This window comes from Gallinula chloropus, assembly GCF_964237585.1.
Source record: "Gallinula chloropus genome assembly, chromosome: 7".
NCBI classification, from domain to species: domain Eukaryota; kingdom Metazoa; phylum Chordata; class Aves; order Gruiformes; family Rallidae; genus Gallinula; species Gallinula chloropus.
In genome coordinates this window covers 25,125,840-25,414,197 of record NC_140092.1, presented here as the reverse complement: position 1 = coordinate 25,414,197, position 288,358 = coordinate 25,125,840, and the positions used below count along the sequence as shown (strand labels likewise).

The 288,358-nt window shown below is 45.8% G+C and overlaps 5 protein-coding genes and 1 long non-coding RNA gene across 6 annotated transcripts; 4 read left to right on the top strand and 2 right to left on the bottom strand.

Moving 5' to 3' along the window:
• Positions 1-44,784: 44,784 nt before the first annotated feature.
• Positions 44,785-67,290, bottom strand: LOC311194023. The gene is made up of 3 exons (XR_014617425.1): positions 67,219-67,290; positions 48,131-48,237; positions 44,785-44,861 (listed from the first exon to the last, which is right to left on the bottom strand). It is a non-coding gene; the product is annotated as an uncharacterized lncRNA (long non-coding RNA).
• Positions 67,291-93,381: 26,091 nt separating this feature from the next.
• APELA (apelin receptor early endogenous ligand) lies at positions 93,382-96,160 on the top strand (the record flags this gene model as incomplete). The annotated part of the gene is made up of 3 exons (XM_084267023.1): positions 93,382-93,454; positions 93,903-94,013; positions 96,040-96,160. 2 exons carry the CDS (start codon positions 93,382-93,384, stop codon positions 93,989-93,991), a joined length of 162 nt encoding a protein of 53 aa, XP_084123149.1. The 3' UTR covers positions 93,992-94,013; positions 96,040-96,160.
• A 5,927-nt stretch (positions 96,161-102,087) lies between these two features.
• TMEM192 (transmembrane protein 192) lies at positions 102,088-118,464 on the bottom strand. The gene is made up of 6 exons (XM_084266718.1): positions 118,351-118,464; positions 113,926-114,072; positions 111,248-111,512; positions 109,618-109,752; positions 104,382-104,484; positions 102,088-102,366 (listed from the first exon to the last, which is right to left on the bottom strand). Exons 1-6 carry the CDS (start codon positions 118,381-118,383, stop codon positions 102,243-102,245), a joined length of 807 nt encoding a protein of 268 aa, XP_084122844.1. The 5' UTR covers positions 118,384-118,464; the 3' UTR covers positions 102,088-102,242.
• A 12,122-nt stretch (positions 118,465-130,586) lies between these two features.
• Positions 130,587-192,576, top strand: KLHL2 (kelch like family member 2; the record flags this gene model as incomplete). Its single annotated transcript, XM_084266989.1, has 15 exons — positions 130,587-130,609; positions 133,130-133,255; positions 137,622-137,728; positions 142,203-142,324; positions 166,977-167,139; positions 177,965-178,074; positions 179,474-179,590; positions 180,556-180,705; positions 181,602-181,719; positions 182,120-182,317; positions 183,332-183,433; positions 186,275-186,403; positions 190,580-190,720; positions 190,861-191,004; positions 191,594-192,576. 15 exons carry the CDS (start codon positions 130,587-130,589, stop codon positions 191,620-191,622), a joined length of 1,779 nt encoding a protein of 592 aa, XP_084123115.1. The 3' UTR covers positions 191,623-192,576.
• Positions 192,577-193,411: 835 nt separating this feature from the next.
• MSMO1 (methylsterol monooxygenase 1) lies at positions 193,412-200,671 on the top strand. The gene is made up of 6 exons (XM_084266920.1): positions 193,412-193,544; positions 194,301-194,615; positions 195,582-195,730; positions 196,421-196,547; positions 197,759-197,913; positions 199,703-200,671. The coding sequence occupies exons 2-6, from the start codon at positions 194,361-194,363 to the stop codon at positions 199,908-199,910; spliced, it is 894 nt and encodes a 297-aa protein (XP_084123046.1). The 5' UTR covers positions 193,412-193,544; positions 194,301-194,360; the 3' UTR covers positions 199,911-200,671.
• Positions 200,672-210,448: 9,777 nt separating this feature from the next.
• CPE (carboxypeptidase E) lies at positions 210,449-254,461 on the top strand (the record flags this gene model as incomplete). Its single annotated transcript, XM_084266943.1, has 9 exons — positions 210,449-210,722; positions 241,477-241,673; positions 243,378-243,545; positions 244,462-244,583; positions 245,485-245,663; positions 251,948-252,087; positions 252,219-252,318; positions 252,954-253,072; positions 254,207-254,461. 9 exons carry the CDS (start codon positions 210,449-210,451, stop codon positions 254,303-254,305), a joined length of 1,398 nt encoding a protein of 465 aa, XP_084123069.1. The 3' UTR covers positions 254,306-254,461.
• Between the last annotated feature and the right edge of the window lie 33,897 nt (positions 254,462-288,358).

The following is a 288,358-nucleotide window of genomic DNA, read 5'->3' as shown; positions in this document are numbered from 1 at the left end:
GGCACTGGACACAACACTCCAGGTGGGGCCTGACCAGTCCAGAGCAGAGGGAGAGGATCCCCTCCTTTGGCCTGCTGGCCATGGTCCTTTTGATGCCCCCCAGGATCCCACTGGCCATCTTAGCCACATTTCCATCTTCTGCCCAGGAAAAGCATCAATTCATGCTTACAGAATTACCACTTCACTTTTTAAAAAGCAAGTTTGCATCAGAGAGTCCCTAATCCTTCCTCCCACTTTCAGACAGGAGTACATTATGCCATGAAAACTGTTCTATGACATGAAAAATGATGACATACTCCACTAGTAAAGCCATTGTGACACTGCCCTTTCCAGTAATGCTCTAAGCAAATCCTGTCCCCAAAGTGCTAAGGCAGCACCAAGACACCAACCTTTGATCCTGAAATTAATTCCTATGGAGGAACAGTATCAATTCATGCTGCCCTTTTCTTTTGAAAGGTCGGGCTATGCATGGATGCTAACACCTACGTGTTCAGCCTGAAGGAACCGTTGGCCCAAAGAGATAGAAAACTCCTGCACTGCCTCCAGGCCCTGGTTACACACCCTACCCTGAAGAGGTGAACACACCATCTTTAAAAGCACTCTGTGTTCACATGTCTCTCAGAAAGATGTGGTCATAACTGAAATGTACTGGAGAGCCTTGCAGGGAGACCTGGACAGACTGGAGAGCTGGGCAGCCATCAGAGCCAGATCCTGACCCTGGGAAGGGGCAACCTGGCTGCACACCCAGCCTGGGGGAGCAGGTGTTGGAGGCCGGCCGTGCCGAGAGGGGTTTAGGGGTCACGGGTCACAGCGAGTTACCCCCGAGCCGGCAGCGTGCCCAGGCAGGCGGGAGGGCATCGAACCCTGGGGTGAATCCAGCCCGGCACAGCCAGCCGCGCCAGGGAGGGATTGTCCCGCTCAGCGCTGTGCTGGGGTGGCCTCACCTCCTGCCCTGGGGGTGGGTGTGGGCACCACAGGACAAGAGAGAGACAAAACTATTGGAGAGTGTCCAGAGGAGGGCAGCAAGGATGGGGAAGGGTCTGGAGGGGAAGGCTCCTGAGGAGAGGCTGAAGGCCCTGGGGTTGCCCAGCCTGGAGAAGAGGAGGCTGAGGGGAGACCTCACTGGTCTGTGGCTTCCTGCCGAGGGGAGCGAAGGGGCAGCGCCGATCTCTCTCCTCTCTTTGGGGCCCAGGGCTGGAACCCAAGGGGTCCCTGCTGCCACCCCTCTTCTGATGGAGCCCAGGATCCCATCACCCTTCTGAGCTACAAGAGCACACTGGCAAGTTTCTCCCCCACCATGACATTTATCCCAAGGATGGAAGGGAACATTTCTAGGTACCAGTCCCACAGGATGGAATTCTTGCTCTGCTTTACATCACTGTTGTTCATTGTTTACCTGAATTTAAGAACCAGGTTTCCCCAGAGTAGGTGCTGACACGAGTAAGTTTTTATTCACCTTCTCTTCCAGGAGATACACAGGGTCTGAAGGCAATACTTCACCCTTTCTGCGTGGAAACACATCATTAAGCTTTGAAAAATCAGATAACCAGGGTAATATAATAAATGCCATTGCAGCAAGGACTGTGTCTTCTAGAAAACAAAGAACTCCCTACTTGGGGAATTTGCAGAGCAGATGCCCTGACTGCTGCCTTGTGACCTGAGTTCTCTGTTTACACTAGCTCTGGAAAAGCTTTGCTTTTTTGTTTTCAATTATTCCTAAGGCCTTTGTCTTTCAGGAGATGTATGACTGCTGGTGCTGCTTCAGAATGGTTGAGTGAACACCAAGACTCAAAGGCAATTCGTTGACCTTCCACGTCCTAACAAAACAGTCCAACACACAGGAAGTTTTAAAGAAATTTACAAAAATATATCTTTATAGATAATATTTTGGGAATTCTTCTCTCCAGGCTGAACAGCCCCAGCTCACTCAGCCTTTCCTGGCAGGGGAGATGCTCCAGGCCCTTCATCCCCTTCACAGCCTTCGCTGGACTCTCTCCAGGAGATCCCTGGCTTTTTTTATACCAGGGAGCCCAGCACTGGACACCAACACTCCAGGTGGGGCCTGACCAGGGCAGAGCAGAGCGGGAGGATCCACTCCTTTGACCTGCTGGCCATGCTCCTTTTGATGCACCCCATTGTTAATTCAGTTGTGTTTGTGACTGGGCACTGTAATAGAGCCCTATCATCTACCCATCTCCTGCATCAAGGCCGTGTCTATGCACAAGATGAAGAGTCTAAGTCCAAGATACTAAGATATCAAACATGACCAAGCGCCTTTTGTTAGGATGTGTGAGAAACCTAGAAGAGCAGTCAGCTCATTAAGGGCTTAAGCTGTTGGAGTGAGTTCAGAGGAGGCCACAGAGATGATCAGGGGGATGGAGCACCTCTCCTGTGAAGCCAGTGAGAAGCTGAGAGAGTTGGGCTGGCTCAGTCTGGAGAAAAGAAGGCTCTGGAGTGACCTAATTGCAGCCTACCAATACTTATAGGGTCCTACAGGAAGGTGGGAGAGGGGCTGGTCACCAGGGAGTGCAGGGATGATGGCTTCAAGCTGAACAAGGGCAGGGTTAGTTTAGGTGTTAGGAAGGAATTCTTTACTCTGAGGGTGGGGAGGCCCTGGCACAGGGTGCCCAGAGAGGCTGTGGGAGCCCCATCCTTGGAGGTGTTTAAAGCCAGGTTGGATGGGGCTTTGAGCAACCAGGGCTAGTGAAGGTGTCCCTGCCCAAGGCAGGGACATGAGACTAGATGGGCTTGTGGTCCCTTCCAACCCAAAGCATTCCATGACTTCTGATCATCACACAAAGACACGCAGCAAGAGCTGAGCAGCAGCAGGGCTCCTCTACCCTACACCAAGAGCTAAGTCAAACCACAGTAGACCTGATGGCTTCACCATCGGCTTGCTCAGGCCCCACCAAAGATACAGACCAAAACCTATAAATAGATAAAAGCAGCTAGAGCTTGGAACTCCTCTCCACTTCACACAAGGAGAGGAACAACTCTTTCAGTCACAAACTACTTGCAGTTTCATAAGGAACAAAACCATGTTTCTGGCATCCCAGCTCCCTGCTAAATGAGATGCAGATGACAAAGGGCTTTTTCCAAACATATGGACAAGAATGCTGCTGAAACCTCAGCGAGGCCTTGGAAGATCCCCTACAGAAAGCATTAAGCTTTCTACAACACGCTGGGAATCTAGGCAGTCACTGCTACGATTCCACCTCGTAGCGTTGTTCAGGATGATATTACAAGAGAGAAATGTTAAAATAAAGTAATAAAAGCCTTTCATATGCCCTCAAATGAAGTCAGATGTCCAAGTGTCATGTATCTGGCCAACCTCTGCTTTCAATGGAAGTCTGATCTCCACTTCAAAGGGAGGAAATTAAACAAAAGGGAAAGGAATGTACACCTCTCCATCCTGGCAGCCCCAGGAAACCCAAGACCAGAAGAACTACGTCCATCACTTTCCCAACACCCCCAAGACAGACCAAAGCCTGTAAGATATTTAACCAAGAGAGAATTGAAAGAACAAGGACTTGCAGTCCTCGCTCTTGGCCATCGGCACACAAACCTTGCTGCTTTTATTGTTCATGGGAAGGTTTCTGTCTGTCCGTAACTCCTGGTTATCACTGGGAAACAGAGCCAGTCCCCTCTCAGGCTTCTTCTCTCCAGGCTGAACACAGAATCCCAGAATGGTGGGGGTTGGAAGGGCCCTCCAGAGCCCATGGGGTCCAACCCCCTGCCAAAGCAGGGTCCCTAGGACAGGTCACACAGGGCGGCGTCCAGACGGGGCTGGAATCTCTCCAGAGAAGGAGACTCCACACCCCCTGGGCAGCCTGTCCCAGGGCTCCCTCACCCTCACCGGGAAGAAGTTCTTCCCCACATTGGGGTGGAACTTCCCGGGCTCTAACTTGAGGCCATCAGCCCCTTGTCCTGTCCCCACAGACACTGAGAAGAGGCTGCCCATGTCCCCCTGTGTCCCACCCTTCAGCTATTGATCCCCATTGATCAGATCCCCTCTCAGGCTGCTTCTCTCCAGGCTGAACAGCCCCAGCTCACTCAGCCTTTCCTGGCAGGGGAGATGCTCCGGGCCCTTCATCCCCTTCGCAGCCTCTGCTGGACTCTCTCCAGGAGATCCCTGGCTTTTTCATCCCAGGGAGCCCTGCACTGGACACAACACTCCAGGTGGGGCCTGACCAGGACAGCGCAGAGGGGGAGGATGCCCTCCTTGGACCTGCTGGCCACGCTCCTTTTAATGCCCCCCAGGATCCCATTGGCCCTCTTGGCCTCTGGGGCACACTGCTGCCTCATAGCCACCCTGTCACCCCCCAGCACCCCCAGGTCCTTCTCCACAGAGGTCCTCTCCAACAGGTACGTGACACAGAGTAACAGAGTACATGATTTGTTATATTCAACACTAGTTTACAACATGTTCCCAAAAATCAAGCAACATGGTATTTTGATCCAAAAATACAAAAATATGAATATATAAAAATATTTCTAAAACAAATATTTAAAATAAATATTAAAATATATATAATAAATATAAATGTACATTCAGTTAAAATGTGTATATATATCATGCAAGCAGTTAGTTCCCACTACTGGAGAGAGTTTTGTGAAGGTGTTGACCACCCCCATTCAATACAAGCCTATCTGGGGTGTTGCAAAACACCTGGAAACAGGAACCCAACCGTTTGGAAAGGTGACACACACTGAACAATAGCTCTTCTATGCATCACAGAACAAAGCTTCAATTCAGAGCAGATGCTTAGTGGAACCTGATCAGGGGCTGGTGTCACACTTGACACCCAGGACTAAGCCACCTTTTCTCCTTTGAATGACTTGATTGTGAAGAACACAAAGTGAAAGAAAAAGAAGGAAACTGAGATGTCATCACCATGGTTGACAGACAAAGGAATTCCAGGCACATCTGGATGTTATGAGAGCAAAATATTTTGAAGTTGACTTCTAGTTCTCTCCAGCAAACACAGCATCACAGACTCATAGGGGTTGGAAGGGCCCTCCTGAGCCCATCAGGTCCAACCCCCTGCCAAAGCAGGGTCCCTAGGACAGGTCACACAGGTCGGCGTCCAGACGGGGCTGGAATCTCTCCAGAGAAGGAGACTCCACACCCCCTGGGCAGCCTGTCCCAGGGCTCCCTCACCCTCACCGGGAAGAAGTTCTTCCCCACACTGGGGCGGAACTTCCCCTGCTCCAACTTGAGGCCATTGGCCCTTGTCCTGTCCCCACAGCCCACAGAACATGCATTAGATGTGCTAACCCCAAGTTATCAAATAGTGGTTTAGAAATGCAGAAGAAAGGGCAAAATTCTGCTTGAAAAATCCAAAGAAGCCCATGACAAGCAGCACAGGACACATTGGGATGAAAAGGATCAAAACCAGTTTGAAGAGGAACGGATTTCAGCACAGGCTTCCCAAACAAAGTTGCTTTCTTAGGGTTCACTAAGGAATTTTACTTAGTAATTGCTGCAAGGAAGGATGGACACAAGCAGCTCTCACAGCAGGGTGACACTTCCTGAGAAACTGCGGAGGAATCTGGGGTATCCCAAAGGATATCTCATAGCTGGGACTCGGGGAGCATCCTGGCATAATTCACCTCATGGTCCAGATTTTCTTGAGAATGATAGAATCCCAGACTGGTCTGGGTTGGAACGGACCCCAAGCATCACAGAGCTCCAACCCCCTGCCACAGGCAGGGACACCAACCTCCAGGCCTGGAGCTACACAAGGTTGCCCAGGGCCCCATCCAACCTGGCCTTGGACACTGTAGCACTGCTGGGGGATTACTGTGACCGAAGTGCAGGACCCAGCACTTGACATTGTTGCAGCCCATAAAGTTGGCCTCTTCCCATCACTCCAGCCTGCCCAGGTCCCTCTGCAGAGCCTTGCTGCCTTCCAGCAGATCCACACTCCAACACAATTTGGTGTCATAAACAAACTTACTGCAGGTGCACTCGCTCCCCTCATCCAGCTCTTGATTTGCCTCCTCTGATCAAAAAAGCCCGAAAGGAATACAGAGCAAACAAGGATCTGTCTCCATCACAGCACCACAACTGTGGTCAGATAGAACAAAGTGTTCGGAATTCAATATGGAAAATAATCTATTGGATTGAAGTATCACCAGCAGCTTGTTTACTGAGTTCGATTATTTTCCGCTGGAAACAACAAAGCCCACTTGGAAGCCATTCAGGGCAGAGGAATGATGATGAGCATTTGGTTGGACTGACACAGCCAAGAAAAGAGCATCAAACATTCCACAAATGCTTGAGGGGTGCAAACACTGAAGAGAAAAACAACAACTCCAAGGGAAAGATGATAAACATCAGCAATAGCCACCGGCAGTAGGAGAAACACTCCTACTCACTGTCCCACAGCGTGCTTAAATGAGTGAGGGCTCCTGTGTTCAGAGAACTAAACCAAGCACCACCTTTCCAGAGCCCAGGAGAAGCCTTCCAGTGCTTGGCCAGGACTACTCCTGGACCAAACCTTTCTTCAGAAAGGCACAAGTTCAGTGCCTTAATCCAAATTTGCACACAAAAAAAAGATGCTCTGGATGATATCCAGACATATGGTTATGAACCATAAAGCCAAAGCCATTCATGACAGCGGCTGCCCAGAGAGGGGGTGGGTGCCCCATCCCTGGGGGTGTTCAGGGCCAGGTTGGATGGGGCCCTGGGCAACCTTGTGTAGCTCCAGGCCTGGAGGTTGGTGTCCCTGCCTGTGGCAGGGGGTTGGAGCTCTGTGATGCTCGGGGTCCCTTCCAACCCAGACCAGCCTGGGATTCTATGATATCCACGACCGATAACACCATCCAGGGTCTAGTTCCTGTCTGATGGAGAGAACTGATTGGACTAGATGACCTTGGAAATCTTTTCCAACAGTGATGATTCCATGAATTTATTTTCTTGTAGACCATTCCCATTTGGGGTTTGGACTCAATCTCTGGAGGTCCCTTCCAACCCCTACAATTCTGTGACTCTGAGGTATTTCCCCCCAGCTCTGACATCTTTCCATTTCAATTTCTCATCCATACAGACAACGAGAATGACAATGTTGAAGACAATTCAACAGCACTTTCTCAAGGCTGAACTGTCTTAATTTTTCCTGTAGAATATTTTCCAGATTCCACAACCCATTTTGAGCAGAGAATTGGGTAGATCCCCTCTCCACACATCACCCCCACTTCTCTCCTTGCAAATCAAGGTGGCCCAACAAGTTTTGTTCTCAGTGTGAACCAGCACATGACAGACCGACGGATAACAAACGATAAATGGGTAGAAAAAGGTTACAATGGGAAAATTAAGGACTTTTTGACATTCCAGAAGGAAATATGTAACACTGGGAAACACAGCGATACGGCACCGAGAATCCCACACATCTGAATTCCATTTGTTGGCTGCTGAAGTGTTGCCAAGTCAAACAAAGTTCTAATTCAATCAGGAGGCCAAATTCAAGCCTAGATGCCACTGGTAGAAACTGGCAGCAGTGGATGGAGGACTATGGTTTCAGGATTTCTAAGACAAAGTAGCTCTTAGATATCTGCAAAGAAAGAAAAATCACTGCTAACCACCACCAGCTTGTTGAGTCACTTCTAAACCTAAGTGCTCAAGTATTTAATACCAAGGGATTCTTCCCCATTTCCCAACTTCAGAGTGGTGGGGGTTGGCAGGAACCTCTGGAGATCCCCCAGTCCCACCCCTGCCAGAGCAGGGTCCTCTCGAGCAGGCTGCACAGGACAGCATCCAGGATCATGGGGCTGGCATGTCTCCAGAGAAGGAGACTCCCCAGCCTCTCTGGGCAGCCTGGCCCAGGGCTCTGCCACCCTCCCAGCAAAGAAGTTCCTCCTCAGGGGTAGCTGGGACTTCCTCTGCTTCAGTTTGTGCCCATCACCCCTTGTCCTGTCCCTGGGCACCACTGAACACAGACTGACCCGTCCTGAGCCCGCCCCTCAAGGGTTTCTCAGCACTGAGAAGATCCCCCTCAGGCTTCTCTTCTCCAGGCTGTACAGCCCCAAGTCCCTCAGCCTCTCTGTGTCAGAGAGATGCTCTGGTCCCCTCAGCATCTCCACAGCCCTTTTCTGTCCCCTCTCCAGGCACTCCCTGTCCTTCCTGCCCCAGGGAGCTCATCACCAAACAGCAGTTTTACCTTGTCCCAGGATGGCAAACAAGCATCTTGTGTCTGACCAACACCTTCTTGGAATTCAGTGACCTATTGATGACAACTTGTTCCAAACTACTATGTTTTCACCTAAACCACCCTGCCTTTCTGCAGAGGTGTTTCAGCACACCCCCCCCCAAACACCATCACAAGTTGCAGCTTAAAAACACTAAAGAGCTCTGTAAAATTTTAACAAGCCTGTTAAAGGGGGAGAAATTAGGGGATTATGTCACAATTTCCACACTACTTTACTTTTTCCTACCTATATAGGTGCCTTCACCACCTCTCTGGGCAACCTGGGCCAGTGTCATCCTCGGAGTGAAGAGCTTCTTCCTAACACCCAATCTAAATCTCCCCTTTCCTAGTTAAACCCATCACCCCTTGTCCTATTGCTCCGTGCTCTTGTATTAGAAAACAACTATTTTATGGCATTAGGAAAGCCCTATGACCTAACAGGAAGTACTACACCACAGCTACAAAGCTGAGGAAGACACTCAGTAGCACCACAGCGGTGAGCAAAGTTACTAAAGCCAACTTCTCCTCCCAAGTCAAAGCTTAAGGGACACGAGAGGCTCGGAGCCCAGCTGTGCTTGCAGCCCAGCATCACCTCCAAGAGACCACCTGGTACGAACTGGGAATGATCCACACAGACCCTCTCTTTCCTTCCCAGGCTGGAAGCTCAGTGTACAGACCCGCAGCAGAGACTTGTCCCCACAGGAGGTGGAGGCATCAGCAGCTCCCTATTTGCAAAGCCAAAACCTATTGATCTGTCTTGGCTCAAGGGAAAGGTGATTTATAAGGGAGGTGAAAGCTTTCAGTGAACTAGGAGGAAAGAAGAAAAGCATAATTCACTATTATTTTTAATAATTATTAAATAACATTATTTTTAATAATTAATAACGAATTAACTATTCTGAGTAGTTAATGGACAATAATTAGGTCCTCGTGCCACATTTTCACATCTATGAACACCTCCAAATCACTCTGCAATCTGCAGTCCAGCACTATAATCAGCCCATCCATCTGTAAGAGAAACCAGATCCATTCCCCCACCACACCTACCTGTCCACCACACCACCAGCTGCCTGCTTGTCACATCCTCAGAGAAGAACTGAAATACCCCCAAGGCACGTCCCTCTGCAAGATCTCAGCAGCACTGCTCACATCCTGTTCACTCCAGTTTTTCCTCCAGCAGCCTGACCTTTTCTTTCTGGTTTTATTGTCCCAGGTTCATCCAGCACTTGGTGTAACAGCACAGATGGGAAATTATTTCCTTTCCTGGGTATTTCCACCAGGTCATGTCCAGGAATGTACTTACTAGACACCTAAAGAAGGTGTAAAATACTCACTGCAGCCTCACACAGAGACAAAGGATAGCTAGCACGTCCTTTTGCCTACAATGCCACTTTGTGGCAGTCCCTATGGAAAGAAGAAAGGGTAAAACTCACGTTTCACAGCCTTCTTGTTCACACTGGGAGATGAAGATCTCCAGAGCAGCATCCCAGGAGCGACACCATCAAATAACATGCAAACATCTGAAGGGAGCCTCAGCATTTAGGATTTTAGGAGGATCCCCCCCTACACCAGATTCCTGTTCTGCACGTTTCCCGTTGCCAAGGGAAGGTATCAGGACCTGCAGGAACCTGCATTGTTGAGCTGGGCTGCGTGAGGGCTTAATCTCGTTACGTGATAAATGGCCTTGGCGCTGAATGCGCCACATGGTGCTGCTGGAGCCCTTTGCTGGTGTCAGCTGAAAGCACAGTGAGTTTTGGGAGCCAGGGGCTGACAGCACCAGAGGTACACAGGGAAATTCGGTGCTTATTAAACAAGAGGGGGCTGGACAGCCCAGCAGCAAGAGAATCGAAGCGCTACGCGTAAGAAACGGGGCCAAGCTCCCCCATTTAGTCCTGGTGGGTAGGAGAGCCAATGGGGGGCATCAAGAGGAATGTGGCCAGCAGATCAAAGGAGGGGATCCTCCCCCTCTGCTCAGGCCTGGTCAGGCCCCACCTGGAGTGTTGTGTCCAGTGCTGGGCTCCCCAAGACAAAACAGCCAGGGATCTCCTGGAGAGACTCCAGCGGAGGCTGCGAAGGGGATAAAGGGCCTGAAGCATCTCCCCTCTGAGGAAAGGCTCCCCCCTCAAAGTACTGAAAGAATGATCAACTGTTTTGGATGGTGGGGGATGGAAAACACAGGGGGACAGTCCCCACATCCAGCTGATCTGCAGAGTGGGACTTGAGGAATGAGAAGGAAAGCTGAACATCTGCATCCTCTACATCATTTTTCTCTCTCAAGCCATTCAAGAGGGGCCTCAGCACAAAGTCACCCCTGACAGTCACGCTCTCCAATTTGCTAAACTCTCATTAGCACATGGGAATCATCAGAGCATGGTAGCACTTCCGTTTCTTCTTCCAGTTCTACAGTGCTGGATGTCAAGCAGGGTAGGTGGAGAAAGGCTCCCTATTTGAATAAGCTCCAGGATGCTCCAGGGGTCTGCTCCACCTGGACTGATGTGACTGCACAGACCCAGAGCTCTACCTGGAAACAAGCTCATGATCTTTACAAATCCAAAGCCCAAAGATTCATCCAAACTTACCCTGCAACACCAACTCTTATGCTTCCTTGTGGCCACACACATCCAGCTGAGGAAGACAAGCCTGCAGGCACAGCACCGCTCCGGTCATTCTGCTCACTTCCATCATGCCACATTGAGAATATCAGCTTTCGGGGCTTTTTTTTCCCTCTACATAAGTAATATCCAAACCAAGGAGGGTCAAACCACAACAAATGCATGGTTACAAGGGGCTGGAAAGGTCCCACCCAGCCCAGAACCCCCTCTCCAAGTGTGACTAAAGGAAAACCTCGGGGATGAGGAGGATGCCTAAGATGAGCACACAGCAATACTTGCAGCTAGCTACCTCTCAGAGTCAGGCTTCCCCTTTACTAACCACTTTGAGCTCGTACATCTTACACCTTGTTTACACCCTGTGCACAGTACAACCCCCTTTCATCTGCTTTGAGCCAGCCACTATCACTCCTGGATACACCCCAGGACTCCTTTACTGCAAAATAAGGGAAGAATTGGGCTCTGCTCACCCTTTCTCTACCACTCCCTAACACTGTTCTCTCATCATCTCTTCTCCAGGTTGAAAAGTTCCTTCCTGCTTCACTGCTTCTCAGGCAGAACCTGTGCTGTGTCCTTGACCACTCCTGTGGCTCTTTCTAGAACCTTTTCCAGCTTAAGCTGCACACTACCAGCACTGTCAGGCAGCCGTGGACACCCTTGGTGTCACGTCTACCCTTCTTCACATTCTTCTTCTCAGCAAAGAGGATGTGGTAGCTGGGGGAGGTTAGAGGAACAGCCAGAAAAGAAGCTCAGGGAAAATCCAGGATGCTGGAGGTGGAGCTGCGGCCAGGTCATCCAACCAAGGATTAACTGGAAGGCTCCTTTCCCTGCCTCCTGAAGGAGTGAGCACTTTACATCCCTGCAGAACAGGGAAGGAGCTCAAACACAGGGAAACAGTCAACAGGTTTTGGGCTGGACCACACTGAGCAAGTCAAAGGCATGTTTGGTTCTCACAGTTAGTGAGACCTGAAGGGATCTTACTGCTCCTCAGGCTGGGGGATTGGTTTTTGTAACACCTCGTGACTGTTCAATTTGGCAGTCACCAGTTGAGTTAAAATTTAAGCTGCTCTAAAAGCAAAGTCAGGGCTGGAGCAGCTCTCCTGTGAAGCCAGGCTGGGAGAGTTGGCCTGGTTCAGCCTGGAGAAGAGAAGGCTCCAGCACAGCCTTCCAGTCCCTGAAAGGTGCCTGTAGGAAGCTGGGAAGAACTGTTCCTGAGGGCATGGAGTGACAGGACAAAGTGTGATGGGTTTAAACTGGAAAAGGGGAGATTTAGATTGAGTATTAGGAAGAAGGTCTTCACTCTGAGGGTGGTGGATCACTGGAACAGGTTGCCCAGAGAGGTGGTGGAGGTCCCATCCCTGGAGACATTCAAGGTCAGGCTAGATGGGGCTCTGAGCAACCTGCTCTAGTGAAGAGTCTAGTCTGGGTTTCTATACTGTGGGAGATGGACCATAGGAACACACCAGTTACCTCCTGGAAATAAGAGAAATGTCTTTGCTCAGAGCTACCAGACATAGCTGCTCTCCTACAAAATTGTAGAGAAATAAATACAGGAGAAGGAAAGGTATTTCAGGATAAGAAGCCAAAAAACACTGCCAAGGATTTCAACATGTGTTGCTGAAGTTTGTCTCCTTGAGCTGCAGAGCACCAAAGCCCCTCCAGACTAACCAGTGCATTGGTAAACAATGGGAGCATGATAGAAGTGTGGAGCTCCTGTGCTCCTTCAATGTCCCTGGAGCATGACACCATCAGTGGGAAAGCCCAAGGAGAGCAGAGCTGAGCCAGCCAGGCAAAATTAATTCAAACAGTTCAGTCAAAAACCATGACCATGAAGAAAACAGTCAAACCCCATGACCATAAACAAAAAAAGCCATCAAACTGCAGGTGGTTTCCAGTCTCAGGGGAGCTGTATTACTGTGCAGTTCAGTTGCTGACTTGAACAGAAAGTTTTAAAAAACAAACCCAACTCCTGACTGAAACACTGTGCAGGTGGCAAGTACCAAGGAAGCTGTTAATTGCAGAGAGGAAAGGTGACAGACAGTTAGCCCTGTGTCACCCTGCCTGTTCTTCCTAGCAGCCAGGCAAGCTGAGAAGAGCTGACACTACCAGAGAGCATCCTCCTGAAGGAAAACACAAGGTTCCTGTTCAACCAAACAGCCCCATCTCCAGCGTCATCACAAGGCTGGGTAAAAAGGGAGAAGAAAGTACGAAGGTCATTCCCCTCTGCTCTGCCCTGGTCAGGCCCCACCTGGAGTGTTGTGTCCAGTGCTGGGCTCCCCAAGACAAAAAAGCCAGGGATCTCCTGGAGAGAGTCCAGCGGAGGCTGCGAAGGGGATGAAGGGCCTGGAGCATCTCCCCTGCCAGGAAAGGCTGAGTGAGCTGGGGCTGTTCAGCCTGGAGAGAAGCAGCCTGAGAGGGGATCTGATCAATGGGGATCAATAGCTGAAGGGTGGGACACAGGGGGACATGGGCAGCCTCTTCTCAGTGTCTGTGGGGACAGGACAAGGGCCGATGGCCTCAAGTTGGAGCCCGGGAAGTTCCACCCCAGTCTGGGGAAGAACTTCTTCCCGGTGAGGGTGAGGGAGCCCTGGGACAGGCTGCCCAGGGGGTGTGGAGTCTCCTTCTCTGGAGAGATTCCAGCCCCGTCTGGACACCTACCTGTGTGACCTGTCCTAGAGACCCTGCTTTGGCAGGGGGTTGGATCCCATGGGCTCTGGAGGGTCCTTCCAACCCCTATGTGTCTATGACTGAATCACTGTGTCTCTGGACTTCCCAGGATCACACCCTAAGCATTACCTCTGGTGCTGGGATTCATGCATCTAGAAGCATTCCGGAAAACTAGGAACCATTTGATAGAGAATGTAATCATTAAAGAAGGGGAGAACGTAAGGAAGGACCTTCTGTGTTCCACTTTTACAAAGAGAAGGCAAAAAGTATGATAGTAACTGTAAAGGGAGCAGAAATTTGGACAGCCAAGGCTATTAAACATACAAAGGACTAATAAGAACTGGAGCCAACAAAGCTGCTTGTTAGACAGTCAAATAAACCCAGAGAGTGATGATAATTACACCAAGTGAACATATTGCAGAACACTGGGAGTCTGTAAAGCGATTTTCTGTTAGCAAAACAGCGTATTTTTTGAAAATAAATGCTCTAGCTTCCAATGGGAGCTAATCAAGACTCTTATGGTTCCTTATGGATTCATAACTGATTAAATCCAACACAAACTCACAGCTTCCCTGCTTCCACACTCCAGTAATCCAAATATAACCCACAAAATGCAGCAGAAGGGAAGAGTCAGGCACCCTGCAAGAAGCTGCAGAGTGGGAAGAAGTCTCTCCGGGTGCAGGTCCTCACCCACAGCTGGCTTGTGACCACATCCTGGGGTACCTTTCATTGAAACTAGCACCACTCAAACCTTACTGCTAGCACTTTCTGCAGCCTTCTGTGTAAGGAAGAAGTACCTAAGCTGGAAGTCTGGAAGATTCTATCCCTCCAAGACTGGCAGCGGGGTAACAAGTTTCATAAAAAGCTGCGAGTTTCCTCCTCACCCAAAAAAAAATCAGGCTCTCATCTTACCTGGAGTCCTCAACTTTAAAGAAAGCCAAGTTCCAGGCAGGGAACGAAGGAAAACTACACCAGGTATTCCTCTTCAAGTGTGTCTCTGGGGCTGGAATGCCAAGAGAAGACGACGTTTTCCTCTCTGTCCTGGCTGAGAGCTGAGAGTTTCCAGTCAGCTGTACACAGGCAGATTTGGTTGTTGTTGTGGTAACCCCACAAATGCCACCCCAATCTGAGGGAGTGCCATCAGGGCTGAACAACCACCACACAGCCTGTAGAGAAGAGGGCTAAAAGCAACAGGATGCAAATCACTCCGAACTACCCACTGTGAATTGCAACGCCCTTTTCTTGGGTGTAAAAAAAAAAATCAGGTGCTGAATTTATCAGCAAGGGATGGAAAGGTCCCAAGAGACGCCTGCAGACACAGTTCTACAGCTGCACATGGGCCTTGCTGGGGTTTTCTACTCTCCTTGCCCAACTCACTCATACCCAGAAGTGCATCTCCAGGCAGCACCTTCCCTGGCAGCTGAATTTTCTACATGTTTTACTTACTGTAGGGCTTTTTTTTTGGGGGTGGGGACACACTGTTTATTCCTAACTACACTATCTAATCTTATTAGTGAATGAAAGCCAAGAACAAGAGACGAAGAAAGCATCTGAGAGACAGAACAACAACTCAAGGAGACAGACAAACAACTCCAGGTGCCGTGCACCCAGAAACAGGAGTTCTAAGCACGTTTATTTTTAACACAAGTCACTGTACCACGTCCTACAAGACGCCTTGTGCAATAACAAGACCTGCCACAACATGAAAACTTTGTGGGACTGAGAAACAAGCACTTGACTCTCAGCCCTGGGCCTCTGCTCCTACCTCAGCATGCCCTCTGTGAGTATGAGGTGCCATTTCAGTCATCTGTGTCTAGGACAAGATGCTTTGGCCCTCGTATTAATAAATCCCCTCATGTACTAATAAATCTTTTCTCATGGGGAATCCTCTTCCCGTGAATGTGCACAAGTTATTGTCACCTCCCAGAACAACTCAGCAACTGAAAAGCTTAACTAACAGCATCTGAATACCTGCCTGCTCTACTCCGGGCTATCACCCTCTCCCAGCAAGCGTGCTACCTAATACAGACCTCAGATTAATAAGAGACAAATTTAGCATTGTAAATCACAATGCCACACAGGGAATTAATTTGGTTACTGATTTCTACCTGTAGAGGACATGGTTAACCAGCTAAAAAACCCTGCTGAGGATTTACAGTCATGTGCTGACACCACGCTGCTAACTCCATCACACAAGAACGATGTGCTCTCTGCTCTGCCGAAGGAAAACCCCCAGACTGACAACAAACCTGCAGATTATCATTATAAAGACAGATAAACCTTCTGTACAAGCCCCATGGAAGGGGGGGTGGGGGGGGGTGGGAGAAAGGAGAGAAGAAAATTACTCCCACATCTTAAAAAGAAATCCAGGCAGTAGCTCTAAAACCCACTGAGGATTCATTCCCTAACTCTTGGGTTACAATCCAAGTCCTTATTGTAAAGTCTGTGCTGGAGGGGGGACACACACTTTGCCTCTGAAAGCCTGCTAAGGATACTTGTGTGGAAGGAGGAGGACTCTCAGGCAACCATCAGAAATCAAAGGTGAACGTAAACATGGAGCTTACAGGGAGCACAAAGGGCTTTCCCTGGAGACAACTAGCTGGAGACACATCCTCTGCTCCTGGGAGCAAACGGGAAGCATCTCACCAAGTATTTCACATTGTTAAGAAAGAGCAGCACGCCACTAACGCTCAGAGGCTCCTAAACACAGAGAGACACTCATATATAGATATATATTTTTATAAATCCCCCCAGCAGCCAGGAACAGCCGTAACACACACACAGACAGACACACACACACAGACACACACAGACACACACACAGCTGCTCCCACAGCTTCCCGGGCTGCAGCAATTTCTTGTCCTGCAGCGGTTTTTGGGTTTGGATTTTTTTTTTTTGTCCCGCAGCAATTAGCTGTCCTGCAGCAATTATCCACCCTGCAGTAATTATCCACACTGCAAAGACCAGAAGCTTTTCTCCCCAAGAACCCCATCAGTGCTACGTACCCCCAGCTTCGCTCCAAAGCCCGTCCCCAACTGCTCCGGCCCGGGAACCCCCGCCTTCCACAAGCAGGGTCGGTGGGTGCTCTTCACCAGTAAAGCCGAGGGTGATCCAGGGAGCTTGGCAAAGGGTGACAGCTTGTTTCAGCCTGAGTGTGAGGAGAAGTTTGGTCCCGCCGCCCCGCTGAGCCGCCCGGTCGGTCCCGGCTCACCCCGGGCTCCTCCGGCTTTCAGGATGGGAGCTCCGGGCTCCCACCATCCGCCCCCGGGGCGGGGAGGGGTGGGGGGAAAGCCCAGCGAGGCCGAGAAGTTAGAAAAGAGCGGCTGCGTGCGTATGGATGTCTAAATATCCAGGGCGAGAGGCTGGAACGGCCTCCCAGGGCCGGCCCCCGGGTTTCGGGTTTCAGTAGCAGCCCGGAGCGCTGCCGGTGCTGCGGGGAGGAACCCGGCTCTCTTAGCCAGGCACCTCTGGAATGCCAGCCCCTGGATACCCCCCACCCCCCGGTTAACACTTCCTCGGGGGTGTCGGGAATCGGGATGGGGCCGGGGCGGGGGGCGGTAGGGGGGAGGGTCGGGGTGTCGTTGGGGTTTCCCGGGCACGGCCGCCTGAGACCGGACACCCGGGGCTGCAGCTCAGGGGGACAAGGGCCCTCTCCTCCTGCACAGCTGGAGCATGGGCACCCTGGGCAGTTCTGGCTGGCCACCCCCCCACCCCCAACACCCCCCTTCCTTTCCTAATTTTGCCTCTTCAGGCTGAGCACACCTCAAGTAGTCTTGGCTCATCCACTTCCAGCAGAGTGCCATGGCCTGCATGGATCCCACCTTGTGTAGGCCCCAGGGTGGTCTCCATGAGACCAGCACCAGGAGAGCCATGTCCTCCTCTGCCCAGCCCTGATGCAGCTGCAAAGCAGAGATCAGAGAGGGAATTCTGATGGAAAAAGCAGCCAGACTGGGGTTTCAGGAGCTGCCATTTCCTCCCTGAACTGGCATAACTGTTGCCTGCTCCTCGGTGACTCAGAGCGTGAGGGCAGTGAATGATGTGTAACCTCCATCTTCCTTCCTACCAGCTCAGTCTAGCACACAGACCCCAGAGTACTGGGTTTTGGTGGAAACACAACTTCCCTCGGAAAAAGCTAATTGCCCGGTGTTACTGGTCTCTCCTCTCAGATCTCGGCCCCACTCCCCCCCCCGCCCCTGAGAGACAAAAAGCAACTTCTCCTCCTATACCACAATGAGATCATAAGAAACAATTACTAATCCGAGCAGTTGAAAGCAGCACAACGTAGCACTTTGAAGCCCAAGCAGGGTTCTCTGTACAGTGTACCCACCAACAACAAAACTCAGCCTGTTTTCGGCTGCATATCCCAGGCACGTGGTGTTCCCCTAAGGGCTGGAGCTGGCAAAACCATAGAAGCTGGAAAAATGTTCTGCATGACACAGAATCTCAGCATCTGATGAGTGTGCAGCTTGGACAGACCGAGCCACACTCCCACTGCTTCCCCTCCGATGAGCCATTTCTCACGATTCGGCATCAGACAGTTCCAGCTCCACCCAACAGGACAGGGACAGCCCAAAAAATTCCAGAGTGCTACAAGAATCCCAGAATCCCAGATTTCAGTAGGGGTTGGAAGGGCCCTCCAGAGCCCATCAATTCCAACCCCCTGCCAAAGCAGGGTCCCTAGGACAGGTCACACAGGTCGGTGTCCAGACGGGGCTGGAATCTCTCCAGAGAAGGAGACTCCACACCCCCTGGGCAGCCTGTCCCAGGGCTCCCTCACCCTCACTGGGAAGAAGTTCTTCCCCATATTGAGGTGGAACTCCCCAGGCTCCAACTTGAGGCCATGGCCCCTTGTCCTGTCCCCACAGACACTGAGAAGAGGCTGCCCATGTCCCCCTGTGTCCCACCCTTCAGCTATTGATCCCCATTGATCAGATCCCCTCGCAATCTACCCTGATGAGGTGACTGTACCTACAGGAGCCTCACTTCAATGATTGACATGACAAAGCCATAACTCAGGAATATCTCTACATCCACCCTCCACAGCGCTGTGCAAGTATCTGAGATCAACCACTCTAACACAAGACAAGGTATGTCTTTCAGTCCTGGCTCCTTTGGTTTGGGAGCTATTACTGGACGTTTGGCATGTTTTGAAATCAGGGCTGCTCCAGGCGAGAATAGCACCTAGGGAGATAGTTGGAGTGTTGCCTGGCAAACAAAAGCCCTCAGAGTCAGGAAGACAGGGGCTGTTTGTGGGCTCCCTAGGGAGGTTTCAGGTCAGGAATATCTTTCAGTCTTGCCTCCTTTGGTTTGGGAGCTATTGCTCGATGTTTGGCATGTTTTGAAGTGAGTGCTGCTGCGGCCGAGAAAAGCACCTAGGGAGCTAGTTGGAGTGTTTCCTGGCAAACGGGAGCAATAGCTCCAAAACTAAAGGAGCCAGGACTGAAAGACATACCTGACCTGAAACCTCCCCAGGGAGCTCACGAGCAGCCACTGTCATCCGAGTTCTGAGGGCTTTCATTTGCCAGGAAACAGGCAACACTCCAACTAGCTCCCTAGGTGGTTTTCATGGTCTCAGTAGCACTCAGTCATGCCAAATGGCCAGCCAGATCACCAAAACCAATGGAGCCAGGACTGAAAGACACACCTGGCCTGAAGCATCCCCAGGGAGCCCACAGGCAGCCACTTTCATCCTGGCTGTGAGGGCTTTCGATTGCCAGAAAACAGGCAACTCTCCAACCAGCTCTATAGGTGCTCTTCTCATCCGCAGCAGCGGTCACTGCTAAACATGCCAAACGTCCAGCCAGAGCTCCCAAACCAAAGGAGCCAGGACTGAAAGACATACCTGGCCTGAAACCTCCCCAGGGAGCCCACAAGCAGCCCCTAGAATCCGTGGTCATTTGCCAGGCAACACTCCAACTAGCACCCTAGGTGCTTTTCTCGCCCACAGCAGCACACACTTCAAAACATGGTTTTCTGCTCCACTTCATTCAAGTCCAGATTGTTGAGTCCACAGTTGTACTAAAAACATTATGAAAAACAAAATGATGTTACCCTGGACACCCAGAAGGAAGTTGATCAAGCTGTGTTCTAACTGAGTAGATGGTCACCCATGTAATATATGCTTCAATCCATACTGATTCCTCAACAGTGGAAAAGTGACACAGAATAAAGTCTTGGTAGATATCGTTATGATTAATGGTTTGATGAAGATGAGTAAAGGCCTGGAGCATCTCCCCTGCCAGGAAAGGCTGAGTGAGCTGGGGCTGTTCAGCCTGGAGAGAAGCAGCCTGAGAGGGGATCTGATCAATGGGGATCAATAGCTGAAGGGTGGGACACAGGGGGACATGGGCAGCCTCTTCTCAGGGTCTGTGGGGACAGGACAAGGGCTGATGGCCTCAAGTTGGAGCCCAGGAAGTTCCGCCCCAATGTGGGGAAGAACTTCTTCCCAGTGAGGGTGAGGGAGCCCTGGGACAGGCTGCCCAGGGGGTGTGGAGTCTCCTTCTCTGGAGAGATTCCAGCCCCATCTGGACGCCGACCTGTGTGACCTGTCCTAGGGACCCTGCTTTGGCAGGGGGTTGGACCCCATTGGCTCTGGAGGGCCCTTCCAACCCCTACAAGTCTGTGATTCTGTGACAGATGAATGCAGAAGTGCAGAAAGACAACCAAGATAGATACCACAACAGAAAACTTTCCTACTTCTCTTTAAGCTCATGGTAACAACTCTTTCACAAGACTGCTGCCAGAATCTCACATTAGATCTGATTTTACGCCCCTTGGCTTTGATTCCCTAAACATCGTCCAACTTCGCTTCAAGATTAATTTGGAATTCTCCCTGATTAGCATAAACTTATTATTCTTTCCCAGACATAAAGCAAATCCCATGTGGACTCACAGAACAGGTGGGAGTCAAGTGACCTCATGTCTTTGGTCAGAAGCACAGAACATGAGTGTCCGTATCCTACAGGGAAAAGCAGCAGGTAGGAAGGAATAAAAATGAAAATTCCCTTTCTAATGTAGCCACTCCAACAGTGAATCTGGATTTATTACAGACTCACCAGGTTGAATAAGACCTTTAAGCCCATGGAGTCCAACCGTCCCTCTCCTGTACTGACCCAGATCTCTCAGTACCTCATCTCCCCGGCTCTTAAACACACCCAGGGGTGGGGACTCAGCCCCCTCCCTGGGCAGCCTGTGCCACAGCCCCACAACTCTGCCAGGGAAGAACTTTTCCCTCCCAGCTGAGCTGACCCTGCCCTGGCACAGCTTGAGGCCATTCCCCCTCGTCCCATCTCCTGTCCCCTGGCTGAAGAGACCATCGCCCACATCTCTGCACCCTCCTGGCAGGGCAGTGGAGGTGGGGAGAAGGTCTCCCCTCAGCCTCCTCTTCTCCAGGCTGAACACCCCCAGCTCCCTCAGCAGCTCCTCAGAGGATTTGCCCTCCAGCCCCTTCCCCAGCCTGGTTGCCCTTCTCTGGACACACTCCAGGACCTCCATGTCCTTCTTATGGTGAGGAGCCCAGAACTGGACCCAGCACTCGAGGTGCAGCCTCACCAGTGCCACATATTAACAGTATAGTTATGCTTCTGCTAACTGGTATTTAAATGCATAGACTCACCTTATTCCCTTAGATGCAGATCCCGAGCAACTCCAGTTGCATAAGCAACATACCAGCTCAAGCAGAAGCAGCCCCCAAATAAGAGCTCAGAGGACCTCACCACTGGCCAAGCAATCTTCCCTGCTCACAAGGAAGTGAATGTTACTCATCAACAGTAAACTGGAGCTGTGGTTTATACCACCTCTCAATTGCCTGGATAGAAAACCAGTAGCATAAAGTACCAGCAAATGTGTAAGGGGAAAAACCAGCACCCCACAGTGAGCCTGAGTGCTGGAGTAGTGTGAGGAATTTAAGACAATTAGATCAACAGGTAAAGAATTCAGAAAACCCTCAGCAATGAAGTGCTGGAGGTGTCACTGTGTCTGTATTTCACAGTCCTCATCACTGAGGACACAGTCCTTTGACAGAGCTGTCTGCACACCTTGGCCAGAGGGCACTCGTTCACCTGTAAAGGCTCATCTCTGAGCAGAAATATGAACACCCCCTCCCCAAAGAACATCATCTTGGGGTGATTCCCTTCTCCTCCCTTCGCTCTCTCATAACAACAGCTCTTCCAGCACATGTACAGAAAGGAGATTTCTAAAGGGACACAAATCATACAAGTCCCAATTGATTGCAGCAGTGACTTCTGCTGCTGCAAAACACCACCCAGCGAGCCAGCTGCCGTGACATCAGGAAAGAACAGCCAGTGAAGTCACAGGGATTTGAATGAGATGGATTGCAAAGGCAGCTATGAGCTCTTAAAGCACAAGGAGAGAATTTGGGAGCTGTTCGCTGCACTGCAGCATGGAGCTGAGAGCTGAAAGGTAGAACAAACACAGCAGCAGCTTCATCTGGAGAGCTGGCTGAGGGTTTGAGCACCAACCCACAGCTGCTTAATGTTTACTCTGCTCCACTGTTTGCTTTGGGAGCCTTCAGGGTCTCCCAATTAAACCCTTCAGATTCCAACAGGGGATTCAAGCAACAGATAATTCCAGCAACGGATTCAATATGAGAACTCAGCAGCCTGTCCTTTCTCTTCCTTCCTTTTGGCTGCATCCTGAGGCATGACTGACAGACAGTCCTCCATCTCAGCAGCACTCACTTCAAAACACCAGAGAGCTCTCAATTTGTACCAGCACAGGAAAATCAGTCCTTTAGCCCAAAAACCCCATTTCCCACTCTACACACTTCCTTTTGATGGAACATCAATGGGGACCTCTTTCTATCTCATCTTTGAATATCCACTCTAGCATCTGTCCATTCTTCTCCCCGTGGAAGCTGTTTTGAAGACCATTTAGTCAACTCAGAGTACTTCCACTGTGTATTTCATACCTTCCAGGCGCTGAATAAAACTCATTCCACATAAAAAACACTTCAACTGGCTCTTGGGTTTCTCTCTTGCAACGCCATTGTTGTCCGTTCTTCCTCCCCCTGGAGCTCTCTATGGGTAATCCCTTCTTCATCAAGACCTTTTACTCAAGAAGAACCCTGCCCATAAGTTCCACTGGAATATTTTTAAGCACATATATAGGATGCTTGCCACAGAGGTCTATCTTAAGCCCCTGCCACAGTTTCCCCAACATGACCCAGAACAGGTAAGGTGAGGAGAAGAGATACCACAAGCAAGAGGCAGATACACATGAAGCAACGAAACCAGATACCTATTCATGGCAACACACTCACCTCCACATGCCTTCTTTACTTTTATGAGTATTGTCTAAAACCTAATGTTTCCCTGATGACCTGTGTACTCAGAGATTTCATCAAGGTGTCAAGGCAAACGACCTCCTCTTATAGGCAAGCAGCCACCAAAATTAAAAGGTCACTTCTTGGAACAATGAGGTAATTAAGGCAACTACTTCAAGAAGTAATGCTTCCCTTCCTTAAGTACTCAGAGGAAGGATTTCAAGTCACAGAGGCAAACAGTGGGATTACTGCTAATCCAGGATGGATGACAGAGACCTCTTGCTTTTTGACCCCAGCACTTCCTCAAGCAACATAACCAGAGCTGGTGAAATCTGTATTAAATACATACTTGGCCTTGAACAGACCCAAGGATGGGGCACTAACCCCCTCTCTGAGCAGCTCCTTCTAGCCCCTCACCACTCTCTCTGCAAAGAACTTCCCCCTAAGATCTCATCTAACCCTTCCCTCCTTCAGCTTCACTCCATCCCCCTTGTCCTGCCAGTTTCTGCCCTTGAACAAGCTGATTCCCCTCCTGTCTCTCTGCTCCCTTCAGGGACGGGAAGGCTGCAATGAGGTCCCCCCACAGCCTTCTCTTCTCCAGGCTGAACCAGCCCAGCTCCCTCAGCCTCTCTCCATAGGGGAGCTGCTCCAGCCCTCTGAGCATCTCCGTGGCTCCTCTGACCCCTCTCCAACAGCCCCACATCTTTCTTGCACTGGGGGCCCCAACTCTGGACACAGGACTCCAGCTGGGGCCTCATGAGGGCAGAGCAGAGAGGGACAATCCCCTCCCTGTCCCTGCTGAACAATCACATGCATGAAGTCCTGCACAACAATCCTGTAACTGGAATTTTTCAGCAAATCTGGATGTTAAATAAACCCCAACCACTATTTCTTCCCCACCCCCCTTCCAAAACACAATGTAATGGTGGTGATGGGAACTCCTGGCCATCCATACTGCTGCAGTAACGTCCCAGTGACTTTTCTTCACCCTACCTGGCAAGTGTCAGGAACCAGACGGATGTCATGAGCGATGTAAACAGAGAACAGGACCCAGCCCAAAAAAAGCCATGAGCTGGGGGCCAGGAGATTTGAGTTCTAGGCCAAGTTTCTGCCAGCCAAGCAAATCTGGGCAGCCCATGCTGCTATTCTGTGCCTTCCTTCTCCCTCCCCCACATCTAACACATCTGTTTCAACTTAAACTTCCCAGGACAATGACTCTTTGTTGCTACCATGCCAAACCGTTGTGGTTCCATTAGGAAGCAACAAAGCCCTTATATGCAGAAGGTGACTGTTGGATACCCAGGCTCAGTTCACAAAGGTTTTGGCACCGGATTTTCTTTCCTCTATTTGCTGCTGCAGAGGAACAGGATGAAGTCACCTACTCATTGCACTAGAAGCAAAGTTAGGAGGAATTTGGGCTGTAAATCCCATCTTGACAGGTCAGGAGACTCATCTATTATCACTTCAAGCAACTGTGTGAAGCACAAGTAAATAATGCCTTGCCAGTTTTTACATAGTCCATCAAAACCCAGAGGGAACTCCCTGGTCTGGGGCTTTTTTCTGGCACAGGAAAATTTTAGGCAGCCCCTCATCATTTTTTCCATGTTTTGTAGTATGTAGATGGCTTGGAAGAGGAGAGATAGAATCACAGAAGCATTTAGGTTGGAAAAGACCTTTAAGATCATCAGTTCTAACTGTTAACCCCACACTGCCAAGTCCACCATTAACATGTCCCTAAGCACCACATCTACATGTCTTTAAATACCTCCAGGGATGGTGACTCAACCACCACGTCCATGGGCAGCCTGTTCTAGTGCTTGACAACCCTTCCAGTGGAGAAACCTTTCCTAACATCCAGTCTAAACCTCCCCTGGTACAACTTGAGACCATCTCCTCTTGTCATCTTGCTTGTTAATTGAGAGAAGATGTCAGCCCCCACCTGGCTACAACATCCTTTCAGGTAGTGGTAGAGAGCAATAAGGTCTCCCTTCAGCCTCTTCTCCACAGTAAACAACCCCAGTTCCTTCAGCTGCTCCTCGTAAGACTTGTGCTCCAGACTCTTCACCAGCTTTGTTGCCCTTCTCTGGACCTGCTCCAGCACCTCAATGAAATGTGTTGGGTTGGGAGGGACCTTCAGAGGCCATCTAGTCAAATCCCCCTGCAGTGAGCAGGGACATCTTCACTAGAGCAGGTTGCTCAGAGCCCCATCGAGCCTGACCTTGAATGTCTCCAGGGATGGGGCCTCCACCACCTCTCTGGGCAACCTGTTCCAGTGAACCACCACCCTCAGAGTGAAGACCTTCTTCCAAAGGTCTGATCTAAATCTTCCCTGCCTTAGTTTAAAACCATCACCCCTCATCCTGTCGCTCTGTGCCCTTGCAAAGAGTCCTTTCCAGGTCTCCTGGATGTCCCTCCAGGTACTACATGCTATAGGCAGTTTTAGGCAAACAAAGGAAAACTGTTATACCTACCTTCCACCCAGGAAAATAAACATATTTAACCATGAGTAATAGTTCTCTTTGTGGCAACAGATGACAAGGGTGCCTGCTGGGGCAGCACTACATGTTGGCCTGTGCCCACACTAGTCATTTCAGTCAGAAAGGGAAGCCAAACAGTAGGGTTACATTATTCTTCAAGTATAGGAAGAAAAAGTAACATGTTCTGACCTTCTGCAGAAACTTAAATGACACAGACATCATTTCACCAAGGCTTGAGACTGCCTAGCTTTGGTCACCCTCCCTCTGCCAAACCAAACCTTCACAGGCTGACCTGTAACATTCCAGACAACCAGCTCCTGCCTTTTCTTGTGCAACTTACGCTTCCAGTTTGCCCAAAACATCTTGCAACATCACCCTCTAGAAGTATCCTTACCATTTCTGTCTGGTGAAACAAATTCAGTAATCAGGGAAAAAGGAGAATCAAGACTCACTAGGTTGGAAAAGACCTCTGAGATCATGAAGTGCAACTGTCCCTGTCCTCTACTAACCCATATGCCCGAGCACCTCATCTCCCCAGCTGTTAAACACACCCAGGGCTGGGGACTCAGCCCCCCCCCGGGCAGCCTGTGCCACAGCCCCACAACTCTGCCAGGGAAGAACTTTTCCCTCCCAGCTGAGCTGACTCTGCCCTGGCACAGCTTGAGGCCATTGCCCCTCGTCCCATCTCCTGTCCCCTGGCTGAAGAGACCATCGCCCACCTCTCTGCACCCTCCTGGCAGGGCAGTGGAGGTGGGGAGAAGGTCTCCCCTCAGCCTCCTCTTCTCCAGGCTGAACACCCCCAGCTCCCTCAGCTGCTCCTCAGAGGATTTGCCCTCCAGCCCCTTCCCCAGCCTGGTTGCCCTTCTCTGGACACACTCCAGGACCTCCATGTCCTTCTTGGAGTGAGGGGCCCAAAACTGGACTCAGCACTCAAGGTGTAGGCTCACCAGTGCCCAGTACAGGGGCAAAGTGACCTACTGATCTCCTCTGTCATGACCAGCGAGACAGCACAAGGAAATGGAAGAAACCTGCATCAAGGGAAGTTCAGATTGGACATTAGGAAAAGGTTCTGAGAGTGGTTGGTCACTGGAACAGGTTTTCAGGAAACAGTCACAGCACTGAGCTTGTCAGAGTTCAAGGAATGTCTAGACAATGCTCTTAGTCACATGGTTTAGTTTTACGTAGACTTGTGAGGAGCAGGGAGTTGGATTTGATTCTTACAGATCCCTTCCAACTTGAGATAGTCTAGGATTCCCTTCCAGGTCTGATCTGGCCCTACCAGGAACCTTCATCCCAAAACACACAGAAAAAGGCAACAATGTCACTAATTAACAATGATTTTTAATTATTCTTTCCAATTTTCTCTAGATTAGTAGTCCAATTTCCTTAACCTTCCATGAGCATAAACACACACAGCTATTGGTCACTACTTCAAATTTCAAAAGGGCTACAGCTACAGCATCTCCAGCACCACAGCATGAGTACAAGATATGTTATGAAGTACATAAAACACTGGTTCATTAGGTAAGGAAAAATTAGTATTTCAAGCACATGGTCACAGATTTTCACTGCTGCTAAATACCTGCAAGTTCAGTGGATTTCACAAGATGAAAGAGCTATCCAGGACTTCCTGAAAAACAGTCATGAAGTGAGCAGAGACATCTGTATGAAACACAGCTGTGTTCAAACAACATCCTCTCTCCACACACACTATTACAAGACCAGCTGCTGGCCAGATATGAGACATTGTGGCAGGTGCTCCATGCTGTGAGGCCCAGGGGAACAGACCATCACACATGCTTCCACCAACACAGCTCCCTCTGCTGCTGCACACAAGGAATTGGCCAGACCACTTGGCTTTGCAAGAGGAGCAGCATCAAGACCCAGGGCCAACTTCAGTCCCACCAACAATCTGTCCCACTCACCTACGACCCTCAGAGGACTTCTTTCTTTCTTTCTTTCCTCAGAACAATGCTTTGCCAAGCCCTCAGGTGTGTGCAGCAGTGCCAGCTCCACCCATCTTGCAACATTCCTCTTGCTTCAGTCCCACAAATCAGACTCTGTGCTACAGGCACAAAGTCTACAAAGGATTTCTGCTTCGCTGTCATAAAACCTGCACTGTTTGTTTCCTTTCCTTTCTAAAATGCAGAAGATAGATAGTTGTGGCCCTGCAGAAGGTAGTCCTCTTGGCCCACCAAACACAGGAACTGGAGAGCCCACACTGTGTTTGGATTTCTGATCGAACTCCTTGAAATAACCTCATGTTTGTCACCTTGTGAGTTACCCCAGAAGACACAGTGAAAGCAATGTCACCATCACATGCTCTGAGGTCCTGGTCTGCAAGGAGTCTGGTTCATGCAGATCTGTAAGAAGGGACATTCTTGGCAAAGAGCAATGAGCACCTTCTCACGTCCCCCGCTATTGCTCAGCCAGACTCCTATCCACACTTACCAGTCTCCTCTATTAACAACGACTCTCCTGTCCTGTTGGGATCATTCCCCACACAGAAGATCACCCTCTCCCATCTCCAACTACAGTGACTGCAGGCAGGCAATAAATGAGCTTAACTGTATCAGTATGGTCACTTAACCAGAGTGCTTCAGCAGACATGAGACCACACTCCACTAGGCTGATTGCAAAGCCTCCAGGGCAACAGTAACTCAACTGTGATAAGCAGAACATCGCTGGAATTACAGTAGTATTTCATCTCTGAAAGGAGTTGTTCATTATCCTGCTCCATGATCTCATTTTGGGATCCATCATTCACTTGTTCAGTTGTTTTTCCTTTTACTGCAGTATCTGGAGCTTAGATCATGAGCTGCTGGAGAGAGGGCAGCCTTGGCTTCCCCAGGCTTACAAGGGGCACGTGAGGAAGATGCAAAAGTTAACTGAAGTTCAGTGAGAACTACTGAAGTTTATCAGATTGGAAGGTAGCAAAGAGAGACTGTTTACTCAAGTGCAGAGCAGGCTCCCCTTGGCCAGCACTGTGCTCCCAGATGTTTGACAGGCAACCTAACTCAGCATCAACTCCAGTCACCTCTCCTTAACCCCTTCAAACTCTTCTACATAACTGACTCTCAGAGGCAAAACATCTGCAACCAGACAGACACCCAGGTAAGTGCAAACACAGCACTCTCCAAGTGTAAGAACAGAAAGAGGAGACAGTGTGGAAGACAAAGAAGCCCAAGTCAAGCTGGCAACAGGCACACAGTTGGCATTTCTACTTAGAAAAACTTCTCCTGAACCTCCTCAGCAGTCCACTTGCAGATACTGAAGGACCCTCTCTCAGGTACTGAAGGATTTGTGTCCAGTGCTGGGCTCCCTGGTATAAAAAAGCCAGGGATCTCCTGGAGAGAGTCCAGCGGAGGCTGCGAAGGGGATGAAGGGCCTGGAGCATCTCCCCTGCCAGGAAAGGCTGAGCAAGCTGGGGCTCAGCACTCAATGTGCAGCCTCACCAATAGCACCTCAAAACCCATCTAGTTCCAACCTTCTGCCATGGGCAGGGACACACACACACCCACACCCCCACCCCAGGGTGCCCAAAGCCCCATCCAACCCAGCCTTGAGCCCTGCCAGGGATTCAGGGGCAGCCCCAGCTCCTCTGGGCACCCTGAGCCAGGGCCTCCCCATCCTAGAATCTGAATGCAGCCTGAAACCCACATGAATAAAGGGACAGGGAAAATAAGATTCCCTTTGGAGGGAAATGGTAAACTACTCACAAAACAGTCACCTCTGTGTTGTAAGTAGATGAAAACACAGTTACTATTTCATTTGAAGTGCTCAGGTATGTTACTAAGACCTAGAGTGAAGAAACCAGTCGCAGAGGAAAATTAATGTGAGAATTTCTTGAGAGCAACAATGGCTTGTGCTGGGTCCAGCCAGGAGAGAGTTAATCTTCATTCTTGCAGCTGGTGCAGCGCTGTGTTTGGGAGTTAGGATGAGAGGGATGTTGATAGCACAGGGATGTTTTTAGCTGTTGCCAAGCAGTCAAGGACTTCTCAGTCATGGAGCACCCACAGGTTCCTTCTCACTGGCACCAAATCTGGGGGCAGTGAGTCCTGGAAGGAAGGAAGGCAGCAACAAACACCGGCTGAGAAATCATCCGTGCCCAAGCCTTCACTAACTCACTTCCTTTAGGACTGAAGCTCTCTGCATCATCCTGAGGGTCAAGCAGGAAGAGGGGACACCCACCCACACTAGGAAAACAGCCCTCAGCAATTTAGAATTCTAAACACCTACTTCTTTTCTCTGGTGTTTTCCCATTCTGGCTATTGAACAATCCTCTAGGCTTTGAGGCATGGAAATATTTAATAATGTCAGTTAATTCAAACACCCAACTTTTCCAAAGGCTTCTAGGCTAAAGACTTTTTTTTTGACTACAGGAATAAACCTTGAACAATCAGGAAAACAAATCAGACACTGAGGAACAGGAGATAAGTGAAGGCTACAGGAGCCACGAAGAAACCACCACTGGTTCTTGATGTACCTACAAAAGGTTCAGGCAGAACAGCAACAGAGTGTGCACATGTTCTTTGTTGTGGAGCCTGTCATTCTTAATTTGGTTGTTGTTCCCCTTTGCTATGCCAAAGGGGCTAAAGAATCACAGGGGTTGGAAGGGACCTTGAAAGATCATCAGGTCAAACCAGAAGGAGCCAGAGGTTCATTGGCATTAAACAGAACCATGTCCTTAGGGAAACGACTACTTGATAATCTTTCTTCTTCCTCACTGGACTGCTTAGAGCAGTCTTTAAGACAATCATCTTAATTTCAGGCATAAAGTAGTACAACCCCCCCACCACCCCACCCCCCAATTCCTAAGACTTCTGTGTAAGAGGCAGCCCACAGTGCTACTTCTCATTTAACATATGATTTCCCTAACGGATTTATGACATGGATATGAATTCCTGCCTTTTTAACCTTTGAGAAAGCCTTCCCTCTGAATTTTATCATGAAAGATAAAAATAGATGATAGAACTAGGAAGGAATTTGTACTTCCAGTTATACAAAGAAACAGTTTTTCCCACAAGAAAAACTGATCCCCTAATTATAAGCTTCTGAATGAGACAATTGTGCAAAGCTCTAGATCCACCGGTGCTATAAAGCAGCAGCTTCTAAGCTGCTTCATTGATTTCGTTCATCTGGAAGCCTTCCGTAGACTTTAATGATGGAAGATGCTGTTCCTCTGAATCAGAACAGAACTTTGTCATTAGGTCTCTGGGGAGGGTTATTGCTGCTTTACTGAGCAATGTCTATTCTGGCTCCTGCCTCAATATTCCATAAGGAATCTCAAAAATCAGGGATAATGACACTCATTTCCCAAGGGATGCAAACAGAATACTTCCTCTTTCTTCCCAGAGGTGACACCAAGCCACCCCATAGCTAAGGCTCAGCAGCTTTAACCTCAAGGAAAATTGTCTGGTTTAACCCCACAGTGCTACAGGCTTGGGAGAGACTAGCTGGAGAGCTGCTGGGGAGGAGCTGGGGGTGTTGGGTGACTCCAGACAGAATATTACTCAGCACTGTGCCCAGGTGGCCAAGAAGGCCAACAGCATCCTGGCTTGTGTCAGAGCCAGCGTGGCCAGCAGGTCTGGGGAGGGGATTGTGCCCCGGCACTGGTGAGGCCGCACCTCGAGTGCTGGGTCCAGTTCTGGGCCCCTCATTCCCAGAAGGACATGGAGGTCCTGGAGTGTGTCCAGAGAAGGGCAGCCAGGCTGGGGAAGGGGCTGGAGGGCAAATCCTCTGAGGAGCAGCTGAGGGAGCTGGGGGTATTCAGCCTGGAGAAGAGGAGGCTGAGGGGAGACCTTCTCCCCACCTCCACTGCCCTGCCAGGAGGGTGCAGAGAGGTGGGTGATGGCCTCTTCAGCCAGGGGACAGGAGATGGGACGAGGGGGAATGGCCTCAAGCTGCCCCAGGGCAGGGTCAGCTCAGATGGGAGGGAAAAGTTCTTCCCTGGCAGAGTTGTGGGGCTGTGGCAACAGGCTGCCCAGGGAGGGGGCTGAGTCCCCACCCCTGGGTGTGTTTAACAGCTGGGGAGATGAAGTACTGAGAGATCTGGGTCAGCACAGGACAGGGATGGTTGGACTCCATGGGCTTAAAGGGCTTTTCCAACCTGGTGAGTCTGATTCCATATTCAGTCTTTTATTCTAGAAGTACCTGCAAATTGGTTTGGTTTTAGTTTGGGTTTAATCTTTAATGCATGGTAGCTGCTAGCTCCAAGGTCCATCTCCCCATACATCTGCTTTCATTAGTACAAATTGTCAGTAAAACTTCCTTTTTCCCTCTGAAAAGAGACAGAGGCCACAATAAAAGCCAGACTAAAATGTACCCAAACCTCTTGTGACATGACCCTGGCCCAGACAGACCTTCACGCTGGCTCAGCCCCAAATTTTGCTTCCCATGAATGTTTTCAACTCAAAAACCAGCCAATCTTTGTGTCTCACCTGCCTCTACCTGTGCAGGCTTGGTGGCTGGCTCACAGCACCTTCCTTGGAGCCAGCCCCAGGTCACCCAGGCTTCTGAGGGAACTGCATAACTGGTGCAAATGAAAGAATAGCCAGAAGGCAGCAACCACACTGAAACAGTGACACTGCTGCAGGGGGGTCTCCCCAAAGCAGAGGGGGGCAACCCCCTCTCTCCATCTGCTGGCCACACTTCTGGGGATGCAGCCCCAGATGCCTGGCTGTGAGTGCACATTGGTGGCTCTTGTCCAGCTTTGTATCCATCAAGACCCCAAGTCCTGTTCCCCAGGGCTGCTCTCCATCACACCATCCCCAGCCTGTGTTGGTAGCCAGGATTGTCCCCACCCAGGGGCAGGACCTTGTTGAACTTCAGTAATGACAGAAAGGCTGTTGGGGGGGGGAGCACTGCAACAATGTCCTGGTAACCTGGCTCCTTTCCATTGGTCACAGGTTTTGATAGAAAAGAGATGAAAGGAGAAGGTGATCAAGACAGAATAAATACTTCATGTCTTAGAGAGACTTCTTCCCAGTAACGCTTCAGAAGTGCAACAGCACAAGTAGGTTACTGGAGAAGAATTACCAAAGACTTTGTGATACACTGCCCAGAAGAATGCTACATGAGTCCCTCCTAGGACACTCACAGACACAGTACTTGAGCTGTTTACTCAGAAGGCCCCAAGCAGCCCAGAGACAGCTGATTTTATCCCAGCAGGCCACCCACAGCTGGTCCAGTAAAAGTGAGTATGTGCAAGAAGAATGTCCCCAACACAACGTAACCTTTTATTTGGTCTGACTTGAGCAACCAAGGCCTCTGATTTTCTATCATGTTCACAGAGAAAGAAATCAAGTACAGAGTTTCACATCACTTCTGAAGCATGGGAGATACACCAGAGAAGTTTCTACATCCATAGCATGGAATTAAGCCAAAACACAAACTGCTTTGGAGGCACATCAACAATCCTGCATTTGGTTTAGTTCCAAATTCATGGAAGAATATCAATACAAAACGTTTACATACCACACATGGACCTGATGGGCTTCAGCCTGGCAAGGGAGACATGAGACCAAAGAATCATAGAATTATTGAGGTTGGAAAAGCCCTCCGAGATCATCCAGTCCAACTGTCCCCCTACCACCTCTATTACTCACTAACCCACGTCCCTAAGGACCTCATCCAGCCTTTCCTTGGACACCCCGAGGGACGGTGACTCCACCACCTCCCTGGGCAGCCCGTTCTCCCTGGGGCTGAGTACAGGGAAAGGATGAGTTCCCTACTGGCCATGCTATGTCTGACACAAGCCAGGAGGCTGTTGGCCTTCTTGGCCACCTGGGCACACTGCTGGCACACCCCACATCAACAACTAGAGAAGCATCACCATGATTCAGTTTTAGAACCATAGCTGGGCTGAAAGAACAATTTGATTTATACTTTCAGGTTATTCCTCATGTGGAGCTCTGATTCCTCATGTCAAGCACAGGAGAAGATAAACTCTTGACATAAAGTGAGCATACAGCTTCTATCTACAGCACTGAGAAGAACTCACTCTTGGAGAGACAGAAAAAAGCGTGAAAATCAGCAAATAGAAGTATTTGCACCGCAATGCCACTCTCCCTCTTATCATAAGCACCAATCTCAACAGAAAGATAAGGAACATAGAGAGCAGTGGGACCTAAGCCCTTCCATCAGGCACAGGAACACCTCCAGGACAAGCATAATAAAGTGGGTTTATGGGGAATTGAGCTTGGTTGTGGCCAGTGTTGTGTCTGTGGAACATCTATAAAGAAAATCGGGTTTGATTTCTGTAAAAGGTACAAGACCAACAGCTAAGAGACTAATTACCAGCCAAGATTCATTCCTTTCCCTCAAGCAACATGTCAGAGAGCTTCTATCAGAAGACAGAAAACTTATCAAAGGAATAAAAACCCCCCAAACACTGCAAGTTAAGATCACATTCAATATTTGACCACAGTTTCTGTAACAGACCCTCCTCAGAAGCTTCCACACCTTGTAAACCATGGAAAAACTTTGCCTCAGATCACATTAAAAAATAGAAGATGCCATGTAATAAGCACTGATAAAACCTACTCACCCTGTGACAATGCTTAAAGACTGTCTGTAGTGGTTCAGCCCCAACCAGTGGCTGAGCACCACATACCACCCACAATCTCCCAGGGAAGAGACAGAGCCTCCATGGGATGGGATAAGGACAGCTTACTGACAAAAGAACTATGAAAGTAGAACAGGAACAGCCAGCTACACTCACTGATAACACAGAGTATCTTACTGACCTTACAATTACAGAGCACAGCCTGACACAAGGCCCACACTCAGATTACCCTGGAGACACCAAGCCTGTCCATCTCCTCAACCACCCTTTTTATGGGGAATTGATGTCAGGTGGGGGGGAAACAGCCCAGGCTGACTCAGTTCACCTGGGCCAACTCAGCTCAACTCATGTTTGTTACCTGGAATTTATATCTGGTGTGATATACATTCCATTCCAGATCATAAACAGTATTAATATAATAATCTTATAAATATATTAGCAAGTATTATACTGTTGTAAAAATAGTATAAACAAACACCTAAATAAAACTAGGTGATTTTAATATCATAGAATCCCAGACTGGTCTGGGTTGGGAGGAACTCCAAGCATCACAGAGCTCCAACCCCCTGCCACAGGCAGGGCCACCAACCTCCAGGCCTGGAGCTACACAAGGTTGCCCAGGGCGCCATCCAACCTGGCCTTGAACACCTCCAGGGAAGGGGCATCCACCACCTCTCTGGGCAATATATACATATAGTTAGGTGTTTTATATATATGTATATATACATGTTTTATATATACATATATATGTGTGTGTATATATATATTTATATACACACAAAAGTAAACCCACTTAAATATATATAAAACACCTATATATTTATATACATATAACACCTTATATATATAAAACACCTAAATAAATATCTGTATTTTATATATATATCTATATTGATATATATTGTATAATCTATATGCTAGATAATACATTATGTTGATACGTAATATATTGATATATAATATATATAATATTAAAATATTAATACAGATTAACGAAAATTATAAAACTGTTTCTAAACTCTTTTGCCAACAGCCAAGATCAAATGTGTGAGAAAAAGGATGAATGAATTTCTTCATTGCCAGTGCCTGGTTGTGCTGTAAAGCTTTTGTAGGAAGGGTGGCAAACTGAAACCTCACTTACCTACTCGGAGAGGTGGGTGATGACAGACTGAAGGTCTCCTTGCATCCTCAAGGTCATTACTAGGGCAGGTTATGTCTGTCTGTACCATAACATCAGGTCTCAATCATATTCTTTTCCTCCATTCTGCTCAAACCTCCAGTTTAAAAACCAATCGCCCAGTCTCATCAAAACCTTCCATGGGTTTCTACACGTCCTCCACTATATAATTCATTCTGACAGCAACCAAGGGATTTAGTGTTGAGCTCAAGGATAAGTTACAGGAGAGAAAGAAGCTGTGGTGCAAAAAGCTGCTCCTTGCTGTACACTTCACTTTCAAGTCAGCTTGTGCTTGGAAGCCAAGCGAGAGTTAAACCAGCCCCAGCCCTGCCCAGCTGCTTTATGTGCTTCTGAAATAACCTCAGAGCAGAGCTAGCAACAATCTGTGTCCCAGCTCCACAGAATGCCAAACATTCAGGCATTACAGCAACAGATGCTCCATTAGAGCACTGCAGCTCTCTGCACTGGCACGCTGTCATTTGTTCCCAGCCATCATCTCCTGGCGACCGGCTCCGGACCTCCATCGAAAACAAAGGGGAGAGAACTGTACTCAGGGTCCCAGGCAAAATGGTAAGATCAAAAAGCAAGGACATAATAAAAATACATAATAAATAGAAATAAAAAACAGAGAATAAAAGCAGGAACATAATGTGCTGGAAGTTTTCTGATGGAGCTGTATCACCACAAGCTCACGCTGTCATTAAAGCAGCACCTACAGTTTAACCTGGTAGAATTGTTTTCATCTGAAGAAATCAACACTGAATTTTCCCAGTTCCTAAATCCTTGTGACACAGGGTGTAACTTGCACATGAAGGACCAAGAAGCTGGTCCTCATTGCTCAAACAGGTCATAAGGTTTCCTAAGATACTGTTGATAACGTGGCCGTTAGCTTAAGCCTCATCCCCAAGAATCCTGCAGGGAGACAGAGTTACTGATCAGCAGCACGGAATCCCAAGGTTGGAAAAGACCTTTAAGCCCATGGAGTCCAACCGTCCCTGTCCTGTGTTGACCCAGATCTCTCAGTACCTCATCTCCCCGGCTGTTAAACACACCCAGGGGTGGGGACTCAGCCCCCTCCCTGGCCAGCCTGTGCCACAGCCCCACAACTCTGCCAGGGAAGAACTTTTCCCTCCCAGCTGAGCTGACCCTGCCCTGGCACAGCTTGAGGCCATTCCCCCTCATCCCATCTCCTGTCCCCTGGCTGAAGAGACCATCGCCCACCTCTCTGCACCCTCCTGGCAGGGCAGTGGAGGTGGGGAGAAGGTCTCCCCTCTGCCTCCTCTTCTCCAGGCTGAACACCCCCAGCTCCCTCAGCCGCCCCTCAAAGGATTTGCCCTCCAGCCCCTTCCCCAGCCTGGTTGCCCTTCTCTGGACACGCTCCAGGACCTCAATGTCCTTCTTGGAGTGAGGAGCCCAGAACTGCACCCAGCACTCGAGGTGCAGCCTCACCAGTGCCCAGTCCAGGGGCACAATCCCCTCCCCAGACCTGCTGGCCATGCTGGCTCTGACACAAGCCAGGATGCTGTTGGCCTTCTTGGCCACCTGGGCACGCTGCTGAGTAATATTCAGTCTGCAGTCACCCAACACCCCCAGGTCCTTCTCTGCCTGACAGCTCTCCAGCCAGTCTCGGGCAGGGAAGGACATTTGGGGGAAATTTGTGCTTCTGTAGGTCTTCTGTGCAACGACTGATACAGAAACGGGTTTTTTTCGGCAACATGAAGGGATTTCAAAGCAAGATCTTTCCAAACACACTGAGCAATTCCCACAGAAGGTCCTTTGCACCTAAATGTTTGCCAAAAAAGATGATATTTATGGGAAAATATTTCCTTACACTTAACCAGGAATGTTCAAACAAGTTCGTTCCTATACCTGTATGACAATCATGACACGGAGGAAGCATGAGGAGGAATGCAAACAAACCTTGGCTGTGAACTGAGATAAAGTACACAGAACTGGTACAGAGAACTCATATACTAATTAATAACGGAACAATAACCTTGAATCTTTTATCAAAACGTGCATATGACTCTTACCCTAGGGCTGGGTATGTAACCTGAAATGCCCTAGCCTTAAATCTCCTTCTTCCTTTCTCTTACCTGCTCCTACCTACCCTAATAGGGTATCGGTACCTGAATGAACCTGCATTGTTTCTTTCTCCTAGTTTCAGAGCTCATCTCACTTGTGAGCAGCCAGATCTGGAGTTCAAGGCAAAACCCAAGTCCCAGGACCGTGGATTTCAGTACACCACAGTGGACAAATAATTTTGCATCAGCACAGTCAAAAAAAGCTCTGAGCTTTAAAGTCCTCCCATGACTTTGATGGTTCAGTCTTCAAGGGTTGGAGGATGTACCAGAGGTGACCAGGAAACAGCAGGTGTCAGAGCTCCAGGTCTTCACCTGATGAGCTCACCAGCCTGAAGTCCTATAAACCATCTCCCATGGGGGCTGCAGAAATAACTTCTGACTCGTGACCAATTTTTTATGGTCTCTTTGGGTGTCCAGACAGAGGTCGTCTCTATTAAACAGCCGTTCCAGAAAGCAGGAACAACTGAAATCATATCATTCATTACTCACCCCCTGACACATCGCCCATCATCTTCATTCAGTGCCCTGACAGTTCCTGCAAGAGGACTTTGTGTCCTTCTGTCTCCTCTGTTCTCTTAGTCTGCTCTCTCCTAGCAAGTGTCATTAATAATCCTGCTCTGGATTTCACTTGGTCTGACCTCTGCTTAGGAGGGAGACTACAGTAAATCCTCTTGCAGGACCAGGGAAAAGCATAGGTATGATTCCAACAGCAGCCGTGGCTGCTTCGGAGAGCACTGTGTGGGGATGGAGGGCACACAGAAATGTCTGTGGGAACATTTGTGGTCTCTATGAAAGGAGTTTCTTAAGAACCAACTGCTACATTGGGGAAATAATCCTTGAAATCCCAGTTTCACAGGCTCACAGAGTCATAGCGGTAGGCAGGGCCCTCCAGAGCCCATGGGGTCCAACCCCCTGCCAAAGCAGGGTCCCTAGGACAGGTCACACAGGTCGGCGTCCAGACGGGGCTGGAATCTCTCCAGAGAAGGAGACTCCACACCCACTGGGCAGCCTGTCCCAGGGCTCCCTCACCCTCACTGGGAAGAAGTTCTTCCCCACATTGGGGTGGAACTTCCCCTGCTCCAACTTGAGGCCATCGGCCCTTGTCCTGTCCCCACAGACACTGAGAAGAGGCTGCCCATGTCCCCCTGTGTCCCACCCTTCAGCTATTGATCCCCATTGATCAGATCCCCTCTCAGGCTGCTTCTCTCCAGGCTGAACAGCCCCAGCTCACTCATTACTGGAATGTTTAGGACAAGATGGACATACATGGGAATGGAATTGGATTTCATCAGCTTCATCACGGGGTGTTAAGTGACAGTGAAACTGGTACAAAATGTTCTGGGCCATAAAAATCTCAAATCTTAATGAAACCAGAACAGTTGTGAGGGAGCCGCTTCCCTGTGCTCTGGGAAAGCAAACAGGCATTTGATCTGCCAGGAGGCTCATGTTGTACTGAAAACAAACAGCTCAAAGGGATAAAAAGTCAGTGCAAGACAGATGTGCTGTCCTTCCCCACTGGCCATCCATATCCTGTGTCAAGTCTGCTTGAGACCACAGTGAAAACAGACCGAAAGCCAGGCTGGGCAGCCCATGGATCTCCTGCATAGCACGGGTTTGGAAAGTTTCATCCTCTCTTGAACAGTTACCACCATGGGAAGTTTTCAGGAAACTGTTTGGAATAAAAATATAAATTACAGAGTGGCAACTGAGCACTGAAACCATCAGGTCACAGAATCACAGGCTCACCAGGTTGGAAAAGCCCTTTGAGCTCATGGAGTCCAACCGTCCTTGTCCTGTGTTGACCCAGATCTCTCAGTACCTCATCTCCCTGTCTGTTAAACACACCCAGGGGTGGGGACTCAGCCCCCTCCCTGGGCAGCCTGTGCCACAGCCCCACAACTCTGCCAAGGAAGAACTTTTCCCTCCCAGCTGAGCTGACCCTGCCCTGGCACAGCTTGAGGCCATTCCCCCTCGTCCCATCTCCTGCCCCCTGGCTGAAGAGACCATCGCCCACCTCTCTGCACCCTCCTGGCAGGGCAGTGGAGGTGGGGAGAAGGACACACTCATAAATACATTCCTCACCACCATTTATACACACTATTCAATCCCCTTGTGGTAACTGTTCAGAAAATAAAGCGTATTTCCACCAATAAACTTCTCCAAGGCTTGTTTAGGCCCTAATTCCCCAAGGTTCAGGAAGAAGCCTGGTTGCAATAACAGCTCAGACCGTGTATCTCATGTGGACAGAACTAATTATCCCCAAGTGACCACTGGAGTCGTTTGCACACCCACATACTTTTGTGATTTTTATGAAGTTACCATGGCAATGCCTACATTACACTACTGGAGCAGGGTTTTTTTCCTTCATTTTTTACTTCTTTCCTTAAATTCACAATCATAAGATCCTGGTTACACAGGACTGGCCTGTGCAGCACATCAAGCTGGAATACCAACCCAAAGAGCTGACAAAAAACTCTGCTGACTTAACGAACCAGTAACTGCCGGAGGAACTGTTGATTTCACTGGGGGTTCAACCAACTGAATTTAATGAAAGTAGCTTAAAATAACCAAAAGTGTGAAACTAATGAAAGCACCTAACACCAAACAGCTGCTATTTGTAACTGAATTCAAAGTGTTTGCAACTTAAGACTAATAAACATAGTGCCACCACCAAATTAATCATATGGGAGGGGGTTGTGCTGCTAGAAACTCCAGCATCCGAGCAAGGTCATGCAGAGCTTCTTCCAAGCAGGTTCAGTCTGTACCACTTGGAGACCAGACCAATCTGTTCTGACACAAGCCAAGTAGACAAGCAACAATGTGCAGCCACAATGGCCCATTATTTAATTATTCAGAGAACTGGGCCTGGACTGAGCTGAATTTGTGGATTTTACAACTTCAAGTTCAAGGTGGTTCTAGAAAAGCCAAACTCTTAAATTAGCACATCTTCCTTAGTGTGGAAACATGTTCCTGGGAGAACATATCACGTTATGAAGAACACAGGTCTCATTTCATCCAGCCACCTTCCCTGGGTGTGTTTAACAGACAGGGAGATGAGGTACTGAGAGGTCTGGGTCAGCACAGGACAGGGACAGTTGGACTTAATGGGCTTAAAGGGCTTTTCCAACCTGGTGAGTCTGTGATTCTGTGATTTCTCAATTTTGTTGGTTTGTGGAGTGGGTTTTCTTTAATATATCTCAAGAGTGTATATTTATATGTGTGTCTCTTAAGATCACTGGTAAAACAAGTAATGTTTTGTGTTAGGCTCTTTAACAGACCTTGAGGAACACCAGATCTTTGGGCATCATCGCCTTACCAATCTGTTGACCTTCTATGATGGAGCGACAGCATCCGTAGATAAAGGGATGGCAACTAATGTCATCTACCTGAACTTGTGCAAGGCCTTTGACACAGTCCCCCACCACATCCTTATCTCTGAATTGGAGAGATGTGGATTTGACAGGTGGAACATCCAGTGGATAAGAAACTGGTTGACAGAACATAGACAATGGGTTGTGGTCTACGTCCAGGTGGAGGCCGGTAACAAGCGGTGACAAGTGGGGTCCCCCAGGGGTCTGTCTTGGGACCGGTGCTCTTTACCATCTTTATCAATGACATGGACGATGGAATTGAGTGCACCCTCAGCAAGTTTGCGGATGACACCAGGCTGAGTGGTGTGGTTGACACAACAGAAGGAAAGGAGCCATCCAGAGGGATCCTCACAGGCTGGAAAGGTGGGCCTGGGTGAACCTGATGAGGTTCAACACTGCCAAGTGTCAGGTGTTGCACTTGGGCCGGAAGAATCCCAGACACAGACACAGACTGGGAGAAGAGCTCCTGGGGAGCAGCCCTGCTGAGAAGGGCCTGAGTGTTACGGTGGATGAGAAATCTAACATGAGCCAGCAGTGGCTCTTGCAACTCGCAAGGCCAATGGTATCCTGGGTTCCATGAGAAGAGGGTTGGCAGCAGGGACAGGAAGGTGATTGTCCCTTGTTGCAGAATGGTGTGAGAAGCAAGGCCATGAGCCTATGGAGCAGTTGTCCAAGCAGTCGCCTGTGTAGTTCAGTAAGACTGGGCCCCACACGGTCTTGGTGAGAACAGAAGGGTCAACAATCAGTCTGCATATTCTTGTGTATCGTGTAGCAAGGCCACAAGATGTGGGAGCAGAAGGTGTGATAAGGATTCAGTGCTCCTGGGACTGAGAAAGAGACATGATTCCCAGGCTACCAGATGGGTGGAGTATGTAAATGTAACCTTCAGTTAAGAGCCAATTAGTATACAATAGATATAACACGTGGTAGGAATAGTATAAAAGGAAGTGCGTGCTTGCAATAAAGTTGAAGCTTGCTTTATCAACCATATTGGCTGGCTGCATCCTTCCCTCTCGTTGCGACAGGCGTCGCATCAGTCCCCCTCTGCTCTGCCCTTGTGAGCCCCCAGATGGAGTCCTGTGTCCAGGTCTGGGGCCCGCAATACAAGAAAGATGTAGAACTGTTGGAGAGGGTTCAGAGGAGTCACGAAGATGATCAGAGGGCTGGAGCAGCTCCCCTACAATGAGAGGCTGGGGGAGCTGGGGTGGTTCAGCTTGGAGAAGAGAAGGCTGCGGGGGGAACCTCATTGCAGCCTTCCCATCTCTGAAGGGAACATACAAACAAGAGGGGAATCAACTTTTAAAAGGGTAGACAATGGCAGGACAAAGGGGAATGAATTAAAACTAAGGCAAGGAAGGTTTAGATTAGATATTAGGGGGAAGGTTTTTACAGAGAGAGTAATGAGGTGCTGGAACAGGCTGCCCAGAGATGGGGTGGATGCCCCATCCCTGGAAGTGTTCCAGGCCAGGTTGGATGGGGCCCTGGGCAGCCTTGTGTAGCTCCAGGCCTGGAGGTTGGTGGCCCTGCCTGTGGCAGGGGGTTAGAGCTCTATGATCCTTGGGGTCCCTTCCAACCCAGACCAGTCTGGGATTCTATGAAAGGGGAACAGAGCCTGTGACAGAACACACACGGTGATAACACAAAGCACTGTACCGATCCGATGAGTTGATGACGCAGGACACTGCACTAAGGTGATGACATCCAACCGCACTCAGACTGTCCTGGAGCTGCACGGACCTGCCACCTCCCTGACCAGCCCCTTTGATAGAGGAGCAATGTTGGTGGTGAGGAAACAGCCCGGGTTGACTTGCCTCACCTGTGCTGGCTGCTCAGGGGGTGGAGCTCTGGCCAGACTGGAGCCTGGACAGACAAACAGGTATATTTAATATGAAAGACATCAGATATAACATCCAGAGAACAAAACAAACATGACCAACAAAAAGACCTGAACACGACTAGCTAGCAAAGCTACCTGTCACTGCCAGTTTGCATGAACAGAAAATGCCCCCAAATCCAACAGTTTAGCTGCAAACCTCAGTAAGGAAAAGTCAGACTCAGAGCAGCCTCAGCACATCTTTTCTAACAACTTCATAGCAATACAGCAACCCTTTTCTTTATTTACCTAGTGAGAGATATTTTATGTGCCTTGCTGACTCACTAACATTGACTCATTTCCTTACTGAGATAATGAAGAAAGATGTATGCTCTAAACTAACCATTCCTCAGCCACTGATTGCAGGAGCAGCAAAGCCAAGGGAGAAAGGTTGCTTTATTGTTTGTAATAGCTCATTTAAATATAATTGTCAATAAAGCTAAACCCTGCAAAGGGAGCAAATACCTTACCTGATATTGAAGGAGTTCTTTTTCAGCATACCACACTGAAGTTGTACTTCACTGCATTTTTCACTGCTCCCATACCTGGTTTAAGTTATGCTTTGAAAAGCTTAGAACAAAAATTAAGGAAATAAAATTAACATAGCCACCATGAACTTAGGATATACTGACATATCCAGGGAGTTACGGGTATGTAGGTCCAAAGGCTGCTCTTATCTTCTCTGATGTATACACACCACAGACATCATCACTTATTCCTCTGGCGACTTCTTTTCCACTCTGGCTGTTCCTTCCACAGCCTCCCCTTACCTGTAACCCCCACTGTAAATCATCTTGTTGTTTCAGTTTCAGTTTCCTCACAAACTAACAGCCAAGTAGACACTTGTGCTGCACAAACAACCAAGCCAATTTAAATAACTTAACTCCTTTATTAGTACACCTACCCATCGCAGCACATGTCTCAGCACATTATAACTCACCGAAGAAGCAGCTCATCAGATCTTGACCATTCTGAAGTTAGCAAATGATGCTAATTTACAGTAGATGACGTCGTAGTGTGAGTCGGCTTTTCAATAGGTTACATAAGTTCCACTGCATTAAAACAAATTACCAAATTTGATTTCTCACAGAGCTCATGTTTGCTTAGCTTGGCCCATCCAAAGCGGGTGCCTTGTGTTATCAGCAGTATGAACAGTCGCGTGGTTGAAGCTATAGGCATTACACTTCCATAAGTCACTCTGTGACCCTTCCCACAGATCTGTGGTTTCATTGGTCTCCAGTAAAATATCAAAAGATGTCTCTCAAGCATGTTACTTTTATGGTATTTTCATAGTAAATACATAGTAACAGTGAAGGCCAGCCCAATTTCTTCACAGGGCTATCAGGTACCTTTGTCTTTATTATGTCACCAGCAGAATCTCTTCCCACACCTGCACATTCTTCTTTTTCCCATTTCTACCTAGCTCACTACATTTGTTTACTTTCATTTCTGGACAATAAATACCTAGCCCATGTTTTGAAAAGTTATTAAGAGGCAGGGTTTGCTCTTTTTTACCTACTGGTATTTTTTTAAAAGGCATTTTCCTACAACAGGGGTCTCCCTTGGCTGAAAAACATACGGTAGCTCATCAGCTTCTCAAAAAGGTCGAAGGTTTCATGTAACCTTTACACCCTGTAGTCCCTAAGATGCAGATGATGCAACTTACAGGGGTGAGGAGAAGGAGTATTCGTATTTTTCCAGGTAGACAATGACAGCGTATTGAGCCCCATAGGAAATAGAGGTTACTTAGGAACACCAGTGGATTTGAACTGTCTTCTGCACACGAGCACCTCCAGCTTTGTGCTGAAGATCACCTGCCACGTGTGATGCCTTGGAAAGCCGGAATCAAAACTCAACAGCCTTGGTGACTATTCAGCAGGGATCCTTTATTGCAGCCCTGGGCACACAGGGCATCGCTCCTCCAAATGTGTGCGCCCATTAAAGCCAAATTCCTCATGTTTATACAGATTAACTATACATAGTCATTATAATGTCTAAGAAAAGGCAGAGTTATGCAAATTATTTCTAAGAAGTCATTTATATTCATTCCTCCCAGATAGAGCATGCTCAGTGACACTTACGGGGTCTTCTGGTGCTCTTCAGGGATGAAGGCTGGACGTCTTCCTCGCTCTCAGCACATGCTCTTTATGTTTATTCTCCATGGCTACCTGAGCTCAAAAACACATTCCTGCACAAACTAGTTAGGAACCCCTTTTCACTGAAAACAAGATATACTCTGTCTCTTAATTGGTCATTAGTCTCATTATTTATGACTCCCCTATCTCCACTTTCAAGGCTGTTGTACTGTTATGGCTCAGTTTTGTAGCTGCTTTCACTAAACCGCTCACATGATTACAGCCAACTTCTGCTAAAATCCAAAACTAATCTATTCTTAAAACCAGGGAAAATCTTAAAGTTACATATTAAAGTTATATTAATTGTCTCTTAAGCTACACCTACATCAATCTATTCAGCATGATTACATTTCAATGAATCACGTGACAATGCTGAATTAAGTCGGTTGCTTTTGAGTCCACTCTTAGTCCTTCTGTTTGCTTTTATTCCTATGGAGACAAAAAGCAAGCGGCACATTAAACAAGGCCTAGGCCCTTAGAGAGTTGCATTAACCAGCTTTCCATGCTACTTGCCACGTTCAAGGGGTTACGTTCCTGTATTCTTTGGCTTCACTATAGGTATCTAGACAGAATTAGGATCTGTTTGTTAAGCCTCCTTAAAGTATAAGACCTCAAAATGGGGCACAAACCTTATATGTTAACTAGTATTATGTACCTTCTCTGTTCACAACAACAGTACGACATAGGCAGAGGATTCTGGTCTTCCATTGAGCATGTGCCCATTGAATCCATCTCCAAGAAAGATGAGATGTGGTATTTTCTCAGTAAACAACGGAGAACGTGCAAATAGAGGAATATTGCAGTTTAAGAATTTAGCATAGTGCTGTGATTTTACATATTCAGTCAAATTACAATTTTATTCTGACATGCATATTTTTGCTAGTAAGTGTTGTCTTAATTCAGATGTAAGTATTTGTATCTAACAGTATAACTGCCAACAGTGAAAGGAAAAAAATGTGATGTGCTAGAGAGCTAAGGAGCTCACATTCTGGTTACTTTCAGTGGGACTTTGCAGCCTGCAAAAGCGTCATTAACCACCAGTTCTTTTACTGACAGCTGTTCAGATTAAGTTTTTCCCATGCCTAATGTCTAAGATTTTATGACTGATACTTAACTACACAGTGATGCGTGGGTAAAAATATCATTTACACAAATGCATACACTATGCACAATAAAAAATAAAACAGTTTTGCAGAACATCTTTCCTTAAAGCCATTGCAGGCTATTATATTAAGAACTCTGATCAACTGTAGCATGGTTTTAGAGCCTAGGCCACTTCAGTTGCACACAGCTTTATTTTTATCAGTTAAGAGCAGGAAAGATTCCTCAGCTTTAGTGACCTATGGAGTTATGGAAGAGTTTCCCTCTGCATGTAGGAAAAGCTGCAAGTTTTCCATTCAGGCAGTGTGTGCAGATACAGGCAGTGATAGAAAAGGTCCAAGTTTACCTCTGACTGGAATGGGCGACTCTCTGGTTTATTCCATAAAACGGGGTAGCAGGCCCATCATACAGACAGGGAGGCTGCAATATGCATTGCTACACATATGTCAAAATATTTTATATTTTTAAACAATAGCATAATCAGAATATTAAAAACTAATAATTTGGAAACCTGCTTTAATTAACATGTAGCTAATACAGACAGAGGTGACAGATGCTTTAGCTTGTATAAGTGGCATCTGTGTTTTTCAGGTGGAGACTTCACACCAAAAACCCGAAAAAGTCCTCACCAAGTGACCAGAAAGACCCTTTAGAAGGACCATTTTTTCATACAGCTTCCTCCTCTACAGATTTGGTTCTTGCTAACGTGGCCAGATCATCCTAATCGCTATTGCTTATATCTCTATAGCTCTGAACTCTACAATTCCTGCCAATATATTTATCAAGCTGGGCCTTTTTCTTTTACTAATCAGTTGTGTTTACAATTATGTTAATATTTTACTAGGGCTTAAAATTCAACACAATTTACAATGTGCAAACTTCAATGTGTAACAACTGCCCTGATGGCAGTGTTACAACTTCTGCTTCTTCAGTTTGCTTACGTCCTGAAGGCAAAGTGCAAGAAAGCCTCTTTCTTCTTCCACTTCCACCACTCCCTGGTCTGATGTGGACAGCTCCTGCTGCACGGGAGGCAGCAGCCGAAGAGCGCCAGCGAACCACGTTCCATTAGACCCTTCCAGCTGTGAGTGACGTGGGTCCATGATTCCAAATGATCTTATGGAACTGGGATGATTTTAAAGAAACCCCAATGGAATAAGCAGGGATTGCCAGGGATTGGTGTAAACACTGGCTTCCTTTTTTTTTTACTATAATCTGTTTTTCTTTGTTGGTGGTTTTATGTTTGGGGTTTTTTTGTTAATACACTTCTGGTTTCTCACAGCTGCTCAGTGCCAATGTATGAGCTTGCTGGCTTTCAGATTTCAGGAGGACTGCTTTTTAGAGCTGAATCCTGTGGGCAGCTGAGCACTTTAAATTTCCATTGCCTTCAGAGTCCCCTGACTATTAGCTGGCCTTTGATTTGTAATTTCATTGTAATGTTGGGGCTCTCTCCTGTTACATTTTCCATGACACAGAACGCAGACTTCTTATATACTAGAAGCTTTGCTGTTAAGAAAGTCTATTCTTTCCTACGGGTCTTTACAGATACTTTTTTCTTTCTTAAGGATTTATTTACTACTCTTTCAGAGTCAGAATATGTTCCTGTGACACATAAACACATATAAAATAAACACAGGATGCAGACAGATATAGACATCCAGCTAAGTGCAGCTTTAGTAACTGTTGTAAGTGTCCCCTAGAGCACCTGTACATACTACATCCTCAGTGAAAAGGGCTTGAACTTGCATTCTTGTATGAGCCAGCAATATTGTTTCCTTACCTGCTGAAGTTACTTAACCAGTCTGACCAGGATATAGTATCCTCCTAACTACAGACTTTACTCCATTAGGAACAGTCGCTTTCCATAGCCAGAGGAGTAAACCTCTCCTTTTTTACCTAGGTGAAGCAGTGACAGTTCATGGAGCTGCCCTTTACAAACCTTGAAGTAGCTTTCATCTTGCTGGCTTTTGTCATTTTCTCCTTGTTTACCCTGGCTTCTATCTACAGTGATCCCCATGGCAACAAAGAAGGTAATAATCTAAAAGAAATCTGTGCTTTACGTTTTTCACTACCTGCTTTTCTAGTTACAGGCTTTGCGATCGGTCTCGCTGGTTGACTCGCTGTATTCTGACACTAGGGAGCTTTATGAATACCAGGCAAAGGGTGGAGAGCAATTGATGATGAGAGCACCAGTAGAAGTTATAAACATAGAAACTCCATTAAGGTGTGAGAGAGGGAACTTTCACAGCCAGGTCTGCCCGCTCAGACTGAGCTGTGCCGCATGGCTGAGCCGCGCTGCAAGTAGCGTCCCGGTGAGCAAGTGCCAGCTCTGTGCAGGGCAGGCTCTTCCCAGCAGTGCTCTAAGGAGTTACCAGAGGCTTAGGCTGGCATAGCAGGGTAATCAAGGTAAATGTTTGGGTTTATTAGGCTGAGGGAAAAGTATTTGCTCCCTTTTAAAGAAGGGAAAATACCATTAAAAGCATGAGGGGTGCCTTTCTCCCATTCCAAATCGGAGACGAGGGGGGAGAGAACGGGGATTGGGGGTACCACCACCCAACCCATCCCCTGTTAGTTCTGCAAAAGGAGTAACATAAACTTACAATGTCAGCAGAGGATCTCCTTCTTCCATGCCACCTCATCCTGTTGGCAGGACTGGATTGCAGCCAGAGCCGGTAGCACTGGCAATCCCCTCACAGATGCAGTTCTCCTGGAAAGGAGGGAGAAAGCAAGTGACTGAAATAAAATCCCAAGGCACACAGCAATAGCGCTGCTGGTTTCTGCCCTATCCCACAGTAATTAATTTGGCATTAGCTGGATTTCTGTCTAAAAAAGCCCCAATTGTAAGGGCATGCTGCTGAGAAACACGAGTGGAGTTTTCTTAATGTATGTGTCACCTTGTAAAACTCTGGGCTGCTTAATACTTTGTGAAACCACAGTGATGAGGGTGAAAGGTAAATAAGCATCACAGCACGTGCTGCGTTCCTGCCGCTCGGGTTCCTCACTTCCTCTTCTGCTCCCTTGGATTTTACATCATCTCTGCACAGAAGGGGAAGGTGTTAGAGAACAACACACATCTCTGCAGGCGAAGCGTGGCTGCTGGGAGAACTGACTTCACTCTGACAGTGTGCACAGAAACAGTTTTTCCCCCCAAGAGACGTCCACTGTAACAACAGAGCAAGGCCAGCAGCTCCTCGTGCTTCAACAGGGCTGGGGAAAGCCTGCCCTGCAAGGTGTGCAGCCCCATGGCTGCAAACAAGTATCTGCAGGGCTGTTCCGCACAGGCACGAAGATGAGGGATGCAGTTTCACTGTCAGTAACTGAGATCTGCCTTACAAGACTAAAAAGGGAAGGTAACGGAATCACACTTAAAGTTATTGTCACTGCCTGCTCTTTAAAGGGCAACATCAGGGTGTTATCAGCACTGCTTCCATTTTAACTCTCAAACACAGCATTCCATCCGCTGCTACAAATGAAGTTAACTCCATCCTGACCGAAACCAGGACAGTTATGCCTGGCAAGAGCGAAGGGACAAGGTCAGGGCTGCTTCCCAGTGCTCAGCTGCCACAGTAACTTACTGCAGTGATATAATAATGTGAGTGGTGCTGACAGCACCTGCTTAGCTTCAAAACTGCATGAGAACTTTTCACGTGTCCCGTTTTTGTCACCACAGCCATGCTTTCTGTTTGCACAGTGAAAGCTGGGTCTTAGTTGAGTACTACATGAGAGCAAGATATCAATGCAGGTGCTTGTAGGTGCCAAACCTTTTGTAGACCTTCGTATACTCAGTAGGGCTACTTCTCACTTTAAGAGTGTATTCAAAGCATCTTGCATTCAGCAGTCTTGGACAAAACTGCTGCAAGAGCGAATTACACTTGTCATGCTAGCAGAAATACCCACTGAAGCCAGGCAGTGTCCTCCTGCCACAACAGAGCTTCACAGCCACGGTTATGTCATAGAATGGATTCGGACCTTCAGGGGCCATCTAGTCCAACCCCCCTGCAGTGAGCAGGGACACCTTCACTAGAGCAGGTCACTCAGAGCCGCAGCAAGCCTGATCTTGAATGTCTCCAGGGATGGGGTTGCCTCCACCTCTCTGGGCAACCTGTGCCAGTGATCCACCACCCTCACACTGAAGAACTTTTTTCCTAATACCCAACCTAAATCTCCCCTTTTCGAATTTAAAACCATCACCCCTCAGCCTATTGCTACGTGCCCATGTCTTTCTCCTACAACATTTTTAAACTTTGTGTTTAGAGGAACAACTTTCAAACAGAGAATCTAAAATAAAGCTATCTGCCTAAGACACAGTGGGAAAAAAAGAATGAAAACCACGTATCCTCTTTGTGTTTGCATTGATGAGCAACGTGTTGAAATCACACATCTTGATTCAGAGCTAACAGGAAAAATTCCCTGGATATTTGGGTGAAGAGGTGTTCTTCAAAGAACTCTTAGCATGGGCCAGGATCTTCTACTAAAAGCTGAAAGTGATAGCCTGTGATTATGTGTTATCTGAAGAGAGAATGGCTGCAGGAGGATTCTTATTTATACTTGAAGTTATTTAGGTGGGGAAGGTTGTACTTTTGTGAGAAGACATGTGCTTGTTTTGTGTTCTCCTGCAGCCTGGAAGCTCACACATTGTTTGCTTTTCCAACAGTGCAGAACATGATGAGCATTTTTCAGTTAGTAATTTAATTTAAGAGAAATGAGAAATAGCAATGGAGCCAAAGGACCAGGAGTGGATTGTTCATGGTAAAGTGTGGCCAACTAGAAACACCAAGTAATACAGTTGGGAAGTGGAAGCAGACATCCTTATCTTCCATTCGGGCTTTTTCTCCCTCAGAAGAATGATTGGGACCATCCTACATTTGAGACAATGCAGTAATCCATGGAAATGTAAACTTAATAGCTCATTTCAAAAGTCTGTTTCTAACGGAAGAAAAGCAGATCACAAAAAGCATGAGCATTAAGTAAGGCCCCAATAGGACAAATTCCCAATAGAAGAGCAGGTGAGATACTTAAGCAGGACACTGAACGAGTACAGGACAAAGTTATGTCTTTGCATGGAAGATGGATGCTACCTACAAATGCAGAAGTGCCTCACTGTATGTGTTAGGAAACTGCTATAGTCAATGCCTGTTCTGCACCTGTTTTGATGTCAAAAGACTTCTATTTCCAAACCATAACCTTAAGGAAAATGAAACTCAATTCAGAAGGCTGAATTTAAAACCAGGCACGTATCATTATCATTACACCATGCATAATGGTATCTTCTGGAAGTACTACACCATTCTACAGAAAGCCTATGTGTAAGTTCAAGAAAACGCTCATCACATGTAATACAAACCCTCTTTTCAGCTTTATACACTGTTGCTCACAGTCAGAGGTCTGCAGGTTAGGATCTGGACCTGGTACAACCAGACACGCAGGAGCAAGAGCTGACAAGAAGGCAAACTCCCTGGGGATCTGCAGCGGATGTGTCATGCTGAAGGAGGCTATAGCATGGGTTCTGGATGTCCTTCTAGAAGAGGCTAAACTCACTATCACAACTTATATGGAACTAATTTTCATGCCCCAGCCCCACTGTGGGTCTTCTATATAAGGACAACTTGGGGAAGCAATCTTCTGGTTTCAGTTCTTTCTTGTGTTGCAGGTAAGCCTTGACTTGACTTCAGTTCCTCTATTTGACCTGAATCCCTCTCAGGAACCAAACCACAGCTCCTGGAAGCAGAACACGAGGTGTTTTACAGAGCTGTTTTGTTGTTGGGTTTTTTTAAGAAGTATAAAAGGGTCCAGATTTGGTGTAGAACAGTAAAAGGGGGCAGGACGTTAAATGGCGTTTGCTGCCAGAGAGACAGAAGAGCAGTTCCAAGTAGAGCTCATGTAATAAATCCCCACTGGAGGGAGATCTCTAGTCGCTGGAGCCACCACTGTGCTGTCTGGAGGAGAACGAGCTGGCTAAAACCAGAAGCAACACATTAATTCCTGGAAGTCCTGCTCTCAGCAGCATCTCTTAGACTGGAAATCTCAAGTCCAGAGACTTAAACAGCATGTCTCCACAGCATGCCAAGCTATTCTGAACGCAGGCACGTGGAAGGCAGTTCTATTCGCAGGTTTCTGCCTCAGGGAACCCTGATTCCAGGTGCACTGAATTCCAGTGGAATAAACTTACTGTTTTGCTCCACTTATCCAACATAACCCAAACGGCCAAGCAGTAGGGAAGATACTAGCAAACAATACTTGCCCCATAAAATTTATTTCACCTTTCCTATGAATACACTTCTCCTGCCCCTCCACCCCAAAAGAAAAGCAGCTATAGAGGAAGAAAAGGAAGGATTGCATATACTAAACCACTATTTTAATAAGTTATTTAAATTGTAATTACTTAAATTCTCTAAGATGCCTTTTATAATACAGGCACTACAATGCCTTCCCCCTCCCCACTGGTACCAAGTCCATAACTCTGCCACTACTACAGAAATCACAGAACCATAGCATGTGATGGGTTGGAAAAGATCACTTGTTCATCAAAGGTCATCATTCATTCATCAAGCTTCTCACTCTCCACCAGCCCAGGTTGCCCCAAACCACATTCAACCTGGTCCTGAACATTTCTAGTGAGGGTGCGCCCACAGCTTCTCCTGCAACCTCTGCCAGGGCCTCACCACCCTGATTTATTCTTAATATTCTAAACCTACCATCCTAGAGCTCAAACCCATTACCCCTTTTCCTATCACTACACCCCTGACAAACAGTCCCTCTCTAGATTTCCTGTAGGCTTCCCTTAGCTGCTGGAAGGCTGCCTGCTATAAGATCCCCCCAGAGCCTTCTCCAGGCTGAACATCCCCAACTCTCTCAGCCTGTCCTCGTAGGGAAAGGTGCTGCAGCCGACCGATCATCTTTGCAGCCCTCCTGCTGGACTTCCTGCAGCAGGTTGATGTCTGTTTTGTACTGGGGATCCCAGAGCTGGGTGCAGCAAATCTGGGGAAGGATTGTGTTTGTCTAAGAGTGAGGTGTAGGATTCGTGATAAAAATAGTTCTTCAAAAAGCTCTAGTTACCATAAGGTAGAAACCACCCTTCGTGACAGCAGAGGCTGCTTGCTGACTGCACTAAACACCACACAGGGGTTCTTCAAGTACTCGTTCCAGCTGGTGACTCAGAACACCCTGAGCTCGATGCCCAGCTCTGTACACAGGAGAGATGGTGGCTGGGAGATTAGTGAGAAACCTGAGGTATCAGCGCAGCTCTGAACTTCAGCATCTATCTGGTCTTAGAGAGTCCAGAGAAGGGCTACGGAGATGATTAAGGGCCTAGAGCATCTCCCCTGTGAGGAAAGGCTGAGTAAGTTGGGACTGTTCAGCCTTGAGAAGAGAAGACTAAGGGGGGACCTAATTAAAGTTTATAACTATCTGAAGCAGGGGATGCAGGGGGAATCAGCCAGCCCCTTTTCAGTGGTTTGTGGGGACAGGACAAGGGGCAATGGCTGCAAGTTGGAGCATAGGAAGTTCCGCACCAACGTGTGGAAGAACTTTTTCCCAGTGAGGGTGAGGGAGCCCTGGGACAGGCTGCCCAGGGAGGTGGTGGAGTCTCCTTCTCTGGAGATATTCAAGACCCGTCTGTATGCCTGAGTGATATGTCCTAGGGAGCTGCTTTGGCAGGGGGCTTGGACCCGATGATCTCTTGAGGTCCCTTCCAACCCCTACAATTCTATGATTCTATGATTCTTAGCACTTACTACTGCTTGGATATGTGAAGGGCTGAGCCTTATGAGCAGGTGGAAATGGCAGCAGCTCCTTTCCTAACACAGCCAGTCAACCAGGACCTCAGAGGTATGGGTCAGCTTAACGCCCGTTCCCAAACCTGAGAGGATTCAGGTGAAAAGAGGAGGGTCTGTAAGTAAGGCCAGAGGGGACAGGCTTCAATGGCTGCTGCCAGGATGTGGTGGTTTGGCCCTGAGCAGGGACTAAGCACCACATGCCACTCACTCCCTCGCTCCTGCAGGAGAAACAGATGGAGCCCTGTGTGTTAGGATAAGGACAGTGGGTTGGGATAAGGACAAAATCACCATGAAAGTAGAGTAGTAACAGCTTGCCACAAATTATACCCACACCCAGCGATAACACAGAGCTCCTTACCAACCAACGGTAACGGAGCACTGCAGGCATGAGGACTGACCCAATGCCCCAGTCTCACTCATTCTGCCCTGGAAGCACCCAGGAGCACCCCTCCCCACCCAGCCCCTTTGATGGGGGAGTGATGTCCGGTGGTGAGGAACCAGCCCAGGCTGACTTGCCTCACCACTGCAATGGGTACAAGCTCCCCTCTGAAAAAGAGAGGACAAGCAAGAGGTAGCCTGGCTTTCTAACCACGTGAGAACAGTACTTCAGGCTGGGGAATTCCAGCGCAGGGCTACCAAGATGATGATTGGAGTGAACCCTTTCCTTAAGAGGACAGGCTGAGGGAGCTCGGTCTCTTTAGCTTGAAGGAGACTGAGGGGTGACCTTATTAATGTTTATAAATATGTAAAGGGTGAGAGTCAGGAGGACAGAGCCAGGCTCTGCTCAGGGATGGCAGCGATAGGACAAGGGGCAGTGGGTGCAGCTGGAGCAGAGGAAGCTTTGTGTGAATGTAAATAGGAACTTTTTCTCTGTGAGGGTGACAGAGCACTGAGACAGGCTGCCCAGAGAGGCTGTGGAGTCTCCTTCTCTGGAGACATTCAAACCTGCCTGGATACGTTCCTGTGTGACCTAATCAAGGAGATCCTGCTCTGATGGGGGTTGGGCTAGACGAGCTTTCAAGGTCCCTTCCAACCCCTGACTTTACACGATTCTGTGAATTTTAAATCTGATTTCTGCTTTGGAGACTGCTTATGTATCTTGACTAAAAATTAATTGGTCATTAGATAAAATATATAAACACACACATAAAACATATAAAGTGTATAAACACTAAGACTTAAAAGTCCTTTTGATGTCCTTGCTAAGGGAAGTGAATTGACATTTAACGTTCTCTTCTGGGATGGGAAGTAACAGGCAGTAAATCCCTTGCTGCAGCCTGGTAGGACTCTTGAGTCCCAGCTAACATTTCTGGAGCCCTTCTCTCCTGTGCAGGGCTGACTCTGCTTTCCACAACTTCTAACAAACATTGCTCCCAAGAAGGGCTGCTCTTAAGAGAACACCTCAAACACTTCTTACAGCTGTTCGTTACAAGCATTTTCTGGCATAAGCCACTGGCCTACACATCCCAGGAAAGGTAAAGACAGGGAATGCTATACCTCCTCAACATAGGCTAAGCAAAGTAGTGTGGCAGGCAGAGCTATCCTGCAAGGAAGATCTTAAAATCAGAGTGGGGTTCATCCTGTCTACATCTTCGGAGCCTGCCTTTGCAGTCAGAGCTTAAACGAGATACACTGGAAGCCAGGATGGCTGCATTAGGGATGACTACAGCTGAACCACATATTATGCAGGAAGACACAGGGATTCTGCATAGTCCCCATAGGTAGTGGCAAGAACAGAGGTGCATTGGAATTTGCTTTATCCCTTATATTGTAAGCAATACAGGAAGGCACTGAGGTACAGCAGCAGCATATGCAGCTTCATCACGCCTGGTTAACTAGATCTCAGTTTGCTTACATGGGGTCCAGAGACCTATAATGAGCTGTCTATTGACAAGACACCCAAAGAGGAACAAGAGAATGAAATCACATACTTTTCAGATTTTTTTGATCCTTGATAGCTAAGAAAAGTGACCATAAAAGTGATGTTTGTCTGATGTGATCACTCTGATGATTCCTTTATAAACTGCGATAACGATCCGAGTACTGATGCACTGTGCAGTGACAAGGCAAACACTAAGTATGCTTCTCTGAAATGTTTAAGGTGATATATGTGCATATAACATCTTCAGTATTTTTTTATTAGTGAAGTTTAATATGTCTAGGATTTCTCTAGTGATAATTTCTTTTGCTTATGAACTGCTGGTGAGCCTTGCAATTCCATGGAGTCACATGGAATACTGCAAGCACGCAGATTTCCAGGAAAAAAACCCTTCTATTTCTCTTTCTTATAACAAAAATGGCCCAAGTAAGCTATGCAAATACACATTTAAAAAAGAACAGATTATTTCTAGAAAAATTACATTAGTCCTTTCTGAAAGCCAAAGCTTCCAAAATCCAACCAAAGGGAACAAGCGTGGTGCATCAGCTGCTGCTTTACAGAATGAAAAGTGAATGGGCTGAGCCCTAAGCACTGCAAGAAATTTAATAACAAAAGAAAAATAATTTTAAAAGGTAACACTGAGAGCTTTTTTTTTTTTTTTGTACTAGGAAGTAAATCTGATTTTACCAAGGGTACAAAGCACTGAGGGAAAGGAAACACTTAATCATTATTTTTCTTAACCAATTATTAGGAATTACTAAATAATTTTTAAATAAAGACTTCGCCTTGCATGGAAATATCACATATTTCTATGCAAACGTCCCAGTTTCATCAATCCTCACCTGTATGTTCCCTACTAAACCTACAAAGTATAATGCCAGGACTGGAGAGACTTGGCTATGCACTTGTTCTGACTAGGGAAAACCAAAGCCCATAACAACATGTTGGATTTGCAGAGGGAACGGAAAGAAACCTGGGGAATTAACTTGTAACTTTTCTTTAACCTTTTTCACCATCTGGGTAAAATTGCCTAGTGACCTAAAGCAGTGCCTGATTGAATTTCATGTGACTTCTGTCTAAATACAATGAGGAACCTACTCACCTCTGGGTTGAAGGCTCCTGCATTCCCTGTTCCATTGCAAGGGATGCTCCTGACTTCCAGAAACCTTCTCAAGAAGCCTTTCCAACCTGTTAGAAATTAACAGCAATGAGAGAAGCATAGCCCCCACTATTCTACATTCCTGTTTCTCTGTGCGACCTCCTCCCCTAAAAGCAGCCTATACTGGCTGTTACTCACTCGTGTACCTGAAACGCAGGGCTTTGGGAACTTCTTTCACTGAGATGCAAACTGTCAGCACTCTCCGTGCACATGGGGCAATCCAACAGGCAGGAGAGCAGCTCTGCGGCTTTACATACTTACACAGACTGGCCATAGCCTAAGCAAGGCTCACAAGCCCAACCAGAAATTTAAAAAATCAAAAAAGTTTGGTTACTAAGGCAAGGGCAGAGACCAGTCTCCAGTATCAGCTCAAATATGGGACCAGATAATTAAAGGACAGGTCAGACAAATATTTGAAGTACTGTATAACTGTATTTTGGAAGGCTGTAATAACAAAAGTGCATGTTTTAATGGCAAAATCACAGATGCCTAAGGGTTTCAGGACCGGTCAGTTACGGAGAGAGTGTGGAGGAGTAGATGGAGATGAGGGAGTAACAAAAAAAACGACAAGGAAGATGATCGAACCAGACTTCACAACATCTAAAGACAGCAGCATTCTTCTCAGGGAATGTAATATTTTTCCTAGCTGTAAATTCACACAGCAGGTCAAATACACATTGGCCTCATTTTCTTTGATGACAGAACGCACTGATCAGATATAAGAGCTGAAGAATGTTCAGCTTATTCAAAGACTGCAATTTCAAAACAATTAATGGTGGTCCAAGAGAAAAAAATCTGGAAATGGAGTAACGCCCTAATGATGGATTATATTCCATTTTATATAGCTAATAAAGGTCAAACATCTGAGAACTCACACTAGAATTCATGTCCCACTGTAACATGAGAAATATTAGTAGAGCTTCCATGGGGAAGTAGCACATTAGCACTTGAGAGAGAAGTGAGTGCTTTGCATAAAAATGGTTTATGAGTATATTTAGTCATCTCTCACTTCCTTCTGTTTTTAAAGAAAACAATAAAAGCCCACACCAGGCTGGAGTTAAGATACTGTAGGGTGAAAGTAAAGCCAGCGAGCTCCTTGTCTCTAGATAAAATACAGGGGAAAAGTCAATTTTCCGACAATAAAAGTGCGGTTGTGCTAAAGACCAGAGATGCTGTCAAATAATCCATCTGTTTTCTGTTTCATGCTCTCAGACACATGGGTATTAAGGGCAGAATCAAGGAATTACAGGTTAATGAGCTTAGTGCACCACAGCTAAATTGCCATCAAGCAGACCCTGACACAGAATAAATGATGGAAAACAAGGCTGTGAAGGAGCGATGCTCATGCTGATACACAGAGCCCAGAGTCACACAGTCAGTTCGTCCTGGAGAGCGGCACCAGGTTGTATTTTTTTTTTTGAGAGCATAGGAAGTTTCTTTTAATCCAAGTCAGGTCAGAGCAGGTACTGAAACAAGGGTATGACAGGCCAATTAAATTTCATTGCGCATATTGAATTTTTCAGGATTATAACTAAAAGAATTAAACCCCTGCTCAGATAATAAACTCAAACAAACAGACTAATACTGTGCTAGTATTCTTGGTCACATAGCTAGCTACATCTAAATGCACATACAGCCGCATCCAAATGCATTTAGCAATCAGTAAAGTGGCCTCTTCAAGAAGGTAACACAAGCGGGAAGTAGGACACTCGATTCATCTGTGACATTTCTTCCTATTATACAAGGCTGGAAATATTTTAAAAGAAACATTAAGTGCCAATGGGGTTCTGAAAAATCGGTATCAGACAGTTCTGGTAGGAGGATCTCACGGTGGTGGCATTCCAAAGAAAAACAAATTCATTAACAAAAATGGAATGCACTTGAAAAAAACATTTAAAAATACACTTTTAGATATCTGCTGTTGGTAATACTTCTAGGGAGCTTTCTGTCTGTTAATAATGGTGATGTGGATTTATAATAAGTACTTTCAAAACTTTAGGGCCTTTTAAGTGTATATGTTTCAATAGATTTAAAACCAGTAACCTGAGAAGCGTTAGAAGTGTTCTAGGTGCTTACAGTTACTTGATTGTTTTATTTTGGCACAGCATATCAGGGATATAAAATAACGATTTTCAAATATTTATAACAGTACTAACAGCCAAGAACAGACAAGCTCCTGGAATCTTAAACTTTGATTGTATGAATTCAGAAAGCACATTTGGATTTACAACTCTCATTTCTCTCTATAACAGAAAATTCCCTATTACAAATCATGCTAATGAAATTAATGTGTAACAACAGAGCATTATTGCCTTGCTCATTTTAAAGAGCTGTACTTGTCAGTACTTAAATTGCACCAAAAAAATAATCAAACTGTAATCTTCATAGACAGGAAAGATGATTCCTTCTGTTACCCAGACATGAGGTTTTAGTTATGCTTGAAATCAGAAGGCACTTGGTGCTCCACAAAGTTTTAACGTTTTCTATTCTTAATGTATATAAGGATTTTCTGATCTTCAAAAATAAGTAGGTAAACTTTTTAGATCTCTCAAAAATCTAGATAAGTTATTAATGATTGCTCTGTTCTCTCCAGAAGAAAGCTCGACACAGAAAGGGTACAAGAAAAGAAGAAAATCCAACAAGAAAAAGACAAGTTCAAGTATGGCCGAAGAGGTTTAGAACATTAACCAGGGTCACTGTCAGAAATACTTTTGAAAGAGGCAGCTCTGGAAGCTGGTTGCCTGAAGACACTGAGAAAAAGGCTGTGAAGAACTCATCATCCATCAGATGGAATCCAGATGTGACAATTAAGAGTTAATGAACCCTGACCTATGACACTGCTTCAGCACCTTTTTACAACCGTGATTCACCACCTTAATAAAATTTCCAGGGCTCTTTTTACAGAGCACATCTGCTCTAAATTCCTAAAGGTTAAACTTTACATTCAGAAGCTACAGTAGGGTTTATTTTTTCTCAGCTTTTCAGTCACATGTAAGGTAGATTTAACAGCAGTGTCTTTGCTTTTCCACATCAGCACTGGAAGACAGTATTTCCATAGCAAAACTACATAGTGTTGGTATAGTAGTTACTGAATTTACACGAATATGTATAAGCTGCTGAAGCTGACTGAAAAGTATCAGGCAACTTTTTTTTAAGTTCTCCATTATAACAGCATCTGTATTCACATACAGCTTTTTATATCAGATATTTATAATTTCATAGTAAGTTTTACAAAAACTGATTTGTTGCTTTATAAGGGTATCTGACTCAACCTTGATACCCAAGTCCTACGTTTCTTCCTAGAGCAATGGCTCTTTCTCCCCAAAGACTGGAAGATCTGTTGAACTTCTAAGAAAGTTGGAACTGGAACTTCTTGCTTCACAGAAAAAGAATTTACGGAATTTTTCACTTTTCGGATCCTACCTGTTTCCTTAGGTCTCAGACAGTACCACACATCACTGCTTCTTTGGTCCACAAGAAAAAAGAAGAGAGGGCAAGAGCAAAGTAGCTCCAAGACTACTTGTTAGAAGACTCCCCTTTGCATATTGGGGGATGTTTAGAAAAGTCCAGGACCAAGCTACAGTGTATAACATATAGGAGAACTCATTTTGTTTCCCACCACAGCTACAAGGGTAAAAATCCCAGGAAACTGACTGTGCCATATCACAAAGGTCCAGGCGGCAGGTGTTGAGCAGCCCGGTTGTGATGCAGCATCATCAGACTGTCAGCGTTTCAGGAGAGTAAAGAGGTGGTCTCATTCCATCAGGTAGCTACTGTTAACCCCAAATCCCTGTTTTATCCCATACCAGGCCATTTCTTTCTAGAGAGAGAACAAGTGCCTTCCAGAGCCTCTCAGCAGTTCCCCAGATGACCACAAGGTACGCTTTGTGCCTTTTGCTAGTACACAGCATGGAGGATTGGCTGGACAAAAGTCTGGCGGTGTTTCAAATGGCCTGGTAATGCAAATCCCTGTAAACTCTGTCTCCTACTATATACACTATCATTAACACAAGTTCAGTTTTATATATATTTATATATATAAAATATATGTAATTTTTTTTTAACATTCCAAGAGCTCATTAAATGTTACTTGTAGCAACGCATTTTGAGAGGAGTGGGTTTTGTGGCCCACCCAGATTTATTATCCCCATATAATAAGGGCTGGGGAAGCCAGCAGAGACATGCTGGTATGCAGTAACAGGAGAGCAGGTGTCTGTGAGAACAGGAGCTTGTGAGAAAAGCCATGAGATAACAGACTGCAAGAATGTTAACAACCGCCTTGAAAGATGGACAGGTATCTGCTTGGACAACCATCGGATCAGGGGCACATTTCGTATCAATACGCACCCGCTCCCACCCACACCCCCCAGTGAACTCAGCGATGCATCACTGTCCCCTGACGCCCAAGAGGCTCTGCAGGGGCTGCTCGTCCCAGCCTGGGCACACAAGGTGGCGTCAGAGCGTGAAAAACGGTTACATCAGGGTATTTTGGTTCCTGCATAATCGCGGGAATTACCTGGGAAAAGTTGATGTGGGGATGAGCAGGTGGCGGAGAGTTCACGGTGGGAGGCAGTGGGAGCATGGAGACCGCGCGGCGGGTCCTGGTGCTCCGCCAGGTCCTAGCGCCCGCCCACGGCTCAGCCCCAGTGAGCGGAGGGGTCGCGCTGCGGTTCACGGCGGGTGGCGAACGGGACCCACGAGATCGCGCCGCGCAGCAGGGCGCCTTGGCGGAACTGCCGTCGAAGTGGGAGAACCGCTCCCCCTGCCCCCCTCCCCCCCATCCATACGGATCGGATGGGACAACTCGCGCCTCGCAATGCCGCTTGTCTAACGCATCAGTTTGCAGCCTTCGGTCGTGTGTGCTGGGGGTTCAGGGATGCCTTTGTCCACTGAGAGCAAAGCTGCTTTTACTGAGCAAAGGGATTTCTGACAGCAACCACTGAAAGTGGGCAGCTTACTTCAAAAATTTAACCTGGAAACCAGAAAATCCCCGTTTGGGTTGATCAATGTCTGGCTTGCCCAAAAAAACCACTTGCCCATCTACAAGATTTAATAGGGAAGCTACTGACTAAGGGTCATATCAAGCCTTCCACAAGTCTGTGGAACATGCCAACATTTTTTAAATATTGGGGGTTTTTTTCACTATGCCTTTACACTCTGATGATTAGGAAAAATTTGCTTTTTCAGTCCCTACTATAAACAAAAATGAACCCATGAAAAAGGTATCACTGGGTGCGCTCCCACAAGGCATAAAAGCTTCACCAACTATGGGCCAGACTTCTGTAGCTTGGGCACTTGGTCCAGTACAAAAACACATCCTGATCTAATCTTTTATCATTACATGGTTGATGTATTGATTGTGGGGAAAAAACTTGAACATTGAAAGTTTGATTCATGAGTTAACAGTGCAAGGGATTACAGATTACTGTAGGAAAAAAAAAAAGAAAAAAGAAAAAAAAAGAAAAAAGAAAAAAACAAAGAAAAAAGAAAAAAAGAAGGAAAAAAAAAAAAGAAACTGTAGAAAAGCAAGGGATTACAGATTACTCCACAGAAAATTCCAAAGAAGCCAGTGTGGAAATATGTGGATTGACAGATTGATAAAAGTACCATAACACCTCAGAGGATTGAGATCAGAGCTGAGGTTAGCACGTTAAATGATGTTCAGAAGTTGCTTAGAAATATTAACTGGATTGTGGCATTACACATCAGTATTTTATTACCCATGTTCGCAGCCACGCTGGACTAGCTGACTGACTCAAGGTCTAGCAGAAGGAAATCAGAGAGCAGACAGGCTGGTAGCACTGGCACGTGCTGCTCCCTCAGCAGACCACTTTACACAAGCTCAGAAGTCACATGAATTTTTTTTTACTAATCAGCTAAGATACTTCAACAACAATCCCACGCCACGTGTGCTCTGCCACAGCAGCACCTGAATACCCCATGAAATCAAAACCGACAACAACAGCCCAGAAGATATAGCACAAACAACACAAACCTTTTTCTTTACCGGTTATGGGACATCACCTATGACATTACCTATTTTACAGGGACACCACATTTGCCCACAGGACAAGCCATAGTGGAACCCATGAATCAAACTCTCCAGCGTCTTGCTTCACAAACAAAAAGGGGAGAGAAAGATACCTCCCCAGCTGATTGATTAAACAGAGCTCTCTGTTTTGAACTATTTATGTCTGCCACAGGACAGTTTGGTACCTCCAATGGTGAAACATGGAGTAGGTTTAAAAGGAGGTTTGGAAGGGAACAAAAAAGAAAAAAGAAAGGAAAAAGAAAAAAAAAGAGAAAAATAGAGAAAAAAAAAAGAAAGAAAGTCAATGTCAGGTGTTAGTAAGAAATGAAGTTACAGGTACTAACTTGGGGAAGGAGATCTGCCTGTGTCATTACAGATACGGGAACCAAGTGGATAAAGCCATAGGTCCAGAAGAAATCAAGCTTGCATGAACCAGGACGGGATCCTGATCCCAGTAACTGAAGTCAAGTGTTCCAACTGCAACCGCAGCGGACTACAAATTTTGCTGTGGGACATAATGAACCATCTAACAGTCTTTGAAATATGCATGTGTTTGTGGTAAATGAAAATTAGGGAAATACTGATTTCTGCACAGCCTAGGAGCAGAGACTACAATGGGTGCCTGCACGAAAACGTGAGGCTGGTGTTACCTGCAGTCCTGACACTCCTGCCTGGCAAAGCAAACAAATAAAACAGCAAAGGTATTAAGGCACTTAGCTCAAGATGTGGATTCTGTAAAATATGCCACCTTACAGAATAGTGCAGCAACTGGTTTTTGTTGCTGGCTCACAGACATGGTTCTGAAAACGTTGATGGCATGTGCTGCATGAATCAGTCTGACCACTCAGCATTCAGAAAGTAATAAATCAAACACCAAAGATACAACAAAAACAAACAAAAAAAAGGAGGAAAAAAAGGGGGGGAATTCTTTGGATTGGACAATTGGTTTCATGAGTGGAGAAGTTCAAGAGGGATATTGTCAATGGTCAAATGTGGATTATTGGTTTTGGTAATCACAGTACTTGTCTTGCTGCCACGCTTAATGAGCTTTCTGCAAAGGGCCCTGGCAGAAATCTCTAACAAGCAGCTTTTGTTACACAGATACTGAAAGGAAAAAAAAAATTGTCAGGGAAGGCAGCAGGCCTGCCACTGGCCTGGCTCTCCTCACAGAAGACATAGGCCCTGACAACATCCTTGAATTCCCAAGAAATACGAAAGTTACTCATGCTGAGAGGTATTTGGTAATCACATTTTCAAAACACAGCGGCCTTGAAGACAGGTGAACAGACTGCCTTACACCAAGGAGGAGTTGTGAGAAGGTATTTGGAAATAAGTGAACATGTCATGAACCAGCCATAATAAGATGGTCAAAACACAGCAGGTGTACAGATAATTTTAGACATCAAAGGTAAGCTAACAATGTTTAGCTATAAGATATGCTTATCAAAACTCGTTATAATTACTAATTACTAGTAATTACTGATCCAAGTTAAGTCTGCAAAACTTTGGCTCCTACAGTATTGAAAACATGGTCAAACGAGAAAAAAATAGGAAGCTTAAAAATTAGCAAAATTTAAAAATTAGCAAAGCATCATGTGTTTGCTGCAATTACCTTTTTTCAAATTCGTGTTCAGAGAACACATATTACATAGTAAATAAACCACCCAAAGACCAGGTGAATGTTTTAATAACTTCCTTCCACCCAGCAGTACTTCAGTAAGGAAAGAGCGTATAACAGAAGAAATAATTGTCTTTATCTTCAGGTGTCATATAAACATATTGACTGGAAGATCTCTACGTAAACAAAGAGAGGACACTCTACAGGGTTCCATGAGCTGTTTACAAGTCATTCTAGGATGAATGATTCTAACAAAGATACATATTCTCCCATTTTTTATTTAAAAGCAAAAACGAACTGAATTTCTTTGTAAATTGAGTTTCATTGGTCTTTAATTATTTTTTAAGAATTATTGCTTCAAAGACATTTAATCCACAAAGCAGTTACTTTGATCAAAAAGAGACCATTGTTTCTCACCTGAAATAACTCATGTTTGTAGGGAGATTGAGCCAGGAAAAATATATCCCATGTTGACACAAAGACAAGAGAGCACTTCACTCAAAACTGTGGCTTGGAAGATCCAGATCAAGCATACGTGTTCAATCCTGCTTGTGAGTTTTGGTCCAAGTTTGACATACATTCTAAAGTGAACTTTCCAATCATTTAACTAATACCAGATATATGGGACCAAACTCCCACCACTGTAAGCACATTAGAAAATGTCCTGTGTACTAATTAAATTATGTAACTTTAAAAAAAACAAAACAACAAAACCCCCATCCCACCAAACTCTGCTCATTCTAAATCTGTGTTTTCAATGGCCTGTGCCCTGCTGTGCACACTAAGTGAGACATAACTTTAAGAAGATTTATAATGCCACTTTCAAAGGGAAGAGCATACCAGGATTGGGGATTGGGTATCAGGCAACTCTGGTACAGACAGTGAAATGTTGTCCTAGGATGAAAAGAGGTATTAGTGTGAAAAAGCACTGTTTTCTTCTTCCTCATGAAATTGCTCTTGCAAACAGGAACCGCCACTAGGTAGAGATTAATATTAACTTGGGTTTGAAGGCACTCTCCACTCAAAACCTAGCACTGAACACTACAAAGGAACTTGTCTCCACATGAAGAGATCCTCTGAAGGATATACTTTGCATGTAAGAATAGGATTGCAAACACATTTACTGTGAAGAAACTACTTTGAAATGAGAATACCCACCCAGGAGTTGCATTACTTCAACACGTTTCATAATAAATCAACATAACCTCACCAAGTCTCTCAGACACGTCATCTGATGCCACTGTATGAAGGTAAAATCACTTCTTACGTTACTGCCCAGTCACAGCAGAACTAATTTTAATGATATGCAGTTATAAAAGCCACTGCAACCCTGAAGGTAGGATACAATCCTCACCTAATTACTCGCCAAACCATTAAGAGACAGGAAGCAATTGTCCACACACAGTAAAGGCCTTTTACTGGTTACAGGCAGTTACACTTTACCAGCCAAATTCTGTGATCTATTATTATCCACAATTCAGATATACTATTCAACTTATGCCTTATTATGCTCTGTAAGAGGACCATAAGTCATCTTCTGCCCTGAACAGCTGCAGGTAACTCCTGCACTTCTCTAGTATTCTTCTCCCGCCAGTGCGAACAGTGTTATTTCGATCACATGGTAAGGTTTTCTAGCTCTAGAGATCCCAAGTAAAAATCTTGGCATTAGACAAGCCTTTCCTGTAGTATAAATCTGCTCCTTTCAGAGTCAGGAAGACTTTTACAGCTAACTTCAGTTTCAGGACAACTTAGACTTAACACTACGTTTCTACTCACAGCACAAGGGTAGGGAAGGGGAACTGCAATTTTGGAAGTGACCTGTTCAGCCTAACAGCCAGATCCTCAGGGCTGAAGTGAGTTTTATTTAAAATCCTCAAAGGGGAAACAGTCCTCCTCTCCAGTACAGACACCATACAGGTGAAACAATTACTTTCCATTTCTGATATATTTAGTGGCTATGCCCCCTAGTTCCACCCATAAAATGTACTATTTCTGCAGTAACCAATAGGTCCTGCCAGCTGCTGTTTTCCTTATCAAGCTTTACTAGGTCACAGACACTAGGAAGCAGAAAAGAAGCACCAACAATAGTTGAGGAAGTTAAACAGCGATGGAAAGTACCTCATGAAAAGTGTAGCTCTAAGCCACGAACTTTAACAAGGTAATAAAAAAAATAATAAAGAAAAAAGTGTGCAGTTATTTTACATAAAGTTGCACAAGGAATTAATCACACCAGATTAGCATTAGAGCAGAACAGACTAGCAGTCAAAATCCATGGTTCATTCATACACCTGAATATGCTTTACTGTAACAGGCAGCATTTAATGAATCTTGCAAAGATTCCTGTGGCTACACACTTGTGCTTCATTTTGAATGGAAATATTTTGGTATTATCAAGCAACAAATTCAGGTTTTTATTCTTAGCACTGAGCCACTTAGCAGTGCCTCTGACTTGTGATGGCAGTGCGTAAAGATACACCAGCTAGCGATCAAGACACAGCCGATACCTTTAGCTTCTTATTCTTCTTAATATTGCACCACACACATGCATGTACATTTCAGATTATTTTCCTGCAGGAGAGCAGCTGATTCTGTCAGAATCAGAGAAGCCATAAGATGAAGGATGTCTGCTTCACAGCACAGATATTATAAGGCAGTTGTTAACATCTTGCAGTTTCTTATCATTCTCACAGGCTTCTGTTCTCCTGTTACTGCATCCTGGTCATGCCTTAACATGTCTTCGCTCGACCCTCAGGCCTGATTATATTAGGGCATTAATGAGTCTGGTTGGGCCACAAGCCCACTCCTCACAAGACACATTGCTACATCAAATAATGCTAAAACAACGGTTCAGGATAAGATTTAAACCTTTCCCATACTCTTTTCTTGCACCAGACAAGGTCTTAGCCAAGCCATCTCTGTTCTCTTCCAAAACAGACTGTTAGTAACTATCTCCTTCACCCAAAAGCAGTTGTCTGAAGCCTAGCCTCCCAGTACTAGTGTAGCCACAGAATTTCAATTTTGACCAAATCTTACATTCCTCTTCGTATTTTCCAAACAGTTAGCAAGCAGGGAAAACAAACAGCAAGATCCTGTTTGGAAACCCCTCACTCTGATGGGTGGACAAAAGGTACCTCACTGCAGCCAAAGGGCAGTTTGTATGACTGGCAGAACGGAGCAGCACACAGTATTTGCAGGGGAGCCCTTTGATCCCAAGAGTACAATTCACCTGCGTTACGGGTCATTTAATTATTTGCCTTCTCAGCCTGTATCCTTTGATGTAACAAATTCAGGATGCTGGTGCTCTGGTATGTGGAGAAGTGGTTCATTCCAGAGATGACTTCTTCAGTGATGGCATTGCAATGCAGCACATAGGATATAAAAAGACACATAAAAAAGAGGTTAGACATAAATATTGTCTCTCTCCAATTCAGCTAAAAACCAAGCTCTGCACACTCGTCTGAGTTAATTTTGCTGAAGGGTTAACTACACAGCATAACATTTTCTTTGTTTTACATGATACATATAAATCCTGTATTTATTATAACGTAATTGACAGAAATAAATGAATGGGACTATATATTTACATATTCTAAGGAAATGTCATGTTAAGCGCTGAAAGTACCATTCACCTGTTTTCTTAAATGAAAGAATTCAGGATGTATTTTTGCTCCTTTCCGAACAGCCCCCATAAACTACAGCGATACTGAAGTCACAGAAACATGCCTATTTATTGTCACTCCATGCCATCTCTGACTTCACAGAATCACAGGGGTTGGAAGGGACCTCAAGAGATCATTGGGTCCAACCCCCCTGCCAAAGCAGCTCCCCAGCTCATATTGCACAGGTCGGCGTCCAGACGGGGCTGGAATCTCTCCAGAGAAGGAGACTCCACACCCCCTGGGCAGCCTGTCCCAGGGCTCCCTCACCCTCAGCGGGAAGAAGTTCTTCTGCATGTTGGTGCGGAACTTCCTGTGCTCCAACTTGCAGCCATTGCCCCTTGTCCTGTCCCCACAGAGCACTGAAAAGGGGCTGGCCAATTCCCCCTGTATCCCATACTTAAGATATTTGTAAACATTAATTAGGTCCCCCCTTAGTCTTCTTCTCTGAAACAGCATCATTTTTTTAAGTCGATCAAATCAGATCAATCATAAAATAAATATTCTGTGTGAATTTATAAAACCCAGCCCTGCTGAGCTGCTGCTAGGCCCCTCTACAGCATATTAACCAGTTTCCTGGTTATTTTCTACATTTCTTTGAAGCTCACTCTTGCTCTGCCCTGGACTGTAAGGGAACATGCCTGCTTTTGTCCTTACAGCCCGAGAACCAGCCTGACTGCAAAAAAACCCCAAGTTCAACCTCAGAAGGCTGAGGTTAGACCTACGCAGCCTAACAGGAGAAGGCTTTGTATATTCTAAAGAGTTGAATTCAAATTAGGCCTGGAAGCAGTCATGCTGAAAGATTGAACGTCTGTCTGCATATTCCTTTTGGGTTATTAAGATGGATTTAGACTTTGATTTAAATTCTTTTTTTTTTTAATCTGTCCATTAGCATCTCCATAAGAGCTCTCCATGAAGAAGTAATTTATCAGACTCAAAGGTATGATGCCTTCAACTGGGTGAAGTCAATGAACTTGAAAAGCATCAGAAACCCGTTTCTTTCCCTGAATGGCAAGGTTTGTTGGTAAGAACGTGTTTGCTCATTTCTGTAATGGGATGATGAGTGTCAGATGGCTTTAATATAGCATCCAAAAGAAGTACAGAAAATTGTGCCCTGTACAAAGAAACGTCCTTACCATCTGAGTAACATTATCTTTATTGCATGTACCACTTGACTACCTATTCGTGTGGAAACCGCATGCAATGTTAGCAGTTTACACTTAGCTTCAAGCCCAAAGTAATAACTGAAATGGTAACTGATGAAAACATAGCACTTCAATTCTTAGATCTACACCTCAGCACATTTTTTCTGGAGCAAAAGGTTATCTGGAGTAAAATGTTATGGCCAGAGATCACTGCAATGCTTCAGGAGAGCTGCACACCCACTAGTGAGAGGGGGGTGAAGAACTGCTTATAGAGATGGAAGATAACGAATCCTTTCTGCTTTCTTCAGATATCCTGGGGAGGCAGGAAATCATTGGACGTGTAGTTCCGACGTGGCCCACGCCAGCTCTTCATGCTGCACCTGTCCAAGCTTGACCTACAAGCTGCTTTAACGTGTCGGCATTCAGAATGGTTGCCTGCACGTGAAACCTCCTGACCTGCCCACTCCGGTCACGAGATGGAGCACAGCATGGCCTTGGGAGGTCCTATTTGCAGCTCTCCCTCCCTCTTTTTACTTTTGAAGAGAATGCAAGTGGCATTGCCTACAGCCCTGCTGTGGAAGGTTAGCAGAACTGAAAGGCAGATATGTGTATAAATTTTATGACGTTATTGCTTAAGGCCAAGAGTGCAGCGCTAATAATAACACTGCGGTTTTGGTGTTTGCTTTCATGTTACAGCAAAGAACATGAAGGTAAGAAAACCATAATTACAGAGGTATTAAAGGCCTATGGTACAGATAGATGTTTTTGGGTACCCAGTTCTACTCCTCTACCTTCCCCCTCTTGCCCCCCCTTCTCCACTTAAGACCCATGGAACCAGCAGCGCACATATCACGTATAAAAGGCACAACAGCAGAAAGAAGAAAAAACTAAACCCCTGTAATGCTGAGATTGCAACAGAGCTGCAGGTTTCCTTTGGAAACACTACTAATACCCCATATTAGCATCCACTGACTCAATACTAGCATCCACTGGACTTGATGATCTCTTGAGGTCCCTTCCAACCCCTACAATTCTGTGATTCTGTCATTGTTTGAGCTTGCATAAAACAGCCTGAAATACAGCACCAAAACATCACTACACAGGGGACAGAAGGGGGATGGCACCTCTCCTTCTGTTCTGCAGCAGCTGGAAAGCAAAGCAAAGAAGAGACCATCTATTATGAGAGCAACCCAACCCCTTTTGTTGTCTTTTCTGCCTTATTATTGAGGGCTGGGAGCAAAATAGAAAAGGCAGTTCTCAGATCCAACACGCACTGCTTGACTATGGCCAATTAAAGATCTCAAATGAATGCACATTTTTATGTCAATAACCAGAACAAAAATCTGCTGACGCACCTTCTCAACCACACTTGATTAACATTAAAAATCCGAGCTAATAAATGTGCTGAAGGAAATATCCCTTTCATTTGGTGTGCAAGCACCACTCCTTCCTGGAGAATGGTCTTGCAAATTTATTGTCCTTATAAGGCTTCAGCAAACATTTTATATCATTGCTCATTACTCCCGGTCACTAATTTTACAACCGTAAACCTGGATAACAAAAATACTATTGTTTGGGGGGGGGGGTGGGGGTGGGGGTAGAATTTGTGACTTCCCTCTGCACAGAAGCAGCAACCTACAAGGATGCATTTTGCTTCATGCTTATTAAAGTGTCACTATTTCCAGAGCTGATAGGTAAGACTTCGGTGGGTTTTGCTGTGCTATATATTTAGTACAAAGTATTTATCTTAATTTACCAAAATGTTTACGAAACTTTAGGTATTTTTTTTCCCATCTTTTAATTACTACTCCATTCTTGCAAATGTATTTTTTTTAGAACCCTTTAGTAAAAAGTATGGATTTTCCTGCCGTTAGTTTAATTGGGGCCCTGGAAGCTGAGGAGGAGGCAGTACGTGAGGAGACGAATGCAGCCCCTCTGTTTCAGAGGCAGCAGGTGCCTTGAGTGAGGCAGTTGACTGCACACCTCCAGACTGCCTCTGTTAGGCAAGAGAGAAGGGTAGTTGTGGTAGGGGATTCCCTTCTCAGGGGAACGGGGGGCTCCATATGCAGACCTGACCCAACAAGCAGGGAGGTGTGCTGCCTCCCTAGAGCTCGGGTCAGAGACATCACCAGAAGGCTCCCAGGGCTGGTGAGATCCTCTGACTACTGCCCATTATTGACAGTGCAAGCAGGCAGTGATGCAATCACAACGTGTAGCCTGTGAGGTATCAAAAGGGAATTCCAGGACCTAGGGCGCTTTGTTGAGGGAGGGGGAGCTCAAATAATATTTTCCTCTATCCCTACTAGTGGGATGAGGGGTTTGGAGCAGGTCAGGAGAACCCCGGAGTTGAACGAGTAGCTGAAAGGCTGGTGCTGGCATAGGAACTTTGGGGTTTTTGAGCCAGGGATGGTGTACTCAGCTCCTGGTATGACGACTGCTGACGGCGCTCACCTGTCTCCAAGGGGAAAGCAGATCCTCACCCAGGAGATGGCAGGACTCATTGAGTGAGTTTTAAACTAGGTAGGAAGGAAGAGGATATGATGAAGGCTGCTGGGGTCAGGCAAGAGCTTCAGGAGACACGACTAGAGTTGATAGGGGAAGAAGGTAAAGGTCAACGGCACAGGGACAGACTTGGGGATGTTGTTCTTGGTGACAGCATGGAAAATACTGTGGATTGCCCTCAGGACTCCCCAGTGAAGCCACCATTGCCCATCCCCTGTTGGAAATCTCCCTGTGACCTGTTGAGGATACCTGCATCTGCTGCCCCCCTGAAGTGCCTACATATGAATGCACGTAGCATGGGTAATAAACAGGAGGAGTCAGAGATCTTTGTGCGGTCGCAGGGCCACAATCTCATTGCAATCACAGACATGGTAGGACAACCTGGATGACTGGCGTGCTGTCACGGATGGCAATGTGCTTTTTAGGAAAGACAGGCTAGAGTGGTGAGGTGGAGGAGTTGCTCTTTATGTGAGAGAGCACCTAGAATGTATTGAGCTCCACCTGGGGAAGGATGATCCACCCGTTGAGTGCTTGTGAGTAAGAATCAAGGGACAGGCTAGTCTGAGTGACACTGTTGTGAGTGTGTACTGCAGGCCCCTGATCAGGAGTGAGTTGATAGCACATTCTACAAGCAGCTATAAGTAGCCTCAAGATCCCAGGCGCTGGTCCTTATGGGGGATGTTAATTACCCAGATATTTGTTGGGCAAGCAACAGGGCCAGGCATATGCAGTCCATGCAATTTCTGCAGCGTGTAGAAGACAATTTCCTGCTACAGATGGTGCAGGAGCCTACAAGGGGAGGGTGGGTGTTGGACCTTGTTTTTACTAACAAGCACAGGCTCATTAGAGAAGTGAAGGTCAGGAGCAGTTTGGGACAAAGTGACCATGAAATGGTAGAGTTCAAGATCCTGAGTGGACGAAGCAAGCCAAAAAGTAGGGTAGATACCCTGAATTTTAGAAGAGCTAACTTTGATATCTTCTGCAGCCTAATAGGAGCGATCCCGTGGGCTATGCTGTTAGAAGGGAAGGGAGCCTGTGAGAGCTGGCTAGTGTTCAAACAGCACTTCTTCCAAGCACAAGACTGGTGCATCCCTTTGAGCAAGAAATCAGGAAAGAGAGGCAGAAGACCTGTGTGGATGAGCAGGAAGCCCAATGATCTCTCAAGGTCCCTTCCAACCCCTGTGATTCTGTGAATTACCACACACAAGCTTTATCATTCTGAGATGCAGTGTTTCTGCTCAAACATGGTACATGAGACAAAGCTTTCTCTATAGCAAATACCCATGCTTTTACCATGCTACTTGGTTTTACCATGCTTGAACATCAAGCACCTCCTACAATTACTCACTACCACTTGTTTCAGAATACAGTTATTAACACTGTAACGAGCTGAAACAATTCCACATGTGCAGACATTGATCTTCATATCGAAAGTCTTCAGTCGGTGAGGCTGGTAGCCATTCTTTCCATAGCTAATCATCTCAAATCCAGCCATAATACACGAGTCACTAAATTCCTGCAGGAATGACTTCCACAGGATGTCTATATGCTCAGGAAAAAAAAAAAAAGTTACCCTATTTTAGCAGCATCTTTTAAACCTGCCTCAAAAAAAGCATTCAGATCCTTCTGCATCCTTGAGTTTACATCAATTGTACAGCTTGAACAATTGTACAGGGCAAGACTATCTCTCACTCTTAAAAATGAAACTGGTATTGAAGGAATGTAAATGAAGGCATTTTTGTAGATAGACACCCCACCACCACCACCACTGCCCGAGTTGTAGAAGTGTTGTAACAACTCTATTTATTACCATATTTCAAACTGTTCTAAATTCCATCCATTTTGTTTGTGGCTTTCCAGTAAACCTGCTGCTACTTAAGCAGCTAGCTTCCAGCCACTGTTTCTGTGACTTCAACTCATTGTTCACTTTGAACACTTTCTGGGAGATTTCAAAGCAAGAAGTCAAGGACTGATATATCTTCAAAACAAAAGCTCCAAAAGCTGGCTCTTCCCAAGCATGCTTTCAACTTCCCTGCTTCTCAATATCCGTACCACCACTCATCTTGGAATGCAAACACATGAGCTTGAAGAACAAGCCCCAAATGAAATACAAGTATCTGCAGAGCCCAGACTGGCCAAACTCGAAAGTTTTTTTTTCCCTTCTCCTTTCCAGACCAGAAGTTGAGCTGCAGGAGCTGGCATAAGCCACTGTCACTGTAGTTTCTGTGGCCTTGGTACATTCAAACAGAGTTAGGGAAAGCGACAAGAAAACAAGGGCATGACTAGAGAAACAGAGCCCATAAGGATGAGACCTGGAGTCACAAAACAAGGGATAGAGAGAGCAGGGTAAACCAAAAAGAAATAGAAAAAGAATTATGGAAAGAGAGATCAGTGGAGAAGGAAAAGCAGGAAGCCAAGCAAAAAAGAAACAGATTTTGGGCACCAAGTTTTTTATTCAACTGACGACCCTTTTATCACTAGTTACTCATGATCTTACACTGGACTTCTTTTAATTGCTCAGTACAGGAACTACCTCTCTTCAGTGCTTCACTTAATTGAATCCCAGTTGTTTAAGACTTCTTTTTCTTTCAGTCATAGAATCACAGCATCTCCTGAGCTGGCAGGGACCTGTAAGGACCATCAAGTCCAGCTCCTGGCTCCTCACAGCCCAGCCAAGTCAGAGCATTGGACTAAGGGCATCATCCAGGCGCTTCCTGCCCTCAGCCCAGCTCGGGGCTGTGACCCCTTCCCTGGGGAGCCTGTGCCAGTGCCTGACACCCTCTCAGCACAGAACCTCTTCCTGACACCCAGCCTAAACTTCCCCTGGCACAGCTTCACGCTGTTCCATTGGATTCCAGCCCTGGTCCCCAAAGAGAGGAGGGAGATCAGCGCCTGCCCCTTCGCTCCCCTTGGCAGGAAGCCACAGACCCACATGAGGTCTCCCCTCAGCCTCCTCTTCTCCAGGCTGGACAAACCCAGCCTCTCCTTGTAAGCCTTCCCCTCCCAACCCTTCCCCATCCTTGGTGCCTCCTCTGGACACACTCAGATTGCTTTGTGTCCCTCTTGTCCTGTGTTGCCCAAACCTGTCCCCAGGACTGGAGGTGAGGCCGCCCCAGCACAGGGCAGAGTAGGACAATCCCTCCCTGGACCAGCCGTTCCAGGCTGGATGCACCCCAGGGCATGGTTGGCCCTCCTGGCTGGCTGGGCACATTGCTGACTCACGGGTAACTCGCTGCTGATCTCCAAGCCCCTCTCAGCACTGCCTTGTCCTTTAGGTGTTTTTTCAGCAGCTCCCAGTACGATTTTCTCCTTAATTTCACCAGACACTGAGGTGAGACTGACAGGCCTGTAATTAATAGGGTCTTCTTTATTACCCCTCTAGAAAATTGTGACAACGTTTGCCAGCTTCCAGTCAGCCAGGACCTCTCCAGATTCCCTGTAATCCCTGCAATCCTGCCACCTTGCTTCCATTGGGCAGACACTTTCTTTTTCCACCTGACCACCAGAAGTTCCCTGTTCAGCCAAGCCAGCCTCCTGCCCCACCTGCTTGACTTCCAGCGTTTTGGAACTGCCTGTTTCCGAGCTTTTAAGATGTGGTACTTAAACAGCAACCAGCACTGATGGACCCCAACACCTTCTGAAGCAGTTTCCCACAGGACCTTACCAACTAGCTCCTCGAGCAGCCCCATCTGCTCTCCCCACAGCTTGTGTTGGGGATTTGGACACAGTTTTCCCCCTTCCGACAAAGCATTTGAATTCCGCTGTTTCATGGTCACTCTGGCCAAGATCTCCCTGCACTGCCCCACGAGACCTTCTCCGTTCACAAGCAGGAGATCTCGGGGCACCTTTCCTCGGGCTGCCCTAACGCCTCAACAAGGAGGCTGCCAGCCGGTTGCCTTCGGAACCTCCTGCGCCTGCCTGCGCGGGCTGTGTAGGTTTCCAGCTAACGCCCGGCAAGCTGAAGTCCCCCTGACGACAAGGGCAGTCAACCTAGAGCTGCCTCCCGGTTCCCTGAGGAACAACTCACGGGCTCCCACAACAACATCCCCTTTACTTGTCCCTTAACCCTTACCCCGAGGCTCTCGGCGTGCCGCGGCTCTCAGCGGGTACCGGCTGCCGTTCCCCCCTGCCCCTCCGTCCCGCCTTACGCCCGGGAGGGGAGCCCCGCCAGCTGCGAGTGAGCTGCGGAGCGCCCCGCGCCTCTCCGGCCAGGGCCGGGAGCGGCTCCGCCAGCCCGCGCCTCCCTTCCGCGCCCCCCGCGCTCCGCAGCCGCTCCGCCCCAGCCCGGGCCCCGCGTGTGCCGAGCGAGCCACTCACCTGCTCACGCCGCCGGAGGCGCCGCGACGGGCTCGGGCTCAGGCGCTGCCCGCAGCCGGCACCGCTGCACGTTCCGCAGCCGCGCTGCCTGGCGGCGCCGTCCCGCCGGGCGGAGAGCGGGGACGGAGTCGGGGAGGGAACGGACTTGGGGCCGGTTCTTTTGGGCCGGTGATGGCCACCAGGTGAGCCGCGCACCCCCCGCCGGCGAACTGCCACACCCCCTGGAGAGACGCGCCCTTCAGCCCCTCCCTTCTGCCCCGCCCGGCCCTCGAGGGGCGGCTCTGGTACCCCGAGGGGCGGCTCTGGTACCTGGAGAGGCCGGTCCCGACACCCTTAGCCGCGCCTCCGATGCGGCGGCGTGGCATGCGGGCTCGGCAGGAGTTCCCGTTGCACCCTCGTGTGGGGGGAGCCGGGGTGCTTTCCCTCCCTCTCCCCCCACTTTCCTCCCTCTTTCCCCCTCTCCTGTAAGGACAGTCTGTTCTCAAAAGTTTTCTTTCTTTCGTTCTTGGTTGTTTGGTTTTTTTTAAACCTGCCTCCCACCACCAAACGAGATGCTCAGACTGGAAACCTACAATGTAAAATGCCGGGTCAATCACATATGAACAGTTCCCAACACAGCCACAAACTCCCACCCTACCTGAGAAGCAGTTCCGGAGGGACCATTTCCCATCCCGGCATGGACGACAGCTACAGGGCTGCCCTGCGCAGCAGTCTTCCCATGATTTTTAGTATCGTCAGTACTTAGAAACCCCCTTGCAAGAGCTGTGGGGAAAGCTGTTTAGTACATCTACCAAGGCCTACATTTTACCTCTGTGTTTTATTTTGATTGCCGATGCAGCTTTTTATCAGATATCTCCAGTAAAGCATCACAGATTTGTTTTGATTGGAAGGGACCCTTCAGATCATCAAGTCCAGCCATCACCCTAACCTGCCAACCACCACTAATCCACATCCCTCAGCACCACATCTAACTGTCCTTTAAATCCCTCCAGGGGTGGAGACTCCACCCTGGGCAGCACATCCCAAGGCCTGACAGCCCTCTCTGGGAAGGAGTTTTTCCTGACATCTGACCTGATGATAAAGCAGTGCTGTCAGTAGAAGATACATCTTAGCAGCCATGTTAGCAGGCTAGCAAAGTCTGCTAACGCGACAATGTCTCCTTAACGCGACATTCTGTCGGAGACGGGTCTGAGGGACAGCTGTTGAGAAACGCTAAGTGATACTCTGTGATCTCTGCATCTGAGTTTGCCTTGCACTGTGCAGTATCGTGCAGAAGCGCGCAACCCGGGTCTGACCAAGCAAGCTCTTGAGCTACGAGCAGCGAGGCCACGGCAGCACAGGTGAGTGGCAAGGTTTAGCATCTGGAAAGCAGGCCCCACGTGACCGGTCTATACTGCTCTAAGTACAGGGGCCACAGAGCGCTACGATCTGCTATGCGGAGGAAAAATCAGAGCTGCCACTGGCTGTCAACTCCTACTTAGGAAGAGCAAGCCAAAAAGATAAGTCCCAAGAAAAATGGAGGAGGCACCAGTGAGAGCCTGTTGCAGAATGGCTTGAGAAGCAAGGCCATGAGCCTATGGAGCAGCTGTCCAAGCAGTCGCCTGTGTAGTTCAGTACGAATGGGCCCCACGCCGTCTTGGTGAGAACAGAAGGGTCAACAATCGGTCAGCATATTCTTGTGTATCATGCAGCAAGGCCACAAGATGTGAGAGCAGGAGGTGTGATAAGGATTCAGTGCTCCTGGGACTGAGAAAGAGACATGATTCCCAGGCTGCAAGATGGGTGAAGTATGTAAATATAACCTTTAGTTAAGAGCCAATTAGAATATGACAAGTGTAACACGTGGTAGGAATAGTATAAAAGGAAGTGTGTGCTTGCAATAAAGTTGAAGATGCTTTATCAATCACATTGATTGGCAGCATTCTTCCTTCTTGCTGTGGCAAGAACCTTGTGAGGAAACAGCAGGATGGGAAACGAGAGTTAGAGGCAGTGAGGTCAGGTCATGAGGAGACCTTACCTGTTCAAGAGGGGACTCAATGGTCTGGAAGCCAGAGAAGCCTGAGCTCATTCACCCCTTCTCCTGAGAGCACCTGGAGCTTGGTAGTGCGAAGCACGAGTAGTTGCTGTGTGGGAATTGACAGTATTGGTATTAGTATTATCTGTAAGGGAACACTGGCCGGAGTTATTCTCAAGGGAAAGAAGGACGCTGATGCTGATGCTGAGACAATGCTGATGCTGAGAGAAATCCCAGGATGCTGATGCTTAGAGAGTTGAGCTTCATAGAGGCACGTGAACAGATGAAAGAACTTACCAGCTTAAAGCTTAATGCGTGTGAACACGAGGCAGTACCCTGCCAGTGAACTACTGATAGCACATGAACATCCTGCAGAAGTATAAAGCATGCACATGTATATTAACAAAGGTCTCTGGGTCTACACCCCGCTGAAGTCCAGCAATTAATCTCTGTAGCTGTGCACTGTGTGGAGGACAGGCCTGTGCAGCCAGTCGCATCCCTTGGCACGCCAATGCCACAAGGCCACCTTTGCTTAGTGAGCAGTGCACCTAACCAGGAAAGTTAAGAGCCACAGTTCAACACTGAGTAACAAAATAGAAAGCTGAAGAGGTACTAGGCTGCTAAACACCACTATTTTTGACTTTGCAAGGAGCTCCTGTTCTGAATAAATTTGATTACAGTATAAAGTATCTCCTCACCTGGTTGAGGTTTACCTAACAGTGATGCCAGAACAAATACACCCCCGATGACCACTGACTGCACCGGCAGCACGGTGTTTGTTAAATGCACACAAAACTGATCGTGTCCACTTTCTATCCTTTGGCTTCTGCTTGTTTTGAAATTGCCATGCAAGCTGTTCGAGCCCTGGGAGTTGTAACTCGAGCTGCTTACAACAAGCTGTTATTTGAGAAACACAAAAATCTCATTTTGCTGCACTTTTTCATCCAAAAATTATCAAGGAGGTAGAAAATCAACGAGAATAAATAGTCTGCTGGTCACCGACTTTCAAACTTAGGGATACTATTTCATTGTTTCTTCTGTCTACTCTTCCTTCAGTTTATACTATGAATAGACCAGGATTTTGGAAAGGATGACACCTTCTGTTGGGCTGATAGATCTAAGCAGGAGAAGCAGACAAGCTTCAGAAGAGACAGGTCTGAAATAGAAGCCGTGGGTTGAAAATTTTCTTTGAGCTTGTATTAATTACATTAATTAATGAGACGATCTGGGTTATTAAAAACTTGGAGCAGGTATAGGAAATGGGGATAGTAGCAAGCAGAGGGAATTCAAGATCCTTATCTCCTGCAGGACAGAGATCACATGCAAAACTGTTAGGTCATGGTAAAGCATCCGAGGAAACTACAACATGCCATAAAACCAACACCTCTTCTGTATTCCCACCATACAGTGTTTTGACTTGGATCTCAGACCTGCAGTAGGGCTTGCATGCCTGAACCATCACCTGCTTTCCTCAGAGAATGGGCTGATGTAATGGGATTCTTCTCCCTGTGAATCTTGCTCACCCACAGCCACAATGGTGCATGTATAAACAGGAATCACAGCAAACCAACAAACTCTTCAGTTGCATACCAGCAATTAAACCAAACTGAAGCCGTTCACAGCAAACACTTTTAAAAGTAAGTGATTGACAGAAAGAAATCAAGGGTCCCTTTCTCAATAAATCTTCACGAAAATCCGAATGTAACTATTTAACTATCTCCCCAGCATGTGATGTGGTTGGAGTTGGTTTGGCTTGGGTTTTTTTGGTTTTTTTTAATAAAAGGCTTGCTGCTTTGACATGTTTGTTAGAAGACTTGGTGTACGGTTTTTATTTCTCCCTAGCACTCCGTTTGCACAATTATATCAAATATTCTTTTAGGTTTACATTTTTGTGGGTGGTTCAGCACTGCCAGCTTTTTGAATGATTCACCACAGAACACCAGAAATGCGTTTTCCTACATATGTTAAGAGGTTGATGTTTGGAGGGCAATTTAACAAGCTGGTTTAAAATCTGTTTTAACAAAAAGAGAAAAAAAATAGAAAAAAGTTTTACATGTTTTAAGTTAGAACAGTCTGACTAACTGGGCTACTCTCAGCAGCATGCAGTGCTGGGATCCCCCACTTCGGTCAGACATAGGTAATTCTGGACAGGAAGTAGGGACTGTCTAACACTAAAAAAAGTGGGCACCCCGGTGCTTTTAGATCTTCCCCAAAACAGAGAAAAATGCATTTTTGACTTGGATAGCCTTTTTCTTCATACAGGGCGACTGTTAAGTTGATCTGGATAAAATGGTAATTCAAATACTATAGCTAGCTTGGGGACAAACAAAGTATGAGGGACTGCCAACATCCTTCCCACAAAGCTAAAACAGGCAAATAAATTTAAACGTTTCTAAAAATCTCTTAGAAGTTTTTAGAAGGGATGTAATTGCCTGTTATCTACCACACCGATAACTGCCTGTGGCTACTGTGACAGACAGACAATCAAAGCCTTTCCAAATTCACTATGCTTCCTTTTCTTTTCCTCTGAAACTCCATCAGATTTTTGTACAGGACAATGCAGGCGCCGGCTTGCACTGCCTGTGACAATGAAGATGTTTGCTATACGTTATTAGCCCATGACTCTAAACCATCCTACTCTGTCACAAGGCGGCCAGTGGGCAAGAGGTTAGAAGGTGATGCCGTCGCTCACTCCCAGCATTAACAAATCCATCCCACGGATGGACACTCTGCACCCCGCTTGTAGGACGTGCGGTCCCATAAAGCCGACGTTTACAAGGCCGTGTAAATTATGTGTATGTGTCAAGGAAACAAAAGGGTCTCTGCCAGCACCAGGGAGCGCCTTCCCTTGCTCAACAAACAGAAAGGAGCATGTGGGCTTCAGAGGGTCTCCTTTCATCACCTGGAAACTAGATACCGACAGGATAAATGGAAAGCAGAAACAAAGATGTTGTTACAACAAGGTGTTGTTGTCACCCTAATAAAATAGCTTAACTTCTAGGTGATTCTGGTTTTAGAGTATGATATTGATTTTAAAGGAGTTCTAGCAGCTATGAGAATATACAGCATGTTAAGGCTTTTAGGGACAAGACGGGCGTGTGCCTTTATCACTGTGGAAATTCTCTATGGACTCTGGATTAAAACAATGGGTACTGGTTATGGACCTCCAGTAGAAACAATAAGAATATGAAGAAACTGGCTATGATTACGAAAGACCAGCCAAAAATGAAATGAGCTTGCACAAGGATGGGGTTCACTCGCCGACACAGTGAGGAAGACTATGGACGACCACCAGAGGACCCCCGCTCAACGTAACTACACATGGGGGACATTTACATGTGATAATGATTTCCAGGAAGTAACATGAATATGCCAATCATTACCCTCCCCTCTGTATTATAAACAATCAGCAAAATTAACCAATGATTTTTATAGAATCAGAATATAGATAAAGCGAAGCAATCAAAAGCCAATCATTGCAAAGGTCAAGCTAAGAGGCGAGCATTTTTGCGCAATGATTTCGCTAAAAACTGCTTAAATATGTTGTGCTTTGTACCTGTGGGTGAACATGTCTTTGGAGGAGCGATCCCCCATGTTCCCCAGTGCTGGAATAAAAGAAGTGCCTGCGTATCTGCTCTGTGTAGATAAGTTCTTTGCCACTGCAAACAATGTTATGTTACCTGAATATATCCACTGGACTCAGGCTTGGACAAGGAGGACACCGGGAGGGGTGGAGGGAGAAATCTCTGCTGTAAGAGTTTGAAACCTGTAACAAGACGGATCTTGGACACTGAGTTAACGGATGGAAAACTGTGTCATCTTACAGAAGTAAAGTTCTTTTTCATTTACAAGTTAATGCATTTCATTAACAGTTAAATGCATAAAATAAAATATGCATTTAACTGTTAAAAAAAATAATCACGGTTCTCCAAATGTCTGCACACATTCCTTCAAGCAAAGGGGCAGCCTTACTGCGGTCAGGGAATACACCATCTACCTCACATTTGGTTCATTTTCTGCTTCTGCTTCTGCTGCCCTTTCTGCATGGATGAGGGAGCTACAGACAACTAAAAAAAATATGGAAATATGACTATTAGGACCCCAATTCAAATTCTTACAAGGATTTACCTTCATCCTGACCCTTTAAAGCTGCACTACATCGTAGATGGTACTCTGTACGGGATTATATCAACATAAAGAACCTGGCAGAAATCAGTCATTAAAAGGTCACTGGGATCTTTCTTTTAAATTATTTTGTTGGCAAAAATCATTTTTCAGTCACTAAAAATTTTCTTATGGGTTTGTTGGGTTATGGGATTTTTAGTTTGGGGTTTTTTTACCATTCTGGATTTTCATCGAGAGATAAACCCTGGATTTTAACAAAACCTAATTGAAAAATGATCACACATTGAAGAGAATTATCTTTCTTCACACACACACAAAAAAAAAGCAAAACATATTCCTGAAGTCACTCCAGCTCTAGATGTTTCTGTTTTGCATGCCTAACATCATAACTGGTGTTAGGGTAAGGCTGCAGCACTGCTAAACACAGTTCCGAGATCACAGAAGGCAAGGTCCCTCCCGAGCAGCGATTATACTTTCTGTAAGAGGAACCCTGAATAAACTGAAAACCAACCCACCTTTTTATCAGCTTGAAGGAGCCAAGATTAGCCTTTTCTGCCTTCGCAGAAATGCAGTACCTTGCAGTGGGCATGAGTGCCAAACACAGGCTGGCTCCACCTGCTTCTTTAGAGCTAATCATTCTCCGAGATACTGCAAGTGGAAGGAACTTTGGGGAGCCAAATGTGAAGAGGGGTTAGCTGATAAGACTGCCCTTCAGGGGCAGTAAAGCAAAGATGGGATTTCCTGTTTGATAACTGAGGAGATAATGAAGCTGGATAAACTGATAGTATTTCAATGACAACAACAACAACAACAAAAATTCAAGAAAATAGCCGTTCTTGTCCATGCCTTACATCAGTATTTGTGAGTGGTCCCTGCCACTTACTGGGAGAGGGGCATCAAACAAATGCCCAGGTAACTTAGTTTCCATTTCTGTCAGGTCTGCTCAGTAGGAAGATTTGGCCATCAGTTTCCCAGTGCTGGAACTGTGAGATCTTCCCCCCCTAATTCACAACTAGATACTTCACAAGATGTCTTTCCTCTAAGTTGCCTCAATAAAAGCCTACTTTCCTTTTACGTGCTTCTATTTGCTGTGCCGTTCCAGGTAGTGGCTGCAGCAATGCAGCTGATCCAGCAATCCAGATTACATCGGAACTACAATGCAGGGTGAACATACACTGTTCCCTCTCACATACTGGGCTGGGGTGGGCACAGCTGGCTTCCAGTTAAGCCTGACATCGTAAGAAACACGCCTGTTAGCCTAAAGCCATCCCTTTTGTGTTTCTGCGTGCATCACATCAGCCATAATGGCAATCCCTAGGCGAGGTTAAAACACTCTTGTTTAAGCACCTGTATTTATCATCTCAAGAGGGGCAATTGAATAGAAAGCAAAACTTTTTAGAGAGAAAAATCAGTGGCTGCTCAATGCATTAGTGAGCAGCAGCTTAGCAGGCTGGACAAAGGTGTTCCCAGGTCTTTCAAATTTTTGTACTGAAATTTTCCCAATAATACTTATTTATTGCATTACACTTTGGTCTAGCAAAGCATTAATTCCCATGTGTAATTTTAAGCAAATGAGCAGCCTTGGTGAAGCTGATGATCTACTTAGTGAAGTTAAGGTACGCACACACCCAAGTGCACTGCTGGATCAGAGCGCACAAAGGATGCTTACTAGCTACAAAATTCACTGAGACACACAGGGATTGTAAGGTCCCAGGACCTCTCCTTATGCTGTGACCTCACTTGGAGCTTCGGATCAGTTGCCAAACATTTTCTTAGCTGTTAGCACACTTAGTTAATGTGTAACACGACTGCAACAGACCCTGAAAATGATGTATTTCAACCACCTATCTCCAAGTCTCTATGTTTTATCCAGAATCTCTATAAAAAGTGCAGTCTGGGTTCTGTAAATACGAGACTAAGGCATTTAAGATTAATTTAGAATGCAATAAACCTCAACTTTACATCAGGAGACTTCTCAAGTCGTCTTGGAAAAAACAAAGAGAGAAGAAATTGGTGGTATAAACATTAACCACTTATTACTGATGCACGCACTGAAAAAATTACACAGCATTCTCTTTATCACTAAAGCTGCAAGCTGAGTTTGTTGCTGTCGAGGTTCAAATAAAAGGTTCTAGCAAATGCACATTAATCATCCAAGAAACGGAACAAGGAACAGGCAGCCAGCAGTTTGCTGGTGCCTTCCAAAGCTGGCTGCAGCCAGTTTCTGCTTGCTTTTTGAAAGAGTTTCATACACCTAGTACTGTAAATATTTAGAGTTGTGAGACTTTGCTGTTGGCATGGAAAAACGTATGAGTTATCATGCAGGAATAGACTGAAGTTTACTTACACTGCTAGATGCCCAAGACAGACAATAGACAAAAAGAATGAAAGCTGTAGCTGCTGGCCTCCAAGGAGAACACACATTAATTAATGCATCATTATATATGCCCACCATAGAATTTATTTAATTCACACATTATTTGACTACACAGCATTTCATGTCGGTTAATCAGGATGCACTAATTCAAGGGTGGCCTTAAATCAGTTAGCTCAGGAAGGCTACCTGGGTCACCATGGGAGCACAGCCCTAAGAGCATGTTGTAAACACAGGGGAGGGTGTAAGCAAACACCCAGGAGCATGGCTATCTCACTATTACACTGCTATGGTTACCTGAAGTAGCACACCTACACCTGGCATGGGAAAATCCCCACAGCAAAAACAGTCTTGTTAACAACACCTCTGATGTTCATTAAGTTCAGCCTTCATTGGGATTTCCAGTTGAAATATTTTCCACCTGTTGCCCAAGCTTCAGTCTGTAGGATGTCTTCTGTCTGCCAAAACAAGTGACCTGTTCCCAATCTCTAGGCCGCATCACCCTTTCCACATCTACAGTATGACAGATGGGAAGCCAACGGGCTCCTCGGGAGCGACAGCAGAGGCAAGATGCTACTGGCACAGAACTCCAGCTGGTGTTCTCCACCCTCACCATTCCTGGAAAAGTGACGACAACTAAAAAATGTCTGCAAGCAATGGCTGGGTGGTAATGGCCCACATCTCTTCCCACCTTCTCCCAAAGCAGCTTGGAAGCCAAGAGGCACTTGCTTGTGTCACACGTAGTGCAGCAGAAGCAAAGAAAGCCCAGTCCTTCCAAGACATGAAGATGCAGATGGGTAGATCTGAACCTTGGCAGAAGATTCTTCAAACTTACATGGTTAAGAAATCCCAACTGCATCACTAATCACTCCTTGACCTTGTATACACGTTTCTATACATTAACATCTTCATCACTGTATCAGTAACTACATTATCTTTGAGTTTTTAAAGGCTTCAAACACTGCAGTCAGGAGTAAGTTGAAAGGATCTTGTTGCAAACCAGACTCTATAAAATAGCACTCATCTAAAGGAAAGTTCCTCGGGGTCTCTGGTGACAGAGATTTTTATGACTATTTTGTAGAAATTTTCAAGCTGAAAATACTTACTGGCCTCAAAAGCAAATAAAACCACTGCCAAAATCAACCGAGTTTCTACAGCTGTGATGCAACACCCCTACGAACTGTGCCTCCTGACACCAGGCTAAGCCACCATCCATGTAACCTCGTGTAACCTCTCTTCCATGAAGTATGTACTTGGTCTGAGGGCTGGTGGTTTTGACTGCTGTTTTGTTTTCCAAGTTCATCTGGTTTTGAGTGAATGCAGTACTTGTTACAAAAGTGAGGTGAACCTGGAGTCTCAGGATCTTCCTTGCGGGCTTAACACAAGGATCCTTGCAGTGAACACTGAGATCAACTCAATTTACTTCAAACTTTGCCTTGTGCCTTTTATTCAAATTAGGGATGGTTATTATTTAATACATGTATGTATACACACACACACACACACCCCCCCCCCGCAGATGTGAAACAAGTGCAAACCGTCACCATCTTTCAAAACTAGCAAAAAAACCCCCTAAAACATTGCAAAACTGCAGCACAACTGCTTCACCTTCCACAGGATGTTCTTTCACTGTACCCCATGCCAGGCACTGCAAACAGTTCTCCAACATCACAGCGGTACAAGGTTGGAAAAGACTTTTAAGATCATTGAGTCCAACTGTACCCATCCTCTACTAAACCACACCTCTAAGTACCTCATCTACCTGTCTTTTAAATACATCCAGGGTTGGTCCTCCACAGGCAGCCTGTTCCAGCGCCCAATAGCCCTTTCAGGGAAGAACTTTTGCCTCCCATCTGAGCTGACCCTGCCCTGGGGCAGCTTGAGGCCATTCCCCCTCGTCCCATCTCCTGTCCCCTGGCTGAAGAGACCATCGCCCACCTCTCTGCACCCTCCTGGCAGGGCAGTGGAGGTGGGGAGAAGGTCTCCCCTCAGCCTCCTCTTCTCCAGGCTGAACACCCCCAGCTCCCTCAGCCTCACCTCAGAGGATTTGCCCTCCAGCCCCTTCCCCAGCCTGGTTGCCCTTCTCTGGACACACTCCAGGACCTCAGTGTCCTTCTTGTAGTGAGGAGCCCAAACCTGAACCCAGCACTTGGGGTGCTGCCTCACCAGTGCCAAGTACAGGGGCACAATCCCTGCCCTGGACCTGCTGGCCATGCTGTGTCTGACACAAACCAAGATGCCGTTGGCCTTCTTGGCCACCTGGGCACACTGCTGGCTCCTGTTCAGTCAGCAGTCACCCAACACCCCCAAATCCTTCTCCACCAGCAGCTCTCCAGCCACTCTGCCCCAGCCTGTATTGTTGCATAGGGTTGTTATGTCCCAAGTGCAGGACTCTGCACTTGGCCTTCTTGACCCTCATCCATTGGTCTCAGCCCATGGATCCAGCCTTGCCAGATCCCTCTGAAGAGCCACCCTACCCTCAGGCAGATCAACACTTCCTCCCAGTTTAGGGAGGAACAAACTTACTGAGGGAAAATCAACCCTGCTAATTTACATCATCCCTGTTAATTCAGTCTTTGGGCTTTCCACTAACCATAGCTGATAGAGCTGCAGGTGTTGTACAGCCGGCTGTCGCCTCATGGGATGGTAAGGCCATGACAGGTCACAGTGCTCCATCTGGTGGGAGGCTTTTCCCCTCGAGATTCCCCACTGTCACTGTGGGACGAATGACAGGATGGTCAGCGTACGAGATCCATGGTGAGCACTGATCAGAGCAGTCTTCTGCAAGCACAGTGGTTAAAGCATGGACAGCTTCTTCAGCCCAGCTGATTTTGGGGGGCGGAGGGGGTGGGAACGGCTGGTGTTTGTTACTGCTGCACGATAACTTAATTATCCAGGGTATGCAATTAAAAAACATCACTGGCACAGACAGGTTTCATGCCGCTGACATCAATCTTGCTCCTTGTGTGGCCGGTGAGAAGTGAGCAGTACCCAAAACAGCCGAGGCCAGGGGCCTGTTCCCACGCAGGTGCTGTTACCCTAACGAAGATTAGGCACAGCAAAACATTTCAGCAAACAAAACTACGTAGCTGGCAGACATGGGCAACTACTCCCTGGCAGCCAAGGGACAAGCACAGTGTGGGGATTCAACAAGAAACCTGACCTGTTCCTAAATAAAATCTTGGCTTCCTTTACCTTTGTCCTTCACCTTTTCTTTGGACGGAAGCTTTGCGATTCCGGCTGCCCAGCTGGCTTGCAGACTGGGAAAGTGAAGGCACATGCCTTCCCTGCTTTTGCATCTCTTGCAGCTCGTGCAGGCAGCAGAGAGGCTGACCACCCTGGCCCATGAAGAAGGAGTCCAGGTGGGCAAAGTATGGACGGGCAGCACCGCTGCCCAGCTGTCACAAAGCGTGGAGCAGAACCGCCATCTCCCTGCCAGGAGGCAGAGTTCAAAGCCCCCTCTTTGCCAAAGCCATACCTAGAGCGTGTGTTTCACCTTGTTGCAAGATGGCAACCAAGCTTGCAGAGGGTTTATACCAAAGGTGACAACTGTCTGGGATACCAAAATCCCACAGCAGACCCTGTGAAGGGAACCTGAGCTCCTCCTCCTTGCAGAGCCGCTTCACACGACACCACATCCCTGGACCATTAAACTGCAAACAGCACAGAGGGAAAAAACCCAATTAATAATTGGTAAAAAAGTCAGAGGTACTAACTGCTCACAGAGCCTCCACGGAAGTTCGCCCAGCACGGCCTAGCACTTCCCGTGGCAAACTCATTGGCTGCCCAGCTCCACAACAGAAGATCAGCTACATAGTAAACAATCTCTGGGAAACGAACTCTTCCTGCCTGAAAAACTTACTGAAATTTGTAAAACTAAATTGGCAGGTTGTGATAAAGACGGTATTTTTTTTTCTGACCACACACAAACCTCTGAAACTTGGGAGTTTAAGACCAAAAAAAGGGTATCTGCTGGTCTTCAGTAAATTTTCCCTAGGAAATATAAACAGTGATATGGATGGCAAATACTGCAGCAAGTGCCTCTCTTCCCCACATGAACAACTGAGGAGGTGGAGCAGAAAGAATGCCTTGTTCACCACACGTAGATGATCACTTATGAGAGTTTTCATTGTAAGGTGAAAACCAGAGTTTCAAAAGGGTTTTCCTGCTCTTAAAAGTCTCTCCCTGCTGAAACCCAGGGCCTGAGGGCTCTAGATATGCATGGCAGCTTAGCACTTGGAAGGTAATCAGCATATAAAAATTAATCACAGAACCTTGCACTGTGCAGTGTTGTGCCTTTTTTCCCCCTTGAACACCGTTAATTTTTTATGTTTTTCTCCTTGTACACCATTATTCAAGACAACATAAATGTCTCTTCAAATTAAAACCAGCTCTGGAATTATGACCAGTGCCAGAGAAGAATCTAACCTTGAATGGGTTGCCTGAAGCAGAACACATGGTCTCTGTGGTGGGGATCTGCTCTGGACTTCACCTCTTTGCTATCCTATTGAAAAAAATTTATATACATATATATAATTCTAAGGTTCATCTGAGAAATATTTACTTCTTAAGGCTGGAATATAACTGAAAAATAAATGTGAGTCGAAGCCCAGGTAAAAGTATTTACCTTAAACTGGTCAAACCCCATCAGTACAGTTCTGTAGGCAGCCAATCACATTGTCCTTTGCCTGGCAGGGACTTTGCGACTATTCAGGTGTGTGACAGGTATTGCTCTGACTGTATTAAGTGAGATCGACCCTACAGATTTTAGGGTGGCTGAGCTAAGGGAGACTGAGACCTACCAGAGAACACTGCTCCTTTTCCCTCACAATTATTCTGGGAATGATGACGGTGACTTGTATTGCGGCAAGACCCCGGAGACGCTGCCACGGACACAGCAAACTTCCTCCCCAGTTTAAAACAGGGGAGATGTACTTTACAGGTCGTGCGCCTCAGCAGCGCACGTGGAAAGCCTCTCTGGCAAGAAAACAAGCATAAAAAGGACAAAATTACCCAAGGATTAGTCCTGTCTGGGCTGTTCCACCCCCCACTTCCTTCCCTTGAGCACATCTGCTCCAGTGTCAGGTTACTGGTGCACATTCCTTCTGCCAGAGGGCCATCGCAGTTCTCCCTGAGCCCATCACCCCAGGCAGCAAAGGTAGCTGAGCACAAACAGGCAGGGAAGTGGATTTTATTTATTCCACACCCCCTCCTGCCCCGCAAAAGCGTAAAATGCAAAAGAGGGAGAGTGGATATTCATTTCTACGTAGGGGTTTCATTTCCAAGCCCAGCACAAAATCACAACCAAGCCCATAATTCTTCTCACGAGATCATTATTTCCCTGGTAATGAGTTTTGCCTACCAAAAGCCATCTTCACGACTATGGCCAAAGAAAGAGGCAAGCTTTGTGTCTGGCTTCTGATGCCGTACCCTGGGCTGAAGAAAAACCCCATCCTTTATATTCATGGCTGGCACACAGACCAAATAAACCATGAGATGATAATCGCAACGAGATTTGTGGTGAAAAATACCCACCCTTCCACACCACAAACACCTAAATACCATTTCCATACTTGTCCCTTTGAGATTTGGTGCCAGCTTCTTCCCCTCTTGCAGCAACTCCCATCGGTGTTTTGCATCCCCACCCCTTCACTGGTCCTCCCGCAATATCACAGAAAGGAACTAGGAAAAGCCCGGGACATTTCCTAACTACATCTGCCATTGGAATCGATTCACCACATTCTTTCCAAGTCAGCATTTTTCACCCCCAACCTTTGGTCAGTGAAGTGACTCCTCCAGATCATACAATCATAGAATCATAGGGGTTGGCAGGGACCTCGAGGGATCATCGGGTCCAACCCCCCTGCCAAAGCAGCTCCCCAGCTCATATTGCACAGGTCGACGTCCAGACGGGTCTTGAATCTCTCCAGAGAAGGAGACTCCACCACCTCCCTGGAATCAGCAGGGAGGATGAATTTGGGGACCACAAAGTTTAAAAACCCCATCAGAAGCTCTCATATCCTGACACCTCTGAGCTGAAACGCCAGAGTTTATAGTGCTGTGCTCGCTGGCCTTCAAAGCAAAGGTAGGATGCCACTTCCAAATGCGAATTAATCCCTTGCTCGTTACTAGGAAGTGCCTAATTATCCTTCTCTCCTGTCATGGTCATACGACTGTGCTTATTCTACTTATTCCTATTAATTTTGCTGCTCCTACCAATTATTTCATCTTTTGTCCCTCCCATCGCCTGCTCTCTTATTCAAATCACAGTATCTTTTTGGGTTCTTTTCTCTATACGTGACAAAATAATCGGATATTCTCTCAGTCACTTTTCCCTCGTTTCTCCCTCTGGAATGGCACAGTGCTTTCAAACCATTTCTCTGTCAAACCGGCTGTGACAGTCACTCTGCACTGAAAATGTCGCACGGAACAGCGTGCGCCCGGCGAGGCTGCTGGCGTTCCCAGTGGGGCTCACCAAGGCAGGCCAAGCAGAGCTGTGTCTGCATGTGATCCCTGTGGGAGGGCCGGGAAGGAAAGTCCCACATCTTCCTCCTTGTAACCTTTTAAGATTATCTCTGTGGTGTGCTGATACCTGCGGTTCCCACTTTCTGGAAGTCAATTTGCCTGTTGGGGTCCTATCAAGGGGGGTGGGGGAAAAAACAGCAACATATGACATAGGCAATAAATGCTGAAATCATCATTCCTTTATCGTGTTCCCATCGGGTTACAGGAGAGAAGGGAAGCTTTTGATTCAAAGAACTAATTATATTACAGCTCATAAAACGCTACCTACAGACCTTCGCATCTTTCCTACGTACTTTACATTCCTTTCCTCCTAAGCCAATTAAAAAAATATATATGTATTAAAAGAACCCCAAGAGCCACACAGCAGTGAATGCCGTGGAAACGGCAGAGCCACATTCTGCCAAGCCGTTCTTTGCCTAGTTTCACGGGCTGGCATGCTACGTGGAAGTAAGTACACAAAGGAAAACGTCTTGCAAAACTCCAAGTTCTCGAGTGGGGCCATAATACCTTCCAGAAACTTCTTCAGTGGGCAAGCATCAAATTATTACTGTGGGCTACATGGAAATGACCAGAAATCTGTGATGCCTGTGTTACTGTGACAGGGGCTTTAGTATCCAAACAAACTTTTGCAAACTTTCTCACAGGGTAGCTGGGGAATGAATGGCTCTTAGTAAACTAAGGCTAAAAAAAAAAATAAATTGTACCTAAATATTGGACTTTACCTGGATTCCTTCAAACACAATGCCAGCAGGCATGAGCCCATCCAGGCACAAAGAAGGCTTGGAGAGCCAGCCGAGGGACTGGCCATGGTCTGCGCATTCTTTTGGCCCTTGTAGCTATTTACAGAGTCCCTGTTGCTTCAGAGTCTGTGCTGCTTTTCACCTTAAGGTATGAGTCCGGACCTTACGTAGCTCAGCACTGAACCCAAGTCATCATTCCCAGCGCTGTATGAAGGGGTGGCCAGCACGTTCCCGTTTGCAGCGAGCATCCCTAAAGGCATTCTGACAGCAACGGCACTGGAGCAAGGTTTAGGGCATCAAGGACATAACCATGATTCTGTCACAAAACCACCATGTGAGCTTCTCACACCACATCTCCACCATCTCCATTCCTCCTCCATCAGTGTTACGCTTGAAATGACATCCCAGTTAGGGCAGGTCTGTCCCTGGCAGCACGGGGAGCCTGGCAGCACAGGGAGCCTGGTTTCAGCTGTGCTGGTAACACCAGTATTAAACCAACGTCCAGTTTAAAAGCGAGACAGATAAGACACAGTGACTGTCAATCTGTACAGCCAGAACACGGGGAAGCATGGGCACCACATGACAGACCAATGCAGTCATCCAGCAGAGGATTTCCTTTGTTACCGTTTTGATGGAGACATCTTCTGCAGCAGCCTCACCATCATTTTAAAACGACCATTTCCACCAGGTATTCAAGCTGCAAGCTGCCTCCCTTGTCACCCAGGAGTATTTGCCCTGCACAAATCAAGTCCCCCAGAGATGCTGTGCAGCTCCACGAGGAGGGACTGGCACGTGCTGCCAAATTAAATAGGATTGATGAGGAAATGGAAAAGGCAAAAGGGGTAAGAGCCGCAGGGGAAACTGGATTTAAAAGCCAGGGAGTTGGGTAGGGAGCAACTTTGGACCGCTTTATGTAACATAGTTATTATGTTGTATATTGATACAAGATGTAGCACATATTGGTAGGTATTATATTAATATATCGGTTATATATGTCATATAGCAATAGGTATCATATATACAATATGCATACATAGACAACAGTCGTACCGAGCCTGTACGGAAGAGTACTCCCTCCTGTCTCTTTTCCCAAAGGAAGGGGCAAGCTTTCATTCCTAAACCCACCACGCGGTACCCGCGGGCTCGAAAGCACGAAGGGGCCAGCGGCTCCCCGCACCGCAGAGCCATCCCCGCCGCTAATGCTACCGGGCCGGCGGCGCACCCGCAAGCGCTGCCACCGCCCCAGCTCCCGCTGAGGCGAGATCGCGGCGCGACCTGGTGCCAAAACCGAATCAATCTAAGGCGAGTTTGCGAGCGGGACGGGCCGGGACGGGCCGGGCGGTCCCGAGCGGCTCTAGCCGAGGCGGCGAAATACCGCGCGGTGCGATGGCTTTACCCGGCGTGCTAGAACCCCTACAACCCCCCTCGCTAATTAATTCCAGAGTATTGCGGTCCTTTAAAAATACTTGGCGGCACAAAAGGCACCCATTAGGCTTAAGTACCGCCGGGCTCGCCCTGAACAGCCACCGCTTGGCAGGTAGTTTAACGGAGAGAGAAAGCGCCGGGGCTGAGCTGGGACCCCACTATCCCCCGCAGGAGGCATGGGGGGTGGGTGAACGCAGCTTCCTGCCATTGCTTCCCCCCACATGTAGGGCCGACGCGGAGTTTAACCAGTCGCCAGTGGGGGAGGGAACAGCGGGGCTTATTTTACTGCCTCCCCCCCACGCCCCCCCGTCTGGGCTGAAAGCGAAGCCGCTGCCTTGCCCGGGCAGCCGCCAGCGCCCCGCGGAAGCCGGAGCCTGCGCGGGCTTCCCGTCCCCGCAGTGTTTGCTTATGGAAAACAGGGGGGAGTGACCTGCGACGGCAGGAGAAGCGGGAGCGAGGGCAGGGAGCGAGTCGAAGGAGGCAGTGCCAGCGGCACCTCGCTCGGATCCCCGAGGCGCGGCACTACCGGTACGGGATACACTCTACACGCACCGCTCGGCGCGGACATGAGGCTCCTGGCGATCCTCTGCCTGGCGGCGTTGCTCCTGGCGAGCCTGCTGGCTGCGGGGCAGCGGCCGGGTAAGCGAGACCGCGGCGTGACGGCGCGGCCCGGGGACCGCGCCGCCGGGGGTGGGGAGCGGGAGCGGGGGGGTGTCGGGCCGGCGGCAGGGGGAGCGGGTCAGGCCGGCCGGGACGAGGGGGATCGGGCCGGCCAGGAGCCGATTGCGCAGCGTTTCCCCCGCTCTGCGCACTGCGGTGCCAGCCGGGTTGCCACAGCCGCGTGTCCGGGGAAGGGCTCCGGCAACGCGGGTCAGGGCGCTTCGCTTCGGGGCGCGTTGGGGGTCTCGGGAGCCCGGCGGCCTTCGGCGGGCTGTGAAAAGCCGGGACTCGATCTCAAGCCTGCTCCTGGGGGCGCGAGCGGAGCGCACCGGTAGTCCCCCGGGGCCGGGAAGAGCAGGGCAGCCAGCCCAGTACCGGGCACGTTGCCGGATACTTAGTCCCCATCTCTGCGTTTCTCTCTCCCCAGGCAGCCTGGCCCTGCGCAGGAAGCTCCACCGGCACGGCTGCTCGCACCGGCGCTGCGTGCCGCTCCACTCCCGGGTGCCATTCCCCTGAGCGCCGCCGCACCGCGGCTCAGGTGAGGCCGGTGTCCGCCGCTCCCCGGTGGGGCCGCAGCTCTCCGCCCTTACCTTACCTTACCTCACCTTACCGCCGCTGCTCGCCGAGGCCAGCCCGAAGCCTCTGGCAGGCGGGTGGTTGGGACCGGGGGGAGGCGATGGGGGGGCCGCTCCGTTCCGCGTGGGGCGCGGGTCCGGTTTGATGCCGCTCCCGGGGCGGAGCGGGACAGCCCCGGCTCCCCTGCGTTGTGCGAACTTCTGCTGCCCTCCCTACGAGCGGCTGAGACTCGTGGCGAGGTGCGGGGTGAACGGCGCAGCGAGCGTGGAGGCGGCGCGGGGTGGCAGCCGGGGCTGGGGGGACGCTCCGGAGGGAAGGCTCCGGGCATGCGGGGGGCGCTCCGAGGATGGGGGTGCCTCGGGTGGAGGCGAGGGAGGTGGATGCTCCTGTGGGGGATGCTCCGGGGATGGGGATGCTCCGGAGAGGATGCTCCGTGGCTTCGGGCTGGGTGCAGGGCAAAGTCACCTCGCTCATCCCAGTCAGTAACCCGAAGGTAGTAGGAGCATTCGCCCACTTCAAAGGGGACTGTAATTCTTAATCTCTGTCAGCGAGAGACTTTGAGCTCCTGGGATGAAAGGCCATGCAAGTGCAAAGCATTAATGCTTTATAGCTGATGAGGACATATACATACAAATACCGAGGGAATGCAGAAGCACAGGGTAGCATATGCAAATGGAGCAGGCATCAAAAGCAGAGCAAGGTGCTGTTACCAGATAGGAATGAATAAACATGCAGGCATAGCTTGGCATCTTCTGGACTCACTGGATACGAAAATAGCGCTGCGGCCCCAGGCATGACAGCAGAACCTGCAGCCCCTGGGACCAAGGTGTTTGAGTTCCCAAATAAACAGGGAAAAATGGTTGTATCTGAAGCTTCACCTGAGCTGTGCAGCGTGGCTGAGCCGTGAGAGACGCGGTGGAGTGCCCCCTCTCCTCACCGCTTCAGCAAGAGCCCAATTGAATGAGATCCCCTCAGCAGGTTAAGCATAAACCTGAAAAGATAAGCAACCAGAGGCATGCAAGGACTGAATGACAGGGACAGCGGAATGCGGGCCCCACGACAACCTGAGTCTATGCTGAGCGGCTTGCTTTGCTTGCAGAGAAAAGCAGCTTTAACCTCACTCCCTCCAGCTCAGCATCCACAGCTCAGAGATCACACTGAAAGCATCTCAGTGTTCCCTGAGCGCTCTGAAGCAGTATATAGCGTGCTATATACTGTGAGACTACAGTAGCCGCACCGCAGCACACGTGCTTCAGGATGGAATTATTTTCCCTAGAGATAAAAGGTGTTTCCAGAGTTACCTCTGTTTCCACAACAAGCCCATTTGTCAGTGACAAAGCCAAGGGCTGTGCTTACTAATTCATAAAACAACTCACAGACATTTAGCTGAAGATAACTCTCCCTTCTAAAGCTGTTCAGAAATCCATAAAGCTTGGCTGGGAGGGGTGGGGGACAAGGGGGGGACAGGCACCTGAACTAACTCTAAACTCCCAACATCTCTGCGGGTGCTCAGTCCCTTTATCTCAAGGAGGATTTACCATCTCCATTCACATTCCCTTCTAGTTTTAGTCCTAACTTGGCAAATATTTACATGCCTGAGTAACCTGACTCAATGGAGTAATCTCACTGATCTCAAGGGAGCAGTACATATGGATAAAGCTATTTGCAGATGCAAACGGGATGGACCCTTAAGCCTGAATTTCAACAGGTGGTGGCTGGAAAGGGATGAGCAGAGCTGCCTCCCTTTTTCCCCAACAGCATTGGAAGTGAGAGTGTTTTGCTTGATTTTTCCATCAGTGATGCAGGCAAAACACGGGACAAAAAGAGAAAGAAAATCTCACTTCTTGATTTTTTTTCTTCATCTTTTAACCTGAGATGTCCCCAAATTTCATTAATACTCATGTTCCATTAGTAATGTTTTCTGGTTTGTATGAGACATTAGGCTACTGAATGCATCATTAATGGCTACTTATCTTCCCTCCTCACAGCAATTTCGAAACAGGCTTTTCAGTGTTTTAAAGGAGCAGCAGTTAAACCAATGGAGAATTTTAAGTCAGGAGTCAGATGGACAACAGCCAACCTGACAGAGCCACCGCAGCCCCACCTTCAGCAGTCCTGCCTGCCACATTCTGCAGCTGCTGGAAGGAAGAACCCCAACTCACACCCTGGGAACAGCAAGAATGGGTTGGGGGAGACAAACTCAAAATTTACTCATGTCGAACAATCCCCATGAATTACTCGGCTCTCGTAACAACTGGTGAAAGTTAAAGACTGAATCAAATTCCAGGTACCTGAGATGGGTTTCTCATGGCATCAAGAAGCATCTGTCCGAGGGAACTCTTTAACATGTCTGTACTGCTCAGACTGAAAGGTGCTAGTGGCTGCTCAACTCAAGCTGCATGTGGGGCAGTATTTAGGGTGAAATGATGTCAGACTCCAGCACGGGACTGTGAAAGCTTATGAAGTCTTCTTTTTAATAATTTTATATATTGATAATATATTTGTTTTAATGCCTTACATCACATCTTTATAGAATTGCCTTAACACCACAGAATGTATTGACTGTGATAGTACCAAAGTCAGCATCATGCTAGTGGTCCTGCTGGCTCCATGTACAGCAGGAATCTGCAATATAAGAAAGTAGCAAGAGTATTATCCCTCATTCTATGGATAGAGGATTGAAGTACACTGAGATAAGAGATTAGCTGAGGGTCATGCAAATTGATCTCTCAAGTCAGGCCTTGAGGTCAAGCCCATCCTCCTGTCTACTGAGCTGTTCCAGCAAAGCCTCTCATTTGTTTTAGACTGGGCTGCCAAACCAGGCAACTGAAGTTTACTTGAAAATGCAGTACTAACAAGCTAGTTTTCCTAAAATACCTTCTGCAGTATTATAAATGGAGGGTAAAAATAGACCATTGAAAAGAAACCTTTGTTTGGTCAACCCCATGCACTGCACAGCACTCTGTGTTCCTGTAATTTAAATGAATGGGATGTCTGGGACACAGCCCTACATTGAACAGCAGCTTCAGACAGAAAACAGCTTTCTCTGCACTGGATATCAAGAATCCACTGAGCTTTTATTTTATACTTTGTTCCTAGAAACAGGTTTTTCACATCCTTTCTTTTATTGGCAGAAATTACAAGCCCTGGTTTAAATCCAGTATTAGTGTTGTGCACCTCATTATCCTCTAATAAGCAAAGGAACAAGAACAGGGGAGAGCTGAAGCCTTGCGATCAGTGTATGTACCAACCTCCTCTCTCAGAGCTTGAAGCCATAATCAGATGTGTAGTGGCAGAGTTTAGCAAGAGGTTCAGATTTCACTGGGTAGAAAACAAAAGCCTAACATTGCACCCTATTCAGAGTTTCAGGAGATTGTCAGGAAGAAATGGTCACACAAGACAGGTAAAAGGATTTTACCCTGCAGGTAAAAGGATGGAGTTTTGCAAAGCTAGAGGCACACTATCACTAGTTTGAGTTAAACTTGGTTTTCATCACATCCACAGCTGTATCTGCTTAGAAGGGCAGATAAAGAGCTCAGCAAAGCAAAAGAGATAAAGGCTATTTAAGAATCGTCTCTTAAAAATGAGTCTGTGGCTTTAGTGTGAAGTTGGACATCATGATAAAAAAAACCCTAAGTTATGTATCAGAGCTATTTATGTATTTTTACAGCTGTAAAGGAGTATAAAGTAACAACCTCTCCTAGGAAACCTGTTGTCAGTCTACAAAATCATTGTTAAAGTTTTTCAGATACGGTGATACTGTAGAATCCTTGCAAAAAGCAGTGTGATCTTTGATAGATCCCTCTGTGAACTAGCTGGTTGTTGCTGTATTTTGTAAAAAGATAGCCCACACTTCAAACAGCATCTCAATTTAAATAAACTTTGTACATTTTTCAAAATCTGTATTCTTTGGCTGTCAAAGAAAATGTATCTAAGGGAAGTGGGAGAATTTGTCTCTCTCCTCCATGGAGTCATAGAGAATCAACAAGAAGCTTTTCCTTACGCAATTCCTGACCCAGAAGAAAAAGCAGTTATTCATGCAAACATTTTTCTCACCTTTTCTTCCTAAATAAGTTACATAGTTCTGAAATTCATATAGGAAGAACTGAATTTTAAAACTAGGGGTTTGTAGGATGACAGCTAGCTATCGTGACATGGTGACACCTGGGTAGGATTCTGGCAGAACCCAGGCTATGCTTTCCCTTCATGCATAGAATAAGCAAGGTCTTACTTTACCTCAGTGTGTTCTGTCACAAGGTTTGAACAGTCTCATGAGTTAAATGGTCTTTCCTTGTTTCAAGACAAAATCTCAGACAGTCCAACTAGAACACTGAGGAGCTTCTCCTGCTAGAGGCTGGATACTACAGGTTTCTACATGCTGGGTGTCTCGGGCAGTAGAATTTAAGCACCAAGCAATGCTACAACAGCACAGTGCTACACTGAGTTCCAGGGGAGCAGGGCTTCAAGGGACCTGGTTTTCAGCAGAGCTTGGCTTACCCTGTTTCACTAGATTTGGGCAACAAACACTTCACCTGGTAAAAACTTCTCAGCCTGATGATTATCAGTGTGACTGCATGTAAACAGGAAGCATTAGGACATTGCTACAACAGTTGGGAATTGTCTGAGCTCCCCATGGATGTACATTTAAAGAACATTCATACAAATACAAGGTGCTGTTAAAAAAGAATCTGAATTGACATTCGCATGGATGCAGTCCAGTAGAGAACTGGAGCCAAAGGTAATTTCAGACCTCTGACTCTGAAAGCCAAAATTAAGAAACTAATTCTAGGTTTCAGAAATTTTGCCTTGTAGAGTTACCAAGGAAAACTTACCATTTTATTTTAAAGTCAGTTTTGTTAAGTCTTCTCAATCACGTTGGGTATTTTAGAGTGAAACAAATCCAGGTCAACAGGAAAGAGGTAAATGTGAGTCTGTGGTGAGAAACAGCAGGTTACCGTGTTCCCAAAGGAAAAACAAACAATTCACCTCTTCCATTTCCAGTGCAGAAAAAAGGAAGTTATAGAAGAATAAAGACTGGAATATTTCCCTTACACAGGGGCTATAAATATCCACACAAAGGCACATTTTGCTGAGGGTCACGCGAGGCTTATGCCGACACCCATCAGGGGAGGTATGAGCAGGGTAAGTTCCAAGTTTGACTGTCACCCAACAAGTACCACCAGCGTGCTGATCTCTCACCCCTGTGATGGCCTTTTATCTTCCCTGCCAGTGAGGGCTGCCATGCCATGGTACAGAGTGAGGAATGCTCCAGCAGCACAAGCTGTGTTTACTCAGCAGTAATGCCTAAACGCCAAGCTCCTTTCAACTCTGAGGATGCTTTTTCATGCCAGGAGTTGCCTCAAGGCTGGACTGTCATCTGCCCAAGTCCTTTGGTCCTTGCTACAGCTTTTTAGATGAAAAAGGGCCTTCAGGGGAACTCTGCTGAACTGCATGTTCATGTAGAGCCTTAGAAACCCTTTGCAGACAGCTGTCTCCCTTGCAAGGTGGAACACTGAAGTGTTGTGGTAGCATTTCCTCTGAGCTAGTCAGAAAGACAAGACACAAGTACTCACTGAGATTCCCCCCATGCAGCATGCATTCAGAGATGACCACAGGCAATTTGCTTTCACATGGATGAGACATTTAGCACAATAATTCCTGGACAAAGTTGAAATACAAAAACCTAATTAACATGAAGTGTGAGCAACTCTGACTCTTTTATGATTAAAGCCAAACATAGAATGCACAATTTATTTAAATGTACAGTTGCAACTGTCATCTTTCTGCCCCAGTCCCAATCCACTAGATCTTACCAAGTTAAGAGCATGGACCTGCAAATAGTTACCCATTTCAGCAGCTGCAATTGCTTAAAGAGCATCTCCAACTTCAGCTCCCCACTCTTGGGTATTCATGTACTGGCAGGTCTGACAGCCCATGCCTGAGAAGAGCCATGTCTGTTGGTTGCCTGAGTGCTGCATGCAGTGGGACATCAGCAAATTACCATGCCCACTTCTTTATTCCCAAGTCTTAGACCTAATACTTGATGGCTTACCGAGTGTGCAGCATGCTGTGGATTTTCAGACATGAAGGTCCAGCCCGTGCCAAGGTGCTGATGCAGCAGGAACCCAGGCTGTGGCACTGGCAGTGGGCTCCAAAGCCAGTGAGACTGCACCAGCCACCACACCACAAGCTCAGTCACATGAAGGGACACACGGCACCAGGCAGCCCCTGCTCTGCCACTGAGACCTTCCCCAGGGCTGGGGACACAGCATGGCACCCCACAGCTCTTCACTGCAGCATCACAAGCAGACCTTGCACCCAGGCAGGGAACCAGGGCACTGATCTGCCTCAGAGCAGCAGGCAAAGGCTGTTCTTGTGCCATCTGGTGCAGAGGGGCTGACAAGGGGCTTTGCACAGACACTACACTCTGTAGTTCCCACTTGACAATTCTTTGTAGCCCCACCACAGCTGGTGATCAGGAGCTCAGGCCAAGGAGTAGAAGCGACCAGCTCCTATTTAGAGCCTGTAGAAGTGTGAAGCACTCTCCTTTTCAAAAGCTTAAGGATACTACAGAAAGAAGTTGCAGTGGTATGCAATAAAGACCTAAAAATGTAGGTGACTGTTGCAAGCTGTTAGTGACTTGCTTAGGAAGGGCTACAAGTTACAAAGAGCAGGAGATCCACATACTTGCTGTGTTCTATGGGAAGCAGCTGCTGGGTAATCCAAGGTGTACCTTCAGCAGCCACGAAGGGTATGAACCATGCCCTCAGTGTACAGCAAAGCTCTTCTCCTACACTGTGCAGCCTGATCCTCTGTGTTGAAGGAAAACAGGAGTAACAAGGAAAATCTGAAGCATGGTGGAAAATCATAATCTGGTAAAGAATAAAACTACATTTAAAGCTCCCAAGTGACCACACAGCTATCCTTGTCATTACAGGTTTTGTCTAGTTCCAAGTGTCAAAGCTGTGCTGCAAGAACTTCTGCATAACAACACCCACAGAGGTTCCCCATCACCAGGTAGACACAAGCTTAGAAATGATGGGATTCACGCGTTCCCTTAGTTTGCATTTATTGTGCATGAGCTTCACAGTCACATTTTACCCCTTTTCATAGAAATTATATAAATTGATATACACCATGACATCAAAACCTGAGTTCTAAACAAACATTCCTTACATGTATACTATAAAATTCTGGCTACATGGTCAAGAAACCACAGCTAAGGACAGCAGTCTAGTGTTAGATAGCAGCAAAACCTCTGATATTTATTTTCCTTCAAGTGAGACAAACCCCACATTTGTTGCAGGTTAAACACTTCAGTTATTTCTAAAGTTGTGCCCTAGGACCAAAGTAGGAAAGATCAACTTTGTTTTGCTTATATTCAACTACAAAAGGACTCCTCAGGAGAGGCTTCTTTCCTGTTTTGACTAGCGACTACCCTGTCCCTACAGAGGTATTGGTTTCTAAAATAATTCTGTCTACAGTGGTAGACAATGCAGTACCCAAAACACAATGGCTCTTTCACCAGTCTTCCCAATAAATCCATATAATAGAACCAAAAAATTGTTTCCTCAACTTTCAGAAGGCCTTTCCATTTCCTGCTGCTTTTCATCTCCCCCCATACACCATCTACAGCTTCCCCCCTCCCCCCAGCCCCCCCCCCATGTCACAGACAAGTTTCATTTCTCCTCTTGAAAAGGAGACTGACCTAGAAAGCAAGCATCTCTTTTGTATAGTTCTGTTGAAGTACACCACCTCATATGGGAAGCTGTGGAACTCAGGACAGAACACATGGAGTCCCAGCTTCAGCACTTGAAGCTGAGAAGAAATCCTCCACAAAGTTGGATTTCCCTATAAAACAAGTTGGTATTCTAGAAATAAGGTAGTTTGAAGCTTAAAGTTTACAGCAGTACAAAGTAATTGCAACAACTGAGAAAAGCTGAACCTCAAGTCCATCTTTAACCTATTAGGAATTTAAAATCCTTGAAGCTCCAAGAACATTCTTCCCCAGAAGTGATGATCTGAAGAGAGCCAGTGTCCAGTTGCAGTACATTTATAGTGCGTGCAGATCTCACCCTCCCAGCTTAACTTCCATTTCAAAGCATGAAACATGACTTGAGTGTGCAGGTCAGTCCAGGTACCGTTACTTCATGTTCCATCCAGAGCTCCAGCAGCAGCTTTTCAAGTGCTGCTAAGTCTTGATTTGCTGAGATGTTAGTGCCAGCAGCCTCTTGCTGAGCAGTGCGTTGTGTCGCTGAAGGTATTCTATTACATCCCCTTGCTTCTCAACTATCTCTTCTAAACTTGAATTTTCCCTTGAAATGACACAAGCAAATAAGGGTTTCAGTAAGTGATAGCAGCTTCCTAACATGAAGATCTCAGAGCTAACCAACAAATGCTTATAACAAGTTGTTAACTGCAGTTTTACTGTTGTTGATCTGTAATTTTTAAGGGAGGAGCCAATCTACAACATGTTTGTGTTTAACCTCTGCACCAGAGGGCAGGAAGAGAGAAAAGTCTGGCTAAGCTCTGTACCATGTACATGCAACTGAGTTACACATCTCAGAATTAGTAGTGTGTGGGTTGTTGATATGTAACTAACTTGAGCCAGACAACACACAACACCAAGACATCTGTGGCACATTCTCCAAGTGCATTAGGAAGAACAGTATTTTTATTACTGTGTGGACCATGAGCTGTTTAAACCAGCTTTTCTGACAAGCCTGCTGCAGTACACACAATATAGTGATATTACTGGGATACAGCAATATTACCTGTCACAATACCATAACAGCATCAGCACAGCTGTGCTTATTTGAGACCTACAGCCTCATGTGAAGCTAAGCTACCACTTAAAATTATCTCCTGCTTCCAGGCGTCCCTAAGTTAACCACAACAGTAACACTGCAACATTAAGACAAGTTAACTGTAAATAGTTTGTACAAGTACAGAGTATTGTCAAATCCATGATCAGGGTCTTCTAACAATACTGCAAGAACAAGTACCAGTGTCTAAGCCTATTCCAGTCTTCCCTTATATATTATTGCTTCCTAGCTGACTCGGGAGTCTACCCTCATAGTACACACATGAGCATCTTCAAGCTTAGAAAGTTGTTCCCCATCTTTGCAGCACTTTGTGGAGGAACACTGCCCTTTCCATAGTTCTTAGAAAAGGCTGAGGAGAATAGCCAGACTGGAAAAAACCTTGGGTCCAATTAAAAACCTACAGCAGTTAAACTGGAAAAATAAAGGAAACCATTTTCCCAGATGGACAGCCTGCAACTTTATCCAGTACTCTGCACTGCCAACTTAAAGCACCAGAAGGTCCTGATCAGTAGCTTAGGATGTAGGTCACATCATTCAAGAAGCACTCCTACAACCAGGGTCAGCTGAAGGACTGACAGGATTCACTTTTCAATAGGGCCCAAGTCAAGGGAAAGAGTTGTATAGAGCTGCATTAAAGTAACAGGTTTTCCACTGGTTCTCACAGGAAGTTTACACTCCAATCAAAAATAATTAGTCTTTTCTTCAGCTGGTCATTGTTGGAGGCTCATTCCCTGGGCATTTCAGAATCTCTCAGGGGACAGGCTGAATGAGGAAGGAATGAGGTCAACTGTGCATTCACCATGGATTTCACATCAGGATGGAAGTCAGATACTGTATTGAAATTTGAGGGTTCTAAATCCTTCCTGCACTGCAGACACCTCCCGTGTGCTGCATCAGTGACACCAGAGAAAGTGCTAAAGTATTAACCATCTCTGCATCTCAAGGCTTTACTAAGGCACATGGACAGAAGCAAGTCATACCAAACTAGAAAATTTAAGTGCATTTTTATGTGGTTTAATCTCATATCCAGCTGCTGGCACAGGCCAGAGCCCCAAAGTTTTCTTATCCATCAGCTGCCACAATGTATTTCATTCCTTGAAAGAGCTGGTTGAACAAGCTATGCTTGTACTAAGTAACAGAACAACACACCAGTATCTTTGCTCAAGCTCTCATATAAAGTCAACTGAAGCAGAGTAAGCACAGTTATTTATGGTACATGAAAGATTAATGTGACCAGCCATAAGTGGTCAAATCACTTCTGTCCTCATGCTGGGGGATTTCTGTATTTAATAAACTGACCATTACTGCACAGGAAATCCTGTGCTGCTTCTCCTCTGCCCTTGTAAAACTGCAGCCTCAGGCACGTAGTTTCCTTCAGAACTGTTTCTCCACACCTCTGCTGTACTCAGATTCAGGATTATACATCAGTCTACAGAAAGTGATGCAGTTACATCAGCATTACCTATATACCAGGGCAAAATGTGTCACACCACAGAAAATCTTACCTGAATCCAATCTCTGAGGTAATGTGACTGGGGTAGGCATACATCTTCTCTTCTTCAATTATGTCAGGTCTTGGCTTCGCACGATTGAAGTTGCTTATTTTCACTACAACAAAGTTTTGTAAGTTAGTGGAAAGCAACCAAAGAGCAAAAAGCTTTATCACCAGGCTCCAAGTTAAAAAAAACCACTAAAACATACACAACCAAAAAATCTGTAACAGATTATTATAAGATTGCCTTCAAACCTGGAGTGGGAAGGAAGGAGAGGGGAAAAAACCCTATCTTGGCTCACTTCTGGAATGCCCTTGGTTATATTAGTGGTGGCTTGGTGGGGTGTTTTGGGTTTTTTATGTCCTCAGCTCTGCTGCTTAAATAGACCACAGTAAAGACCTGAATGGGGAAGCTTAAACTGCTTAACACCTGCAAAGTTTAATCTGTCACCTAAGAGGGTGAAACACAAAGAGGATGTCAGTTCAGGCCATAAATTAAGAATGCTATGAGAAAAAAAGCAAGTAAAAAGCTCTGGTACTGGTATTTATGTCAGAACTCCTAACTTAAAATAGCATTTGTCAGAGAGCTTCACTGGGCTAGCCATGGTGAAGCAGCAGCCTGCCTGCCTGCTCTCAAATGAGGACAGGCTTGCTACAGAAAGCCTTTAAGTCTTCAAGCTGAACTGGCTCTTAGCTTCACACTGTGAACCTTGCAGTGTTGGCTACCAAACCCAGAAGTCATTCCGGGACACCTGCCAATAAAGTTTAAGATAAAATTTAAACAGAAATGGAACAGGTGGAAGAAGCTGTGGGCACCTGCTACGCTGCTTCTGGGAGGACACCAGTAGTAGTTGAAGCCATTCAATATCAGACCCTGATTTGGGTAGTTACCAGGAGATGCAGGGTATGCATTCGGGACTCTGCAGTTAGGGCTGCTTGTGAAGCCATACTGACACCACTGAAAACATTACAGTGCAGCACCTGTAGAAATCTGTGCTACTGTAGCAGAGACACTGTCCTTGCAAGTCAGGAATAGGATAGGGTTGATTGCAGGCCACCCTGCCAAAACACTGCTAAGACCCTCCAGAAGTTCAGTACAAGTTAGGCTCAAAGGCCAGTTATTCCTATGGTGGCAAATAAAGCCACAAAGGACTGGATGTGGAATCCCCAACACACATTGTTTGTGGGAATGTTAGTCTTTTATTCAAATGAGACTAGAAGTATGCAAGAAAGTAATTAAATACATATATTTAGTAAACCTTAAAGCATGACTCCCTATCCTATAAACAGGAAACAACACAGAGACATTTAGAGCTGTCTATTATACTTTGTTCCATGCACATTTATCTCACTTCAACAATTTGTATGTATCAAATCTGTTACAGGTCCATCACAGCAATTTTGTGAAGAACTGCTGCCTCTGCATCCCACAGCTGTGTTATACACATGCACAGGTGCATGGAGAGCATTGTAAGAAAGGCTGTAGTACTTCACAGGACATTGGACACCATATAATTAAAACAGCTCTCAATAAGCAAGAAGAAATACTGAGAATTTTAATCAGGTATTACATACTAAGACAAAAAAAGCTGACCATAAACTGTTAGTGAGAAGTGACTTTAACACCCCCATTACTGCTCAGCTGCATTAGCTGATAGCATAGTGGTATCTGCTAAATGTCTGCCTTGGGAGACAGGCACTGAGCAGAGGTCTGCCCTTGAAAGGTTCCTACTGTAGTAGCTTCCTACTTCATCAAGTCACTTACTCTGTTCTGAGAGAGAAGAATTACCCAAGTGCCCCTGTTACTACAGATTCTCAGGCCAGTTTTCAAAATAGCCAAATACATTGCTTCAGTACATCTTTGGTTTCAGGCTTAAAATGTTAATTGTTGGAAAAGCTTAAAAAACACCACTGAGGAGAGACATGCAAGCAAGTCTCTTAACTTAGTAAGTACTGGAATGGAAAACAAAGAAACAAGTTACACTAAGCATGGGAAAAGGCAATCTAGAGTGACTGGAAGTCTTCCTCATCCCAAGGTAAATATTAAGTTACATAAGTTAGCCCCAGATTTGCACACCAAGCTTTAGAGAATGAAGCTCAGGCTGTTGCTTTGGCACTGCTGAGGAAGTAAGATAGCTGTTGCCACAAGGAAACATTGCACTCCTTCCTAGCCATGCAGCTCTGCATTCTAGGGCTCACTAGACCCTCCAAGCCTCCTTCAGTTGGAAAGAGAACACCACACCCCAGAACATCCTAGTGTAAGTTAGTAAATGAATTTGGTAAGGCACAGGAACAGGCACAGTACAAGCTAGGACAAAACCTTTTTTGTGACAAGCAAGCAGAAAGGTAGTTTGGACTTCTGTAAGAGCTCTCAAGCTCAGACCTTACAGGAAGGTCCACTTTGTTCCAGTGGCTTATACTTTTCCGCCAGTAAGAGACACACTGTATAGTTTGTTGGGCTCCAAGAGGCCTCAAGGTAAGAAATACTTTTGCTGGAACTCCTCATGTTCTATTAAAAGCTTACAATTCACCCCATTTCCTGAGTTTCCCAGGAAAGTAAGTATGCATATGCATCAAAGGGATGATCTCCAGCATTCCTAGAATAGTTTTCTAGGACTGCCATGCTTGTGTTGACTCCTCATTGCCTCTATTCCTCCAGTAGAGTCTCCTTGAGCCATGCTGGCCAGTTCAAGAGAAAGCTCAATAAGCCTGTAGCAGTAAAGCACAGTCATAAAAGGACAGACTCAGAGCCTTATTTCTTATTGCATTTTGAATTCAAAGCTGTTGGAGGAGAGTCAAGAACAGATTTTATTTCCCAATGACCAGGCAGTATTTCTTCATGTATCAAAACATTACTAAGAACATACCAAAGTTTTCTTCTCCAAAGGAGAAGGCATCTGAGATTAATTACTAATTATGAAACCACAAAAGTAGTCAGATTAACACAGGCACTGACCACCACAGAACTGGCTTTTACTCTGACTTTTCATCTTCATGCAGTCCTGAAGGAGGTTTCAGAGTGTACTAGGCCACCCCCAGTGAAACCAGTGCTAATGAGTGCTTAGCTGAGATGTCCTCTCTTTGTCTGTAGCTATAAACCATCAGAAAGCAGCATCTCAGGAGTATGAGCTATCTAACTCAAGAGCAAGAACTACTTCTCATTTAAACATACATGATTTCAGTTAACTCCTCTAGCTTTCATCATGCAACAAAAAAGGTTGCATTTTTCAGGGTCTTTTACCTTTTCAGGTAGTGTGGTTGTTTACCCCTGGCTGGAGGCCAGACACCCAAAGTCAGTCTATTACTCCCCTTCTTAGTTGGACAGGGGAGAAAATATACATTAGGAGGCTCAGGAGACAAATTAAGGACAGGGAGAGATCACTCTGTCAGCAACAATGTGGGCAAAACAGTCTCAACACAGAGTGAAAAGCAGATTAGCTATCTAATTTGTTACACTATACTACAAAGAGCACTAAAACTAGAGTCAGGAGTGCGACCAGATCTTAACACTTCCCCCGCACCACTCCCTTCTTCGCAGACTTTAACCATGATCTTATTCCCTTCTTCCCCCCTGCTCACAGTACAGGGGGGCAGGGACTGGGAAAAAATGGGGTTCTCCTACTTCTTCATGAGCTGTTTTCCTTTTCCAGATCTTAAAACACCTCTAACCTCCCTGGCCCTGGCTGCTCCCTTCTAAGCAGACTTCACTCTAGTCGTGATTTCTCTCCCTTCTTGCCCCCAATCGCAGCACAGGGGGGCAGGGACTGGGAGATGGGGCTTCGATCAGTCCCTTGCAAGTTGGTTTCCTTAATGGCTGGGAGGGTGAGGGGACATTCATTCCACACCCTCCCCCTGCTGCACCATGGGGGTCTCACCCACAGGAGACAGTCCTCCAAGAACTTCTCCAACGTGAATCCTTTCCCAACGGGCCTTGGCTCTTTATCACAGTGTCTCCCAGTCCTCCATGGGATTCCAAGCCTCCCCCAGCAAACCTGTTCCGACACAAGTATTTCTCTCATCTGTGTCTGTTTCTCCTCATGGCTGCAAGTGCTGGCAGGGGCTTGTTCCAACACAGGGTCACAGCATCTTCTTATGTCTCCAGCTGCTCCATTCAGCATGGAGCCCCTCCACAGGCTGCAGGTGGGGTCTGGGCCTTTTCCATGGGTTTCTCCAGGGGCTGCAGGGGCATCTTTCTCTCTGGCACCTGGGCCGCCTCCTCCCCCGCCCTCCTCCAGCCTTGGTGTCTGCACAGCTCGTTACATCTTCTCACTCCCTTCTCCAGTGGCAAAATGCAGCTGCTTCCAGGTTGTTTTCTCCTCTATCTGGTTCTCACAGGCGTTTGACTATCTCCTGGGCTGTGACTTTGGCCTTGAATTGCTCGTTGTTTGTAGTTTAGGCTGGCAGAAAACTCTAACTGCTGCTTAAAGAAACCATCTCAGCAGCACAGCCTCACAAAACCGCAACAGGTAGTCATCCCCCACCCCCCCCCCAGCCATTTTCATTTGACTTAATGCAAGCCATAAGCCCACACATTTGAAGATCAGATGAAACTCTTTGGCTTACATACTTACTAATCAACATTCTAGACAGGTCTTCAGTAATTTAACAAGAAGATGCTTACCAAGACTTGAGAAGTTACATGAAATCTAAAAGCCGACAACCTTTAATACAGCTGTGACAGTACAAAGCAATGCCTCAGATCTTTATGAAGCTGTATCTTATTTTACTGTTAGCACATATCTCGAAAAGCCATGCTTTTCATGTTTTTAACATTCACTAGAGGGATCCATATTAGTGACAAAGATGAACTGAAGCTTTTGGGTGGGACCAGAGATAAAGAGCCTAGAGTGATGGCACTATCATCTACACAAGTCCTACTTGAAGTCTTGGAAGTGGTTCTCATTAAGCCAGTCAGCTTTTACTACTGCACAGCTTGCAAGGCACACATTGCTCAAGAGAAAAGACTGTTCACAGGACACTTCTGCAGCAGTTATGCTCTTACTGCCACTTCACTGGATCAACAGCTTTGAGGTAACATGGAGCTTTCACCTACCAGCACTTGCAGACCAAATCATGCCTGACATACTTCCTATTTGTTTTGGATTTACCTTAGTTCTCCTTTTACAAGCACAGAATCATTCTGTATTTGTTTTCTTGGGGTACCCCAAGTGAGCTACTGTGAGGGCAAACAAGATAGCTGAATAGCAGCTCTAAGTCTCACTCAAGAAAGCAAAAAAATAATCTCTCACCTGTGTAAATCACTAAGCAGGTCAGAGAGCTGATCAGCTCCAGGCCCAGGACTCCCAGGATAAGGTAGAGGTACACTTTACTGTGGTCAGGAAAGGAATGCTGCATCGACAGAATCAGAAGTAGGGCTGCATTACCTAGAAAAACAATCGCTCTGGTTTACAGGTGGAAATTTCATTAGCTGATAAAAATAAGTTAGTAGGCTCTTATCCCCAGCATCTGCAACATTGCAGCAATGCTTTTCCATTCTGCCTCTTCAGCCAGTTTCCTTAGCAGGCGACACAAGCTTGCAACTGCTGGCAGCAAAGGGAGATTTCAGCATTTCACTGTCATCATAGAGAATGGCAGTTTCCTTAGATCGTACTGGCTTGGTGACAAGAGTGGACAAAACGCACCAGAGATGCCTGTTATACACACAAGGGCCTAAACAGTTCATAGTCTTGTTTCTCCATCCCCAGAGCTCCTTGGAGGGTATTAACTTATTTCAATTTGCATGAGGTCACATCAGTCAAGTCTGAGCAAGTGGACATTTTCCTTCAAGCAGTTGATTTGAACATATTTAAGCAAGTATAACAGCACAAAAATACAAACACCTGCCTTTCAAAGGGAGATACTTGTACAGGCTTCCAGTTGCCTGGCTATTATTTTAATTCCTTTAAGTTAATGAAAGTTAAACTGAAATGAGCACAATTAATCAAAGACAGCAAGTGTTGAATTACAGATCTATAAGCATTCAAAATTCTTTACAGGCCCTCTTTTCTGATACAGAATGTGAAGTGCTGGGTTCCCCCCCCACCCATAGAAATGCTTTAGCCAGTTTCTGGCTAAAGCATTAAGTGTATTAAGACCATTAATGCAGCCAGGGGATTGTAGAATTCTTACACACTGCATCAGGCAACCAAGCTGTCAGGATGGAAGTGGCAGCAGCAGCAGTTAGCATGGCAGAGAGCTTGCAGTATTAAGAGCTAACAACGATTTCAAGTCCACAGTGCACAGCTGACTGCACCTGATATTTACACACACACAGAGTTTGTCTGGTGGGAAAAAGTGGAGTCCATCCTGACAGAAGCATTCTAGACCACACTGCAACTGGGAGAAGCATCCTTAAACCTGGTGCAGCCTGACTTAGTCAGAGCCCAAACACATCTTTATCTTCAGAGCTCTACCTAGCGGCCATAGCCTGAAGTTTCACACATTCATCCAGCTGACCAGCTCTTGGTGACATGGTGGAAAGAAAGATACAGGCTTATGACCATCTAACATAAACACTGTTGAAATTCCAAAGACTTACAGAAGGGAAGTGAGACAAGAATGCTGTAAAAGCCACCACTGTTCTCTCTTACCCTGATATTTGTGTGATAAGTCCCCTTAAATCACATGGATTTTAGGTCTGAGGTAGTTTCTTAGTAAAGCCACAAGCTTTTCTAACATACATTCTTTACCACCTGCACCTGGCAGGCCAGAAAGGTCAGCCAGGAACTTCACTGGACCAAAGTGTAGTTCACCAATGCTCACAGGCAAGTTTTTTTAAAGGCTGTAATACACACATGTATGTACATATAAGCTTTTCAGTCTTCTACTGTGTCAGTTTAAAGCTTCAGAAACAAAACCTGGAAAACAAGTACAACTCACCTGTGGAGTGTATCAGCAGTGGAAGCCTTTTTAGATGCCTTGTTGATCGATATATGGAGAAGTAACCCCTGCTTCTGACTTTGCTGTGGTGGTGCTGGATGTACCGTTCAAAGCAAATATGCAGAATCCACAGAATCACTTTTGCAATGATTATGACACTCTGCACTTTAAGTGGGTGAGTATAGTTTCCAGGGCACTTATCCTGATATGGATTGGGGTAAGAACAAAACATAGCTGCTAAAAATGCTAGAACAACAAAAGCAACCTGAAAGAGAAAGTAAGAGAGGTTAAACTACTTAAAATCAGCATTTAAGTACAGCAACAAGTGTTATGTAATTTATTCATTATTTGTTACATCTGAAGCAACTTTTTAAGTTAACATTACACATTTATTATAGCCACTACCCATCGTTCTGTGAACTGACTGATGACTGAAATTGTTAAGTGGTAACATTGCATTCCAGGAGGGCAGGGAGTTTCCAGCTCAGAGCCAAGAAACACTACTATTGCCAGAATTTCAGTTCTGCTGTTCCCCAAGAAGCATCTCCTTCCTACTGACTTTTATCTTACTTCTAGGCCACCTTTAAGGGGAACTTGATTTATCCTCTCAAAAGGAAAGAAAGAAAAATCACATCTTTAAATCCCATCTTTTTAGACTCATTCAACTATACTTCCCTACTGCTCTGTAGGACAGCCTCATAGCTTATTGGTACAGTCTACATCTCTAAAAGGAAATTTAAGAAGTGAAAATTCACCACTTCACTAAATCTACAGAGATCTACTTCATCTTCATCTCTAGGTTATGACATTGGACAAAGTAAAACATCAGAGTAACTTAGTTATCAACACTGGGTAACAGCAGTACAGTTGGTAATTGTCCTTTAGTATATTTACTACCAGGTTTTCCCAGAGCTTGTCAGAATGCCCAGACTGTAGTCAGTAACATTACACATACGCCAAGCCTTTCAGACCAGTGCTATTAAGCAATAACTTTCCCTGTCTTCTAGACTTTTTTCCAAGTTCCCAGCACCAGCAATCTGCCAACTAGTAGGCAGAGTCTTGGGTACACATTATCTGGGGCTTAGTTTTATACACATGGTTTTTCATTCTTATAGGAAATGTTTCTGTACTGTTTTCAGTCAGTGAACAACAAAGTGTTGCACTGTCTCACCCTCATTCATTCTGCAGAATAGGAATATTTGGAAGTAGAACCAAAACCAAATCCCACCAATATCAAAGCAAATTGAGAGCTTCTTCAGGCAACAAAAAATTCATTTATTTCAACTCTGCATAAGTATAATATCTAATTACCTAACTTAGAGAAAGGGTCCAGTGTTCTGCGTCTTGTAACCAACAGAAACATCAGAAGTGACAGTGGAAGAAGAGGACTGATTTTCATTTGCTAGCTTCGTAGCCATGCTTAATTGCACAGGTATCTACCACCTCTTCCCATGCCCTTGAACTTCCTTCATGTTTTTATTTCCCAAGTAACTTTAAGAGAAGTTAATTTTTCCAAACTACCAAATTATTCTGGAGGTTAACCACCCTTAGCCTGCTCTAGTTGTGAACAGAGTTAGGTACTGGCAGGGAAGAAGAAAGGGAATACCTTTCACACAGTCATCATACCTGAAAGAGACATTATGGAAGACATATGGGGTAGAAGGTGGGAGGACAAGAGGAGTGTGTTTAATATTTAACCACAAGTTCATGACTTCAAGTGTTAACTAAATGCAAATTATGTGTAGATGGGTTCAGTAACTAGATTTAGTGAAATAGAGGTTATCAACAAAGGGTTTGTTTCACCTATTTTTACCACCTCCTTTTCTTAAAAAGGAAGAATAAGCCAACTAACCCATATTTTAGTTGGTCTGTGTACTGTTCTGTTTGCCATTTTCAACTTGTAATGTAACTATTTGTACTCTCTTCAGGTGTTAGGCACATACCATGGTACAGAAGAGGCTATATTAGACTGACACAGGCAGGAATGGCCTAGCATGGCAGCTCTACCAATCAGTTACTACAGCAGCATCCACACGAGGAAACAGGTAGCTGGCATTGGTGGTGACACGTTTAGTCCAACAACAGGTGCTTTGTCTCAGTACAGGGAATTTTGATGGTTAAGGTTACTCTTAAGAGAAGTATTTAAATTCATTGCATATGGGCACATACAGAGAGGATTATGGAAAGACAGGATCAATACAGGTGTTATTTCTAGCCTGCACACTTCACACTGGTCTCAAGTCTCCTGATAGGAGCCAGAAGCCTGCAGAAGTCCAGGGCTTGGCACAAGGAAAGTGACTCAAAAACCCAGCCCCACCGCAATCCATTTTTCCCTGTGAGGTTCAGGCTCCAGAGAGCATGGCACAGTTACCTTAGCCCTCTAGTGCTTATAGCTAGCACAGCACTGCTACAGCAGCAGCATGATTTTAAAGCCATGTTTCCAACAGCATAGGAAAACTGCTGTTTAAAGGCTTTTCTTCCTAAGAGTGTGTCATAGCATGTTAGCACCAACCATCAGGAAGTTAACACAGCAAGTAGCTTATACATCATGAAAATCCACTGACAAATAGGACTTCACTGGTTTGGCAGAACAGTGTATACAAATCTCAGGAGAGTTCTGTCCTGACAGGCAGTAAGACTTAAGAAAAGATAAGGAAGTTTCCACACTTAAAACTTACGTGTATTAGCAAGAGAAGGTTAGCCAGGAAAACGGCTGGGATAGCATGAAATCTTGGCCTCAGTTGAGAATGCAAGGTATGAGATGAAATAAGTGGTGCATCCAGTAGAGGATCATCTTCTAAACTCTGTGTTACTTCCAAGGAACCCTGAAACAAAAGAGAAAGGGAAAGAGGGGTAACTAGTAAGCTCCAAAAAGTAAAGTTTTAGCAAATACAGTTTTGGGGTAAAAGCCCTAGATAACCTTAAGATAAGATCTTAACTTCTGGTAAGCTATCACACTTTTTGTGTAAAAACTCAACCTCCTTAGTCTTTAAAACACGTTTGAGCATCACCACTGAGAGATGCCACAAGCCTCAGTATGTTTATGTGAAAAGTGGGAATTAGGTCTCTCACACACTTTATAGAGGTATCCCAAAGGTATCCCAATCCCCTTGTTCTTCATACTCCTGTCCAGCTACACAGTTGGAGGCACTTGATAACAAAGCTGTAGCACACCAGTTCACAGTTTCAAGGGACTCAGACACTGATATGTCAGAACAAGCCTGTCTCAGTGCTACCCATCTCTGCTCCTTCCAAGGTAGGACACAGTGATTTCACACACCTTACAGGGAAGGTACACAGCCACTGTGGATGCTTAAACAAAGCAAGATGCTGAGAGAAAAGCCCAAGATGTCCCATGCTATCACTTGCTTTGAGAGATAAAGCAGCTCAAGATTCCCAGTTATGTTTTGATGGCTCTTCTGCTGACTGGTACCAGCCACAGTCCAGAACAAGGGCAGACACACCCCACTCCAGACTGCTGGCTAGTCCAAAAAACACACCAGGGCTTGCTGGGCTAGTCACTGCTCTCAAAGTACAGACTTGTGGCCACAACAGAAAGCAGTATAAGCCTCAAGACAGAGGAGGCATGTCCTTCTTCCAGAGACCAGCACAAGGAGAGAGAAACAAGCTTTTGAATGAGACTGTGGGTAATACTCCATTTTAACTAGGGCAATGTAGACTGGCTCCCTGATGTTATTTCACCCACGGGCCACAGCCTGCAGCAAAGGGGCCAGCATCAAGAGTTACTTCACTTGGCAACCAGGTTTATTTTAGTACTGTGAACACCACGCTTGCCCAGCCACAGAAAAGTATGAGCAGGCCTCCCTCACCTATCTGGTACCTTTTAATTAACCTGGACTTGGACTGTAAACAGCCCTTGCTGAAATAACTGCCTGGTAAAATGGCCTTCTGCTGGAGATCCACAGGTTTACACGTGGCACGTGTCACCAACCTAAAAATCCATAAGCAGGAATACAGAGGTGCCCTCTGTCCCTCATACCCCCTTTTCAGAGGCCAAGTGGCATTTTAAGCTCTGAAACACAAGCATCTGGGACCAGCACACCAGCAGCCAAGACATCTTGCCTCACTCCTTCCCAATTAAAAGCAGAGCTCACACCTCTCACAGAGCCAGCCATCCTCCTTCAGTCAATATCCTTTGTCTAAGGGTAACAAGGGAACTCATCACTCCTGCAGTACCATGACTGATGAGCACATCCTCCAGCCAGAGCTTTTATCGGAACACATTTGACCATGTTATTTACTGCCAGACTGCATCTTTGCACGCTGATGTACAGCTAGCATTAGGAAGTGCTGCATGACATGGCCTCCTTGCACAGATACTACAGGCAACATGGGGAAGAGGTGAACTAACACAAGGAGTAACGATGCCATTCTGCCAAATCTGATATTAAGAAAAATTAGTGTCCTCATTAGATCAGATTCCACTAAACAAAGATCACAGTGTTTGGAGTTGTAAGGTACCTCAAAAGATCATCTAGTCCAATCCCCTGCCAGAGCAGGAACACCTTGATTAGTTCACACAGGAATGCATCCAGGGGGGTTTGAATGTCTCCAGAGAAGGAGACTCCACAGTATCCCTAGGCAGCCTGTCCCAGGCCTCTGCCACCCTCACAGAGGAAAAAGTTCCTCCTCACACTCCCACAGAACTCCCTCTGCTCCAGCTTGCATCCATTGTCCCTTGTCTGTTGGGCATCACTAGGAAGAGCCTGGCTCCATCCTCCTGACACTCATCCCCTAGACATAGACATTAATAAGGTCATCCCTCAGTCTCCTCTTCTCCAAGAGACCCAACTCCCTCAGCCTCTCTTCATACGGAAGATGTTCCACTCCAGCTTTGTGGCCCTGTGCTGGGCTCTTTCAAGGAGTTCTGTGTCCTTCTTGACTGGGGGGCCCAGAACTGGACACAATATTCCAGGTGGGGTCTCACCAGGGCAGAGCAGAGGGGGAGAAGGACCTCTCTTGTCCTATAACTACCCCCATTCTAATGCATCCCAGGATGCCATCGGCCTTCTTGGCGACAAGGGCACACTGCTGGCTCGTGGTCATTCTGTTGTCCCCCAGGTCCCTCTCACCTATGCTGCTCTCCAACAGATCCATCCCCAACCTACACTGGTACCTGGGGATGTTCTGCCCCAGGTGCAAGTCTCACTCTTGGTGTATTTCATTAAGACTCCCCCTCCCCAATGCCCCACCTGTCAGGATCTCACTGAATGGAAGCAAAATTCTCTGGTGTGTCAGTTACCCCTCCCAGTTTTGTCTCATCAGCAATCCTGCTGACCATGCACTCCATTCCCTCATCCAGATCATTGAATAATACTGATTCCAGCACAGCCCTCCAGCCAGACTCTGTTCCACTGACCACTACTCTGACTTCTTCCCTTCAACCAGCTCTCAATCCACCTCAGTACTTGACTTTCCAGACCACACTTCCTCAGTGTAACCGCAAGGATGCAGTAGGAGACAGCGTAAAATGCTTTACTGAGGTCAAGATAGCCACATCCACTGCCCTACCATCATCTATCCACCTGGTTATGTCCTCACAAAAGGCTATCAGACTAGTCAGACATGACTTCCCCTTGGTAAAGCCATGCTGACTGCTCCTAACAACCCTCTTATCCTCACTGCTGTCTCTAGGCACATCAAGGATAAGTTGTTCTATCACCTTTCTAGGGACAGAGGTGAGGCTGACCAGTCTGTGGTTATCCAGGTGCTCCTTCTTGCCCTTTTTGAAGGCTGGAGTGACATTTGCTTTCCTCCAGTCCCCTGTCACCTCTCCTGCTTCCCATGACTTCCCAAAGATGATGGGGAGTAGCCTAGCAATGACTTCCATCAGCTCCCTCAGGTGCATCCCATCCAGACCCATGGATTTACGGATGTTCAGACAGCTTCACTGATGCCTGACCCAATCCTCATCAACTAAGGCAAACTCCTCATTTATCCTGACTTCCTTCCAGGCCTCGGGGCTCCTGCAGACAGTCTCCAGCAATGTAGACAGAGAAAAAGGCAGCATTCAGTAGCTCTGCCTGCCCAGTATCCTCAGTTACGAGGGCACTCACCTCATTCCCGAGGGCCACACTGCCACTAGCATTAGTTTTGGCTGCAGCGTATCTTCTGTTGTCCTTAGCCTCCCTTGCAAGGCCTAACTCCAAGGAGGCCTCAGCTTTCCCAGCTGCCTCCCCCTGTGCCCTGACAAGTCTGATATTCCTCCCAGGTGCCCATCCACATCTTCCATGCCCTACAGACTCTCTGCTTCCACTTGAGCCTGCCCTGCAGTCCCCTGCTTACCCATGCAGGTCTTCTGCCTCCCTTTGACTCCTTTCCCACTGGGATGCTCTCATTTTCAGCTTGGAAAGAGCAGCCCTCGAACACGGACCAACTATCTCGGGCCTCTCTTCCTTCAAATACCCTGTCCCGCGGGGCTCACCCAGCACCGGCCTGAGGCTGCCACAGCCCAGGGCCACGGTCCCGCTCGGCATTCTGCTCCCGCCACTCACAACCAAAACACAGCCGGGACCGCCCTCATCCCTCACCCAGCCCCTCCTCGCTAGCGAGCACAGGGCGCAGCCCCCGCACTACCAGCCGACATCATCGCCGCTAAGCGCCAGCCAGGTCACCCTCCCGCGGCGCTCAGGCCAGCGCAGGCCTCTCACGGCGCGCCGGCCCGGCCTTGCCGCGGCGGGAAGCGCCGCCAGCCAGCACCGAGGCGCCCGCAGAGCCGGAGCTGCGCGGCCGGGCTCCTCCCGCGCAGAAGCGGCCCAGAGAGCGCTGCTTTCACACGGGCAACCGCGGCCTCACTTCGGTTAGAGGCAGCCCACGCCCTGGGGCTGGGGGCGCCCGGAGCCCAGCTGAAGTGGGGCGGGGGGGGGAGGCCCCTACCCAGGCCGCGCGGGGAGGAAGCGGTCCCGCCGCCTCCCCGCTCCCCAGACGGCCCTTTCACCCGACGCCGCAGCCGGCTGCTGCCCCCGGAAGAAGAACGCGAAACCCGCGGCGCACCGCGAGGGAACCGGCGGAGAGAGAAGCGGCAGGACGGGCCGACAGTGACAAAGCCAACGCCCCCCACCCCCTGGAGCCCCCGCGCTCACGTTGTCCAGGTCCCGCCGGCCCGAGAGCGCCATCCCAGCTCCCCTGCCGTCCCCGCTCCGGCCGTATTTAACCCAGGAGCCCCGCCGCGGCCCGGCCGCCGGCTGGCCCGCCGCATGCCCCGCCCCGCCGGCAGCGTCCCCGGCCGCCGTGGGCCGAGCCGCGCCGCAGTGCCGGCCCCGGGGCGGGGCCGTATCGGGGTGTGGGGCGATGGATGCCCGCCTCACGGGGCGGGGCGGCCCTGGGCGCTGTGCGGCGGCAGCCGCCCGAGCCCGACCGCGGTTACCCTGCTCTCCCTGGGTGGGTTCGCTCGCAGGCTCGGGGTTGAACTGCAAGGGGGTAGCGGGGCTGCTGCCCCTGCGGGTGGAGGAGGATGAACAGACAGGTAGACGAGGTGCTTAGGGATATAGGTTAGCATAGGACAGGAACGGTTGGATTCGATGATCTCCAAGGTCTTTTCCAGCCTTGTGATTCTGTTACTGACAGCAGATCTCCCTGCTGCCAGCCTGTCCGGCTGGCCCCTCAGCCCAAAGGACGTGTTAAGCGTGTACGTGGCACTCAGCTGTCAAAGGTATTTCTGGCCTCGTTGTGTGTTTTGTGAAGCACGTTTTGGCTAAACATGCCCACTGCTAATTTCACAGAGCTGTGGGGGTTGGAAGGGACCTCCAGAGATCATCAAGTCCAAGCCCCTGCTAAAGCAGGGTCCCTAGGACAGGTCGCACAGGTTGGTGTCCAGATGGGTCCTGAATCCAGAGAAGAGGACTCCACACCCCCTGGGCAGCCAGTCCCAGTGCGTTGGCACCCCCACCGTGAAGAAGTTCTGCTGCATATTTTATAACCTTTAGTACTTGAAAGACACCATGGCCACTCATGATGTCCACACTGCTCGCTTTATTACTCCTTTTGCACACCAGATACTCCTTCACTGCTTTAGTTATTCTTCAGAATTCTCTGTTCACTTCTCTGACCTTTTCCAGCTGTATCCTTGCTGAAACAGGAAGGACTGGAATGACAAAGTATTCTGGCACGTGCATGGTACGAGTTTACAAAGCAGTGTACTTATTACCAGTTGTGTGCTCATTTCATCTCCTAATGCTCTTAACCACCTGTTTGCTTCATGAGACTATCCCTGAGCCTTAAACTGGTGCTGGTGAGGATGCTGAAGAGGATCATTGCTGTACCAGGGGCTTGGAAGGCAGCAGGATGGTGTCATTGTCAGGCTGGAATTGTTCTTTGTGTACTCTAAGAGAAGACAGGGCTGTGACCCTCAATGGCTGGTGTGGCTTTGCTACTCATAAATAGTGCAGAAGTGCCGAAGGAGAAAAGCTGCTTCTGAGGTATGGGCTTCTTCAGGCTGTCCTAAGCTCTTCATCTTTGTTTCTGTGACTTCTCTTGGGTATCTTTTTTTTTTAGAAGAAAACCCATCAGAAAACCTTCACTCAGAGCATCTACATTTTTCACTTACGCTTTCACTTGTACGTACATACACACACCTATTTAAAGACCTAGGCAGTGACCTTTGAAGAAAAGCAAGCCTTAAACTTGCTGGTTTCAGTAAGATTAAGTCCAGATTCTCTGATAGGAGCCTGCTCCATTCCACTTTCTTAGCCCAAACCTGAACATGCATAAGTCTGTGGGACCTGATGAGATGCATCCCGGAGTCCTGAGGGAACTGGCTTGTGCAGTTGCCAAGCCACTCTTCATGATACCTGAAAGGTCATGGCAGTCAGGTGAAGTTCCTGGTTCCTGGAAGAAGGGAAAAATGACACCCGTTTTTAAAAAGAGCAGGAAGGAGGACCCTGGGAACTACCGCCCTGTTAGCCTCACCTCTGTGCCTGGGAAGATCTGGACATCCTCCTAGAAGCTCTGCGATTTGAGACAGCCAGCATGGCTTCACCAAGGGCAAATCCTGCCTGACCAACCTAGTGGCTTTCTACAATGGAGTAACTACATTAGTGGACAAGGGAAAGGCAACAGATATCATCTCTTTAATGATGTTCATAAAGTTTTAATGCAGGAAGATTCTTTTCTGCTCAATTCATGTTCCATTTTCTGGCAAATTTTGTGGACATCATGATTTTAGTGCACCTGACTTGCAAGCCTGCTTCTGAGAGCTCATCCAGTGCCAGGGAACCTAAAACAGAACAAAATAGGGCCTGTTCTTAAATTACTGCTTCTGCAACTCCATTGGTTGTGGTGAAGATACCCAGTAAGGGTATGGTAAAAAGATTTGGTATGGCCCAACAAGGCCACGTTACAGTGTCCTTCTTTGTGGGCTGCCCTTAAGGAAAGCTAGTGCAGATCGGATACCCAGGATTAAATCCTATGCTTAGGCATAACCTTTTCTGTATCATCAATAATTACAATGTTTGGGGACCAACCTTCACAACTGTATCCTCACAAAGAGGCCTAATACCTACTTTTCTTCCTCTAGGTTTTATTTTAAATTTGGCATGAATGGAAACAGGATTGGGCTCGCAACCTTTTTCACATTCAATGATAAGGTGCAATTATTATTACTCTTTCTTATTCATATTGCAGGTACAATTAGTACTTAGACTGTATTCAGCTCTACGTAAAGAATACAATCTCTGCTCTGAGAAAATGGGGTTGTGACAGATCCCAGCATGACTAAAAATACAATTGGGAAGTGAAAAGTAAAGAAACTGTTATTTGCATGAATTGGTGGTGATAGTCCTGACAGTCGTACTGCAGTAGGCGCAGTCTGTATTCTAGCCTGAAATTACAGACACTTCACAGGTGCTTGTTTTATTTCAGACTTCTCTAAGTTTTTAAAACCCTATCGAGACTAAAACCCAGTTCATTGCTGAATACATTTAAGATAGAGGAACCTTTCTCTCTGTGTATGGTGTCAGATTTTCACGTTATGCAGGTGTAAGCTTTGTGTGGTGAACAGCACGAGGGTTTTTACACATGGCAATCATGTAATCAAAACCTGCCACTTGCTATGAAGCTTTGGCTTCATAAATAACATGGCCACTTAAAATTCCATGGCCTTTACGTGCAAGCTATTGGAAAGAGAAGAGCATAACACCAGTATTAATAAAACCCCCTTCAGTCTTTCACCAGCTATTACACAAATTTGAATGGTGAAGGTGGCCATTGGCTAACTCAGCTAATCTATTAGTAATCTATTAGTAAAGATGAAGTCCGGAGACAAGCCTGATGGAATCAGACAAAGTTAATACAGCTGTAGAGAGAGAATTTGAACTGCTGAATTCAGGTGAGGCAGAGAATGTAGCCTAACACTGAATGGAAGAGTTGTGAGCAACAGAATGCTTACTGTAAGTAAGCTCTTGCTTACTTACAATTCTGGTGGGGTTTCCAGCTATATTCAAAAGTAAAGGAATTGTGGTTAAAGATGGGATACAACTTAATTCCATATTTCTTTTTAGAAATATATGGTAGAAGTATCAATCAAACTTCAGAACAGAGTATCACAATGGATCTGACTTTGCTTTGAAGATGGGGTTTAGATTTTTAAATGGTTTAGAGCTTAAGCAAGCGCCTACTTTGCAGGTGGCAATTTGGCCCTCTGCAGAGTTACTTTTGACTCTAGATCTTATCATTCCTGATTTTTCAGAATCACATTTCTGCTTACATTCCACTATAAAGCCATCACAATATGTCAAGCTTTTACTTGAACTATATAAAGGGAAAGGCATAGCTGTTTTTGAAAATATTTGGGTTTAGATTATGTCCCATGTAGGATAAAAGAGAGGAATATTTGAGGTGATTCACCTTGAGAAAACTAGTGATAAAATAAATAAAGGCAGTTCTTTTTCCTTTTTTATGTTTTTTCTGAGAATCATACAATGAACATGTCAAGAACTAGCTTGCATAAACTACCTTTTTAGACTGAAAAGGTAAATATTAGCACCCTGACAAAGCAGTCCCTTGAATACTTTAGATTCTGAGGATACCTATTCTTTTGTCCCCGAGTCTTGGTTACAGTGTTCTGCTTTTGCACAGAAAAACTGGCAAAAGCCTTTCCCTCATGCCAGTGAAAACTGTATTCCAGTGGCAGTGTATTAAGATAGTATGACCACCTGCTTGTACTGGAATTATTGGGCTAAACCTTTTCAGACTTTTGTCTTTGACTTAAATTTCTCCTTCATGGCTTTTTATTATTTTTATTATTTAATAGCAGTCCAATTTTACTGGACATTCTGCATAGTTAAGTGTACTGATCCTGAGCTTTTTTCCTAATTTTTATGAGTCTGCAATACCTTCTAGTCTTTCTTACACACAGAGAGAAGTATTCCAAAGGAGGATTTACTAAATTTCTTGAACAGCATCATGATAAGCTTTTCATTTATATGAAGAACCTGTCAGTGCAAAGCCATGGGCAGTAACTACACCCATGTGACTGTCACTGTGATGATTCCCTGAGTATAACCTTTTAATATTTTAATGTCTTTGATGTCTTTGCCTTTATGTACAACAGAATAATTTGTAGAACCTCCCACTTGCGCTTTCCCAGTCTACAGCATTTTCCCTTTTTTCTGAGTGCTGCCTCAAGTGCTGTAGACTTTGCAAATGCCGTTCCCCCAGTCTTCTTTATAAACACGTGAAATGATGTGTTGTCATGGTATATATACAGAGCACCATGCAGCCAGTCGCTCTGGCCAGTGGGGGGAAAGGGGAAAAGAAAAAAGCCCAAAGGCAAACCTCATGGGCTGGGGTAGGGAAAAATTACTGGGACAGCAGAGAGAGAAGTAACAGTAATAGCACTTTCAGAGCAAAAGTATACAAAACTGGTGATGCACAATGCAGTTTTTCACTGAACCGCACAGCTCAGGCCATTCAGCTCCCCCCCACCAGTCCCCCTTTATGCTAAGCATGACATGATTGGCATGGGATACCCTCTTTGGCCAGTTTGGGTCACCTGTTCTGGCTGTGTCCCCCCTGGGTGCCCCCCACCTTCTTGTTAGTGGGGCAGAACGAACAATGAAAAGACCCTGACTACTTGGCAACAACTACACCATCAGTGTGTTATTAGCACTGTTCCCATCCCAACTCCCAAATACGGCTGCTAGAAAGAAAATCAATTCTATCCTGGCCAAAACCAGGACATACACATACAGATGAATTCTGACAGCGTACTGTGCCACTCCTCCTAGTGTCAATTCCTCCCAGTCACTGTTCTCAGGCAAGCCTGCAATATGCATGGCTACATGTATGTCGGCAAGTTCCCCTATTTTTTATTTTTATTTTTTTGCTACAGGCAATCACAGATATCAAGAGCTATTTAAATGGATGGAATTGCTCTGTACAGTTGAGCATCCTCTGAGCACTAGATGGAGGTACGTCTGCGGAAATCAGCGAAGAGCAACACACAATTCGATATGAATTTTAGGCAAAGCCATTTATTGGGTGAAACCACATGGATTATAGACATTTGTCACTGCAAACATGGCAGGCTAAAAAACTGCTAATTGGTTACATACACTGTTTACACCCCACTGATTGGTTAGTGATTATAACGAGTTCTGATAACATATCTTATAGCTATATATCGTTAGTTTACCTTTGATGCCTAAACACATCCGCACACCTGCTGTTTTCACCATCTTATTATGGCTGGTTCTTAACATGTTCGGTTACTGCCAAGTACCTTCCCATAACTTCTTGGTTTAGGGTAGCCTGTACCCCTGTCATCAAGGCTGCTGTGTTTTCAGAATGTGATTATTAAGATCCTCTCAGTATGAGTAACTTTTCCTGTCTCATGGGAACACGAGGACACTGTCAGGGCCTATGTCTTTGGTGAAGAGAACTAGGCCGCCAGCAGGCCTGCTGCCTTCCCCAACATACGTCAATTGGTTTGATTAATTAGCTGTACCAGTTTTATTTCCCAAAAACTCTGTAATAGCTGATTGACTCAGTTAGAAGTGTCTTACACTCCTGCTGTTAGAGAGGAGAGCAGTTACAATGGAGATACACTGACGTGATGGACCTGCACTGACAGATACCATAACCTCATAGCTATTCTCTATGAAGAATGTGCTTAATTTTTCAAGAAAATGATGTTTTGACAGGTTAAGCAAGCATGACTGAACGTAAGAATAATCTACACTCTTTTAAAGTAAAATAATAAAGACTCCAATGACTGAGATGACTTCTGATATCCTAATGGCCCTGCTTTTCTCTAGGATGTATCATGTGACTCCTTTTTCATTTTCGTGTTTTGGTTTTTCAGTAAGGTATTATTCTTTGATGGAGGGTGGAGCTCCATCATCAGCTTTGCCTCCAGTGGATTGGGATGGTCCAGCTTTCCCTGAGAAACCCCTGCTGCAGGTTGCTGCTGCCGCCTTTGCATCACGCTGCATGGCTACAGGTTGAAATCTAATATTTTTTGATAGGTTTCCCACTGGTTCAATGAATGGCACCCACTCAGTACACAGACCAAATTGCCTTGTACAGTGCACCACAAGCAACTTGAGAAAGTGGCAGAGGGACCTGGGATTTAGTCTAAAGTAAAGGAGACTGAGGGGAGACCTCATTGCTCTCTACAACTACCTAAAAGGTGGTTGTAGTGAGGTGGGGGTCAGTCTCTTCTCCCTGCTAGGACAGGGAAAACGGTCTGAAGTTGTGTCAGGGGAAGTTTAGGTTGGATATCAGGAAGAATTTCTTTACTGAAAGGGTTGTCAGACATCGGAACAGGCTTCTCAGGGAGGTGGTTGAATCACCATCCCTGGAGGTGTTTAAAAGAAGTGTAGATGTTGTACTTGGAGACATGGTCTAGTGTTGGACCTAGAAGGACTGGATAGATGGTTGGACTCAATGATCATGAAGGTCTTTTCCAACCCAAACCGTTTTATGATTCTGTGAAAGTAGGAGCTGGTCCATGCCTTTCACAGTTGTCTCAAGTATGTGCCCTATGTAAAATCCAAGCCTCTGCAGCACCGGGCTTAAGATCTGCTTATTGACAGCTCTGTGTGGCATCTTAGTAATTTACAGCACTAACATGAATCAAACCCATGAGCCCTTCCGTGCCCAATGCTTGCTGGAACTAGGACTTCCTATTTTGGTTGCTCTGAAATGAACTTGTAACCCAGAGGAGCACTGTGCTGTTCAGCGCTGTTCCCCACAAAGATCAGACTTCTCCATTAAGTAGAACTCAGAAACATCACCCTATAATCTTTTTAACTTGGCCCTTTGTATGCAAGACCAGGATTGGAGTATTTAAAGCCTGTTTACTAGACTGAGTGCCATATTGAGTCATCTTGGAAATGGCACGACGTCTGTATTTGAACACTGAAAATCAGTTTAGTTCCTAATTTTCATGATCATGTAAGGTCCATGAGCTTTACAGAATAAATATTAATTTTCACCTATTCTCATTAAGTATGCATCATTCCTGGTGCACCAGCCATTGCTTACACAGAAGAACAGTGCTAGAAAAGACTAAATATTTTCATCCATGCTTAATTGTATTTAACTGGGTTTGGTCACAATACAATTTATTTTTTCTAGCAGCTGCTTTGCTATTCCTTATTTCACATTCCAAATTTACACTTCTTATTTCTTCTCTCTCAGCCTACTCTCCCCAGTACATATTCCTTTGCAATCTGGTCCTTTTCTCAGCCTGCTGAGTGCACTTTCGAGCTTCTCCTTTTCACATCACTTTTCAGTGTAATTTTTCTCCACTGCATTCAACTGCTTAGCTCAATGGTTCTTTGAAAATTTAAATATTCCATTCTCCTTGGGGGGGGAGGGAAGTCTCTTACACTAGAGTAAGGCCTTTTAAGATTGGCTAATGCTGGGTTAATGCTGGTGTTAGTGCTCAGGCAAAGGGATGCAGTAATAGTTAATGCCTGGGTTGGCCTCAAGTCCCGCTGTGAATTCCACATAGGTCCTTGTGGGTCTGCTTATGTGCAGGGGCCTTAGCTGCACAAAAGTCTGTTGCTGGATGATAATGTTACTGCAGGTGACGTGCCCAGGAAAAAATATAGATGTGTGCCCTGAATGATTGTGGATTAAGAAAATACTTATTTTTACAGAAATTTATACATCAACAACCCAGAACTTAATTTAGTAAGATAGAAATATAACAGATGACTGCTAACCAAGTGAGAAAGGACCTTTTTCACTTGTTTTTCTGTTTGAAACAGTAGCAGGGCAGAGTGGTACTGAAGCCTTCTGTTCTAGCCCCTTCCTTTCTTCCTTTTTTAAATGAAAGGAAGCGCAGCCTTACCAACATCTTCTGATAAGCATTCTGCCCAAATAATGAAGAAGTGACTTCTAATATCTTACACACAAATAAATGTATTTTCTGACCTTGGAGCTTGGAGAGGTCTTCCTAATCTGCATTTGTCAATTAAAAAATACTAGCAAGAACTTATTTCAGTGTCCACTGTGGCTAATCCTCATAGAGGTTTCTTCTAACAGGACCACGTTTGCACAGTGCATGGTCTCTCAAAGATGCTTGTAAGACACTGTTTATGGATGCAGTTACACTGACTTTTACCAGGACTGCACAGTCCATTTGTAGGACTGTGCACCTTGTGGAACTCACAAGGACTGGGACCTGTTAGGGAGGCAGTCCTGAACACAACAGGGGTTTCTCTCAGTAAATGCAGCAATTTGGATTCCTGCAACAAAAAAGGTAACTCTTTTGTTGTGGTTAAGAAACAGCCTATTTCCTTTCAAAACGGTGTGCATATACCTGCATACATCTATACAATCATTTTTTTCTCTGAAAGTTTTTTTCTAAGGAGAGGTATCAAATCAAGGAGAATCACATAAATATAAAAAATTGTGTTTAAGGGATGGTTAGACACACAAGTTATTTTGCCATAAACACTTTGTAATATATTTTGTGTGGTATGTTCTGTTTCAGCTGTCTATAATTCCTTTCAGGATTACTGTAGTACAAAGACATAACTTTAGGGCAAAAAATGTAAACAGAAGCCTTGAGTTTTACTTTTCATGTTCTGTGTTACAAATTATTTTGACACACCTTAAATGTTTGGCTCAAAAGCTGAAACACTGCAAGAAAATGGCAGAAGTCACTGGCAAGAAAAGCTTTGTGCTCCTTTAGGAATGAACGTTACTAAGCAGTTCCTCTGTGTTAGGAAGGGCAGATCTGCAGCTGCCTAAGTGCTTTCAGGATCTATGTGTGTGTGGTGTACATGGCCCCTCATCCGTTTCCAGACAGGTTTTCAATGACTCCACAGGCTAAAAGGGAGCAGTAAACACAGCACAGCCTATTACTAGTAAGATTCACTTTGGTCTTACCTATCAGTAAGAGCTGGAGTACTCATATTGCAAATGTAATGTGCACAGGAGTTTACTGTGGGGCACGAGAACCTGAAGCACAATGTGACAGTCATCAGAAACTCTCTGGTCTCCCTGCTTATGAACTTGGAAGTCGCCGATGCTCTGATGCTAAATTTCAGACCTCCCTCCTGGAGGGCTGTATTGGCAGCCAGCCCCTTTGGGGCAGGTTTCGGTGGCGTCGCTCAAATCTCTAACCAATAGCTTGTCTTCTCCAATACAACCCAGAGGCAAATCTACTTGCCTGGAGAGTTGAGAAATTCGGCAGTTATGAAGCACGGGCTTTGTAAAGACAGGCACTGACAACTGCGATTATTAATTTCAGAAGAACCTCTGGTGGAAAACCATTGCGAGACTTTTGAAGTGCCCCCAGATCAAACATCAGTGTAGTGAAAGATGCTGAGAAAACACACCCAGCATTTTCCAAATTAGGAATATTATTAGAGATTAAAAAACATGAAATAATAAAATATATTTATTTAGCTTTAATAACATGTGAATTTATTAACATGTGAATTTATTGATGAAGGCTTTGTTCATCCATCTATAATATTCACCCAAACTGCACTTGCAATTTTCCATTTTGCCTTCTACTTAAAACATGGCTTCGAACTCCTCTCACTCCTTGAAAAATACCTTTGGTCAGTCAGTGACAGATTTATTAGTTCTAGATTAACTTTGTCCATGTGAGATCTTTTGCGAAGAAGCACTTTGTTTGTACAGACGCTAACCCTCTTAAATAGCTGGATTGTGTTCAGCTTGCTAAGCACAGCTTCCATGCTGTTGTTTTCTAGGATTTAGAAGCAATTTACAGGGGATCACGTTCAGTACCTTCTTGAATCCCCAAGTCTGAAGTTGCTAAACGCAGTTACTCATTATTTGGATTAGCATCACTTTGCAAAGAAACGTGTTTGGAAGAGATCCCTGTTTCTTTTTGCTGTTAAGCAAACACTAAAAGACAACTCAAGTACTTAATGCTCAAGATAAGTGACGTTTGTGATTGTGTAACTATGAAGACAGGAGGGAGGCTGTTTTGAGCAGCACAGTCACTGGTGCGGTTCCCCAGGGCTCCATCTGAGGCCCAGCTCTTTTTAACATTTTCATAAACTACCTGGACTCAGGACTAGAGGGTGTCTTAAGTCAGTTTGGAAATGACACCAAGTTGGAGGAGCTGTTGCCTCCACCGAGGGTGGAGAGGCCTTACAGAGACCTGGACAGATTGGAGAGCTGGGCAGTCAGCAACTGGGGAACTTCAACACAGGCAAGTGCCAGATTCTGCCCCGGTGAAGGGGGAGCCCTGACGGAACACTCAGCCTGGGGGGTCAGGCACTGGAGGCTGGCCATGTGAGAGGGATTTGGGGGTCTCAGTTACTGAGAGTTACCCGTGAGCCAGCAACATGCTCAGCCAGCCAGGAGGGCCAACTCCATCCTGGGGTGCATCCAGCATGGCACAGCCAGTCCAGGGAGGGGATTGTCCCACTCTGCCCTGTGCTGGGGCGGCCTCACCTCCAGTCCTGGGGGCAGGTTTGGGCACCACAGAACAAGAGGAACACAAAACTGAGTGTGTCCAGAGGAGGCACCGAGGATGGGGAAGGATCTGGTGGGGAAGGCTTACAAGGAGAGGCTGAAGGCCCTGGCTTTGTTCAGCCTGGAGGAGGCTGAGGGGAGACCTCTTGTGGGTCTGTGGCTCCCTGCCAAGGGAAGCAAAGGGGCAGGCGCCGATCTCCCTCCTCTCTTTGGGGACCAGGGCTGGAACCCGAAGGAACAGCATGAAGCTGTGCCAGGGGATGTTTAGGCTGGGTGTCAGGAAGAGGTTCTGGACTGAGAGGGTGGTCAGGCACTGGCACAGGCTCCCCAGGGAAGGGGTCACAGCCCTGAGCTGGGCTGAGGGCAAGAAGTGCCTGGACGATGCCCTCAGTGTCATCTCTGACTTGTCTGGGCCTGTGTGGAGCCAGGAGCTGGACCTGATGGAACTTATGGGTCTCTTCCAGCTCAGGACAGTCTGTGGTTCTGTGATTCTAGTTGCTGTTCTGCTGGATTGGCTCAAAGAAAAGCAGCTGACACCCATCTGGCCACAGCGAACCAGAGCACAGGTGCTGCAGCTGTTAAGATGTAGTGTGGCGCCTTCTTGGCCCCGGGGTGTTCCTGGGCTCTGCTCTGGGCCCTTTTCAAAGCTGCCACCACCTATGCTGTCCGCGCTCGGGCCGTTTCCTCTCAGGCCACTCTCTCTCAGGCCGCTTGCTCTCTGGCCGGCCACTCTCGGGCAGGGGCAAGCAGTGGGCGCCACTCCACAACGGCCAGTCCTCTCCCAGAGGACACCTCTGACTACTTCGCGCTTCTTTTTCCCTCAGGCCCCAAACGTGGCACACTGCTGGCGCCAAGGCCCACAGCCCGCCTGTCTTCCCGCCAGTGCCCCAGCGCAGCTGCCCTCCTGCCGCGGGCGGCTGGCGGGGCAGACGAGGGCGGGATGGCTCAGGGCTGCTGCTGCCCAGCCCGGCTCTGCGGCGGGGGCGCGCACGCGGTGGCCCGTGGCCGAGCGGGCGGTGGAGCCGGGCTCCCGCCCCTCTGAGGACGTGCCTCGCCGCACGGGGGAGCAGCACCGGCCCGACTCCTCGCCCCCCCGCCTTCTCGAAAGCCCGTGGCGAACGGCAGCCCGGGTGGGAAGCTCGGCGCGCAGCGACCCGCCCACCTCGGCACGACCCCGGCCCCCGCACCGCCCCAGCCGGGTCTGCCCCGCCCCGCCGCCGCGCCTGCGCGCCTCGGCCCGACCCCGCCAACGCCCTCCCGCGGGCCGGAACGCGGGAGCGGGCAGAGCCGGCGGGGGCTCAGCCGGGCGGGCGCGGCCGGTGCCCCGCGGCGGGGGCAGCGGCGGCTGGCATGGTGCTGGCGGTCGCGCGCCGCGCACGCGTCGCACGGAGGGAGCCCGAGCGGAGACGCGATGGAGATGCTGCTGCCGCCCGTGTGAGTGCGGCAGGGCGGGCGGGGAGGCCGGCGGGCTCCCGGTGCCCAGCGGGAGCGCCATGAGGTGCTGGGGGCGCGGAGCCGGGCCCAGCCGCGCAGCGGCGGTTCGCGGCCGGTCGGTCGGGCCCGCGGCGCGCCTCGGGGCCCCTCGGCAGCGGGCGGGGAGCCGCGCCCGCGGGCAGCCGCTGCCTCCGCGGTAGGGCGGCCAGCGGGGGGAGTCGCGTCGGCGTCCAGGCGGCGGCAGCCCGGTGTCTGGCGGGCCGGGGCCGGGGCTCTTCAGGGCTGGGTGGTTCGGAACGCCCGGTGGCTGCCGCGGGGCTGCGCCGGGCCGGGCTGCCGGCGCCGCCGCCTCCCGTGTGCCTTCCCGCCGTCCCCCCCTCGCTCCGTGCTGTACCTGGTCTCCCCCGGCCGGGCTGGGTAGTCGCGCTCCCCTGGCGAGCTACGTTCGCACCGCTCGGGCTGCGCCGTGCCCGGAGGAGGCCGCGCCTGGGCACGCAGCGGGCGGGTGAGCCCAGGAGCAGGCCGGAGGGGCCCGGTCGCGGAGGGCTTTGGCCCAGCCGGTGGAGGAGCGGGGAGAGGCCCCGGTGGCTTCGGGCGGGCTGCCCGTGCCCGGAGCAGAAGGAGAGCGACCGGCGGCTTTGTCGGCCTTGCTACCCTAAAACCAGCTGGCCCTTGTGACCAGCTGCCGAGCCTCCAGCAAACGGGAGCTCCTCAGCCTCTCCGGCTTGCAGCTCACATCTTTGCGGGCCGCTCGGGCCGCTCTTTTTTTCCTCCCTTGCGCAGCTGGATGCGGTGCGGGGTGGGTGTGCGGGTGCCCAGCCGTGCCGGCGGCCCTGCTGCGGGGCGCGGAGAGGTGTGCGGCTCTGGGACTGGGTAAGGCAGTGCTGCCACGGCAGCAGGGTCTTTGCCTCACAGTCAGTCCTCGGTATTTGGAACGTTCCCCGAGCTTACCGGTTTCCGTGGGTGATGCTTCTGGATGCCCAGCACTACAGATGTTGCACAACGCAGAGGAATAACGTTTGGTCCAAAGGAGTTTGCTGGATAGGCCGTCTCTTTTTTTTTTTTTACCCCCACATGGCAGCACACTTATGTGCAGCGTAACACGGGACTGGGGTTTTATCTTTTATCTGGTGTGAAATCGCCGTTTGTGGCTTGGCCCCTCTGGGTAAGGAGTTGTACGACTTTCAGAGCTCAGCGTGGAGCACTTAATTCACAGCGGTTCCATGGCGCAGTGGAGCGAGTCCGAGTTCTGCAGATGGGCCTTCCTTGGTCACCCAGCATTTTGCAGAACTGCTTGTTGCCTGATGCCGTTCTGCTCCAGAGCTTTGGTGTCCTGAAAAGTAGAGCCAAATACTTTGCTTTACCTGTTGTTGTAGTGCACAGAACACAGAGTTCTGGGTTAAAAACCTTAAATTAATTAGATTTGACTTTTTAATTTAAGTTTATTTAGGTGTGTCCAAGTACAAAAATTAAAATAAATCGGTCAGTGGATGTGTTCAGTCTGACTGTTCTTACCTAAAGTGATTAAGGTTGTGTTTTTATTTGAAATCGAATCTCTGATGCGCAGGGGTGGGTGGTGTTGCTTATTCCCAGCTCAGAGGTTCAGGAATACTGTTATAATAGCATGGGTGGAAACGGCAATGATAAGCGTTTTTACTAAGTACTACAACAATGGAATTTGCCTTGTAAGATTAATGTTGTGATTGTAAAGATAAAACTCATTGGTTTGGCTTGACATGAAAAGCCACTTGCTGTTTGGACAGTACTGGTGATTGAAGGGGTGTCTGTAGAACTTGGGAATTTCCTCTAGAGAGAACTGTAGGTAGAATAATGACTTTTTTTTGCGCTGCTCCGGTTTTTTTCTCTTGCTATTTTGGGTGGGTTTGGGAGAGTGAGAAAAATCAAGGGGTTGATCGCTTTTGCTCCTCAAAACATGGAGTGGATCTGCAAAGCTATGCGCTTTTTCTCATGTTCACCTGTGTCTCACACTACTGCGATGGAGAGCCTGGAGAATTACAGTAGTGATCATGTGGTCTGCTTGTCAGAGATGAGCTTGGAGCTGTGCGAACCAGTAAGTCCTAGTAGAAGGGCAGAGAGAAGCTCTTGTCTCACAGGTGGTGAAGACACTGAATGACTGGAGTGATGGATGCTGCCTCTACCATTGATCTGTACAGGCACCAGGCTAAAGGTTCTGGAACCGCTGCTTCTCCCTTTGCTTTTGGGCTTATTGGAAATGTTCCAGGACATCGTCCCATGTTTTCTGTGGCGGAGATGATTGCTAGCCCTGAGTGGCTCTGTTAGCCTTACTAAGTCTGGCTGGGTTGAAACCATGACATAAGCATTGGTTGCCAATTTGTCACCTCCTCGGGAATTATACCTTCTCCACACTGTTGGTAGTAGGAAAACCATAATTGAAGAAGTGGAAGTGCAAATCTACCCTTCCACAAGATGAAGGTGAAGAAAATAAGAGTGATAGAACTGGAGATTAGAAGTATTAACTCTGTTTCTCTTTCTTTCCAGATGTACCAAACTTTGCCATCAGAAGCCCTTGGATCTGAAAGATGATAACACCGAAATTCACTGTCCCGTTACAGTAAATCCATGGCACATGAAGAAAGCTTTTAAAGTTATGAATGAATTAAGAAGGTACTACTCCACTGCATGTGTCTGCACGGAGTCTCTAATGTGCTTTTACTTTCATTTGCATTGGTTAAGTTAAGAACAATAATAGTTTATTTATTAAAAATGTGCAGTTCTAGAAGGGTAGCCAATGAGAAGGATTAAATACATGGTGAAGCAATGGGTGAAGGGTGGCCACGTGATGATAACTCAAAAATAGGCTTGCGAGGCTTGAACAACACTTAGAAATTGTATTTAAGGAGTTACAGCTACCAATCGAGTGTAGCTGTTCCTGGAGAGATGAAAAGTGACTTTTCAGTTGAGCCTAAGACTCTTCATGTGCATGTTGTGACTCTTGTGGTAGGCTGTGAACTGGAAAACGTTAACGTTTCTCTCAGTCTGGAGACACAGGTCATGCTCTAAAAATGTAACCTAACTGGCAGCACACTTGCTTCTCTTGGTTATCTTTTGCCTGCCCCGTGGGAGAAATCCATGGACTCCCAAATCAGATGTTGAAAGTGACTTTTCTAACAAATTTTTTCAAGAACTTGAGTGATACTGCTGTGGGTTTCAGCAAAGCTGGGAGACTGGTATCGATGCTGCTCATGGCACCTGTATTGGTTTATTTTCTACGTGTGAATAGGTGAGATGATGTTGAAAATTGTGACAGCTGGTAATTAGAGCTCTCAACTGGGCTCTGGTAATTAGGACTCATGGATATCACAGATGCTAATTCAGCTCTATAACTAAGAGCAACAACGGAAAAAAAAAATAAACCGCTTCTCTAGCACAGACCATACTGGAGGATGTGAAAAATCCTGCGGTCTGTTGTTGTTTCCCACCTAAGATTAAAAACTGGAGAGGCTTCACCTGAAAAAGAAAGGCAGCAGCTGAAGCCTTACTGAGGTGTGCCTCTGCCTTTGATCTGGGCCACTTCATGTGGGTAAATCTTTAATACTAGGGTAGATGCTGTGATCAGATCAATGTATTCATTTGGCTGTGACAGTTTGTGCTGTACTGGGAGACTAGAGAAAATCATAGACTGGATATAAAAGACTTAAATCCTGCTCAAAGACTTCCATTGCCTGAGGATAATGGGATAAGAGGAGAGATTATTTTTCTGGTATGTTAACAGCCTGGTTGCTGGAAGGACTGATGCTTGTTGCTTCACCTTACTCATGCCCTTGGCGTTTCCAAAGATCCCGGTAACCAGATTCAGTGTCTCAAGAAGTGTAATAGAGCCTGACTGGAGCCAGTAGCTGTGACTTCTGCAGGGTAAGCAAGAGTTCAGAGGAAGACGCGGTTTCCTAGAATGAATCTTAACGGCTGTCTCCGAAGTCAGAAGCCTTACCCCTGTTCTGTTGTGTGGCGGGTAGAAGATAACGTGGTCTTCCAGCAGAGTGCATTTTTGAAGGCCATGGATTATTTTCAGAATATACTTTAGTTTCCATGGTTACTTGAATTCAAATTGCTGTAGAAGCAATTTGAGCAATTTCGCCTCGCATGTAGAAATAGTTAAAGTTGGAACAGGAGCAAAACCTCAACCGTAGTTCTTTATTCAATGAGGTAGTTGATGGAGCAGCGTTTACTGTTTAAAGCTGAGTACAGCTTTTAAATCGGTAAGCCCTAATTAGATAAGATCAGAGACATTAATGTTTGCATTTATTGGTTTGAAATAATAAGCTGAAGTATTTTAGAAATATTTCTGACTCCATTACTCTAAATGAAGACATAAGATTAATCAGGTAAATTGGAAGCTTTATTTCTTTTATTCTGCTGTTTAATAGAAGTACATTTTTAAAGTGGTTTTATCTCTTCGTTAGTGTAGCACAAGCAGGTGCTTGCCAGAGGAACGCTCTCCAGAAAGTGGGTAACTAGCAAAGAAATCCTCTATGTATCTAAAATCCATTGGCTTTGGAATGCTTAAGTATGTGAGAGCACATGACACTTTTGGCTGCTGTCGAGTTGCCTGGTTCTGCTCACTCATAAGAGGATTCTTCTGTGCCTTTGGATTTGACAAATTTGAGTAATTTTGTCCTCAGTGGTTTTTGTCATTTCATTACTCACTGTCACCTCAACACTGAGTCAGAGAGATCATTAGGATAGCTAGTTAGCTTTTGACATATGAAGAAATTAGCCTCTGATGCCTGTCTTTCCTCTTCATTATAACTTGATTTTGTCACAATGAAATTTGGCCTTATCTGTATTTGTCAGAGCCCTCATTCTTACAAACAAGGCTTTGTCAAAGTCTCCTGAAGATGTGGGTATTGACATGTACAACCCACCAAAGATTCACCTGCAAGCTGGCAAACGGTTACAGCTCTCAAATCTGTGCTTCTTTTTGCACCCCCTGTTTCTCTCATATTCTCGTGTCATTTACCAAGGTGCTGCATCTGCCACAGTGGTCTTCGCTTGCTCTGTCCAAGCTAATGAGTACAGTATTGTTTCAGAACACAAGCTTTTCTAAAATAAATTGCCATGCCCTCGTGAAATGAAGGTGCTGAGTTGCTGTGGAAGCCATGAGGTGCTTGTAGGAGTGCGCTAGGCTTGTTTCTCCATTTAGGTTGTTAGTGCTGTAGTAACGCAGAGCAGATTCATTCACCTAACGTGGTTCCAGACTGGAGACGTATCCAAACCACCTCCTTTAGCTACTGTGCGCAGTGTAATTAATTAACTGGAGTTTTCCATTGATACAGTTCTGCTGCTTCTGGTTTCAGTGCTGTCTTTGGTATTCCTGAGCAGCTAAGCGTGCAACCTGTTGTACCCGCTGTCAGGATAAGTGCTGGTATCTGAGAAGGCTGGGTATCCGATGGCCTCTGTGCAGCTTTCCAGTTCAGTTTTTGTATAATAAATACACCATGTGTTTTTAAGTTCCTCTCAACTGTGTCCATCAGGGTATGGTCATTACCTTGTACATCTCTTTTGATAACAACTATATTGCAGGCATGAGCTTGTGAGATTTAGATAGCTGCTGCAGGTATTGGGAGCTGTAAAGGGGGAAATATTCTAGTGCCTGGGTTGTGAGATGGCCCCAGAGCTTAGCTGTGGCCACCAAAAGTTTTGGTGGGTGACTTCCACAAGGCCATCTTACTTGAAATGGTACTCAAAGAAATTAGATGACTGCAGAGACTGAGAGTGGAGTTTTCTTTGGACTCAGGCAAGTATCTCAACGTTTTGGCAGCCGGAACAAAATGCAGCGGCTTGCATGGCTCTGCTACAGCTGTGTGGTGGCTGTAGACTGTTAGAAAGCCAGCACTTCAGCTGTGCTGCATATTCAGGACAGGGCCTTCTTTTAAAAAAAAAATTATCTCAGTGCTTTGGAAAAAAAAGCGCTTGCTGGATTGACATAGAGTTCTAGCTCCATCCCTCAGGAAAGCATGCTGTTCAATTGTGCTTTTTCCCTGGCTCCAAGTTTTGAGTTGTCATGCTACTTCCACGGGGCCAGCGTTGATGTGAGAAGGGATTAAAGCACAAGGGGGACTGTGGCTATCAAGGTGCTGGGAAGAGATGGTGTTTTGCTGGTGTGGTGGGTTGGGGGGTGGGTTGTGGTTGGGGTTTTTTTTTGTTCCCCTTTATTTTTTTTTCACCTAGAAGGTGGCATTATAAAGAATACACAGTGTGGTGGGTCTAACTGGCAGAGGTGTACCCAGTAGCTGTAAAGTGCACTGGAAAAACTTGGTTTAGGAGTGAGTATTGGGGAGATGTTACTTTATTGTGATGGAGGTGGGAGGAAGGACAAGAATGTAAATGGATGTATATGAAGCTAAAATGTTGGGCAAGGTATGAAGCCAACCATAATAAATTCTAAAACTGGTCACAGTGGAAGAAACCTAACTGCTCTCACATGCATGGGCTGTGCACGAAAATGCTTGGAGAAGAGGAAACAATCAAGTAATGATGCGAGCAGTTAGGCACAAGCTTCCAGTGTAATGTGACACAGGCACCGCAACTGTAGTTTGGATTCTTTGTTATCTGCAAAATCTGGTTTCTTACCTCATGTTTTCAGTGTTTGTGTGTTATCAGATACTTTTTTCCTCTCATCCTTATGCGAAGAGGCCCAGGCTACCAGTGGGAAGGCTTCCTTACAAACTGGGCTGAGACAAGTTTTGGTTATTCAGCGCAGAAAACGTGTGTGCAAGAAATCACAATTCAGTTGGATTAATTTTTTTGGGGGTGGGGTGGGAAGTTCTGTGTACCTCAGCACCACCTGTAACCCGACTGAATAATAGCCATGCGGTCTTGTAGCGCGTTTTAAATCGATGCTTGACCAACGTTGCCTGCTTTGCTTCACGGGGGAGAGGGGGGCACGGGGAAAGCCGTTGTGTGTGATGTTACATGCTCTTCTGTTGTAGCTCACTTATGTGAAATCACCTTCTCTGATATTTCTAACTAGTCAGAACTTGCTGTGTGATGTGACGATAGTAGCTGAAGACATGGAAATTGCAGCGCACAGGGTTGTGCTAGCCGCCTGCAGCCCCTACTTCCATGCCATGTTTACAGGTACCCAACGTTTCAATACTTACTATGTTCTAATCCAATCCAGCTGTATAAAGCACAAAATTAAATGACTTTCTGCTTTTTAAGATCTCATTCAATTTTTAGGTAAGCCAAGAGGAACACTTGGGTTTCTTGAGTTTTATTCCCCCCCCGCCAAGTCGAAGGACATACTGGCAACCAAGGGTTTGTTAGCATGATGAAAGCTTCAAAAAGTCTCCTTCATTTTAACCAATGCATACATTAAGCCAAAAATAGTAGACTTGGTATACCCTCTAAGACTATGGTAATCTTACTTGTCCAAAGGAAAGTTAAAGTAACTTTTATGTGAATTTTGGAGTAAGTGATGTCCTTTAAAACTGCTGCCTCTATGTCCTTCAGGCCTCGAGTGCTTTAGGCTGTTGGTAGATAAGAAAGCTTTCTGTGCAGCCCATAGCCAGAGTGCATGTTTCAGTGTTTTTAGGGTAATTCTCCATGACAGATGCACTCTGCATTGTTGCCACAGTTTTTCCTGTGCAGGCTTGATTCTGCCTCTGCTCCCTCCGCGCTGGCCATGTTACGGCTTTACTGCTACAACGGGAACACTGAGGGCTTCTGAGGCTGGGATAGGTTCAGGTCCCTGGGAGCCTCCAGCTCACTTCCTGTGCTGTGGGTTTGATCTTGTCACGGTGATAAATCACACTGAAATCACATGGAATTCAGCATCAGTGGGAATGCTGCTTAAACGCATGCTAGTTTCTGAAGCTGTGTCTGTTCCTTCTCAAATCCTGTGCCAGTTTGGTCGGTACCACTGACCATCTGAAGTTGTAAGAATTCTCTGCAACCTCTTGTTTCTGGCCGCTGGTTTGGGTGGAGGCAGGAGTGTGTCTGTATGAAAACCAGTTGGAGTTACGACTGTATTGCACGTGACTGCCAGGTTGACAGAATTTGAGATGCTGTTGTGTCCTGGGGAAGCAGGCGATTATTATTGATTTTTATGTGCAAATATTTTTTTGACCCAATCAAAGCTAGAAGTTGACTCACTTCCAGCAACAGCAGTGTTTCAAGTTGCATGTAAAACTGAACATCTCTTCCCCTAGCAGTTCTTCCAGCTTGCACTTGCAGCTGAGACAAACGTTCCAGGTGACTGATAACATTCTTTATTTTTTTTCCTGCTTTCTTTAAAGTTAGAAGGAAAACAGCTGCTTCTGCAGTTCCTTTTCATCACCTTAGTAACAGGGAAGCACAAAGGTGTCAGGTTAGTTCTGTATTAGAGATTAACTGTCATTGACTGCCACACTGAAAGTGTTCTTTACTTGGAGGATAAGTTTTATATTATATTTTCTGTGGCAGACGGGATGTTTCTGCTCAGCCCCCACTGGCCTTTCTGTAGAGGAGTTTACGACTCGCTAGGAGGGCCAGGGCCAGCGGTGGCAGTGACCACTCTCCAGAGGGAATTGCTGAAATCTTGGTCCTTTCCTAGCTTTGCTCCCTCTGAAAATGCTGTTTCTACTTGCTTTTTGTTTCTAAATGTATGTCCTGTCTTTGGCCCCCCGTGATGTGGGGGGTGGAAAGTGCTTTGCCCATGCATCTGTGGCAGAGTTCCTGTAGCTGGTAAACCAAACTGGTGGGAGTTTAACTACAGTTCAGCTGTGGCTTTGGGATTTATCAATGGAATTTTTACCGCTGTCATAGGCTGCTTTCAGCAGGGCCCAGCAGTGGCGTTAGAGCATTTCGGTCATTCCCCACAGAAGAAAATCCTGATGCAATGAATGCCTCAGTTTGCACCTCACAGGTGGATCTTTATTATCATCTAGTAACCTGCAAGTTCAAATAAGTAGGTTTGATCCTCTAACCACCTGCAACCAAATGGAAAAAAGTATCTTCCTCCATCCAGAATAAAACAGTGACTAAAAGGACAAGGGAAAAAAAAATGCACTTTTAAGCTTCAGGGATACTTCTTGATTTGAAACTAGAAGCTTATGTTTAGACATATTTGCACCTTACTTCCATCTTTCTTTGAATCGTTAGGTACCAGCTCCTGTGCAGGCCAGGATTTGGCATCAACTGGGATCAAACCCTCTGCCTGGGTTTAGGTTTTCCCCTCTTTGCACTTGTGAGGGTAGAAGCAGCCCTATAAATACTTGGAAAGAAAAAAGTTACCCTCTCTTGAGGTTACAAAAGTTAGTAAGTTACTAACAGTTCTCCTTTGGGGCTAGGGAAGATTAAACATTTGCAGCTGTGTCACTAGGAATAAGTATGCAGTGGAATTCTCTAGAATTGTATGTTGTGACCCAAATTAATTACTGTACTGTGTTGGGAGGAAGGGATTGTAAAGCATAGGAAAAGAGACCCTTCAGTGGCACCCAGGTCTGGCTTGGGGTGAGGGTGACCAGAGTTGGATTTTCTCTTCGTGGTGATGGTTACCTGGAGGGGATTGTTTGTGCTCTTTGCTTCCATTTTTCATTTGCAAAATTCTGTTTAAAAAAAATTTAAAAAAAACGCAGCTTCCATTGTGCTGGCTTTTGAGGAACTATATAAACTTCTTAGGCAGCTTTTAAGTGACCTCAGCTCAGGTAGTGCTCTGCTGCTTCTCCTGAGGGCTCAGGGGCTCAGTGCCTTCCTCTCTCTTCACGATATGTTTTCCCATCACTGGCACCTCTGGAGGTGTGGTGGTGCAAATTCCCAGTCAGGAGCAGAGTTTGTTAGTGGGTTGAGTGCCAGGCTGAGACGCCAGGTGAGTGAATCCTGTGTATGGTCTGTCAAGTCTGGATCACAAAGTACTCCCTGATCTAGGATCGCAGTAAGACTGCCCGTCTCTTTAGTGTGAAGGGTAGAAGCAAGTCTTTGGTTTTGGCTTTTGGTTGTGAGTTTTGACTATTATTTGTTAATATTCTGGACCTCTGTCATGGTTAAACAGCGAAGGTGCCTATCCATGGCTCCAGAAGCCTTGACACAAAATCTGAAAACAAACTTAATGTGCCTGCAGAATATGAAACTCTGCTCTCCCACACACACATTTTCCCCAAGGACCACCTCCACAGCAGCTTGCATAATAAATAACTTGCAGCATACATGTTCTGAAGATCAATGGGTTTAGTCTGTGTCAAACTAGAAGCAGAAGCTTGCAGTATGGTGCCCTGCAGAGAGCATGCTGCGATAATCCTGCAAAGGTGTGGGGGAAGTCTTTCAGAAGAGCAGGTGAAAAGGGAAAGTTCTGCAAGGGATGGGTTCTGCTGTTCTTGATGTGGTTTTTCATCAGTGTTTTCTGGAGTGCTAGCAATATGTCTGCCATTTGGTAGCATGCTGCTGTAAATAGTCTTCAGCCTTGCCACTGAAAGGGTTGATTTTGAACGCAGTCCTTCACCCTTCAGCTCAACGAGAGGTATGAATAACAGTAACAGATTTCTCAGTGATGATCCCTTTGTCAAAAGTGTTGTGTGGCACCAACCATGAAAGACCACAGGGTTGCAGCTGATGCAAATACACATGTATTTCTTGAGGAAATACCAGTGGTCATCAGCATCCTCTTGTTCGCTTCCCCACCCTGCCTGCTTCGGTTGCTGTATCAGCTAAAATTGTTACCTTGTCAATACCCTTACCTCTGGGTGCTTAGGGAAAAGAAATAAGAATACATCTGATAGGGAAGAACAAGAGAGTGATGTATCCAGAGGCTGCAATATAGTCTTCCAAAGCCAAAGTTTATATATCTAGCAGTATAACTGGTGTAGTTCTTGTTTTGGTTCCCAGCGCGAGTCAATGCAAAAAGGGTTAAAGGCCTGAGAAGACTGAATGTGTGGCTGGTAATTAAGGAGGTGGTTATAATCATTACTTAAAGATGTTATCTTTGGGCAGTTTCTTCAGATAGAGACAAAACGTCATATTTTAGAAGGGAAGCTATTTTTCAGGCCTTGCTATGAAGATCTGTTGTGGCATATGGCCGGCATCTCATCCTCCACAAAATGAGATCCAGCAAGTTTTCCCTTGCTTACCAATTTATCTTAGCTTGGGTTTTAACTGTTAAATCAGATCTGTAACAGCACTGACATTGCTAAGAGAATAATTAGTAGGTAAGCAAAGAAATAAATATGTTAATTCTTCTGTGGGGATATAATTTTTCTTACTTAAATAAAAATAACTCCAGACTACATTTGGTATGCTCCTTTGATTAAGGAGTATTTTCATAGCTTGCTTTGCCAGCAAAATGTTTTGGTATGCATTTGAAGAGCCTTATTTAAATCTGATAACAACAATATTTTCCTGATGTTGTACACTGGAGAAAATGGGTCACCTGCAGTGGAAGTATTAACCCAGGTGGCGTTTGCACGGTGGTAACAACAAAGGCTTCTTGTTGAAGGCAGGAAGGAAAGAAATTGAAGTGTTATTATCAAAGTCATGTTACTGTCAGGACTGATCAGACACAGAAAGTTCAGGTTTTGTGAAGTTTCTTCATTTGTGCAGTATTTCTTACTAATTTGCTTGACTAAAACTGTGTTTGTAGGTGAGATGAGTGAAAGCCGGGCAAAGAGAGTTCGAATAAAGGAAGTTGATGGCTGGACACTAAGGATGCTTATTGATTATATTTACACTGCTGAAATTCAAGTTACGGAAGAAAATGTGCAGGTAAGTGAAAATATTTTCTGCAGTGGCATAGATGCTCTGTGCAGAGTCATTTATTTTGTCAGTGTGGTTCAGTTCCGACACAGGAAATCTCATCTGCAAACTGGAATTGTTTGGAACCTTGTGCTTCTCAAAGCAAGTAGTCTTGCTGTTTAAATTCTGGGTCAAATTCAAAGGCTGGAGAAGTAAGTGAAAAGCCAGTTGACTTTCATGGGCTTTGCAATCAAACCTTATGTAATGCAGCAAAATAGTTTAGTCTGTGTAAAACCAATGCTATCAGTCGCCTCTGTTCCACCCCCTCTCTGATACTTCAGTGCAGTTTACATAAACAAAGTGGATTTGCTCCTAAATGTGAAACAGTGTTCTTCAATTAAGCTGTTCTGTTTGGTTTAATGTATTTTCTGCTAGCCTGCAGAATGAACTGTTTTCTCCTGCTCTGTCTCTGTACCATAGTCAGTTGTGCAGAACTTTTTAGCTACTGTTTTTTTTAAAAATCAGCCAATATCTAGCATGAAGGTTTTGCTCATCCCACACAGAGCTAATCAGTTTGTCTAATTTGCCATATATTAAGCTAAAACTTCAATTAGAATAACACAAGCTTAGAAGAAATAGTCTTCTGCCCCTGATGGTTTTTAACTCAAATCCTGAAAATGGACAGTAGATTTCCTTCTACACCATCTCAACATTTGGTATAGTTGTTTGGTAAGTTTAAAGCTAGCTGTGTAACAGGTTAAAACAGGTTGCATAACAAAACTCTCCTGTTTTTTTTCTTACTGCTTCCATGCCCTTGTTTCTGTTCTTGTCCAGTGCCAGTTTAGTAGCAGTTATTCTGCTGCTGTTGCAGGGGACAAAACCATGTTGCTGTATTTGGCATGCAAAACTTTTGTTGTGATTGTGTATTCTGAAATTATTTGCTTTAGTTCGGCATTAGGCTGAAATTAATAGTTTATTATTGGCTGCTGAATCTGATGGTTTAGGTGCTTTAGCTATGCTTGATTGAAGGCCAGCAAATGAGAAATACTACCAACCTGAAGCAAAATACCCCAATACTAAACCTTCTGTGTCTTAGGTTATGCCATAAGTCTTTTAATTCTACAAGATTGATTTCTTGTCACCTACTACTTAAAGGATTGTTTACTTCTGGTCTGATGATGGGTGTATGTAATGAAAAAGCTGTCTGCAGTAGTTGTATCTTGCTAGTCTGGTGGTTGCACGAATCTGTATCACTGAGGAAGACCTTGGGCAAAATCCAGAGGTGTCAGAGATTCCCAAATAGACCTTTTTGCTTGATCAGGCTGGCTTTTTGTCCTTAAAGCAGAATATTCTGACTTGCTGGCACACTTTAATGACCCAAATCTTGTACTTTTGATCTGTAATGTCAGACTGGCCTCAAAAAGCAGCCTACTGTGTTTTGCCTGTGGGCGATGCCTAGGAGGATGCATTTTAGTCCATTGCTTGCAGTGCTGACTCATCTGTGTTATGGGGAGGGAAAATCAGCATTCAGTTTCTTCCGCATACAGGACTCATTAAAGGCCAGAAATCTCCAGGTTTAAAGCTCATGAGTCTGATTGGGCTTTCATTTTCACAGCTCCAGATTATCTGAAGATGCATCTGATAGTAATATAAACAGTGTGGCCTGGTGAGGGGTACCATGAGTGTGTGGTTTTTTGAGTGTTGAGAAGACAGTCAAGACATTGATGAGTCTCCTCCAGGCTAAAGAGGCCCAGCTCCTTATGAGACCTGTCCTCCTAAGGAAGATGTTCCACTCCCTCCATCACCTTGATGTCCCTGTGCTGGGCTCTTTCAAGGAGTTCTATGTCCTTCTTGAGCTGAGGGGCTCAGAACTGGACACAATATTCCAGGTGCAGTCTCCCCAGAGCAGAGTATCTCTTGTTAGTAAAAGATATGTAATGTTTACTCGCGTTATGGCAGAACCAGACATTAGGGATGAAACCACATATATTGGGGCAAGTTCTTTTCCTTAAGCTCAAAATCCAAGGTGGGAAAATTGTTACTGTGAATTTCTAGAGACTTGGAAACCGAATGCAGGTTGTCAGGCCTTAGGTAAAAGTGTATTTTCTCCATGAATCTGTTGCGTGCCCTCTGGGGTTAATTCTGCCTCTCAATTTCTGGTCTGTATGAGAACAGAAAGTACTACTAGCAGGTGTTGGGCAATGGTAAAGAAATTATCTTGGAATACGGAACCACGAAAGCCAAAGATAGTGCGTCATGTGTCTCAGCCCAAATACTAAAAAAAGGTTAATGTGCTAAAATGGAGCTTCAGCTTCTGGGTGCCTGATTGGGATTCTTACCCCAATACCCTTTGTTGGACTTTGTGTGCATTATTTTGTCTTTTCTGGTTATACATAGTAAGAAATAGGTATTGAGTTAACTTCTGCTACATGGTACAGTGTTTGAAAAGGGCGTGAGTGCTGTATTTTAATGTAGAATTGCGAAATACTCTTTGGTATTGGCATAGCTACATTGTGGATTTATGAAAACTAATTGCAAATGAGTACTTGATCGTATACCCAAGCTCACTGTTCTCTCTCAAGAGGTAGTAACTGTAGGCTTCTTCTATTAGTATCTTACTTGATGTAGATACAGACAGGAATTGTCTTCCTTGCTCTGCCTTTGCACCTTCTGAGTTCACATCTGTTCCCTGCTGTTGTGTTCTCACCTGTATGTTTGTGAGAAGGGAGGGGGAAGGTGTAGAAAAGTCAGATGTAATCAACAACTGAATAGAAAATGCATTCATGTATTGCGCAGGCAACCAGCATGGGAGGCCCTTAGCACTGGTGGGTATCGCTGCACTAGTTAAATACAGAAGAACACGTGTTCTGTTCTTCAGCTCTTGGTTCTGTAGATTCTCCCCAGACCTCAGCAAGGCAGCTGGGAGATGAATGTGTACATCCTTGGCTTTCCTATAGTGTTTTCCCCCTCATTTAGAATGGGTTTTTTATCAGTCATCTGTAATGGCAATACTTCTTTGTGTAATACCATGCCAGTGTTTCTGTTGTATTTACATATTATGCCATGTTCTCTGGCATTCTCAACTCTCTGCTCTTCCTTCCTTTTAATAGAAAGGAAATGAAATGGAAGACTTAATGCAATAGCATCTTTTTCGTGTTTTATGAAAGGAACATCAAAGTTAATGTTTTCAGAAGGCAAATCAACTTTCCTGCGCATCAAATTTTTCAATTTCCATTAACTACACACAGTGCACAATGTGGGAGAGTTGGTTACTATAAGAAGCTCATGCGTGAGTAACTCTCCCACATTATGCGTATGCATTTCAACACGTATTTAGTCAGCCGTGTACCTAGAGCATCTACTGAGCACAGATATTTCCAAGAAGTTCCCGGAGTTTGAATCACAGAATCACAGGGGTTGGAAGGGACCTCGAGGGATCATCAGGGCCAACCACCCTGCCAAAGCAGCTCCCCAGCTCATATTGCACAGGTCGGCGTCCAGACGGGGCTGGAATCTCTTCAGAGAAGGAGACTCCACACCCCCTGGGCAGCCTGTCCCAGGGCTCCCTCACCCTCACTGGGGAAAAGTTCTTCCATATGTTTGTGCGGAACTTCCTGTGCTCCAACTTGCAGCCATTGCCCCTTGTCCTGTCTCCACAGACACTGAAAAGGGGCTGGCCAGAGGACAGTGGATTTGTTACGAGCTTGTGGTGGTTTAGCCCTGGCTGGAGGCCAGAGGCCCACCAAAGCCAGTCTATTACTCCCCTTCTTAGTTGGACAGGGTAGCAAATGTACGTTAAGAGGCTCAGGAGACAAAATAAGGACAGGGAGAGATCACGCTGTCAGCAGTGACATGGGCAAAACAGTCTCAACACAAAGTGAAGAAGAGAGAAACTACCTAATTTATTACACTACACTACAAAGAACACTAAAACCAGACTCAGGAGTGTGACCAGATCTTAAAACAAACGCAACCAGATCTTAAAACACTTTCCCCCCACCACTCCCTTCTTAGCAGACTTTAGTCAGGATTTTGCTCCCTTCTTCCCCCCCCTGCTCACAGTACAGGGGGGGCAGGGACTGGGGAAGATGGGGTTCTCGGTGGCACCTTCCCCCCTCCCCTCCATTCTAAGCAGATTTCCCTATAGCCATGATCTTGCTCCCTTCTTCCCCCTACTCGCAGTGCAGGGGGGCAGGGACTGAAAAAATGGGGTTCTCTGTTACTTCTTCATGAGCTGTTTTCCTTTTCCAGATCTTAACACACCTCTAAGGTCCTCCCCCTGGCCGCTCCCTTCTTAGACTTCACTCTAGTCAGGATTTCACTCCCTTCTTGCCCCTGATCGCAGCACAGGGGGGCAGGGACTGGGAGATGGGGGCTTCGGTCAGTCCCTTGCAAGTTGATTTCCTTAATGGCCAGGAGGGTGAGGGGACATTCATTCCACACCCTCCCCCTGCTGCACCGTGGGGTCTCACCCACAGGAGACAGTCCTCCATGAACTTCTCCAATGTGAACACTTTCCCACAGGGCGTTAGCCCTTTATCACAGTGTCTCTCAGTCCCAGTCCTGCATAGGATTCCAAGCCTCCCCCCAGCAAACCTGTTCCAACGCAAATACTTCTCTCTCATCTCTGTGTCTCTGTTTCTCCTCATGGCTGCAAGTGCTGGCAGCGGCTTGTTCCAATGTAGGGTCACTGCGTGTTCTCTATGCCTCCACCTGCTCCATCCAGCGTGGAGCCCCTCCATGGGCTGCAGGTGGGGTCTGGGCCTTTTCCATGGGTTTCTCCAGGGGCTGCTGGGGTGTCTTTCTCTCTGGTACCTGGGTCGCCTCCTCCCCCGCCCTCCTCCAGCCTTGGTGTCTGCACAGCTCCTTACATCTTCTTGCTCCCTTCTCTGGTGGCAAAATGCAGCTGCTCCCAGGTTGTTTTCTTCTCTATGTGATTCTCTGAGGCGCTCAACTATCTCCTGGGCCGCAACTTTGGCCTTGAATTGCTCGTTGTTTGTAGTTTAGGCTGGCAAAAAACTCTTAACTGCTGCTTAAAAAAAAAGTCTCAGCAGCACAGCCTCACAAAACTGCATCAGAGCTTTATAGATCAGCCTGATGCACAGTGAGTGGGATGTAATTGGGATAACCATGGGATAAAGTTAACTGTGCTCCTTTTTGATTCCCAGCCACAGTTCTCTGTTCCTGTACTTGAGCTGATACATCTGTTTGCTGGACTGCTTTATAAAACAGATCCCTGAGTTGACATTAAAACCCCACAACACTCCTCTCTCCACACACACCCTCTGCAGCTTCTTTTTCCTTTTTTTTGGCCAAATCGGAGAGCTGGGCAGTTGCCAACCATGTGAAGTTTAACAGGGCAGGGGCTGGATTCTGCCCTGGGGCAGGGGGAGCCCTGGCTGAACACTCAGCTTCAGGGGTCAGGCACTGGATGCCAGCTGTGTGAGAGGGATTTTGCACTTGACAGCAAGTTATCTGTGAGCCAGCAACATGGCCAGCCAGACAGCCAGGAGGCCAACCGCATCCCGGGGTGTATCCAGCCCAACACAGCCAGTCCAGGGAGGGGATTGTCCTACTCTGCCCTGTGCTGGGGCGGCCTCACCTCCAGTCCTGGGGGCAGGTTTGGGCACCACAGGACAAGAGGGACACAAAGCAATCTGAGTGTGTCCAGAGGAGGCACCAAGGATGGGGAAGGGTCTGGAGGGAGAAGGCTTATGAGGAGAGGCTGAAGGCCCTGGCTTTGTTCAGCCTGGAGAAGAGGAGGCTGAGGGGAGACCTCATGTGGGTCTGTGGCTTCCTGCCAAGGGGGCCGAAGGGGCAGGCACCGATCTCCCTCTTATCTTTGGGGACCTGGGCTAGAACCCGACGGAACAGCATGAAGCTGTGGCAAGGGAGGTTTAGGCTGGGTGTCAGGAAGAGGCTCTGGACTGGGAGGGTGGTCAGGCACTGGCACAGGCTCCCTAGGGAAGGGGTCACAGCCCCAAGCTGGGCTGAGGGCAAGAAGTGCCTGGACGATGCCCTCAGTGCCATCTCTGACTTGTCTGGGCCTGTGTGGAGCCAGGAGCTGGACTTGATGGGCCTTACAGGTCCCTACCAGCTCAGGAGATGCTGTGATTCTATGACCTTTTTTTTGGAGGTATTCTTAACTTGAATGTCTTCAAGGATCTGATTTGTAACTTGGCCCTCCCAGTTCTTGTGTTCACCCAATACTTTGGGTTAGTTTGTTGAAGTGTGGTAACATGGACCTGTGGTGTGACTGGGCTACCTGGAAAAGGAACGGATACTTCACAGCAAAGCCCAGAGAAGTTCTGGGGCCTATGAAAGCAGATGTGTGCTTTGCAAGGTGGTCAGCTTCTGAATTCTGTTTGTGGCTGACCCACAAACAATTGGATGAAAAGGACTGTGAAGGTGTGTTAAGGAAGCACTAAGGAAGGCAGACTGGGAGGTTATAGGGAAAATACCATGAAAGATCATAGAACACTTTGGTTGGGTCAGAAGGGATCTCAAAGATCATGTTGTTCCAACCCCCTGCCACCTCTGCTATTGAACTCTGAAGTGAAACAGCGAGGTAATGGATCTAGTCTTGGCAGAGCCAGCTTAATCTGACAGTGGAAACTTTATAACAATCCTTGTGTCGTTTGTTCCAGTTGCTTTAATAGTTTTCTAGTTAAAATCATGGTATCAGGCTAACGTCGTCTTTGGTCTGTACTAGACCCATATCTGGTATTTTTTTCTGCTATCTGTTGCGACTTCTGCTGTAACAGTCTTGTATATTGAAAGATTGTTCTCATTCATATCTATATATATTTTTTTCACTTTAGACTGAACATCACAGTCTTTAAATGTGTTACCATTCTTCTTGCTTTCCCAGACTCTTTCCATTTCACTTTGCTCTACATTTGTAATGTGTGATGCCCAAAATTGGACCCAGTAGTCCATTGAGGCCCTGTTAATGCAGATAGAGTGAAATTATTATCCTGTGAGTAAAATACATGGGTGGGATATATTTTACTCTATGTCATTGGGTGGGACCTCTGTCAGTAAGGTATCAATTGTAGCACCCGCCTTCTCTTTGTGCCGGTGGAGGGAGGGAATGGGAACGTCAAAGTGGTCATCCTGCAGTCAGAGAAGGAACTCGGGGCTATCTCTTAATTCTGGTAATTCTAATTTGAGTGATTTGTTGTTGTATTTATGCTTGTAAGGATAGTACTTCTAGTAAACCAAAACCAGCCGAAACTGCAACGCAGCTGCTTGTAGTGGAGTGACTTTTGATCCGCGTAGCAGGCAAGAATCCGGTTTCACGCCAGGAACTATTGGTTGGGAAGAGGCACCACTCTCAGCCTGTTTTCAGAGTACAGCCACGTAGTAAAACTGGTTTCAATCAGTAATTTAAAGAAACTATTTTCATTTTAGTGAAATGTTTGCTTATCTTTTTAAACTCACCAGGAGTAGAAAAGAATGGTCTGCTGACAACTTGGTAACCTTACATCTGATTTGGGGATGGAAAGGAGGAGAAAAACTTGCCCAAGCAATTTGAAAAATGTTTGAAAGGAACATGTAGAGTATCTTTTGAAGGCACTGTGAACACAGAGTAGGATGCAGAAGAATAAGCCAGGTTTGTTTCTGTTGAGGGAGGCAAAATAAAATGAAAACCACAACAAACCAGCAAGGAGTAGATATTAATTCAGTAAAATGCAGTAAAAACTATGTGCCTTCAGTAGCACAAGGTGTGTGTAACTACAGAGTTGTTTTTAACTATGCCTGATTTAAAGGCAACAGTAAAATTCCTCGCAGCATGAAATACTCCTTATTTATTGTTCTGAGCACTGGGACCAGTTCAGATCAAAGTAAGGAGGAAAAAAATGTGGCATTAGACTTAGAAGTGGTCAGTCATGTGCAGTTCTATGTGGGTGTGGGGCATGTGAAATGGCCTCTGTTTAGAGGCTAACAAATCCTGTTCTGAAATTGGTGTGTTTCCAGAATATCAGATTTGGTAACAAATTTGGTAATTCGAATTGGATTTGATAACAGATTTGTCCCACTGTGGCACAGGGAGGGGCAGGGACTGGGGGAATGGGGTTTTCAGTCAGTTCCTCATGAGATGTTCTCTTCCTTAGCTGGGGTGGGGGTGGCATTCCTCACCCCCTTCCCCTGTTGCACTGTGGGGTTCCACCCATGGGAGACAGTCCTCCACAAACATCTCCAACAGGAGTCCTTTCAGCCTCCTCTGCCAGAGCCCCACACCGTTTGCCATTCTGGCTCAAGAGATGCTCCTTGCCTTTCCAAGGGTTATATTCTATTTTCTTGATAAATATAGGAAAATTTCTGCTTTAAGTGGAATAGCCTTTTACTTTTGAGATCTGAAGTCTGACTGTCCTCTATAAACGTGTAGCTCAGCACGGGAAGAGGAGGGAGTTCATCTCAGAGCTTCAGCAGAGATGTGCATTCTGTGTCCTGGGAGTGTGCCTGCCGCCGTGCCGGGGAGAAAAAAGAAACATCCATCCCATTGAACCGAATGCTCTGAGGTTTTAGCTGAATTTATCATACAGTAGGCTCTGTTTTAAACGTAATGTTATATATATATATACACTCACAGAGATATATATAAACTGCTTTGAGACAAAGTAATGCTGAAATTGCTTCCACAGGAACACACCTGGAAAAATAATGCTACGCTCAATTTAGGTGTGGAAAAGGGGAAGGAAGGGAATAGGTTTGACGTTGATGCGTTTGCAGATGTCACTCTCTAGCCACCTCTTAAAGGACTTCTCAGTAATCAGGGGAGGTAAAACAGCCTAAGTGAAAGCGTGTCTTGAAAAGAGGGAGTGTTTGGGAGTCTGTTCTAGGCAATGGCAGCCTGGCTGGTCATGAATAACACCTGCATGTCACCAGGAGACCAACAGGGAATTAATACGGGTCCAGTTCCTCCACAGTTGTGCGCTCTGCTGGAATGTGGGGCTCCTTAGGAAGAGCTCATCCTAATTTAACAGCAGGTGCTGAATGGTTTTCAAATAGGCTATTTTATATGTTGGACAGTGCAGATTGATGCCAGTGTGGGTAGAGTAAATTCTGTGGCAGAAGCAGTCGCAGTCTTCTAGCAAATGCAGGTAACTTAATAAAACTGTTGCTGCTGCACCACAGGTTAAATTCAGCATCCATTAAGTTTGCAGGTAGGTTGTTGATAAATGACATTTGTTTACTTTTATTTTCCTCTATTTGCTGACCATGGCCCCATTTAAAAATTATCCTTCAAAGAATACTGCCTGCTGTATTATGTATTAATTAAATACAAGCTTTGAGTTCCTAGTTCTTTGGTTTAAGCCAGTGGGTTTCCCCCACAGTTCTTCGTGCAGCTACCTTCTTGCACCTCCACAGTACCTGGGCAGCTACATCTCACTAGTTTTTCAGCTTGGTTTAGCACCCGAAGTCTCTCCAGCAGAAATCGCTGCTTGCACGTTTTGTGCTGGAGACAGAATCTTGGGCCACGTGAGTATTCTTCTGAGCCAGCTTCTCACTAAACTCTGTGTGCTCCTAAAGAATTGTAGAACAGCAGGTCAGAAGGGGCTTCAGTGAGCATCTGGTCCAGTGTTTTTTGGTCTAGACAAGATGGCCAAGCACCCTGTCTAGCCAGGTATTGAATCCACTGCTTTCCTGGGGAGATCATTCCAATCGTTGATTGTTCTCATGGTGAAAAATTTTCTTCTTGTGTCCAGGCAGAATCTCCCTGGGCGTAACTTTTACTCGTTGTTACACCTCGTCTTTTCCACGTGCCTCTAAAAAGGGAGTCTCCATCTTCTTTGTAGCTACTCTTTTAGTACTGGAGCGTGGTGATGAGGTCTCCTCTAAGCCTTCTTTCACCAAGGCTGGACAAACCCGGTTCTGTCAGCCTTTCCTCATATGACAGTCTTCCTACTCCTTTGGTCATGAACTTAGGTCAGAAAATACCAATGCTATTCACTATAACAGTGATTCTTCTCTTTTTTTCTTTTTTTCTTTTATTTTTTTTTTTAACTTCTAGAGAACTTTTCTCAATGCCTGAGTTTACCTTGTCTCTCTTACTGCTACAAGAAATGTGGGGCAATATCGCACTGATTTTTGCATCAACAGCTGCAGTAGGGTTTTATTTTTTCTTTTTTTTCATAAGAATAGCTCTGACTTTAATGTGAAGTATATAAATACCATTTATAGCATCTTTTGAGTTGAAACATGTGAATTTGCATTTCCTGTGACTTAAATTTAGCTTGCCAGATGCTCTCAACAAATTATCCTGGTGCAGCATGTAGTTTTTTTAGAGAGAGTATTAGTCTAAATCTTCATGAAAACGGTACAGCTACCTCTCAAGCTGTCCATGTAGTTCTGTTTTTCTGAGCTGATCCTGAGTTCTGATACCCATCTTAGCACGTTTGACATTTTGGACAGAGTTGGCTGCTGGCAATTGATACAGTTGCTGTATTAAGAGGAGAAAGGTTGAGATACAGCTGGGTACTTAGAGGTCTTAAGGATGGAGGGTGTCGTGACTGATGCTTTCAACTTTCTAATTGAGGTAATAGCTTTTAGTTTTCCTTTAATGATATTTTATCTGATAATTCCTTGAAAATATTTGCAGACAGCTTCCCCTATCCTGCCTTCAGTACATGATAAGTTGCTAATTATTGAACCTGAGGTGACAGGTTAGAATCTTGCTTGGTTCTAAGGGAATGGAAATATTCGTCATGATCTTTAGCTCCCACATCTTCCCCTAGTGTGTATTGCTGGACTTGGCTTGATCTTGAGACCTAGACACCTTTCTTACACTTGTCCATCATCACGCTTCAGCTTAGTATCCCTCTTTACGCTTCCTTTATGGAGAACTAGAACCTTCTGTCCATAAGTGCTTTATTTTTTCTTTGCTGGGAGGTTTCGAGCAGATGTACTATTTCTTAAAGACTTTTTCCTTTACAAAAAGTGTTTTATGTACTGGAGGTATCGATTGTCAAAAGCTATCACTGGTTGGTGATCTTATTTCTCTGACACAGATGTTATTAAAGGTTTAGGAGGAGATTGAGTTTTTGGTTGGATCATCTCAGAGCTGTAAAAATAAACAAGCTTTTGATCTTTCTGCTCATCTCCATCATGGCTACTAAATTCTGGAGCTTCTTGCAAATTCTGAAGTCATACCCAGATTAATTAATGTAAAATGTTTTCTAAAACTGGCTCATTGTAATGATTTAATGATTAAAAGCAAATTAAAACAATCAGTTAATCCTGATGTGTGTTTAAACCACTTTCTATATGGTAATCCAAACTTTCACTTCTATTTTTTTTATGCCAGTGTAGTTTTAATAAGATTAGGGGCTTGCTGACACTGCAGAGAGGTACTTAGATTTAAGCTGACATGAGTTTCATTACAAGCCCTACTCACAGAAACACGTTTAAGCCTTACTGGGCAAGAATCTTAGTCCTGGACTAAACAGACTTAGAGTAGGCTGTGCTGGAGGAATATGGTACAGCACTACTGTGCTTTGTTGTTGTATGTACTTGATACCTGAGGCTTCAAGCAATCACCTGGTTACATCTTTTGGCCCCCCCCCACCCCCCTTTTTCCACTTCTGGAATTTATGTGCATTGAGAGACGTGTCAGGCAACAGTAAATGATGTAATTTTTCCAGTGAAATAATCCTACTGTGTGTTCCTCATTTGCTTATACATGCCTGCCTGTCAGGAGAGCGGGTGTAGGAGGAAAGAGAGGAGTGGGATCTTCCTACAGGCATATTCCATCACCAACATGAGCTTCGTTAATTTGCGCTTTAAATCAGTAATGCTCCACACAGAAGAGCTGCTGACCAAAACACTGGACAAACAGCTTTGTGGGGGAAACTTAACATTTTGCTCTCTGATGGTTTTTAGATGCATACTGAGCTGTATATGTGTTTCTTTCTGTATGCTTTTCCCCCATAGTGTATCATTTATCACTGGATACTGTGTATGTGCACAGTAGAAACTGCCTTCCTTTTTCGGGCGCAGTATTACGAGCACTGTGGCGTAGATACAGTTTATATTGTCACTCCTCTTTTGGTATGCTTTTTTCCCTTAAGACTGAGAAACTGGCGGTTGAGTTTGGTTGAAGGTGTGTTCCGGAGCGCCTCATGCCTGGCTGCCCTGCTGAAAATAGTCCTTTTCTGACTTGGCTTGCTTGATAGATGACAGAAGGAAATAGCGCTGTGTGTGTATCGTAAGGGAAGTGTTAGCAGCTGCTGGACCTGGTGGCCTGATGATGGGAAGGCTGCTGCAGCTCTGTGTCCCCAGGCTCCGGGAGGTAGTGAGGCTGGGCATTTGTCGCCAGTACGTACATACACACCCAGCACACGTATGTGCAGCCACACAGGGCAGCGCCGACAGAAGCTGTTGGCTCCATTCTGTCGCGAGCTGGGCTGTCTCCTGGAGAAGTCTCTTGGACATGTCTGTTCAGCACCTTCTTTTGTGCTGTGGTGCTAGAGCTAGAGCAGAGCTCCCCGAATGGTGTCTGAAGCCAAGCTGAATGAATACAATCCATGCCACCTCATTTAGGGATGAAATTCTTTACCATCCCCTTGGTTATAGATGGTAGGGTGAAGTTTGAGGAGGTAGGTAGCAAAAGGCGTTTGTAGAGAAGGCAACTGCTATTTCTGTACAGCCATAGCTTTGGTTAAGGCAGAGAGAAAAGTGGTGGTAGGACCGTTAGAACCAGGAGAAGTAGATGTTGCGTAGATCTGGGTGGCAGCTACTCCTTCCTGAGGTATTGGACTTCTTCCATTCCTAATGTTTTATTTATTTTTCTCTGTTCTGAAGATACCTTGCTGCTATGTCTCTCTGTCCCCCAAGTGATGCTTTATTCATGTTTTGCTGGCATTTTCATTTTTGTTGTGGTTTTGCTGAGTGGGTGATCCTAGAACTTCGTTCGTAACTAAAATTGGGTAGGCAGAAGGGTATGAGCCTTGTAGGAATGAAAGCTACCTGAATGGAAATTTGAGTTGTTGTACACCAGCTTGTAGTTGCTAAAGGTAAATACCTAAGGGAGAACAGAATCAAGAATGAGCACAAGAGATAAAGATGGCTTAGAAGGTATGACGAGTGAATCAAAATTGTCCTGAGGCATCTTGCTCTATCAAATGTCAGTGTGTATGAGAGGCAGAGTGTCTTGAAGTTTTTCTGGAGAGACTGAGGTTTTAGATTGAATCACAGTTTTTCCCTGTGTCAAAATCTTAGTTCATTCAGAAGGTATTTTGAAGGGTTGTTGTGTTTTTGCTCGTAGGGGAGAAGCTCATGGCTCCAGGACACATGGTTTGGGGTCAGTCCTAGTTTGTCATCGTCCTTCACAAAAAAAAGCTGATTTTCTTTGTGTCTGTCTTCTTCTGTATAGGGGTGACTGGTACTGGTGTCTTTTGGCTCAGCTGCAGTGCCTGTCGTAGGGGTCATGGCAGCTGCAGTGTCTGCAAGTCTGTTTTCCTTCCTTTCCTCTGATAGCACTGCATTATGCCAAGCAGCGGTCAGTAGATAGTGGCCAGTGTCTAGCACAGGGTAGTAAGTTGTGCTGCTTTGGAATAGCCACAGCATTTTCCCTTCAGACATGCTGTCACTTGTCACTTGGGTCCTGTAGCTGTTCCGGAGTGAAGTTCTAAACCACTTGGCCTGAAAAGGTTCCTGGGTACATGCCCATGTTCTCCCACATGTCCTGCCACTCTTGATGATACAGCCTCAGGGAAATCCCTGACTGGTATTCTTAAGCAGGTGTTTAATGTAAAACAGAACCTGGACCACCCACAGAAGGCTTAGCAATAGCCACATGCTGGTCTGAATGTCCCAGGATATTGGAAATTCTCCTGAGGTATTAGAAGAGCTGTTTTATTTAGCCTAAAGGGAAAGAAGGTGGTGGTGCAGTTATTCCCCTTTGCTCTCCCTTACTGACTGCCATTACCAATCCCTCCCTGTCCAAGGAATGGAGGGGACAGCAAAACCTCATGCAGATACCAGCTTAAGCTTGTGGTCATTGATGTTATTGTATCATGGGCTGATATTGCAGACTGTGAAGTACAGGAGCCCCAGCCCTGAGATGGCAAAGAACCCTGCCAGGAGTGCATGCACCGGTGTGTGAGTACCACAGCCACGTGATCAAGTACCACAGCAGTGTGACTAGAGACAGCTTACGTAACAGTGCTCATCACAACATTGTCCTCGGGTCATATCTGCCGTTATCCCAACCCTTCGTGCCCCATGTTGGGCACCAAAAAGGACTGTGGTGGTTTCACCCCAGCTGAGAGACGAGCGCCACGCAGCCGCTCACTCTCTAAGGTGGTGTGTATCAGGGAAAGAAAACCAAGGGCAAACGTTGGGGTAAGGACAATTTAGTGGGGCAGCAGAGAGAGAGAAGTAACAATAACAGGACTTCATAGCAAAATACACAAAACTGGTGATGCACAATGTGGTTTCTCACCTAACTGTACAGCTCAGGCCACACAGCTCAGAGCTGTCCTGAAGCCAGACCATCCCCAAAACTGTGAGGTCCTGGAGCTGTGTGCTCCTTCCACACCAGCACCCCCTTTATGCTGAGCATGACATGATTGGTATAGGATACCCTCTTTGGCCAGTTTGGGTCACCTGTCCTGGCTCTGTCCCTTCCCAGCTGCCTGGCTGCCCCCACCTTCTTGTTAGTGGGGCGGGATGAACAACTGAAAAGTCCAACTGCTTGGCAACAACTAAACCATCAGTGTGTTATCAGCACTGCTCCCATCCCAACTCCCAAACATGGCACCACACTGGCTGCTAGAGAAAATTAACTCTATCCTGACGGAATCCCAGACATGGGAGGGTAAAAACCACTTGTCTCTGCTTATTTGGAAGAGGCAGTTCTGGGCAAAGGCAGTGAAGCGGCTCGTAGCTTGGCTGTGTCAGGATGGTGTAAGCCGGAGCCAAGGAATGAATCAAACTCACGGAGGAGGTGATGGGGTGAGACAGAAATGGGCCTGAGGGAAGAGCACAGTGCAGAAGATACCAATCTGCAATCCTGTGCTTCAGAAACGTGTGATGTGGGTTACTGTGGGAGGTGAACGGGAAGTCACTGAGGGATTTAAGCAGGCATGTTTAATTTAAATGATAAAAAGAATAAACCACTTTTACTCAGCACTGCAGCTCTAAATATAACAGCTGTTCATTTCCTGCATATTGTTTCTTTAATGAGTGATTTAGGAGAGCGTGTAGGCTGCCCAAGCCATGCATGAGCAAGGTGCCAATAAACTAATTAAGGTAGAAAGTCCCAGTTACGCCAACGGACTGTGCAGGATGCATCCCCTTGTAGATCAAGGGTAGGATTAGAGAAAGGGTCAGAAGATGAGGCACTGAAGCAAATGAGTACCGGATCACTGAGCTAAGAGTTATTTTGTAGATGGATATATGTATAAAAATAATCTTCAGATACCCACAGAAAAGAAACTTCACAAGTGAGGTGGCTGAGGCTGGATGAAGATGTTACATTCTCTAGCAGGCTGTTCCTTGCAGTTGCAGCTCAGGTAATCAACTGTCTCAAAGATTTTCCACAAGACCGGACAAGATTAGAAAAAGCCACTGCTTTCTAGCTAAGCTAGATGTCAGGCTAGGGTGGTTGCAGACCAGATTTAATGTGGGAAAATATCAAGTAATGCATGAAAAGAAAAACTGGAATTACACCTACGGATTGCTATGTTTTACATTAGTATCTTTTGCTAGAAATGAATAACATAGTCACCTTAGGAAAACTTCCGCTCTTTGTGAAAGAGCAGCGTTAAAAGGAATGTGTGGAAAAACCCCAACAACCCAGCAACATCTGTATGTCATTGTCTAAACCTCTGTTCTCCCCTCTAACACTGCTGGGTGGTCTACAATATGATGGGAATAGCGTGCTTTGGGAAGGGCTTAGAGCTGTTAAAGGTATGAAAAAGGGAGCATTTAGGAGAAGTGGGAGGACTCAGCCCTTCTTCAGACTAAGAGGTGACGAAACAAGCGCTGTATTTCTCCTCCTGTATGTATTTGTTTCAAAGGCTCCACGTACACTTTTTAAGGGTCAAGGAACCAGTTTATTTGCTTACATTAAAATATAAGCTTTTTTTTAGGGTGCCTGGAGAGAGTAGCACACAGAAGCATCCCTTTGCATGAGTATTGCTATACTTAACCAGTGCCTAACCAATAGAGCCTGTTATTGCCAAGTGCATGAGGGGAGCTGCTGCCGATGGAGACGGTGAGCAGCGTGTTTTCCTACCTGCACTGGTTGGTTTGGAAACGGTGACCTGTGAGCCTTGGGTTAGAGTTAGATGGGCTGTTTCAAGGCCAGTGTTTTCACCCTGTAGGGGTTATCTCCCTAATTAGGTTGAGAGCACATGAGGTCAAGGTCTGTTGGATTCTCCTGTTCTTCTGTCCTAGGCTTCCTCTTCCCCTTTTCCTTGGAAGGGAGGAGGATGGAGGAAGGGGTGGTGCTGATGGAAGCAGAGCAGTGCTGTGGGTTTCAGTAAATACAGGGTTTAACTGTACTGGGGAGAGGGGAAGGCAAAACAGGTAGTTAGTCTCAAACCAGCTTCCAAACTCGCATCCAGTGTGGCTGAGGGTGCAGAGGGGATCCCTGGCTGGGTGCAGCAGAGCTAGGGAAAAACAGTTCTAAGAAGGGGCAAAACTTTTGCTGTTTTCTTTCTCCTTATTGTCTGCCCCTCTCCTACTCTTAAAAGAAGCCTGACCCACCAACCAGAACTGGAGCCATCACTGCAATCTACCGTTCCCATTCCAACCTGGGAGATCAGGCTCCTGTCCTGTTGCAGCGTTAGCATTTATCTGTCTCTCTACCTGGGAAGCACTGGATGCTGCCAGCTTGTCCACAAAGGAAGTTTGGGTTTAGAAATGCTGTTCTGAAAGGTAAGAAGCATTCCTGCACTTCAAGAGCAAGCTGTTCCTCACGTTTCAAGGAACTCTTCTCTGTTGTAGCTGGTTTGTTCCAGACTGTGAGGTTTCATGCACACCTCTCTGGTGATGGGTTGAGACAGGAGTTCCTATGCCTCCTGGAATGAATAGGTCTAACATATACTTAACCCCATATATTCATTGTTAGCATGATGTAAGGTTGGTCTGGCAACTGATTGGAAGTGCTCTGCTTCTGCTCTGGAAGGGTGTTGGCTTTCTAAATGTGTGGTAGGAACCATGTGTGAGTGGCTGAGCGTGCAGAAGGAAACTTGGGCATTTGGATTTGGGTTTTTTTTCCTCCAAGCAGTTGACTAGGGAGAGATGTATTGATTTTCCTTTTTAGGAGACAGGAATTTTACCCATTCTTTGAACGTACATTTAGCTAAAGACCTGTGAAGTCCTAGGCTAGCCTGGTAAATATTTTGAACTGTTTACTGGGCCAGCTAGGATTGGGATTCTGTTATGAGAATTACAGCAACAAGCTGGAAGTATGGTGTGGCCCAGAAGAGTTTGCAGACTTGCACAGACTATCAAAAAAACCCCAAAACCAGGGGGGGGAATCAGAGGTATGATGACCAGTAGATGGTAGACCAGTAATAATCAGGTAAGGGATCACAAGTTTTCTGATTCTGAAACCTTCATTCTGCCTTGCTAGGATGTGGCTGCCCTTTAACTAGACATGAATGAATAAGAACTGTATATAAACTGCCTTCTCAGACCAAACAGCTTGTGCGACTTTGTGGAGCCTGTGAGCTTTAAAATCATCACTCTGGGCTGTGTTAGGGCATCTTTTCTGTCAGGTTGGATGAAAGCAGCTGTGTTCGTCTTGGCGGTGACCTTTGCCTTAGGCATCCATGTATCTATTTCTGTGTATGACCTGTTGCAAAACCCAAAAGTCAGCCCCTGCCAAAGTAAAGCACAGAGGTAAGTTGCTCAATTGTAGTGCCTTCTATGCAAATGAAGGCATGCATGTCCATCCACTTCCCTGTAGATTTTAAGGTGCTTATTATGAAGAAATTCAGCCACTTTAAAGAAGAGGCAGTACACTTGACCTGTCTTGTTTGCAAGTAGGTTCAGCAGTAGGTTGCTATGCAAGGTGAGATTTCTGGGAGCCCAGTAAAGACTTTCCTAGAAATTTTTTCTGTTTTCTGGATACTGGTTGAGCGTTTAAGTCATGAAACACATGCCATAAACCTTCATCTGAAAAACAGAATTGAAAAGAGGGGGGCTAGAGATGTTGTTTGCTGTGAGTACTCTGTCCCTACATACCTGAATTTTACGCGTACGTCATCCAAGGTAAAGTGATGATGACATCTGTCACTAAGCCCAAGGTGTTCAGACTTTTTGGGAAGGTATTCCCCTGTGAGGTTTCTAGGAGAATATAAATACGGTCTTCTGTAGGAAACAGTGATTGTATCAATAAAATATAAAAACATAACTAATGCTAAAAGCTGAGAGTCATCAAATGACTCTTGAGCCAGCTGAAGCGCTATTAATTGCACAAGATGTTCATCTTGACACCGTTTTTGCACTGAAGAGGAGCACCCTGCACACAAAGCATTTCTGCTTCCTCCAATTTCTGTTGGCCTTGATTCTGTATCAGTGTAAAACCCAGTAGTATGGCTGCATCTCTGTGCCAGGGACTGGGATAACAGGGAAGGCAGAGGTTCACAGGCTGTGCTCCCAGCTATGCCACTGTTCTGTTTCCTGCATGGGCTTGAGGGTTTTGCGAATGGTGTTTCAACCCTTCTCTTTAAGGTTGCCAACAAATAGGTGTTTGTACTGGGAGAAAGCCCTGTTTGTTACACCACAGTCTGTAAGGCAGAGAAAACCCCAGTGTTTCCTTGCTCAGTGCTCTCCCCCGAAGCCGCCTGTAATTGTCCAGGGAATGTAGCCCCTAACGTTCCGACTCTTCTGTCAGCATTTTATCTTTTTTTTGTGTTAGGGAATGTTTAAAAAATATTCCTGGCGTAGTAGTTTTTGATATCCTGAACCTCAGTGTGTGTGTTGGTGGGGTCTGGGTGTCATCTGTTACTGGAGATGTGAGATGCTGCGAGTAAATCCTGTAGCTGAAATGCCCCAGCTTGAAGGCATCAGTGATACAGTGGTTCTTTCTGTGGGCCAGCCTTTACAGAAGGGTGGAAGACCCCTTGGTGTGAGTTATGTTATCCTGCCTACTTAGTGTTTTCAGCTTCTTTTAATCCTTCTGCAGGGGAGTTTTGTATGCTGCCTGCCTGGCCAGCACTTCAGTTCCCAGAGTTGAAGGAAAAATTATCCAGTTTCTGAATGGCAGAGTATTGTCAGCAGCTGACTCTGTTCAGGATCTACTTAGCCCTGTTGAAATTATCTTGTCCTAAGAAAATATGAAGGTGTTCTGATGCAGCTCTATAATCTTTTAAGCACTGAATTGCAGTATGATGAAGGGTTCCGAGCTTTCCTTTTAGATGATCTACTGTTCTTAAGTTCAGTGACCAAACTGCAGCTCCAAAACGTTGTTTCTGTCAAATCAAAATGTGTGTGGTTTGGGTTTTTTCCCCACTGAAAGGAAAATCTCAAATTGGAACTAAAAACCCGTTAGGTTCAGGAATGTTTCACTGCAAGTGAGAAAATGTTTCGGTTCTATTTCTAGTATCTTTTAACAGCCAAAGAGGATATGAGAGGCTAGGCGTGTCACTGCTAACAAAAATAACTATCGGAACAGAGAATCAGCCCTTCTCTTGTGTGGAGGCTTAAGCCAGAACACACTGTTGTGTGCTGGTTAGGGCACTCTTCTGGGGGAGAGGATATTTGGCTCCAGAGCTTTCCCACAAAATTGCACAGACCAGATGGATGCTGTTCATCACAGTGCATTACCTAAGTGACCTCCAGGTTTATTTGTTTGGCTGTGGAGTCTCCTCAGGAGACATCTAAACCTGCCTGGGCACATTGCTGTGTGACCTAATCTGGGTGATCCTGCTGTGGCAGGGTGTTGGACTAGATGATATTTGGAGGTCCCTTCCAACCCCTGACATTTTGTGATTCGTGAATCTTGTTTCTGCACTTAATCCCTAACCTCATCCCCAAACCCCTACACCTACCCCCTTGAAAAAATTCCAAGGAAACAGCAAAAACCCCTCACCTCCACCTCAAATGCTTTAACTAATAATTTTTAGTACATTCCCACTTCTCTATAAATGCAACCCTTCTTCTAAAGCAAGCTTCTGAGCGGGTCAGTTCCTGTGATGGGCAGGTGGGTTGCTGGAGTGGACTCCCCAGTCCAGGTGATGGTGCTGGTCACAAAGCAGCTGTGTGAAGACTAGCTACTCTTCCCTTATGCTCCATTCTGATCAGTCACCCTGCTTTCCAAGCTGGGAGCCGCTTCAGCGTGTTGTAGGCTGTGTCAGTCACTCAAAACCCACTGCATTACTATGATGGTTGTTTCGCTGCTTTTTGCTTGAAATGGTGCCCTGCCAGTTTGTTTGTGCCTGGTGCTGAGGGGACGTGAAGAGATCGGACCCATCTCGATTAGCAGTCAGATTCTTTCCTCTGGTACTATGAAACTGCCAGCCGCTCACGATTTTCAATCAGATGGGGCTCATTGAGCTGAAGGATAAACTCACACATCCAGGTCTTCACTGTGCAGTAGCCATGAAGTCGAGATTAGGGTGCCCAGCAGGTATGTTTTAGTAGATATATACAGTCAGAGGGTGGCTGAGGCTGGAAGGGCCTCAGGGATCCCACCCTGCTGCCATGGGCAGGGATGCCCTCTGCCAGGCCCAGTGTTTGGATGTCACATCTCATGCACAGTGTTTGATCCAGCGCAGCGTCATCCTCATTCCGTTCTAACAGTAGGACAGTACTTTGAGCTTGTGTGAGTTGTTCATACAGAGATGTCAGCAGGGCTGAATTTTGCCAGACAGGAACTTTTAACCCTTGTGTCCCTAGGATAAGATGTAGACCATTCATACCTGTTTCAGTGCTGTTGTATGGGTACTCCCAAGTAGAACGACCTCGATGCAGTGTGGATGCTTCCTGACCGTGCAGGTGGACTTTAAAGCAAATACTTGTGCTTGGCCACAGTCCTTTTTGTCTCAGAGGTGCTGGAAAGGTGGATGTGGCTTTGTGGGTGCACACACCTGTGGGAGTGGGAGTAGGAGTGTCATGTCAGGATGGAGGTAAGTCTCCAAAGGCTTGGCAGGAGTAAATGGTCTGCTGTGGGAAATGTAGCAGGGATTCATCACTGTGACTGACACAGAGAACATGCCATTTCTTACTTGCCACCTGTAACAATGATCTGTCTGGTGTCTCTGACGGTACAAACAGGCGCCGCTGTGCTGAGGGTACGTGCTCAGGGAATAAGCCATGGGAGACCCCCCTGTGTCTTACCGCACTAAGCGGCACGCCTGTTTGATTCGTACATGGAAGCTCGGGTACCCTCTGCCGGCTGTCCTTGGAACGAGCCCAAGCTGCAGCCGCTTGGGGACTCGGTGAGGTTTCCTTTGTGCCGGGTTTCCATCGAGTTGGGGCTTCCTTGGGGCTCTGAGGTGCGTGAGGCTTTGTGTCCCCCTTCCCGGCGGCTGCAGCGGGTTGCATCTGCCTATGCTGCATCCGTCCGCAGGCCGATGGCGGCTGCTGGTTCTGTTGGTGCAAAGAGGAATAGCTGGATGCATCCCAGCTCTTGTTGCCTAGGAACCGAAGCCCAGTGTATGATTTCAGTGGGATGCATTTGATGCACCTCTTTTTTTCCTGTTTAGCAGCAGAATACACATAAATAGATTTAAATGTCTTATTTTCTGAAAACTGAAATGTGTTGAAATCCGTAACTCTAAAAACTCAGTGGCAATTACTGAAGAGCTGATGAGAATTCCCCATAATGAAGTGATCTTCTAGTTCTTGTAACATTGCTCTGTTGCTCGCAGGAGTGAGCGAGTGTCTGTGACGGTGCATACAAATCTCAAATCCTTTTCTGCATGCCGTTCTGGAATTCCACCTTTCCATCTCATTGACTAGATTTGTTAATGATTTGACATTTTTCAACTTAATCACTCAAGGATCATTCCCAGAGTTATTTGCTCAGCATGCCTGAAATTATCTAGGACTGTGTTTGGATTGATTATTGAAGCCATGAGCAGGTGGGAAACATTTTTTCACTGGAGCAAGTTGCATGAATAAATACTTGGGTTAGATTCTGCCCAGAGAGGTGGGGGAAGCCCCATCCCTGGAGACATTACAGGTCAGGCTTGCTGGGGCTCTGAGTGACCTGATCTAGTGAAGATGTCCCTGCTTGCTGCACGGTGGGACTGGATGGCCCTTAAGGTCCCTTCCCACCTAACGCAGCCTGTGATTCTGTGATTTCTAGCCCTGATGTTTTGTACGTAAATTAAATTCTTATCCTAGAACTCACTGAATTACCTGCTGGCTGTTATAACTAATCACAATGTACTTCTAGTAATAGAAATTACATTCCTGATACTATCTTCCCATCTCCAGAAACTGATGCTAAAATCAAATGAGTTCACTCTACTGTTACAACCTTGCCATTAGTAACCTTTAAGCTTACTGAATTTGTTTTGAATTGTGTGACTTTATCTGACACCTAGTACATGTAGATCTTCTCCGTTTATTTTGTTACACTTAGTTGATGTGCTCAAGGGTTATCTGAGATTTAAAGTAGTTTTTAGTTACTTAGCTAAGCTAAGCTGCTCCGTGTCTCAGTGCAGCCTCATTCATGTTTCTTTCATTACTTTAATTAACCACTGATATTCCAAGCAAACTCCCATGAATGTGTGGTCCTGCTGCTTTGCTGTCTGCGCAGTGGATTAGCGTGTCACAGTAGTGATCAGCACCTTGGGGACAAAGCAATGGCTTCAAGCAGGCTTCAGGTTTTGTGGAGACCAGCGATGAGCAGCATGCCCTTTATTGGGTGAAACCACATTTATTGGGTGAAACCACATTTATTACTGCAAATGTGGCAAACTAAAAAACTGCTAATTGGTTACATACACTGTTCACTGGTTAGTGATTATAGCAAGTTCTGATAACATATCTTATAGCTATATATCGTTAGTTTACCTTTGATGCCTAAAAGCATCCGCACATCTGCTGTTTTCACCATCTTATTATGGTTCTTAACATGTTCCGTTACTGCCAAGTACCTTCCCATAACTTCTTGGTTTAGGGTAGCCTGTACCCCTGTCATCAAGGCTGCTCTGTTTTCAGAATGTGATTATTAAGGTCCTCTCAGTATGAGTAACTTCTGTCTTATGGGAACATGAGGATACTGTCAGGGCCTATGTCTTGGGTGAAGAGAGCTGGGCCGCTGGTAGGCCTACTGTCTTCCCTGGCAAGGTATGGCAGGCTGAAGGGGAGAAATAGCTGTCAATAGTAGAAGTGGGACCAAAAGATGAAGTTGAAAGCAGGCAGTAGCTCTACAAGCTTGTCTCCCCTGAAGTCTTTTTTTTTTTGTTTAGTTTGGGCCATAATTGTTAGCTTTATTTCTAGGGAAAAGTCTAAATAGTAGCTCTTCAGAAGCCAAGTAGATAGACATGTACGGAGATGATGGCAAATGCTCGAGTCTGCAGACAGTGGCAAAGATTACAACCGCATCCAGGGAGCAGCTACGTAGGCACGCATTCTGCAGCTTCCAGAGGGTAAAGTGTTACACAGGTTTCGAAGCTGGCTCACTCTGCTCTTCCAGCTCTCTTTACTCTTCCAGCTTTCTTCTTTAATTCCACCCAAGTAACTGTTTAAAGGAAGAGCATTAACAAGAGGAGCGCGGCCATTGTCTTTGCTTGCTTTGTTGGTGCAACCCCTCGTGATGCAAGACTTCGGTGTTGAAATCTTGCCTGTTGTCATCCACGGGAGAGAAGTAATTTCATGCTCGAATGGTCTCAAGTAGAAGTCTCATTAAAATATCTTTCAAAGGCACTTGAAATAAAAATCTTGTGAAGAAGTTGTTGTAGATAGCAGCACGGAGCTTCGCTCGAAGGCACGGTTCTAATTCACGTTAATCGCATGCGTATGCCTTACTGGGCAGATAGAATGTGTGCTATACATTAGTTTTAAACTTCTTTTAGTTTGGCTTGCTTTGTGGAAGTTGAAGGAAAAATAGGTAATTTACAGTAATTCCTTACCGTGGGGATCTTCTAGAATGTTCTGTATGCTCAGGCTTTTAAACGCCTGAAGTGACATTCATCCGAGAGAGTCACAGACTTCTTTGGGAGCTGAATTACAGAATCATAGGTCTTGTAAGGGACCTCAAGAGATCATCAGGTCCAACCCCCCGGTTGAGTTCTCACTGCAATCAGTCACATAAAGATAGTTGCTGTTGATGCAGAAAAGTGGTACGATGACCAGTGCTTGTGTATAGACTTACGTGTTCTGTCACGGTCTAGAAAACTTTGATTTAAAGAAATCTTGGATGTTGAAGATTTGGAAATGAGATGTAATTATGGGGTGTTGGGGAATAATAAGGAGGGAACTTGTGAGTGAGTATTAGGAAAAGTTTGTGTGAAGGGTGATAATCGCAATCCATGGAATGGTTTCCCAGGAGAGGTTTTGCTTGCTATTTTAAATCTTAAATGGCATTTTGCAGAGAGGTAAAGTGATCTTAATGTTGGGGTTTAAGTTCTTCAGTTACATATTGCTGAAATATTCTTCTTGGTGTTAATAATGTTTTTTCCTGGATTGTTTTGTTTATTAATATTGAGACTGCTCTTGTATAGCTCAGAGTTGAATTGGGACATTAACTACCTGTTGCTTCTTGCAGGTACTGCTCCCAGCAGCTGGTCTCTTGCAACTGCAGGACGTGAAGAGGACTTGCTGTGAGTTTTTGGAATCCCAGCTTCATCCTATCAACTGTCTGGGGATCCGTGCTTTTGCTGACATGCACGCCTGCACAGATCTCTTGAACAAGGCCAACACATATGCAGGCAAGTTGTCATTAGTACAGCATACGGCTTGGTATCTGGGGGGCGGGGATGGGGGGTACACACACATGGGTTCCATGCCTACCCAGAGGAGATCAGATTTTATCCAGGATATTGCAGACAGGTACTTCCTGGCAGATGGTGCATCTGATATGAGTGTCTGTAAGAGAAATAAAGTTTCCTGGTTGGAGCAGTAAGCATGAAGGGGCAGCATCTTCATGGCATACAGGGTCTGAGTGAGTTTTAATCCAGAAAAAAGATGGCTTGCATTTTAAAATTTTGCACCATCATTTAGGGGAGGAAATTGGGAAAGAAGAATTACAATTCTGGCAACTACCACAAGCCAAAATCTAGGAAGTACAGGGGTGGGGAGGGGAGAAAGATGATGAGGGCTATCTGTGTTCCCTGCTCTGTACTGGCTAAGAAGGAATAAATGTGCTAGTGTGTTATTGACTTGTCTTCTGAAAACCCTATTCATTTAGCCCAAGCCCCGAAATTTCCTGCTCTAAAGGTTACCCCCAGTCTCATTTCTCTGCCTTGACACAAAGTAGGCAGAGGTGTGTATTCTGGCGTAACCATATAGCTCTACCTTCCTTGTAATGACTACTTGCCATTGGTTTGTTTCTCATATTGTCAAGGGAAAATGTTCATGAAATTCTTAATTGTATTATTGAAAGCTCATTGTCATGGTTATCCTACCAAGTAGCACAGTCTTTAAGAGGCCTGGCTCATGTCGAGTCTTGATGTTTTTGAGAATTAGGTTCTTGCTTCGCTGCTGCGAATGAAAACGCAGTTCTGATTCTGCAGTCAAGTACCAGTAGTGTTGAGGAGGACAGTAGTACATGATGATTCCCTTTTTCTCGGTGCTCGTGAGGCCTCAGGTAGAAAAAAACCCCTAAACTGAATGTTAAGATGGGTGTGAACAGGCTGAAGTCAACCCAAAGAAGTCCAACACGAACATGCTACGAGAACACGTTGACCTATGACAAAGAGAGAAGAGAGCACTCTGTCAGGAAACAAAAAGCCTAGGATGATTAGCAGGAATGCAAATCTTCAGGTGTGTAAAAATGACTGAGAATGAGTCAGCTTAATCTATGAGGTATTTTTAAAAATCATTTCATATAATAAGGAAAAATCTAACGTCAAGAAGCAGCACAGATCAGGCAAGCTGTCTGTGGAAGCTGCAGGCTCTCCGCTATTAGGCAGCTGTGGACAAAAACCCCACATGGTTAGACTGACTTCTGATTTAGATTGAGCTAAATCACATCCATGTGCAAAGCCAGATGATTTGAACATCTTTACAGCTTGCCTCTCTGGGACTCTGTGAAGACTGAAATACTTCCCCCCCACCATTATATTCCAAACACATGCTTTGCTGTTGGAAATGGATACACATATAGTTGCAGAGGTAGTATTACTAAATATTTTTATTGTAAGGGATTACAGCCGTCTCTGACTGCCCTTGGCTCCAGGAAAGGTTGCATAAGGTAGATTACTAAAAACTAAGCAAGATCTTTTGTGAGCTTGTAGGTTTGTAGCACAACACTATAACCAAACCAAAGCCTTTTGACTGGTTCAAGTAGCAATGATCTTACTGGAAGGAGTGCCTTGGGGTACTGATGGGAGTTAAGCTGAGCACATACTACTGAAGGGAAGCTATTGGTAGGGAGCAAAACCCCTTCTTCTACAGGGTTTAATTTACTAGCCAACAGAGCAGTATATTTTGATAGAGCTTTGGCAGTGAATATTCAGAGAATAGGACAAGTATTTTTTGCAACTCAGAAGTTGTGGGTTGTCTGAGGCTTGGTGTGACTCCAGGTATGCCTCTTCCCATGCAGGGTGCACCATCTGCCAGTCACCAATCCTTTCCTGTCTTCAGTGTCTTTTGGGTGTTTCATTTCCTCTTCACATTTAGCCAAACTGCATTGCTTTCTGTTTAAACATCTTTCCCTGTCTGTCTTTGCCACTGGTCCCTTCAGTGTTCTCCCATCATTCACAGAATGATGGGGGTTGCCAGCGACCTCATCCAGTCTGACCCCTGCCAAAGCAGGATCCCCTTGAGCAGGCTGCACAGGACAGCATCCGGGATGACATGGTTTGGTTGTCCCCAGAGATGGAGACTCCCCAACCTCTCTGGACAACCTGGCCCAGGGCTCTGCCACCCTCCCAGGAAGGAAGTTCCTCCTCATGATTAGGTGGGACTTCCTACATCTAAGTTCGTGCACATTTACCCTTGTCCTGTCCCTGGGCACCACAGAACACAGACTGACCTGTCGTCCTGACCCCTGTCCCTCAAGGGTTTCTCAGCATTGAGAAGCTTCCCCTCAGTCTTCCTTTCTCCAGGCTAAACAGCCCTGAGTCCCTCAGCTCCTCGTGAGAGAGATGCTCTCATCCCCTAGGCATCTCCGTAGCCTAGAGCTCCACACACTATTCCCAATGAGGCCTCCCCAGGGCAGAGCAGAGGGTCAGGAACCTCCCTGACCTGCTGACCACACTTCCCTTGATGCATCCCAGGATGCTGCTGCTGGCTTTCTTGTCCTGAGGGCATTTTGCTTGACATAAAGTTATCGTAACCTTGACCAATTCAACTCTCCTCGGCTGCTTCCTCTCAGCTACTTAGTTACGTATTCCTCTGGTTTGTTTCTTCCCCCCCACCAAATCTGCTCTAATTCCCTGCAATATATTTGCTCTATTTGCTGCAATATCGATCTCTCTCTGTCTTAACTTCCTCTCTGTCTGCTTACATCATCTTACTACTCTTGCAATATTCCTTTTCCCCTGGATCAAATTCAAGCCTCTCATCTTTGTCTTTTGTGGTTCAGCAGAACTGCCTTCACTTGAATCTTTCATTTCACATTACTTCTGTGCTCAGAGCTGCCCTCCTCTTTCCTCCATAATCAAACCACCTTCCCTTGCTGTCAGATGCCTCCAGAAAGTGCTTTCCTCGTCTATGCTTCCCTTTTTCTTGTCATATTCTTGGAGTCCAGCTGGCCCATGTTGTGAGCTGCCAGCTCAACTCCTACTGTGTTTTCGCTGTATCTGTGTGGTGAAATCTGAAGTAATGTACACTCTGTTCTTACTCTTCAGATAAATACGCTGTGCGTAGTCAGGGTGTGAGCTGCTTCGCTGCATCGCGCTCCCTGCGCTGCCTCCCTGCGTCCATGGCACTCTGTCAGGCTTGGTAGGGGAACAGTGCAGAAAAGACAGAACCAAAGTATCCTGATATGGCTGCAGAAAAAAAATATGATTGTATAACTCTTCTAAAATGCGCAGTGACCAATTAGCACCATTAGCAATTAGTACAGAGTTAAACCTGAGGATTTTCCTGATATAGAGCGTTAAGTGCTTCAATTTGTATGTCTGGATCCAAATAACAGCATGGTTTTTATTGCCTTGACTAATTTTAGACTTCACAAAAAGGATTTGGATGACTACTTTCAGTTGCCTTAACTCCTAAAAAGAAAATCTGGTTCCCACTATAGATTTATTTAAAAAAAAACCCAACAAACCCAACCAATTTCCAGGAGATTACAGTACCACTATCAAGAAAGGATGTTTTGGGGAAAAAAACCAAAAACAGTGAACTCCTGTGACTGGATACCTGTTACTAGAATCCACGGTTGCTGTCTTCCGTGGCAATGAGGTGTACGAATTAGTCACACACACAAGTGTTTAATCCAGCGAAATTACATTCAAATTATTCAGATGTAAATTAGAAAGAAAAAAGAAGAAAGCTCTTCAGGTTGCTTTTGGAAGCACAAGCTTCTGTAATGCATCCTTTACCCAAGAAATCCGAACGTGCGTGTGACCGAACGACTTCCCACAAGGGTATTTAGGCGGCTGTGCAGGAAGTTCTAATTACATCTTTCTGTCTGTGAGTAGCGTAACATCAGATCCAAAAGCTATTGTGGCTGTGACCTTTCATGCATCTGTATTAACTGGAGTCCATGGTCAGGCATTTAAAACTTCAGGGAACCTGTTTCCATACAGCGATTGTTGAACTTCAAGCATTAGATTATTTTTCCCACGTCTGCTCTGACCTTGGTACCTTCAGTTGCCTCCCAACAGCCACGGTTCCATTCGGGTGCTGCAGCTGGTGTTTATGTAGGTGGCTTTCTAGACATAGAAGGTAACCTAAAGTGCAATGTTTGGTAAACGTGCCCGAGAGCACAGGAGCTTCATCCAGGTTGTCACCCTCCCTCTGTGTCTCATTTTGTTGGGGGATCCTTTGCTGTGCTCTGAGAGACTCTGGAAGCAGGGTGTGGACAAGTGGGAAGAAGGAGGAAACTATTTGTTGCTCCTCGGTGGGACTTGCGAGCACCAGCACGCCCAGTACCCCTGGTCAGAGCACACAGGGAGGAAGACTTGGCCTTCATTTCTTCTTGGGATGGGCTGACCCTAAGTCTTTCTGGATTTCTGCCTGTTGACTCCCTGTTTTTCTTCTGAATAGCTTTGTACCTTCTCAGGGCAGTGTTTTTCCTCTTGAATTTCCAAGCTGCTTACTGCCCGTATCTCAGCCACCATAGCTTCATCTCCCTGCCCCCCTGTTCTTCTCTCACGTGGCTCTTTGCCATTTGTTGAGGCTGTTTGTTCCTTATGACTGAAAATACGTTTCTCAGAAATCCAAGCCATAGAAATGTGTCTGTGCTGCTCTGGAATGATGCCTTGTCACGTGCAGCTGAGCTTCTGAGGAGCAGACCTTTCGGGATTAAGGCTCCAGGCACTAGAATGAGTGCAGAAGAGGATTATTAGGTTGGAAAAGCAGTCAGAATATTTCCCTGCTAGAGAAAATGAGGAGTATCTGGATGTGTAACTTCTCCCAGTCTGTGTGCTGTTACACTCCCTATTTCATCTTTAGGAAAAAGAGGCAGGGAGATGCTTCTGTTAGAGACAACGATGGCATGTGGAGACAACAGTGGATGCTGATGTGGGTCAGAAGTTACTAGACAAGTGAAACTGGAACCCACCTTTAATTGAAATCTGAGCTTCATGGTCCTCTGGTGGGGTTGGCCCTCCTGTAGCAGCCTGAGATTTCTCTGATTTATAAGACTAATCTCTGTGCACCTGTGGTGCCTGTGGAGTGATCACACAGTTGATAGGGATCACTTGGAATGAGCCTTTGTCATAATTAAATTTCCTGCCATGTTACTGGTTCTTAGGGTGTTCCGGAAAGCATCCTTGCCCCGCGTCTTGTTGCAGCTGTGCAGTCAAGGACTCTGCACAGATGAAGCCTCTCATCTTTCTGGTGTGGTGATTCCTACAAAGAGTATGTGTCATCTACAGTTTTAGTCTGGGATACATCACAGGGAGTCTTAGATGGTTTTCACAAGATAACAGTTCTTCCTGAGAATACAGTGCATCCTACTGTTGTAGTGTTCCGCACAGCCCGAGGGTAGATGGGTAAAGTCTTTTGATGAAAAGATACCTTGGGTTAGAAACACGTTTGCTCAGGGCTTAGGCCCTGAGATACTTCCTAGCTGTAACCAACAACAATGTAATCCTTCCCACTCCTCACGTAGGCCAGTACTGGCTTTGGAAAGTTGGATTGCCTGTGGAAGAAATTTCTTTTGAGGCCCAGCTTTGCATGCCAAACCTCCTTGCTTTTAGCATCACACTGAGGAATCGTTGAAGAAGCTTTTGTTAAGCAATCTGAAGTTGTGAAGCAGGGATTGCTGCATGGTACTTGATGGGGGATGCAGCGTTCTTGGGTTTAGTGCTAAAACTTTGAGCCCAGACTAGACTGGGAAGCGTGCGTGTCTTCTGCAGGCTATTCTAGCCTATGTTTGCAGGCATGAGATTGAAGGATGTGCTTAGCAGAACCGCTCTTACAATTCTATTCTGAGTAGCAGCGTCTGTTGCTACACTTCTGTTACCTTGGCTGCTATGAATTTCATGGCATTCTCTAAAGCAGCGATTTAAGCATAAAAGTAAATTGGATTTTATTTTAAAATTTCATTTTGCAGCACTTGGCTCCCGCTGGCTCTCCAGCTGGCAGTGCCGGAGTCTGTCCCTCTGTAATCAAAGACTGGGGTTTGTGCTTGACCAGTGACTTACATTAGGCCATTACCAAAGGCCTTTTTTGCCCTAAGCCAAAAACCCCACAATGTGCCATTGGAAATCGAAGCAATACCTTTAAAAATAAATTCTTGATAAGTGTTTCACCGGGTTGAGGAACTGTCATCGTTCCTTAAAGCAGGCATAAGGCTTAGATCAGTCAAAGCTCTTGTGATCTGTGTTGTTCTAAACCAAGAAATCATCACATTGGAAAGAAGTTATGTTTCTGGAAGGTTCCATCTCGTTTTGTAGCATTACTGCATCAGAATGATGCCAGTCCTCCATCATCTGTTTTGTGGAATACAGGCTTTCATTTTTGGCCACCATGATTCTCTGAGAGGTTTTTAGCCTGAGGGAATTCGAGCACACCTTTGCTCCTGTATTTGTTTGTTCCAGTCAATAAAAAGGCAATGGAGCCAGAGAAGGCTGTACCTGACTATAGGTACGTGAGTGGAATAGTGCTTGTGCGTTAATCCCTAGTCGTTTATAAAACACCCCATGCAGATTTTGGGTACAGCTTTCCTTACCCTGTGCCACTGAATGGCACGAAGCTATAGTGCCTATAAAGCAAGACTCCATGGGCAAAACAAACAGCTCAGGCTCTGACTGCTGCTGCGCCTGTGAAACACCAGCAAGCCATGCACTTCCCACTCCTGTTACCTTCCTGTGCTCTGCACGCTGGCATCACTTGTTGTGTTCCAAGCACTTTGTTACTAGCTCCTCTCATGCTGTTAAGGACTCCCTTTTTGTCCTTTAAGTTTGTCCCCAGAGCCCCGTCCTACTCGCACAGGGCAGGCAAGGACATCTCTTCAGCTATTCAGACAGAAACCGTCTCTGGCGGTTGCAGAAATGTGAAGATCTGCTTTTCGTACGCAGTTGGAACAGATATTTTAGAAATGTCCTAAAATGGAAGGGATATTTTTTTTTTTCAAAGGCAGATTTCAGTTTTGATAATACAGAAGCAGGATTCTACTTGCTTAGGAAGTGAGAATTTTGGAGCTGAGCCTCTGCAGCTCCTAAACCAGCTTATTTCCAGGCTGCCTGGCACTGGAGCCAGCTGGCTTCGATGGCTGGGTAAAGTGGCAAGAAGTGGGGCAGGATTCCAGTACAAATTTGTCGAGTTGCATACCGTGTGGAAAATTCTGATTTGGGGGAAAAAGAGAAAGTATTCTGTCAGGAAAACTTCAGCCAGATAGTTCTCTCTGCCTGCTTGCCCAGGAGACCTTCATGAAGAAAACTGTTTGCTACCTAATGCCAAGCTAATTTGAGATTTTTTGGAAGGGACAGATGCAGGAAACATTTCATCATGAATTTCATTATTTTTGTTGATGTCTCCAGATGATGGAAGTTTTCAGGGTGTGAGCAATGGTACAGGGTAATATCAGTCCTAACCCAGAATGCAAACATGCGCATGCACATAAAATACTGTTTTTCTCTCATAATCCTTGGAAAAAGAGGATCTAGCTGGCATCTTTGGAACTCTTAGAACCAAATGCATTATTTCCGAGATGCTGATATTCTTGTTAAAAGGAAGCAAAAAGTTTGAATTTCATAGTCATTATTTTTCTATATAAAAACACACCTTCTATCTTCAGAATAAATTGCTGTTGGCAGGTTTAATTAGTGTTTTCACATTTCATTTTTCTCTTTCAGTTACTAATTACTTTGTTAATTTCAAATTGGTAATTTCAATTGGCTTCTGTCAAAAGGTCATCTATCAGTCAGTTAAGCTGGTCCCCTTGACAACAAGAGATCTGGTTCTTAAGAAACAAGTGATTTCACCTTACCCCTTTTGATGACTAAACTTCAGGTAGCAATCTACTCTTATCTCTCTCTCTCTCTGCAATTCATTCAACCAAGGATGTTTTTTCCCTTGGTTATTGCTTGAGAAAGTGAGCCTGTAGCTGTTGATGGAGAAATTTGTTTTAATTTCTCCTTTTTTCCTGCTTGGTCCCATGCTTTGTTTTATGCTTTAAGCGCAGAGGCCGACATCCAGTAAGAGTGTTAGTTCTTGTTCAAGTGCGATCTACTTCATACAGATTTCCTTCTACAGCTCTCTTCCTTGCATGAAGGCAAAAGTAGGCCTCGCATTCCATTAGGGGTTGTGTCTCTTCTGCTTAGAGCACACCATAAACATAAATGACTGGGGTTTTTTTAACGTAGAAGGCTTTTGTGTATGGATCTGTAAAGTCAGCTGGGTATTTCCAGTGTATGAATCATACCCTGATGGATGTGGTCCGCTGTTGGATCAGCTTCCTCAATGGAGAACAGCAACAAGGTTTCTGAAAGGCAGGTTTGCCTGGATTTGGATGAGTGCTGTTTACCCTTTCCCCTTGCTTCCTGAATTAGCTTCTGGGTACAGCCAGGCGTGCTGTTTAGCAGCACTGTCACTAGGAATTTGGAATTTATCATGAGATGAATTTATGCGAATTACCTTTTCCAGTTTGCATTTGCTGTGTGCAAACCATGGGGTTCAACAGTGAACAAGCCTCAGAAACTGAGGAAGCTGCACATTTATAGCCTGGCAAACCAGCCCGTAAAGGTCCCTGAGAAGTGGGGGACTGATGGTGGTGGCGTAACACTGATGCTGTTTCTCCTTATCCTGCTTGCCCCTGTCTGCAGTACTGCAGGAAGCACTGCCTGTCCCTCTGAGGGTCATGCTGGGAGCGGAGGGGGCTTGTCGATTGCCAGGCGGGACGGCCAGCAGAATGAGGGGCTGCCTGCTTTAAACAGCAATGAAGACTGAGAAGGATTAAAGAAAAATGGATGGTTTGAGTAGATAGGTTGTGGCTTTCCTCATCATCGTGTTCAGCATCAGGAGGCGGGGATATGAACTGAAAACCAGTCAGTGCTAAAGTACGCGTTCGGTTCAGATGCGGAGTGTGCTGCTCAGTGACACTGCAGGGTTTACTGCAGGGATGGGGTTAAAGTCCAGACTTTAACAGGGTTCATCTGCATCCCACGAAAACACTGTTCAGGGAGACATGGTTAAGATAAAATGCCATCCTTGTGGCTACTGGTCTCTGGTCTTTCACGATTATAATGAGATCTTTACAGGAGAAGGATTCATCATCACACTTTCCGTGTGTATTCTGGAACTTTTGTCTGAAGCAATCTGTGCTGCTTGTTTCAAGGAACAGGGTGCAGAACTTGGTGAAGAACATGAATTATTTTGTTAGGTTTATCTTTTTAAGCACCCTAATCTCTTACACAGTGCAAAAAAAAGAGAAAAAAGCTGTTGAACTGTGCACAGCTTACCTGAAAAATTTAGACTTCTTGATCTTTAACATTTTTTAACAGCTTAAGGAAGTTTGTCAAGCATGAAGTCTTAAATGCAGCAGCACTAGTGCAGCAATAGAAAAGTCTTTCAAAAGGTTACTTAGTTTTAATTTGTTTGATGACTTTTTTCTACTTACTCCTTCTCCTGTGAATTCTTAAATTTCTAGTGGTAGTTGTTTCTCCAGACTTCTATTAAGAGTAGCAGAAGGGAGTGGAAGTAAGTTCACTAGATGTAGCTGCTGCTTAAGCAACTGCATGGCTTAAAGTGATTTCAAGGAAGGATAAGGACAACTGTGTAACTGAATGATGGCTTTGACAGAGACATGCTCTGTGGGAAAAGGAAATAACCAGCTTTGCAGTGGAAACACTGCATTTTGTCAGGTTGCTTTGCTTTAGGTTGAGGTATTGAGGGGGAAAAAAAGAGGAAAAATTACACATCTTCCACGTGTTCTAGAGAGTGTAGTAAGCAATACTTTTATGGTGGAAGTGCTGGAAGGTATGTCCTGTGAGGAGCAGCTGAGGATTTGGGACTCGTGTAGCTTGGAGAAAAGGAGGCTGAGGGGCGACCTTATGGTTCTCTACAGCCTCCTAGGGAGGAGATGTGGGGAGGGAGGCGCTGGGCTCTTCTCCCTGGCATCCAGCGGCAGGACGTGTGGGAATGGTTTGAACCTGCGCCAGGGTAGGTTCAAACTGGACATTAGAGAACATTTTTTTCCCAAGAGGGTGGTTGGACACCGAAACAGGCTTTCTGGAGGGGTGGTTGATGCCGCAAGCTCACTGGTGTTTGAAGCATTTGGACCAAATGAGATTGACCAAAAGCTTTAGCTGGTGGATAAATACAGAAATGATAGGAGGTGTAACTGCTGGTGTCTTTTCTTTAGCTTTAGCTTTTGGTCGGCCTGGAATTGGTCAGGCAGTTGGACTTAGATCATTGTTGTAAGACCATTCCAACTGGAATAGTGTCTCCCACTCTTTTGTGTAGTTATGATTTACAACCTTGGTAAGCTCTGGGAGATGCAACAGAACCTGGACCTGGTGTTTGACTTGACCTCCATTAGGCTGCAAACCCACTGGTTAGTTCTAATGAATCAGCCACTGTTACATTGACCTGCAGTTTTAAAACCTGTGTGTCAGCAGCAGTGAGGGCGCATTCTTTTCCTGGAATCTTTTTTGCTGTATTTGTGCATACAAAGTTAGCAAAATGGGATCGAAGTCACTGTCAAGGGCAAGTCCTGAGGTGTGAAGCAAGGCTGAATAAGCCACGATGGCTACTTTTAGTATTATGTGTTTTAATATTTCAATCATTTTAACGAACCTTTTAGTATAAAAGCTGTTTGTGAGACCAAGCTTGAACCTGTGTAAAGGGTTCTGAGGTACTGCTTCTAATCATGCATGTGTATTGACTGGCCTTCCCCTGTTTTCCCCTGCTGCTTTGATGCTTGTTGTGGGACACAGTTGGCACTGTACGTTAGAGCACTTCTTTTCCTTCAAACAGAACAGCACTTTTCTGATGTCGTACTTAGTGAAGAATACCTCAATCTCGGTGTAGAGCAGGTGTGCAGTCTTATATCGAGTGACAAACTCACAATTGCTTCAGAAGAGAAGGTAAGACCATCCCTAACCCAGTGTTCTGTCTGTCATTTTGGGTGAGAGTGCGGATGTGCTCTTCCTGCTCCTGTTGGGATGTATTCTTTGTTTCCTTGGGTGAAATTGGGCACATGTTGTGTTCATGTTTAAAGGGGATTTCGCAGAAGCGTTAAAGGGTTTTTCCCAAAGATATTGTCAGTCTGATGTTGAAAGTTAATCTCAACTCTTAAAAATCCTAAACCTGCATTGAATCACAGAACCCTTTGTTCTTTGGGGAGGGTATGGGGGTATAGAAACTAAATTAAATGGAAATTCCTTCTCATCTTCAAGCAGAACAAACAGAACACATGCTGTGAGTCACATACGCAGGAGTTAGGTTTGCCAAGGGATTACTAACTCAAAAATAGCTTGAAGAGCAAGTGTTTGCCATCTACTAACTTGAACATCAGCAGTCCCCCAAAGGCACTGAAATTCTGTGTGTGGGCCAAACAACCTAACGGAACAAATTTGGGTTGCCGAGCAGATGGCTGGGTAGCTTGGTGCAACTGGGCTTGAGCTGAACGAGGTGCTGACTCACCTTTAGCTTGAGCTCATCCTTTTAAAGCTGGTTTTGAATCTCTGTGATTTCCAGCAGGCCTGGTGCATCAGTTTGAGCCTCTAATGGTTTTAAGGCTGTGGCTGTATTGATTTGGAGCTTCCGTACCCAGTTGTGATCAATTTAAAATAGGGTTTGGTTTGGGCTGGGTTTTTTCCCCCCAAGGAATGTTTAGCTATAGTAACGTTTCTGCTCAAGTGAGGTGAAATTGTGTTCAAAAGCATACTGGAATACTGATTTGTCTGGCCAGGTAGTCTTCCGTGTTGTTAACCTTTTGATTCTAAGGACTTTGGAGCCAGTGAAGTGGTGCTGCTGTTCCTGTAACACCCGGAGGGTCGGGGGAGCCTAATGAAGGTTTTAACGCTCTAGTGTAGGATGAGCTGCAGTGAAATAGAGGGGACATTAGGCTTGGGATTGCCTCTCCTCATAAGAGACAGCGATGAGAAGCCATCTGAGTGGTGATGGGGCAGGTTGGTTCTCCAAGGAAGGCAGGAAAGTAGGAGAATCTCATACTGCTGCCACTGTGGTGTTTGGTTACCCGGCTCTATTGGCGTTTCAGTGTCCGCTGAACGATGGTGCCGTAGTGTCAGTGTAGCACAGCTATCCTGGAATGCCAGTGGAGGAGTGGGATAGGAGGACACTGAGTAATGCATCTTTCCTGGTGGATAACTACGGAAGTAATGGGACCTGTTGTAACTGCTGCCATCTTTTCTTATGTTAGGGATTTTCGTATAAGCAGAGGGTATTTTTGGAGACACGCGGGTATTTTTGTACTTCTGAACTTGTAAATGAAGGGATTCGCATCTGTTTGTTTTCTGGAAGGTATTTGAAGCAGTGATAGCGTGGGTAAACCATGACAAAGATGTAAGGCAGGAGCTAATGGCACGCCTGATGGAGCATGTTCGGCTGCCTTTGCTTTCCCGGGAGTATTTAGTTCAGGTAAGCAAAAAAAGGAATACTCATTCTTTTGCACGTCATCAACATTTCTGTGGTTTCATTTTAATGCCAGGTGGAGAATTTTAAATTTAAACAACAATTTCATGCGGCGTGTTACGGACTGTAACATCAGAGACAGTCACTGCTGCATACACATGGAGAGGCAGGAGGGATCGCCATGTAGAGTATGTCATCTCTAAGCAGTTTATCTGTCTGACTAGTTGGTGTATCACACTAGCAATTTAAATGATTTACTTCAATGAAATCGGGTTAGATTTAATTGTAATACAATCTTTGATACGAGATTGTATTCATAAGTGAATTTTTCCACCTCGGAATCGTATTTATTAAGATGATAAGGAATTAATGACAAAGGAAACATTCCTTTATCTCATTCAGGTACTTTTTTTTCAAATTTTATGCACTGATTTTGAATATTTGGCATCAGGCTAAATATTTTAGATTGAAAGGATGGATTCGCTGTTACCATTGGTTAGTAGGTTTAGCAGTAGGTCGGTAAGTGTTTGTTTCAGAATCTCTGTTGTGGTGAAGTGCATTTCCTCCCCTTTGTACAGGTTGTTTGGGGATTTTTCTTTAGGTTTGTTTTTTGGGATTTTTTGCTGTCGTGTTTCTCATTGTCATGGGGCAGGTTGCTAGCTTCCTAAATGAGTCTCCACTACTCCCCTGCCTAGTGTTCTATACTCTCTGTATTTGTAAAGTCAAAAAATGTGCCTGACTGTAAGAAAAGTGATTTACCTTTACCTAACAATGTTTCTTCCACATACTAATAGAGAATCAACATCTGATTATTTTTTTTTCCTGTAGTGACTGCGTATTGTCTTCACACAAATCTGTGTCTAAAAAATCAGGTTAATGTGCGTTTGAGTGATGTAACGCAGACTACACTTCGGGTTGTGCTCTGCTTCCTTAATGTGCTCAGATGTTGTTAAACTTCTGTCAATAAACAGAGAGTCGAAGAGGAAATACTGGTTAAGAACAGCAGCGCTTGCAAAGATTACCTCATTGAAGCTATGAAGTATCACTTGCTGCCAACAGAGCAACGAGCACTGATGAAAAGCACTCGAACGAAGTTGCGAACGCCTGCCAGCCTTCCCAAAGTAAGCCCCCTGGTTTTGCAGTGTACTTACTCCTTCAAGTGCCATGTGAAAAGGTTCATGAGAGCATGACTGTCACTTGGGGTATTCCAGTGAAATAGTTATTCTGTACGAGAATTTTGCCATGAGAAATGGAGGAAGGGATTGACTTCTGGCTCTGTACTGCTTTTGGTACAGAAGGTTTAGCCTCCCATCTACACACGCTGCTACCGCTGCTTCCCCTCCCAGGAAATACTTTTTGGTAAGTGCTTCACCATTTGTGAAATAACACCAGCATGGGGAAGTTAGCCTGGTTTGGCTTTTTTTAACAATCAAAACAAAGTAAAGACTGAAGTGTCTGAGTGACCCATTTCACTGGGTTTTTTTTTTTTTTTTTAGCTAAATACTGCCCCGTGTTCATTATAGGAGAAAACAAAGCAAGCATTAGATACAGTCTTCTTCCCAGTGAAGTAAAGGCGTTTTTTCATAGTACTATTATGGCAGCTCCAGTGATGGAATAGGAGGCTTCACTTAGCACGTTTCTGAAGGGGATCAGCTCAGGCTGTCCTGTGATGGATGGTCACAGTTCCACTGAACTTCTTGGACAGTAAATTCTCCCACCTGAGGTCAGAGTAGGATGTGAAGAGACAGCAGGACCTGCCTCATTCATGGGATCCCTACCTAGGTTCTAACTGCTCCGTGCTTTTCTGCCTCGTGTTTCATTGGACACAATGGCAAACTGAGTGTTTTTAAAAAAATTGAATCGTGCCCAGCCTGCAAGACATATATTTCTTATTTAGCAGAACTGTGCTTTGATTATTCCTTGTACAGAAGCCTGCTTTGTTTTTTCAACACCTTTGTAATCTTTTGGGTGCTCATACACACAAATGACTTAACAAATACTATTATCTGTCTTGTAGCTGATGATGGTAGTTGGAGGACAGGCACCAAAGGCAATTCGCAGTGTTGAGTGCTATGATTTTAAAGAAGAACGCTGGCATCAGGTGGCCGAGCTGCCTTCCAGAAGATGTAGAGCAGGTAAATGGTGCCTAATTTTTTTGTTACGGTTGGTAATGCTTCAGAACTGAGGCACCCATATAAAGCATCGGCTGTGCTTTGGAACCCTCCTGATGATATTTACCTGAGAAGGGCCAAGCCTTTGCTTCAGTGATCAGCCTTAAAAATCTGAATTGTTACTCTGGAAGAACACAAGATTGATAATTTGATACTAATTTGTGCTTTGGTTTGTAATCTCCAGAATAAACTGCCTTATTACCTCCCATAGATACAGAGTATAGATTAATGTGTTACAATAATGTGTAATTTTACTAGTAAAATACTGTGTATCGAGGATCTGCACACTTCAGGGACTAGGGAATAAAGTTAATTGTCAAAGACACTAAAAGGCTCATCTTCCCTCCTCATTTCCCCACTCTAGGAATGGTGTACATGGGAGGCATGGTTTATGCTGTTGGCGGCTTCAATGGCTCTTTGCGAGTTCGCACAGTAGATTCCTATGATCCAGTGAAGGACCAGTGGACAAGTGTTGCCAATATGCAGGACAGGAGAAGCACACTGGGAGCAGCTGTGTTAAATGGCCTTCTTTATGCTGTGGGAGGATTTGATGGGAGTACAGGTATATCTGCCTTGGTGCACCACTGTCTGGCTTTGACTCTTGACATGCTTGTGTTCAGTTTGAATGTCTCTTTCCAGGTAGCTGAGATGAAACCAAGTATGAACATGGCCTGGCATCTTGTGGAATGTGTTTCAGTGGCTGCGTCCTTTGACCTGAACAGTGACTGTTTGCTCTGTCTAAGAGTTCAGGCTGAATGACCCAGTGAATCTGTGACAGTGTTTCCTTTTGGCATATCCTCTGTAGCCGGAGCCCATAACTCATGGGAGACGGGAGCAGAAAAATTACCTGTTCTTTTTGTCCTGGCTGCATATGAAATAGACCTCTGCATTTTCATGCAGTGTAAATGGGAATACAGGCAGCCTTCTCTGACCTGTGGGAAGGGCTTTGAACATAGACTCCTGTCTTTGCGGACCAGGGATGGAACCTGAGGGAATGTCATGAAGCTGTGCCAGGGAAGGTTTAGGCTGGGTGTCAGGAAGAGGTTCTGGACTGAGAGGGGGATTGGATGCTGGCACAGGCTCCCCAGGGAAAGGGTCACATCCCCAAGCTGGGCTGAGGGCAAGAAGTGTCTGGACGATGCCCTCAATGCCATCTCTCACTTACCTGGGCCTTTGTGGAGCCAGGAGCTGGGCCCCATGGTCCTTACGGGTCCCTGCCAGCTCAGGATGGTCTGCGGTTCTGTGATACTGTTAATTCTCTTCACAGATCCATTAAACCATTTGTGCAGAGATGATCAGCATGTGCAGGAGAGCCCAGTGTGACTCGGTTAAAAAGAAAGATAAAAATCCAGGGAAGAGATTTTCAGAGTTCCACAAAAACTTTTGTCTGTTTTCAGGCACGGAGAATGGGAGGACTGTAACTGGCTAATGGGCACCAGTTGTGCCTTTCACACCACGATTAACAGTCCTTAAAATGCAATAATTTGGATTTTCAGATACAAAGAATTTTCTAGAAGACAGACAATATGTTGCACCTGGATTTATAGTGAAAACAAATATCATGTTGTCTTTGTAGGTTTATCATCAGTCGAAGTTTACAACTTAAAGACTAATGAGTGGTTTCATGTGGCTCCAATGAACACAAGAAGAAGCAGTGTTGGTGTTGGTGTTGTTGGAGGTAAATTGACAAATTATATTAAAAAAGGGAGGGGAGGAATTATGCTCACACTGTGAAGCTTTCTCACTACTGAAGATAACTTCAGATTTATTTTTTGATTAACCTTCCGATTCAGATTCTCCTGGGTTTCAACCAGCTTTTAGCAGGGAGGTTGGAAATGCTTCTTGAGTTTCATCTATGCCTGAGGCAAACTGAGGAAAAGATCTCTAAGCGTGCTTGCTCTGGGCTGCACACCTTCATAAAGCTGGAGAGCCTAATTACTGAAGTAATGACCTTCTAAATGGATCTCTAGCCATGTAGTACTGTGGTATTGTCAGCTCTGCTCTCTGTGACTGACTTTGGCTGCATGCTGGGGATAATATCAAGAACAGTGTCAAGAAAGCTGCTGACTTCCGAATCAGCTGGGTAGTAAACAGCCTGGATGTCGCGCTCAGTACACAGACCTGGGCTGGCACTTGGGTCCTTAAACAGTTTTAGGTGTGGGTTTTAGCTGTGTAGGAGCCACTGCTCTTGCTGATCTGAAAATGTAATTTTCATCTGAACTTTTTATATTTCTAGGAAGCCAATTTGTGTGCTTCCACTGCCAGAGGTACTGGCATTGGCTTGCTTTGGAACAATTCCTGATTATAAAACCATGGCAGAGGGCCTTTGTACTTCAGCTAGGCAATTAGAAGCTTTTGACTCATGTTGTTCCTGTTGGACTTGTTGGGTTATATTCCAGTTGTGATTACAGAGACTTGGTGGGATAGTCCACGTGACTGGAATGTGGCCATGGATGGCCATGTCCTTTTTAGGAAGGGAAAGGAGGTGGAGTTGCTCGTTGTGTCTTGAGTTCTGTCCAGGGGTGGATGAGGAATGAGTTGTGAGTTTGTGGGTGAGAATTAAAGGACAGACTAGCATGGGGATACTGCTGTGGGTGCCTATTAGATGTCGCCTGTTGAAGAGGAGGCAGTTGATGACACCTTCTGCGGCAGCTGACAGCAGCCTCACACTCACAGGCCCTGGTTCTTATGGGAGATTGTAACTCTCTAGAAGTTTGCTGGAAGGCTGGCACAGCCACCTGCTCCAGTCCAGGAGGTTCCTACAGTGCACTGATGGTAACTTCCTGATGCAAATGGGGGTGAGCCATGGAGGATAGTGAGAAGGTGGAGTTAGGGAGCTGTTGGAAGTCATTGCTAGGCCACTCTCCATCATCTTCGGGAAGTCATGGGAAGCAGGAGAGGTGCCTGAGGACTGGAGAAAAGCAAATGTCACTCCAGCCTTCAAAAAGGGGCAAGAAGGAGCACCTGGTAACCACAAACTGGTCAGTCTCACCTCTGTCCCTGGAAAGGTGATGGAATGACTTATCCTCGGTACTGTCTTTAGGCATATTGAGGATAAGAGGGTTTTTTGGAGCAATCAACATGGTTTTACCAAGGGGAGGCCATATTTGACTAATCTGATAGCCTTTTGTGAGGACATAACCAGGTGGATAGGTGATGGTAGGGCAGTGGCTGTGGCTTATCTTGACCTCAGTAAAGCATCTGACACTGTCTCCCACAGCATCCTTGCAGTTACACTGAGGAAGTGTGGTCTTAGAAGATTGAGTAGTGAGGTGGATTGAGAGCTGGGTGAAGGAAAAGGGCCAGGGAGTGTTGATCAATGGGACAGAGTCTGGCTGGATGCCTGTATCTGATGGAGTCCCACAGAGTTTGTTGCTGGGACCTGTGCTATTCAATATATTTACTGGTGACCTGGATGAGGGAATTGACTGTCCAGTCAGCAAGATTGCTGATGACACAAAACTGGGAGGGTTGGCTGACACCCCAGAGGGCTGTGCTGCCATTCAGGAAGACTTAGACAGGCTGGAGAGCTGGGCGGGGAGAAGTTTAATGAGATTTAACAAGGGCAAGTGGAGGGTCTGGCATCTGGGGAAGAATAACTCCAAGTACCCATATAGGCTGGGGACTGTCCTGTTGGAGAGCTGCATAGATAAGAGGGACCTGGAGGTCTTGGGGGACAGCAGGATGGCCATGACCCAGCAATGTGCCCTTGGCTAAGAAAGCTGATGGCGTCCTGAGGTGTGTTAGATAGGGGTGGTTAGTAGGTCAAGAGAGGTCCTTCTCCCCCTCTGCTCTGCTCTGGTAAGACTGCACCTGGAATATTGTCCAGTTCTGGGCCTCTTAATTGAAGGACAGGGAACTATTTGAAAGAGCCCAGCCAGGGCCACTAAGGTGATGAGAAGGGAGTGGAACACCTTCCTTATGAGGACAGGCTGAGCGAGTTGGGCCTCTTTAGCCTGGAGAAGAGGAGACTGAGGGGTGACCTCATCAATGTCTATCAATATGTAACAGGCAAGAGTCAGGAGGCTGGAGCCAGGCTCTGCTCAGGGATGTCCAACAGACAAGGGGCAATGGATGCAAGCTGGAGCAGAGGAAGCTCCATGGGAATGTAAGGAGGAACTTTTTCCCTGTGAGGGTGATGGAGCCCTGGGACAGGGTGCCCAGATTGTCTGTGGAGTCTTTCTCTGGAGACATTCAAACCCTCCTGGATGTGCTCCTGTGTGATTTAGTCTGGTTGATCCTGCTCTGGCAGAGGGGTTGGACTAGATGAGCTTTTGAGGTTCCTTGCAACCCCATATGTTCTGTGATTCTGTGATCCTGGCTGTCTCTTACATCCCAAAAAATGTCAAGAACTGAAATGTCCTGTCTTGAGCTATTTACAAAACAGAAGCTCAAGATCTGACAGGTGAGGGGTAGCAATTAGTAGCAAACTCAGAGACCGATGACCTCTCCTCAGCCTGTCACCAGTGTAGCCTACGTGCATTTGATACGTGTTGGTGTCTGTTGGTTACCCTTCTAGGTAAACTGTATGCTGTTGGTGGCTATGATGGGGCGTCACGTCAGTGCCTTAGCTCTGTAGAATGCTATGATGCCACGACAAACGAGTGGACCTATGTTGCAGAAATGAGCACTCGACGGAGCGGAGCAGGTGAGTGGACAAGGAGCAACTATCGTTGTAAGAGAAATACACTTGTGGGTTTAAAATGTATCTGAAAATATGCAAGGTAAGCTGAAGCCTGAGCCTGCTGGACTCCTCTAGTCTCAGCTGGCTGGTACAGCACAGATTATAAACACAAAACTGTCCCACTGAGAAGGAGTCTGACTGTCAACAGTAAACACCTTTCCTCCTTTTGCCATGCTTTCCACATTCCACCTCTTCCCGTAACTGCAGATGTTTTTAGCATACCAGCTAACACGCATGGATTGTGGGAGTCGATTTCATGTCTCCTAAGTGCTGAAGTAGATGGCCAGGGTGAAAGAAATGTCGTTTCTTCAAGATGTCCCTTTGCTGCTGTAGGGCTGATTTTTCCAGTAGCAGTTTCTGGTTGACTTTGTGTGAACTGTGAGTAGCTTCCCACCTCGTCGGAGGACTTGTGCTGCATTTTGATTTGCCTCAGGAAATTCTGTCCTTGTTCATTCTTAAGTTTTTATTCCTAGTTTCATCCCATTACTCTCACTTATGTGCCCTTTGTTTCATCTTCAGTAATTCTCCTCACCTGGTGTTGCATCATTTGGATACGTATAGGCTACTACATGTTACCCTTCCTTATCGTTTAGCCAAGGTACATCCATTATTTCCTTATAATCTTAAAAATCCCTTCTTTACCTTTCCATGGATTTTTTTTCCCTTCCTTGTGATTTGGAGTATGTCTGTGTCTCTGTAAAGACATTGGAAGTTCCTGTGGGATTTTTGTTTAAATGAAAAGGTGCCTCCGCAGCTCTGAGTTGACTTTTGCACTTTCATTAGCTATTTATACTGTGGGCTCAAGTCTCACTTGCTGTTCACTGTCCTCTATTTGTCTTTTGGTATTTCAGTTTTTCTCAACTTGCAGAAGTTGTTTGATTTCTCTAGATGTGTTCCCATGGATTTTTTCAAGTCAAATAGCATGTTTTTTTTTTTTTTCTACATTTACTGTTTTTAGTTAAGTCACTTTTTCTTTTTGCCAAGTGCTCACTCGTGCTTTTTAGCAACACCCTTCAAGTATCTACTGGTGGCTGCATTAATGTGTTTCATGAGTGGGGAGTTCTGTTGCAACAAATGAAATTGGACTTTTAGATTGCTCAGTAGATGATTAATAATTATCCCAACTTTTCATTTTGCCTTCCATTATTCTTTATTAAGTCTGAACAGTTTTTAATCTGTTTAATGGTGTTTAAATTAAGTCCAAGCTATTTCAAAAGAAATAGGCAAGTGTTAAAATCGTTACTAAAATTAAGTGATACTTCATTATACAGTTGCAAATCAGCAAGTTGGTGTGTCTTCTACTGCTACAAGTAATGTTTTGATTGTGTGGCATTAACAAGGGAAACATGATATCTTCTATCTGAAGAAAACATTGGCTGTCTGGGCATCTTGGAAGTAAACTCCAGATTAAAAACTGGCCAGAGCTGCAGTAAGGGTACTGTTCAGTACTCTTGTTGGAACATTGGTGAGTTTTGAGGAAAATATTTATATAAACTGGGAAGATTTATAAGTATTGTGATAGAGACAAATAGTGCTGGTGGGCTGAGAGGGCTTCATTCGCAGCTTGCCTGCATGCCTGTTTCATCTCAGCATTGCTGGGGTTTTTAAACTGCCTGGTTTTGTGAACTTACCGGTGTGCTTGTCACCTGTTTATATCCTAGATGTTTTCAGATTTATTTTTTTAAATGTTGAATTACTTCTATGACTCTGAAATTTAGTGCCTTAGAACTAACTGCTGGGGTTTTCCACCCCCCTTCCCCCTCTTCCTCCCCTTCCCACACTCCCTTGTTTGGGACAATGTTTGTTTCCTTAACACTCTGCTCCCTTTTATGTTGTCATCCGATAAAAAAAGAGAGGAAAAGTAAATGTAGTCAGTTATTTCAGATTCTCATAACCAAGTAAACTTACCAGCATTGTTCTGTGCCGTCTTTAAATCCCTGAGAAGCTGTCTTTGTGTGGGGTGGGGGGCGGGAGCGGGCGGTGATGTTGAAATCATGCCTGTTAACTGAGCTTGGCTGTAGCGGCCTAACACCAAAACCCCCCAGAACGTTTTGGGCTGGGAGCAGCCCTGGGTGGCATCACGGGTGCCAGTGACAGAGAATGGTGTGCCTGTATTAAGCCTGTGGATCTGTGGTCATCTCCAGGAACTTAAGCCCATCTCTTCTGTTCCTACTTCAGAGGTTAACCCTCAGTTACTCTCCTTTAGTACCAGCTGCTGCTCAGTTGATCGGTACGGGGACATATTGGGATGAGGAGCTTCAGATCCAGATATAGGCCGTTTGGGAGGGATGAGTGAGATGAGACAGGGTCCTGACAAGTGGGCGGGGAAGAAAATAACAGAGGAGAACTCAGAAGACGGCAGCAAGAGGATACCGGCGGAAGGAACAAGGAATAAGGTAGGACTTGGAAAAACTGGGTGTGGGATTAAGGGAAAATGGACCATCAAAGAGGAACGGAGGACACTATCAAAAATAAGAAGCTGTCAAAGAAAAAATGGCAGTGTGGCAGAGGAAAAACTCTACACGCGGAATAGGAAGGTCGGTAACTATTCAGAAAGTCCTGGGGGGTTGGGGGGTGGATTTATAGCACATCATACATTTATATACTAACACTCTTAGCCCTTCTTCTGGTTCTGCAATGTTTAATGCTGCAAAAGATGAATGTTGTATTATCCCTGCTAATAAAGTGTGATCGGAGTGGGCAAAAGAAGAGCTGTCTCACTATATACTGTGCCATGATCGCTGGAAATAATAGCGATAAAAGGGGAATTAAATTAACCAGGAAGGATATTAGGAAATGTTAGTAGTGAATGTACTTACTGATGGAGCATTACATAGTGTGATTTATAAAGCAGTGTCCTATTAAGAGGCTATTTTTCAGATCAGCAATATCAATTAACTGCTCCATGTTTCCTTCACTCTTCCTTTAATTATTAAATCTGTCTTTTTAATAAGATGATGTAGTAATTTCAGGAGGAATCATTTCTCTCCCCGTATAGGAATGTCTCTTACATACAATGTTAGTAATGCGTTTTCAAAGATACTTCAGATAACTACTAAAGTCTCAGGGGTCTTTCTTTTAACCCAGCATATTTTTGTTCTTTTTCTCTGCAAGACTGAACCCATCTTTTTGTATTTATATTTGCAGTTCCCCTTCATTAAAGATTTTAAGCTGTGCACATTTCAAGGAACCCTTTAAGAACCATGTTTTAAAATCTGTCTCTCAGCTTGGAGTGTCATAATCTGAAATGTAACACCTATTAGATTTCCTGGTGTACTTCCACTTGCAAGCTTTGAGACAACCCAAATGCTTACATTTCTGAAACCTGTGGTGCTTGGGTTCTGACGGTGCGTTCTAAAGTGAGGAATAAAGAGAGGCCTTCCTTTCTGCTTCCCCTGTTAACCGTCTCTCCGTCTGCCTTACCTACCAGGCAGGCGCAGACCAGCTTTAGTTACTCCTTCACCCCAGGCTCACAGTCTGATAAACTCTGGTTGTGACCTTTATCTTTACTGCCCTTTACTCCTTGGGGAGTAAAGGAACCCCTTTCAGTGTCCTTTGGGGTATTCTGATAACCAAAGCATGGTTCACGGTACCCTGGTGTTCTCCTCCAGCAGCGAGGAAGGTGCTCGCTGTGAGTGCTGGCTTTTATTTCATAGAGCCGTGAGCTATTCTGACACTTCAGTGGAAACATCCCTGACTCTGTCCATCCAGCTTTTACCCTCCTTAGTTTCTAAAGAAATTCACTTATGCTTTAGCATCTTGTCAGATTTCTGTTACGCTGGCTGAGTGCGCTTGTCTCATTTACTCTTCTGATTACTCCCAAATTCCAGCAACCCTCATTCTCCTGCACGGTTGGTTTTTTTTTTGTTGTTGTTGTTTTGCCCCGAACTCTCAAAATCTTCTGTTGCAGAACAGCCTGGTCCTTGTGTGCTGCAACATGGTAGGGGAGCGAGCAAGACGTTTCATCTTTGTCTTGCTGTAGTTTGCTTAGCACATCCTGACCCAAAGGCTTTCTCAAATAGTCCTTAGTGTTGACAGGCTGAAGGAGTTGTGCTAGTGGACACACGGTTTGTTGTTTCCCCTCTCTGTCGGTCAGACCATTCTGTCTGGCTGATTTTGCACGTTTCCCTGTGTTTGCAGGTGTCGGGGTGTTAAACAATTTACTGTATGCAGTGGGTGGTCACGACGGCCCTCTGGTAAGGAAGAGCGTTGAGGTCTTCGATCCTGTTGTCAGTACGTGGAAGCAGGTTGCCGACATGAACATGTGCAGGCGGAACGCAGGTATGCCGGGCCGCTGCTGTCAAAGGCCGGGTGATACTGCTTGGTGTGAACAGCGTGCTCCTGGATCTCTGCTGCTTGTGGGAGGGGGGTTGGAGCAAGCCGGCTGCTAACTTGGGTACCGCTTTCCTGCCTTGTCTTAGGTGTTTGTGCTGTAAATGGTCTCTTGTATGTAGTCGGAGGAGATGATGGCTCCTGTAATTTATCAACAGTGGAATATTATAATCCGACAACTGATAAATGGACGGTTGTGTCATCATGTATGAGTACAGGAAGAAGCTATGCAGGTAACGTGCGTAGGTAATTTAATGGATTGCTTACAGTGCAACAGCTAGGGTAAAAGAATTGACAAAGCACCCAAATGAAGTCCTACAGCTAAACCGAAGGCAACTAGAACTGTTCACAAAGAATCTGGTGCTGTGTTTTTAATCATCACTTCAAACACTCACTAAAAGGTAAAACGTGGTACTAAACTGTGCTCAGGGGGAATTCGGCACCCGAAGTGGTGAATCAGAAAGATGATTCCAGTATGACCAGTCCTTTTTTTAACAATAGATCTACGGGGTGTGGTCCAATTGTGATTTCAGCAACTGCAATTTCTCAAATGAGCTCTTCAAGTGACTGTTAAGTATGTATTTCACAGATGACAAAACTAAACTTGAGTAATGGCAAGTTTTTCCAGTTCACAAACATTCAGAACTTTGTGCCGATCCAGACATCTTTCTCAGAAAGAAATTAGGGAGAACCTGCTGATGCAGGTGCAGTGGGTTTCATTTTTTTAATGTTCTACTAGTTGCAGAATATCAGCTTAAAATGTGATTTTCATATGTTTTGTATTTTTAATACACTGTGCCTTTTTTTTCCTCCTCACTATAGGTGTTACAGTTATTGACAAACCATTATGATCAGTAAAAGGATTTTCAACTTGATTATGCACTGAAGCAGTCTTTGACAAGTGTATTTGAAGTGACTGAGTATCTAAGCACTTCTCTACTTGTCGCTGCACCTTGAGTCACAGTGGAAGATGTGACTGTCTACAATTACAGATGGCGGATGATGAAGATTACTCCAGGCAGAAGCAGTGGGTGGGATCCCTCTGCGCCTGAGCAGAAGCCGACTGAACTTTGAAGTCTAGCGGACCATTTCCTTTTTGTATTGCAAGGTCTTCACAAAGCCGCTTCCTCCAGGGCCGATGTCTGTCAGCGAGGGAGACACGGATCGCCAGTGGAGAACGGCCTGTATTCTGGTGAAAGTAAATTTTTGTCTTATTTTTTCCAGAGACTAATACATATATTTAAAGAAACGAACTGTCAGTCTTCATGGTAGGTATTGAATCCCACCTCAGTAATTCAAGCTGGCATGGGGTAAATGTTTCCTTTTATAAAACTTTTGTTACATAACTATAACATGTGCATATCTCTGTTTGTGTGGGCATAAGTTGCTTTCTATTGAGATACTTTAAAACCTGATTTTACTATTTATAATTCGGCACAGTACTTTGACTATGCCAGTACTATGTTGTGTAAAACAGAGTTGTATTTTTTGATATGTAATGATGCTTAACACTACTAATTCCCCCTGGGGCAGAGATGGGCGGTGGTGTAACGCTTCAGACAGGTGTGATTTCAGGATCTTTTTAATAAAAATGTTGTCTGTACCTGACAGGGCTTTTATTTTTTCTGTTTTAGTCACGTTTACATGTTACTCCTTTCTTACCTTTTTATCCAAAAACGTTATTTGGCATGAAAACCGACTTAACCCTTCTAAAGCCTGTACGGACTTGCATTGTGCCTGCATGGGGCTGAGGCCTGTTCCTGCCTGTAACCGTCGCTTCTGCTGGCTCACACTGTACGCGGCTGCTCCTTTTCACCCGGCCGCCTCCTCCTCTTAACCCCACCAAAGCTACTGTCACCCCTGAGGAACTTTCTGCAAATAAACGTTTGTACATCCTTTCCTACCGCCCCGCAGCCGCTTGCAACGCGCGTCCTCGGCGCCAGACCCGGGCGGCGCGGTGGGGGCGGGAGGTGGTGGGAGGTCGGAGCGTGGTGGAGGCCCTGGCCCTGCAGGGGCCTTCCCCCCCCCCCCCCCCCCCGCCGCCACTCGCCCTCTGGCTCCCTCACCCCCGCGGCGGGTCCCCCGGGCCTGGCGCAGTTCTACCCTCCCCTTCCCCCCCGCCGGCGGGTAACGCTGCGGTCGCAAGAAGCGGGGCCGGCGGCAGCGCGAGACGCGCCGCTCCCCTGCGAGCCAGCCGGCTCTGCTTCCCGTCCCGCCGGAAGTAGGGCGGTGCCCGCTTCCCCCTGAGCCCGCCCTAGCTCCGCCCGGCTGAGGCGCCGGTCTCCTCATCGCGCCGCTGATGTCACTTGCGCTGCCTCCCGCCTCATTGGCTGCGCGCAAGGGTCTCACTATCCTCACTCCACCCCTCCGGCCAATCGCCGCGCCGCAGCCGCCGCGCCCGCCCGCGCCGCCCGACGCCTGACTCCCGGCAGCGGGCGCCGCGCAGCCAATGGGCGCCGCGCCGGGAGCTGCGGCGCAGCCGGCGGGCGGGCACACTTGAAGCGCCGGTCGGCCCCGGGGCCTCTCATTGCTGCGGCCGCTGCTCAGGTGAGGGGGCCGGAGGGCGAGGGGTGGCGGCCTGACCGGGCGCCGCGGGGCGAGGCGTGGCGCTGCCGCCGGGGGATGAGGGATGCCCCTCGGCTGTGCGCGGCCACCGCCGGCCGGGCGCCTGCCCCGCGCCGCGGTGCTACCCTCTCCCGCTTCCTGCTGGGGTCGTGCGACGGGACGGGCCCGACCCGGGCGCAGCCCCGTCTCTGTCCGCTCCGGCGGGAGGGTGAGGAGCGGCGCGTACCCCTGGGAGGGCAGCGCCGCGGCGGGCGGCAAGCGGGCAGCACTCGCGCTGGGTTCCGGGCTCGGGGCCGGGCCGGGCCCAGCCAGAGCAGCCCAGCCGAGGCTCGCCAGCGCCCGCGAGTTCCGGGCGGGAGATGGAGCCGTCGGGGTCCGGGGCACAGCCGCGGGAGCGGTGGGGGGCGTGGAGCTGGGCCGGGAGCAGGAGGAAGAGGCGGCTCCGGGAGCGCGGCACGGGGGCTTCTGCGGGGGTGGCGAGAGGCGCTGGGCCCGCGGCGGCGGGACCCTGGCACGGGGTCGGCTCGGGCGGATGGTGAGGAGGTGACTGCTCGCTTGGAGCGGGGGGGGGCCCAGCACGGGCTGCCCTGGCATCCCTGGTAGGGTTCAAGTCCGGGCTGGATGGGGCTTGGGGCACCCTGTGCTGGGGGTGTCCCTGCCCATGGCAGCAGGTTGGGACTGGGCGATCCTTGAGTATGGAATGTAGTTACCCTGTAAAAGGCTTGAGACAGAATTGAGTAAGAATTAATTTTTCCTTATGCTTCTGTTGCCTTGACCTGATCTCACAACCCGAGAGCTGGCCGCCTCTCCAACCGGTTTGCCTCTCAGACCCGTCCTAAGCTTTCTGCTTGTACACCTTTCCCTTTGCTGTTCTTGCTTTAAAAGTAGGTAACGACTAGGCTAAGTAATGCGTTTGGGCTGTTTTCTGACGATTAACCACCAGTTGTTCCATTTTTCTCCACAGACTTGTTGGCTACTCTCTGACAACTGCAGAAGTGTAACTGTGATGCTTTACGTTTGAACGATGGCAGCTAACGACAGCATCAACATCTTGAACTCTGCCTATCTGGCGGTGGAATATATAGACTCTTTCTTACCTGACAATCCCCTGCAGCAACCTTTTAAAAATGCCTGGAATTACATGCTGGATAACTACACGAAGTTCCAGATTGCGACTTGGGGGTCGCTTATAGTTCATGAAGCTTCATACTTCTTGCTCTGTGTACCTGGATTTGTCTTCCAGTTTATCCCATACATGCAGAAATACAAAATTCAGCAGGTAAGACAAGACGGTGAACGATGCACCTCTTGACTTGAGTAGAACGGGTACCTGCAGTATCCCCGTTTCCCTCTGTTGCCGTGGACATCCTGGAAGTGCCAGAGAAAAGTTACAGTGTGTGCAAGGGGAGGAGGAGAAGTGGATTTGGGGGAAGGAGTTATTTCTGGGGGAGGGTGTCCTTTTCACTGCGCTGGTGCAGGGAGAAAAGGGCATGCTGATCTCTCTGATAGCAAAGTGGAATTTTCTCCACGTAAGTTTGTATGTCAGCAGGGGTGAACGTACAGGAGAATTGCAGCATCTGGTGGTAGAGGCGTGTATTGTTATTATTATGAAAGAATTACACAGTGTATTTACTTGGCAACAAGTCTGTCTTTCAAAGTATCTCTGTGCACAGCTCCTTGGGAAGGATTTTGATGTCTCTTGGCAACAGAGAAAGCCTAGAATGCACTGTGTGCTCCTAACTGTTAACAGAGGCACAGCCAGTATTTAAAGACAATTGTCTGCCCTCACTTCCTTGCAATATGAATTAGAAAATAATTATACCAGCTTCTGAAATTTCTACAGCAATTGGTAAAATGTCTCCTGGCAAAAACTGGATGTTTCCACGGCAACGTATTTCTTCCTAATCTCTCATCTTCAGCTTCTCCTTGCATTGTTTTAGCAATGGAAATACATTCAGTGGTATGAAGAAGAAAAGCAAACTCGGGTTTGTTTTAAATTGTCAAACACAAAATGCTCCTGAAATAGCAGGAATAGCTAATGGCTTTACAGAAAACTACAGAAAAACAAAGTTTGAAACTGAATCTAATCCCATGTAATTTTTATTGCCCAAGTTAATTTGTATTAGTGGAGGACGTGCTGTCTGTCACCTGAGGTGAGATGAAACTGCCTCTGAAGTAATTTTTGAAGCACTTTAGTTACATGCAAGAGAAGTTCATAACACACCTGGTTCTGTTTGTGTCTCAGGATAAACCAGAAACATGGGAAAAGCAGTGGAAGTGTTTCAAAACGCTCCTCTTCAACCACTTCTTCATTCAGCTTCCTCTGATCTGCGGCACCTATTACTTCACAGAGTATTTTAACATCCCATACGAATGGGAAGAGATGCCCAAGTGGTAAGTTGATCCCTGTGGTATGTTGATGTGGAGCTGCATACATTTGGAGGCAGAATATTGAATAAACAGCGCTGTCAGATGTAATCACAGGATCACACACCATTAGGCGTTGGAAGGGACCTCGAAAGATCATCTAGTCCAGCCCCCTGACCCACAATAATTCTTTGACAATGCAAGCTGTGTTTGTTAATCTTGCCTCTCTTGGTACTTAACTGCTCTAAGAGTTAATTAGAGCTTTCGAGATGTATTGTTTTTCCTTTCAACAGCCTCAAACTGTTCTGATACTGGGAAGAAGGTGGGATTAGGAGGAAGTTTATGAAAGCGAAGAAAGATACACTGTGGCCTGGGTTAAATATTGGTCTTTCTGGGGTTTTTAATCCAACTTTTTTGATGCCTCATAAACGCTTCTTCCTTTTCCCTTGTTTTATATTGTAGCAGCAGCCTGTTCCTCAAGGGAGAGAATATACTACCCACATGCTAACTCACCTTAGCACATCAGATGATGAGCTGAAAAGCATAGCAGCCCTTACACCTGCTAATTAGTGTTCTTAGTGTGCTAAAAAGGTAGCACAAGTGCATTGTTATCTAGTCAATAATATGTATCAGCATTTCCCATATAAACTGTTTTAGCTTTGAGGGTTGTGTGTCTGCTGGTACATTCTGTAACTAATGGCTCGTCTGCTTTTAAAGGTACGTCCTGGTTGCCCAGTGCTTCGGATGTGCAGTGATTGAGGATGCCTGGCACTATTTCCTGCACAGATTGCTGCATCACAAGAGAATATACAAGTACATTCATAAGGTTCACCACGAGTTCGTTGTACGTATTCCTTGGTTGTTTTTCAGTAGTTTTTAGTAGATATGGTATCATATAGCTAATTTAAAGGTCTTATTTGAAAGGCTTGAGAATTTTCTGTGTCCCTCCGACAGCAGGGTAGATGCTGTAAGAATTCTCTGTAAGAGCTCTTTGTCCAGGGCGGTCATCCCTTTTATGTCTGAAAACACCCCCTGTAACTTCATGTCAGCTCACAGGAAGGGAAGGTTGTGTTCAACTCTTGCTGGAGTTTGACTGTACCAGCTGAGCTAGGTGAAGCAGGCTCTTAAAAGCGTGTAGCAGAGAAGCTTGTTACCAGTCCGTGAGTGTGTACCTACGTGCATCTGGGGCAGCAGCTGCTGTTTTCCTCTTGCTCTCTGAGCCACCCTGAGAGTGGTTAGCAGTTCACATGGGAATGATCTGTAGGCTAATGGTTGTTTCACTGTAACCTTCCCCTGATGGCACAAGTTGACTGATGATTTTGAAATTGTCCTTAAGCCAAAGTGGTCTTTATTTTTTTTTTTTTTTCTGGTAATCAAACGTAGCACTTTCAGCATTAGGGTAATTTTTTTTTAAACTGTTCTCTTTGGGTGACATTCTGCCTTTGAAAAAATCTCTACAGAATGACTCTCTCAGCAGACCAAATGTAGTCATGACTGGGCTGCATGTGTATATATAAAGCAAAGAAAGTACTTTTATTTCAATCTCAAAATAACATTTGAGTGCTATAAATTTATTTTTAAAAGTTGTCAAAGATGAGTGAGGGTTGTTATTTTTCATTCTTAAAATGAATTTCTAAATGATTCCTGATTTGGAGAGCATTTTGGCTTCCTCCTTCCTTCTACTCCTAAGATAGGGCGTACAGAAAAGCTGATAGAGACTTGCCAAACACCTTTGTACTCCTTAAGGTAACGATTTGGCCTAAGGTAAGGGTAAGCCTGAATAAAAGCTCTCAACTCTTGAACTAGTAGTGAAGTGTTTGGGCTCAGGAGTGGAATGATGATCCTAGTGACTGTGCAATACTGCTTTCTGTTTCCCAGTGAGGAGCTGAGCAGCTGTGCTGAGGCTGCTGTTCAGTCAGACCCCATCCTTTACGCACCGCACTGTTCCTCTTGTCCTGTTGTGGTGCTTCCACAAGACAGCAAGACGGTGATGCTCTGATTTGGGGGCTTACAAAACTGAGAATGGTGACTGTTGTGTCTGTTATCTCTTTCCAGGCTCCATTTGGAATGCAGGCAGAGTATGCACATCCTCTGGAAACGCTCATCCTTGGAGCTGGCTTTTTTATTGGCATTGTTGTTTTCTGTAACCACGTGATTCTGCTGTGGGCGTGGGTGATATGTCGCTTGATGGAAACCATTGACGTACACAGGTGAAATTCTTGTTGCTTTTTAATGATTGCTTTTCCTTTCCTTCCTAAGCCTCCCTCAAGCTTAACCACCTCCTGCACTGAGATTTGTTGGTTGTTTTGCACTGAAAGGCTTTCATGTTTACAAAGGGTGACAGAGCCCAAGCGGTTATCAGTGTCTTCTGTTTTCAGGTAGTGCTAATAGCAAATCTTGCCTTGAAGGAGAGCAGACTGTCAGCTACAGCATCTCAGGGAGGGTTTTGGAAGCGAGGTGCCTTGTTAGGGTGTCTAAGTCTTGATGTTTGGTGTACAGGTGACCTTATGCATATTAGAACACCAAAAATCAATTACAAAAAGGGGTATTCCGGACAAACTCTTTCCATTTAATACTTCATCACTTTTCCTAGCAGGCTGTACAACCACTGACTGTTTTTAAAACAAATCTGTGGATTGCTTTTGTTGTTTATTGTGGAGGCAAAGGTCAAGACTTCTTGTCTTCTGTAGTGGAAGCTTCTGTAGTTCTTTCAAATTTGGCTCCTAGGTACTAGTGCAAATACTAGTAGGCTTAGTTGGGTTCATGAATGGGCAAATGAATGGTCTTTTTTTTTAACCCCTGGGCTCAAGAGGAAGGGGGCAGTAGGGGTTTATTTTTGGTATTACACTTCCCCTTGTATCTGAATGTATTCTGATGTGTCCAGTGTCTTATTGTAAGCTGGGTGCCCAGTGTTCCAGTACCACACGAGCCGCTAATGAACTCATCATACTGGTTTAGTTACATGCTGCTTGTGAACTGAGGAGTGTACGTTGTACAATGTGTTGTGAAGTAGTTGATGCACAATGTGAACCTCCTTGGGTAATTATTTTAGCTCGTTGTCTGTGTGAGGTGTTGGTAACGAACTGCCCGGTGCTCTCCCTGCAAGGTGGTGATGAGAAGCTTTCCTGTACTAGTAAGCAAGTGAGGTCACATCCCTCTAAAGTGAGCTGTGCTGCCTTTAGTATTACTTTAATTGTGTACTTTGAATGTTAAATGCTTGAGGAGCTTGCAGTAAACTGAGAGAGAGTAAAAATACCTAACAGTTAGAGTTGATTTAGGGTGCTGTTTGATGAGCAGCTGAGCTGATGTTCATAATTTGTCGCAAACAGGTAGTGTTATTTCTTGTTCCTCCTCCCTGACATTGCCCATGAGTCTATTAGAGCTGCTGTGAGCCATCAGGAAGTCCATCACTGAGACTTGTTTAGGTGACTTGTTCAAATCACAGAATGCTTTGGGTTGGAAGGGACCTCAGAGATGATCTAGTTCCAACCCCCCTGCCATGGGTGGGGACACCCTCACTAGCCCAGGGTTCCCAAAGCCCCATGCAACCTGGCCTTGAACGCCTCCAGGGAGGGGGCAGCCACAGCCTCTCCAGGCCACTTGTGCCATATGACTCTCCTCCTTTGCTTCCAAATACTTGCTCTTTGCCTCTCCGGTTCTCCGCATCCAAAGGTTATGTGAAACTTTGATGCTTCTGTGCCACACCAAGCAGGGAAGTGGTAGCATGGCAATCGGGGTGGTTTCTATAATGCCCAGTAAACTGAGCTGAAAAGGTCAGTGAGTGTGAAGCTGTTCTGGGACAGTTCACAGAACCATTTGGCTAGGGCAGGAGGGATCTTGTTTCCCCGTTAAGCCAATGTTACAGGGAGTACCTTGGGGCCTTACAATACCGACAAATGGTTCTACTTTCTAAAAATGCCAACCCAGTGTCTCTATTTTGTATTGTACATCTGGGAAAAAATCCTTACTATAGTTGTTTTTCTCTCCCCTCCCCTGCAGTGGCTATGATGTTCCACTGAACCCTCTTCATTTGGTGCCTTTCTACGCCGGGGCCCGTTTTCACGATTTCCATCACATGAACTTTATCGGCAATTACGCTTCAACCTTCACATGGTGGGACAGAATCTTTGGTACAGACTCTCAGTTCATCGCCTACAAAGAGAAGGAGAAGCAGCAGCAGCTCTCAGCGAAGAAGAAGTTTAACTGAATTTCCAGTGTGCGGGTTCCAATGCTGATACTGGTAGTCGACTTCTGCTTTTCCATAAAGCAAAACAGTGATTGGGTGTTAAGCAGAAACCTTGTTCCATTGCTACTAAGTGGTAGGGAAAACGGCTAATTACACTGCAGTATCTTCCTAATGGGAATGCTTTCTATTTTCTATGTAAGTACTGCATATATTTTAACTACAGATTTAAAGATGATGCAAAAAAAACCAAAACTGAGATAAGATTTGGGGGGTGGGTGGTGCAGGAAATAAATTCAATTTTATCTTTGGTGTTGCCAGCTTTGGATCCAGGCAGAATTATATATGCACACTGAAATTGGACTTAGTTTTTTAAAATATATATTCTTAAATTTTTAATACCAAGTAACAGAACATATTAACTGATATCAGCACTGTATTATTTAAATATTGGGTCAAAAGTTGCTTAAAACCAAAACAGCCGTTAATGAGAAGCTTGGGCAGGCCTTTTGCACACTGGATAATGTGAACTGTTAATAACAGAATACTTGGCTAAACCTGAGTTAGCAGAGACATTCCAGATCTAGGCTTACGATGTTATTTTAGATTACAGGCATAGAAGTTTTTCTTTGAAGAAACTGGTTTTTGCTGCTCTTTCGGAGTTGGTTTGTCAGTGTACTTGGCATTTACATTACATTCTTCTCTGTGTTGTAATTTGCTGAACTGACTTGTTGCTATATTTGCACCTGTGACTGATGAAATAAATGTGTTTGATGCGTATGTTACACCTTTCCTATAGGGTTTTTTTAAATGCAAGGTTGTGATAAGCAGGTAGGATACAGCGCCTTACTCTGCTGGTCTCTTCAACTGAGAACCGTTATTTCCCGTAGCATGGTCTGTAGCAGGTCCATCTGTAAGCTACTTCCAGTAAGAAATGGCCATGCAGAAACATCTGGTGGATTCTACTGGCTTGTGTTTGAAGGGGTCAGATATAAAGCTGCTTGGTGTAGTGGCAAATTTTGGGCCCAGTGCGTTCTTAAGCTATGCTACGGCTTTCGCAAACGGGAATTCCAACCTCTACCGCTTGAGTTGCACTGGCGGTAGCAGCAGTAGGCTCATGTTGTTGAGTCTACTCAACAGTCTATGCCTGTTGCGTAGGAAATACCCGTGGAACTATGTAAGAGGGTCTTAAGCCTATATGAAGATCTTACACTTTGTATTTTAATGTCAGCTCTTCTTCAGAGTACAGATACCACCTGTCATGGTTTACCCCTGGCTGGAGGCCAGACGCCCACCAAAATCAGTCTATTACTCCCCTTCTTAGTTGGACAGGGGAGAAAATATACATTAGGAGGCTCAGGAGACAAAATAAGGACAGGGAGAGATCACTCTCAGCAATGACGTGGGCAAAACAGTCTCAACACAAAGTGAAGAAGAGAAAAACTACTCCATTACACTACAACTACAAAGAACTGCAAAGAAACCGGAGCTTCGGTCAGTCCCTTGCAAGTTGGTTTCCTTCTCGGCCATGGAGGGGGGGGGGCATTCATTCCACACCCCTGCCGCACCGTAGGGTCTCACCCACAGGAGACAGTCCTCCATAAACTTCTCTAACATGAATCTTTTCCCCAGGGCTTTATTCACAAGCTGCCCTGGCGTGGGTCACTACTATTGTGGGAAGTCATAAATCACAGTGTCTCTCAGTCCCAGCCCTCTGTGCGGTCACCAGCCTCCCCCAAAACAACCTGTTCCGGTGCAAATCTCTCACTCATCTCTGTGTCTGTTTCTCTCCATGGGCTGCAAGTGCTGGCAGGGGTTTGTTCCAACGTAGGGTCACAGCGTCTTCTCTGTGTGTCCGTTTCTCCTCATGGCTGCAAGTGCTGGCAGGGGCTTGTTCCAACGCAGGGTCACAGCATCTCCTCTATGTCTCCAGCTGCTCCAGCCAGCGTGGAGCCCCTCCACGGGCTGCAGGTGGGGTCTGGGCCTTTTCCATGGGTTTCTCCAGGGGCTGCAGGGACATCTTTCTCTCTGGCACCTGGGCCACCTCCTCCCCCACCCTTCTCTGGCCTTGGTGTCTGCACAGCTCATTACATCTTCTCGCTCCCTTCTCCAGTGGCAAAATGCAGCTGCTTCCAGGTTGTTTTCTCCTCCATGTGATTCTCAGAGGTGCTTGACTATCTCCTGGGCTGTGACTTTGGCCTTGAATTGCTCGTTGTTTGTAGTTTAGGTTGGCAGAAAACTAACTGCTGCTTAAAGAAACCATCTCAGCAGCACAGCCTCACAAAACCGCAACACAACTCATCTACCCTCTTAAGTCCTTCAGAGGTGCTCACAGTGTTTCCATGCTTGGGACCACCTGACTTTTCATGCTGCTTTACATGCAGTGTGCTATCAACCTTGGAAGAGGCACTCCTGCAGAAGTTCCTGAGACATCGGGTTTTCTAAGAAAAAAACAAGGTGTTAATGATACTCAGAGTGATTCAAATACTGAGATGTGGGAGAAGTTCGGATCCCTCTTCTGTGTGTGTTCTGTAGAAACTTTTACTTCTCCATCTGTATCCCACTTGAAAGGTGGTGTTCTTCTTCCCCCTTCCCTGTAAAAGATGTAAAGATATTTGCCCGCAGCAGGCTGAAATCCCTGCCTTGTTCAGTTTTTAGCAGGGGTGGGTACTTCAGGCTTCCTGAATTCGTGTGCTCTGCCAGCCTGAGCTCTGCACAGTGGAAGTGACCTCTTTAACCAGACTTCAAGGATGGCCATTATCCTCTTTGCTTTGTCAGCTCACACTCTCATCCTGCAGCTATTCCTAGCTTTGTTTTACTGAATCCCTGCCCTAAAAATACGAGGAACTTCCAGTGCTTTCCATTTTCACTGCACGTGTGATTGTATTCCCTGTTTACAGCCTGCTGGCTTGTGCCTGTGTGCAGGGTGTCACAGAAGTGCCTACAACTGAGAGCTTAAACACCCCAGTAAAGGTATATGTAAAGACTGGGTGTCCCCAGCTCCTGGAGAGCTCAGTCAGAGTACTGGGGGTTGGAGAGGGTGACTTACAAAGCCAGAACTGATACTCCGTTCTTCAAGAGGTTTTGAAAATAAGGAATGTAATTTTGCTACATTACCTAATGCCACCTTTTTAGGTACTGTGCCTGGGATTTGTTTTCTTCTTCTTCTTCTTTGTTCTTTGTTCGTGACTCAAATCTCTATTTTTCTCACAGCTCTTGCTGCTTCAGTTTTTCAGGTTACTTTATGCACATCCCTAGTGCATGTGATCACATCATTGCTTTTGATGCACTTTTTTTTTTAAACCCCTAGACAGTGATGCAAGCTGTGCTTCATAGATATTTTTTTTCTTTCTGAAAAAAAAAAAATGTGCCTTTCTGGACTGCTCAACCCAGGAGCTTGCATTTGAAGACCATAGGCTCGTTCTGCTGTGTCTTGCCACCACTCCACTACCTTTCCAAATGCCAGTCCTTGTATTTCGCGGTGGACTCAGCAATGCTCGGTTAGTGATGGGACTGATCATCCCAAAGGCCTCTTTCCAACTGAAATGATTCTAGGATTTATTACTGAATAAGATGATCAGGGGGCTGGAGCAACTCTCCTATGAAGAGAGGCTGCGAGAGCTGGGCTGGCTCAGCCTGGAGAAGAGAAAGCTCCAGGGAGGCTTAATTGCAGCCTACCAGTTGCTCAGGGGCATACAGGGAAGTGGGAGAGGGGCTGCTCACCAGGGAGTGCAGGGAGAGGACAAGGGGAATAGCTTCAAACTGGAAGAGGGCAGGGTTGGGTTTGATGTGAGGAAGAAATTCTTCACTCTGAGGGTGGGGAGGCCCTGGTACAGGGTGCCCAGAGAGTCTGTGTGAGCCCCTGGAGCCCTGGAAGTGTTCAAGGCTGGGCTGGATGGGGCTGTGGGCACCCTGGGCTCATGAGGGTGTCCCTGCCCAAGGCAGGAGGCTGGAACTAGATCATCTCTGAGGTCCCTACCAACCTAAACGAGTCTGATTCTAACCTGGTGGTGTGGTTTTCTGGGACAAGGTTCTGGTGGTAGTGGAGGGGCTTGCAGGTGGGCCTTCTGCAAGGAGCAGCCAGAAGCTTCCTCCAGGCCCCACAGAGCAAACACCAGCTGGCTTAAGGCAGGACCTGCTGCTGACCAAGGCTGAGTCTATCAGCGCTGGTCACAGCACCGGTGGGAATCACAGTGACCGACCGCTTCTTGCCACAGAGAAGGGAGTGAGAAGGTGTGAGAAGCTCTGCAGGCACCAAGGCCAGGGAAGAAGGGGAGAAGAAGTGCTCCAGGCACCGCAGAGAGAGAAAGATGCCCCTGCAGAAGCCTATGGTGGAGCGGGTGTCCCTCCGCAGCCCAGGGAAGAGGGTAGGGATCAGAGACCCCACCTGCAGCCCATAGAGGGGCCCCATGCGGAGACATATCGAAGATGCTGTGACCCATGTTGTGATGTGAGGGTATAGGATCACAATTACATTTGTAGTGCAATATAGTTATGGAGGGCAGCTCTTGCTCAGCTACGTAATCATGTGGAACAGCTTGTGGAGGAGAAAGAAGTCTGTTTTTCTTTTCATAACAAAGGGCTTACTTGTGAAAGTCTCACACTATCTGGAGGAAAAGATAAAGGGCAAGAATTTGAGGGCGAGATGACATCCACCACAGATACATCACTTATCTCCTTGCTAGAGAAACTAACAAGGACGTGAATTACGTCCATAGATCTCTTGAGTAGAGGAAAACAGATGATAGTTAACAAGGACACAAATTAGCTCAAACTGTTAAGAACACTGCAAGTTTGCAAGACCCTCACATTCCAGGCAAAAGGTGAAAAGTGCATCATGAGGAAGACTCATGGCCTTCCTCCCAAGGACCACCGAAGACCCTCGCCCACAATTTTTGGAGGGATCTGCGCAAGTGCAAAGGACTGATAAGCTAATTAACATGTGAAGTGAGAGTAGGTGGGTTTAGGTAATGTATGTGTATAGGTGTTCATTGAATATAGATTGTTTCATTGTATAAATATGGGACGGTTTTGCTACTTCGGGTGTGCACATGTGTGGTGGGGCGATCCCCCGTGCACCCAGCACTGAATTAACATACCTACTTTATAACTTTAGAGTTCCGTTCATCAGTTGGAGCAAGCAAGCCCCTGACAGGAGCTGCAGCCCGTGGGGAGAGAGAGAGGCCCACAGCAGAGCAGTTTTGCTGGGGGGAGCTGCTTTAAGGGCTGATTGTACTTCTCATTCCCTGACTCTGGTGTCACTGGGGGGGTGCAGTATCATCAATAGAGAGTTTTCTCTCCTTTATTCCATGTTGAGTCTGTTCTGCCCATGATGATGATTGTGGAATGATCTCTCCCTGCCCTTATCTCAAATCCTGAGCCTCTCAGTATCTATTTTCTCCCCTGCCCAGCTGAGGAGGGGAGTGACAGAGCAGCTTTGGTGAGCTTCTGAACTCCAGCCACAGCCAAACTTCCACAGCTGGGTACTCATGGACCTACCTCATCACCGTGTATCTTTTATGTGTGTAAAGAACTGTGTTAGGCAATTAATATTTCTGAGGTTTTAGGCTTTTATTAAATAAGACTTCTATTTCCATATTTAGTGGGGGAGTCTGCAGAGTATGTGTAGCTCTGAAAATTGAGAGAGTTTTGGGCAATAGAGAAAAAAGAAAAAGCAGCGTGAGAGGGAGAGGTTTGGGCTCTTCCCAACCAAACCTTATGCAGCCTGTTGTCCTTTATCCTCTTTAGGAAGGAGACAGATGTAACCCTGGAATGTGGTAGGATAGGGGGATAATTTAATTATTTCCTCCAAGCCCAGTCCAGTTTAAGTAAGGTTCATCTGAGGGAAACAGTGTTAGGATATGGCAATAATTAAGCCCTATAAAAGCAATAAATTAATTTCTTGGGGTTTGTGTCAAAAAAACTGTGGAAACTTGACAAATGTAATGAATTGTTAAGATTAGGATTGCAATATAATGGAATGCTTTTGGCTGCTGATGTGCAATACGAAACGTGAGGGTTTGTATTACACTACAGCAGAGCTGGCCAGAAAATAATGACTGATGCTATATTTGCAGGTTATATGACTTAATTTATTTCCTCACTGAGTTTATAATAAATGACTACCGAGTGTTTTAAGACAATTTTACAGAAACATGCTATGTGTTTCTACATTTTTAACATTGATTTTTATTGAGAAATCACATTATTGGAGCCTACCTAATGGGTAGAGGTGGTTATTGCTAGCTGCAGTGTCTGGTTCATTGCCTCCAATTCCCTGTCCCATTACTGCTGCGCCTCTGTCAGCTGCAACCATTGGGTCAGCTGGAGCCACTGAAACCTGTGACTGGCAGGGCCAGGGAGAAGGAACATTTTGCTGTGGGTTCTTGTTATAATTTTGTCTGTGTATGTACTGAGCACAGCAGCCAAATCGCTTCTCTGTTGTATTCTTCACCAACTAAACAGATGGTATCATCTCCTCTGCAGCAAGGCATGTCCTCTGCCTTGCAAACCGCCCCTGGGGCTGCAGGCAGCAGCACTGCGTGTCCAGGTCCCCTTGTTCTCAGTGCTATAATGTAATCCTTCCTTTTAACTGTTTTCCTTCCGTCTGACCATTCAAAGGTACAACTGTGCTGGGCCACTGCCCTGGAAAACAGGTGACCTGCCCCCTGGGAGCCCTGGCTGCTGCGAGCAGTGCTGCGCGCCAGACTGCCACGGGCGCGTTTGCTGTTTCTTCTTACCCTTGGCTGCTGTGCGTTACTCCTGAGTAACCCCACTCACCTTCCAGACCTGCTGGATCCTTACAATGCACCGTTCTTTGTCACCTGAGGATTTCCATTGGTTCTGATTCAGGTTTATGTAACTGCTCAATAAATTCACCCACCAAACTTGAAGGACCAGTGGATGACCGGAAGAACGCTCCTGTTAGATCGTGACTCACCTCTTCTAAAAACCCTCTCAGCCGGTTTCGTGGGCTCTTACGTGATCCCACACGGTAGTTTCTATGCATGACCGGTGGTACAGCCGTACCATCTCCCAGAAACAGGCACTGCAGTTCAGCGACCAGGATGTACCATCACCCCAGGAGCTGTGAAGACTCCTGCAAGCTTGAAACAAGGGGTAGAGATAAGCTGCTCCATATGCGGTATGCGGAGTGCAAGTGTGAATGTTAAGATGCAGCCTGTAAAGAGGCCTGATGCAGATTCCTCATGTCTATTGGATGTTCACCACCCCAACAAAGAGTATGGGGGTAGAGTTGAGTTTCAGTGACAAGGGTGTGTTACCTAACAATTGGAGACAGCGAAAGATTCAGTCTTGATATACCTAACTGGAGGGTGGATTTATTTTCTTTCCCACTCTGTAACCTGCTGTGTAGCTGAGTCCTCTGTATTTGGGTCTAAAAAAAAAATAAATCATTATTTATTGATATTTCTTTTCACCTGGCTTGTGTTAAGCCTGTTCAGGAGGTACTGGGAGAGCAGTGACTCAGCCCCTTTTTGAAAGCATCTAAAAAAGAGATCTATGGAGCTGTGCAAGGCAGTTTGGATGTCGGTAACAGATGTTTCTGTCTTGAAGATGAATTTTCAAGTGACCAGAGCTGCCAGGTGTAGTATGTTATATAGTGTGTGTTTACATTTACTTATATAGTAATACATGGCATATCATCAGCACTTGGGTGAGTTTTGTAAAAGCTTCTTACATCTTTGGACTCAATACAAGGAATAAATTTTGTACAATGAGGGTGGTGAGACACTGGCACAGGTTTCCCAGAGAGGTGGTGGAGGCCCCATCCCTAGTGACATCCAAGGTCAGGCTCTATGGGGCTCTGGGCATCTTGCTGTAGTGAAGATGTCCCTGCCCAGTGCAGGGGGGTTGGGCTAGATGGCCTTTAAGGGTCCTCTCCAATCTCTCAAGTTCTCTCTCTATCTATTTGCCTGGCAATTTGTCAGCACTGAGATCAGCTTTTCACTTTTTAAAATTGCTCAGAACTATTTTACTCCTGTCATTAATTCCTCAACTGAAACTGTTACCAGCTGTTCTGTGGTTTCTTTTCCTGGTCTTCCAGGACACTGATGGTTTATCGTTGTTCTTTTTGAATAGCTGTGCTGTGTCAGTACCCTGATGAGTCTTCCAGAATTTTGCCAGGGCTTCAAAATGTGACACGACTGAACATTAACAGGCCAAAGACAGCCCTCCCAAGAGAGGCGCTTAACCATCCACTAGCCACGTGGTCTCTGAACACACTTCTTTGCACACTGTGTGCAGCATCTTACTGCTTTGTGTGAAGACACCATTGTCTTCCTCCTGCAGTATAGTGCACCCTCCCACTTACTTCCAGATAGAAACCAGAGAGGTTTGCTGCATGGCTTCATGGCGTTGTTATTAACAGGAGGTTGAAGTCAGTACTGCGAGTATCCGGTCCTGGCAGCAGTGCCGCTGTAAGGACTCTGTGTCGCTAAGGTACCGCCGCTGTTTCTCATCAACCAGCCTTGGGTTATGAAAGAAAAGCGTTGCCCCAGCCTGCCTGTCTCGCCACACAAATGGATCTGGGGACAGCGTTACTCACCTCCCATAACTCTGTGAGTTTGGGGTGGGGAGGGGGGGGGGTAAGCCTGCTGGGGGGTGGGGGGAGAGGGGGAGTCAGCCTGTCAGAAAGCAGGCGGGCACCTGACTCCCACTCCGCACAGTGTTCTGGCCAAAGCCCGGAACAGCGTGTCGCTATGAGTGTTATCTAGATGTTTGTGCATTCATGTCTGTCTGTAAATGCCTATTTCTGTAAATGTCAGCGGGGTTCCTTTCACCGGTACCATGTTATTTAGGCAGCATCTGGTAGCAAAATAGAACCTACGGTTTGGTGTCACACACAGACATGAGAGAGCGGAAAACCACATCCAGACACTGCTGATCCAGGCATTTTCCATACAGGGGGCACTTGGGCTCTTTTCCCTGCACTAATTAGTATTATTAGCTCACCACAGCCACACCCAGGGGCCTGGTTATGCATGCAGCCTGTGAATGCCGTTGGGTTGGAGGATTCCTCTGAGACTAAGGTGAGTGCCAAACCTTTTTCCCTTTTACAAGGAAGTTCAGCTTTTGCCTGTGACACCAGCTGTCACCTCTGGAAAACAGGAGGAAGGATGGGATGCAAGGCAGTCACTGGTTTTTCCTTCTGCTAGGCTCTGCAGATGTTCCTGAGTGCTCTCAGAAGCTGATAATTGGTTCTTAATGTATAAAAAGTATCCAAACTGCCCTGTTTTACACAAGATGTGAGTGTGTTTTTACAAGTACTCGTTCTCTTGGGTTTTTTGTTCAGCAGTGGGGGGTTAGTCAGTATGGAAATTAATGCAAATACATTCAGATCTAGTTGTGAGACTAATTTTATGTAGTGGAATAACAATGCGCTGCTTGAAGAGATGAAAATGAAGAGATCGGTTTTGAGCCTACATTTATATTTTAGTGACACAGGGTTTGGGCAAATGCAGTTGAAGAGAAGCCAATGAGAGTCACTACACCTCACAAAGGGGTTTTTTTTACTGATGAAAAAATTCTTCCAGAAAATGATACTGTATGTCTAAACTCACAGCATCTGCAGATTTAATTACTTTGTGTGCAAGGTATGAGGGAAAGTGATGAAGAAAACAAGGAATCTTTAGCCTGTAATGAATGTAGCCAACAAAACTGATAAAGAACCGCAGAATCACAGAAAGTCAGGGGTTGGCAAGAGGCTGGAGATCATGTAGCCCAACCCCCTGCCAGAGCAGGGTCCCCTTGAGCAGGCTGCACAGCGTCCAGGATCATGGGGTTTAGATGTCCCCAGAGATGGAGACTCCCCAACCTCTCTAGGCAGCCTGGCCCAGGGCTCTGCCACCCTCTAGAAAAGAATAATAATAATAATAGTGATGTTATGGAAGATGCTCTTTAGCATTTAGCCTTTTGCTTTTATCAGTTGTCCTTTACAAGCTGCTCTGGCATAGTCGGACCACCTATGCCTGTCAAAACAGTCGAAAATCGAGGTGGCTTCACAAAGTCCTGCAGTATTCTTTGTGAAGAACATTCCCATGGAAGGCAAGCGTTCTCAGTGACAGAAAAGGAGTCTTGCTCTGTCCTCTGCTTTCTGCGACGCAGCAGCAGAACCCTAGAGATGTGGAGCCAGCTGCCTTAAAGGTGGTGGCTGACAGCCTTCCTTGGGAGGTCGGTGGCATGCACGGGTCGGCCTTAGCATCGCTGTTCTGCCGCCTCGATGGGGTTTGCCAGGGGGTCGGCTCGGTGGGGCCGTGCGGGGAAAGGAAAGCATTTCACCGAGGGAAACCACCGGAGCGACATATAGAACCGTTTCCCGATATTTCTTCCCGACGCTCTTCACCTGGCCGTGGAGATCGGCGGCTCCTGTCCGCACCGATGCGGGGCCGCGCACCCGCCGCCACCCTCCGCGGGGAGCTCTCGCTCCTCCCGGCCCGCGGAGGCGGGCGGAGCGGCTCGATCCGCCCCGCCTCCCCCTGCCCCCTCCCTCCCTCCTCGATCCTTCCCTCCGCGCCGGCGGTAGCTGCGCGGCTGCGGCGGGTATGGCGCTGCGGGTGTTGCTGGTTCTCTGCGGGGTGCTCGCTGTCTGCCGGGCGGCGGAGCCGGGCGCGGGGGGCGCCAGCCGGCGGCGGCGGCTGAGCTCCGAGGAGGGCATCTCCTTCGAGTACCACCGCTACACCGAGCTGCGCGAAGCGCTGGTGGCCGTCTGGCTGCAGTGCCCCGCCATCAGCAGGATCTACACGGTGGGGCGCAGCGTCGAGGGCCGTGAGCTTCTGGTCATCGAGGTGTCCGACCGGCCCGGCGAGCATGAGCCTGGTAAGGAGCGGGGGGCGCGGTGGGGGTGCCCCGGGCGGTGGCAGGTACCGGCGGAGCGGGGCGGTGGCAGTACCGGCGGAGCGGTGCCGCGGGAACACGCTGTCCCGGACGTACTCGCTCGGTGCCGAGCGGCTGCGTGTTGCGTTCGGTGGGTCCAGCGCCCTGCGAGGGAGAAGCGCTTTCGGCTCCCTGTAGGGTGGCAGGGGAGGCAGCGGCAGGGACGCGCCCGGAGAGGTGTGCCGGAGGGACTGATGAATGTGCTGGGGGGAGGAAGGATGGATGTGCCGGGGTGGGGGGGAAAGGATGGATGTGCCGACCTCGGGAAAGGATGGATGTGCCGGCAGGGGCAGGTGGATATGGAGGCCAGGAAAGGATGGATGTGCTGGAGGGGATGGATGTGCCGGCAGGGATGGATGTGCCAAAGGGGATGGATGGCATTGGCCTCGCCGTGCCCAGGTGCCAGCCAGGCTGCAGGGAACAGGCACCGGGTGTGAACACAGACATGTGAGGCCTCAAACGTGGCCAGGCTGCCTGTGGAAGCTGGAGGTGCTTGCACAGGCATCTCAGGGTTCCTCTGGGTATGCATACCCGGGCCTTGAGCCAGTCTTTACAAAACAGGATGTGATTGATGTTGTCCGTTTTACACCTACAAGCGCGCGTTTTTCATCGCATCTGATTTCAGGGCTGACTGTATCTTGTGTATGTGAAAAGGCTTAATCTGGGCAGCCACCCAGTACCCCAGGCCCAGCCATAAGCACTCTGCAGGCATGTCTTCCCACTGCCCTCGGGGGGCTGCGAAACGGTTCCGGGAGACCAGGATGGAGATGTGACTTCTGTGGGTTTCCAGGGATTCGGTCTACACAATCTGTGCTTAATGTTCTGCTTTATGACCTGAATATAACCTTACCTTGCCTCCTCAGGGGACTTTGCATTCCACTGACTGCACTGGGGCTACCGATACGACTTAGGGGTTATAGGATGCTGGGCACAAGGCAGCCAGCAGAGGAAGGAAGGGTAGCAGAGCATTGCCTTGCAATGAAAAAAGTAGGAATTGCAGTGAAATTTGAAAAATCTCTCTGAGATTTATTGCCAGGCTGATGCAAAGGCTGGCCCTGTAGCTACTCTGTATTCTACACGCTAGATGTGATGTGATATTATCGTGACTGTGCATTGCTGAATGCTTGCTGCAGCTCCCGTGGTATGCAATTGTGTCAGACCAGCTGCAAGAGGGACAAGATGAGCATCCTGTGGGGCCTGAGATGGGGCTGTGGCTCTCCCTGGAGACATGCTCCCTTACCTGTTGGTGCCAGCACCTGAGAAAGGGTTTCTCTAGGAATCCAAGCAAAAGAGAATCCAACTTTCTATCAGTGACAAATGACAAACCACAGAAAAGATGATTTCCTATGGGTTGCACCCGCGTGTAAGCCTCAGCAAATGTCAAGCTTTCCCTATAAGGTGCTTGGTTCTGCACAAAGGGAGCCCTCTGAATGAAAATGCTACGTGCCCTAATGTCCAAATCACTTGTCAGGGAATGTGATGAGTCCTGGTGGATGCTGAATACACTGGGTTTTTTTTCCCAGAGGATTAACCAGTGTTTGAAACAGAGCAAATTCCTTGTTTTATTTAGGTACTCATTTTGCAAGGCATTGAGTATTTTTCAAAAAGCAGAGAGCTGCTGCAGCTCTCAGCATCAGCAAATGAGATAAACTCGGGGTCTTTTTAGGAAGGGCAATGATCCAGACCCCGTGCCAGGGATGACTCTGCTCTGTGAAACAGTTGTGGAGGCACTGGTAGCATCCCTGCTTCTTTGTTACAGGGCCCGAGCACCTAAGGTTGTATTAGAGGTGTTTTCTTCTTAATAATGTGCCCTTTCTTCTGCTGTGTAGCAAAAGGCAGCGCTGTTTGTGTTTCTGTGCGAGCCTTCTTTAAGCTGCGTGGTGAAAGAAGTGGAGCCTTGTCCCAGCCTGGGCAGGAAATGGGAGGCTGGCTTTGCAGCTCCTGCTTGCAGGGGGGATCCTCGCTCACTGTGAGCATCCACGCTCAATTCCCGGGGCAACCGCAGGAACAAGGATATCTTGTGTGATTAAAGCCTGCAGGATGGGGACCTGATTTATCATCACCTGTCATTAACAAATGACAGGGATATGCCACACAGATACACGTAGTTTATTTTTTCCTTCTTCATGACGAGCTAAGAAGTTATTCCTGAATGTAAGCCATTCCTACTAGATATCCTGCATGTCACAGGGTTTATTTCAAACTATATCTTAAGTATAAATGAAATATACGCTGTGGCTCATTGGGAGCTCCTGCTTCTAGAAGCCTGATGAGTATGCGGGGATGGTACCTGAATTATCTAGTGAGCTGCTGTGAAAGCAAATACCATATTTCTGTTCCCTTAGTGAGCAGGTTGGTGACAGAATAAACCAGGAGAGTGTCAGCAGAGCATCAGAAAAGACTTTTTGTACTGATTAAGAGGCTTTGTTCTGAGTAAGCCCCACGTGCGTGCACTGCATCATTGCATGGCTGTGCAGCACTGTGCAGATGCATCTGATCATGTATCAGCATATAAACCAACTTTAACTGTGAATCATCAGTGGGGGTTTTTATTTGTAATATATGTGCAATAATTGGAAAAAAAAGCGTGATAGAAATAGGAATATTTTAGAAAGAAGATGGCTGGCTCTATGTGCTGAGTGAGCTTCTTGAAAGCATCTGGTTTAAGACCCTTGAATAACTTTGTATAAAATGTGCTTGGTAACACTCCGTTTTTTGAGAATAGATTATTTTTTTTCTTCCTTCATATTTTCTTTCATAAATAAATAATATTTCTGAATCCATCCTACCTTTCTATCTCAGTTTTAATTTTCAGCCGAAAGAGGTATAGAAAAATGCACTCATGAAGCTGGTGAAAGTCATGGAGGTTCGGGGACACTCACAGACTGCATCCACAGCTAGCTGGCTGTGCTCATGTTCCCACTGAAGGCAGTGGAAAGTCACAGTAAATGTGGTTGGGCAGCTGTACTAGGCAGCCTCGGCCGTATTTCCCAGAGATGACGTACCCTTATTCCACATTGCTTCCCTGGCTGAGGTATTTATTTAAAGACTTTCCCTTTTCGTTAGCTCATTTAAAAAAGGGTTAAGAGAGGTTGTGTGCTACCTGTGAAACACCACAGATCGCAGCCCCTGTGCCTCAGAAGTTTCTGTCTTATATTCTGGAATAAGAGAAGCAGCAAAGAAGCTGTAGTGGAAAGGGCTGTGATTGTCAAGAATAAACACAACTCTAGCAGAAGGCAGTTGTTGTATTTTTTCAGGCTTAAAATTAGTCTGAGTATGCAGAGCATTCGGAGAATGTTGGTCTGACCCAGGCTGGTTTTGACAACTCCACTCCTTTTGGAAGGGATTACTTAATTTTCTTTGAAAGAGAAGAGTTGTCATCACCTCCCACATCTGCAGAGTGCAGATGTTTCCAAGGAAAACCGGAGGTGAGCCTGTTTTACTGTTGGTTGGGGTTAAAAGGATGTTTTGTTACAGTGACTGTAGGATGTTTTGTATGTGAACTCCAGAGAATTGAGGAGTGTGCAAATCACAGTCATTAGGTATTTTGTAACACAGTAAATTGTAGTGTAATTATCAAGAAGGACCTTGCTATTATATAATTCTTAATTTACCTTATGCAGGAGAAACTTTATTTTTCTATAATTTAGGCATCAATATCTCAAGCCTTTAAACTACACAGGGGGTGAAAGTGTCAAGACATGTTTTCCTGGTTTATAATACTTACAGATTTCTGTTTGTAACAGTGGAATTGCTGCTAGCCCCAGACAGTAATCTGCCAATGAGACTAATTTAGAATTAACACTGCATTTCTTCCACCTAATTTTAACTTTTAAACGTTGTGGATGATTTGGAAGCCCACATTCTCCAGTTTCTCTTTGCTGCTTTGCAGGTAGATCTCTGGGTTGGGTTGCAGTGCTCTATGACAATGTCAGTTTTTGCTGGTAACTATATGGAGAGCCAATGCTGGGCAGGCATCTAATGTGGGAACATGTGCAAAAAGCACATGGTTAAGGCCTGACAAGTCCCACCCTTCATGTGTCATATTAAAAGCATCTCACTGCGCATGAGATGCTTACTTTGTGAAACACGCCGCTTATGAAGCCTATTTGACCTTTCCTCAGCAGATTAGTTTATATCCTTAAGTCTTCACACCTGTTTAATTCATGCTCCTCCTAAAAAAAAAAAAAAAAAAAAGGAAAAGCTGCTCATATGTCATATTTTCTTTTGGTCTTCCTTTTCTTTGTAAAACAGAAGTCTCATGCATGGTTCAGGCTCTTGCTTACTTTTTCCTTTCCTTGTTGAGCTGGGAGTTAAGCTGGAAAGAAATCTTGGAGCTGAGTTCTCTTAAAGTGCTGTGGAATCCTGGGAAGGTGAGATCCACAATGTGTGTTTTAAGGCTTTGGGTTAAGTTAATTAATAGAATGGGGAGAATCAGGAGCAGTGAAGCAAAGGGTGGAGGCATCCTACACTTCTTGGTGTAAGTTGAAATCTGGGGTGCAGGGGCTTCAGTGGGAGCAGGATATTGGGTTAGAAGCTTACTTTTCTGGTGTGCTGAGGCTAAATGAGTGCCTTTTTGGTTAAATGATTGGAAAAGAAGATCCTTATCTGTAAAACAGCAGCAGGGTGGGGAGGTTTGGCTTTCAGGGTGACAGCTCTTTTGGCTGCCACAGATCTGCTCAGTTATCTCAGGTTTAAAGACATCCTTGCAAGCATACAAGCCTAATGACCTGCTAATTTTTTTTCCTGATATCTAGGAAGGGTGTCTCTGACCTTTGCTGCATGACTTCTCCACACAAAGGAGAAACCATGCAGTACTTCGTTAGGAGAAATACTGCTATTAGTTGAAAGGCACAAAGAAAGTAAAAGCACTGGAGACATTTTGAAGTTCAAAACTTTTTGCCTAATTGTGTTTGTGATACCATCGTGTAGAGGCAGCTGCGAATTACTGCTTGTTTTTCCCCTGAGGGAAGTAAAACTTACATCCTTTTCTTGTTGTGCCCCTCAGAAGTAAAGGGATCCTGTAGCATGACTGTTCTTCAGTGCTATGAGCCGTGTATTCCTTGCCTGTTTACCATGGAAAAATCACCTGCTTTCCTATGGTAAACAGAAGGCTTTGTGGGTTTGGCCAGCTTATTGCACCAAAGCAAGGTTCTAGAACCATAAGCAACACTGAGGTGAGTCTGAGACCGAAGTATACACACGTAACAATCGTTACTTCAAAGGGAGCTTTATGGCTCTCCATGTCAGACCTTCACTCGATAGAGAGGAGCCAGTGCTTTAATGTCTCCTCCCATCCATCTGCTGAGCATCCACAAATCAAATTGGAGCCAGTGGGAGCTGCACACCTGAATCTTCATTATAAACAGGGGGCTTAGAAATCCCAGTGCTCAAGCCAACGTGCATGTGTGCCCTTAAGAAAGAAGCTAAATGTGGCTTTGGTTCTGTAGTAGCCCGGACTCAAGGAAGGAGTGACCAGACTTTATGCCTTTCCGAATAAACCGTCATCTTTTGCTTTGGTGACATCAGAACATGGCAGGGTGGAGAGAAGAGGAGCTGTGGGGCTGGGAGCTGGGCTATCCCATATTTAAATCCTGGCAATGTAGGAAGTTGTTTCACAGAGAGGAAAAAGTGGTTTTGTGATAAATGGTGACTGACTTCTTTCCTGGCTCTGCCGTGTGTTTTTTCCATCTTTTCCGATAAGAACTCCTGTATGGAGCCAGGAGTTGGACTTGATGATCCTTATGGGTCTCTTCCAACTCAGGAGATTCTGGGATGCGATGATTCTGTGTAGTAACTGTGAATGAATAGATAAATCTGTCATTGTGATTCTATGAACATCCTTGTGCCTCAGGATCCCATCTGTGCGCCCAGGCTCTCGTCCTCACGCTGCAGGTTAGAGTGTGGCTGTGCCATGCTATGCACCCCATAGAAATATGTGTACTAAACAGATGGCACATGGTTCAGCATTTGATCTGCCTTTGAGGTGCAGTTCCTACCTGCTTCCTGTCAGCTTTTTCCTGCTAGCCATTCACCCCGATATTTGTGCTGACTCAGCAGTGCTGACGGACATAAGGGGAGGACACAAGCTTCCTCTCCCTGCTTACCTGCTGCAGATATAAATTTCCTTTGTTTAAAAATGTTCCTTGATAGCAGACGAGTGTGAGGAAGGTACCAGTTCCCCCCTTTCTTTCAGTGCTGGTGGGTAGAGTCGGGATGGAGACATACATATTTGTTTGGCTTCCGTGCGTTGCAGTGAGGGGAACAAATTCTCGGTGGATATAAATGGTACAGATCTTCAGTGGAAATCTTATGGTACAAATCTTTAGTGGAAAAGTCCATAAATGAACAGGAACAGAGGAGCATCTGTTCCTTGGTGCTCCATGGAGCAGCTGATAACAATGAATACTGTATTATAACAGCAGCCAGGGCAAAGTGGAAACATACCTGACCAGGGAAGACCCCCTGGATAGAGAAGTTTAAGGGGTAGCGATCTCATCTGACTTGAAAATTGAAGAATTGTCTGAAATAGGTGTTGCCATGGAGACAGAGAGGATTAGCAACCCAAGAGTGATTTCATTGGTCTGCTGCTAGCACAAGTTCCTTGTTTGAGTAGCATTAATATGTTGTCTCATGCTGCTTTATATGCCCAGACCATCTGGCATCAGCGGTATTTAAAGGAACAGGTCTGTTACGGAAAGAGCTGGCCAAGTGCTTTGATTTATGCTGGTAAGACGCGCCATGAGAGTTAAGAGGTCTTTGAAAAGCTGCCTCGTGCACTAAAAATACTCTGAAAAGCCACAGCCTGTACAGAGGTGAAGTGAGGCTTTGGGAAGCGGCACAGGGAAATCCAGGAGGTTGTTTTCTGTTTAGTCAGTGCGTATGTAAAGTATCCAGGGCCCAAACACATATTTTGCAGGTTTCTTCAGGGATGTGTGTGGGCACAGCCACGCTCCTCTTTTCCAAAGTAAGCGTTGTCGCAGGGAAGCTGCTGGGAAGCTACAGCCCTCCCAGCCTGAGCAGGAGCGCCATCGCACCGCTCGGCGCAGCGCGTACTGAGGGAGAGCATTCCCGTCTGTGAAAGGAACGAGATGAGGTCTAGCCAAAGATTACCCCAGGCTCCATGCTTTTGGGAAGAAATGCTGAAATCTTGTTTTCATTTACTGTTGAAAAACATGGTTTGTGGCAGAGCATTTGGTAAGAAAGACAATTTGTAGAGGCTAAGATAAACCTTATCTTTGATCTCCTTATAGCTCTGAGTCTTCATCTGCTTTCCTTAATACTACTCGGGAGTGGGAGTTATCTTCCAAAGGAGCTTATACGACTGTACTGACATTCCCCAGATGCCCTTAAATTTTCACTAATTTTTCCTTTGATAATTATTATCGTGGTACATCATGATTCTCAACAGGGTATTTTTTTTTTTTTTCCCCAGACAGAGATGGATGGTTACAGGGTGACAGAACGATAGCCAGGAAATATTCTTGAGCTTGTGAGGTCGGTGCAGAGAGGTCAGTCTGTGGACTGAACGTCCTGGGAAAAGTGGCTGGAGGGAAAACTAGTTGGAGGCTTCTTTCTCCTGAGCAGACTTCAAAACCAAACCAAATCTGAAGTTGATAATAAGCACTATGGAAGCATAGGAAGGGAAGAATTTTTTACTTTCCCACGTTCCCAGCGCTCTGAGGTAGCCTTTGTCTGCAGCTGCTGATGTGATATTTATTGGATATTGGTGGTGTACTGTGCAGTAAAATAATGACATGAAACCAGGACTGGAGTTTTAAGCTTTTATTGTGGAGCTCCGACTTTGATGCCAAAACAAATTCTCAGTATAATTTCACTTCAAATGCAGGACCCAAGAAATACACAGCTGTGGATGCCCAGGCTCCTTCAAATAGCTTTAGAATGATTATATTTGGTGCTTAATGTTTTCACAGCTTAGCTCTGGTTTAGCTCTGTCAGAATGAATAGGGGACACGTGAAGAAAGCCAGGTTTCAGAAATCTGTACTCAGAAACAGCCGAATCATCAGAAGGGGGAGTATCTGCTGTATAAAGAACCACGAAAAGAGCCAGGTGGGGGCTCTGTTTAAAAGTAACCAGAGCCATGATTAGATCCCAGGTAAACTGCACCTCCTCCTAATCCCAGTGAAATCGCAGCATGAGGTCACCTGGACGTGCTTAGGTATTGCTGTAAGACTTGAAAAGGATTTGGTGTCTGTCTGTACCTCTGACTTTCTCTGCAGCTTTACAAAGGGTATTCGTTCTGCCTCAACCTCAGTTTACCCTCTGGGACTCCGGAGCAATAGTGCTTGCCACAGCAGGAATCCTTTGCCCAAACGCCACACAAACTGGAGATGCTGGTTAGTGAGGTCCAAGCCATGTTTCCTTGTCTCTTTCCTGGGGACTGAAAGGGTTAGGATAATCTAAATCAAAAAGTATGAGTTTGACATGGCCAGAGGAGGTGTGGTCTCCTCTTGCTGGTCCTGCTGAAGGCTCTTCAGCCTCTTCTCCAGTGACTAGTGACACTGTCCTCACTAGTGCTCTTACTCATCTGCCATGTAAGTACTGGCATGGTGTCTCTACAAGTCCCTTACTTACTTTGTAGCAAAATTTACTTGAAATTGCTTTAAATACACCTCAGATCTCATGGAGTTTTTCCAGACTAAACTAGGTTGGTGTGAGGCAAGACCTCGTGCATCATTCCGTGAGCCAGAGTTAGGAAGAGAGCTGTACTTTGTGAAGGAGAGGTGAGCATCTGGAGCTGAACAGCTCACAGTTCACAGCTACTGCCTGTCGCTTGGGAGCACTTCTGGGGCTGTTAGTATCCAAACACGTTGCATGGAAATAGAGCCAGATAGACCCTATTGCTGTCATAAATACATGTCAGTGGATACCTCTGTCAGCGCTGAGCATCCTGGAACGCTGTGAATAGCACTTTCTGCTCGTTAGGATTTTTCTTTTTTTATCCAGTGACTCATTTAAAACATTTTTCTCTTTCCTTTCTTCCTCCTCCTTGCTTTTCACTACAATATGCTGCTTTTAATCACCGCAGTTGTCTTTAAAAGCAGCCTCTCAAAATACATCAAAGGTGCCGCGGAGGAGAGGAAACAGAAGAGCCAGAGGAAAATGTGTTTTGCTGCAAGTTCTGGAGAATGCTGTCTTCTCCAGCCTTAGGGCTGCATTACAGTCTGTATCAAGCCTGTGCTGTAGCTGTAGTTTACAAGGAGAAGGTGGCATGCTATTCAGCAATCTGTTCTTCACATTGTGGTTTGGGGCAGAACTTCCCCTTTCTGTAGGAGGGTCTCCAGCTGAAGCTTGGGAAAACTGCAGCAGTCGTGGCTGTGAAAGGAAATGGGCATCAAATACCAGGGAGAAGCCGTGAGTGGGGATCTTCCTCTGCCAGCTGCAACTCTGTCATCAAATGTCCCTTTCAGAGCTCTGAATGGAGGTAGAAATGACACCTTTAGATACGTGAGTGGAATGGACAGGTGACATCAGCGCTGGTGAGGCAGTGGTCGCAGACAGTAATAAACAGGGATCTGCCGTGGCACATGCTGTCTGAAGAGGAACCTCTGAGCATGGGAATCATAGAATCACAGAATTATAGGGGTTGAAGGGACCTCCACAGATCATCAGGTCCAACCTCTCTGCCAAAGCAGGGTCCCTAGGACATACCGAACAGGTCGGCATCCAGACGGGTCTTGAGTATCTCCAGAGAAGGAGACTCCACACCCCCGTGGGCAGCCTGTCCCAGGGCCCCCTCACCGTTCCGCATGTTGGTGCAGAACTTCCTGTGCTCCAACTTGAGGCCATCGCCCCTTGTCCTGTCTCCACAGACCATAGAAAAGAGGCTGGCCATTTCCCCCTGTGTCCCACACTTGAGATATTTATAAACATTAATAAGATCCCCTCTTAACCTTCTTTTCTCAAGGCCAAACAGCCCCAGTTCATTCAGCCTATCCTCATAGGGGAGATGCTCCAGTCCTTTAATCATCTTCCTAGGCCTCCATTGGACTCTCTCCAGGAGATCCCTGTCTTTTTTATGCATGGGGTACAAGAGCAAGTAAGTGTACAGGGCCGTACCTAGTGTAGGGGAGTGGAAGCAAGCAGGCAAAATGCTGTCATAAATTCACCATTAATATTTTTACAGAAAAATGCTGATTTGGTTATGGAGATTTTCATGTGCAAAGTGAACAGGAGTGTGGGTCAAACTCTTCCCCTGGTCGCTTTAGGAGACGTTTAAGTTGATTTTAATGCAGTCATCCGGCTTTTCTGTTGCTTTCCCTTCGGTTGCCCTTGTGTTTCTCTCTGATGTTTTAAAAAAATAAATTAATGCAGCACAATTTCTTGATGTGTTTACCTGGCAAATTGGGTAGCACATGGCTAATTTTGGAAACAGTTTATCAGAAGGGCACTAAGTACTGTTCAAGCATATGTCAGGAGTTACTTCTTCCAGCATTCCCATTAGCTGTTTTGCAATGATGAATGCATCTTCCAGGGAAGCAGGAGTATGAAGATAGCATGGAAAGCTATATGGGTTTTAGTTCTGCATGTAGTGAAGTCCATTGAAGCTTTGCTAGTGCAGCAAGGGGTCCAGGGTTTAATGTATCACCTACACCGTTGAGTACTATGGAGGTGAGATGAGTGGGTGGGCTCTATGTGCTTTCAGGAGCCATTATTAGGAATATGACACATCTTATGATAGGCTAAAATGGTAGTTTTAACACATATGCATGTGTGTGCGATGTCATTGCGTGTGCATATTTCTGTGAACCTGCACACTTTATACCAAAAATCCTCCAAAAGGTCCTCAGAAGGAAAAACCAAATCTCTCTGCCACTGGCTGTATAGAGGATCTGTTTCCTGGGGGTTGCAGCAGAAGCTCATTGGTAGGGAAGTGGCGGTGCACAGATCACAGTCACCCATCGGTGGGCTGATCTGTAAAGCTCATTGAATATTCAAGAGGATAAACTAAAGATTGAAACAAGTTACGCTAGTCCTTATCTTAGGTAGGACATTATCTTAGGGCATTAAAAACTGGATACCCCGTAAACTTCCTGGCTGACTTCATATTCCATAATCATCTTTTCCTAAAGCAGTGGTGTGAAAATGCAAAAAGCAGCATGGTAAATGTTCAGGTTTAGCATTATTACAGTATCACTGATGGCATTCCTTGGCAGTGCAGCCTCATGGAGGCTTCTGAATTACTGTGGGTGGGACAGGCTGAGCAGCAGATTTTTTGCTAATTCCCCTGTTCAACAAGCAGATGAATCCTAGGTCATATGAAGATAATGTGTGTTAATGTGCATCCGTACAACTCTGCCTGGTCTTGAGTTCTAAGTAGCTTTATATCGTTAACACCATGCAGTTTAACCACAGGTACAACGAGCAATACCCATGGTCTTCCCTTGTTTCTAATCAGGAGCCTTGCTGACTTATATTCATAGGCTCATAGGATGCGTTAGGTGGGAAGGGACCTTTCAAGGCCATCTAGTCCCACCCTGCAGTGAGCAGGGACCTCTTCATTAGATCAGGTCGCTCAGAGCCCCAGCAAGCCTGACCTTGGATGTCTCCAGGGGTGGGGCTTCCACCACCTCTCTGGGCATCCTGTACCAGTGTCTCACCACCCTCTAAGTGAAAAGCTTCTTCCTAAGGTCTCATCTAAACCTGCCCTGCTCTAGTTTAACCCATCACCCCTCGTCCCATTGCTATGTGCCCTTGCAAATAGTCCCTCCCCAGCTTTCCTGCAGGACTTGTGAAGTTTTGCCTTTCCTGACTTCATTGGCAAAGCTTCAGCGCTCTTTGGTATGTAAAAAATTGCTATTTAGATTGGCTATCCCTTAGAGCAATTGTAATTTCAGACTGCTTCAGAAAACAGCCTGCCTCACTAAGCTCTTGGGGGAATTAAAAAAAAAATCACCAAAACCAAGCAAGCAAGAAGCCCTTTCCAAAGCTACATTTTATCTTCAAAGCATTATGAAACAAAATATTTTCTTTACTATGAAATATCAAAAATCACAGGTTGTGTTTATTTGCATTAATTGATTGATCAAGACTCTATTGGAAGTGGTCATAAGTCTCCAGTGGCAGTTCCACCTTGAAGAAAGATTAATTTTTTTCTTCCTTCTTAATATAGTTTGGTTCAATAAGATTTAATAAAAAGGAGTAAACATTAATAGTTACTCAACTATTAATTAGTTTTAAGCATGAAGGTGTAACTGGAATTCAACTCTCCGTTTGCCATTCTTGGTGCACATCAAAACTCTCCAGCTGTTTGTTAAGTCTTTTTGCAGATGAGCTCCTGGCTTAGGCTGACACATCTTCCCAAACCTCAAGTATTGCTATATATGTTGTAGAAAAAGATCTTTTCAGGTTTCTGAGGTCAGCCTGCTTACTCCACTTGCAAGAGGGAGGCTGCTGTCAGTCGCATTGGAGCACAGTGATTTGTCCCATCTCACCAGGGGATCAAGGCAAACCAGGATACTGGTGGTAGGTGGCAGAGTGAAAGATACCCCTGGAAAACAGAATTTCAAATGTTCGCATTGGGCTCAAAAGCCTTTTAAGATCCACTGTGCCCAAACTCTGTTCAAGTCAAGAACTCGCTTTGTTTGCATTTCAGTAACTTCAAGGGGGAAAACATCAATAGCTTTAAGAGGAAGTGGTCTTAGAGACTGGGAACAAAGCAGAAAAAGCAGCTTTCTGAAACTGTTCCTATGTACTGAGATAGGGACAGGTAGGTGAGAGGCGTATGGTGCATCTTGAGTAACCTTTGTATGTATTTATCTACAAATGGAGAAAAGAAGTAAAAGAATCTACCTAATGTGAAGGTTTGTGAAAGCTCTTTGGATAAAAAGGAACAGCATTCTCCCACAACTGTTAGAGTGTTGCTATGTGAACGATTATAATGCAGCAGCATAAAATGTTTACTGAGTGCCTACTCCTCTAGGAAGGTTTTTCTGTGGGCTGTACCAAAAGAGAATGAAGTGTTTTGATGCCAGTTAAAAAGATCTTCCTGTGTTGAGAGATGTGTTCAGTGGCGGTGACTCTGAAGGATCCTGGCAGGCCTGTTTACCCAGGCTGAAAACAGGCTGTAAAACTGCTGAAGTGTTGAGAAGACAGCTTAATTATTTTTAATTATTGATCTATGGGTAATACATATGTGTGAAGAACGAATTTATTCATAAAAGAGGTGCACAGACTCATCCTGGAGGCCAGCCAAGTGAGAGGGATTTGGGGTTGACAGCAAGTTACCCGTGAGCCAGCAACATGCCCAGCCAGCCAGGAGGCCAACTCCATCCTGGAGTGCATCCAGCCTGGCACAGCCAGTCCAGGGGGGGATTGTCCCGCTCTGCCCTGTGCTGGGGTGGCCTCACCTCCAGTCCTGGGGGCAGGTTTGGGCACCACAGGATAAGAAGAACAGAAAACTTTCAGGGAGTGTCTAGAGGAGGCACCAAGGATGGGGAAGGCTTATGAGGAGAGGCTGAAGGCCCTGGGTTTGTCCAGCCTGGAGAAGAAGAGGCTGTGGGGAAACCTCATGTGGGTCTGTGGCTTCCTGCTGAGGGGGGTGAAGGGGCAGCGCCGATCTCTCTCCTCTCTTTGGGGACCAGGGCTGGAACCCAAGGGAACAGCATGAAGCTGTGGCAAGGGAGGTTTAGGCTGCTGGGTGTCAGGAAGAGGTTCTGTACTGAGAGGGGAGTTGGGCACAGGCTCCCCAGGGAAGGGATTTATGATTTTAAAGGGTTTTATCTCTTCCTTCCTTCCTTCTTTACATCGTTACTATTTTTTTTTAATCAGAACTCTGGAAGGAACTTCCTGACATTTTGATTTTTCCTGTGTAAATCCTGAACTGTGTTTGACATGTCAACTCATAAAGTTGTCACGATGTCATGACTATGGTTTCAAACCTGTCTCTGTGGGATTTCCTCAGGAACCAGGATCCTAATCAGTGTTTGTAGATACACTCTGTGGAATTACATTTCACTGATAAGTGGGACGCAAACAATGAATTAAGAAGTCTTTTTAGTTAATTACTAAGCATTATCATTTTTAGAATGATCAGAGGAGAAAGAACTGGGCGAAACTCTTCATAATTCCAGGAAAAGGGAAATCACAGTGTGTATGATCTTTTTATTTGACTTTTGAGAGTGATCTGGAATTGAAACGTGATTTTGGTCTGTACTGTGGACGAAAACATCACTATTAAGGACACTTTTTCCTTAATTTGAGTTTATTCTTGATATAACAAAGATGGCTGCATCGTTACTGGGTAGTAAAGTCTGCACAAGAGTGGAAAAACGCGCTAGCTTTTGTACAGTTATGCACTGCACAGCTGCTTAACTGGAAGTAGAAATTGGTTGCAAGGGTTTTTTTGCTGGGGTAGGTGTCCTGTGATGATGGTTATAATGTAAAAATGTGATAGAGGAAGGTTAAAAATAATTTGGAAGGAGCAGCATTTTTAAACACTGAGCCTGCACAGGTAGCAGCCAGAATAATTTCACCTTCTGACATGTAAGCTAGGACAGTGCATGTCCCATCAGTGTCTCAGTGCACATGATGTTCCATCAGTTCCTGACACCTGAAAGAAAACCAAAGCAGCATTATGGTCCGTGGGGAGTCTGAGCAGTGGTTTTACTTAACAGCTTCCCAGGGCCATAAAGAGAATAAATGAAAGTGCATTAGTTCGGCAGTAGGCTGGGAGCCTTGGTTGATGGTACCCAACAGGTCTCTGGTGAACAGGTGCTAGTTCCTGTCCAAAAAAGAATGTTTTTCAGGGAGGGTAGACAGAAACAGCTGGATGGTCTGGGTGGTGTGATCGCACAGTGTGAATGATGATGGAGAGCGTGGTCACTCTGTTATAAGGAGGTCACGGAAACATTAACGGTGTGGTCTGGATGAGCCTGAGTGTGGGACTCGGGCTGGTCCAGCCAGTGTCCCATATCTGGGAGGCACCCCTCCTTTGAGGGCCATGTGTCCAGGTTGCTCAGCACCCAACACCTCTTACTTCTCTGGCTCCAGGGGAGCGCAATGTTTGAGTACTGGCTGCCAGGTTTGCACCTTCTGTCAGTTGTCCTTCCTCTTGTTTTGATCCCATGAAGTGTAACTGGGCGCCTTCCCCTTGACTTCAGAGGACCTTCCACTTCCTTTGCAGCACTTCTTTGCTGTTCCTGAAAACATCAGTTTGGATCATGGAAGAGCCTTCTGGGTAAGGGACTGAGTTTCAGAGCGCTCTGTTCCAGCTGCTTTGATGCTTTGTTCACTTACAAGCCTTGTAGCAGAATTACCCTTGTGCCTTTCAGGGGCTGACAACAGTACATTATTTCTTAGTTCATCTTCTTGTCTGCCTGGGATAGCTTATCCGTCCCTTGTATTCTTCTCTATAATTGCCTTTATTAGTTGACCTCTTATGGCAGCTTAGCAGAACTCTTCCTGAAGTCCACAATAACTTCTGAAATATTCTGAGTGTTTTAACCTCAGGAAATCCTGGCCTTCTGTTCCCAAAGTGAAGGATATCTGAATGCTACAGGATCGACATTTTTATTTTCACAGTGGTCCTCAGAGCAAAAATCTTAGCATGTAATATTTTCTTCATTTGAAGAATTTTTTATGAGGGCATTCTTTGTTTCCCCTCCAAGTTAGCAGTTTAGATACGCTGCTCGCGCTCTTCCATCCCTAACGTTAAGATAAATTAAAACCCCACAGGGGTTTCTAATGGAAAACGAGTGTTTGGGAATTCTCAGGAGAAGCACAACTTTGTCTTAGTGCCACACCATGTCTATATGAAAGGTTTGATGAAGATAATTCCAGTACCAAAGCCTTAACACGTTTAAAGGAGAAGCAGCGTATTTTTCTGTTCCCACTTCAAGTTCATTGGAATATAAAATGGAATTTCTGTGCACTGCAATGTAAAGTAGGATTTATAGCTACTATATAAACCTTTATAGGATGCTTTTGGCTTACTGAACTGTCCCAAACTTGCTTTGTTGCTTTGTGGATAGTTTTTGCAATGTATAGATCCAGTGTGGTAGGCACAATGATAACAAGTTACGTATTCTCCTCCTGGTGTCTAAACCTTTGATTTTTGGTAGACAAACATATGTACTACAGGCCATCTTTGAGTAAACTCTCTGGCTATTTCCCACTCACTGTTTAAGTGTGTAAGAAACAAGTTTAAGTGTGGTATTGGACACGAGTCTCATTACTTCAGGCGGTGATCCTTCTTTAATTCATAGGGAATTTGGCACTGGATTTGAAGTAACCTGGTTTGAAACTGCTTTGTCAAACCTGACATTTGCTAAGACATTTCCATGTTTCGTAGAGTATTAATTTCTTTCATAACTTAATGTTTCCAGCCCTTCAAAAGGCCAGAACTACTCTGAGTTTGCAGACTCAAAAAATAACTGTAGCAGATTCTGATTTCCGTGTTAAGAACATTGCGACCCTGAGCTCTCATAATAAATTGTAGGAAGAAGAGACTTTGTCTAGCTCTATCTGGGATTTCCACTTTGTAGGAGAGGAGAAGTAAAAGGCCTACAACTCTGCATGGGAAGAGGGGTCCAACCCATTCCCGCCATCATGTGAGATTCTGGACAGCAAGCCCACTCTTTTCCTGAAAAAAAATTTCAGGAAGTTTCATGAGACTGGGGAACAAGTCTACAAGGGGTGTCAGGAGTTAGGGGTTTTAAAAAAATACATAGATAAACCTCAAAGAATGCTTTAGAGTGGAACCTTCTGGCAGGAGACTATATGATATCCATGCAGACCACGCCAGCTTCTCTGGCTTCCTCACTCACCTGGTTAAAAAATAAAAAGTGTTCTTGCACTCATGTCTGTTGCCATTTAGAATATGCACAGGATTTAAATGAAACTACACCTAAAGGGCATAACGAAAACACAGTCTCTTCTCTAGTTTGTGTAACTCACCTGAAGCTAGAAGCGATGCAGAAGTGCTTCTCACAAAACCTGCCTTGTCCTTTGTGGGTGGATTTGTGTGGATGCACACACAGTTCAGCGATCCTAAAATAAAGCCGTAAGATCGCACTTTTCCTTCCTTAAGATAGAAACATGTGAGTGTAAAGCCCAACAGCAAGCAAATGGCATCTGACCGCCTTGTGCCATCCTCCTTCCTCTCATGTGCATCAATGCAAATGGCATCTGTTCGGCTACTTCCGCAGGGAAAATCTGCAACGAAAGAGTTCTGCAGGACAGCTGCCCAGGTGTCAGCAGGTTTCTGAAAGCGTATTGCCAACATGCACAGGACAGCTGCAGTGCCATGAGAAGGGAGCCTCTGCTGGTGCATCTGCTTTTATACTGACCACACAACTAATCACAGAATGCTCATCACAGCATGCTTAGGGTTGGACACACACAGTTAAGCGTGTGTTTCACGTGCTTCACTGGTTCAAGTCCTACATAAAGGGAAAAGGCAATAGAACTGAGCTCTCAATGTAATTCCAATGGTAGATTTTGCTAGTAGCACAGTTAAAAGGGAAATGTCTTTATTCTATTGTGGTGGTTTAGCCCTGGCTGGAGGCCAGATGCCCACCAAAGTCAGTCTATCACTCCCCTTTGTAGTTGGACAGGGGAGAATATATATATTGAGAGGCTTAGGAGTCAGTGTTAGGACAGGGAGAGGTCATCCTGTCATCAACAACATGGCCAAAACAGACTCAACACAGAGGGAAGGAAAGAAAACTATCTAATTTATTACACTACACTACACACACAGTGACACCAGAGTCGGATAATGAAAAGCGCAACCAGATCTTAAAGCACCTTCCCCCACATCTCCCTTCTTAGCAGACTTTAGTCAGGATTTCACTCCCTTCTTTCCCCCCCCCCCCCCCCCGTTGTGGCACAGGGCTGGCAGGGACTGGAGAAAATGGGGTTCTTGGTAGCGCTTTCCCCCCACCACTCTATTCTAAGCAGAGTTCCCTTTAGTCATGATTTTGCTCCCTTCTTCCCCCCCATCGTGGCACCGGGGAGGCAGGGACTGGGGAAATGGAGTTCTCAGTCACTTCCTTATGAGCTGTTTTCTTTTTCCAGATCTTAAAACACCTCTAACCTCCTGTCCCGCCCTGCTCCCTTCTTAGCAGACTTCACTCTAGTCATGATTTAACTCCCATCTGCCTGCCCATTGTGGCACAGGGAGGGGCAGGGACTGGGAAAATGGCGGCTTCGGTCAGTTCCTTGCAAGTTGGTTTCCTTTTTGGCCGGGGCGGGGAAGGGGGGGCATTCATTCCACACACCCCTTCCCCTGCTGCACCGTGGGGTCCAGCCACGGGAGGGAGTCCTCAATGAACTTCTCCAATGTGAGTCATTTCCCACAGGGCTTTCTTTATCTCTTCATCAGCTGCCCTGCTGTGGATCACCGCTATGGCGGGCAGTCATAAATCACAATGTCTCTCAGTCCCAGTCCTCCATGGAGTCACAAGCCTTCCCCCAGCAAACCTGTTCCGGTGCAAATCTCTCTCTTGCTCATCTCTGTGTCTCTGTCTCTCTCCATGGGCTGCAAGTGCTGGCAGGGGCTTGCTGAAGCAAACAGGTCACAGCATCTTCTTTATGTCTCCATCTGCTCCATCCAGTGTGGGGCCTCTCCACAGGCTACAGGTGAGGTCTTGGCCTTTTCCATGGGCTGTGGGGAGACACCCGCTCTACCATGGGTTTCTCCAGGGGCTGCAGGGGCATCTTTCTCTGCAGTACCTGGGGCGCCTCCTCCCCTGGCCTCCCGGGCCTTGGTGTCTGCACAGCTCATCACATCTTCTCACTCCCTTCTCCGGTGGAAAAATGCAGCTGCTTGCGGTTTTTTTCTCCTATATGTGATTCCCAGAGGCGCTGTGACCATCACTGGTTGGCTCAGCCTTGGTCAGCAGCAACTTTGGCCTTAGTTGGCCGGTGTTTACACTTTGGGGCCTGCAGAGAGCTTCTAGCTGCTCCTTACAGCAACCATTTTCTGCAGCCCCCGGTCTCTCCCAGCACCCAGCCACGCAAAACTGAGATCTATAAACAGAGACGTCCTTATGGCTAAAAGAGCCGTATCAGGTCAAATACCACTCGGATGTTTTAGGGAGAAAAGTATTGTTCCTACCTGCTGGGTTAGTAGCATCTCTTGCTGAGTTTTATGTGCTGGCTGCTCTTTACTGAATTTATTGCCTTTCAAATGAGGTCTTAAGTGGACAATATGATAACCTTCAGTTGCTTTGCCATCTCATTTGTGTGTTCCTATAATCTGAACACTTTTCTTTTTTTGGTGTTATTTTACATTTTGTAACTTTTTTCTTTATGGCTTAGCAGACAGCTGGGAAAAATATACAGAAACAGAGGTTTGGCAGTCATCGTGCTGTGATCATAAAATTTAAACCCAGGATGAAAGAGAAAGTTAAGTAAAATACATAGAAAAAAGAAGTAGAAAATATGGCAAAGGCCGGTTAGCTAATATTTTACAGAACAGTCCGAGCAGCTTTAAGTTTTTCTTTTAATGCAAAATTATAATAATTTGTTTAAAAAAAATCTTTTCCTTCTCACTGTTTGATAAATAAGAGTGAACTACTGAATCGTGAGGTTTAAGAGGGTTAATAAAGACAGAGAGCACTAGGTTGCTTCCTAAAGAGTGGAGTTTCTTTCTCCCTTGGAGTCATGTGGCTTTGATTCTGTTTGCGAACTGTGCCAAATCTGCCTTTCCATATGACTTTGAATATCTGCAAATGCAATTTCTTCAGTTAAGATTAGAAGAAAGCTTTAGATCTAAGAAGATGATCGCGATCAGAAACACGAATAATATTTTCATGACCTGGGGTGACCTTGACGCCGAGTCTGTTGGTGAGGGATATTTGTGCGTGTCTGTAAGATGTCCATGCTGGCTGGTTAGCTATTTCACAGCATCTCTAGCTGTGAAGAATGACAGTGTATATGAGAAAAGTAATCGTAGCAATCTCGTGATATTTGCTAATAAATAATGGTACAAAATGCAGGAAACCCACTTTTAAAAAAGATCCAGATTTTGTTATACTTTTCATTATACCTCTTCAGCCTCTCATGCCTGCATAAGACATAGAATGCAGTAACTCTGGAGGGGAAAGCACAGTTTTCCTCTTAGGTTCAGTGCTTTGGCATTGGGGTGAATTACAGCACTGTGGTAAAACAGTTCAGCTCCTAGTGTTCTATGAAACTTACTAAAAAATCTACTACACAAGGGTCATGGTACAGGTACTCCAACTGATGCCAGATCAGTTTGACCACTGATAACAGTAACCAGTTTAACCACTGGTACCAGTAACAAAAGCCCTCTGGACTCTTATTAACAGACTACGCCCTGAAATAACAGTACCTTTTCACTAATGTGGTGTCTCCCCCTGTGCCGGCCAGAAAGAGCTTGTCTGATGCACTGCTGGTGTAGAAGAGAATTTCCAATGAGATGAGACCGCAAAGGCGAGATGTGCTGTAGCTTTTTGTATTGATCAGAGGGGAAAAATATAATGAGACAGTGCTACGAGGGGCTTCTCAGTGTCTGATCCTGCTGGCTGTTGCCCCTTGGCATGCTTGCTGTACTGGAGGCATAGTAGATGTAATGGTCGGAAGTGGCTGTTACTTGTGAGGAACGTGCCTCCTGCCTTTGAGTCACACTTTCTGCTTGCCCTTAGAACAAACCGAGTAGCCTGGCTTTATTCCAGATGGCACACTCTGTTGCCGTGCAGAAAGCTCATTACGAAATACCTAGCGCCCGGTTGCCGCTTACTCCGCACTTGGAGGTTCGAGGGCAGGACTGTGAAACCTGCTGTCCCCTTGCTGTGGGCTATACAGACAACTGGCACCCCTCTCTTTTCTCCTACCAAGAATTGCTCTTTGGAGGGAAAATCCAGTGGAAGCTTTGAGAAAATCTGGGAAAATACCGAGCCTTTGTTTGTTCCCTATGTGAGGGAAGATTGTGGCTGTTTTTAGGACACTAGGATGTGTGTCACTGAGCTGCCTGAAGAGCTGTTATAAGGCTGTTTCTTAAGCATTTGTTCCTGTCTTCCAAAGGTGATTCTGTGTCTTGCAGCTGTACAGCTGTGGTCTGCCTTGCAGTGATGGGGTCTGTATCTGTATGGGATTTTTGTCTGGAGCTCCCTCGTCCAAAGGCAAAACACCCCTTAAAAGCCTTCTGAATCCCGTTCCATTTGAGACAAAGGATTTGTCTGGTTCAGTCATCTCCATCGTTATTCTCCACTCAACAGGCTGTTCCTCTGACGCACCAAGCTTGATTCTTGTTAGCCTCTGCACCAGTTCAGTGTCATCTCCCTGTACTGTCTTACTAGGAATCATCTGTTTTTTTGGAATGTTTAAGACCAAACAGGGAGACATTTCCTAAAGGGGATCTATGTTTCAAACATACATAGAGTGTTAGTAGATAGACCCAGTCCAAGCATCCAGGTCTGCATTTCTACCTAAACTGGCTATAAAGACATCACTGAGGTATGATATAATTTCTGAGTAATATTTTACATAGTGTTGAAAAATTCTGAAGCCAGGTGTTGCAATGTTTGGAGACGCTGTGTTGGACTACCAGTCTTGACCACTCATAACCCACATAACTTTTTCTTCTGCTTCCTGCTGACATGATTTACCTGGGGCTGCCTCAGGAATAGGTACAATCGAGGTTTACTGCTGGCATCAAAAGAAGAGATCTCAATAAGTCACTTTTTCATCCAGGTTTTGTGCAGTTGACTAGGCTTTTAAGACTACAATGCAGTTTTTCTGGCAAACCTCACCCTACGCTCAGCTTCTAAAATGAATGATATCTGGGGATTTGTAAAATTATTTACTCCAAAGGGTAATGCTAAATTAGTATTGGGACTAAAAGAAGCTACCTGATTGGTTGTTGGTTTCTGAGGATATTGATGTGGATGAGATCATTTATGTTCTGACGTAAATGGTGTCCTCTCTTAGTCATCACAAGTAAAGCTTTCATTTATCTGTTTTCTACAAAGGAGCAATGTAGCAGTGCAGTTAGCTTTTGCAGTTTGCCTGTGTCTTCCCTGCTGTGAATAATTTAAAAAGGCACTTTGCAAGTTTACCTTCTGTAAACTCCATGGCCAATAATGCCAGAAGTAAATATTAAGGCTCCTCTGAGCAAGGGAAGCTAAATAAATATACCAGTGCAATTGAAAGGGTTATTATGTTAGATGCTGCCTACATGAGGGACTTGTCACAGGTGTACATTTATGGGGAGATTTTTTTCCTCTCTGTGAGCGATAACCAAGGCACTTCAGTGTCATCTGCCTCAATCCTACACTTCAGCCCAGATTTCTCCACACCGTGACAAACCAGCATTGAATTAAAATAACCATCTGGCCACCAATAAAGAAGGAGCATCCACTAGTTGTAGCCTCGGTGGACTAATGAGTCACAAGGACCCAGAATGTCCTCATGATGGGAATTGTAATCCTTTCCAGTCATAAACAGCTCTCCTCTACAGAGGAAAAATGCAAGGAGTTGTGCTCGGTGGAGATAAGCTGAGTGCATTTCCCTTGCACACACTGGTGCGTCCTGGGACCCAGGGCAGTACAGCTCCGAAAGATGCCCAAGCTTGCTTTCTTCCTGCAGCGAGTACCAGGGCACGACACTGCCATGGGGGAACCCTAGCCCGAATTTATTCCCTCAGCCCTCCTCTGATTTGCTCTCTGCTCTGTCCATGGCTGGTAAAGTCATAGTACCTGCCATTTCCTGCCTGGAAATAGCCTTGCGCCTGTGCTTTCCAGTTGTGGGCCATCTATCTGGCTGAGAGAAGACACGTGGCAATGTTGAATTGGACCTGTACAACTTACTGGAAAATAAGTATTTTCATCTTTTCGATGACTTTTTACAGAATTTTACAGAACTGTGGGGGTCAGAAGGGACCTCCAGAGCTCATAAAGTCCAACCCCCTTGCCACAGCAGGGTCTCTAGGACAGGTCACACAAAGAACGCATCCAGATGGGAGGGATTTTGTTTGTTTCCTGTAAAAGGGAGAGCTATTCTCTTTTCTTCAGCTGTTTTGGCCAGCATTTCTGCCTATCTCTTTGGCTTTAGAGCTTGAGATCTTGGTTACTTCTGACTTTTATTTCTCCTCTTCCTGAAATGAGGACGAGGAAGAGCAGATCCCAAATGCATCCCTTTCTGGCAGCAGGCATTTGTTACATGCAAAAGGAACAGGAGAGCTGAGCTGAGCCCTTGTGAAGTGCTCTGATGACTGGCAGGTACTTTCATAGCTGACGTGAGAGAACCAATTCTAGAGTTCGCAGGAGAGAGGAAGCTTGTTAAGTGAGCTTGATGAGGAACCATCATAAATGCATCTTTAAATTATGTATCAGCTTTCTCTTCATCAGAAGGTCTGTTCTGATGCTGGATTAAAAAACTATCTATGCTCTATGTGCCAGCCAAAACTGGAGGGATACAGTGAGTGTCTTTGAAATGAAAATTCACTTGGTCGTGCAAAGCTATAAATGGAAAAGCCCCCCCCTCACTGAGTGTAGGGGAAAAGACTGAGTCTGTTGTATCCCACGCTCAGCATCACAGTGGTTGTCTCTGTATTGCCAGTGTCCTTCGCAAAGAATCCCAGGGAATGATGTGGTTTGGGTTTTTTCCTAGCAGTGAGAGAAAGAACTGGGAGGTAGCAAAACTGTACTGTGCCACAGACCACTAAGGATGTGCCAGGGCAATTAATTCCAGTTTGGTTTCTGAGAAGCCTCATCTTCAGGGCTGAGCTGATGATAACCCACTGATGTAATGCTGTAATGGATTCTGTAAGGCAAACTCCTGTTTGGTTTTCCTGCAGCATGAGAAGTGCAGTGTAAAACTGACCTGGTTAATCCACTTGTGTGTATGGACAGTTACTGAATCACAGAATCACTGGAAGGTTTGAGTTGGAAGGGACTATAGACGTCCTCTTGTTCCAAGTGCCCTGCCATGGGCAGGGACACTTACCTCAGCCCAAAACCCCATCCAACCCAGCCTTGTACCCTGCCAGGGATCCAGGGGCAGCTACAGCTTCTCTGGGCACCCTGTGCCAGGGCCTCACTGTCCTCACACTGAGAAACTTCTTCCTTTCATCTAGTCTAAATCTACCCTCTTACAGTTTACAGCCATCCCCCTTCATCCTATTGTTACAAGCCTTTGCAACTAGTGCCTCCCCAGCTTTCCTGTAGCCCCTTCAGGGACTGGAAGGCCACTACAAAGGTGCCCCTGCTGCCTTCTCTTCTCCAGGCTGAACAAGCCCAGCTCTCAGCCTGACTTCATAGGAGAAGAGCTCCAGCCCTCCGATCAAGGCTCCCGCGAGAACCAAGGCCTTGGCACTTCTGATCATTTTTTTGAATCCGCTTTGAACTTCAGATGACACTTTTTTAATGGCTTTAACACAAAATGAGGGGTTTTGCACATACCACATTTCAGTGTTTCTTAATAAGGGGTATGGTTAAATGAGTAAACTTGTTTTGCCTTATTAAAAAGGTCTGTTGTGATTCCAAGGATCCCATCCTCGCTGCAGCGTAGCACCACCGCAAGGCAAACCTAGCAGGCCGGACCTGCTTGAGTCTGGTTAAAGCAAGCGGGCTAAATTCCACCCGGAATGCTATGCTGTGCAGGGTTCCCAGTGTAAGCACCAGGTACTGTGGAAAGACCAGCATGGGGATGTGCCAGCAGAGGGCTGTAGGTGGGGGCTGTAGGCGCCGAGCAGATGCTGTGCCTGCTTCTCGTGGGTGGCTGTGCCAAGTCCTGCAGCCACAGGGGTGAGAATGGGCTGTTGGAAACCTGAGGAAAGCACCGAGTCACACGGAACATGTGGAAATAGGCTAAGTTGGGACTGTTCAGCCTTGAGAAGAGAAGACTAAGGGGGGACCTAATTAAAGTTTATAATTATCTGAAGTAGGGGATGCAGGGGGAATCAGCCAGCCCCATTTCAGTGGTCTGTGGGGACAGGACAAGGGGCAATGGCTGCAAGTTGGAACATAGGAAGTTCTGCACCAACATACAGAAAAACTTTTTCCCAGTGAGGGTGACAGAGCCCTGGGACAGGCTGCCCAGGGAGGTGGTGGAGTCTCCTTCACTGGAGATATTCAAGACCTGCCTGGACGCCTATCTGAGTGATATGTCCTAGGGAGCTGCTTTGGCAGGGGGGTTGGACCCGATGTTATCTGGAGGTCTCTTCCAACCTCTACAATTCTATGAAATTCTATGAAAATAACTGTCTCGAGCATGAGGTAATCTGGAGAAATGAATTTCCAGTGCAAAGACATGTAAGATCCTATTTTGGATCCTATTTTGAAGCCCGACGGACAGACTTTATACTGAGGAGAATGGGGGTTGCATCTTAATCTGTATGTGTTGAGGCCTAGCAGAAGCATAGCTGCGCTTGGTAAGCTTTCGCTCTAGGTTTAAGGTGCTGTACAGACTTAGTTGTTAGCTTTGATGATAAGTAATAGTGTTCAAACAGTGATGTAGAATTTCCAGAAAGAGCTCTAGACTGCTCTTGAATCACAGCTGTTAAAAAACGCACACAGTTGTTTAAAGGAAGAGGCTGACAAGGGACCCTTAATTTTACTTTGTTTTCCTCTCTGCTTCCACGTGAGCCACCTGTGAAACTTCCCATAGCTTCTCCTTCAGTGAGGTCAGACTGACTCAACATCTTAGTAATGCTGCCCTAAGATGATGTAAGACCTGTGCAGTCATTTGGAGACTCATGCTGCATTGCAGTTATGTCTTTTGGTGTTGCTTCCACTTGAGTCAGGGAGGTCATTTAGTGCACAGGGTTGGGAATCTAAATCTTCTAATTCTTTCACTTTCCTGTCTCACTTCCTCACGTCTTTTCTTCTTTCCCTCTCTTACTTCTTTTGATGTTCAGAGAACTGCATTTTATAGATGTTGGGTTTCTGTGTAGCTCACCTCCAGATAATTTACTTTTCTTTATACTACTAAGAGAAGTGTGGACCACGAGAAAGTTTTAATGCATGAATGCCTTGCCAGGAGGGGTTCTGAGACTTTTCCATGCTGTTTATTTGCAAGGAAAGTTCACTGGTTGCCATGTTAAAAGCGACAAGCAACTGTAAGTAATCAAAAACACTCAGTCAATTATTTCAGGAACTGGCTTTTCTTTAGGAAATACATGAAAGTAGGAGGACTGTAGTTTTTAAGGGTATTTGAGGTTGATTTGCAAAACAGTTCATTAAGCACCTAAACTTCCCAGTAGCTAATTTATTATTTTTCTTCCTTTATGGCTTGCATTTCCATGAGCGGTTAAATGCTTGATTAGACCATGACCAATGAGGTGACATTGCCTGAACTCATAGTATCTATAATTAGTAGGTGCTAAATGTTTTGTCCCTACATTTTAGAAAATAGCTGCCTGTACTGTGCAAATACAGCCTGACCCGAAAATGGCAGCGGTTCATCATCCTTAATTGGACGACCTGTCTAATATTAATGGTGTGCATGCTCTTCCTAGAAAACTGTGGGCCTGAGCTGACAGTAGCTGCAGAAGTGGTGGCTGACATTTCCCAATGCTTGCCAGGCACCAGACAGGCACGACAGTTCAAAATACGCCTTCCTCAATTGTTTCTTAGGCTGTAATGTACCGTGTGACCAGTCTGGGAGGGGAATAAAAGCCTTCTAAAAGCCATAATGATGTGATGGCGTAGGTTTCACCAGGGACACTGAGATACTTATAAACTCGATTGCTGCATTTCTGAGTCGCCCCACAAGGTGTTAGTATCTCCACCCATTCATTTGTTCTCACCCCCCTGTCTCTCTCTGGGCTAGAATCACATTTAGGCATTTATAAGTGTCACACTCAGGTTGTTGCATGGGATTTACTTTTGCAAGAGATTATAATTTGAAAAGATAGTGTCAGAAAATGAATAAAATAGGATTTAAAATATTCAAACAATGGAAATGTTGCATTGTATTTGTGTTTGTTGTATCTCGGACCATTGGAATCTATTAAAACAATATAAATTTTTGTGGAGATCGACTAAATGAGAAAGAACAGTTCTGTTTCTCCATGCCGCTTCTCCCTTACAGCTACCTCCGGGTCTCTGCAGCAGAGCAGGAGTGTGTTTCCTGGCTTGGAGAGACTGTTTAAAGATTCATCCTGAATTTGAGATTTATTGAGTTGTTTCACAAAAAAAAAAATAATTCTAAGAGGCAGTTATAGTCTCAGAATCCTGTGAAGGGTGATTAGGGTCTGGATTAAATGGCTAATGAAGGATTAATGGGAAGTGCAGCCCTTCCTCTAGCTAAGTAGCATGCTAGCAACAGGCTGTTTTCCTTGTGGCATGAGATGTTCTCTTGAGAGTCCTGAAGCTTTTAGAGATGGCAGGGTAGGAGATATTCAATGAGTAGGCCAGAAAACCTGTAAAGTGAGGAGTGCTGGCTGAAGGACCGAACAGCTGGCATCCATGGTGTCTATCTGTGCCAGCCACTGTGGTAGAGAAGGACCTCCATCCTTCAAGAGGCGTAAGAGGCCGGGGATGCTGGCTGAATCATGGAGTCACAGAATCATAAAATGATCAGTGTTGGCAGGGACCTCTGGAGATCATCCAGTCCAACCACCTGCCAGAGCAGGGTTCCCTCGAGCAGGCTGCACAGGACAGCATCCAGGATCACGGAGTTTGAATGTTTCCAGACATGGAGACTCTCCAGCCTCTCTGGGCCTCCTGGCCCAGGGCTCTGCCACCCTCCTAGGAAAGAAGCTCCACCTTGTGATTAGGTGAGACTTCCTATAGACCAGTTTGTGCCCATGGCCTCTTGTCCTGTCTCTGGGGACCACTGAACACAGACTGACACCTCCTCCTGAGCCCACCCCTCAAGGATTTATCAGCATCGAGAAGCTCCCCCTCAGTCTTCCCTTCTCCAGGGTAAAAACAGCCCTGAGTCCCTCAGCCTGTCTTTGTGAGAGAGATGCTCTAGTCCCCTGAGCATCTTCATAGCCCAATGGTAAGAGATGACACTTGATTGGGGAGAAGGGGTGAAGGTGCCCTGAGCCTGCCTGAGTAACGTCTCAAACACCTGCAAGATGCAAAACCCTGGGAGCAAAATTCTGTAAGCTCTGCCTTGAAAACTCGCGCCGTTGGGTTTGCTTAACTCAGCCAACAGAGCGATGGCCTCGGTTGGCAGTCTGCCTCTGGCTTGGACTTCATTGTCCCAGAGACAGAGGTGATTAGGAAAGGATTTAGGTAAAACCGACTCCAAGAGAAGGTTTCCAGAAGGTACAGATGCAAATTAAGAGCTTCATTAACTGCAAAATCATATCAGCACATGGTAGCCTGTGGAATCTCCCTCAGCTTTTTGGGTGCTGTGATGATAACTAGTAACTTTAGCAATGTTTTCCCTTTTTCCAGAACTGACTCCCTGACTTTGCGCATGGTGGGTGGGCGTGGACAACTCATGAGCAAACTGCTGATTCCCATGCCACCAGCTTATGGCATTAATTTGTTTCTCCTGAAATAAGCAGTAAAAATGGAATTGGCTTCCCTTGGAGCAGCTGCAAAGTTTAGATATGAGAAAGATCCATTTCTTTCCATCGTTCTTTTAGATTGAAATTATACTGTTGAAATAATGGAATAGTTTTCCTAAAGCTGTTGGATAGAGTCTGAAACTTGGTATCTGCTGATATTGAGCAGAAGCCCGGTTTCTGGTTGCTGTGCCCAGGGATAAGAGAACAGGTGGTGCTGGGGAGCTGACAGAGAACAGTTCCCACGCATGTGGACCACTCAGCCTCATTTTCTGCAGCCAGAGGATGGATAGGAGATGGGTTCCTCTGCTTCAGGGGAAGGTGTAAGGAAACGCCCACGGGAGCTATGATGTGAACACAAAGTTAAGTTTTGAAGCAGGGCTGTTACTCAGCTGTCTCATACCTTTCCCCTTCCATTCTTTTACGTTCATTTTTAAACTCTTGGCTTGCTAGCAAAACTTGGAGTTCTTCTGTCTCTTCGCCCAAGTGACAGATGGATGAGAGGGAATGGCCTCGAGCTGTGCCAGGGCAGGGTCAGCTCAGATGTTAGGAGAAAGTTCTTCCCCAAAAGGGTTATGGGGCGCTGGAACAGGCTACCCAAGGAGGGTGTTGAGTCACCGACCCTGGATGTGTTTAACAGATGGGTAGATGAGGTACTTAGAGCGCAGGACAGGTACGGTTGGACTCGATGATCTCAAAGGTCGTTTCCAACCCTGTGATTCTGTGATTAAACACTGTCTACCTGTTTTAACAGGATTGGGTTGCTTGCATGGTGGTGATGATAAGACCTCTTTCATTCCCTGGTATCGACAGGTGAGAAAAACCAATAAATGAGAGCCCAATACCCAAAGAGGAAATGGAGGTTTTTAGTCATGGGAATGGCACTATGTGTGTCAGATAAAAATGAAACTATTCCAATGAGACTAGAAAACTTTTTAACCTGTCTGACCAAAAAATTTCAGGGATGAATCCACATGTACAAAACCACCTTAGCTGAAAGGAAAGAGGTCACAGTATTAATAGCCCTCTGTCTGCTAGCATCTTATCGCCGGATTAAGGTTAACAAGGACAGACCGAAGAGTCGGAAGCAGATACAACTGTGTGTTCAATTAGCAGTTATTTAGGTCTCCTTTGCGTAACAGTCTTCCTGGCTTGAATATACTGCCATTACAGTGCAAAAGGCAAAATTCTGTTTGAAGATTATTCAGAGCATATAACCAGCAGAATGTGCGATTAAAGCTACTGTACAACTGCATTTAAAAATGGAACAGATCAGGAAAAAGGGCTTCAACCCAGAAACAGCATGTTCTCCATCTTAGTTCCAGGACAGTCCTTTTTATCTCATTCATCCTAGAAGCTCTCTGGCACTGGGGATCAGAATGTAGGCTTTTAAAAGGGTCTCCATGACTCGTCTTGTATTTTTCACATCTAAAGTCACAAGAGTGCAACCAATGTGCAACTGGGAATACTGGACTGCTTGTTTATATATTGAATAAATCAATGAACTTAGGTATATATTGAGTGCCTATTATACATTGATTATATGAATATGCAATGTATATCAAATCACCGTTAAATATATATCTGATCATTCCATATATATATTCATTTAATATATGTGGAATGCCTATGTATATATTTTATACTGGACTGTTTATAGAAACGTTAAGTGGCAGTGATTGATTTTATGAGTTTTATTATACTTGCTTCATAATGTCTGAGCTGAATACCCAAAGCAACTGGTGAATACGATTTCTCAAGTCGCTAGGATCAGCAGCTGTCCGCTGGCAATGCTTTGGTCAAAGAATTGCAGTTTAATGCATGTGTGGTGCTATCAGTTTAGCCTAATCTTGGAGAGAACATTAAAGATAAGGAGCTCTGTTAGCATCAGTTTATGTATTTAAAAACTACCTAGACACTTTTTGTAGTCTTGAGGCATCGATTGCATTAGATATCAGTTGTAACATTAATGGCCATGTTTAGCATTTATTTTGTCATACTGCATTGTTCTCTGGTTTTCTTTCTCTGTCTTTGGCAGACAGATCAATATAAATTACTATTTGTTTAGCCAGAGTTTAGGAAAAAACCTAAATTCACTTTTCTGAGGTAGGCTTGTAGCTTTCTGGGGCTACTGTGACCAGTGGTAGTAATAGTGATGCCCACATCTGAAGTGTGCAGTGTGGTTCAGTCCACGGGTCGTTTTTATGTGGTGTTCTAAGTCATGTTCTTCCTTTTTCTTGCAGGAGAACCAGAATTTAAATATGTTGGAAATATGCATGGGAATGAAGCTGTTGGAAGGGAGCTGCTCATCTTCTTGGCTCAGTACTTGTGTAATGAGTACCAGAAAGGAAACGAAACTATTATCAACTTGATCCACAGCACACGTATCCACATCATGCCATCTTTGAACCCAGATGGCTTTGAGAAGGCAGCATCACAGGTTCGTAATGACACATGGACCAGACATTTTACAGATGCAGGAACTCTTGGTGGTTATTATTGAATGGAACAGCGTAGATGGAGTATTTCCTGATAGTCCTGTAGGCTTGTTCTGCTTAACAAGGGGGATTTTATGCTTAGGTTTCCAACACACAGCCTCCTCTCTTGTGAGTTTACAGTATTTTAAGATGTAGTAATGCTTATGTTTTGTGCATAGTCTTTCATCTAAGTTCACTGACTGAACTACTTCCTAAACAAGTAATACAAAGTTGATGTTTCCTTTAAAAATATTCTCCTGTAAATGCACTTACATAAACTATTCACATTCATCAGAGCTTGATCCCAGGACAAGAAGACTTTGTGACCCGTCTTCGATTCTAAATTTCAGGCATGAGGTACTTCAATTAGGCTACTAGTCAAGAAAATATAGCAGGAGCTTTAGGATGACAGCTCAGTCAAGAACCATGTTAATGCCAAATTAGGGCTGTTATATACAGATTCTGGTATGTATGATACAAAAATAACTAAAGAAAAATGAGAATTTGCTTGTTTTGCAGGTGTATGTTTATTTTTAAAATTAATACCAGAATTCTGAATGGTTTTGTTCATAAATAAGTCAGACCTTACTAAGATCTTTATTAAACTGATTCTCATGAAGTCTTTATAAAAAACACACCCCAAAGCCAGAGCTCTTTAAAGCATATTCTGTCGTGTGTCTCCCTCTAGTGACAATGGGCCAGAAGCTGTCCTCGTCGTGGCTGGCTGACAGGGCTCTGTAGAGATTCTCTAATAAGAATATTTGAAACTTTTGCTCCTAAATTAAGCCACACTTTTTTTTTTTTTACATTGTGGCTGTAAAGATTATGTATGATTTATTATACTCTTTGCTTTAGCTCTGCTGTTTTTTCTAATAGAGAAGTGTCTCAATCTGTATGCAGTGAGTAACGGTAGATTACCCCAAGGTTAAAACCAGTAATTGAGCTAAACATATTTTACAGAGCCCTGAAAGCTTACAGAGGCGAGCTAGAGAAAACTCTGCACTGTGAAGGTATTGCCTTAATGACCAACCCAAACTTCAGTTTTAGAGAGTCAGCCTAAATGAAAAATTTTGCAAGAATTTTCATTGCATCTGTATTCTATTCTGCCATTTCAGTGAGTGGAGCTGACAGACAACATAAAAAACACAGATAAGTAAAGATTAAGGTCCTGCTTTACCCTGAAGCCATTTAGAGGAATGTTGGAATGAATGCAAACAGTCCTTACAGCTGGCTGATAAATCTACAGCTCCTCCAAAACTTGCTAAGATTAGGTCTATAGTTGATAAACATGGGCGTGAAGCAGCAGGGAAAAGCCAGGTCTCAGGATAGGACTCAGCAGGCACTGGGAATCCTGATGCTGCTGTTAATTTTGCTCAACCTTAGTCCAGATCTGCTGCTGTGAAAATGATCCTCTTCTCTGAGATCCTCAGTGGAGGTTGGTTTTGTTCCCAGAGAGCTCTACAAAGAAATAGGGGTAACTCAGTCATTGGTGCTTCATAAGCTTTTAGTCCCACATTATCCCTTCCTATTCTCAAGACTGTGAGAAGCAAACCCATGGCTTGAATTCATGTGACTAAATATACCTGTATAAAGCTTGGTATCTGAGCTCCTGAACCAACTAATCTCCCTTCTTTTCTCTTTCTTTTTCCTTCCCTTTCCTCATTCAGCTCGGTGAACTTAAGGACTGGTTTGTTGGTCGAAGTAACGCCCAAGGGATAGATCTAAACCGAAACTTCCCTGATCTTGATAGAATAGTCTACGTCAATGAGAAAGAAGGTGGCCCCAACAACCATCTGCTGAAGAACATGAAAAAAGCTGTGGACCAGAATCCTAAGGTAAATAGGGACTGAACGTCAGGTCACTTGCATGCCCACCTCTTCCCGTTTACACCGTTGGACATGTACCGCCCTCTAAGAGGTGTGTCTGTGGGCTTTCCGATTCACATTCCTCCAGATGTTTTGTTCATCTTGTTAAATTTATCTGTCTGATGCTTCTTGAGATTTTTCTCAGAATGGCTTGCTGTACTGAACTCTTTTGATCCATGTTGCTCAATCCTTATACAGTTCCTCACTCACAGCGTTTGTTATTTTAAGGCCAGAGTTTGCATAGCCTCCTCCCTTGGATTGAAGCTATTTTTCAAACCAAGGCCAGAAATTCATTTTTGTGTTTAGCTTAATTATGCTGCTGGCTGGATAACTTTTCTCACACGTAACACATACACTTCTGTTAAGTTTAAACCTTAAATATGCAAGCATATATCCAAAGGGATTTTCAGCTCCTTGTGTTTACCTCTCCACGAGGTTTTGGAAATTACGATGTTGCGACTGCAGTCTCCTGGGGTTGTGGCCTTCACAGGCATACTCTGTCTTCACATTCAAATTGTAAAATAAAGTAATTTTACTTTCCATGCAGAGAACGGACTGACATTTATTTTGAATTATTTTCTTTTCCTTGGGTTTAAATTTGGTAGGACCTTTTTTAGCAGTAGTAAAAGTAGAAGTAGTAAAATATTGAGACTCTTTTATCTGTGACTTCATTCTGAACCACTTTCCACTAGTTTTAGACCTATATGAATCTGCTCCAACCGATTCTGATGTATAGGAGTTCCCTCTGAAGTCAAAATGAAATTGCTGTTAATTTAAAAGGCTTGCATGATATATGTGATAATAATTGAGCCAAATATCTATAAATAAAGAAGTTTCTGTGTTGAGTTATCAATTTGTAACTGCTGTTAGTGCTATTTTGTTGTAGCTTGCTCCTGAAACGAAGGGTGTCATTCACTGGATCATGGATATTCCCTTTGTGCTCTCTGCCAATCTGCATGGAGGAGACCTTGTTGCAAACTACCCGTATGACGAGACTCGCAGCGGTACGTAGTATGAGTTACCATGGAATAGCAGGAGATAGAAATTGCATTCTATACTTAATTCACCTCTCCTTAAGATCCACCTTGCAAACATTGTGTCGTTGCATTGTGTGGGCTTATTGTAGTGTGTCAATCACACGTTAAAGGCCGTGTGGCTGTGTTTTCTGGTTTTGAAGATAGATAGCTTGTTCCAGTAGAGTTACATCACAAATATGATGTAATAGCCTAGAGAATAACGGTCTCTCAGATATGTTAATGTAGCTCTTAAATTAGCTGGTGCTGTTTGCACCCTGTTAGCTGAAGCAAGAGGGAGGCGTCCAGGCTGCCTGAGTGAGCTGTGGATCACTCTGTCATGGTTTCCCCTTTCTCAGCATCGGTCCCGTATGAAAAGGGTCATGCTGTGGCAGAGATGTTACTGTTCGGCATGCAGTGATATGAGCTTGGGTTTCTGTCACTGATTGGAATGGTCATGAGGTGATGGTATTGTTGGTGATCGTCTTCCTTCCATCTGCTTTTTGCAGTTTAATTGCAAATCCTTTTAATATCAGGCTATAAGTCCCTTTAGGGAGGGACCTTTATCTATGCACTGTGTGTTTCTCTAGGAAATACCTAAAGCCTAGAATAGCTTCGCTTTTGTGGTGCACTTTGAAATTAGTATTTCCACAAATATCAAGCCTGGTATATAGAATAACCACCTTAATAATGGGGCAGCCTGGTATGGGCAATTGATGAGGTATGGGGGAAATGTTAATGTTGTTAAGATGATGTCTCAGGACACTGACATGTATGCAGAGGGTTTCTAGGCACAGCCCTGCTCTGTGGCGCTGGTGAGCCAGGTTGTGAGCTCAGTTGGTATGACTGCCCTTCTAATAATCCTTGTTCCCGGCCTTTTTTCCCCCCGCAGGCAGTGCTCACGAATACAGCCCCTGCCCCGATGATGCGATTTTTCAGAGTCTGGCTCGCAGTTACTCTTCGTTTAATCCTGCCATGTCTAACCCAAACAGACTGCCCTGTCGCAAAAACGATGACGACAGCAGCTTTGTGGATGGGACGACTAACGGTGGCGCCTGGTACAGCGTCCCAGGAGGTGAGCCCCAATGCGTGGTGCTTACTGTAAGCTTGAGTTTCCACTGGTTAATTAAGAGTCTGGAATACCACTAGGTTATCTACAGCCTTTGATCTGGTTAAGGCTGAATCAAAGGCTGGTCGCTCAGCAGAGTGTATCTGTAAAAATCTGTAAAGATCACTGTGATCCCAACTGAAATATCCATCTTTTGCATCCATTCTTCGACAATGCTTGTTCAATCAGGTCACTGCAAATTTAACAGTTCTGCAGAGGGCGAGTGACTGCTGTGCTATCATGAGAGCTTAAGCTGGTATGGGTTTTGGGTTGGGTTTTTTTTTTGGGGGTGGGCTGGTGGTGGTGGTTTTTATTTTTAAGAGTAAAAAATATCTTCTAACAAGCCCTGATGAGCTGTTCATTTTATCCTCAGTAATGAAAGCTTCCCACCCTGAAAGAAGTGACGTGGCCTGATTTTCACGGTGTTACTGAAATGGGAGTTTGGCCTTTGATTTCCGTGGGAACAAAGTCCAGTCGTGAAGACAGTTGTGTCTCCATGCTTCCTAGCTTTATTAGAGCTGGATTCCTGCCCAGGCAGTGTTCCCCTAGACTTTGGTAGAGCCTTCTGTGCTAAGAGGGACAGCATAGTTACTGGGGCTACTTCAACACTAATTTTCCAGGAGAATTTTGAAGCCTGAAACAAGACATTCAGTTCCTTTCCCCAAAAAATCTTGATATGTCATTGTCTTTCTACATTGAGGCAGAGCAGATGCTGGGGTATCTGAATTTTTAGTCAGTCTCCTGGGTCTGCTAAACACGACCAGAACTTTGGAGTGAAAAAACTGAGCGATGGATTTCTGAGCTAGAAACTGTCTGTGGAGTGTTTTGCCTGTGCATTGGCTTTGCTGATGTGTATCAGATGACTTCAATCATACCAGTTTTCTTGCTTGTTTTCCTCTTAATACTTTAATGACAGTGTCTGAATTATTTTTTTTTTTTTTTTAGCTGGAATGAGTAGGAATCCCTCAAAGCACTGGGATAGTTTAGGGGGTAGTGTAGATCCTGTGACAGTAAAGGGGGTACTAGAGCAGGAATAATTAAGCTTATATGAAGAGGTGGGAAGCAGAATGATGGCTGGTAGCACTCTTAGGGCCAGCCATCACCTGCTGCTTCTTAGAGCTGTTCTCCCCAGTCTTCGCTGGGGTAGAATGGTTCATCTGCTTTGTGGTGCCACGGGTACCAGGGGCTGGGTGTAAGGTAAAGTGCTGACATATCTGAATGTGCCTGAGGAGCAACAGTCTTCCTTTGAGTGAAGCTTTCCACAGACTTCAAACTGGAACCCTGGAAACACCTTTGACAAACACAGAGCTTGTGTAATTTGAAAAAAACCTGCCTGAATATAAGCAAAATATTGAGAGGCTTAACAGTTAAGTTTCAATCCAAATTAAATCCAAAATCTATTCATTTATTCTTCAATAATTCAATCAAAAATAATTGTTTTATCATTCAATTAAATACAAAAATTATCCTAATTAAATATTAAATATATAAACATGGACATATTTAGCCTTAGCTTCTTTCTGCTTAGGAAAATGCTATTTAAAAAATCTTTCCATCGTTTTGATGAAATCCTTTGATTCTCACTGAACTGCACATGCCAAAAGCACATTTTTCCATTGGAAAAACTTGTTGGAAAGTTTGAATTATTTCCTCCCTTTGGATCTTATTTTAAGTTAGACTGCAAATTCCCCAAGCGGGGCCTTTAGTTTTCTCATGTATTTGTATAGAAGTTAGTAGACAGAAATCCTAGTTCTAACCAGGATCTGTGATCCTAAATAAAAAATAGGGAGACCACAATATAATTTGGACCACACAGCATGAATCTGATTTCTTTTTTGTTTTTCTGAAGTGTAGAAATCAGCTGGCAAGCTGTGACTCTTGAATGAAACCACTATGATAATGTTTGCCACAGGCTGACTTAAAATAAACCCCAAAAATAATTCAACAAAAGCAGTTCTGTTATTTCCATGTCTAGTGCCGAGGAAAATAACTAAGCATTGCTTAGGTCAAGCAAAAATTTTCTTGGCAGCTTCAGTCCAAAAATCACTGTGCAGAAAATGAAACGTATCACGTATGTTGCCTGTTGTATTGGTGACCTTTTGCTGTCTATATGATAATGCCCTTAAAATCAGCAGATGTACAAGCTGTGGAAAAGCCATTTGTATTGCATTAGGGTAAATATTTCTTCATAGATCCTTACTGGAGTTCAGGATCTATCAAGAGAAGCTCTTCAATGAACTCGTCCCCATGGTATCTGCGCCAGTTCAGAGCTAAGGTGGTGCCTCTCAACCTTTGCACCTTTGGGTCACTGTGGGGATGTGAGAGTAGCGCCATGTCCTGTGGGCATCCACAGGTTAGGCTGGTATCCCTGTGTGATCTCCCTAGAGTAACCAGAGGCAGGATAAAGGAGGACTTGTCACAAGTTTAATGTGGAAAGGAGTGCATGGCTTTAGAACAGTGGTGTTGGAAGGAAAAGAAGAGGGAGTGGAGGACATCTGAGCTACGTGAGAACTGCCCTCTCCTAGAAGCTGCCTTTGACAATGTGTTATCAGACCAAGGGCTCTGACCTAGAGGGGGCTGATTTTTTCTAATAAATTACAAAAGTTGCTGTTGCTCAGTAGAGCTTATTGTGATACTCCTAGTTGTGCTGCATTTCTTTGCCCAATATCAAACTGGAATGAGCCCTCCATGGCATTCATGGTCTGTCCATGCCTACTTGCAAACCTTCCATCATCCTCAGGCAAGGTGGCAATTCCCCATTCAGGTGTTGGGCTGGAGAGAGCAGATGGTGTACAGGAGTATCTGGTGCTTGCTTCTGTCTGTTAGTGCACTTCTCTGTGAGGCTTTTCTCAATGTTACTTGCTCTGTATTTACTTTGTTCTGTGCAGCAGGGGCACAGAGAAAAAAGGGCTCCCCCAATAGCATCTTTGTGCTAAACCTGAGGTCACAGTGCCTGATACACGTTTTGTATTAGTTCTCACCTGTAACTAGTTGATCCTTGTAGGTTTTTCAGAGAGCAACAAGCAGGGGCAAAGGGGTCATTCTGTGTTTAGGAAAGACCCTTTCAGTCACCAGATCCCAGGGATAAAACAAGCCTGTCCATAAGATCCATGCTGCTTTTACAACTGCTCTTTTTCCTTTCAGCATGTAATTAATAATTTTACTTATGCATAGGAAAGCCAAACTAAATTTGCACAGGCAGCTTTAATTTTGGCATTTCCTTAGCTGTTGAGTGCATAACTTTTCAACATAACTTTTCAACATCACTAATGTCTTTGTAACGTACCTTTTGTGTGGAGTATCTCTTTGGAAATAAAAATGAGAAGAACAGATAGCAGCAAGTTACTAGCTAGCCACATGCCTGTTGTGCTTGCTCTGCCAGTACAGACTCGGGTCATTACAAAAATAGCATCTCAAAGCAGCTTATGTTGCTGCAGTATTAGGCTATTGTTTAAGGGTCTTTTTAGTTTCAGATACTCTCAAATCACTCTTGGTACTCAATTAATTCCTAGCTGGAGTTACCTTTCATGTTACCTGTTTTGGATGCAATGTTAGTTAGGGGTTTTTTTAGAATTCTACACAGCACCTGTCAGAGGCATGTGCTCCCCTCATTACACACACGGCTCAAGTCCATCCTGTCCTGACAAATTACTACCTCTGTATGTGTAGCAGCTGAACTACCTTAGTGCTGTTCTTCAAAGTCTTAAGTAATTCTGACGCCTGGATGCCAGGGGTGCACCCTGCGCTCCACTTCCTTTGTGAAGGTTGGGGTTCCTCTTTTAAAAGCTGAAGAAATTAGTTTTTTCCCACATTCTAAATCATTTATATAAGTACCAAGTGGGGGTGTTGCCTGACAGCCACCTGAACATGAGTGGCAGTGTGCCCAGGTGGCTCCCTTCCCCCCATTCTCCATTCCGGCAATTCAGATCCTCGCCTGCAGTTCAGCGAGGCAAGCTGAGTTATTTCAGGAGCAGCATGCATAAACTGTGGACCAGGCCAGGAGCTGGAAAGCCAACTGCAGGATATGGACAGTGTGCACTAGTCTGGGAAATGGATGGTGCTTTAGTCTGTTCTTGAGAAACTGGGGCATCCCTGGGTATCACCTTGCTTTGAGGGGAGGGAGGTAAAACCTTTGTGAGAGTTGGAGTGGTAACGGTCACGAGCTTTTGGCACCACAGTAAAATTACATCATACCCTTTCTTTTACAAGAAAGGCAAAAATCAAGAGAAACAACATTACAAGGTATCTGGAGCAGATACCTGGGAGTAAGCAGTGTTGTCAGGATTTTACTCGTGTCCCTGCTGCGCGCTCACTGTGTATGGCTGAACGGTTCATCTTGTATTCTGCCTGGTGGGACATCAGAACTGTCCCTCCCAGGAGCACCTTTGCCTTCCGTGTCCTCATTTTTTCAGCCATCTAACAAAGGTTTAGAAACAAAAAGGTTCCTTTAAGAAACTAGAAAGTTCCCATTTCTGTCAGTTTTTGGGAGTCTCAGTGCCTGGTTGGCAGAAAATCTCTTCACACTAATGTGCTGGCAAAATCCCATCTGACCCAAACCTGTTTGCTGCTCTTGGGGTTCTCTTTTGGGTATGGCATCAGCTCTCTGGATGTTTCTGGACTGGTCAACACCACTGGTGCTTCAGTAAAGAGACTGCATTAGGTCTCACCTGTAGCTTGAGAATGAATTAACTGTGTTTGCAGCACTTTTAAATCCTTCAGTGACCTCCATGGTAGCTGTTTCCAGTCCTCCATTTGAGAATCCACTGACTCTGCAAGCTAGATAGACCAGGAAGGCCAGAGCTACATCAGCTTCTGTGAAGAATATATTTATAGCATTCTTGGGGATAACCACAGTCCCTCTCCAGATGGTTGATCCATGTACAAAACTTGACACCACTTTGGGTATTGGTTGACCAGTTTGAGAAAACAGTCAGTAGTTCCATGTAGTAAGTGGGGAGGCTCAGGAATGTGAGAGTGCACATCTTTCCAATCAGGTTTTTATTCCTAGTAATGATGCTGCTCCATGTTTAAATTCCTGTGATTAAAATTGCATTACTAATGATGTTACCCTTCTCCTTTAAGGGATATCCAGTTTTGATTTTGTAGAGCAGGTGGGGACTACCCATATCCATAGGAAAATGTCCATGTAAATAAAGCTTATAGGAAGTTGGCTTTGGTATTTTTTTGTGGAAAATTTTTGGAATAGAATCATAGAATCATAGAATTGTAGGGGTTGGAAGGGACCTCCAGAGATCATCGGGTCCAACCCCCCTGCCAAAGCAGCTCCCTAGGACATATCACTCAGATAGGTGTCCAGACGGGGCTGGAATCTCTCCAGAGAAGGAGACTCCACACCCCCTGGGCAGCCTGTCCCAGGGCTCCCTCACCCTCACTGGGAAAAAGTTTTTCTGCATGTTGGTGTGGAACTTCCTATGTTCCAACTTGCAGCCACTGCCCCTTGTCCTGTCCCCACAGACCACGGAAAAGGCGCTGGCTGATTCCCCCTGCATCCCCTGCTTCAGATAATTGTAGACTTTAATTAGGTCCCCCCTTAGTCTTCTCTTCTCAAGGCTGAACAGTCCCAACTTACTCACCCTTTCCTCATAGGGGAGATGCTCCAGGCCCTTAATCATCTTCGTAGCCCTTCTTTGGACTCTCTCCAGGGATATATATGGAGAAAAGCTTGACAAAGAATATGGCTTCACATACAGATGCTTCTTCATGTAAAATGTTACTAAGTCAAAACCCTTTATTTTCAGAAAAAAACCATCCCAACTCAACATGGTTTTGACCCACCTTTAGAAACCTCTTTTTCAAAGTAATTTGCTTTATAATTAATTGCCATTCTTCTTGGCTTGAAACAGCCAGAATAGGTGTCCTGGTCCTGGCCTGGAAGGGAGTTAACTGAGGAAGTTAACCTGGCCAGAACCAGGACAACAGGAAATAATTTCCTGTTCCTGAAGAGAAAGTGATTAATTTATATACCAGCTATCCAAAAAAACGTGACAGGCCAGGTGTCAAGTCTTTTCTAAACTATCCCTGGGAAAGTTCCCCAATGGTTTGGGGAATTAATTTCCTTGTTGGTTTCTCTAATTTAAAGCTTCTGAATTCAGAACAACGCTGATTACATGGGATTGTGCCAACTGTATTTGCAGCTGTTCTTTTTTTAATAGGCTCAGCCTCTTGTGTGTCCTTTCTTTACTTCAGAACAATACAAAATTCATCCCTAACTCTCTTTTCTGGCATTGCAGGAATGCAGGATTTCAATTATCTCAGCAGCAACTGCTTCGAAATCACAGTGGAGCTTAGCTGTGAAAAATTCCCACCTGAAGAAACTCTGAAGGGCTACTGGGAGGACAACAAGAACTCGCTTATCAATTACATTGAGCAGGTAACAGGAAAAGACCCATCAGGTGCATCACCAGATGCATCAATAGACATTTCACTAACAAAAATGCCATCTTTTGACAAGAATTTTCCAGTGATATCCCCTGTGTTGCTGACTTTACTTATTTATTTTAGATTCATCGAGGAGTGAAGGGGTTCGTGAAAGATCTTCAGGGCAATCCAATAGCAAATGCTACAGTTTCTGTGGAGGGGATAAGCCATGACATTACATCAGGTGAGCACTGTACCTCAGCAAAACAAGAAGTTCCTGAGTCCATTGCTTCTCCCTCTGCTTGGCAGCCTGGGGCCATTTCAGGCCTTTCTAGCTGAAGCTTTAAGGGAGCAAAGTTTAAAGGCAGGAAAGCATCTTGTGATTCAGGAAGCTTGTTGCCCACAGGACTTCATGAATCCTTCTCTTCTATCTTTTTCTCGGAGTAGCTGGAGACCAGTTGTTGAGACTTCATGAATCTCTGTCATGAGCTGGTTCTGGTGGCTCTTGGTTATTCATGCTTAGCTTGTCCCCTGATTTGTGGTGCATGTAGTGTCTCACAGCTCTGCTGGGGCATGAAGTCCTGTCCACAGTGCTGTTTTGAGTTTGAAGGTTAAGCTGTAGCCCCAAAGGAAAAAACCCTCTTCCATGGAGGCTACAGCACAACTTTAGCATTAAAACCTGGGTTTTGGTTACCTGAAAAGAAGAAAACCTGTAGTGATATATTTATGCCCTTACAGAAGAATCCATTCAGAGAGATGAAAGGAAAGGACAGTCAGGAATACAAAGCACTCTAACAGGGTACACAGGCCTGTCTCCTTAGCTGTGTAATTAGTTTTATACATACTTATTTGGATTTTTTTTTTAATTCTTCTCTGCAGCCAAGGACGGTGATTACTGGAGACTGCTCGTGCCCGGGAATTACAAACTCACAGCCTCAGCACCAGGCTATCTAGCAATAACTAAAAAAGTGGCTGTGCCCTTTAGCCCTGCGGTTGTGGTAAGTGCTCACACGTGTGTTGCTTTGCCATCCATTACAGAGACTGAGAAAAGACCTCCCTTTTTTCCTTCATGGTGTATTTAAGAATATTTCAGAATATGCTCATTGAGGAGACAGTCTGGAAATCTACTCTGCTAGAACTTGCTGCACAAGCCACTAAGAGTAATCTCATAAACTCATTTCCTCTCCTACTGCTCTAATTTAAAACTAAAAGACACAGAGAGGGGTAATGCTGAGATACTTGAACTTTTTTTTAATTGTGACTGGCCACTCAGAAGAATGTATTACAAACTATATTTAAATGGCATGAACAGTAAGGCGTGTTGAGGTTTTCACCGAGGCCTGATATTTTTAATCTAAATTGCCAAGTGGCTACCTGCATAGGTTAGGACAAGTGTTCAGCTGTGTGCCAAAAGGCAGTGATGGAACGCTGCTTTGTGTAGATACCTGACATGTGGTAAGGCTTGCACGGTGTGTGAGAGTTCAGAAGCAGGTGTGGATTCCACTCTTAACAGCTAAAATAAATCCTTATGTCTCTAGTGTGCATGGTGTGCTAGGGTTTGCCTCATCCAGTGTGTATACCTATATGCTAGGGTATGCCACGTATCTAGTGTGTGTACCTATACGCTAGGGTATGCCATTTACACATCATTGCATTGTATCTCCATTAATGAGCCACGTGTCTGAAATGCTCCCTGGGTCTTAACTGACGGCATCGAATGGAATAGGTGCGTTGGTGTGCTGGGGGGTCTGTGCTGCTGGGTGCTGGACAGCAGTATGCTGAGAATAACTCTTCTTTTTATTATCTGCTGGGTGATTTATGTGGCTGGCTATTCGATTTTACTTTTCTTGGCCCATATTTGAAATTTTTGGACAAGTGAAACACCAGACAGATGTCTGGTTTCTTTGGGAAGTTTAGCTTACCTATGGACACCATAATGTAAGTTTATTGTACTGCTATGCTGTTATTGTACATATTTGAGACACTTGGGAATAAACCTAGCCTGAAATGGAAGGTACCTCCCTGAGCCCCATGTCCCTGCTAACTTCGTTTGGTAAATGGCTTTTAAAAGCCCACACACTTCCCTCGTCCCACGAGTCTCACTGAGGTTTCCGATTGCTTCTCTCGCTCAGGTTGATTTTGAACTGGAGTCGCTGTCTGAAAGAAAAGAAGAGGAGAAAGAAGAGTTGATGGAATGGTGGAAGATGATGTCAGAAACACTAAATTTTTAAATGAAGATTTTGGCTTTACAGCTCTTAATCTATTGTATGTTGACTTAGTATAATGTACTGTGGAAAGTCCCTATATTCTAGACTTTTGTGCACTTCACAATAATTAACTTTGATTTTTTTCAGTCATCTTTTGATTAATGCGATTACAGATAATTACTAGCCTTCTAGATAAATAAGTTATTACTTTTGTTTCATATCATTATAGAAAATTTACTCTAATATACAAATAAGAAAAACAACGAATGAATGTCTCTGCAGCCTATGTGGAAGTACAATCTGTTGTGTATTATTTGCAAGCTCAGAATATGTAGGTTAACTCTTAATTTTAAACAAGGAATATGCTGTAGTCAGTTTCCAATGCAGACGGTGCATAGCAGTGGGCAGCACTCTTTACTGAGCTCTACAATGGGTTCTTCTGAAGAGATTTATAATAACAGTATGTGGTGCATCAGTGTTTTACAAGGATTAAAATTCAGTATAACATTTTGTATGTCTGTGGTATTGGGGCTATTTAGCTATGTCAGAAAACCAAGCTGACTTTGTTTTACTAAGCAGAAGTGATTCGTGTGAGGTCTTCTATTAAAGATGATTTGGAATGAATTCAGAAAATAGCAGAGTTTAATTCCTTAAACTGCTGATGATATTTCAAAGTCACATTTTAATTATTGTTTCATTACTTACTAAAACAATTTGACATTCTGAATGGGTGAAAAAGTGGAGCTTGCACATCTTGTTAATATGCTGCTCGTCTTTGTTTTATGGCAGAAAAAAGAACATTCAGGTGGTGTCTGTTTTAGTTAGAAAACTCCTTTTTCAATAATCTTTACATGTGTTGGTGATGCCTAGATAATCAGCTGAAAGTTCCTGTGTTTACCAAAAGAAATTAAAGGTTACACAATGAACTGAAAGTCTACTGAGGTCATACACAAGTCTCGCAAGGCAAGAATGGTTTTGCTTCCAACTCGGTTTCTTCTTCTGGTTAGTTACCAGAAAACCAGATACAGTGGAGAAGTGAAGTGAAATCTTTTTCAATGTGATGAAATTTCCCCTAAATACTTGAAGGTGATACCAAGAGCAGCTTTGATTTAAAAAGATCCTCCTTTCTCCCACTTTTTTTTTTTGTTTGTTTGGGTTTTTTTTAGTATACTTGAATGAACTTGCTTTAGTATTTTGTTTAAGATGAGTGAAATTTGTGGAGTCAGAGAATCTACATGAGCTGTGGTGGGTGCAAGTTTGGTAAAATTCTTCTGAAACCACAGCCAGTGTTCTACTTGGTAGCAACTAATCTTCTCATCTGTTTGAAAGCTTATATGCTATTGCTGGTCTGTTTTAATTCAAGATCAGCTGTTTGATATTAACTTCCTTCCTCCCTTTCTTTAGTAACACTGCCTGTGCTTTGATTAACGTATTATTTTAGTTGATGCTGTAGGAGTTCAGTACCATTCACAACCAACAAACCATGCTCCTGCCCTAAGTGAAAAATCACGTTCAGCTGCAGGATCCAAATTCACCTTGTTCAGGTATTTAAAAATCTATTGAAAAACACTGTTTTCCGAGCATTTTAAGTTCTTTAATAACAATAATGCTGACCCTTTAAAGCAACAGGCCTAAGGTTTGACACACATGGGCAAATTGAGCAGCAATAAAGAGGCATGAATTTTCTCTGATGAAGCATTTGCTGTGTAACCATTTGGGTAGAAGTAATTTCATTCTGAACTTGGGGGGTAACTTCACTTGCTGTAAGCCATTATGCAGTGATGAACTCTGAACCCCGATCGCAACGAGGAAACCCCTGTGCCAAAGGAAGTAATGAAAGGCTAAGATGCACTGTGCCTGGAAGTGACAATACCGAGTTCAGCTGAATCAGGTAAAAACCCCAGCAAGTGGTATAAAACTGAATTGTAACAAGAGGTTGCTGGCACATGGGCTACGGGAGCGCGTCTGACCTGTGAACTCATGCAATAAGGCAAGTGTATATTTGTACAGAGCACCCTGCACTGCCCCTGACAAACCTGACCATTTCAATCTAAGCGATACTGCTGCATAGTGTGATGCCCATCACGTGTTCTGTCTGCCTGTGTGGTAGATTCTATGGCATAGTTGGTGCAGACATTGCATCTAAGCGATCTCGTGGGCTGTACTTGTGCTACGTGTGTGAGGAGTGCCTGGTCCTCTGTTTCACGCCTCTGCAATTAAGTGTGGTGTCCCTTAAATGGTCTCCCAGTTTTGCTCTAGATGGCTGCTTGCTAATTACTGTGCTGAGAATGGGTTAAAGTGATAAAATGTTATGATACCAGAACCACTGCCACTGTTCTTACTGTAGGTGAGCACCCTCAAGAACAGCTTAGCCAGGACTCTCAGTAAATTAACTCATTATGTGGCTTTCCTAGCTGAACCGAGCTCTGTTGTAGGACTGTGTACGTTTAAATGGCAGATTAAAGTGTTGTGTGATGCTGAGCTTTCAGTTAAAAAGGCACATGCTACATGCCTATTGTACAATAAATCTGCAGGTTTATTTAAAATGCCAATGTGTGAGTAATTTATAGGTTCCAAACATGACTCTGCCTGTACATGTCTGCCAAGTATGGCATAAACATCCTTGGCGAGGGGTGCATGCCAGTTTGTTGTTTGAACAGAGGAATGAGAGTGGGGTTAGTGCCAGTGTCCCATTGAGAGCCATCCGATTTTCTCTTCGTGCCAGTGCACCCTCCTTTCAGGATGTAGACTTTTTCCCGTGCAGGTTTTCAAGTAGAGTCGCGAGTTAAGGAGGAGATGCTCTTCGTCTACACAAGGTCAGTGGGAACGGGACATACAGTTTTGCACCTCTCTACCAATCTGTCCTTCTTCCATCTCAGTCCATAGGATTGGAAAGCACAGTGTGCTTTCAAGCTACACATTCTGTGTAACTACAGTGGCCAGGGTTATGTAATAACGAAGTCAAATAAAATCAGTGCATCTGAATTACATTTCCCTTTTCCTAGGTTGCCCTGCTGATAGATTCCCTTGTGGTCCTGGCTGTTCTTGAGCTGATAACAACATACATTAAGGTATAAATTCAACCCGAGGCAGTATGTAAGAAAAAACTGCTACCGAGTTTCCTTCTCAAAGGGTCTTTAACAGACTTGACAGTTTGAAGTTAGGAGTTATGGTTCCGATGACCCTGACTCTTTCCCATACCTGAGCTTGGTTTGGATCAGGCTGCGGATGCTGTGACTAGCAGCAGCTGACAGACCACCTGAGCTGGAGAACCCGTCCAAAGATTCTCAGTGAACCTGCTTCTCCGGACGAGTGCCTTGTGGTCTGCAAACATCACTGCAGCAGCAGCTGCTTACTGCCTTTGTGACCCTGGCAAAGAGCTCGTTCTGATCATCTCCATGCAGGTATTTTATTCCCCTTGCACATCCCTCTTTAGGTTACAGCTACATCTGCTGCAAATAATTTTACTGCTTGTGAAGCTGACTCATAAGTTCAGTCATTGAGGCAGCCTCTGTTCGTATTTCTGACTTCTATAAATTAAACTTGGGAAACAGGAATGCTCGGGAGATTTTCTGAAAGTCGTGCCATAACCCACCCCCCTGGCCCAGGCCCACAGGTTCTGTTTGTCTCCCGGCCTGTGAAGTGTTGTAGCGAGCTTGCTTCGTTTCCGTTTCTAAAGCCTGCTTTGGGGGAGAAGAAATGGCACTGGATAAGTCAATGCTGTCGCATGCTTCCTGGGGCTCAGGCACTGAGCAGCATAGCAGGTACTGGGACAGGCATTATAAAAATGATATTTAGAAACAAATGTTGTTTGCTTCTGCTAACCATGATATTGAGAGTGTATTAATTGAGTTAAATGGCCTCACTGTGCTGATCTTTCTTCAGCCCTCCTTATTTTGCCTCTCCCAGCCCAGGGCATTGTATTTCAGCAGTGACTTACACACATTGGCGATTAGGCACCGTTTATCACAGCGCTAGATTTTCCCTGAATTAATGCTTAATGCTCAGTGTTGTTCCATCTTTGCCCTACTTCCACACTCAGTTAAGGCACCACAGATTTTTGTAATCATTGCATCCCTCTGTGCACAGTGGAAACTGTTGGAGAGGGAAGCCAAAGAGTTTGGCTCCTGCACTGGGAATGTAGAGGGGATTCGACATCTGGGAGCACACTGGAAGCAGTGTAGGATTGTGAAATGAGTGGACTGTGTAGACCTTTTTGTTAATCGTCCAGTAAAGGGATGAATAGGATTATGCGCCTGTGGGATTCCAGGAGTCCAGTATGTCTGTGCCTTTGGAATTCAGGTAAAGCTACTCTGGAACAATTCCCATTAGTTGCACAGAGGTTTTTATCGGACCCTTAAGTGTGAGTAGTGAGGACTATCCGGTGGAAAGACTGTTTGTTTTGCATTAGTGGTAATTTTTCTTCCTTTTTTCCAGAAGAAGGTTGCAAAGTAACAAACAAGAAATGAAGTCCACTTAATTCTTCAGAGCTGAATTGGTTGTGGAACTTGTTAGGGTCGTTGCAAGACCTGAAGTAGAAATGATGGATATTAGCTGGACTGGTGGCAACCTCCAGCTCCCTAATCCTCTGAACCACCGCTCTGTGGAAGACAGTGGGGTAGGTCAGGGTGACAATTTTGTTGTGTCACCCCCTGAGGGGCTGGTCAGGGCCGTAACTGAGAGAGAAAGTACAGAGCTGGACCCGCTGCTCACCCGGCTGCAATGTGGCAGCAGTAGTGGGGTTCACAGTGCTGCAGAACCATCCATCCAGTAGTGTCTGAGGTTCAGGTTCATGCAGTGTGTGTGCTGGTGTCCAAGGGTACAAAGCCAACACCTCTCCTCCATGTTCCAGCACCTTTCACACAACAGGTAAATTAAACACATTTCAGAAACTATAGATGAGATTCAAAACAGGTTTTGGCTGCCAAGAGTACAAAGTTACAGCCTCAGTCCTTCAGCTCACCAGATACCTGCTCACAAGGCTTTCCGTGGCTGCTTGCACTTGTCTTTCTGGGTGTGTCAAGAACTAGCCTGGGTCAAGAACTAGCCCAGCCTGAGCAGCTCAAGGATTACTTGTGCCAAGACCCATCAGGAGTGGATTACAGGGATTTCTTGTGTCTCAGGATCCCAAGTTTGTGTTTGCATTATGTCATAGTTTATCCCAGCCAGCCACTGAAACAACCACACACCCAGATTGCTCCCCACCATGGTGGGACCGGAGAGAGAATTGGAAAGGAAGAAACAAGGGAAAACTTGTGGGTTGAGATAAGGATGCTGTAATAGGAAAGAAAAAGATCATAGATTTACAAGGCTTGAAAAGACCTTTAAGATCATTGAGTCCAACCATTCCTGTCCTATGCTAAACCATATCCCTGACCACCTCATCTTAAACACATCTGGGGGTAATAATATTAGTAATAACAATAATACAAAACAAGTGGTGCAGTGGACAACTGCTCATGGCCTGAAGCCAATAGTCAGCTAGGTCTTGAGCCAAACCAACTCCTGGCCTACCCCCCAGTTATACACCGAGCATGATGTATGGTATAGAGTATCCGTGTGGCCACTTTGTGTCACCTGTCCCTGGGTGTCCCCCTCCCCTTCTTCTTAGCGGGGCAGGGTGAGCAGCTGAGAAGCCCTCGACTGCACGGCAACAACTGAACACACCCGTGTGCTGCCAGCACTGTTCTCACAGCAGCGCTGTACCCGCTGCTCGGAAGAAAATGATGCCAGCTGAGACCAGGACACCCTGTGAGGCAGGTCCCCGGCGTGGCCGGGCTTCCCGCCTGTGCCCCGCTGGCGGTTACTTTTGGCCAGCCTGCTTAGGTTTCTCCCCTGGAGGTAGAGGAGGGCTGCTGCACCGCCCTGGCAGTGCAGGAGGAAGGATCCGGCCAGAGCCTCTGACTCCATGGTAGAGTGTGGCAGGAACACCACAGAGTAAGGAACACAAGGCCTGAACGCTGTTGTCCCAGCATGTGGCACATGCCATTCAAAACACAACCAGATTCTCTCTCCAGTGCTCCACTTTCACATCCATCTGACAAGCCTCCACATCAGATGCCTGGTGCCTGTGCGCAGCAGCACGCGAGATGTCAAACATCTGCAAGATCTTCTGATCATATCTGTAATGTCTCAAAAGCAAGACATGGCTTGCAGGGGATTTCCACTGGAAAGAAACAAAATTTGGAGCACATTCTAAGTTAAGTCATTCCATGTTTGTATGCCAGGGCACTGGATGGTACTGCAAGATGCCAAGAGAAATTCAAACTAACATGAAAAATACTCAGTACTGTTGGTTGTGGGTTTACATAAGTTGTTGGCACATTCTCTTAAGAGTTCTCAGATAAACAGTTGCCAGGAAAACAACATCCAGATGACAACAACAACAAAAAATTACATATAATACACTTGAACAAGTGTCGCAGAAGAATGACTTTTTGCCCCATGGAAGTTTGCTTCAGCAAAGCAATTAAACACGGAGATGTGTAAATAGGCTGTTGCAAAATCAACTGGTCTCAAAAAGCTTGTTTTAAACTGAAGAAAATTGAAACCAAGATAAAAGTGGAAAGCACAATGAATTCCAAAACAAAAATACAAAAAATACGAATTTTAAAGGCTTTAAAAAGACTGCAGTGAACATTTTTTGCCAAAAGAATTCACCTGTGATAAAGCTTTCTAGATGGCCTTTGGAAACTGTAGGCTGAAAAAATAATTTAACGAAAAGGTTATTGAAAGATAAACTGTAAAAATTTGAAAACCATTCTGTTCTGCTTCCACTTGAGTCTTTCATGTAGAAAAAATGTCGATTCAGGCTTTTAATGTTTTATGGTATAATGCTTATACTTGAAAGCATTTCCACTAGGTTCTAGGGGTTTATTAATGTAGCCACATAATTGAACCCAAAGAAAGACTGAACGAGGTCAAATGGCTGGCAGCTGAAACCAGGCAAATTCAGCAGCAGAACTAATGATCAGAGTATGTTCTTAGTGAGGGTAATTCGCCTTTGCTGTGGTTCATGCAGCTGTGCAGTAGATTTTTCATCACGCTCATTTTCTCTGAGCAAGACTCTCGCCCTTCCGCAGGACTGGTGAAACGCTGCTTGTGTTCCTTGGCTGAACCAATGCTTTCTTCGTGGCTGCACCCTCTCAGTTGTTTGTCCCATATGGTTTAATGGTTTCCTGAGACTTTAGACCAATCATCCATCCCTTTGAGCTTCTCCTTCATCAGTCTAAGAGATTTTTGGATGCACTGATTATGGAATTCTGAGAATTCAGGCTTGGATTTCACAGACAGTATCCATATGCCATTGAAAATATCTGGGTATCAATTTTCCATGCTAGCTTCTGGGTTGGTTCCCTTACTATCTGTGCTATGAATTGAGCCAAGTGAGATTTTTGCTTTGACTCTAAACTGAATTTTCACTTGTAACAGAACCTGCTGTAGTAATGTGTTTGAGATCAAGAGGGCTTTCTCTCCTTCAGTCTTACAAAGTTCTCATTTTTCTCGGAATTACAGTATTCCCAGAATTTACTAATTAAAGCCCGGCTTGCTTGCCTGATATTTATAATGTCAGCAACTTCAGCTCATGTAATATTCAGGAAAATTATTTGTATTGCAAGTCTTCATTCCTTTCAAATTCATCTACTTCTGTAGGGAGGGATAGGATGTCAAAGGCAAATATTTTGCCTTTCTACCTAACAGATAGGAAAAGAACGTAACAACAACGTGGAACAAAAAACCAATAGAAAAGCTGCCATATGGTCATTTATCTGAGGAATCAGTGGATCCTTGAATAGAAACTTTGGGGGGGGGGGCATGCTGAATTCACTCAGAAGTCTAAAATGAGGGTAAAAAAAAAAAAAGCCATGTCATATTTTTCCAAAGAATGTTTTCCCTTTAGAAAACTGCAGATCAAAATAACCAAAAGATAAAAATCAAGTTGTGCAAATGCTTCCTGTTACAGCTTGTTCCCCCCTCCAAAATCTTTAATGTTTGGAAAATGTGCTTTGAAAAGCTCAAAACCAAAAAGCAAAAAAAACCCCTTGTATTCTAAGTGTGTAGAAAATCTAAGCGTAAAATCAATAACTATGTAAATGCCCTAAATACCCTTTAATTATTAGTTGGTGACCAAAACTTAAAACAGAACCTGGACATCTGTGCTACCTATTACAGCCAAGACCACTTTATTATGTTTTCCATGAAGTGGGACAGGCATTGCAACTCAAAGCGCTTTAGCTGCTGGTTATCATCCACTGCAGGAGAGATGGGACAAGCACATTTTGGCTGATGAAGTGGCCATCTCCTGTATCGCCCTTTAAAACAACACTTTTAATGAGTCAGCAAATCCAGGCATTTAGGTACCTGTTTGGCCCTGAGCCTAGCTGTCCCTAGAGAAGAGACTTGAAGATGTCCCGACCTGCCTCTTCCCCTCCCATTGTGTTTAAAAAGGGGCAGCAGCCTGAGCCTGTTCTCCTCACTGTATTTAAAACCATGGACTTCAGTGGAATCACTCTGGATTACAGATGCGGACCTTGGGAGTAGAAACTGGACTTGTGTCCCTTTTCTTCCCACCACAAGGATTCTCTTTCCCAGCTCTCACAAACTGGTTTGGAAGGTGCCACCGCTGCTGCGATTTCCCTCCCAAGGGCCTGTTTCCTCCCTGGTGTGCGTTTTTTGGCATAATATGCCGTGTTCTGAAGCTCCACATACCTGAAATATTTGGAACCAATGAGCCCTGGGCAGATGTGGTTATGGGATTTGAGGTGGCTGCTTTATCCCTTTTGTGGATTAAAGCCTCACCCTGCCATGGGAAATTCCACTAAGATTTTCCTCTCCACATTGTACTTTTGCCTCCAAAGTTTTACTGCTTCCCATATTAACAAAGAACCATTACAGCAACTACGCAAGGCACAGCAGAAGCTTAAGTGGAAGATGGCATATTGCAGAGCAAGAAGGTAAAACTATCTTCCTCCGGGTGAGGAGGCACATCCCTCAGAGCCAAATTCGGTGGCAACTTTTGCCACCCACGGTGGTGGATGCTTGGCAGCTGCCATGGCCTTTGGGAAGCAGCCCTGCACCTGAGCAGCTGGAAGCCACGCTTTGCTCCCTCTGTCACTGCAGAAAATTGTCTGTCGCCGTATGATCAGCAAACACTTTCCTGTAAAGTTGTGGCCCGAACATCTTGAGGAACCTCTTGTTTTGGCTTCAGTCCGGCAGATGGAAGTGCTCTCGGTTGCTCTGGCTCAGGGGGTTAGTAGGGCTGTGTCTTTGGAGGTTTCTTGACCCTCCTCAACTTCCTTAGAATAACGTCTTTTCCGTGCTAGCGGAGTTGGGATGAAAGCTGGCTGCTAACTTACAGAGGCCTGGTAACGCAAGCAAACTGACTGAGGTTCTTGACCAGGATGCTGTTGGAATCTCTATGTCATTAAGCATCTAACCAGAGCCAGTTCTTTCTCCTCTGGATTTCAGTAGTAAGCATCTTGCTATTTCCACTTTGGATTAAAAAAAAAAACCCAAAGCACACTAACCATCCTTAGAAAAAAGATTCAGTTTTAGGTGATATCTTCTGCTTGGAGCATTTTTTTTCTTTAGTTACAAAACCCAGTTTTCTTTAGCAAAAATAAGGCAGATACTCCCACTTGTTATAGAAAAGTATTACTTTGGTTTTGTATCTTGCTCTCTGATGGAAACACACTTTTATTCAATTAGCTAATCATGTAGTGTAGCTGGTGAGCAGCTGAGTAATTATAAGCTGCTCTGGTTTACAGAACGAGGAAAGAACCAAGCTTTAGCTGCAGCTGAGGCGTTTCTGAGGACACACCAAAGGGCTGCAGCTGTGCCCGAGCTAGCGCAGGTGATGCTGTTCCTGACCGGCCGGAGCTCCCCTTCCCGAGAAGCCGGCACAAGCCAGGCGACTCAGCCCGGGTCTCACGGCCGGACATCAGGACGTGGCTCCCCTATCAAAGGGGCCGGGCGCTTCCAAGGCGGAATGCCCGAGGCTGGGGTATCGCTTCAGTCCGCACGCCTGCAGCGCTCCGTTACCGTCGGTCGGTAAGGTCCCTCTGTGTTATCACCGGGTGTGATACGTTGCGGGCTGTTTCCCCTTCACGGTGCTTTTGTCAGTAACTGCGCTTATCCCAACCCACGGGGCTCTGGCTGCTTCTCCTACGGGAGGGAGGGAGGGAGCGAGCGGCGTGCGGTGCCCCAGCCCCCTGCTTGGGGCCGAACCGCCCCCGCCGTTTCTGGTGCCTATCGTGGGGCCCGGGCGGTTGGGAGAAGGGTGTACCGGAGAGCTGAGCTCAGCGCTCATCGTGCCGCCCGAAGGGGGTGCCGGCAGCTCGGGTTCTGGCCGCGGTGCGTGAGCCCGCGCCCCCTTTGTGCGCTCCCTTGTCGTCTCGCCGCAAGACCCGTAACGGCTGCCACGGGGTCTGCCCCCAGCCCCTCTTCTGCGGGCGGGGTCGCCACGGAGCGCACTCCTTCCCCGGGGTCCGCAGGGAGCCGGTCCGTCCGGGTCCCGGGCCGCGCTGTCGGGACCCCAGCCCGCCGTTCCTGCCCGGCTGGCGCCAGGTGGCGGTGCGGCACCTGCGTACACGGCACCCCGCGCTCGGGCGGGCGGCCCCGGCCGGGCCCTTCCCGGGACGGCGCCGTAGATGTTCCCTCCTCTTTTCCTCTCGGTTTCTTGCTGAGTGAGAGCTCGTGTAACGGCTCAGTGATGCTGCTGGGACGCGGGGAAGCTCTGTTGCCTGTGTGCTCCAGGTCCGCCGCTCTCTCGGGCTTTGCTGTGGCTCTCTGGGTTTGTCCTAGGCGTAGATAACCCGGCGATGGCGTTTGGTTTATCACGGGCTGCGCTTTACTTGGGCTTATTTGTATCTTCAGGTGATGGCCCTATTCAGATACAGCCGGTACAGTAAGGTTCTGTTGCCGTTTTTCATACCTGATTGCTCAGTAAGGCCGCGTAGTGTGCTGAGAGGCTCTCCCGTTGCTGTTTTTACTGGCTGTTGTTTAAATGCTGCGTGGAAACAAACAAAACTGAAGGGAGATCTGCTGTCCTCAGCTCACAGAGGAGGTTCCTGCTGACTCTTCTTCGTGCTGCTGTACCCAAGAATCAAACATGGAAGTTGCTGTGGTGCGGGGCTTTGAATTACAAGCCAAGAAGTTAATATTGTGGTTATATGTTGAACTTTTAATCTGAGTTTTTGATTAAATTCCTACCCTTTGCAGCTTGTTGTATTGACTAGCCAGAATTAAACACGCCTCAGCTAGTGGAGTTCTGTGCTTTGTTCCTGGGCAATGAAGGATTAATGGGACGCTCCAGATGGTGTTCTTCAATATTTCTGGTGTCTAGGTATGAAGATCTGCTGTAACCCAAAGCCATAAACAATAATCCCATATCCCTGGAGATCCCACCCTATCAAATATCTTCCTATGTCCCACATAGTTGCTCAACTTTGTTTCTCAGGTTGTCATTTTCTCTCTCCCAGTTAATCCTTCTGGTATTTCCCCCCACCAGAGCAGTCCTTCTCTCTGTTTATTATTTCCATCCTGACTGCCCACCTGCTCGTTTTAGCTACCTTTTCCTCCTTCCTGCCTTGCTTCCATACTGAATGTATACACAGGGATTTCTACTTTGGCTTGTGAGGAATTAGCACTTGTTTTGATTGGTTTTCTCCTATGATAGGTTGGTTTGGTATTATTATTTATTTACAGCCATTCTTTGACCCTGTCATTAGATCAGTTACATGTTTTCTCAACAGAGTGTTTGAATGCAGGCATGCACATTAAAAGTACAGGGCTGGCTGAGGCTGCATTTCATTGACAGATTGCTGTCGTGTAATTAGACAGACTGTACCTCTTCCTTCTTGACTTCAAACAAGCTGAAAGCTCCTGCTCTATGCTTCCTTCACTTGCCCTATTTTTTCCCTGGCAGAAGTGAAAACTGAATTAAGTCAGTCACTTACACAAAATGTCTTCCACAACTGCGTAGAATGGCCTTAGGTAAAAGCCTGTTGAAATTCAGCAATCAAAAGCTCCAAAATGATTTAATGCAGAAGGATAAATTCCTCCATTCTTAATGCCACACATACCTTGGGGCATTGTGCGTTTAAGGCATTTTATGTCATATTGTCAGCAAGTTAAAAATACGAGTTTTTAAAACATATTAAATATATTTAAAATATCTGTGCTTTGACCATAGCTGAGTAGAAAATGTGTTTAAAGATCTGTTGTTTGTTTTGTGTTTTGATTTGACACTTTGACCCAAAGATGTTTGTCCTTTAGGTTTCTCAGTGAGTGAGATGTGAGGTTGGCAGCCCTTTGGGGTGTGTGTGTGGGGGAAGATGTCTTCACACCTGCATATAGAACAAGAGATAAATATGTTAAAGACATTAATTTACACAATTAACTTTCTTACACAACCAAGGAGCGGTCTTCACTTCAGTGTAGAAAAGCAAGGCAACCTGTGCAGACTGATTGTTGAACTGTAATTTTGGGGCTACATTCCTGAGCCATCAGAATATTACGTATCAGTTCTGATGCTTCGTAAGGTCTCTCTCAGTTCCATGTGTTGGAAAAAAGCAGGAACCATTCTGTGTGGTGTTTTATTTTAACATATAAACAATGTATGTTGGGTAAGGAGTGAAATGCCAGTGTAATTGGTTTAGCCTCAAGACCTGAGTCTTCCACATAAGTAATTTTCACAGGTATTACTAGCAAATTCCCCAGAGTGGCTTCCTTGAGCAAGAGGGAAAGGAGAAAATAGCACTTGCTTCCCTGGTGAATGGATTTGATTCCAGAATGACTGATGTACTGAGATTTAAAAGAAAATTTGCACATGTCCCTCTGATCACAAATTCCCCAACACAAATTATAAAGAAGAAACATCTAACTGCTATGCTGAAGTCACTGGCTTGCAGTGGAGTGTCAGCTTGGCTTCTCTGGCAGTCATGGGATTGCTGGCTGCTATTGCATTGTAATTTCCAGCTGAAACTTCATTTTCCTTTGGTTGCCTGTTAAAGTCTATGTGAAACATAACAAATTTGATGTGAATTTTTTCTTTTTTCTTTTTTCTTTTTCCTTTTCCGTTCCCCATTCCTACCCACCAATGTGAAAATGCATTTGTTTTGCCAAAGTCGACAAATATGTAGCTCTTAGTATAAAGTTTCTATAATATTTTGGTATATTTAAGAAAAGCAATTAAAGTACATCATATCTATGCTGAGTTTCCTCTATCTCCCCCTGGGAAGTTCTGTATTCATGCTGTGTAAGGTGGCTCTTTGTGAGGGGGGGCAGTCTGTATGCCTGCTAATGCTTTCAGGGGGAGGGAATTAAATGGCAAAGACAAAGGATTAGTGATGTCAGACATAATAAATAGAAAATGTTGATAGAATTGTCTTGTTGTATGTCCATGTATCGGGTGAAAAGAGCATTTTTTGACTGCCAGTAGCTGAAACATCTTTAGGACTATGAAAAGTTTTAGAACCAAATAAGATAATTTAGTAAGTCTAGTATTTCCAGGTAATTAAACTGACCTTTCTATCTGCTAGAAGAGGAATAGTGAGTACTTCAGACTTATTTCTCATTGCATTTCAGTACCCTTTTTTGGCATCCTCCACAGTCTCCCTGCAGTAATTAGGTGGATGAGAAAGAAGCAGTTGCTGTAGCAGCTCATGGTTGTTGAGTAAAACAAGTGTTTGGGGAAGATGGAATAATGGAGGGCACCTGGGAAGGGAGCTCCGGTTTAGGAAGGAGCTTCTGGTGTGTGGTAAAGCAGTGATACTGCAAACTCAAGGACATACAGAGGGGAAAACACAGGGTTAGCTTGTCAGTAGAGTATCAGTGTGGGAAGGATAAAGGCTGGGAGAAATTTGGGAAGGGAATAATGGTGGTGGTGGGTTTGGGGGTGGAGGAGGCAGTAGCTGAAGAGAGCAAATGGAGAAATGAGCAGATTTTCAAGGCAGAGGGAGAACTTGAAAACTCAAATCAACAACAAACCCAAGATTAATGGCTAATACTGTAAGGTGCAGGTGGCATCCTGTGCTAATCCGTGTGCTGAGCTCTTCTGACAGAGTTGCCCCAGAGGTTGGTGAAACAAAGCACAGTACAGCAATGAAGCTCTGGGGATGGGTAGGTGTCTGCTCGTGTTTCTCTGGTCCCCCAGAAGTGGATTTACAATTTGAGCCAGTAACTCTTCCTGAAATATAAGATTCTCAGCAGCAGGCGAGTTCATGGGGAGAGCTAGGGTGGCACATCCCTTGCGTATCAGCATGTGGAGCTGCCAAACTTAAGCAGACTGCATCTTCAGAGCAGTCTTGTTTGTACTTCACTGGGTTTCTGGCATGGTTGTATCCTGCTGAACTTGAGTGGTGAAAGGCAGAAAGAAGTGGAAAATTTCAGATCCAGGATGCTGAGAGCATTTGCGGGAAGTGGTTAATGGCAGCACAAGGTCTGGTGATTAAAAAGCTTGCTGCAGCCTCATCTCTTTGATCTTACTTTGGTGCTTGTCCCATCCATCCTTCCAATTTATGGCCCTATCTATGCACATTTGCTCTTTGTGGAACTATTTACACAATCCATCCTCATTAGATTATCAGGTGATTTACTCCCTGTCTACACAAACCCAATCCACAATGGGTGGATCCATTGATGTGCAAGTAGGTTTTGTACACTTCAGCTGATGCTGAAGTAAATGGCGTGGCCATAAACTGTGTGTGCCACACGTGGGTTAGGGGCTTGGCAGGGTATCAGCTGCACTGATGCTGACTGCTGTACAGAGCAAAACCTCAAAACAGAAAGAAACTTAGGTGAGAAATACTTCAAGAAGCATAACTTTACAGCACAGTAACATAGAGTAAAGCTTACCTAGAAGCAGGGTTTTCTCTCCATGCCTTCTGAGTCTGGCAGGCAATTGTGGAAAACAAACCCGCACCACAAGCCCCAAGCTGTTTCCTTTCCCCGATTTTTAAATGGTGAGGGGCAATCCCTAAAAAAAAAAAAAATAAAATCCGTAACTACAAAGGATTTATTTGGATAAATATCACAGTAAAATTACACTTCCTAATCTCTGTGTCTGTAGAAGATGCTGCCCAATTGACTTATAAATTTCCCAAGAGTTTAAGCCACTATTTAATTTTAAGCATATTGATAGCTGAAAATAATCAGATACCTGAGAAAGGATTGAAAAGAAGAATTGCTTGTAGGTGTTAAGATAAGGAAATAAAACCAACATGGAATAACACACATGGTCACATCAGGGCACCTTCTCCCAGTGCTGCCCTGTTCTGGACAATGGGGAAGAAAGAACAGCTCTGGAAGCCAGTGTATAGGAGACTGCTGTGAAAGAACTCATATACCCTTTTTGTCTGTGGTCTGCTTGTGAAAATTCTTGTTTCTTTATTTGTGGTGCTGCTTCAGTGCTTTGCTCTCACATCTACCTTCTGGGCGCTAGAAAGGACCTACCTACCTGGTTTTGTCTTCGTGTGGAGGCTGCTGTTGAAACTCTTAAGTCTGGCTCCAGTGCTCCACACCTGCTCTGCTCATCTCAGTCTGGAGTCTGACCTTCAGAAGGAGAAGTGACAATGATAAGATACCATTTGTCAGCTGCCCAAAAATGCACTATGGTGTAGTAGAGCCAACGGGACTGAAGTGTGACTTCTTTGACACATCGGTTCAGGTTACTTTAACCAGAGACCCCAGAAATCGGATGCTGAGGTTGGATTGGATTAAGTGGCTTGATTTTTCTATTTGGGAATTAGTGATAGAGAGATAAAGTCAGCTCTTTAACATCTTTATCAATTACATTGATGGTGGAATTGAGTGCACCCTCAGCAAGTTTGTGGATGACACCGAGCTGAGTGGTGTGGTTGACACAACAGAAGGAAAGGAGCCATCCAGAGGGATCCTGACAGGCTGGAAAGGTGCACCTGGGTGAACCTGATGAGGTTCAACTCTGCCAAGTGTCAGGTGTTGCACTTGGGCTGGAGGAATCCCAGACTTAGATACAGACTGGGAGAAGAGCTCCTCGAGAGTAGCCCTGCTGAGAAGGAATTGGGGGTTCTGGTGGATGAGAAACTTAACATGAACCAGCAGTGGCTCTTGCAGCTCACAAGGCCAATGGTATCCTGGGCTCCATCAGCGGAGGGGTGGCAGTGGGGAAAGGGAGGTGATTGTCCCTCTCTGCTCTGCCCTCGTGAGCCCTCACCTGTGTCCAGGTCTGGGGCTCGCAATACAAGAAAGATATAGAACTGTTGGAGAGGGTTCAGAGGAGGCTACAAAGATGCTTATAGGGCTGGAGCATGTGCCCTACAAAGAGAAGCTGGGGCAGCTGGGCTGGTTCAGCCTGGAGAAGAGAAGGCTGTGGGGGGACCTCGTTGCAGTCTTTCCGTCCCTGAAGGGAGCAGAGGAACAGGAGCGGAATCAACTTTTAAAAAGGGTAGACAATGGCAGGACATGGGGGAATGGATCAAAACTAAAGGAAGGAAGGTTTATATTCGATATTAGGGGGAAGGTTTTTTACAGAGAGAATGGTGAGGTGCTGGAACAGGTGAATGCCCCATCCCTGGGTACCTTCAAGGCCAGGTTGGAAGGGTACCCAGGCATCCTTGTGTAGATCCAGACCTGTAGGTTGGTGTCCCTGCCTGTGGCAGGGGGGTTGGAGCTCTATGATCCTTGGGGTCCCTTCCAACCCATGCCATTCTATGATTCTATTTGATGTCACTGCCTAACTTCTTATAAAAGCAGGGAGTGAGCAGTGAGCACTCAGCAGTTTACTCTGAACTCTGTGTGTTTAGCCAGACTTTGAATGTACAAAAAATGCTTTTGCTATTTACCTAGTGCTAGAGCTGCTTGGGCTTCTTTTATTTTTCCCAAGAAAAATGTGTGTGTGTGTGTGAAATTACATCTAGCAGGAGTAAAAGCCTGGGCTTCACAGAACAGTCTCCAGTACAGGAAGATAAATTTTCTGGCAATGACAGTACACTTTGTTTCTATAGACAGCAAATTCAAAGAACACTTTAGAGTAAATATTGAGCCATACAATGCATCTCTGGGGACAGGCATTAATTTGAACCCTGAATGATGTATCACCCTAATAGAAGTCAGGAGGAGCTGAATAAAGAATGTCCTTCACCTGCTGCTTGGCCTGTCACGCATTTTGGAGATGAAGTAGTGTGTTGCATTCACACAACTAATGAAAGGTTCTAACAAATGAGAGTATATGATAAAGAGGCAGAGCAGTAGATCTTGCTTCAATAAGGAACCAACTGTTCCAAAAGTGCTTTCTCCCCCTCCACTCCCCCCCCCCACACACACCTCTGTCCCTCCGTGATTAATCTGAGACTGTTGGCCTGAGTGATCATTCCCAAATGAGCGTCTTCTGCTTTTGCTCTGCATAGTCACTATTGATGGAAAGCTGGAGCTCCCTGCTTTCCAAAGATAGTTCTGCTTGTTCTGCCTGCCTCCATGGGTGTTTTTAGAAGGCGTGTGTTTAATTAAACTTTGGAGGACTTAAAGCCCTCTCCAGGGTTTTTAGTTTAGCACAAGGAATGAAGAACTGCTCAAGTTCAAATATCAAAACGTTTTGGCAGAAATAAAGTAAGTTCATTAATTTTGCTAGGAAGGAGGTGGCTGGGATTCAGCAAGCTGAACGATGGCAAAGGCTTAACGCTTGGGTATAAGACTGGTCTAGAAATAAGTATATGGGTGGTGATTTTCCAAGAGGGACTTGAAGTAAAATTAAAATCAGATCAAGATGCACGAGAAGGTATTGCATACCATTTTGGACTTGTGTTCTGTGATACACTGACATTATTTTGGCAGCATGAAAGGTAGTGCTCTTATAAGTGAGTTCATACTCTCCTACTAATTCCAGCCACAGAGCTAGGACAAAGTAACTGGTGAAGAAAGGTGAGTGTGATGGATTGGGTAGAGTGCATGGATTAATAGGTGTCAGAGCTGAGAGAAAAAAATGTGCGATGAAGAGAAACAGGACATTGAGGAGAAGGGAAACAGGTGCTGTGGCTTACTAGAAGTTTTACGGAATTTGGCACAGAGAATGGTCCTGTGTGGAGTGAAGCTGATGGCAAAGCTCCTACCAGCTTTAATTGTGCAGAATCTGGATATTTCACAGGGTATCCAGAAGAAAGTAACAAAGATTGCAGGGGAGCAAAGCAATCATGAAAAGATGGAAACCTGGAGATGTCAAGACTGAAAAATATAAGCCACTCAGTCAGCCAACAGAATGTGGTGATTTATTAACCAAAATCTTTACCTCATTGACCAAGTGAATACATAGAATAGAATCATTATCATAGACTCACAGAATGATAAGGGTTGGAAGGGACCTCGAGAGATCATCAGGTCCAACCCCCCTGCCAAAGCAGCTCCCCAGCTCATATTGCACAGATAGGCATCCAGACGAGTCTAGAGATATCCTGGGCAGCCTGTCCCAGTGCTCTGTCACCCTTGCCTTGTGAAAGCTCCTGTGATGAAATGCTAGTAGTCTGCAGCACCCAGAATAAGTATTTGGATGTAGGCTTTAAATCAGAGGTAGCAGCCTCTGAGCTGTAGTAGAGCAGCAGTGAGTTTCATGTGATCGAGGGATGCTTCATCTCAGGTAGTATCTCATAGCTTTCTGACCAGCTTCTTGACAAAATTGACAAGGAGCCTACAGCCCTTCTGGTTTGAAACTCCCAAACGTCTCTTGGGTGTAGCCGTCCGCACAAACTGGACCCAAGAAGCCTCCTCCCTCGCTGTAGTACATCAAGAGGTTGGATGCTGGCATGGTGCTTGCTTGGAAATGAACCTGTTGAGGTGCTCTTGCCATGCTGTGAGAAGGCAGCTCGGGACTCGGTGTGAGCATCCCTAATCCAGGAGCATGTTTCAGGATGTGCTTTTGGCAGGTGTAACCACAGACTGCGACTGCCAAAGTGCTGCTCAAATGCTTTGCCTTTTCTCTGGTTCTTCATTTCAGAGTGAATGCAGTGTTTCTCCTCAGGCCATATTTCACGGATGCTAGCTGAAAAATGGAGTCTGATGCACAAAACCAGCATTAAAGGGCAATGCCTGTTGCTCTGAAGTGGCAGTAACTGCACCTTGTGTTCAGGATTTATGGCAGGGTGCTCTCGCTTATCAACCTTGATTGTGTGTGTTTAAATCTGTAGACCAAATGCAATCCAGAAATATTTTTGCTTTATATTACTGGCAAGGCCCTGTGCCAGCTGAGCAGCTCTGCCCTGCTGTGAAGGTAGATGTGTCACCCTTGCGTTCAGCACAGGGTTTAAAGGTACCACAAATGGTTCTGCACAGAAATAACAACGCTCATCAAGCCAGGTGAAAAACACAAGCCCCTGCGTGTTGTTACCGTGCTTGCCTCCAAGCTGTTTCTCTTCTGCCATCCGGTTTATCTAGTAGCAAGTGTTAGGTTTGCAAACATGCCTCTCATTGAGTTATGACTGCTAAAGGTCTGTGAGCTGTGAGCAGCCACTACTGCTGAAAATATCAGCTTTGAGGGAGTGAAACACGAGCCACACAACAGCAGGAGGGAGGAAATATTATTCGGATCTCAGCATTAAGAACCGACCCACTGAAACTGAAGGACTTTCCTCAATGTCATCCAGATTTTGTAGTAAAGCCAGTGAGGTGATTTTGATTTCCCCAGTGCTTAACCCCACCCTCCCTTCACCGTATTCTTCATTTTAAAACAATCCCTAAATCCTGCTCATGTCAAGTGAGAGCATCTTGACATACTATTAATTTGGAAGGGATTCCCTAAAAGCATCTGCAGTATAAATCTAGCAGCGCCAAGCAATTTATTGATGTGCTTCTTGTCACCAGGGTCTTCTGATACAGAGATTTTTAAGGGTCTTTTATTTTTTTTTCTTGTTTTCTTCATGTAGAATGCTATCTGTGTGTTAAAGTCATCAACTTGCTTGCTCATTACTGGCAAGAGAAACAAATTTTAAACATTCATCTGGCACATCTTCATCCCTAAATCTGCTGCACATCAAGGTTCTAACATTTCCTTTTTCCTCTGGAGTAGGCACAATCAGTCCTTGTCCTCTGCAGAGCAGATCGGTGCACGGAGCAATCTCATCTCAGTCCTGGTATAACTTGACTCCTGTGGTGTTTCAATACATAATTCTGGCCATCTGTGTCTTAACTGCTTCAGCAAGTTCCCTCTTGGTATTGTCATCAGGCATTTTCTGCACGCAGCCTTTGCACTTGGAAATGAGCAATGTTGTGTTAATGTAATTCTGGTGCATCAGCCAGACTGCAAACTCTTAGGGGTGCATTACTTGGAGCAGAATACGTATTTTTTTCTATTAAATATGTATTTCCCCCTTTGCTGCTAGTCTCCTGATTATGTTATATTTAGGTATCGGTCCCATCGCGGACTACTAGTTACTCGGAAGAGAAACCCCAACTTCCTCAGAAATGTAGTGCCTCTGTATTATTGGAAATTACTCATCTGACCATTTTCAGTATAAGAAAGAAGATCAAAGACACTTGTACAAAAGGAAGGGGTCAAAAACCACTTTAATTTTTGGTGTTCTTCACCTTGAGTACCAGTGGTGGGAGAATATAAATGCTTTTGAAGGAGGTAAGCAAGCTGCTTTTTTGGCTAGTTTTCTATTGCTGTTCTGCAAAGGTGTGTTTGTCTTGTTAGAGACCTTTAAAGCAAACCACCAGTACGAAACCAGCCCCCACCCCCCAAACCAAAATAAACCACAACGAACACTTCCTATTAAAAAAGCAGGATTCCTCAGTGTAATTGCAGTGAAGTACCAGTCTGGCAGTGATGGGGTACCAATGTCACTGCCTGTTCTTCACGGCAAACAGTGTGCTAAACATGGAAATCTGTGGTGAAAAACAAGCAGGTGTGGTGGTTTAGCCCTGACTGGAGACCAGATGCCCACTACAGTCAGTCTATCACTCTCCTTTGTAGTTGGACAGGGGAGAAAATATATATTGAGGGGCTTAAGAGTCAAGATAAGGACAGGGAGAGATCATCCTGCAATCAACAAGCCTCCCCCCAGCAAACCTGTTCTGGTGCAAATCTCTCTTGCTCATCTCTGTGTCTCTGTCTCTCCATGGGCTGCAAGTGCTGGCAGGGGCATCTTCTCTATGTCTCCACCAGCTCCATCCAGCATGAGGCCTCTCCACGGGCTACAGGTGGGGTCTGGGTCTTTTCCATGGGCTGCGAGGGGACACCTGCTCTACCATGGGTTTCTCCAGGGGCTTCAGGGGCGTTTTTCTCTCTGGCACCTGGGGCGCCTCCTCCCTCCACTCAGCACAGCTCATTACATCTTCTCACTCCTTTCTCCAGTGGCAAAATGCAGCTGCTTCTGTTTTGGTTTGTTATTTTTACCTAAATGTGATTCCCAGAGGCGCTGTGACCATCGCCGATTGGCTCAGCCCAGGTCAGCTGCCACTTTGGCCTTGAATTGGCCAGTGTTTACAATCTGGAAAAACTGTAACTGCTGCTTGTAAAAGCCATCTAAGCAGCACAGCTACACAAAACTGCAACAGCAGGTATGGCAGTTGGGGAGCGCATGGAGACTCTGTGAGAGGCACAGAGTACACCATGTAGGTGGCTTGCACACGCAGGCTAATGCATCCTTCATCACTCCCTCTTCAGCTGTAGCAGAAGTGGAGGAAGGTGGAAGGGGGACAGAGTCCTGGAAATTGCTGCAAGCGTGAAATATCTCCTGCTTCTTGAAATTTAGTAGCCTGTCCTTGCTATATTATCTCCTGCTTTTTGAATTTGAGCCTAACAGAAAAGGGCCTTAATTATTCCAGAACCATGGAACTGTCTCTCTTTGAGGTCAGGAAGCCTGACCCAAGGAAGGACATGCTAGGGAATGTCATCATGCATTTATTACCTCTGGGGCATGTGTTATTTTGCAGAAGGACTGGCTTGCAGGATAGAGTGTGAGGAGGTCAGCTGCGGGCTCTAGCTGCTGTAAGGACAAGTGGTGCCACCTTAGTGACAATGCCAACAGTCACCGTCACACAGCCCTGCTGGGACGGATGGGGGTCTTCCAGCAGTTAGATGGGCTGGCAGCTGTAGGTTTTATATCTCTTCATCAGTACTACAGACCCAGAAGCTTATGTTCTGGTTACTGAAGAAACAAGTTTTACTCAGAGTCGCTGCCTCTGCTTGTCTTGCTGATAGTATTGCATGGCTTGGTGGATGTGAGTTACTTCATGTGAAATGTTCAATGTGATGCACAAATGCTGTTTATTTTCTGTTACACCTTCCTCTTGGTAGTGACAGAAACCCCTGTGGTAGGCAGCAAGCAATTCTTCACCTTATTTAATAGCTGCCTCACATCTTTACATCACATGATGAGCTACACAAACCTGGAGAGCAGGAATAACTTGTGTAATAAAAGTAAAGGGAAAGAAATTGCGTCATGAGCAGGCAGTCCATAATGACCCGAATGGCATTTGTGTAAAAGTGACTTAATCTGATCTAGGCTGGTTTTATTTTTAGAAAAAATGAAATTCTCACGGCTAAGGAGAAGAATTCCCCTCGATCCCACATCCTGATGAGATTATTTGTGGACAGATCCCCAAAGCTTCTTTAGAAAGTTGTAAAGTGAGTATTCTGAGTAGGAATTGCATCTTTCCTTTTGATAATATTTTTGTGTTTCATGTCATATGAACTTGTGGTGGGTTTTTCCTCCTTTGAGGATGAATGTAGCATCAGAAGAACTAGATTGGGCATAATGGGTGCTCCACAGTCCTTGGACAAAGGACTCCAGCTGGTGGTTTGTGCTGTGGTCTGGCGCCTGTGAGGCAAGCGTGGTGCAAGCCTTGGATTTGGGGGAGGTAGTTGGGGGAGGATAGTTTGAGAGAAACTTGATTATTTTTTTCTCCATAACAGCACAGCACTTCTGATAATATACAAATACACCATGAATGTTCAGCTCAGGTCATTGTGTCTGTTACTCTTTTCGGTTGTTACAGATGGTACACTCTGTTTAATCTTTCTTTTAACATTCTGTGCATTTACGTAGACATTCCTTTAGGAACATGGTTTTGGTGTCCCCAGTGTTATTAAAGTGGTCCCATACATCAGATTCACTTTCAGAATACTGTTGTGCGCAGCAGTGCCACCAGATGAAAGAGATGATCATGGTTATGAACAGCCCATATACTTACTTCCCGGTTCTATGCTGGTCTGTAAACTGGTTGAGTGGATCTTGTTTGCAGCAAGCCTGTTCCCTGCAATATTGCCAATGATTAAGACCTGTAAGTAACTAACTAATGATCTGTACAGCAATTTGACGAATTCTTCTGCTCTGATTGCCTGCTTCTTGTAGAAGCCTTTCTCAAGCTTCACAGATCACTTCAACTCCTGGCTCCCCAAAACCTCAGCTATGAAGCATCCTTTGATTTATAAAGGGACTTAACATTCCTCTTTATAGTGGCAGGGGCGGCTCTGTAGACCTCACAACTTAGTGTAGAGTGATGAGGGGAGATAAAGAGCCTTAATAATACCTAGGTAACAGAAGAGTGTTTTAGAGCTGGGCTACAACTGTGACAGCAGTGATGTCAGCCAGCCACCCTCTGCAAAAGGTGACACTAAAACACCGCTTCTGAGGACAGTGACCTGACACTCTGAAGTAACCACGAATGTGACACCTCCTTTAAGTGACAACCTGAAACAATCATAGCACTTAGGGAAACAATGGCCAGCTAGGAGCAAGTGATGCTGGAACAAGGGGAGCTTTGGCTGTCCTTGACTTCCCGACAGCCGGGGAAACCAGCGAGGAAGTGCAGATGGAGCCAGGCTGCACAGGCCTCTTCACACTCGTACATTTTTTTTCTGAATGGCAGGAAAATACTCAACAGTGCCAAAGTCTGAGTGAGTTGCTCCGTGTACAACAGGAAAAACCATACAAGACCACATTAGATGTGAGTTCAAGAGCAACACGTGTGTACATCTCTCACGTGCATTGCTGATCATCTTCCTTTAAATCTTCACTGTGAATTTTCTGGGAAAACTTAGGAGGAACAACAAAGAGAAAGTTCTTGAATTAATATCACATTCTAGAGAAAATGTTGGAAAATGGGGTGATGTTTACCAAAAACAAAAGGGGCACAGCTCAGAGGAGTTTGATGTAGAGCCCCCTCGGTCTCGTGTTTAAATTGGTGGCAAACCTCCAAGTGGCTTCAGAGCAAGAAGGATTCCACACAGAGGAAATGGACTGGGAACATATTTTTCAGCTTACTTCCCTCCCCTGACTCTGAAATGACTGAAAAACCGAATCACATTTAATGCAGCTGTCTCTCCTAGGTAGTATGGAAAGAGCACAGTGGTGGTGCAACAAAGGGGTTTTGTTCTGACCGTACCAGAAGCTGCAGTAACCCCACAAAGAAAGGTATCATTTCCATGAAGGATGGTTTTCAGCCACTGGAGTTAAACAGGAAAGCTCATGTACTTCATTAGATGAAAGGCTTGGAAGAACAAATGGCTGTGGCAGGACTGTATGAAAGGCAAGTAAGAAAACTGAGGTTAAAGCCAAAGACCACCTGCAAGCAGAGCAAACAAAGACCTGAAGAGCTAGTGTCTTAGGTACAACAAAACATTTGACATCAAGGGAGATGTGGCGATTGAATTCAGTGGCTTTTAATTGGGTTGCAATTATTATGCCAGAATAGTAATTCCAGCAAAGGTCTAAAACTGGCTTTTTTGCAAGCTGGTGGCCTGGCATGTGTGAGGGAGTCACAGTGGAATCAGCACATTAGGAGGTGGTTGTAATTATTCTGCACATTGAATCATATTTTATGTTTTGGTCTCCAGACTGTGATGTTACATTGTTGTACTCCCTCAGCCTTGACTGAAAAGATATTCGTGGCTCGTAACAGTTGGGCAGAAATTGAATTCCATCTGCTTCTTCCAGAATAAGTAATTGGGATGAAGGTCTTTAACAGAGAGCTCCTCCTTGCTAAACATCACATCAATGCTATTTGTGGTTTTATGTCTGAGGCTCTTGCTTAATGTATTTGTGCAAAGAAAAAACTTCCTTCTGATGCAGAAGTCCATATGATCAGACAGCAGTGCCATCTGATCATCCATGCTGGCAAAAAACCCCCTCAGCCACTTCTGATGTGTAACAGCTCACAGATTTTTTTGACTGGTACCTCAACATGATTTCAGTGGGATAAGAGTGGTCTATGGAAAAATCAAATGAATGAGGATTCCAGGTCTTGCAGCAAGCACCTTAATTGTGATAAATCCATCTAGAATTATGTAAGGCTTTCTTAAAATATTTCCCATTATTTTATAGGTTAGAATCTTTTAGGCTCTTTATATGTAATTTATTTTTTCTTATTTTGTTTTAACTTGTGCTTACTGTTGGTCTGAAAGCAGAGTACAAAAGGGTGTTTTCTGTAAGGACCTAAATGTTAACGTTTGGCTGTTGAACCTTGGTGCCATTAGAAACTCAGTGCAGTAACGCAGTCAATTCTGTTGCTTGGACAGGATGCAGCTAGCGGGTAGTAACAGAAAAAAGCCCCAAAGAAGCTACAGTCATCAACATTGAATGCCCACAGCTCGAGTGACCCTCGAGGTCAGGAAGGAAGGAGATCTGTGGCATTTCAGAGCAAAGGGAAAGGAAATTGGTGGTGAATCAAAACAGTTTTTTATGTGTGGTGTAATGAAGGAGAACATGAGCCGAGTCTTAAATGTTGCTGCGTTTTGGCAGCCTCACCTCAGATTACTTGCTTACTATATGAAGCTTGCTCACTGTGTTATGAAGAAACTGGCACAGATTCCTTGACAGTTTGTTCCGAGTGATATTGGAAATGGTTAATCCATAGGGATCCCAAAGTAGGCACTGGCAGTCCCTGCTGATGCGCAGCCCAGCATCTTGCATCCCAGTCCCTTCTCAATCGTTACCAGAGACACATAGCTGTCTCTAGAGCAAATATTAACTCTGTTGCCAGATGAGATGTGTGTTGTTACAATAGGTAAAACAGAAATTTGAGCTGAATATAGTTGTTCCTGGCTAAAGGAGCTGGAAGGTGGGGGCCAGGCGCTCTGTGACATGCTCTTTTATTCTTTTCCTGAGAAAATAATGGATTGGAAACTATCACGTCTTAATGGTTTTTGTCATATTTCCTTTCCATGTCCCTTCTGTGCATCCTTTCTGTCTAGTTTATGGCTTCACATGCAATTATAATCTGAAGGTGCAGGTCACCGTGTTCAAACTGTTCCACCCGTTTCTGGCGGCAGCCTCCTAAACAGCCCGGAGCACGCGCTTCCTGCGTCGTCTCCCCCTCTCTCTGGGAGGAGGGCAGCTGTTGCTAACTAGTCAGCTCCTCTGTGATTCAAGGGGATAAGGAGCTAACACAGTCTTCAACACAGGCTTTGTTTTTGTCTCTTTATAAATGTGTTGTGTGTGTTGGGTTTTTTTCCCCCCCCCCCCACCTCACTCCACTTGATCCTGTGTCCTGAGTCAGGACTTCCTAGAACGGCGTGGTCATCACTGCCTGAAGTTCTCTGGCACCAGTGAAGTCTACAGTGCCCTTGGGTAAAATGACTTTATTTTTTGGAACAGGATTTTATTTCCTACGTCAGTAGTTTTCACTGATTCCATGGAAACTACTTTCAGGGCTCATCTATTTTCTACTTGAATTTATAGCAATTTGCCTTTCAGCGTCGGATTTATTTTTCCGATCAAGTCTTGTTTCTCTGAGAGCATGTATTTAACAAAACCAATCTTTTAACAAACTAACTTCTAACCATCGGAGAGGCGATAAAAAAATTGGCTATTGTCAGCTGGCTCCTCAGAGAAAGTGCTCTGGAGATCACAAATAGTGATGGAAAATGCCATGTTTAAATAATTCGAAGCTTGTGGAACACAAAGGGCGCAGATTCAGGGCAACCTTTTACAGCTGTATTTGGTTATAGCTATAACGAAATGATGCAGATTAAATCATATCTTCCCCTACAGCATCTTACAGGTCTGTTTTTTGCCTAGAAAGCAGTATTGCTTAAACATATTCTCCCCCTCCCCCCCCCCGCCCCACAAAGAAAAGGCAAATAGAAAGTCCAACAAACTCTGAATCTGATCTTAAGAAGGCATGAAAAAGGAGAATCCTGAAAGAAAATCCAGTTATTTTAATACTGTACTTCAAAACATCCTCTGAGCTCTTTCAGCTTTAGAATCAACCTAAATACCCAGCTTGAACCTACACCATCATTAATTGCCACTGCCAGTTACAGCTGGTATGATACCCTTGCGTATTTAAGTGAAGGATAAGCCTTACCTCCTGAGATAAATCCCAGGATTGCTTCATAGCGTGTTGCCAAACCGTTTTGCATTTACAGCTTGGTAAATGTACGTAGGTGACTGTATTTCAGTGCAAAGCAGGCTGTGGATCAAAACATTGGCGAAGGTGGCATTGGGGAGTTCTGTGACTAGCTTGTGCTGGAATCACATATAGCTCCCATAATCTCCTGCTTTGTGTTGGCTGACTTGTCAGGGTCTGTCTCCCTTTCTCTGGAGCACATCTGTGTGCCTATGATGGGTTTGTTAATACACGTACTGCAAAGTCCAGCTGAAACTGCTTGAATCTGAAGTTACGCATCTTCTTACACTGATCAGGCTTTTACTCCAATGTCAGGTCACCTCTAAGTATGTTGTAGCTATGAAAATACCAGTACCTGAGAGGTAAGGTTGATATTCTTCAGATTGTTCTTTCATGTTGTCAGGACTTGGTTCTAATGAAGTTTCAATGAAATAAAAAAAAAACCACAAGCAAACAACAAACACCCAACCACAAAATCCTCAAAGACAATAACAACAAAAAACCCAACCCCAAAATAATCCTGGAACCTTAACAGTGGATGGAGCCAAGCAAGTTGTTAATAATTACAGGTTTTTGACTTATCTTCAACTAGGAGCATTTGTCCATGCAGCATGAAAACTGGAAAATATAAGCCCCCTTTGGATTCAATTTATCACATTCTCAGTGCTTTACAGTTAATTAAAAGCCTTCACAGTGCGCAGTGGCACAATAAATTCAGTGCATCTAGGAGTGGCGTTCTGAGTGGGATGTTGCAGTGTCAGGGTTGTTTCCTACCTTTCCCTGACAGCAATCCTACTCACTGCATTATCTTTAGGAAGCTGTTGATGGAAAAGTTTGGTAAGGATGACCTTTGAAGAAGCCAAGCTGACACTTTTCCCCTCACATAACAGCGTCTGTGTCGTCCCCCCCGCCCTCCCCGCCCCCCCCGCCCCCCAATCCTAACTCAAAGCACAGACAGTCCTGTTAGAGGATGTTACTTCCCAAAGAGAGCTCACTACCTGCTGTGATGCTGTCGTTTTCAGTTTCCTAGGTATTATAGGAAGCATCACACATTTTTGTGTGTAGTATATTTTTGTTTTGTGGCATCCGCTTTCCCCCCACAGATTTTTTTGCTGCTTTTTCTGTCTGAAAAGCTGGTTTCTGCATGCTGGTGTTTCTGGAGTGGGGACTGGCACAGCCTGGAAGTCTTTCTCTCCCTCCAATTTAAAAATAAGCTTTAAAAACCCCAAAGTAACCATCAGGCGTTCTGTGGTGCATTAGTGAGTCGATTTATTTATTCTTAGTATCTGTTTAACTATCCTCTCTCTGTACCTGCAGTGGGTGGGATTCAAGCCCTTCCTCAGCAGTTACTGTGTCCGGTGGACTGATGCAACCTTTTCCTCCCTGCCGTGCAGAGAGGAAGAGGAGGACTCTAGATGTCTGCTTGTTGAGATGTTCCTAGGTTGGCCCATAGATCAGCAGGGTGGAGCGGGCTGGAAGCCCTGGCAATGTCCAGGTCATGACAGGAGGAATCTGTTGTGCCGCTGCTGGGGCAAACGGGCTCCGTGGAGCAGCCTCGCTGTAGCTTAGGAGGATGGATGGGAGGGTTACTTAGCAATCGCCACTCAGTCTGATCTGGGAAGGAACTAACTATGAAAGCTTGTCCAAGCTTTCCACAACCTGCCTGAGCATTCAACACCCAAAAGTGTCAGGGCCAGAAATGGGAAGAAAAGGGGAATGATTGTTCATGATGACTGTCAGATCTCTGTATTTGTACAAGTCTGGCGCTTCATAAATAGCATGCTATACCCTTGTAAGAGTTTAATAACTGATAAACCTTCATTACAGTGTTTTCTAATCTGGATGTGGTGGTTAGGTGTTTCTTTTTTGGGCTTTTTTTTTTTTTTCTTTAAAATGGGATAAACCCTGATAGAAGTCAAGAACTGCTTACATCCCCTGGGAAATTGCCCATCAATTTTATCTTCTGTAAAAGGGATAGAAGAGACTTTCCAAGGCCTAGAATAGGAGAGCAGATTGTGGGGCTCCATCTCATCCTACTTAATGTAGTTCAGATGTAGGAGTCTCCACCTCCTCCAGGGGATGGTTAGCTTCTAGTGAATTTCCATAACGAGCGTGATCAGATAATTTTTAATGCTGTGTGCATTATCTGTCTGTGGTGAAATATTTCTGGTGAAGGAACTGACACAGATTGTATATCACAAAATATTTTGGGAGACATGTATTTTGGTCTTGCAATCTTGACCTTCTCCAGAAGTAAATTTGTGTGTCTGAAACTTTAAATGGATCCTTAAAAACTGAGCAATTACGTGAAAAGAAATACAGAAAAGTCTGTCTATTTACATCCGGCTCAGACACAGACTGTGGGGGCAATAAGCTTTGGGGAACTGTGGTGTAATTCCAGTAAGAAGAGCTGTTATCGCAGACTGTGTATCCTGTTAGTTAATTTGGAGTACAGAACAAAGTTTCATCAAAAGCTTGTAGCAGCAAAATGATTTGCCTCCCTTAGGCACCCAACCCAATGCTCAAGAGAATCTGAAACTGGAAAATTAGAATAGAAAGTACATCTGGCAGCCCTCAGGCTTTTGTTTGCCTCAGTGAGCTTACCACAAGAAGTCACCAGAGTCTTTATGACCTCAAATTGATTGTGAAATGTTGCTGTTGTAGAGCTCTGAGGTTTCTTCACAACATTTCCAATACACTAGTAAACGATGTTCACATGATTTGGATTAAATTTGACCTCTGTCTCCACCAGAGCTAGTGATTTGTCTGCATTATCTCTTTTGTTTAGATCGAATGTGTCCTTTCAAAGTTAATCTACCCATGAGCCTCTCCTTTTGGGTTGTGTTTGGGAGCACGTGAGCGAGACCACACTGCTCATCCAGCATAAGAACACAGAAACCCCTATAGCACCAGTGGCGGGTCCTCTGTTCTACTTGCCAGCCCATAGATATCCCATATGTCCACTGAGTAGTGTAATCCTGTAACTAAGTACATATCCTGGAGCAGTCTTCTCTTGTCTCTAATCACTTGTGGTTTAGGCTGGGAGGCTGGTGCACATCTGATTCCCTTAAAGAATCTTCCTTCTTGCAAGCATGGAAAAATCAGGCATCAAACTTGGAGCAAGCTGGTACTGTGCAGCACACACATGGCGTGCTCTTCCTGGTGCTCCTCGCTCAAGTGGCATGGCAACTGCTGCTATGGAAACTGCTTCCACCGTGACCGCTCTCATAGCTCCCCTGTTTTATCAGCGAGCTCTTGCACTTTCAGAATATCCAACTGTACATTTGCCTTAGTGAGTAGGATGATGTAAGTCACTAATTCAACTTCTGCTGGTAAATATGACTGTGTTGGGTTTTCTTTCCCATTAAAATAATTTCCCATTTCTTTCTTAGTTCATCTCTATTACATTCGGTAGTTTCCCAAGTACTGAGTGTGATAACACCCACCTGAAACCTGTTGGTGGTACCCCTGAAGATCTCTGAGTCATTAGTATTGAATCCAAGCAGTAAATCTGGTACAGACGGAAAAGGGAGAACAGGAAATGTGGATATGCCAGGACCTGGAAAATGAGCATTGCTGAAGTCCTCTGCACAATGCGAAGTGAAGAAGGTTGATAGAAATCAGTGACACTCTCATCTCACAGAACTGAGGACTGACTGCCCTTTTAATTCCTTCTCCTCTATGATATTCCTGCTCATGTCACTCTGAGGCATATGGGGGGAATCACTGTGTAGCATAGGAGCAACGCTGCCTGACCCGTCACTCTACTGGCTTTGCTGTATCACCTTGCATTGTTTTGTTTCTGTGTGAGGTTATTTTCCCTCTCTAGATTTTGTTTAAAATTATTTTCTTCATAAAGGATTCCTGAAGTGTAATTAACACTTTCAAAGGATTTTGTTTCACATGCACAAAAAAAAGTAACAGCATCATGACATGATGCTTATTACTTGGCTTTGTGCGTTTGTTACTTGTCTGCAGATAGCTTTTTGGCTCAACCGAAAGGAGTGCAAAAATTCTGCATCAGCATCCTCCCTGTTGCCCTATTTCTTTCTTGAAAAAACCTTACTTGTGTTCTTAATTTTACTGGGTGCTGGCTGATGGCTTGTCTCATCCCAGCAGACAAATTGAGCTCTGCCCGTAATGTTTTCACACTCACTGGGAGCAGGAGGGGAATCGCATTTTATCAGATTGGCAGATGTGATCCTGGAGAACTTCAGTTTATCTTCATAATCTGTCTTACAGTTATTGTTTGATGTTTCCTTAACTGATCTCTTAAAGCACTGCCTTTCCACGTGCTTTAGGCTCTGTCTTGTTTATCAGACTATGTAAAGTTTAAAGGGTTGGTGTATGATTCTGCTCTGCTTGGTGTATCAAGGAATGAGGATGGTACAAGTGATGCCCTTGGAGATGGTGCTGTATCCCCTTGTCTCTGGGGCACAGGGACTCTGCCATTGTCCCTAGGTGATCTTCAAAATACCTATAGCAGTACTGCTGAAGATCAGCCAGGTACAATGGTCAGGGCTGTACGAAACACTACTTCAGGACTGCTGGGAATTTCAAAAAGCTCCAGCAGAAACACACTGCAGGTTGTGTGTCGTAGGGATCACAGACCCTTGAGAGAAGCTTTCCGCAGAAAGAGTATAAGATGATGCTACAACATCTGGTGCCTGGAATAAATGAAGAGAGTCAGGGTTTTGTGTGTGTGTGATTAGTTATACATCCCTACATGAGTTTTCTGTTGTGTATTGTGTGTTAAGCATGGATCAGACAGCAGCCTTCCTTCCAGATAAAAATTCCCAGTATTTCAAATGTGGCTGCAGCAAAGGAAAAAATTAAGAACAGACATGGGGCTTGGTTCCCCAGTAGGAAAAGGCTTTGTAAACCTATAGTAGCCCTTTGCTTAATGAGAAGCTAAGCAGAATATTTCTGCTAGCTCTGCTGGTGTAAGGGATTCAGAAGCAGTGTGTGGCCAAGAAACATAAGGAAGAGTCACCTTGCTATCCTTAAATCTGTTTCTTTCTCTCTCTTCTCTGCTTTGGTGAAGCTGTGGCAATTTGGGAATCTCTTCCTGTGATCCAAATGAGAAATACACTATCTGAAGTTGAAAATGAAGTACTTCTGAAGTTGTCAAAGTTATCTTAAATACAGCTTTGAACATTTATCCCTAAAGAGTACATCTACAACACTGTTGAGTTTTAAAAGCCATTTTAAATCCAAAATTACTGATGCTTTGGGTTTTTTTCTACTTGCTCCCATCTGTGTTTTGGTTTTCTTTTCTTTTCTTCTTTTTTTGTTTTGTTATGCTGATGTTTTTGTCCTGCTCTAATAAAGTGACCAAGGCAATTTCTGTTGTCTGTTGACTAAATAGCTTCTTATAGAAATTACTACTTGGTCATGCCTTCTACTTTCTTATTTATTCTTTCTTCTCTCAGTTTTAGCTCCTTCTTTCTTCCTCTTACATATTTCTCTCTCCTTTTCAATGCTAAGGTTTTTCCTCTAATCTGGGAATTCCTAAAGTACATCTGTTATTGTTTTACTCTTAAACCTTCTCTTTAAAATAATGTATAAAACTTATGTGTATCTATCTAGAGTATAAGAATTATGCCCGTATATCTAATTCTGATTTAAGTAGGAAAAAAAAGTTGTGTGGGTTTTTTTTTAACATGATCTAACTGCGTCAAGTTACTTGACATGATCTAACAGGGTCAGGCACAGGGTTTATTAGTATTTACAGTGTGCCTAACAAAAAAGTTGAATCTTCTTTTTGGGGAAGGTTTTTTTTTTTTATATCAGGGACATTTAATAATGCTCCAGAAGGGCACAAAATGGTAAAGTTAGTGTCTGCCTTTAAAGGGACTGAAAAGGGATTGTTATTGATGAGTCAGCTCTGCTCCAATGCATGGAAAAATACTGGGACCAAGAATCAAGCCAAGTTATTTGTAAGCACTTTAGAAGGGGAGAGCAACAGAAGGACATTGAGTTGTAGTTAACACAGGCCTGTTGGAAATACAGTAAATGTCTACAGTCCACATCCAGGACTGGCTAATACCCTCTGTTAGTAGGGAAAAGGTATTAAACAATGCTACGTTTGTTAAGCCACAGATATTTTCATAATCAAGGGAAATACAGTCCAGATGCATGATGTATCATTAGATGAATTCAGACTCTCAGACTATGTTCAGCAATTTCCTGCAGTCCACTTGCAACTCTTTTAATTAGCTAGCTGGAGAGCTGCTTTGAGAGAGTCTTCTTATCTTTGTGGATTACATCCTCTTGGAAGAGTCAGCAAGTGCTTTCATTGGACTTTGAGATAAGCATTGGTGCTGGGGGCATCGTGGTGCTGCATCTCTCCCCCAGAGCACAGGATAGGACCAGTGTGTCTTGGAGAGTTCAGTTTGACTGAGCCTGGTTTACAGCTAATGAACTAAAACCTGTCAGTGGGGAGGGCTGCAGGAGTGGCAGGGTATGCAAGAGCTTCTGGTCAGCAATGGGAGAGCCTTGGAGCTGGTTTCTGCTGTCAGCCTTGGGGTACCGCTCTACCAGGAGGGATGGGCTCTTAAGGGTGGTCATTGGGTGAGCAACAAAAATGGCTAGAACCTATGAGACTGGAGTAAGTCTTTGTGGAACCTAGAGGAGACAGGAAGGAAGCACGTGAGGTCTTCAAATACTCGACATGCTTCTAAAGCTGTCTGCTGTGGATAAAGTAAGATGCAATGAATTACCCGCAGTGTGCAAGGCTCCTGTTAGATTTTAGCGAGA

Coding starts and splice junctions, on each gene's coding strand:
- MSMO1 (XM_084266920.1), top strand. CDS start 194,361: ATGGCAGCTAACGACAGCATCAACATCTTGAACTCTGCCTATCTGGCG. Junction 195,731..196,420: donor TGGGAAGAGATGCCCAAGTG/GTAAGTTGATCC, acceptor CTGCTTTTAAAG/GTACGTCCTGGTTGCCCAGT. Junction 196,548..197,758: donor AGGTTCACCACGAGTTCGTT/GTACGTATTCCT, acceptor ATCTCTTTCCAG/GCTCCATTTGGAATGCAGGC.
- TMEM192 (XM_084266718.1), bottom strand. CDS start 118,383: ATGGCGCTCTCGGGCCGGCGGGACCTGGACAAC. Junction 114,073..118,350: donor GCCGGCGGGACCTGGACAAC/GTGAGCGCGGGG, acceptor CTTTTGTTTCAG/GGTTCCTTGGAAGTAACACA. Junction 111,513..113,925: donor ACCTTCTCTTGCTAATACAC/GTAAGTTTTAAG, acceptor TTTCTCTTTCAG/GTTGCTTTTGTTGTTCTAGC.